This window comes from Notamacropus eugenii, chromosome 3 (genome assembly GCF_028372415.1).
Source record: "Notamacropus eugenii isolate mMacEug1 chromosome 3, mMacEug1.pri_v2, whole genome shotgun sequence".
Lineage (NCBI taxonomy): Eukaryota > Metazoa > Chordata > Mammalia > Diprotodontia > Macropodidae > Notamacropus > Notamacropus eugenii.
In genome coordinates, this window is record NC_092874.1 from 195498180 (window position 1) to 195724778 (window position 226599).

The following is a 226599-nucleotide window of genomic DNA, read 5'->3' on the forward strand; positions in this document are numbered from 1 at the left end:
TTTGTGTCAAGCTATTGTTTCTCATGTATTATAGTTAACTTATGGATATGGTTAGTAAGAATCAGTTGGGAGCATGATTAGGTCAATAGAACATAACTGCTCTTCTAGAAGAGACCAGTGTCAATCAAAGGACAAGAGCTCAAATCATGGTATCCTATGGGAGGCCTTTGGTGGCTAACACAGTGCTCAGATTGACTTTATCTACTGGGCAAATATCTCTTGAAGAAAATTTTAGGATGGTCTGCATTTTCAAGAAAAGGGACAAAAGTGAAACACAATTATGATAATCTGATGGTTCTGGATTGGGGTAGGGCATGGGGTGGGGAGAAAGAAGTGTTGTGAGTTACATAAATCTTGTGAGGATTTGGAAGGACTGTGTCATAATGTGGTGGATTAGAAAAGGCCTGGCCAAACTTCCATTCAGGCATCTGGGTTGAGCAGTGTCATGCAACTTGCTTCCCTCAACTTTGCTAAGTGGAAGTAGGTAAAAAAACTAATTGAAATGCACAATTAACAATCTCAATCCTTTTGCTAACCTGCCACTCCAACCCTTTATGAGACATGGTGGAAGAAGGACATGAATAGAATATGGAATTGAGCTCTAATAGTTTATAATACCCAAATATCTTACACATTACAGAAAAGAAATGGACATCATTTTCCCAAAGGGCAATGTCTACCACTTTACAATGCCTGAGACCATTTATTCCTTGTCACAATTTTTCCTGGGGTCAGCTCTAACTCAAGGCTTTCTGAACTTATCTAAATTTAGCTATAGAATAGCAGGAGAGGCTTGACATCACTATTTTAATTTCCATATCTTTGTCAAACTGACTATTCAGTGTCCCAACTCAGGGCAAGGCTCAGGTTCCCAACATGCCCAAGATGATCTTAAACTTCTTTTCTCCACCACTGTAGACTTAACTATTGGAATGAAACTTTGATTATTGGGATGATGAAAGGTAGAACAGAGAAGAGAAAAATGGAAGCCATGGCACCTTGTTCCAGAATACTGTGAATGTCTCATCTGTCTGAGATGTTGAAAAGTGGGAGGTAGATAGAGAAATGAACTAATTTCACAAACTGAATTTCTGCATCAGTGACTTTTAATATGGATGCCACTGGGTAAGTAATCACAATTTGTCAGAGTGAAGCTTCCTCTCTTTTGATTGGGGCTTGAATATTCACCTGGTCTCAACTCTCCTTTTCTATGATTCCCTTAATCCAGTCCACATACTGTAGCACTTTGGTGTAGAAACCATATCCATTGCCACAGCCAATGCCCCAGGACACAATACCTGTGGCTACCCAGCGATCTCCAGTTTCATCCTTCACAGCAAAGACTCCTCCACTGTCTCCTTGACAAGCATCTCTCTTTGAGGTCTTGTCCCCAGCACAAAACATATTGTCAGAAAACACCTGTTGGCTCTTTTTTGAATAGAGCCATTTCTGACAGTTCTCTCTTGAGATCGTGGGCAAACTCACAAACCTCAGATGATCATGTATTTTTTGTGCCTCTGTTCCAAAGCCACTGACATAACCCATCAATCCATTTTCATAGAAGGTTTCACTATCTGGCAGACAGATGGGAAGGAGGTCGGGACCTAGAGGGACACTGTTCTCCAGCTCTATAAGAGCAATGTCATTGTTGAAGTTGTTTGGATCCTTTTGGTCATAGTCTGGGTGGACGATGACCCTGCGGATGGGATGGATCCCCAATTTCATGATTTCATCCAAATTTATATGGCCCAAGAACACATCTATAGATGTATTCAGCTGTGAATCACTCTCTTTAGGGTAGATGGTGTGGGCAGCTGTAAGGATCCATTTATCACCTAATAGTGCCCCACCTCCACGCCCATGGATGCTGGTGAAGGCCTGCCAAGGAAAGTTGCCCCTCCGAGCACTTTTCCCTGCAATGATGCGCTGATTTTCAACTACAGGATATACTGGCTTCCCACACACTGGAAAGAGAGGGAGAAGAAAGACCAAGTCATCTCATGTTCATCATACCTATTCTTCCTTGTTCCACTCCACCTTTCCCTATCACTGTTAACCTCTTGACCTTTTTCCTCTTTGTTCTGACTCCTCCTCCTTTGCTGACTCTTAGAATGTCTTCCCTTAATACTTGGTTCCTCTCTGCCTTTTTACTCCCACATCAGGGCTTTATGGGAGGGGGTAGACTAGGTGTCCCAGTGAATTGATTATACTATGGGAAACTTAATCCCAAAGGGCCTCTGCTCACCAGGTAAACACTGAGGAATCTTCCTGTTTCCATGTTTTTCTTTCCAAACGCCTTGGGCTGAGCAGGTATATGTGGCTAAAGAGAAAAAAGAAGGTATGACTAAGCTGATAGGTAAGGGGCCAACATTTTGTGAATGAACTTCAAGGCAAAAGAATAGATTAAGAATTGAAGCCAAAGAGTCAATAAAGACAAGAGCAAGGATAACCACAGATAAAGAGAAGAGTATTGATCCAAAGTCCCTATGCCAATTAGCCTTCAAAACCAAGGAGTAAATTGTTGTTTGGTCATTTCAGTCACATCCCACCCTTTGTGACCCCATTTGGGGCTGTCTAGGCAAAGATGCTGGAGTGGCTTGTCATTTCCTTCTCCAGCTCATTTTATAGATGAGAAAACTGAGGCAAACAGGGTTAAGTGACTTGCCCAAGGTCACACAGCTCCTAAGTATCTGAAGTCAGATTTGAACTCACGAACATGAGTCTTCCTGATTCTAAACCCAGTCCTCTATCCATTGTGCTACCTAGCTGTCCTTAAGGAACAAATACAAATATACTTAATTTATTTATCAATTCAACAAATACAATTTATGTGTTGACACCTCTCAAGGGCAGAAGCCGTTAGTTTAATTAACCCATTGTTAGTTCTAGAACAGAAATATGAGTACTATCTGTCTGTTGGTCTGTTTATCGATATCTATATATTTATCTATCTATATCTATCTATCTATCTATCTATCTATCTATCTATCTGTCTGTCTGTCTGTCTGTCTGTCTGTCTGTCTGTCTGTCTGTCTGTCTGTCTGTCTATCTATCTATCTATCTACCTATCTATCTATCTATACAAATACACAGCTGTGGTAATTTGTGCTTACTGGTATTTTATTTGTAATTGTTATTTCTTTCCTTGTGTCTCTGTCTCCCATCTTTCCTATTAAAATGTAACCTACTCTTTTTTTTCTCTTGTATCCCTTTCTGGAGAGGCAGCATGGGGAAGTCGATAGAAGACGTGCTTTTGGGTTTTAGTACTTAATAGTTGTGTACTGATAAATTGGTTCACTCCTCTTGGTTTTGGATTCCTCGTCTTTAAAATGGGATGATGTACAAAAGACCTTATGGGCTGTTATAAGGAAAACCTTTTGTGAAATGTTAGGATGTTAGGTGTTATATGAATGTGAGCATTAGTGTTTTGAACAGAGCTTTACATAGTAAACTAGTTGATAATTAATGATGAAATATATGAAAGCTGAAACAAGAGCAAATGGACTGGATAGTTCATTCATTTAACATTCAGTATTTACTAAGTGCCTAGTATGTACCAGGCTCTTTGATAGACATAGTGAGAATCCAGTCGGACTTCAGGAAGAACTTCCAGATTGTTAAGTTACAGAAGTCAAATGCTTGAACAGGTAGTAGAGAGGCTAGGGTATGTCCTTCCTTAGAAATCCTTCATGGTTGGAAAGAGGACCATTTACTCTGAAAGACTTACTTTTGGTCAAGTAAAGGGCTAGGCCTACATAGATGGCCATTAATTATGACCATGGCCATCTTTGGAAGGAGGGCATGTAGGTACCAAGAGTACATCATATTGGGAACCCTTCACAGAATATATTTATACAAGTGAAACTGGTGAAAATAATGAATGAGAGCAACTCTTAAGAGGAAAAAAACAATCTGAATGGTGTTTGGGAGGGAGAAGGGCTAATATATTTTCATCTTGGTGGTTGTGGATGGGATGGTATTACTTTAGTATCAGGTAGGAGACTCACATATTTCTTCTCTCCGGTGGCTTCCTTGAATCAATGCCTAGTAGTAACCAGAAATGGACCCCCCCAAATCTAAGATATTAATTACCTCATATAATTTTGATTATGGAATGTTTTTGGTTATGGCCTTATCGTTCTCTGACCTGTTATGGGAGATGATTCACCTTTGTTGAAGAGAAAGATCCAAATAACAAAATGAAGAGACACTTTCTGTTTTGAGATGGTAGAAGAGAGAAGGAACAACATCTCCCTTACTCCAGCTTTTCACTAGTCCTTACCTAATGAGGACTTACCATTTTTCTCTTTACTTGCCATCTTGTAAAATGGTTCTTGGCAAGTGTAAAGGATCTCAGCCTTGTAGGTATTTTCCCCCTTCTTAGTAAGGTGTACAAAGTTCCCTTTGGGTAGGTGGCGGGGAGCTCCACAGTTCACAACTACAGGAAAGAACAGAGAGGAATATGGAGCCATGAGGTAGCTGGGTATTTATATATAGCCTTTTGCCATCTGGCCCCAAACTTCCTTACCAAACATAGGTTCCCTTCCATGCACTCTGCAGTCCATCCAAACTGACTTGCCTGTTCTTCATGCTTAATACTTCATCTTCCATCCTTATGCTTTTGCACAGGCTGCTCCCAATGCTCAGGATGCATTCCTTCCTCATTTCTACCTTTTACACTCAAGCTTAATTTAAGCATTTTCTATATGAAAGGAAGATCCTTTCCTGATCTTTCCCAGCTGCCAGTTAGCATTTCTCCCTATTATTTTCTATTTGATTTGTATATATTTTTATTTTTACATTCATATATGTATAGCTATACTTATACATATATATACATATACACAATATGATACATACATATAAATACACACAAATGAGCGATTTCTTTCAATAGAATATAAGTTCCTTGAGGGCAGGCACTATTTCATTTTTTCCTTGTATCCTTATTACCTAGTAAAGTGCCTAACACCATTTAAGCCCTAAATAAAGAATTGATTGCATAGGGTCTCATAATGAGAGGAAAGAGCTTTCTGCTCAAAGAATAGTTGAATGATGGTTTGGGGGGAAAACACTCCAGAGGGATTTCCTAGAGATGGGTCACTTCTGTGTCAAGAAGAATGAAAGAAAATTCCTGGAGGTACCATCCAAGCTTTTCACTACTTGTGAGTAATGGTTTAGAAAACCACGTAAGATTCCCCACTTCAGACTCTGTAACTCTTGATGGACTGATTGGAAGGGTGAAAAGGAGAGGTCTCATGGCAAGGGGGTTAGCCTGACACCCTCCTATCTTCACCTTTTGAGCTGCATTACCCCCTTCTCTATGAAGAGAGCACGTTTCATTGGGGATAGTGTCTTTGACAGCTGTCACTTACTCTTGCAATACGGCATAGCTCGGTGCCATGTGCCATCATCCTGGCAGAGAGAGGTGAAGGACTCCAGTTTCTTGTTCCCCTGGTTTTTGGAGGAAAGAGAAGAACATTCAATGATGGCAGAATTGACTGTTGGGAGAAATCAGCTCTGTGATAGTATTTCCTGTTACTATGGCAGCTGCTCTTCTATCTTAACATTCTCAGGCCTTCTCAACCCTTGCAATTTACTGTTCCTTCCCCTCTTTTTCCTTGAGGATGTCTCTGGTCCCTTTTAGAGAGACACAAAATGAGGAAGAAATTTTGCCTCTGATCATAAAGCAACCTGGCTCCAACCTACCCTTTTAACCATATTTCACACTCTTCCTCTTCCTGGGATTATTCCCCAGTTTTTTGTCCTGCCCTTTCTTCTCCTTGTGTCTCTGCTCAAAAAATCCTCACATCTGGAAGAGACAACCTCCTCCCATTTCCTGTTAAAGTTTATCTTTTATTTTTTTTGCTTCTTCTTCAAAGCCCTATTCAGGTACCATCTTCTCCTCAAAGACTTTCTAAGCTCTTTTTTCCCTAAATTTCTCATAAATAGTCACTTATCTGATATTGGTGTTGGATTTGACTGCGCAATATGGGAGATACTGGCACAGGACCACTCAGCATGGTGTGCCTACATAAGAGAAGGTGCTGTGCTCTTTGAGCAAAGCAGAATTGAGAGAGCACAAAGTAAATGCAGGATGTGCAAATTTGGGATATTCACCCCAAATATTCATATGGACTATCTGTGCCCAACCTGTGGTAGAGCATTCCGAGCTCATATTGGTCTGATCAGCCATAGACAGACACACTGAAATTTCACTTTACAAAGGTGATGTCATTTTGGCCCTTTTTGAAGATGAAGGACGACAACCAACTAACCAACCAACCAACCGAAGGAATAGAGAGATAGTAGAGGAAGATGGGGATGGGGCTCACCATGTAACCTATGTGAAGAAGACTTTGCCTAGCTCTTCTATGTTTCTATCACATTCATCCTTTTATCACACTTATTTATCTGTTAAAACCCCAATTATTAGACTGAAACATCTTTGAAGCCCCAGCATCTATCAAGCACACATCAAGTATTTCATAGATATTTGTTGAATTGAATTGGACTGGAAATGCTGCTGCTTGAACCCATGAGTCCTTTCCTGCTAGTGTCTTTCTTGTCCCAAAGTTGTTGACAAAATCTACCTCTTGTCCATAAGGCATTTGGTGACGTGGTACAAGAGGCAGCCTAGAGTTGTATACATAGATCTGAAAACCGTCTGCATAGAGATGATCATTGAACAGCAACCAAGGGAGTATAGATAGTAATGAGGACACCTGAGCACTGAGGTACACCAACAGTGAGTGAGCATGATGTAGATGAAAGTCTAGCAAAGCAAAGACTGAGAAGTTGTCATTTAGAAGGAGACTGAGGAGAGAACAGTACCATGAAAACCCAGAGGAGAATGAGTATCCAGAAGGAGGTGATCAAGAGGTTTAAATCTTGCAGAGAGGATGAGGATTTAGAAAAGGCCCTTAGATTTAGACATTAGGAAATCCTTGGTAGTTTAGGAGAGAGCAGTTTTGATTGAATGATGAAATTAGAAGCCAGATTAAAGGGTGTTTAGAAGGGCAGCTAGGTCATGCAATGAATAGAAAACCAGCCTTGGAGTCAGGAGGACCCAAGTTCCAATCTGGTCTCAGATGCTTTCTAGCTGTGTGACCTCTTTGCAAGCCACTTAACTCCCATTGCCTCCAAAAAAAAAAAAAAAAAAAGGAGAGAATATAATAATATGATAGCCAGCAGGGATTTTCAGAGAGAATGAAGGTTTCTTAGGGGTTTGGGAGACATGAGTGTGTTTTCAGGTAGCAGGGAAGGAGCCAATAGATAGGAAGAGAATGAAGGTAAGAGAGGGAGAATGTGGTTAATAGTAGAGTAACTTGTTGGAGAATATCAGAAGGGAGGAGATTAAGGGTTTATCTGGAGGGCCTTGGCAGGAAGAATAGCCATTTCTCTAAGATTAGAGTGAAGGAAGAGATAAATAGTAGGGAAAATTTGGAGAGGTGGATAATCTATCTTAAGCAGTATCTTAATGCAGATGAGGGAAATCAGGAGCCTCAAGGGGAAAGTATACTAGACACCTTTGGGTGAAAATCAGTGGAGGGAAAAACAGAAGGGATATCATTATTGGAGTATTGTCAGGTGAGCAAGAGGAAATGAATGAAGAATTTGGGAAATAGATCACTAGACTAGAATATGATATCAGATGCAGACGCATCAATGGGGGTTCCCTTCTCTGCAGACAGTTTTCATAGATGTAGATCATTCACTTCCCCCACTGAAATCTCTAATATGGTCCAGAGAAAATGGTGTTTTTTCAGGAAGCCCATCTTGGTCAATTTAGACAGAAATACCTTTATAATGGAGAAGAGCAACCTGTCTAGCTCCCTTTATTCTAATTATATACTCAATAATAACTCAAACATATGCAGTATTCCCAAAAGTCTTGGTGCAGTTTTAAGCTATTCAAGGTTAAATTTATTTAATTAATTTTAATTAGATTAATTTTATTTATTTAAATTAAATTTTAATTTATTAATTAAATTTATTTAAGCTATTAAAGCTTAAAATTGCTTTCATAGCTTAAAACTTCCCTAAGACTTTTAGAACATCTCTTTAAAGTTTCCAAGCCCTTTTCTCACAAACAATCACATGAGGCAATACAAGTATATGTATGGTATTCCATCAATATTAATTAATTTCTAATATTCAATTAATATTAGTGGAACTAATTAAGGTTAAGAGTTTTAGTGGCTTGCCCAAGATCGCATAGTCAGTAAATACTTTGTTGTTGAGTTGTTTCAGTGACCCCATTTGGGGTTTTCTTGGCAAAGATATTGGAGTGGTTTGCCATTTCCTTCTCCAGCTCATTTAACATGTAAGGAAACTGAGGCAAACAGAGTTATGTGACTTGCCCAGGATCATACAGCTAGTGAGTGTTGGAGGTTGGATTTGAAATCAGGGCTTCCTGATTCCAGGCTCAGTGCTCCATCCACTGTGTCACCTAGCTGCCCTTGGTATGTGGTAAATAAAGCCAGGTCAATGGAATCATTACCCTAACGACAATGATAATGATGATGATAATACCTAACATTTATATAGCACTCACTTTGTGGTTAGCACTGTACTAAGTGCTTTATGTTTACTATCTCATTTGATACAACAATCCTGACAGGTAGGTGCTGTGATGTCTTCGTTTTATAGATAACAAAAATGAGGCAGACAGAAGTGTTGGAAAAGACCATGAATGTCTTCTAGTCCAGCTCTACCCTAAGTCATGGCTCCTATCTACAACAACCCCTGCAAAGTGATCACTGATGACTGCTAGAATGCCAGCCTCTCATGGGAATCTCAAAAGCCTCCATGGTCATTTCCAAACAATTCTAGTTGTGAGAAAGCTTCTCTTTAAACTAAACTCAAATATGCCTCCCTGTAGCTTCCACCCTCTGACCCTAGTTCTGCTCTCTGGAGTGAAGTGGAACAGGTATACTTCTATGTAATAGCCCTTCAAATACTTGTAGACAATGTGTTCTTGAGTCACATAGCAGCCAGGCTGTGCAGTGGTTAGAGCACCACGCCTGGAGGAAGCAAACTGTGAGTTCAAATCCAGCTTCAGACACTTACTATCTTTGTGACCTTGGGCAAAGTCATTTTGCCTCAGTTTCCTCAACTATAAAATAGAGCTAATCACAGTATCTACCTTTGCAGGGTTGTTGTACTTGACACATAGTAAGTGTTATATAAATGTCAGCTATTTTTATAAAAAATGTTTATTCCCTTTCCCCCATGAGTCTTCTCTAAGCTAAATATATTAATTTCCATGAACTGATCACTATTGATCATAGTATCTAGCCTTCTTGCCATCCTGGTCACTTACTTCTGTACTCACATTTGTCCTTGTTCTTTGCAAGATATTGTGTCCAGTATATTTTATTTTGTTTTTCTCATGGTTTCTCCTATTCGTTTTAATTCTTCTATGCAACATGACTAATGTGAAAATGTGTTTAATAGTAATGTGTGTGTAGAGCCTGTAGAAGATTGCATGTTTTCTTGGGGAAGGAGGAAGAAAGGAGAGGGAGAAAATTTGGAATCTGTGGAAGTGATTGTTGAAAACTGAAAACAAATAAATTAATAAATTTGGAGGAAAAAAAAGATATGGTGCCCAGAATTGGTCTGACTAAGGAAGAGTAGAGTGGGACTCACCTTTCTCCTTCTGGACACTATTTCTATTAATCTGCAATTTTTAAATTTATTTTTTAAAAAATTAATTTGCTATTAATACACTGTATGTCATTTAATACCCCTCTCACAAATAGCGAATTAGCATTCTGATTGGTTAATTGCTTTTTTGTGAGTTTAATTAGTATGAACCAGTCCCCCAAAGCCTTGGTTATCCCTGATTAGTTGACCAAATCATTCTGGAGAAGCAGACCCTGGAGTTGAGGTGAGCCCTTTCCATCAACCTCCCCTTGAAGTGAGGCCTTGCTTGAAGGGGATTTTATCCTAATTAAGTTATCCTGATGAGATCAGGCTTTCTCCCCCATCATGGGCTCTCACCTCTGTGAGCTGGTATCCAGGCTTGCAGGAAACAATGATGTAATCCCGGAACTGGTACTGTTGTTGTGGATTATTGATAACAGTGAACACATCAAGGGCCTTAGGCTGGGGGCACTTGATAACTGTTGAGAAACACAGGAGATGAGTGTGAATCTCCAGCCCATCCACTTTTTACTTTTTTTCTTCTTCCTTCCAGGTTTTTATCTTTGCAGATGCCTGGGAAGGCCATGTTGGGGTTGGGCAATGAGGTGTGATGTGGTAGGTGTGGTGGTCTTTACCTTCTGTGGTATAGCGGATCTTCCAGCCACGGCTGTCTCCAGACTCATCTGTGAAGAACAGAACATCCACAACATTGCTGCTGGTGTTGATGATACCAGGGCTCCACATTCCACAGTACTCGCCAATGGGCTTCCCGCTGGCATAGACCTGGTGGTGTGTAAGAAGTGAGAAGAACAGAAGGATCAATGTTCCAACTTATTTCTGTGAACATGCAGCCACTTGAGATTGAGTAGATATTTTGGGCTGGTGTACAGGTAGGGTCAACTGCACTTTGGATATTTTTTTCTGTTTTTGTTAGGAACAAGAGTCAGTGTGGTGTGACATACTGAGAATTTGGCAGGGGGAGGAGATTCTTTCATCGTGTACCCACCATGCTACAGACAAGGAAGTAACAGAGACAAAATATGGAAGAAACAGAGAGGACTGTACCTGGAGCTGGTCATAGGGGCAGCGAACCTCCTGATGGTCATCAATTTCAAAAGGCTCTAAGAACTCGAGGTTGATAGATAGGCCCCGATCCACCCGAATACTGTAGTTACAGCGCATGTCTGGGGGATAGGGCTTGGGGTACTCGAGGCTGGAGATGTATCCTGATTCCTCGGTGAATAGCTCACTACTGCACTCCGCTGTAATTATAAAGCCAGGCAGAGGTCACAAAGAAGCTCTGCCTATTTCATCCCCACCATAACCTTCCTTGCTTCCCCCGACCTGGTTCGTACCACGGCAAGAGTGTCCATCAGCCTGGAGCTCATACCCAGGGCGGCAGGAGCAGAAGTAGCTGCCTATAGAGTTGTGGCACAAGTGTTCACACCGAAGCTCTGACTTGGAGTTCTCCTCAATGGCATTGTCCTGGGCAGCACATTCATCCATGTCTGGAAGAGATATCAGCAAGGAAAGGTTTGAAAGCTTTTATTGTAGGACTGAAGAAGGAATCTTTCTATAGGACATCTGAGGTGTAGGTGATACAAGTAGCAGGGTTTGAAAATGTTCCCCTCCCTAGTTTTTAGAGAGACTCTCAGAAAAGAGAGTGAAAAAGTTGGGTAAGTGGGCATCGAGAGACAAATGTTTGCGGTACACAGTACAGCTGTACACTCTACTCTCCACCCTCACTGTCATCTACCACCAGATGTGGGGTAGAAGAGAAATGTGGTCATTGGTCCTGGAAGTCTTCAGGGACCACTGAGGTTAGGAGTTGTTTCATCTTAGGGATGAGGACAGAGAGAAAATGAGGGGAGCAGGGAGAAGCCCTGACTACCTCTTCCTTGTCAAGTCACTGTACCCCTTCCCCCACCCCCTTCCTCAAGTAGACTCCAGGAACTCTATAGGAGTTCCTTCATAGGAAGCCCTAAGCACAGAATCTGGGTTTCTGCTCTTGGTAATGGAGCTTTCTGATGGTAGGATAGGTCCTTTGGACAAATCTATTGGTGAGATGCCAGGATTCTCTGCTCCACTCTGGAGGCTACTTTTGCAGGTGGGTTGGAGGAAGGAGTTAAGGTGAGGCATAAGTATTCTGTAGTTTATGATAGGTTCCTGAACCCCTTCTCTTACCTTACTTACCACGCATACCCTTTAGTCCAGGAAAACTGAACCCCTAAACATCATGGTTGGCATTAAAGTCCAGTGGTGGCATACTCACCCACAGCTTGGTAATAGGCCAGGAAACCTTTGTAGAAAATGGTGGTCCCATTCTCCTCATTGGAGAAGTCAGAATGAAACTTTAACCACATCTGGTTCCCCTGGGACACGAACTCCTTCTGGACAGGAGGATTTCCTGCTGTGGATCCCAGTTGCCCACAAAATCGACCCAAGTCTTTTTTGTCAGTAGAGATCTAACAGAAGAAAAATTAAGGATAAGATTCCCAAACAAATGACAAGTCAGTGAGGATCACTCCCTTTCTGTCCTGCTTGAAGGGTTCTTTGATTAATTTGCCCAATAGTCATTCTTGCCATCCCAACCCTTATTCCTCCCCCTCCATATTGTGACTGCTATGAATAAATGCTAAAGGAGGTCTCTTTTAGCTCTAAATCTATGATTCTATGTACTCTTGGGGCTGAGAATGAATTCAAATTCATCCTCCAGTAACTCCCATTAACTTTTCTCTTCGTGACCAAACAACTCTATGTTTCACTACCATGTTTTTACACAATACCAGACTATTTCAGGAGCCCTTGCTGAGAATCTCTCCCAATCCTCACCACTTTCTCTCCCTTCTCTTTCTCCCTTCCCCTCCATCATTTTAATGCCACCATCCCTTCCCTGGATCTTGCTTTCCCTCTGTTTGGTCCCTTTATTCCTCACTTCTCTACCAGAAAATATACTCTTGGCATTTTCCATCTTTTTCATTTCTAGAACACAGCCCAAGGCTCCCCACTGTACCTCATACAAAGCTAAATTCCAAGGCTACCACCTCTGGTCACTTACTCTGGTTATGCAGAGGCATGGTGATGTTCCTCAACTCCTCCAGTAGGCTAACATGAAAGTGCACAGCAAACATTTGTCTCTCAATGCCCACTTACCTAACTTTCTCACTCTCTTTTCTGAGAGTCTCTCTAAAAACTAGGGAGAGGAACATTTTCAAACCCTGCTACTTGTATCACCTACACCCCAGATGTCCTTTAATATTACATTAAATAAGATCACAGAACAGAAAACAAGGAACCAAAATCAGTATCAAAAAAGAAATATTTAAAATTGTTTTATCTTTGTGGGACCCTGTGGGATCTCCTGAAAATATGATCTCTTGGAATCTCACAGGTTCTATCTCATTTGGAAACATAAGGGAAAGGCACAAAGGTGAGAGAATAATTTGCTGAAAGATCATCCATCTGTGGTCAGGGCATTTACAGAGTGAATCCTATAAATCTCTCTATGTCCTTCTAGAGGGAAGGGGCAGGTGATCAATTCACGTGCCAGGTGGGGAAAATCAAGCTCAAGGTCTTCTTAGCCAGCTAGTAGAAAATATGGCACAAAAATGTTATTTTAAGATCACGGAGCCAGAGATTTAGAGCTGAAAAGGATGTTAAGGTCATTTAGTTCAACTCTCTTATTTTACATACAGGGAAACTGAGTCCTAGAGAGGTGAATTGATTTGCCTCAGGTCACAGCTTTTGTGTAACAAGAGCCAAGATTGAAAGCAAATTTTGACTGCGAATCTAGTACTCTTTTCAAAGGTCCTTGGTACCCTCTCATGGAATAAGGCTTCTACATAGCTGATCTATGTCACCAAGCAACTAATTGATAGACTTGTATTTTTTTGGGCAGGGAGGGGGTGAAGACAATCAGGGTTAAATGACTTGTGCAAGGTCACATAGCTAGAAAGTGTCTGAGGCTGGATTTGAACTCAAGTCCCCCTGACTCCAGGGCTGTTTCTCTATCCACTGCACCACCTAGCTGCCCCTTGACTAATATTTTAAAAAAATCATTTGATGTGTGATTACATCACAGTCATTTATGGAGAAGAAAAGGAAAGACCCTCTCCCTTTTGGAAAACCTTACTCTTTGGAAAAAAATATTAGATAGTGACTATTTCTGGCAATATACATATATATGTGTATATATACACATATATATGACATTCTTCACTAGTAGCAACCTCCCTCTCTGTCTTGTACTTTATTTATTGGAGGGCAGAAATGGAAGATTTTCTTTTTCAAGAGAAAATGATCTGCTTCATTCTAGAGACTGAAGATTTTGTACAAAAACTACTATGCCAGTGAGGACTCAGTAAATGTTAAGTGAATATTAAGAGGACAAACCTTTCTATTCTAATTCCCACCCCTCCCCCAATCATAGAGTGGGGGTGAGGATTGGGGGAGGATCCTTGGTCCCTGAAGTCTACACAGTTCTTTCTTTGTGCTCTCTTCCCCTTCTTCATCCTTTTCCCCAACTCAGTACCTTGACATAGTCATAGAAACAGCCTTCAGAAGGTTCCAGATCAAACTGCCAGAAGACAAGTTTCACATAGTAGCCCTTGGGGACCACGATCTCTCTGGTGTCATCGTAATTGTTGGGGTATGGCTTGGGGTACATGGGGGATGTCACTTCTCCATAGAGGTCATGGATGATGGGTATGGAGACCCCTGACTTACAGAGTAAGAGAAATCCCAAGAGAGGCAGGAGTGACCTGTTAATGTAATAAGAAAGCACAGGGCTAGAGACATGGAATTAAGGGGAGAGTGGTCTGGGATAAAGTTCCCCATGGTGTTGAGTAGGGTGGAAAAGAAGAAAGATTATTATCTTGGTCAGTGGTTCTCTTGCTAACCCATCCTAGGCTGTACCACAGTGGGATGGTAAAATGGTCCTGAGGTCATTGCCTCCCTCTCTGTTTGCTTTCGATTTTCCTCCCTTTCAGTCTTCCCCTCCTCCAGCTGGGGCAGAGATTTCATTTTCTCGGAAGAGGGGTGAACCAGAAACAAAATGAAATTGGGTTAGAGACAGAGGGAGGGGGTTAGGGGTGGGAGATGGGTGGGTCTAGATTTCCAGGACAAATTTCTCAAACAGTGTCCTCTGCTGGTTGTTGCAAAGGCCTCTGGGAGAGAGGGTAAGATCTGCATGGATGATACCACCACTTGGGAAAATTGGGTGCCCCATCTTCTACCATTCTACTCTCTACCCTCACTGTCATCTACCACCAGATGTGGGGCAGAAGAGAAATGTGGTCACTGGTCCTGGCAGTCCTCAGGGACCACTGAGGTTAGGAGTTATTTCATCTTAGGGATGAGGGCAGAGAGTAAATGAGGGGAGCAGGGAGAAGCCCTGACTACTTCTTCCTTGTCAAGTCACTGTACCCCCTCCCCCTCCCCAATCAGATCCACTCACATTCTCTAAGCCTGCGCAGGGGTCCGTGACTCTCCCCACAGCTGCTTCATGCACTCTGGAATGAGAGAACTCCAGGGCGGGGAGGAGGGGGGGAGACATGAAGGGGAGGGAAGGAGGAGGGCATATGTGAGGAGGAGGGAGAGAGCCATTTCGGGGAAAGTTAGGGGGAATTGGCTATTTGCATAAACAAAAAGCGGAATTTTGAGGTTTTCTTCGGTTTTGTTTTTAAAATCCCTGTTAATGGTGCCATCTGCTGTCTTGTACAGAGAAGGACTTCATAAGGGTCTATGGTCGCAGATTTAGATTTAGAAGGGGCCTTAGAGATCATCTTCTTCAAGTCTCTCATGTTATAAAATAGGAAACCAAGGACCGTAAAAGTTATGTGATTTAACCAGGGTCACACGGGCAGTAAGTAAGATTCGAACCCACATCATCCGATTCTTCTTGCAGCTTCATCGTCCCAGGGATTGAACCATTGTTTGATTCTGCATTAGTATCTACAAAATCTTGAAAATTATTCAAATCAATTTCATGTTTTAAAGTTTCACTTAAATGATATGATTTTTCCCCTTAGCTATCCATAGCAAAGTGAGCTCTTCACAAGGCCAAGTGGATGGTTTTAATAAATCTAGATAATTAAAAATTCTTTCTCCACTGTTTTTGTCTGATGAAAGATCTAAGTTCATGTGTTGAATGGTATTTTCTAGTAACTTATGCCTAGAAAGATCATTACATTTATCATTTTACTAAATAGAATATCTTTTAACTTAATGACCATATCTTCAACTTGAGATTCATGCTCTCTAGTGCCAATTTTAGAATTTTTCAAAGCTCTTATGGTACATTTGATTAATTTTTCTGCTTTTTGTACATTAGTTCATCTTAACTGCAATGCAAGTGAAAGTAATGAAAATTCTTGAAGAATGTCAATCATTAAGGCAAGATCTTATAAGAAATTAATTCTAACTAATCTCTTTGCCAAACCACAGTAAAAAGAATGAGAAAAATGAATATACAATGGAGTTTATATACACCATACAGTGATAGCAGCTCATAAACTACATGCCCTCTATCTCCATCCCATTAATCAACCAAATATAATCATTTAAATTTCAAGTTCTTTGATTTATTTTCTAGTTTGGTTGAATTTTTATTGGGTTGGTGATAAATGGGATAAATTTTATCTAGAAATATTTTAAAATGATTAAGTTGTTTTATTCCAGAAAGTGAATCATCAAGTGGTAATTGAAACTGGTGATTTAAATAGTGCCAAATGATAATTTTTTTTTCTTGGAGGCAATCAGGATTAAATGACTTGCCCTGAGTCACACAGCTAGTAAGTGTTCAAATCTGAACTCAGGTCCTCCTGACTGCAGGGCTGGTGTTCTATCCACTACACTATCTAGCTGGCCCACCAAATGAAAATTTTAGATAAATTTCTAACAATTCCAAAGCTACTCTAGACTTTTTTCCCATCATTGTATTAGTATCATCAGAACAAAATGCATTTAAATTGACTTTCAAATATTCATCATTAAATCCAGAATCATTTAAAGTAAATAATAATGTATTGAAAATACACTCTGTTCTGGTTGACACCAATCTTTAAAAATAAATAAATAATACAAGCATTGAAGGAAATGATTAAAGTATGTAACCAGCTCACAAAATTCCTGAAAATTTAGCCAAAGAGTCTTTCCCTATTCCAACACAACACTGGCCCTGGTTTAGGATATGATGGGGGCTAGCCAAGTTTAGTGCATGGAAGATGAGCTGTAAGGGTCATAGAGTCTGGATCACCAGAGGTAAAAGGAGAATGGAGTTTGGCTGACTTAAGGCTGTAGGTTTTCAAAAAATTAATTAGAGATGATGACAGATTTGGTATTATTGAGTTTGGAATTGCCTGAAAAGTTGGTTTAAGGTCCTTTTTCTGGATATACACTAGGCTATTTTGAATCTCTAAAAGAGTGATTTGAATTCTTGGAGGAGAGGGGCATATGCGAAGGGGACAGAGTCATTATGTTCTTCTTGGGTCCTTAGGATCCAGGATAAAAGTCAATTAATGACAAATATTTTAAGCATCTGTTGTGTGATTTGTATTGGTCTCTGACGTAGAGAAGAGGCCTTTCCTTATTCCTCCTGTTGTTAGTGTCACGATCATCCTAGAAGTGATGTTATACTAGTTTTGTGGTATCTCCTGATGTAGAGATGTCACCTTTGAAGTTACAGCAACATTAACTTTGTTTGGAGCTACGCTCAAAGAACTTTAAACTAAGCATACCCTTTGATCCAGCAGTGCCACTACTATGTCTGTATCCCAAAGAGATCATAAAAAGGGGGAAATGACCCACATGTACAAAAATATAACAGCTCTTTAGGTGGTGGCAAAGAATTGGAGATTGAGCAGATGCTCATCAATTGGGGAATGGCTAAACAAACTGTGGTATATGAATGTAATGGAATACTATTTATTATGCTATAAGAAATGATGAGCAGGCAGATTTCAGAAAAACTTGGAAAGGCTTACATGAGTTGAGTAAAGTGCTCAGAACCAAGAGAACTGTTGTACACAGTAACAGAAATATAGTGTGATGATCAGCTTTGATAGACATAGTTCTTTTCGGCAATACAATGATCTAAGATGATTCCAAAGGGCTCATACTGGTAGATGCTGAGTAAAATGCTCAGAACCAAGAGAACATTGTACACAGTAACAGAAACATCGTGTGATGATCAGCTTTGATATAGTTCTTTTAGGCAATGCAATGATCTAAGATGATTCCAAAGGGCTCATACTGGTAGATGCTGAGTAAAATGCTCAGAACCAAGAGAACATTGTACACAGTAACAGAAACATCGTGTGATGATCAGCTTTGATAGACATAGTTCTTTTCGGCAATACAACGATCTAAGATGATTCCAAAGGGCTCATACTGGTAGATGCTACCTACATCCAGAGAAGGAATTATGGAATCTGAATGCAGATTGAAGCAGACTATTTTCTCTCTCTTTTTTCTTTCTTGTGGTTTTTCCTTTTTGTTTTGATTTTTTTTCACAGCATGACTAATATGGGAATATTTTTAATATGATTGTACATGTATAACTTAGATAGCTTGCAGTCTTGGGGAGGGGAAGAAAGAAGTGAAAAGAAATTTAGAACACAAAATGTTGAAAACTATCTTTACATGCAATTGGAAAGATAAAATACTATTAAGTGAGAAAAAAATTAAAAATCAAACTAAACATTGATTTTGTTTAATTCCTCACCCAGAGACGTCACTGAATTGGAGGGAGATCACCAGCTAGAGTCTATGAAGGCAGGATAGGAAGCCTTGGGTCCTTGAGGTTTCCTATACTCTTGAAAGGGACAGAAAGCATGAGGATGAGAGACAGAGGAAGAGACAAGAGTATTACTCCATGAGCCCCTTTTGGCTAGGACTCCCTTGCTTGTAGGAACACACAGTCAGGGAGCAGAATTAATAATTGCCAGCTGTTGATGGCCTGGCAGTTATTGACAGAGGACAACAGAAATGAGATGGAGAGCAGAGCGCAGGACAGATACAAGTGGATTGAGGACTGATGGGACCAGGCAGAGCAGTGAGGTCAAAGTCAAATAGAAACAGATCCATGAGGGCTGTATGTTGGTTTAGAAAACCACAAATGAGCACGATCTATACTTTATTGTGGGGCACCTTGATGGTGTAGGGCCTGGAATCAGGAAGATCTGAGTTCACATTTGACTTCAGGCACTTACCACTTGTGTGACCCTGGGCAAGTCACTTAATCTTGTTTACCTCAGTTTCCTTATCTGTGAAATGAGCTGGAGAAGGAAATGGTAAACCACTCTGTTATCTTTGCCAAGAAAACTGCAAGTGGGGTCATGCAAAGTCAGACATGACTGACAGCAACAGCAAAATACTGTATTGTATTTTTATTCATTTTGTTCAACATTTGCCAATTACATTTTAATTTAGTTCAGAACACACTGAAGGAAACATTTGCCCAGAGTTTGATACCTCTCACCTAGAGAATCAGAGTATAGATGAGACCAAAGCATCAGGCACATGGATGCTAAAATGCCCAGGATCTAGTCCATGGACACTTTATTTCCCCTTTTGTTTCACTGCCCAGTGAAAAGCCCTGATCCCTTTTGTACAACCATTGTCCAACTGATCTGTCCAACCATTTCACTTCTTCTTTGTCCTCTGATTAGGCAGGAGTAGGAAAGAAGGGAAGCCAGAACAGGCTGAAATGGGAAACTGTGAATTTCTAACCTTTATCCATGCACCTCTTCTATTTAAAGTTATTATTAAAGTGCACAGCCACTGGCAGTGATTCTTGCCCAACCCTACCAATGTATGATTAGAAAATGAGAGAGAGGAATCTAGGAAATAAGATATTCCCCAGTTCACAGTGGGGGTGGGAAGGGGTAAGCGTGATATGCCAACAGGAGAAAGATTCTTCAGTCTGAGTAATATTCCATGACATACCTTGATTGCATTTTGAATATAGAGATTTAATAAGGAAACAAGCCTGAAAGTGAACAGGTGTAAGGAGCTGGTGTAGTCATGTTCCAAATGTCCTTTTCTGCACTGCTGTTGGTCCCTAACCTTGTCTGGCATTCAACAACCCTTTCTTTGTATCTTCAGCCTTTAGCACAGTGCCTTATTACTTAAGAGGTAGTAGGTACTTAAGAAATGCTTGTGGACGACTTCAGTTCTATCCAGTGTCCCTCCTTTTACTTTGCATATATGTTGTACTGATTTATTTGCTTACACGTTGTATTCTCCAACTACAATATAAGCAACTTGAGAGAAGGGACTATCTCACATCTGTGCTTTTATCCCTAGCACTTAACTTGCACACAGTAGGCACTTAATAAATGCTTATTGATTGAACTGTATCCTGATGCTCTGTAATCTCTCTGCATACTTTTCCTTTGGGCCAGAGATGTGTTGGATTCAGCACTTACCAGCTTCTGAGAATCAACTGTTAAATTTTCAGTGTGAGCATTTACTACTCTTTTGGCAAAAGCTGCAAACCAGGGCTTGATTTACTGTTTTGTTGATTGTCTAGACTCTAGACTTACGAAAGTCATGGATAAAATGTTTTTAATGCAGATTAAACTTGAGTGTGTGGTGCATCTATTCTTCTCCCATAGAGCCAGCTGTGAAACATTTCCCAGCACCCTGCTGCTCTCCATCCAAGGAGATGTTCCCAGACACAACAGGGTAACTATACCTACCTACCCCTTCATCTAGAGCTGAAAGATTCAGAAATAAGATAAAGAGATACAATCAATCTATGCTTCCTGTCTTCTTTTGACTTTTTTTGGAGTTCCAGGAAAGGTGAAAGCTTTCATAGCTTGAATAACTGGGTACCATAAAATGGTGTGGACATTATGATCAGCACTGCCCAGAGGCTGCAGTCTGCAAAGTTAGTGTCATAGGTATGCACAGAACATTTTGTCAGTGTGTGCTCTCAAGGAATTTTATTTTATTTTTTTAAATGCAAACATTCATTTAGTGGCTTAGCATGAAGAATATATCTTTCATTCAATAATCGAGCTAAGGAAATTAAAACTTAACTAAGTGTAATGATTTTTAAATTAACAAATAAATTTTCATCAAGTAGAGTATCTCTTTTGCCCCACTCTTAGGGTTAGGCAGGGTGTATCCCCCTCTGGATATCCTGAGGGATGTGGGCATATTTTTTTGTCTGCCATTTTCTGGAGCATTCGCTGCTGTATTTTCCCCCTATTAGGGGGACAATGTTGCTAGCTCCCTGTTTCGGTTTAACCGCTTAACAAGGATTGGACTTTACAAAGAGGTTTTTACTAAACACGTATAGTAAGAACAAATACATTAACATTTTCTCCAATGCCACAAGGACATACTTTCCCCAACACCACCTTGGTCTCTTAGGCTCAAAACTTAACTCAGTTTCTGTATTGTATTGGTCTCACCAAGTTCCTGTAGATTGTCAGATTAATCCTTCCACTGAGTTGGAGTCCCAAATGTTACTTCTGAATGTCACCTCATTGCTCCTTAGGGCATCAACCGCCTGCAAAACCCAGCCTGGATTAGGACTCCTAAATTCCTGAAGCTTATTCTCCTGTGGTTCCACTAATTGTGCTTAAGAGGAAAAGAGAGTGAAGGAAAAAACCAAAGACCCAGACCTATTTCTCAGGGGTTATATGGCCCCAGAAGGAGAGGAATGTCCCAAGATTGCCCCTCTTACCACATTACTTCTTACTAGATGTAAGAGAGAGGGTCACTGAGTTCCCTCAGCCACAAATGGAGCAAAAAGAGAGGTTTCTGAAGCTGCCTCAGTACTTTTTGAGGATGCCAACAATTCTGACTACATTCCAAATCAGAAAAGACTGCTTTCAGTCACATGGTTAGGCAATCCAAACCATACATGAAATGTCCATGCGTTCTCCACAGTCTCTCCAAGTCATTTCCCTGACATCATCTCCCAAAAGACATCTCCTTAGCATCCTCCTGTAAATCCTTCCCCAAACCATTTTGAATCTCTGAGACCTGAGAAAGGCCTAAAACTTGGACTGGCCAATCAGGAGAGACATTTTGGGTCCACTCTAAGCTTAACCTACCATACATAATGCTTTGTGTGCTCTGGCAGAACAGACATGCCTTACTCTCTGAGTAAACTCAAAATGCCCCTTCCTGGGTCAGCAAGTGCAAGGCCAGATGAAGCCAGCCAAAAGCATTCTTCTGTTTATGACTACCAAGGGCAAGGTGTTTTGAATCAGAAAATATCTTGAATAATGAGACTTTTCTTATGTCATATTATGTCATATTCATGGTAAAAGAAACACAGACATTCTGGATCTATAATTTCAATTGACATCTTGACATTCTCCTATTTTATAGTATTTGCAATCTATCCAATTAAGAAATTCCTTTCTTATATCATAATTAACCATATGTAGACTATTATTTTGGCTGACATGGGCATCCTGAGCCAAGAAAGGAGAGAGGGGTGAGAGGGAATTGCTCTGAAGATATAAGATCTCTTTTGTCTGTCCATCCTTGAATTTGTTGTCTATGATGAGTTCCCATGCATATATCTATATGCATGTTCCACAAACTTTGAGAAAAATAACACTCACATGCAGTGCCATTTTGCTTATCTTTCTAAGAATGAACTTAGTAATGGTTGACACTCCATATGGAGAGACTCCATCTCAGCAAGTTGATAGGGGTCTGTGCATGTGCACCTAAAAATTATGAACAAAATATAGATATAGAAGACCAATTTTTTGCTTTTGTGATAACCAAGCATGTATCAAGTTTCCATGATTTTTATCTTTAATCTGATAATGAGCTAACCCAAACTGATTGACACAGAGTACAATTTTTTTCATCTTCCTGTCCTAGAAAATGAGAAGTATCTCATCAAGAATTTATGGACATAAAGTTTTTAATTCCGTCAGTGCATGTAACTAATGAAGCTCATTCTTTTTCAATGTACAAAATCACAAGAGAGTTGGGGTGTTATTTGGACACTGTACTTCTTGGTTTGTTTGTTCCAGGTGTTAGTTTTTAAAAGGCCATTTCACATGAATGGATTGTAATCATGTAAGCGCTGAATAGATCCATCAAAGGCTTGGAAGATGAAAAACCAATCCAATTCCTTTAGCCAATTAAGTCATTCTCTGAAAGTGTTGCTAGAACAATCTTTAGGAAAAGACTCCTCTTAACCCTGAAGTCTTTTGATTTCACTTTCTATTCTATCCAAGGCCACATTAAATCTGTTGGCCATGTCTAAGCTTAGCAGTTTTCCCACTGCAGTCACAACTTCACAAGGCTCCCATTCAAATCGCTGGTAAATGCTGTTAATCACTGAGTCTAGGAGTAGACAAAATAAAATTATTCTCTCTCGCTCCTCTTTTGTATCAGAGTCGTGCTGGGACTCAAACGTCACCAGATGAGTGAATGTTTTTTTCTTTTTAAGCACATCATTCTGTACACAAATATTCACATTTTCACTGAATAATGAAGTTAAAAATACAATTATTTCTTCCACATAGTGACTTTCCACACCATGGTTTCAACATATGAGTATAAGAAATTAAATGGAAAATTTGGGGGAGTTTTGTGGAAGTTACAGAGAATGAATGCGCAAAGGCCAACGGATAACAGAGAAAAAATTAGAAACTCAGAAATGCATAATATATATATATATATACAGTATTGTATAATACCAATATAGTCTATCTTTTAATATCATCATAATTCAGATTTCTCTGGTATGAGGGGAGGGCCAAAAAGATTTACTGAGTTTTTTATATCATGCGGGCACTGAGTTCCTAACTTTTGTGATGCAGGATGTTCTGCCAGGTATGTTGACATATTTTTGACTCCCATGTACTAGGGAGGCTGAGTCTGGGGATTGCTTATTCTTGGTAGTTTTGAGCTGCAATAGCATTAAGAAGACAGTGTCCTCAGAATAAGTTTGGCCTCAGAATGGTGAGCCCTCAGGAACAAGGGGGCCAAAAGGTTGCTGAAGGAGGGGTGAATTGGCCCAGGTCAGAAACTAAACGAGTCAAAGCTCCTATCCCAATGAGTAGCGGAACAGGGACGGTGTATATAACACCTTTGCTTTACAAACCCTGTTTTGTTTTTTGTTCTTTAAAGAAAGAAAATCTTTCTGGACCACGTCTCATCACAGTTAAAGAGTTATGCAACTTTTTCACCCCTTATAGCATTTAGCCAGTTGAGATCAAGCTCCAGCTTGACCAGCCTAACTCTTACCAACCTCTGGAGAATAGACTGCATCACGTGAAGGACAAAATTTAGCTTGAATGAATTTACATAAGACCCTTGACTTTTACTCTCGCTTTGGCGAAGTAAGTTGTTTCAGTCACTTTCTTGCAAAGTTTATAAAATGTTGGAGTAGGTTTGCTTTACAGCTCTCCATTCCCTTCTTGTGTTTGGCAGTGACTTCGATGTCTTCAATGGCATCTTCTTCCTTGTTATTGCATGTCAACCAAGACTCCCCTTCATGAAAACATATAGAAAGCATGAATATTTTTAAAGATTTAGCATATTTTAAAATTTTGGTATTTTATTTTTCCCCAATTATATGTAAAAACAATTTTTAACATTCATTTTTAAAATTATGAGTTTCACATTCTCTCCTTCCCTCCCCGCACCCCTCATTGAGAAGGTAACCAATTTGATAAAGGTTATATATGTATATATATACACACACACACACACACATATATATATGTATATTCATGTAAAACATATTTCCATAAATATGGATTTTAAATAAATATTAAAGTTTTGTCTTGTTTACTTGAAATGTGTACATTTACTAGGATGGGGTTCAAACAATGTACATCTCAACATACTTGAATATTGTTATTTCTCTGTGTTGCATTTAAGCAGCACAAACAGATCTGCCATCACAACAGATAGTGTCACTGAGGATCATTCTGTTTTAAGTATGTCATGGACATCATTCCATTGGTCAAAAAAGCATCAATTGTTAAAAGTGACTGATGGAACAGACAATCTGTATGCGTGGACAAGGTTTCTCATTGTCAAACTATTGTACCTCAGTGGTGCAGCTCATGGTATCCACAGTCAGAAATATTGTCAATGATTATTGAGACTATTTCCATTTAGTGAAGGCATGGCAGTTTGTTGCATGGTGATGTGCCAAACCCAAACTACAGAAATTTGGATGATATTACACACATAGCATTTTGAGAAATTGTTATATTTGCTTTGCCATTATGGGGATCCTATTTTTGTAGCATATTGGCCCAATTTAGAAATAATCTGTGAGATTTTTCATTGTGAAACCTGAATGATCTCCCACTTTTTAGCAAACGAAAGGAAAATGTCAGTTGCTCCATTTTATTTTAGCTACGGACTATTCCTTTTCTTGTTTAGACAGATAATCCTACTTGTCCTCTTTCAATAACATGTCAATAAATCACTCATCGCTCATCATTAAAACTTGATCATGAAAAACAGTTTGATACATGATATTCTGACAGATAGTGGTTTTTAAATCATTAATCATATGCCAACTTCTGAATGTCTTAGCAATAATGCTTAATCAATGTGAGTGACCTCTTTTTGCTGGATAATTAAAGATGAAGAAATGACAATAAAAGAAAAGTTTTGAATCTTTTGATGAATTATATATTCTAACCACTTATACTTTTTATACTTATTGGACTGGAAATTTTTTTTAGTCCAATTTCACTTCCAGAAAATATGCTTAATCTAGGCCCTTATTAGATAATTTCTAGATAATCAACCCTAGTCTTCTAGTTAATTTTTTTCCTGAATATCATAAACCAGGTCCCAAGATCAAATGTTTAATAGTTTTAAATAGGGATACACTAACCTGAGCTAAAATATAAATTTGCTTCTGTTGGGCACTACTCAGTTTTTTGCATGCAATGCAAATGGTTGCCATATTATTTTCATGTAAGTTCTTAACTGAAAAATTCAAGGTATTCACACTATTATTAGTATATTCATTATCTTACTTTATCACTGAAGTGAACCATGTCATTAAACTCAATTCAATTATATGAGTGAATTAAATGTAAAGCCACACATTTGCCATGTTATTTTAGCAGATAACATGCAACAAAGTTAACAAACATTGTAGACACTCATCTTGGCAAAAATGATGCAGCTGCTTTTCTAAAATAATAATTGGAAGGGAAGGGAAAGATCAGTGTCTTTACAGAGCGGTCACAATTAAATATTTATTGAATTTGCTCTATTATATGCCATGAAATAAGAGCCAGGGATATTATGAAAGGCAAAAGACAATTTCTACCTTCATGGAGCTCAAAATGTAATGGTGAAGACAACATACAAAAGAAGTTAAGGAGGCGAGAAGAGGGAAGGGTTGGCATGAGGGCATGATGAAGTCCAGAGAAGTGTAGCCAGGTAGGAAATCATGAGATGTCTGTTTTGGATATGCTTCTTAAATAAAGAATCTGAGTAGAACTTTTCAATGTCCACTCCCTGCCCTCGCTACTCAAAGTGACAGAGGGGCACTGGGGCAGAGGGTACTAAGGAGGTGTGAATTTCCAGAGTTAATGTGCAGTTGAATGTGAGCTGCAAGTAAATATGGGTTTCCTACATATTTCTACAATATCTATATTATGCAGTTTGTGACTTATTACATGATACTTTAAAATAAAACAGATTAGTATGTGCAGTTAAATTAAAATGCAAAGTAATTGTCTTTTGAGACATTCAAGTATGTCTGGGCACATTCAGCATGCTGAGGGTTTGCTTATGGTTATTTTTCCCCATCTGTGCAGCCTGAATTAAGGTTTTTTTTTATCCATATATTAATAAGCAGTGAAGCCTGAGCATTTTGGTGCTGTATAATGGCCAGTGAAAACCTCAGTCTTCCTATATATGTATAATGTATTATCTGATCACAGCATACTAAGCCTCTCAATCTATGACTGAATTGGAAAGTGACCTAAGGTAGTGGAATCCATTATGGAGTGAGGGCTCTGAGCTAAACAGCAAAATCCATATTTTAATATTTTGAGCGATATTCCATTCCATTCTCCAAATTAAATTGGGACTTAGCCAACAAGGGATGGTTTAATCATAGTGATTTAGTGACTCTTGGAAAAGGACTATTGGTCTAATAATAAGTGTCAGAGAGTAGCTGACAAGGCTTAGGCTGGTGGATAAAATAGTGTCACCTTGTGGGTGATGCAGATATTGAACTCAGCTAATTAGCTTCCTTGGCAGATAATTAACACAAAGACTCACTCTCTTTGTAACCGTCGGCTAATATCTAGCATGTAAATAATTTATAAGGCTTGCAAAGTGCTTGTGTATATTATCTCATTTGATCCAAACAGCAACCCTGCGAGGGAGAGACTATTATTCCCATTTTACACATAAAGAAACTGAGTCACAGAATGTTAAGTGATTTGCCCAGAGCCGGTGTCACTGCCAAGAAAATGCCAAATGGAGTCATGAAAAGTCAGACATGACTGAAAATGACTGAACTGAAAAAAGCTAGTAAGTTCTTGATTCAAACTTAGATTTTCCTGACTCCAAATCTAGGACAACAGCTATACGTTATGCCACTGACCTGCTTCATATGTCTGTTTATGCAGGTTTAAGGAAAACGACACCCAAGGCATCCAACCAAAAGACCCCACGTGGTACCAGTATCCCAGGCTGACTTATTGGTAAGACATATCTCTGCCCTAAGGAGCTTATAGGCTAGCAGGAGGAAAACACCAAGATAGATAGTTTTAATATACAATATTACATAATACATGCATCAGAGAGGTACAAATTAAAGTATACGTTATGTAATGTATAAAGATTGCCTTCAGATACAATCCTCTCTTTTGCTCTTTGCGTATTGGAGTATTTGTGTTTCTGGATGTAATATTAAGTTTATAATAAAAAAAGAAAAAATTAGAAATAAAGTTGAAGAAGAAGTCATGAACTCAGAAACAGCTATTTGAAGGCAGTATGCTTAAGTTGGATTTTTTTGAGGGGAGTAATGAAATTTATTTAAAATTTTTTATCTTGTGTTTATTGATGCCTTTTGCTTCAATACACAATCCTACCTTCACTCCTGCATATAATCTCTCCCCCTCCCCCCACAATTAGTGAGCTATCAGTTGTAACAAAATTAAAAAACAAACAAACAACAACAGTGTTGGAGTTTTAAAGGATAGTTCCCCTCAATGGAATAAGTTGGGCAGGCAGGACATTCTAGACACAGTAAGGATGGAGTTCATGTTCAGAGTTATCTACCTTGCTCAGAGTGTCCAGGGCTCCATTCTGCACCATAGGAGTTAAAGCTAGAAAAAGTAAGGGGGCATCTGGACATTGTTTCCAAGCTACTCTTTTCAGTTGACAGCCTCTTCTCGGCTTCTCCTTCTCTCTTCTCTAACCCAAACTGTTGTCCTAGGGAGCTTGTAAAGTATGATAGAGTATACCATTTGGAGTCAGAGAACTTAGGGTTAAATACCCCTTACTTACTACCTATGTGATGTTAATTAGATTACTTCACCTTTCTAGGATCCAGTTTTCTCATCTGTAAAATGACAGGGCTGGAGTAGATGATTTTTAAGAGTCCTTCTGACTCTAAATCTTTGATTTATTTTTTAAAGAATATTTAAATGTTTATTTGGTCTGTGGACTACAGGCATTTTTTTCCATGCAAAAAAGCAAGAAAAATAAAGAAAATTTTAAAAAATATGCTTCAATCCATTCTCAGAGTTCATCAGTTCTCTCACTGGAGGTAGATAGCATCAACACAAGGATCTGTGATAAATCTGTGATTCATTGTGGTAGATTTCTAGTCAGCAAGATCTAGTTCAAATCTTATCTCTGATACTTGGCTGTATGACCCTGGGCAAGTTACGTAACATCTTGGATCTTCAGTTTTCTCATCTGGAGCTAATGATACCCCTAGTACCTAACTTTGTAGGATTGTTGAGTGGCTCAAATGTAATATTCTGTGTAAAAGGCTTTATAAACTTTAAAGCATGATGTAAATATTAACTTTTGAATTCAAACCCTCTCTCTAGTCCAGGCAAGGGTCTTATTCAGATTGGGGCCACAGAACACATTTGGACATTTCCAGGGCTGAAGTGGTAGAACATTAACTCATTGACTTTTCCTGGCCTCCAACCAGTCATTTTAGGATTTCTGTGTTAATTAGGACTGATACCTGCCTATTCAGAATGCTACCAGAGTACTGCAGGAAGCTGTCTTGACTCTAGTACTTGAATACATTGACCATACATATGTATCCCCAATAGACACAGCACACAGAAGGGCTGCTAGCACAGATTCATTCTTGATCTGGTCAGACTGGCAGACCCCTTCATAGGGGTTAAAAATCTTACTTTATTCTAGTTTAGTGTTTCAGTGTTCTCACAAGGGTTGCTGACAATGGGACCACTAACTCTTACAGCATTTCCTAATCGCCCTTCTCGCAGGGGCCAGCGAGAAGTAGGGGGCAACTACCCCTACATCTTCATGGGATCAACCAAGAGGGGCACAGTTTGTGCACTCCCCAAATCCTCCCAAGCCTTGATGGGGGCTGGTCAAGGCACACTTTTAGCTTGTGCATTCAGCACGACAGTACTCCCTTCACTCTATTTATCAGAGGTCTCCTCTCTCCCCAAGCTTGATGAGGGTCAGTCAAGGCACACACAGCATTCTAGCTTGTGTATTTAACCCTAAGGGTTCCCCACTCACTGACCAGTGCCCACCTGGTTTATAGGGCTCTTACAATATATACAAGTAACACATGGCCCTTACAATATACACAGGTAATACTTTTTAGGGTAACAAGAGATTGTTATGGCCATGGATCCTGGGAAACTGAACTCGAAGAACAAAAATCTTCTTTACACTACAACACATCTCTTGAGCAGAAGCTCATAGGAGAACAGAGAATGATGTTGGTAGAGAGCACAGAAGTTTGAAGCAAATATAACACTACTAAGGTACACCCTGAGCCTTAGGGAATGGATCCAGAGAGTTTTGATCTTGCCAAGTGAGGAAGAGAAGGCTTATCTGAGGAAGAAACTCAGTGGGAGGGTCAAATGTAGGATGCACTGAGGTCTGGGAACATGTCCCACACTCCTTCCCAGAAGAATGGAATACCATATTCTGGATGGTAAATACTGCCTGTATCAGGCTGAGTTAGAGCCAAACTTCCTTTGTATGAGATTATTGGCCTAGGAATCCAGTTTAAGGTATTCCTCCTCTCCCAGGGGATAGGTCCCTTGATTCTAACAGATCTGAGAAGAATGAACATCTGCCACTGGTTGCTATATTGGGGGTTGAGCGTTTCCTGGGGTCAGAGGGAACCACATGGAGTAGCCATGATTGTTCTAGCTCCATGCATCTTCAATAAAACCCATGCAAGCAGATCCAACTGAGTATGGTCCTTGGGTCAGACCCAAGTACTGATTTTGAACTCAGCATTTAGATGTTAAGAGAGTACCTAGCTGACCTCAATAAGATAAGGTCAGCAGAACTGGATGAACTACATATCAGAGAACTGAAAGAATAAGCAGAAGTAATTGCTGAGTGTCTCCTCCGTGATCTTTAAACAACTGAAGAATGAAACATTTGTCTCCAGTGGAGTACTGGCGTAACAACAAACTCTCCAAAAAACCCCACACTTTTACGTTTATTTTGCATTTTTAACATTTTATCCAACACTTTCTTAAGACTAGACAGTAAACAAAACAAGAAATTCAGACCTGATTTGTAGTGTTTGCTGATTTCTGCATGCTCATACTGAAAATTTGACAATTGGCTTTTGTGAACCAGTTTAAGCTGGTTCCAGCAAACCCCTCAGTGTTACAAAACTAGAGACTGGATATGGTACCAATTTCCAATAAGTCTTCAAATTTTAGGTAAATGGAAATATTCTAGAACATGTTATTAAAGGAGTAAATTGTGAACAGTTAGAAAGGGATATAATCCCTGAGATCCAGGATGGCTTTTCTCAGAATAGGTCATATCAAACCAATCTAATTGCTTTTTTTTTTTTTTGACAGAGAAATACCATCAATATACCTGGCTTTCAGTAAAGGGTTTGACAAGCTCTGAAATCCTGCATGACTTTACTCAGAACAGGTCATAAAAAAACTAAGCTAATTTTGTTGTGTGTGAAGTGGGTGCAGAAAAACACCATCACTACATACCTGGATTTCAGCAAAAAATGTAACAAACTCTTCTTTTGTCTTTGTGTACAAGATCAAGAGCTGTCAGCTAGACAGTTTTGGAACTGGCTGAATGACCAGATATAAAGAATATTTATTAAAGGATAATGTGATGAGAACAATAATTGGCATTTAAACAGAGTTTTCCAGTTTATTAACCAAATTATCTTATTCACTCCCCAAAAGAACCCTTTGAAACAAGGGCAATAGATATTATTATCTACATTTTACGGGTGAGGAAAATTGAAATAGGAGATCTTAAGTGGCTTACCCTTGACTGTTTAGCTAGTGTCTGAAGCAGGATTTGAAGGGAGGCCTTCCTAACTTCAAGTCCAACACTATGCATTATGCCATAATCAATATCAGCCTGGAGGAAAGTCTCTATTGGAATGATCCAGGAATCTGTCCTCACTAGAACTTGGATGAAGGGACAGCTAGTATGCTTGTCATGCCATTGGATGACTAACCAATCACTCCAGATGACTGGAATTCTGATGGATAGCTCATATATTTGGTGATAGACTCAGGATCCAGAAAGATTTTGGAGGGGTAGAAGGATGGTCCAAATCTAATAAGATGAAATTTAAAGTCTTACACAAGTATAGAATTCATTCCTTCATTCATTCAACAAACCCCTCCTACGTGACAGGGTAGGCATTGGAAATACAAAAGATAAAAAGAAAATATTCCTCACCCTTGAGGAGAGTACATTCTATGAGAGGGTAATAGGAAGTAGAACAAATACATAAAATTATAATGAAATACAAAATACACAAAAATAAATTCAAAGTAATTTCCTCTTAGAACCCTTAGCTTCTCTCAAAATTCTGCTTAACTTTAACTACAGGAAGCGTATCTCAATGTCACACAAATAACTATACATTTTTGCATTTGCTTATGGATGTTTATGTTGTTTTCTGACATAGAATATATGCTCCTTGAGGACAGGGACCATTTTGTTTTTAATGTGTGTATCCCTAATACCTGGCAAAATATTTATATGTGTGTATATATATACACATACATATATAATAGATACTTGTTGAGTGAATGAATTGTGGCATGAGTGAGGAAGGTTATGAATTTTCTGTACCTTACCTTGATCAAACCATATCTGGACTACTCTATTCTGTTTGGGGCACCATATTTTACAAACAATATTGATCAACTTGAGGATGATAAAAAGACTGAAGCCAATGACTTTTAAGGACCAGTTGAAGTAACCAGAGATGTTTAACAAGGAGGAGAAAAGACTTTGAGTCAGGCAGTGCAAGGGGGTGGAAGTGGGCCAGAAAAGCCCGTTTGAAGGGATGTCCTCTGGGTAAATGCTATAGATTCTTTCTGCTTGGCCTCTGAAGGCAGAACTAGTAGCACTGATTGGAAGTTGCAGAGAGGACAATTTAAGCTTGATTTCCAGGTGTCCAAAGCTGAATGAGCTGACTCTTGAGACAGTAGTCTCCCCATTCCTGTGGGTCTTTAAGCAAAGATTGGATAACAATACTGGGTGTTGGAGAGGGTTCATGCACAAGTTAGTCTTGATGATTTCTGATTAATATTCTGTGATCTAGAGATTCCATGAACATTTATGAAGTGTACCTTCTTTATACTAGCTGCTTAGGAAGAGATAAATGTAACATCCTGCTATAATAATTAGGTTCATCTCAAGCCTAGGGACAATAAAATGACCCGAAGGTCTGTGTGGCTTAGTCCCTTTTTAGCTTTAGTAAATTTGTTTTAAACAAAAGGTTATGAATTCAGATAACAATTGCTCGGAGTCCCCAGTAAGGAAAATTACTAACGTTTAGGTGGAGTTTGGACTCTTTGCTAAAATTGATATTTATATCCAACTCTAATTAACCTTTGGCCTCTTTGTGGTTGAAGTGCAATTTAATTTTACTGGAAATAGTTGGGAAGTGAAACAGCTGATTATACTATAGTATATATGGATAGACAGACACTGGGAGATGTTGGGGAAAGAATGGACATTTTCTTGGGACTTCCCTCAGTTCTGAGTAGGTACTTATACTAGCTGATCAGCTCTTATACATAAATATTCTAATGGTAGCTCAAAAGTACATGTGGTATGTAACTGGTCATTTCTACTATGGATCTTTTGTATGGTGATTTACCCTCTCCAATGCTTTGTAAAGAGTTCAGTCTGTTTCCTAAAAGGAAAAAAAAAAGCAGCTAGATGATGCAGTGGATGGAGCCCCAGCCCTGAAATCAGGAAGATCTGAGTTCACATTTGGCCTCAGACACCTACTAGTTGTGTGACCCTGGACAAGTCACTTAACTCCTATTTACTTCCGTTCCTCATCTGTAAAATAGAGGCATACTAGAGAAGAAAATGGCAAATCACTCCAGCATCTTTCCCTGGGGTTACAAAGAATCAGACATAACTGAACAGCTGAACAACAGCACAGAAAATTACATGTTACATGTATGTTGAAACGAATATTTCTCTTCCTATTGTTGCTTCTGGTAACATATATGGTAGAGCTGAATCAGTTTAGAATTAGTTAAGATGGTATATCATGCTATACATTTCCAATAAAGTTTTCTTAAAATGCATTTATGCTTCATGGACTGCTACATTTCTTTCTTTTTAAAAAACCGTTTGTAGTGTTACTTATTTCCTTTACTAGTTACCGAAATCATAGCAAAGATTACAGTAATTCTTTTGGTTAACACTGAGTTCTGGGATCTCAAAATTAAGTTTTCTTTCAGATATTGCTAAAAGCATGAATGCAAATTAAAAATCAAAATGTGTAATCTTTATTCTGACATTCAGATACATTGAAAATTATTTTTTTCAGTAAGTATAACTAATTGCAGCATTTTTCAGTAAGTATAACTAACTACAGTCATGTGACTGACTTATGAGAATAAAGCACATGAACCTGTTCCAGTTGGCTTATGGCACATCATTAAGTCCAGTCATGTCATATATTATTCTCCATTCACAAGTGTATTGGGAATATTCATTTCCCACAACCATATAAATTTTCCATAAACAAAACTCTAAATATTTCATATAAGTTGACATCCTACATTTATTTCTAAGGCAAATTTGAGTTTAACTTTGGCAGGTGATTTTTTCCAAAGCCAAAGTCTAATCATGTATTTCTCCACCCCCAACCCACTCAGTGAACTCCAAGTGCTCTTATCACCTCCAGGATCAATATAAAGCCTTTATCTACCTTTCAGTCATCCTATGCCTTATACCTTATATCTTACACCTTACTCCCTCCACTCACTCTGTGATCCAGCTACCAGGTCCCCATCCACCTAGCATAGAGGGAATATAATTACTAAATAATAACTATTTCTCTTTAATCCAGGAACCCTGAGGGTTTTTGCTTCCCAGTTTGATTTAAAAAAAAAATTTTTTTTTCTTAAAAGGGGTCATCCCTTGAGTAACTACTTAAAGAGGCCTATTCATTGAATGGGTATATCTTACTCAAAGTGAGAGTCTGATAAGACCTTAGCCTAAAATGGCCAAGGCCCCACATTGCATCCTGGGCTATCTTCAGTCGTTCTGATGAATACTAGGCCACTGGACCCAGATGGCTCTGGAGAAGAAAGTAAGGCTGGTGACCTTGTATAGCCCTCCCTCCCTCAAATCAAAGTCAACTGCAAGTCATGTCTTCATTTCCCTGATGTCATGGTCCTCTTGGAAAACGAAGTTCAAACACAACCTGTGAATAGGCCCAGCTACGCTGGCTTCTTTGTAGTTCCTTGAATGGGATATTCCACTTACCAATTTTATGCCTTTGCACTAGCAGTAAGCCTTGCCTGAAATGCTGTGCCCCTTCTTCTCTGCCTCACTGACTTCTCTGATTTCCTTAAAAACTCAGCTCATTCCCTATCTTACCCAGAAAGTCTTTCCAGGTTCCTCCTCCCCACCCCAGCTGCAAATGCCTTCCCTCTGAGAATGCTTTCCTTTTACACTGTATATATCTTATATGTACCAAGTTATTTACATGTCATCTCTATTAGAACTTGAGGGCAGGTTTTTTTTTTGGTTGCACTTTTCTTTGTAACCCGAGCCTTAAGGAAGATGGGTTATACATAGTAAGTATTAAATAAATGCTTATCAACTGATTAGCCAATTAGACTGACAATCAGTCAACTATACCACCTGCTGAGTGTTATGGAGAGTAAACACTCATTCCCCTTGCTGTGGAATAAATGGAGGCATTATGGTGTAGTGGAAAGAGCTCTGTGTCTGGAGTCAGAGGACCAAGGTTCAAATTCCACTTCTGATGGGAATATGTGTGATCCTGGGCAAGTCACTTACCATTGTTGGGTTTCAGTTTCCTCTATAAAAGGAAGGATGGTCTCTGAGGTCCCTGGGACTGAATCTATAATTCTGTAATTTCAATTTGCATTCTGCCCAGAGAGAGACTGACGACTAACCATGGAAATTTTACTTGAGACAAATAAGTCTCAAGAGGACAACTAGAAACATTGTAGGAGGAGGGGTAAAGCTGGAAAAACTTGGAGACTAGGATAGTTAAGAATGGGAAGCAATGGAGGAAGTGGGAGTCCAGGATTGGAGAAGAAAGAGTTATTGCCCCCAAACCTCAGCCATCAGCCTACAGACAACTGGACACAGTTCTTAGGTTGTAGTCTGAGAGGAGGACTACCTACTTGGAGATCTCAGAAGTGGGACAATGCTTTGTGATCACAAATGCAAGATTATTTCCTTATTGGTGAATAGTAATGAACGTTATTCCTCCCAGAAAGGAATCATGAAGTTGAGTTATTTGTAGAGTCTTCTGGCTGAATGTCAAAATCACCAAGGATGACAACAAAGGGGCTAAGCAGGAAGAACTTAGGTCTGTTTAATTGATTTTATTGACTCAGAGGACAGGATGGCTAGAATCAAAAGGCAAAATATTTCAATGATTGATCTTATGGCTATCATTTGTGGGCAGGGGTTCAAGAATTGGTGTGGGTGACATAACTGCATAAATCATTTGCTGGGTTAAAATGAATGATCTTAGAGTCATAAATCTGGAAGGGATCTCAGAGATGATTTCTGAGTCTGATATCCAAGCCCTTCATTTTACAGATGAAGAAACTGGAGGTCCAGGGAGGTGAAGGGACTTTTCCAAGATCACACAGGTAGGAAATGGTAGAGGTAACATTTGAATCCAGGGAGGTCGCTGACTCCAGAGTCAGTGTTTTTTTCTATTGTGTTATGTGGCAAGAAAAACACCTTTCTGAAACTGATGTTTATGTATTAGTTTTCAGGTATTAGATGTATTAGGGCAAAAATTTACTATCCTCATGTAAAAGTGAAAAAAAAATGCAATGCTCTTTAACTATAATTCAGTTTAATCATTAACCAGAATGTCTGTGTAACTTATCTGATGAACTTTCTTTTTATAAAATATTTTTATTAATTTTATAAAATATTTTCCAATTAAACGCAAATTTTTAACATCAATTTTTTTCTAATATTTTTGAGTTCCAAATTCTCTCCCTCCCTCCCACTCTCTGCTCCTTGAAAATACAAACAATTGATATTGATGACATATGTGACATCATGCAAGTATATTTTCATATTAATCATGTTGCAAAAGAAAACACAGACAAAAAAAAGAAAAATAGAGAAAGAAAAAATTATACTTCAGTCTGCATTCAGAGTTCATTGTTCATTGGTTCTCTTTCTGGAGACGGATAGCATTTTCCACCATGCATCCCTTGGAATTGTTTTGCATCATTGTCTTGATTAGAGAAGCTAAGTGTTTCAGAGTTGATCATTGTTACAATGTTGCTGTTACTGTATAAATTGTTCTCCTGGTTCTGCTTACTTCACTTTGCATCAGTTCATATAAGTCTTCCTAGGTTTTGTTTTGAAACCATTCTGTTAATCATTTTTATAGCGCTACAGGATTTCATTACAATCATATATCATAACTTGTTCAGCCATTCCCCAGTTGATGGGCATCCCCTCAACTTCTAATTCGTTGATACCACAAAAAGAACTGCTATAAATATTTTTGTACAAATAGGTCCATTTCCCTTTTCTTTGATCTCTTTGGGATATACCTAGTAGTAGTATCACTGGGTTAAAGGGTATGCCCAGTTTTATAGTCCTTTGTGTATAGTTCCAAATTGTTCTCCAGAACAGTTGGATTAGTTCACAACTCCACCAACAGCACATTAGTGTCCCAATTTTCCCCACATCCCCTCCAGGATTTGTCATTTTCCTTTTCTGTCATATTAGTCAATCTGACATGTGTGAGGTGGTACCTCCGAGTTGTTTAAATGTGCATTTCTCTAATCAGTAATGATTTAGAGCATTTTTTCATGTGACTATTGGTAGCTTTGATTTCTTCTTCTGAAAACTGCCTGTTCATATCCTTTGACCATTTATCAACTGGGGAATGACTCTTATTTTTATAAATTTGGCTCAGTTTCCTATACATTTGAAAAATGAGGACCTCATTAGAGAAACACTATAAAATCTCTCCTGATTTCCTGTTTTCTTTCTACTTCTGGCTATATTGGTTTTGTTTGTGTGAAAACTTTTAAATTTCATGCAATCATAATAATCTATTTTACTTTCAATGATCCGCTCTATCTTTTGTCTGGTCATAAACTCTCCCTTTACCTAATAAAGTTTCAGAGGCAAAAGAGCTTGCTTATGAGTCTCTCAGGTATCAACATGGCAGAGTAGAAACAAACTTGGATTTAGAATCAGATGGTTTTGGGGTTAATCTCAGCTGCTATCTGACTGCTCTTGGGCAAATCATTCACCTTCTCTGGGTCTCAGTTTTTTCATTTGTAAAAGGAAGAGAGTTAGTAGATAATCTTGAAGTTTCCTTGTAACTCCAAATTTATGATTCTTTGAATATGGGTCAGTTAATGCTAAAGTCCTTAAAGAAAGAGAAGGCTAGCAGGTATCCAGGGAAGAAGAAATGTGGTCTGGCAGATAACCAAGAGTAGCCTTAAGTGGTAGGGGAGTGTCTTTGTATAAACCTTGAAGGTGAAGAAACAAGGGTAGTGAGATTTTTTTTTAATGTCATAAATTAAATACCCCTTCTCTTGCCTGAATCAGGGGGCAGCCAGCAACTCTTAATGGAAAAGAGGAGTATGGGTCCTTGGGGACTGCTTGGCTTCTGCAGTGTTAAGATGAAATAGGAAGTTAAAAAGAGGTCAAGAATGAATGGAACTATAGAAGACCTATGAAGGACGATGCTATCTACCTTCAGAGGTAGAACTAATAAACAGAAGTACATATAGTATAGTTTTACATATACTTATAAATTTGCATCAAATGGGACATTCCTTAATGTGGAGTAGGAAGGAAGAGAGAAAGGGAAATGATTCAGAACTTAAAATGTAGCAAAAAATTGAATTAAATTTTTAAAAAAGAAAATAAATAAATGGGAGAGTGCCCTTGATGGAGTCCCACAGGGATCTATGGAAACCAGTAGGCAGGCAGGGTACTGGGAGAAAGAGGCTGTAAATTACTATTCACTTCTCAGATTTGTTCTAGTTACTGGGGATGGAGGGGATAGGGGAGAAGATAACTCATTTTACACTTTTGGGTTCTGAATCAGTGATCTTAATGTGAATGCTGCTTAGAAAGCAATTTTGATTTATCAAAGAGTCATTTTCTTTCCCTATAGCAGTGTATCTCAAACCTTTGGTCTCAGCACCTTTTACATTCTTAAAAATTGTTGAGGACTCCAAATAACTTTTGTTTATGTGGGTTAGGTCTATTGACATTTGCCATATTAGAATTAAAATGACAATATTGTTATGAAAATAATTTTGACTGTGTTGACTCCCTGAAGCCACACTTTGAGGAACCTCAATCCTATGGTGACTTATGAACCAAGGCTAGAGCAACCCTAGGGACTCAGGCCTCTCCTGCCATTATGCTTTTGAGCCAGTTCATGTAGTTGAGAACCTTGGTGTAGAAGCCATACCCTTTGCTACAGTCAATACCCCAGGACACAATGCCTGTGGCCACCCAATGCTCTGTAGTATTATCCCACACAGCAAAGACTCCTCCACTGTCCCCCTGGCAGGCATCTTGCTTTATGGTCCTGTCTCCAGCACAGAACATGTTTGAGGAGAACACCTCAGTTCTATTTTTTTCCAGAAGCCAGGCCTCACAAGCCTCTCGTTCAGCAACGGGCAGACTCACATATTTCAGCTGATTAACAAGCCGGCCCCCTTCCATCCCAAAGCCACTGATGTAGCCCATCAAGCCACTGCTATAGAAAGTCTCATTGTCCGGCAAACAGATGGGGAGGAGGTTGGGGCTCAGGGGGACACTGCTCTCTAATTCCAGTAGTGCAATGTCACCTTCGAAGTTGTTTGCCTCTTCTGGGCGGTAGTCTGGGTGCACAATGACCCTACGGACAGAGTAAGCCCCCAGCCTTATGATCTCCTCTATGTCTATGTGTCCTAGAAAAACATTCACACTCTGGCTCTTCTGGAAGAAACTGTCTTTAGGGTAGATGGTATGGGCAGCTGTGAGGATCCAGCGATCCCCAAGCAGGGCTCCTCCTCCACGCCCATAGATGATGGTGAGTGCCTGCCATGGGAAGTTTCCCAGCTTTGCTTTAGATGCACCATGGGCACCCTGGTCCTGGTCAATAGGGGTGGCTGGTTGTCCACACACTGGAAGTCAAGAGAGGAAAGGAAGAGAATGTCATTTATGTCATTATAGCCAAGGTGCATGGATGAAGGACTTATTTCTGTGGCAAATTGTCCACCATACAAAGAGAGCCTCTACTGAGAAAGAGGTTCAGGAAAATAACTGCTTAAGACAAGTGTGAATCTTGGATCTAGAACAGTAAACCATGCAAACAATTAAGAAATGTAGACAAAATCATGTATGTTATAGGTAAGTGAACTGAGAACTCACGAACAAGAATTGAGTGCTCATTTTGGAACTGGCTCACCTGCTATGATAAGCAAAAAGGCATGGTAGATAGAGAACTGGCTTCAGAGGGCAGGGAGATCAGCCTCCAGTACGTTCTTGCATGTGTCACTAAACCTCTTAACCCTCTAAACAACTTTCTAAGACTATGAGTTGGAAAGAGGTGCCAACGTATACTGGCAGAGGAAGCTTCCAAATGTAAAGGTTTTCTAAACCAGTGAAATGATGAGTCCAATATCTTGCCCTGATTCTTCTCCTAATTCTCTCCTTTATCTCTCCTGCTTCATTGGGATCTTGCCCTTTGGATGTCTAGAGGGAAAAAAAATTTGAGCAAAATGATGAAGTACGTTGATTTTTCTCCTATGTGGCCTTATCCCTCCTTCTCAGTATGTATCCATTCTCTCCACCCAGCTCTTTCTGCCTTGAGAATCTCTCTCATTTTATAAAGAAAGTGATGAACAATTCATTTGTCTGGAGGTACTAGTGATGTGCTGGGTTATCCCTCTCAGGGGTATTGGCATTTTGAAAGAAAGGACCTTATGTCAGAGGAATTGAAGTCTAATGATGAGACTTTAGGCATCTGATGACTAGGGGTGATTTTTTAGGGATGGGAAAAGATGTCTTGAATCATATGGGGCTGCCTAGTCATACAATTGATTTGGGTCTCTTCTACTCTTTCACCCTACTTGACATTTCCCTGCTGTGTATCTCTGTCACTTTTTTCATCCTGGGCAGAATTTTTTAACTCCTGAGGCAGGAATACTCCTCCAAAGGTTCTACCTGACACCTATCCCTTCGTCTGGGACCACAATCCACTTCAGTGCTTCCTAATTGTCATATGGTGGATCATTATAGGGTCAAATCTTATTTTTAGTACTTTGTAAAATCTTTTACTACCAAAGGTTCTTCTTAAAAATCTACAAACCTGGAACAGTGTATTTGTCAGATTTAAGGAGAATGGAGAAATTTTTGACTAAACAAGAGATAGAAAACATTATGAAGTGCAAAATGGATAATTTTGATTACATTAAATTGAAAAGTTTTTGCACAAACAAGCCCAATGCAACCAAGATTAGGAGGGAAGCAGAAAACTGGGAAAGAATTTTTGCAACTAGTGTCTGTGATAAAGGCCTTATTTTCTAAAATATATAGAGAACTGAGTCAAATGTACAAGAATACAAGTCATTGCCCAATTGATAAATGGTTAAAGGATATGAACAGGTAGTTTTCAGAGGAAGAAATTAAAGCTATCTATAGTCATATGAAAAAACGCTCTAAATCACTATTGATTAGAGAGATGCAAATCAAAACAACTTTGAGGTACTGTATCACACCTATAAGATTGACTAACATGACAAAACAGGAAGATGATAAATGTTGGAGAAAATGAGAGTTGGAACACTAATTCATTGTTGGTAGAGCTGTGAGCAGATCCAACCATCCTGGAGAGCAATTTGGAACTGTGCCCAAAGGGCTACAAAGATGTGCATATTCTTTAATCCAGCAATACCGCTTCTAAGGGATGGGACAACCCAGGGATATTGATTGGCCTACAGAGGAGAAGGACCTTGTTAGGGGAAGAGAAATAGTACCTCTGCCCCTGCAGTAGGGGTGGTACCTTTCCAAGGATACCACCGCCTCCCTGTTGCTGGGACCCTTGTCTTTCCCCCAAATTATTCCCCTCTCCTTCAACCCTACTTTCTCCAACTTTCCTCATGCTTAGAGCCAAGGCTTTGGGAATGAAGGTCAAGTTGAAAGTGTAGTTGGCAGCAGAGATGTGAGAAGGCTAGGAGCTCTTTCGGGGATTCTAGGCTCTGGTAGGGGACCTGCTACTTAGGAGAAAGAAAAATAACTCCCTAGAACAGATTCTCAGAACAATTTCCTTTGGAGAAAAGTGGTAGAGGGCAGTGGCACTTCAGAAAGAATAAGACTGTAAGCCCCTTAAGAACAGAAGATTGTCTTTTGCCTCTTTTTATATACCCAGTGCTTTGCTTAGTGATCAGCACATGATAGGTGCTTAATAAATATTTACTAATTGATTTTTAAAAAATGTTTATTGATTGAGAACAAGATTGTAAGCAGAGCAGGCCATTCCTTTCAGCAGATTCTTCTGCCTCATCTTTCCCTGAAAACTTTTTAAGTTGTTTGAATGTTTATGGGGGTGGTAAAGGGCATTTCAACAACTGGGCTAAGAAAGCCCAGTGCGAGGGAGTGAGGAGAGTGGTGTTCGGGATCCAGTTCAGACATTAACCCTGGGTCTGTTTCCTCCTCTCTAAAATTTGGGAGTTGAATAAGAGACCTAACCAGGAGCTTAGAAGGGACATCAGAGGCCATCTAAGCCAACCCACTCGTTTTACAGAGGAGGAAGATGAGGCCAAGGGAGATTAAGTGACTTGCCTCAGGTTGCACAGGAATGCAGGATTTGAACCAGGGTCTTCCAGTGCCAATGCTCTTTCTGCAGAATGATAAGGGAGTCATTACTTAGAACAATTTTTAAGTTTAGTTTGTGTTATTAACATTTTCTCCATCACTTTCTTAAGTCTAGACAATCATCAAAATAATATGTCAAGTGCTGATTGGTAGTATTTGCTGATTTCCTAGGTGTAAATACTCATACTGATAACTGAAGTCGGTTCCCTGATCAGCTGGCTCTGGTACATCCCTGTCTCTAAGGATCCCTCACCAGTGTGTGAGTCTACTCAGTCTCAGTTTCAGTAAGAGTTGAATGAATCTCCCTCTGTGACCTTGGACAACACAATTCCCACCTCTGGGGCCTCAGTTCCTATAAAAAGGATGATCCCTAAGGACCCTTTCAGCTTTTACACGATACTTTGAGAGTTTGGGTAGGGTTGACTTCCTGTCCTTTTTAACTCCATTCCCCAAACCATCTTTTGTTTGATGTAAGGATCGATACTTCCCAGCTCCCCTTTACTACCCAAGTCAGGTTTCTTGTACGCCAGGTCCGAGAAAAAACAGCTGACTTTATCACCTAGTTATCAAGAATTGGAAAATGGCTTGGAGGACGGGGGAAGCATCCAGGGTTAACTCTCTATCCCACTTCCAGGGGTAGGCAAATGACAACAGAGTGTGTAGCCCAATACTGTTTTTGTAGAAGCTAAGAAAGTTAAAAAAAAAAACACAAAAAACATTTTAAAGTACAATAAACAAGTTGTGGGCCAAAGCCCAAAGGTCATATTTGCTGATCCCTGTACTAGTCCATGAGAAATGGTGAGGGAGCTGTAAATGGTCTGATTCTTGAGATGTAGCGGAAAGGCAGCTTCCCCAGTAGCAGGCTCGGGGTGTCTTGGTGTGTCTGCCTCCCGCCACAAAATGGTATCTTTCTCTCTCCCACCTCCTGACCTTCTTGTTACTTATTTGCTACTTAGGGTTTGCAACAGTTACCTCAGATATAGAAATTCTAGTTAGGGCTCTTGTCAGTTAATACTAGCTGAAGGGAGTAGTCACTTAACTTCTCTGGGCCTCAGTTTACATATCTATTAAAGGGCCTTACTAAATAATCTCTTAGATCTTAAAATTATGATGCTCTTACACAATCTGCTCCTGTCTCCTTCTCTTGGACCATCCCTTCCTCGGAGACCTTCCCCCTCTCCCCCATCTGGCTCTGTGGTTAAATTAAAGGCAGAATACTCTTTCTTCTGTAAGTCAACAGGATCTTGTTTTTCCTTTCTCTGGTGCATGGCAGGCAGGGGTTTGCTGGTAAATGTTTAACAACCAGTAGGACACAGTTTTAAGTTTAATCTCCACCACTAACGTTTTCTCCAAACAGTCGACAAAACCAATTGACAAAACCAAGCCCTGATTTGTAGCATTTGCCAGTTTCTGAGGTTTAAATGCTCACAGTGAATCTTTAGCAATGGGCCATCCCAAGTTTACGATGCTGGTTCGGCACACCCCTGATCAATAGTCTTCAAGCAGAGACAGATTTGTTATAGTGGGGATCCCAGGGCAGCTAAATTGCATAGTGGATAGAGTGTGGGGCCTGAAGTTAGGAAGATCTGAGTTCAAATCTAGCCTCAGACACTTACTAGCTGTCCGATGCTGGGCAAATCACTTTACCCTATAAGCCTCAGTTTCCTCATCTGTAAAATGAACTGGAGAAGGAAATGGCAAACCACTCCAGTATCTTTGCCAAGAAAACCCCAAATGGGGTCATGAAAAACTGAATGTGACTGAAAATAGTAGTGGGATTCCTTTTCAGGTGTGGGTTAGAATGGATGACCACTAAGGCTTCTTCTAGCTCTAAACTCCTGGGATATTGTTTCCTCTTTTATTCCTCTTACCTTTGCTTCTTTCCTCTCTTTTACTGATACAAAGAATGTTAGAGTCAGAGGGGAGGGAAGAGGACCTCAGAGATCATTTAGTAACTGTATTCTAGCCCAGTCTAATTTTACAGAGAAGGTAAGGGGTTTGCTTTAGGTTGCATAAAATGGTCATCTGAAGTTGTCAGTTTCCCCTCAGTCAAGTTTAAGTGCTTACTATTCAGACACTGTGCTAAGTTCGAACCTTTAATCTTTCTTTAATTCCTACATGCCGACTCAGTGTCTGAGGGACAACTTGGCAGGGGGGAGAGCAGCAAAGACAGGCTGTTGCGGGCTCTGCTTACCAGGTGAACACTGAGGAATCTTCCCACTTCTCTCTCTGCCTTTCCAGATGGCCTGGGTTGAGTTAGTGAATGTTCCTTGGGGGACAAAACGAAGAGATAAACTAAGGTGTTTAGAATTTGGAGGGTAGGGGAGACACATGTGCAGAAACTTCTTGTCTTGGGGGACTGGATAGATCAGGGACTGATTCCTTACCAGATAGAGGCTGGCCACTGTCCACAGCAGGCACTATCTTGTAATATGGCTCATGGCATGGGTAAGGGATCTTATCTTGGTAGATATCTTCTCCAGACTCAAAACCACTATAGGATAGGTTTTGGGGAGGGCTGCAGGTCATGACTATAGGGAAAAAAAGATTCATAACCTCTTCCTTTAGCATCCTCTCACAAAAAATTTCTTGTAAGTTGCCCTGATGATCTTCTACTACCCTTCCTCCAAAATGAGTAGTTATCTGGGGCAGATCTTTCTGACTCTGAACCTGTAACAGATCACTTTCTTGAGAGCTAGTTACAACTCAGTACTACTTAGACCAGGTATAATCACCTTTCCAGTAGAGTCCAGAGTGAATAGGACTTTGCCCCAGGCCACCAACATTTGGAGAGAGGGGTTGAATTTCCTTTTCAAGGTGACTATAGTCCCCATGCTCCACCTCTGTATCTCCTAGTTAAAAATGGCCCATGGATCCACTTGTAACCCCCAGCATCCCATTGCCATCATGCCTCTCTCCCAGGCTTATCCTCCTCTTAGTCTCTTCAGGAACAAAGGCTGATCTTTCATGAGGACAGACCATCCCCCCTCCCTATGAGATAATATTTGCCTTTTGTCTATATTCTTTGAGTTGTTACACTCCTTGACTGATTTTGCTCCAGGTTCAGGTATAGCAAATTAAACACAGAATGTGTTTTGTAGTAAAGGTCACCCTTTTTTTCATAACCGTCATGGGATGGATGCTTACCCACAACTTGATAGTAGACCAGGAAGCCTTCCAAGAAGATGGCTGTCCAGTTTTCCAGACTGGAGAATATTTTATAGAAAGGCAACTTCATTCTCTTCTGCTAGGGCACAGAATCTCTTTGGCTGGGATAATTCCCTCATACAAATCCTAATTCTCTACTAAACTAGATCACATGGGTCCAACTGACTGAGAACTGAAAGAAGAGGAGAAGAAGAAAAAGGGGATGGCTTAGGCCTAGGTGGAAACTCTCAGTTTCACATTGGTTGTAAGACACTTTCTAGACTCCGTGGTGTACTTCACCACATAGATCTGGTGGACAGCATTCCTCCAGGCTCAGGTACCTCATCAACCTGGGAATTACTTGGAGTGACATGAGGATTCAGTATTAGAAACCAATAATTGTCTACTTTCCTTACACTCTTTTATCTGCCTCATCCACTCCTGATTCCAAAGTCATCCAAACATCATCATATGCTCTGAATATTCCCTTAGCTGACTCTGCTGTCTTCCCTCTTTTCAATCTGCTCCTGAAATCCCACCAATGTAAAAATAAGTGTCCAAGTACACCTCAAATTAGAAGCCTCCACAGGTTAGTTTCCCTCTTCACTATTCTGTTTAATTTCCCTAATTTCACCTTTGTGAGGTTCCCTGTAACATTCACAGAAATTCCCACCTTGGTGTATAGAGCACACAGCATATTCTGATCAGCTCTTTTGAGTTTCCAATTTTAATCAGTCAATAGTTGGTTGCCCAATACTTTATTCTAAAAGCAAGGAACAAATGCCTTTACAACTCCTCTCCATCTTCCTCCCATCCCAACACACACACACACACACACACACACACACACACACACACACACACACACACACATCAACAAAGTACTCCAGCTTGTAAAGAAAAAAAACAAACCCTACATATACAGGCTTATGATGCCCTGACATTGTTCTTTCCCTTATGAAATGTTAATCTAGCTTAAAATGCTATGTTTTTATTCTATCATATTTTCTTACTGGTTCAGAATCTCCCAATCAATACTTTAAAAAAAATTAGAGCAGACAAATTTTGTTTTACCATCTTGTCTAGGAAACTTTCCCATCAGCTGAAGTCTGACTAGCCAAAGGTATCCTGCAGCATCTTCTTTGGAGTCAGAAGCCATAGGTTTAAGTTCAGTCTCTTGTCACTTGCCCTTGGGCAAATCGCTTAACCTCTAGTAGACTCATTGTTCAAGTCTTAAAATGAGGGGGTTTGTTGGATTTGATGATTTCTACGATCCCTTCCAGTTCTAAATCAATGATCTTGTGATAATATTAAATCTATTCTGTACATATAATTTCAGTCAAGTAAATATAGTCACTGAGGAAAGAACTTGGTGCAATATGTGAGGGTGGGGTGGGGATGGGATGGGAACTGAATGGAATCAAAGAATCCAAGTCATAGCAATAGATCTGTGTCCTAGTGTCTTGTAAGTCACTTTCCCTTTCAAGGTCTCAATTTTCACATCTGTAAAATAAAGTCATGGATTAGATTATCTCTAAAGTCCCTTCTTGCTCTGATGCCCTATGAGATTATGTCAACTCTCTATCATTTGTAATGATGTAATGTTGGTTAAAAAAATAGAATGTTTAAAACAACCACATTTAATTCAATGATCATATAATTATATTTGAAATGTACCATTATGATTGCTTTAGCAGTGGACTTGCCTTCTTAAATATGCAGTCTTAGATTTTGTTTCCTTCAGCCCACAAATCCTAGGTTTGGGGAAGAGTCACCTAGGGTAAAAAATTTGCAGTGAAGAATTCACTTAGAGATTAAGTCCTATGCATCTGATCAAGAGTTGACTCTACTTGCTTCAGGGATTCATAATTTCGTCTGTGGGTATACTCCTCCCAACAGATTTTAATGTCCTTAGTACCTCAATGAATCTGTCATCTCATCAGTGTGAGTTTTCCCATCTACACCTTGTCATGAGGCAGTTAAGTGAGTGGTATAGTGGATAGAGAACTGGACCTGAAGTCAGGAAGACCTGAGTTCAAATCCAGCCTCAGACACAATAGCTGTGTGACCCTGGGCAAGTCACTTAACTTCTATTTCCCTCAGTTTCCTCATCTGTAAAATGAGTGCTATAATAGCTCCTTCCTCCCTGAATTGTTGTGAGAACCAAACAAGTGCCTGGAACATAGTAAGTGCTATATAAATGTTAGCTAGTATTATATAAGGTCTACCTAAAGTCCTGGAAACCTCTTTTCTCATTATCACAGATACCAAAGTTGGAAGGAATCTCAGAGGTCAGAGTGTACCTGAACAAAAATCCCCTCTACAATATACCCAACAATTTGTCAATGAATTCAGACTTTACTTGATGATCTCCAGGGAGAGGAGAGCCCCAAATCTCCCAAGATGGCCCGTTTCACTATTACGTAATTCTAAGCAGTTCTACCTTCTATAAATCCTACATATGGTTCTTTGAAAATTCCCCTCATTGGTCTTGATTCTTTCTGCCTTCTGGGGTTGATCAGGGTAAGTTTAAATACCTGATGATACCTTTTATATTATACTCTCTTACTCTTATCCAAGTAAAATATCCCATTCATCCCTATTATGGCATGAATTTAAAGTCCTTAACTATACTGGTTGCTTTCTTTTACATATCTTTCCATTTTCATTATTCTGTTCATTATTCTCTTTACAATTACACTCTTAAATATACTCAAGATGTTATGGCTTAACTGGATCTCTTGCCAAGTTTCCTTCAAACTTATTTATTCCTCTACAGCTTCTTGCTATTTTGCAAGGTGATGCTACTCATAATTTCTTACTCTCCTTCTCTGGAGAGACAAATTAGTGGTCTAATAATAATTTCTGATGCTAATAACAATATTGCATTTAAAGACTTGCAAAACTCTTACATACATACAGTATTTTATATGATTCTTACAACAACCTCCTAAAGCAATTGCTATGTTATTGTCAACGTTTCTCAGAAAAGGGAACTGAGGCTCTGAAAGGTTCAAAGATTTGCCTTGGTCACAATAGCTAGCAAGAAAGAGCTCTGAACCTAGATCCTGACTCTAAGTTCAACACTTATGGTATTGTTTAGTGTTTACCAAGTTGTTTCTAATCTCTTTCAGCCTCTGTTTGTGGTGATTGCTATATAGTAGTTAAACTTCCTTAGGAAGTGGCGAAATTCTACAGTGATGTCTGTTTTTTAAATCCATTTCCCATTTTTGGGCACAAACGGGCTGTTTCAGTATGTCAGGATGAGTTGCCTAAATGAGATGTTATCTTCTCATTTTTGGTCTTTTTTTTTCTAATTTAGTGTTGCCTTTGAGTTTTGTTCTAACAAGTCACTGGTACAATTGTACGCAGATGACTGGTTCAGAAACCTCTCCCAGATCTATAACCTATCATTTTCTGACTCTTAGAATATAATCAATTTCATTTTTCATAATGTTGTTCAAGTGCTTATGATGTCTGTCTAGTGCTTCTCAACATTTTTTCTCAAAGAAAATCTTCACGATAGGTAGAACCTGTTAGGATAGTCTCCAAACTTTTGGTCTCTTATTTCCTACTTCGGAGCCATGTTTTCAAAATATTTTTGCTGTTCTCCCCTATGTCCAGTGTAGGAGACAGACCAGGGCACATGTGACACAAATGATCAGGCCCTATATAGTTTTCGCTACTTCCCAGCTCAAATGACTTTCTCCACTCTAAAAAGTCTAGCATATGGGTCTGGCTCCATGCATCAACTTCCTGTAAATGACAGCCCTATTTATCATAGCTCTATCTCCCACTCCAGAGCTATAGGCATCATAGTACCTAATACTTCTATGGTACAATATATTAAGGCTTAAAACATTGCATAGATAACTACAATATTTCACACAATGACCATCATCAAGTCATATCAGAAGTGTAATTCTTTGTGCCTTTTAGTCTTTTGAAGATATCTGTCCCAGTCTCCAAGGTTAAGTATGGACTGGCTTTCTAGACAGAGGTTACCTTGTTCTAGCCTCCCATTTAGGAACGTGTCTTTGAATCCTTGCCATCCTATCCATTGCCTCAAACATTTATTAAGCACCTCCTACTTTCCAGGTGTTGTTCTTGGCACTGCTATCTTTTGAGCCAACGTTCCCCTCCATTACAGCAGATGATGGAGAGCTGACATAATCCCATAGGGCATCAGAGCAAGAAGGGACCTTAGAGATAATCCAATCCAAGACAAAACCAAAAATGTCCTTGTCTTATAAAAGAAATTTACATGCTTCTGGATTATAATTAGGAGGCGGGAGGAAAGAAGGAGAGTTTAAAGGGTAAGATGGACATTGGAATATAGCTCTTTCTTGGTAAATTTGACTCCAGTGAAGTAATTGGCTCCTTGAGGGGAATTGGAGATACCCATTGTTGTTGTTGTTGTGTTTGTCCTTCATTCTCTAAGAGGACCATGACATCAAGATGATGACATGACTTGTAGTTGACTTTGATTTGAGTGAGGGAGGACTGTGCAAGGTCATCAACCTCACTTTCTTCTCCTGAGCCATCTGGGTCCAGTGGCCAATACTCATTAGGATGACTGGAGATGGCCCAGGATGCAATGTGAGATCCTGGCCCTTTCAGGCTATGGTTTTATAGCATTCTCACTTTGAGTGAGACATACCCATCCAATGAATAGGCTTCTTTAAGTAGTTGCTCAAGGGATGGCCCCTTTAATGAAAAAAAATCAAACTGAGAGGAAACCCTCAGGGTTCCTGAGTAAAAGAGAAACAATAGCCATACCCCACATTCAACTCCCTATTTTTTGTGGTCAGGGTATTGACATGAGGAAACAACATACTGACAAAAGTCTTCTACCTCTTTCTCAAGAGAGAGAAGATGTCAGGCACTTTCTAATGCAACCCTCAGGGAGTTAGCTGTCTTTGCAATAAGTAAGTTTCTTTCAGCAATTTTACTATGTTTCCATCTTGTGCCCCAATTCTGATCCTAGGATTCTATGCCTGGCTCTCCCTGAAATAGCTGAGTGGCATTATGGGTAGTATACTGGACTTAGAATAAGAAGATCTGAAGATCAAACCTTGCCTCAGACATTCACTTGATGTCATTTATGCCTCAGTAAAATAAAATAAAATAAAAAATAAAATTGTAAATTTTAAAATAAAATAAAAAATAGGACTGTAAAATAAAAAAAAGGACTTAATGACCTCTAAGAGCTCTTCCAGTTCTGTTTCTATGAGACCCCTCCCAACCCTCAGAGGAGTGCGCCCATGAGGCTGTTCACAACATTTATAGATACAGAAGAGGCAGCATGAAAGAAAGAGTAGAAAAAGTAGTTATCGGATGTGGAGGCATAAGACCTTCATATGAATCTTAGTTTTGCTGTTTATTTGTTCTCCCCCAAATCCTCCCCTCTACTGAACTTCCCTATCTTTGCTGAATATTTTCTCAGCTGTAACAAGCTGATAATAGCAGCACCCCCCTCACAAAGTTGTTGTGAGGATCAGATGAGATAATATTTACAAAGCACTTAGAGTAGTAACAGCACAAGCAGGCACTATATAAATGCTTATTCTCCTTCCTTCCCCTGTTGAAGGCATCATCACTCTGGTAGATTTCCAGGTTTTTAACCAAGCTATCCTACACTCCTCACTTTCTCTCACTTGATATAGACACTCTGTTGCCAGATCTTTCCCTTTCTACCTTCACAATATATGCCCTGTCTGATTCCTTCTCTTTATACATGGAGCCACTGTATTTCAAGATCTCATCGCAACTTGCCTGGACTATTGTACTGGCCACGTAATTGGTCTCCCTGCCTCAAGTCTCTCTCTGTGTCAATCTGTCCTCCACACAGATGCCAGTGTGATTTTCCTTAAGCATAGATGTGGCCAGTCTTTGTAAATCAGAGGTTCTTGACCTGGCTTCCATGAACTTCTAAATAAAATGTTTTAATAACTGTTTTAATATAACTGGTTTCCTTTGCAATCCTATGGATATTTTATGTGCTTTAAAACATTCTATGGAAAAAATGGGACATTAATACACTGTAGGTAGAACTGTGAACCAACCATTTTGGAGGGCAATCTGGAATTATGGCCAAAGAGTTATAAAACTGTGTACACCCTTTAACCCAGATATTAGGTCTGTTTCCCAAGGTGATCAGGGCAAAAAGAAAAGAACGGAACTGTTCTAAAATATTTATAGCAGCTCTTCTTTGTGGTGACAAAGAACGGGAAAGTGAGGAGGTGCCCATCAATTGGGGTATGGCTGAATAAGTTGTGGTGTATGAAAGAAATGAACAGGCTGATTTAGAAAAACATGGAAAGATTTGCATGAAATAATGCAGAGTGAAATGACCTGAACCAAGAGAACATAGCATACAGTAACAGTAACATTGTTTGAAGAATAACTGCAAATGATTAAAGTATTCTAAGTAATATGATTATTCAAATCAACTACAAAGGACTTAAGAAGGAAGATATAATCCATCTCCAGAGAAAGAACTTATATATGGAATTATGTATTGTATGGTTTCACATATATATCTGTGTTAAATGTTGGCCTTCCCTAGTGTATTGTTGGGAGGGAGGGAAGGAGACAGTTTGGAACTCAAAATGTAACAAAAAATATTTTTGAAGAGATTTAAAAGAGGAGGGGGGGGAGGGGGAACATTATCGTGGAAAGAGGGTTATAACCTTTACCAGATCACCAAAAAGTTTGAGAGCCCTTGTTCTAAATTAATCAGCTCCGTATTGACTCTAGAATAACTCTAGAAAAACTCCATTTAAAGTTCTCACAATCTTGTCCCAAACTATCCCTGATTTTATTATAAATCATTCCACCTCTCATATTCTATGGTCTAGTAAAGTCAAATTGGCTTTCTCTCTGTTCCTCTCACATACCTTTTCACTAGCCCCATGCCTAGAATGCCCTCTCCACTCAGCTCGCCTACTCCCACCTCCAAGGATTCCTTATTTCTTTCAACAGGCAGCTCAAATATGACTTTCTACAAGAACACTTCCCAAATCCCTCTAGTGTCACCCCTCACTAAGTATTTTGCATTTAACTAACACACATTTATTTTTTATTTATTCTGTACACGCCTACCTATATACATATTGTCTCCCCAGGATGGAATAGAAACTCCTTGAGAACAGGGAATTGTTTTGGGCCTTAGTTTCTTCTTCTGTAAAACAATCTTTAAGATTGGACTAACTTGAATCAGATCATTTCTAGTTCTAAATCCTATGAACCACGTATCCCTTCCTCCACTCTCAAATTTGAAGGCAAATACCAGACAAGGAATCCAGGATACTGGTGTCCCTTCTGGTTCAATGAAAGTCTCACTAGTCAGCCTAGAACTAGTCAGTTCTAAAAGATGAGCCTTTGCTGCTGAGTCCTACAGAACCTCCATGTCCACCATGCTTTTTCCTGAACATCAAAACCTAGCTAGGAGGATGGGCCTCAGCTTCAGGTAAAGCTTCTGGATAATGCAGAGGGGAGGGAGACATATTGTATAGAACTGTAAAGGGCTCCCCAAAGGAACAGCTATCACCTACCCAAATCTAAGAGCCAGGCTGAGAGGTGGAGTTCCTGGGGCAGGTCACTACTACCCCCTCCTGACTCGTGAGCTCAGAGCTCTCCCGTCCATAGATCACCAAGAGCTTCCAACAGCCTGCTGGGAAGATAGACTGCCTCTGGGTCTTTGCCATTTCTTTTCCATATGGCAGCCTCAAGCTCTCCTCCCCTACCAGCCCTCCCTTAGAGAGCTCACTCACATCTCATAAATCCAGGTTATAAGGCAGTCTTCCGGTGGTGATTGCTCTGTAGGCCCGAGCAAGTGAATTTGTTCGCCTCTGGCAATGGAAGAGGAGGCGGGGCCAGGGGAGGACTGGAGGAGAATTACTGGAAATGAGTTTTGTGCTAGAGCAAGTTCTTTTTCTAAATACCTGCAGAAGGCGACACCTGCTGTTGGAATAAGGGAAAGAGCAAGGCTTTGGGACTATGGGTTTTTATGCCAGTTGGGCACAGGGCAGTAGTGAAATCTAAGGATTAGTGAATCTTCTCTTTTAAATTTTTATTTATTTATTTTTAATTTATTAAATAAAACAAGCATTTCCATGACCTAGTATAAATAAAAAGATGATTGCACATGAAACTGCAAATCTATTATGTACAACTTGCTGTTCCTTTTAAATATATTCTAAATTTATCATGTAAATTTCTTTTTTTTCCTTTTCAATTAATCTTCTTGCCAGTAAACTTGAAGCTGAGCTAGGATGCTGGAGGAGAAGGTAGAGGAAAGTTTAAGTGACTAGTACCTGGCAGTTTCCTTCCCTCTCTAACCCTGAGTCTCTTTCAGATTTTGTCTCTTATGGCTTGCTTCTCTGTTTTCTTTATTCCATGAATGGTATTCTAAGAATTCCTTTCTTTTAGGGATCTGTCTGAAAAATGAGAGCAGGGAGATGTTACCTCCATCTCAACAAACGTAATGAATACTTCTGACTTCCTTCTTGCAGAGCCTGGTAGGATACATCTCCCCACTGCCCTCTAGGGGTACCCTGAGGGAATTTTTTTTCTAAGGGTGGGAGAGGGAAGAGGGAGAAATTTCTTCTATCAGCTCAATCCCCCACAGTGCCTGGCACATGGTAGATGCTTAATAAATGCTTACTGACTGACTGACCTTGAGATCCAAAAATGCTTTGGTAAAAATGAGCTACAAAAGGAATTTGGGTGTGTCTGTGACCCTCCCAACACCCAAAGCTCAAATTCCAAAATACCTTACGGATTTTATACAAGCTCCACATGGCATGATTACATCCCTCAATCTACCCTAATAGACTTTCTCCTATATTTATTTGAAATGTTGGAGATGTCCAGGCCTTGTTCATGCCTTGTGAATAATACAGGTGTTTTCTTACCTAGTAAAGTTATCTGAGCCTAGCATCTTGTCACTTACTTTAAATGGAATGGGATAATTTGATTGGTTAACTCAATCAACCTTTACACTTGCATAGGGATGGATGATCTTGGAAAAAGCTAGCTCAGCCTCCATGGTGGGGAGAGTAAGGGAGGACTCTGGTAGATAAAATTCCTCCAACCACAAAATAAAAGACAAAAATGAAAAAAAAAATCCCTACCCTCAAGGACATGATAATGCATAAGGTTTAATGTAGAAGGCGGTGCTTGGTCTTAGTTAGAAGTAAGGAGGGAGTGCATATAAAGGCATAAGAAAGGGAATGTTGTGAGGAACACCATCATATTATCTCATTTGATCCTCTCAACAACCCTGGGAGGTGGAGATAGGCACTTAATTATCCCCATTTTGCAATTAAGGAAACTGAGGCAAAGAGAGGTTAGGTGACTTGCCCAAGGTCACACACCAAATTTGAACTCCAGTCTTTCTGACTCCAGGTCCAGTACTCTATCCATGTTACCACCTAGCAAGACAAAAGCCAATTTGGCTAGACAGTAGAGCATGGGCAAGGGAGTAATGTATAATAAAGTAGGAGAGGCAGGTTGAACCCAGGTTGTGAAGGGTTTTAAATGCCAAACAGAGAACTTTATATTTTAACCTGGAGGCAGCAGGGAACTACTGGGATTTGTCAGTAGGGTAGTGACATCATCTAATCTATTCATTGTGGCAGCTATCTGGAGATCAGATTCACATACCATAGATTTTTCTGCTGTTCCTCATTTAATGGACATTCATCTTGTTTATAAGTCTTTGCTATCACAAAGAAGGCTGCTGTGAATTAGATGACTATAGGAATTAAAGAGGATATTTTGTAGAACTGTACAAAATAACAATAAAATTTCCTTGGAAAATCAAAAGGGAATTAACGAGAAAATATATGCATGAAGGGGACAAAGCATTGCCAAACCTGAAACTATGTTATAAAGTGATAGCCATAATACAAAACAAAACAAACCACCATTTGTTACTGGTTAAAAAATAGAAGAATACATCAAAGGAAGAGACTGAAACAGAAATAGGACAATCAAAAATAGTAGTCCCAGTGTCTGCTAGTCTCAAGAACATAAATTGCAGGAGAAGGGCTCTCTTTTCGATGAGAACTGTTGAGAAAATTAGAGAGCATTTTGCCAAAAATTAGGCTTACACCGACATCTTATATATAGTTCAAAAGGCTCAAAATATGTACATGACCTAAATATAAAAAGCTGCACCATGAAAGAAAAATAGGAGAAAACTAGATCAGGAGCTTCTCACAAGTATTGATAGGGGAAAAATTCATAACTAAACAAGGGATAAAGATTATCAGAAAAGACAAACTAGATAATCTATTAAGAAGCATTTATGAAGTGTTTATTATGCGTCAGGCATCATAAGTACTGGGGATAAAAAAGAAAGGTGAAAATTCAGTTTCTTCTCCCAAAGAGCTAATAGTCTAATGGAAGAGATGATCTATAAACAGCAATGTAGCAATGGACTTTCTGTCTCTCTCTCTCTCTCTCTGTCTCTCCCTCTTGTCTCTTTCTCTCTCTTTCTGTACACACACACACACACACACACACACACACACACACACACACACACACACACACACACACACTATAAAAAGGGAAGTAAACTCAGTTGGGGCCCATGAACTAATAGCATTAGATAATCTCTCCACTAGTAGTAGAAGGGACTGGAAGAGGTCTCTTGCAAAAGATCTGATCTGAACTCTGTTGAAGAAAGCCAGGAAAGCCAGAGGGAGGGTGTTCCAGGCTTGGGGGACAGTCAGTAAAAAGGAAAGTTGCGAGGTGATATTGTGCTTAAAGAACATGTAAGAAGGTCAGTGTTGTTAAATTGTAAAGTGTGTGGTAAAATGTAAGAAGACTGGAAAGGAAGAAGGAGTTGAGTTGTTAAAGGCTTTAAAAGCCAGAGAGAGGGTTTTGTATTTGATTCGAGAGGTAATATTCAGTAGAGTTGGTTGAGTTTTAAAAGCTTTTGCATACACAAAATCAATACAGGTATCATTAGATGAGAAATAGTAAAGTGGGGAAAAAATACTTCCATCGACCGTTATCAGTAAAAGTCTTATATATCTCGACACAGATATATAACATCAAGAGCCATTCTTCAATAAATAAGTGGTCAGAGAATATAAAAAGTGAGTTTTTGAAAGAATCACAAAATGTAAATGGTCACATGGAAATCTGCTCTAAATCATTACCAGTAAGAGAAATGAAAATGAAAAACAACTTTGAAGTTTTATCTCATACCATTCAAATTGACGGAGATCACAAATGGGAACAGTCAGTGTTGGAAGGACTGTAGAAAACTAGTCACAGAAGCACATCATTAGTGTGGTTACAAAATGGTCTAACTGTTCTTTATATATAAATTTGGAATTATGTAGGAAAAAATGACTAAACTGCTTGTACCTTTTCACCCAGCCATCTTATTACTGAGCATTATACCTGAAGGAAGTTAGAGATTGAAACAAAAGGTCTAATATGTTTTTACTCTCAGTTTTGCTTCAGTAAGTGTATTTAGTCTCTCTGCCAAGTGAATTCTTTGGTACAACATTGAGAAGGGGAGCAAGATTGGCAGCTCAAGTGAGGGCAAGTACATCATAATCAAGGAAAACTAGGTATTATTTGGATGAATTTATTCTACTAGATTTTAAACACAAAATTCAAATCACTAGAGCAAGGCTGAGAACTGTAGAGTTTATTCACACATGTGACCTGGTAGCTAAAGGCTGGAGTTAGGGTTGTGGCTGGGGCTTCACAGGTGCCTGGAGCATTTAAGGAGGAGGAAGGGCTGTAGTCCTGTAGTTCTGAGGGCATTTTCAGCACAGGGGAAATTCAGTTCACTGGACTTTAAAAGTAGACTTGCCTGACAGTAGATTTGGTACAGGAATAAATCTGATGAGAAGGCAAGTCATCTTGGCCCTGCTACATTTTTTTTCCTCAAGGAGAGGGTTCCAACACAAGACACAGGATAGGTGGTATTGGTGGTCACCACTGGCTGCTTACAGTTGTTACCTTTGATCAGTGAAGGCAGATATGGGATAGATCCTTGAGAAAAGCAATGACCAAGGTGGAGACTCTCGGGTGGAGATGGAACCAATACATAGCAACTAAGAAACAGACCAAACAAAGACAAAGACAGAGCAAGACTAGCCTGGACTGACAACTCCTAATACACGGTAGCTGGTGAGAATCGACCAGGAAACCAAATGCAACTCCTTGGCTTTACTTGTGCCATGATGGGACTTCCCCTTTTCTTTACTTGTTTGCAGAACATACCCTGGAAAGTTCTAAACCTATAATTCTTTACTTATTCTTTTCCCCCAAACCTACTCTCTCAGAGGTTTGAGCGAGATGAGTGGGACTGATAATTTCCTTACAGTTTTTATTTTACTATGTAAGCCTGAGGGACCCTGAAAGGTCAATTGTCTAAATTTTACAAATAAAGTTGGTTACCTTCCTAAAAACTTCCTAGACAAGTGGGCATGGGAAACAGAGTGAAATAGAGATTTCACATAATTGTATTTCCCCTTCCCTGAGCTAAAACAATATCAAGTTGGAGCGAGAACATGATTTGAAGCTAAGAGATATCTAAGAGTATGTAGGCAGAGTGAAAGCTGAGAAGCAACTGGGAAAGGGCAGCTGTCATGGAAGCCTGGGCAGGCGCACTGGCTCCTCCTCTGACAAAATCACTTGTCCGGTGGTTTGAATACAGTGCCACCTGCCGTCAAAATTATATACTACACTCTCTTGCTGGTTAATTTAATTAGTAAGGTCACACAGCCTGCTTTTCTGTAGGCTTGCAGAAAGTGGAACGTAAACCTAGGGTGGGCATCTTACTTCCTCCCTGGGATCCCACCAAATGCCCGGGAAGAGTACAACAGAGTCACAGATGTAAGGCCTGGGTTCAACCCTGTTGCCTTTGGGCAAAATTGATTTAAGAGCAGAGAAGACCTGAATCAAGTAAGTCCAAGGGTGTGGGGAAAGGTATTAACTGCATCATACAAGCTCCAAGGGGAGCTTTTCTTTATGACAGGCATTTCCGAGTGCTTTTCCAGTACCCTGGCCCAGTAGACGGCTGCTGGAGGGTGGTGGGGAGTGACGTTTCTGTTCTGTCTGCTCCCCACAAGTGTCTTGTCTCTTGTGACCATCTGGTACCTGCCCTAGAAGTCCGTTTGCTATGGTAGCATGCTAATTTAGCTTATCCTCTATAGATGAAGAAAATGTATGGTTTAACAGATACTTGTGAATGAGCCCTCAAAACGTAAGCACTGTATTACAGAGCCTGGTTTCATGCCTAGATTTTTCTTGCTTTCTCGGCTAGTGGCATCCTCTCAGGAAACCTGGGATAATGTGTCATCTATTACAATGAGATTCTTGATTCTATCCCTGCCTGTCTCCTCTGGGAGCTTGGCTCCTCAGTCACTCCTTCTCTTTGTCTCATCTTCAACCTCTCCTCATCTACTAGCTTTTCTCATCACCTATAAATGTGTGGTAGTGGGGCCAATGCTTCAGCAAGGCTTTTTATAATGTCTGGTTTCTGTAGTTCCATAGCATTTTCTATTTAACGGTATGATTTATATGATGTTATGATTTTGCTTCTTAGAATTTTGTAACTACAAGTGATAACTTTCCTTATTCCAAGGAATGAAGATCAATTAATAGTACATTCTATAATAGATAAGCATATATACATTTTAATATAGATATTTTCACAAGTGGGCAGCTAGGTGATGCAGTGAATGTAATATTAGGCCTGAATTCAGAAAGACTTGCTGCATGTCAGGGGATGAGGAGGGCCCTAGGTTTATCTCAGGAATTTGAGTTCAAATTTGGCCTCAGATACGAGCTGTGTGACCCTGGGCAATTCACTTAACCCCATTTGCCTCAGTTTCCTTATCTGTAAAATGACCTGGAGAAGGAAATGGCAAATCACTTCATTATCTTTGCCAAGAAAGTTCCAAATGGGGTTGTGAAGAGTTGGACACAACTGAACCACCACAACAAAATATTTTATTAGAGTATAACATGGAACTGACCAGTGACCCCAGCTCTTAACCACATGCATGGAGCACCCAGTTGATACAATCCCATGTAGATTTTGGTGCCAATGTAAACATTCTGCAAATCAAATCAGATCAAATGGGATAATATTTGTAAAAAAAAAAAAAAATGCTTAGAACAGTGCCTGACACATAGTACGCACTATACGTTTATTCTGTTCCACTCTGCAAATGGTTCCAGTCTGCTAATCATGAGGCAAAGAATTCCCTCTTTGACTGGCTGGCTACCTCTCAAGGGCTGAAGTATATTCAAAAAGCTCAAGTCAAGTAGAATCTGCCCCTTTGCTTGGTTTGACTCGTTCCTGACTGGCAGCATTCTGGTGAGAGAAGAGGGACTGCATTGTAAAGAGATAAACCTAGGACCTTCCCCATCCCCTGACATTCAGCAATTCCTCTGGCCTGAGGCTGGCTGCAGAATCCCAGTGTCCTAGGGGTATCCCTGGGAGGTTAAGGCATCTTTTTCTAATGTTACTGGTTTGAGCCCCTTTTCTGGTGTAGTCCCCTCACTGTTAACCACCAGAGATTAATGCCACAGCTCCATTTAACCAATTAACAGCCTTTCCGAAGGCATCTTTACTTTGAAGATATAGTAAGAAGTACAAATTTCTCCCCTGTCCCAACCCCAGGAGGGCATGCTCTCCTCTTTTCTGCCTCACTGCACTGTAGGCATAGTGGGCTCATATTTCATGATGTTTTTACACAGTATTAGTCCTTCCAAGTCATGTTCAAATGCAGTATCAATTGTTAAATGAATCCTGGTTTCGACTAATCATGGGTTAGGTCCCAAAGACCTCCTTCAGGCACTTACAAAGCTGTAAAACTTAGCTTTGACTCTACACCCAGACCTCTATTTCCATTCTCCTTCACCTAAAATGAAAGAAAAATTAATATGGCAAAGAACTGAGGCCACATCAATCAATCAATAAACATTTTTTAAGTACCTACTCTACACCAGGCTCTGTGCTAAGTGTTAAGGATACAAAAAGAGGAAAAAGACAGTCCCTACCCTCAAGGAACTCACCATCTAATGAAATGGGGATGGCCTGATTTTTCTCTCATTACAACATCATCTCTCTTTTACAAGAATGCTATCAGCCAAGAAGTCAAACCAAATGAAGTGACAGTCTGGTCATCTACTGCCTTTGAAATGTACTCTTTCTGCTTATGCAGCCAACCAAAGAAGTGTCTCTCTTCTACATGGTTAGCAGATCAGAACCAGTTACAGAATGTCTGTTCGCGCTCCCAAGTCCACCTGGGATTGCATCAGCTGAACACTCCACACTTGCTTATACATGCTGAGCTCATCAGCCAGTCTCGTGTTTCATAAGTAAGGTTATTATCCCCTTGTTAGTATCTTTGTGGTTTGAATTTATTCACTTCTCCTTTGGAATCAGAGTTAACATTTCACATGTAGAATCCCAGCAGATGGGTAAAAACCCACAACTGCCTTTATGGAGCTTTTGATTTCCCTTTTGAGAGAACAACATAAGGTCATTGGTTATTACTTGATAATTGGTATGTATCTCATGTTAAATGTCCCTTATTTTTTTGCTATTACCCCTAACATCACCCAAGAGGAAAAGAGAATAAGCATTTATATAGTGTTTACTATGTGCCAGGAACTGTGCTAATTGCTTTACTAATATCTCATTTGATCCTCACAACAGCACTGGGAGGTAGGTGATATTATTATCCCCATTTTATAGTTGAGGCAAAAAGAGATTAAAGAATTTGCCAAGGGTGACACAGTTAGGAAGTACCTGATGCAGGGTTTGAACTCAGGTCTTCCTGAGTCCAGACCCAGTGCTTTATCCACTGCGATCACCTAGCAGCCCCTAAGTAGTCTTCCCTTCTTTACCCAACATCAGTACCCATCTGAACTTAGCCCTGTACTTTCTGGCATCATGGCAAAGATCTTCCATATCCCCCGTTAAATCAAGGAATATTCCACTCTCATATGCTCATCCCCCTCAACTAATTACCCTGTTCAGCAATTCCAAAGCCTGGATCTGGAAGTAGAAGTAGGAAATAAATACCTTGCTGTACCAATCAGCATCACCATTCTGGAACTTCCAAAAAAAAAAAAAAAGGAGGAGTGAACATCTCTTGTGAACAACAAAGATGAGACTTTTCCTATATTAAAGGGGAAAAAAAGCTTGGAAGGAATCTTTGGAGCTGTTATACCACCACAACTCGGGGTGTTACCATATCATCACCCCAATATGGACCCAGACTTAGAGGCCCACAATAGCTCATTCTTGTCTCTAGTGGGCTATAAAAAATATCATTTAATAATCTCCTTTGGATACGTAAGTCTGTTTTTTGGCTTCCTATTCCCCTTTCCAGTCTGGATATTTTAATAACAACATAATCAGTCATTTGGAAAGGCATTTGGCACCAAATAGAGGAATTAAAATGGGTAGGACAAACTGATAAAGCTCCTCCTCGTTTCTAAATTCCTTGCACTTAGAGAACCCTCATTTCAATTGCTGCAGTGAGTGGCCCTAATTTACAGGCCTAGATCTTTCCCATTTTAAAAAATTTGTTTACTGAAAGGACATCAGGAAGAATCTGAAAGCATCACTGGGCCTGTAGCATTGGAAGTGTCTTAACCACATATTAAGTATGTGTGTGTATTTCTCCTTTTGGGAACTGTGTTCTCTCTTCATGATGATACTGTGTGTATCTGTGGGAGATTTAGGGGGGAAATGTTTTATTGTTATAGCTCTTATCATGCCATTTCAGCAAATGCCTTCACTTGGAATTAATTGTATTTCCTGGCTAACTGGAGAACAAAGTACAGAGACTGGTGAAGGTTTATGAGCAATAGTGTTAGGAGTGAAGACCTACAGAGTACTTTGAACCTGGGGTAATTATTTACCACACCTTCAAGTGCAAGCATGCATGGGGGGTGGTATCCTAGGGAGGTCGCTACATTGCTGTATATGGGACCTTTATGTCTTCGATCTTCTTGTGATCAAAATGTCAGAAGGTGTAAATATTGAAGTGCCTTTTCTCAAAGCAAGGCAAATTATTTTCCAAAGCGTTCAATTTAATTAATAACGCTGCCAATGGGATATTTGTGTGCCATCGTAGGGAAATTTAAAAGACCTTCTGATGGAACTTGTCCTCTGAGGAAGAAAGGAAGAGATGAGCACAGAGCCTGGTGCCAGGGTAGAACTGTGGTGCAGCAAAGCTAGTAAAAGGACATTAGTCAGGGCAGAGAGGATTTCTACTACAGATTGAGATTGCTGTTTGGCTCCAGCTCTTAGGTTCCATTGGGAAGGGCCAGAGTAGAGAATAGTTCTTTAGGACTCAAGTTTGACCTAGCCTAGGTAAGAGGAAGAGGACTCAGTCTTGGCCCCAGCAAACTATTTCCCTTGATGCCAATAGCAAGAACTTTTCACAGATTAATCACAACAGACTCTGCCCAGAAAGTAGGGCAGGCAGTTGTTGGATAATGGTTGGAACCATATATAAGATATGGATGGGCTCCTCTACTCAATTTTCCCTTGGAAGGGAGTGAGAGCAGTCATTCATACAGGACAAGACAGACAGGAACAAACTTTTCTGGCTCACATCGTGGTGGAGTAGCCAGGGAAGCAGGAAGACATGGTTGAAACTGTTGAGATTCAGGGTGCTTAAGATCCCAAAATACTGACACACTGGGCCTGCGGAATGAATTCGACTCGAGCCTTCTTTCAGCCAAAGTAAAAAAAAGTTTATTAAAGATTTGCCGAATTGGGTTGACTCTTAAGGAGCCTAAGCATTTGTCATGCTTGCATTGGCTAGATATAATTTAAGCTAGATTGAATCTGAGCTAGATTGAATCTGAGTACCTTCATGGAGACGAGATGGATCTTATATATACAAAAAGACTGTGGAAGGAATCTGGGGGTGGTCTAGTAGTTCAGGGGTTCCAGGAATGGTCTTAATGGGAGTGGTCAGTAGCCTGGGGTATCTAGAGGTCTTGATGGGAATGACCAGTATCCTGGGGTGAATAAAAATCCTCATCTTTATGCGGATATAAAGATCTTTATGAGGATCTTGATGGAAATGGCTAGTAGCCAGGAGAATGGGATTTTGATAGGATCAAGGGTGGGAAGTATAATAGAGATTTGGGCATGAGACTGCCAGATCAAGGGAAGATTCAAGGAGAATTCAAGGAGGTTCCCAGAGTCTATACCCCATAACTCTTGGCCTCAAACTTTTCTGCCAACTTGGAATTTGTGTGGGGAGAGAGAGTTTAGTGCCAGGTTGTACCTGGAAGGATTGAAGGAACCATACTCCTCCCCTTTTCTGCCTGCTTAGCTGCTTGTCCTAAGTCATGAGATCGGGGACTGATGCACCAGAAGGACCAGTGCTGAAAGAGTATACGGAGTAAGGAGAATTGGGTTCTAATCTTGTCTGCAACACTAACCTTGGATATCTACAATGAAGAGATTTGATAAGGTGGTCTCTAAAGTCCCTATAAGCTCTAACAATCTATGAGTTTGTGATCCCTTTGACTCCTCCTCAGCTCAGTTTCAATTTTAGTAAGAGTTGATTGAAACTTTTTTTGTGTGACTTTGGGTAAGTCACTTCTATGTGTTGTAGTCTCAGTTTCCTTCCCTTTAAAATGAAGGAATCTGATTTGATGATCCCTTCTGACTATTTAAGCTCAAATATGATATTTTAAGGTTTTTGCCTTCAAAATCTCTTTCAACCCCTCACCAAAAGCATATTTAAGGATTATGACAATTAAAAAATTTCTAGACATGATTTCTGGGTCATTTAATCATTTTATTAATAAGACCAGCATGTTATTAATAAGAGAATGGTCCTCTCTGTTAGATCAAAGATAATCATGGCAGTAGGCTCACAGTTTATATACCCTTCCAAGAGCAGGTGCTCAATGAGGGGGCTGACTGAGAGTGACATCATGTGACCCTTGGACAGAGAAACTATCACTACATTCAGACTTCCCCTAACCTTAGGCTGTCTAGACAAAGGGATCTGTCTCCACCTAAGTTTGAGTAGAACACAATGGGCTTCCCCATTTTAGATTAAATTCCTTGTAAGATTGGGTGGGGTCTGAACAAGAGTGAGGAGAGTTAAATCAGTTTCATTATCAGTCATGTCCTACAAGAGACTGAACTTAAAATCTGAACTTTGGAAGAAGTTGGAAAAATCTCTCCAAGATATTGGTTATTAACAGTCATTTTTCTGAACGTTATTGCTCCCCACTCCACCTTCTTTCTAGCACACAAGATTCTTGAATTGAAGAAATAACTGGCCATAGCACCAAATTATAAAGAATAATTGGTTAAAATGGTAAGCTGCCAAGTGAGCTTTCTTGAAGTAGGAGTGGGTAGCCTCCCATAACAGCAGCATTGAAGTATTCTGATGTTTCTGCCTAAGAGAGGTCAGCTCACAATATAAGAGTTTATGAGGTCTATGTGACCCCAACTCCATTAAGGTTGTGTTCATGGCTCCTTCCCTTTGAATGGCTTTTTATAACCATTTTCCCAGGTACTGTTTGTGAAATTTCCTCTGGGTACTGTTTGTGATATGTCCTCCTAGCTACAGCTGAATTCAATGGTTCTTCAGTTTCTTGATAATTCTTCAGACACGGTCAAGGGATGAGTGCTTCAATATTCTCAAGAGAGACCTTTGCTCCTTTCTGACATATGATGTGACCTATATACTTGACAGAGGCTCTGGAGAACTAGTGCTATGAGCTTACATCTCTGGACTACTGGCTCCTAGTAGTCTTTCCTTATGCTCTTCTATATCTTTCCTACAATATGGTATCTTCAAGCTAAATGAACACCTCCAAGAACTTAATCCCTAACCACTTTCTCCATAAGTTGTTGAAAAGTTGTAGGGGCCGCAGAAAATGGTGAGTGTTCTCAAAAATTGGTAGAATTCAACAGGACAAATGAATGCTGTCACCTTATCTTCTTCTCTCATGACACTCTAATCATACTCACTGGGAAAGTCCAACACTGAGAATCACTTGGAGATTCTTCCTCAGATGCTCCTTCTATTTTGGGGCAATTGTTGTGAGAAACAGAGGAAAGAGTTCTGTTTCCACAGAAATGACACGTACGCAGTCCCAGCTGTGTAGGAAAGATAGCAGGATGTAAGTCAAAAGTAATTAGTTCCAACCAGAGCTGTGACCTAGCAGAATTAGGCTTCTGATACAGTTAAAGGTCAGAAGCTTTCATGTATGCTTAACGAGCTGTTTAATATTAACCCACATCTCCCCAGGATGGAGTAAACGAATTTGAATGCATGTGCAATGCATGACAAGGGAGGGGGACCACATCTAGGAGAAGAACTTGGAACAGGTGGTTCAGGAAGTTGTATCCAGTCAATGGGGAACAGGGGAGGGACCTTGAGGTTGCGAATGAGAATTAAAAAGCTGGCTTCACCCAGTATGCTAGGTGTCATCCGGTCTCTTTTTATCTCTTGCAAGAGAACAATAAATAACAATCTTTCTTCCTGAATTCATTAATGGCCATGTGGGAGTTTTTGGTAAGATTCTGACATTGTAGATTCTCTAAATGCGAACTTCTTTGGAACCATTCCTGAACCAGAGGGTTCAGTGCCTCCTTGATGCTCTCTTCCTGCACAATCCTCTCTCTTCTTGTAAATATTGTTGAAAAGGGATGTCCAGCAGTTCAAGGCATCTTGAACTCTCAACACATTGTATTGATTTGTTGAGGTTTAGGGGTGCTAGGACCCCAAAAAGGACACAGGTCCTGTCCAAATGAATTTGACCCAAACCTTCTTTCAGTTAAAGCAAAACAAGTTTTATTAGAGATCTACCATATTGGTCAGACTCTTAAGAATCTAAACATTTGTATTGCTAATGCAAGTGGATCAGAGTGAATCCGGGCACTTTCATGGAAACAAGGTGGATCTTATATATAGAAAGACTGCAGGAGAGATCTAGGCCAAGTAGTCCAGGTGACTAGAGGAGGGGTCTAGGGAGGATCTGGATGGGAGTGGTCAGTAGGCTGCAGTGGGTGGGGTCTAGATAGGGTCAAGGTTGGGAAGTAGCAAGAGATGATCCTGAAGTAACAGACAGGACTGGGCTAGGTTAGGGGGTAACAGAGAACTGGGAGATCGGACATCAACATGAAAGGCCAGTTGAGAGGATTATCGCCTCAGGTTAATGCCAGAGACTTGATCAAGTAGGAAAATTCGAGGAGAGTTCAAGGAGGCTTCCAGAGCTTGTACCCTGTCAGGTCCACTTTAGTTTCTTATTCTAAACCTGATATTCTGTGCTCCACCTTATTTCCCTAGTCTTTTCCTGGGCTACCACTATAGGTGATGCAAAATATGGACTTTAGGACTCTGGGATGAGGTTGATTAACACAAAGGTAGTTCCTGTGAAAGTTCCTGTGTAAGTTCCTATGTAGTGAAAAGAATGATGAATTTGGGGCCAGGAAACTTGGATTCCATTTTCGACTCTGTCAACTAGTACCTGTGTGTTCTTGGGCAAGTCACTTTACTTGTCTTAGTTTATCTGCAAAATGAGACCTCCAAAATCCTTTCTAGTTCTAAATCCAATATTCTCCACTTCTAAAAGACCATCTTTTGGAGACTGTTCTAGAAAAGTTTGGTTATTGAGTTTGATCATTTGGGCCAGAACACATATTTTTTATCCTCCTCATGCACTCATAATCTCACTTCCCTTACTTAACTGCTTCATTGTGGATCCTTCTATTTTTCAGGCATTGGAGATATTCTTTTTTTTTAAATTAAATTAAATTAATTAATTAATTTTTAGTTGTCAACATTCACTTTTAAAAGACTTTGAGTTCTAATTTTTCCCCTTGCGCCTTGTCAAGATGGCATGTAATCTGATATAAGCTATACATGTACAATCATATTAAACATTTCCACATTAGTCATGTTGTAAAAGAAGAATCAGAACAAAAGGGAAAAACTGTGAGAAAGAAAAAAAGCAAAAATAGGAGAGAAAATAGTGTGCTTCAATGTGCATCCAGACTCCATATTCTTTCTCTAAATGTGGGGTAGCATTTTCGATCATGAATCTTTTGTAGCTGTCTTAGATCAATGCATTGGTGAGAAGAGCTAAGCCCATTAAAGCTGGTTGTCATACAATGTTGCTGTTACTGTGTACAATGATCTCCTGGTTCTGCTCACTTCACTCAGCATCAGTTCATGTAGGTCTTTTCAGGTTTTTCTGAAATCCACCTGCTCATCCATTTCTTATGGAACAAAACTATTCATATACCACAATTTGTTCAGTCATTCCCCAGTTGATGGGCATCCCCTCAATTTCCAATTCTTTGCCACCACAAAAAGAGCTGCTATAAATATTTTTGTACATGTGGGTCTTTTTTCCTTTTTTATGATCTCTTTGATATACAGACAGAGTAGTGGCATTGCTTGATCAAAGGGTGTGCACAATTTTATAGCCCTGTACATAGTTCCATTAGAGAGATTCTAAAGATGAACTTTTCCCCAAATGATTCCTGAGTTGGAGGGCTCACTGTTTCCGTGATTCTCCTTTCCATCACTATGATCTTTCTTCCTATAAGTTTTCTCAAAGGAGACCTGGGTTGGCAGTATATTAAAATGCTGAGGCACAATTTAATACTTACACTACTCTGTCAGTCCTTTAGGTAGTCCCAATCAATACCAATACTCCAGAAATATTTGCTTTTGGTCTCAACCTAAAGCATCTACCTTGTCACTGATACCTGTAGCAGGGTTAAGCAATGTCAATCCACACATATAGCCAAGCTAGGGTCATCTCTCTATACTTACTACTAGACTTGTGGCTATGAGGACAAAATGAAATGATATTTATGAAGCACTTTTTGCCAAATGTGAGTATATACAATCTACTTCTACTAGTGGCAACTCCCATGGATACTGGGGATTCTTGATATCTGGAAAAGTGGAATAGAGGGCAGCCCTCTATTTCAGAGTATCCATAGGTATTCCTTGACTGCTCCTTGTGGAGAACAAGCTTTTAATTGGCTGCTGAGCTGGAACTGAGTGTACATAGGAAAGACACCAAATCTTTCTTTTTTCTTCCTTTTGGCTATCTGGTGTAAGGATGACACTCAGAGCTCCAGATGGCTAGTAGAGGTCTGTCCTTATTTCTAATAGTCCAACCTATGAGCATATGGCTTCCTAGGTAAGTCTATATCTGGGAGTGGTTCTGTTTATGTTTTCTTTCCTCTGGTACAGAAACTTGTGAGATCTCAGACACTTGGAAGAGCTACTAGATGTCCAGCAATCAAGTCCAAAAAGGAACTAGTAGTCCTGATGAAAGACCTACTTGACCCATACCAGTAGTAGATAGACCCAGACACTGAGATATGTCCTGCAAGCGGGAGTATGACTCCATTCACTGACTATGCCACATTTAGGAACTTGGTGGGTTGAATGTTATATTAGCAACCTCTAAATTTGAATCCACTCTCTCAAGGGATTGAAGTGGTAGAGGAAACACTGAACCATTGGTTTGAGGGAGTGTGTTTTTACTTCTGTTCCTCCTATATCTTCTCAGTAAAAGTCCTGTTGTAAAAACAAATCGATGCTAGTTGCTTTTTGATGCCAAGGAGATATCAATTGGCTAAAGTGACAGTTGGGCACTAATCAATTGTGTTGATAATACTGAAGGTTAATGGGCACTTATCTACTGACGTTGAGGAGAATATACTGGAATGAGGTGGGATCATATAGTGTTATCAAGATATGCCAATCCCTCAGAGGTACTCCTAGAACTTTGAGAGAGATACACAACCTCTCTCTGGGGACTCAACTTGTCATTACAAGTTGAAGTTGGGAAAAGGACCCCTAAAATCTTGATGCACATTGTTTACCTCCCCAATCAGTTGCTCTTTGCTTGATAATGATAATGTATGTCAATGTGTCGGATTATAAACGAAAACCCTGGCAACTTACACCCTTATTTGTGTGATTAATGTTGGCATTACCAGAGATTTGGGAAGAGGCTTGACTCTTTTAAAGAGACAGGAGACATTATTCCTCTATAAGCATGAGGTTGAAATCCAGGGTAGATGTGAACCTATTATCCATTTGAATTTCCCACAAGCAAGGGATAAACCATGATCATAACCCATGGGAAAAAACAAGCTTCTCATAAATTTTTGTTATTCATTCGTTTCACTTGTGTCCTACTCTTTGTGACTCCATTTGGAGTGTTGTTGGCCAAGATACTGGAGTGGTTTGCCACTTCCTTCTCCAGTTCACTTTACAGATGAGGAAACTGAGGCAACCAGAGTTAAGCGACTTGCCCAGGGTCACACAGATAATAAGTGTCTGAGGCTGGATTTGAACTCAGGAAGATGAGTCCTCTAGACTCCAGGTTCAACGTTCTATCCATTGCATCACCTAGCTGTCCTTTCCCATAAATAGGAGAGTGTATAAACATATACCGTAATTTATACATACTTAGACCTAATATAGATAAGCTCTTGAGGCAAATTAGAGCCTGGGTAAGACAAGCCTAATAAGAATAGTATTCTGAGTCCTTCTTCCCCCTTGACTGGTTTCATGTCAGATGATATGGGGAAATATCAGGGCGGCTTCACCTGTGATCCCCTTCCACTCTTACACACATACCCTCACAATTATTCCAGCTGCCTATGTCTTCTTCCTACAACCCCCAAAGACCCTCTACATGCACCCTCTTTTATCTCATTCCTAATTCCAAACTTTCTCCTGTAGTACATGAAATCTCTCAACTCAGAGCATTTTCTCGATTGTCTTCCCTGCCTGAAATTCCTTCTTCAGCATGGCCACCTCTTAGATTCCTGGCTCAGTTTTGACAAGAAGCTTTTTCCTGTCTCCCTTAATGTTAGTGCCTTCCCTGTGTTGATTATCTCCAATTGATCCTTGTATTTGTGCATAGTTGTTTGCATGTTATCTCCCCCATTACGGGCATGACTCTTGAGAGCAGAGACTGCCTTTTGTCTTGGCCTTAGCAGAGTGTCTGGCACCTAACAGGCATTTAATGAATACTAGTTGACTGACTAAGCTTAGAATGACCACATATCTCAATCTGATGTCTCCTTTCCTTCTCTCTGGCTATCTTAAAATTCTAATGATGTTACCCCATAGGTATCCCCACACAGCACTTTCCTAGCCTTGGAACTGGCATTCCATCCCCCCCTCCGCTCCCCACTCGCTTTTACTTTACAAAAACAAGCCCTTTCCCATTACTCTTAAGAGCTCTCCACAACTCTTATCATTTCAGTGCAGCTTTAACAGTTGGACCTTTAAAAGTGCACAACAGATACTATTGTAACCTCAGTTTAAATAGCTCCTCTCAGAGACATTGATTACTGATACTGTACCTTTAAGACATGACCAACACTCCCCACAGTTCTAATCCCTCTCAAAGATACAGTATCAGTAACTGAAGTGTGAGTGGGGTTATTTACACTGGGGCTATACTCTAGTTTGAGGGGATAGGGGCTTACAAACAGCATGCGGAACAGGTGAACTCTAGTCTCAAGTTACTGAGTGAGCTTGACACAAACTTAAATCATTGTCTCGATTCGTTTCAGTAGCTTTGGGACATAAAGGAGTCTTCACAAAAGAGTCAGACTGACTAGTTTGTGAATACTGAAATCAATAGGTTGCTATTTGGCACATTTTAGTTCACACAAGACAAGACAGAAACTGATACACAGCTAGAGGAGAAAGGGGATGGGGAGGAGAAGGGGGTGGGGGGAGAAAGGGGATGGAGGAAGAAGGGGGTGAAGAGGAGAAGGGGGGTGGGGAGAAGGGGGGTGGGGAACATGGGGTGGAAATGTTAGGGACAGAGGCAAGAGAGAAAGACACAACCAGGGCAGTTACTAGGTCTTTGTTGTAATAACAGGAAGATAAAAAGGGTTCAGCCATGGTCCTGGGGAGAGATTGCACTTTGGCCATGGTACACCCAGTTTCCCCAGATCCATCACTTCTAATAGACATGGGAGCTGACTGAGGTATTGTCTCCTCCCTATCAGGACAGCAATTCCCACAATAGAGTAGGCGGCTGAAACCTGTAAACTAGAGCAATGGCTCTACATGGCACTTCTGGAGCTTCATATACTGGGTGGTTCCTTTGACCTGGAAGTTCTGGGTTTTGGCTATGATGTTCCTGGGATTTTTCATTTTGGGGTTCTTTCAGGAGGTGACTGGTAGATTCTCTTCTATCTCCATTTTATCTTCTAGTTCTAAGAAATCTGGGCAGTTTTCTTGAAAATTTCTTGAAATGTGATGTTAAATTCTTTTTTTTTTTTTGTCATGACATTCAAATAGTCCAATCATTTTTACACTTTTTTCTCTTCAGTCTATTTTCCAGGTCAGTTATTTTTGCTATGAGAAAACTTACATTTTCTTCTATTTTTTCCATCTTTTCTCTTTATTTTAATATTTCTTGTTGCCTTCTGAAGTCATTGGCTTCTATTTGGTTCATTTTAATTTTTAGGGAGTTTGTTGCTTGGGCAAGGTTTTGTACCTCTTGTGCCAAGCTGTTAATTTCTCTTTCCAATTCTTTCTTCCACAGCTCTCATTTCTTTTTGAACTTTTTTTCCTCAGATGTTCTCATTTCATTTATAAAAACATTTAAAAACTCTTTTTAAAAAATTCTGACTTCATCCCTAACAGGAATTTTAGCTGAGTTTGTGTCTAACTTATGTTTTTTCTCTGAGGCATCACTTGTAGGTGCTTTTGAGTCATTCTTTTCATCCGTATTTGTAAAGCCTTGAACTTCCTTGCCACCATAACAGCTCACTATGGTATAGTTCCTTTTTGTTTGCCCATTCTTTCAGTCCACTTCCTGACAATGGACTTGATGTTAGGACTGGGCCCTGCCACACTGCTGGAAGAAAGGCCTAATCTGGTCCTGTTTCTTGGGATATTAAGTATTGTGTTATTCCAGGATCTCAAGGGATAGGCTGGTGGTACCTACAAGTTTTCAGTGTTCTCACAGTGATCAGATCCAGGGCAAAGTTTGATTATTGCCCCCCTAGTCTGAGCTCTATAAGTTTCTGGCCTAGGTTTGGGTCTGTGTAAAAGTAGGGATACTGCTGGACTCCGTTCCTCTCAGCTCCTTGGAGTAGCAGAACTGTACACTCCTCTTTGATCTGGGATCCCCACCTTGGTTGCTTCTTTGCAGGCTGGGTTAGCTGCTATAAGTGAGACCCTGCTCTCAACTTAGGGTCAGAGCTGCACCACTGCTGCAGCCAGCTTCTGAACTTTGTCCTTTCTCAGGCCTCCCTACCTAGGAATACTGCTCTCCTGCCTATGTCACCTTCCCACCAAGACCTGAATTGATGATCCAGAACTGAGCACTGGGTGAAAAACTGCTAGTCTTCCCCAATATGAACAGGTAGTTTTCAGAGAAAGAAATCAAAGTTATCTATAGTCACATGAAAAAATGCTCTAAATCACTATTGATTAAAGAGATGCAAATCAAAATAACTCTGAGATACCATATCACACCTATCAGATTGGCTAACATGACAAAACAGGACGATGATAAATGTTAGAGAAGACGTGGGAGAGTTGGAACACTAATTCATTGTTGGTGGAGCTGTGAGCTGATTCAGCCATTTTGGAGGGCAATTTGGAACTATGCTCAAAGGGTTACAAAAATGTGCATACCCTCTGATCCAGCAATACTGTTTCTAGGACTGTATCCCCAAGAAATCATAAAAATGGGAAAGGGTCCCACATATACAAAAATATTTGTAGCAGCACTCTTTGTGGTGGCCAAAACTGGAAATCAGGGGGATGCTCATCAATAGGGAATGGTTGAACAAGTTGTGGTATATGAATGTAATGGAATACTATTGTGCTATAAGATATGATGAAGAGGAAGACTTCAGAGAGGCCTAAAAAGACTTATATGAACTGATGCTGAGCGAAAGGAGCAGAGCCAGGAGAACTTTATACACAGCAATAACCACAGTGTGCAAGGATTTTTTCTGGTAGACTTAGAACTGCATTGATTCCCAATGGCCATTTAAGGCAAAATGCCTTCCACATCCAGACAAAGAACTGTGGAATTCAATTGCAAAATGTAGCAGATCATTTTTTTTTATTACGTTTTGGTTTGTTTTATGATTTCTCCCATTCATTTTAATTCTTCTATGCAGCATGACAAGGTGAAAATGTATTTAATAGGAATGTATGTGTAGAACCTATATAAAATTGTATGCTGTCTTGAGGGGGGAGGGGGGAGCGAAGGAGAAAGGAGAGGGAAGGAGGGGTAAAAAAATCTAAGTTATATGGAAGTGATTGTAGAACACTGAAAACAAATTTTTTTAAAAAGCTGCTAGTCCACACCTTTCCTTATAGCACTGTCCCAGTACAGGTCTGGTAGTCTTGGTATTGTCTGAAGCCTTCTCTCACCTTGTACAGTATCTTATTGGATGCTAGAGAGCTCTTTCCTCAGTGTACTTCTGGTCCAACCCCAGCCTGATTGCCCTCAAATTTCCTTTTCTATCTCTCTGTGCTGAGCTGGCCTGGACAAATGACTCACTTTGACTTTTTCTGTATTTCCCCATCAGTAATCTGGTATATTTTCTACTGTTTGGAGAAGCTTTTGGAAGGGAATTCATCACACTGTTTCCTATCATTCTGCCATCTTGGCTCTTCCCCTCCCACTCCCAGATTGATTTCTTATCTCTGACACCATAGGCAGACAGATACAAAGAATTGGCTTGTCCTGAAGATTCGAATGTACAGGCATGAGACATGGATATTTCCAAGTAGAGAAGATTCCAAATTGGGGAAGGGGCTGGGAAGAAGGAGGGAGAGGTGACAAATCTGGGTGCAGGTTGGACTACGCAGCTTCTGAAGTCACCTCTGATTCTGAGATTCTGTGATTTTGTGATAGAGCAGTTTATCACAAGTGAGCCTTATGAACCCTAGAATGTTCCCTGACCCCCTCTCCCACCAAATAAAGGAGGATTTTAGATTATTATAACTATTCATTTACATTTTTTTCAGGATCTTCATGAGGGAATTGCCAGTACTATATTTGCTTGAGAGAGTGAGATGGGAGGTAGAAGGCAGTTCTCTTTCAGGGAGAAGGTTGTGGTTCAAATTGAGAGTCTGGCAACTATAAATCTAAAGACCAGGGTAGAATAGTAACAGGACATCTAAGAGCAGAAGTCCAAGAGTACGTTTCCTTCTTTAAAATGAATAACAATGACAGTCTAGCAAAGATGGTGGAATAGGGAGTAGGGAGGGAGCAGTATAGACAGGCTCTCTCTTACAATGGCTTTAACAGATCTAAAGAGAGAGCCACACTAACGTATGATAAAAAATCAAAGAAGAAACTACAGTAGGTCATATTTCTAGCACAAGACTATGAATTCATCTTGCAAGTGACCAGGATAGGAATTATAGAATAAGAATGGGCCTGCAGCTCTGTCACTCTAATTCTGGAGCTGTATCTCTAGCACTTGATCTAGGGGTGAGTGATCAGGGTAGAAATTTCAGAAGCAGAGGTCAGCCTATAGCTCCATTGCTCTGAATCCTTAGAACCTACCAGTTAACTAACAGGAATTAGGGCCAGAAACTGTCTACTGGAGTTTCATCTAAGGAGAAGGCTGTAGATGTGTCACCTAGACACAAACCTGGTGAGGACCCTGGAAAACTCAGAGCCGGAGGCAGCAATCACCTTGTGCTGACTTCTTAAGGCCTGCTGATAGTTTGCAGCTCCTTGGACTGAGCTGCCTCTGAGATCCTCGAAGGACACAATACTCAATACTCAGAAAATATACTGGTAGGTCCCCAGATAAAAGAGATAAGAATTATACAAGACATTCACATTGCCTCCAAAAGTACAGAGCCTCACACAAAGCCTGTAACACAAAGTACTAATTTGGGAATTAAGGCTGGAAAAATGAGTAAACAAAAAAAAAAAACCTCTCATGATAAAGATCTCTTAGACTTTCAGGGACATCTAAGACACAAACCCAGCACCAAAGAGTAATTCCAAAACATCTAGAGGCAAAGCCTCGAAAAACAAACAAAAAACTCTCAGTTTAGCCACAAGGTCAACTACAATTAATTCCTCAAAGAAGTGAAATAAGAGATTTAAAAATTTTTTTTAATGATATTATTAATTAAATGAGAACATTAAAGGAAAGACTTTTTAACATGAGAGTTTTAAAGGAAAGATTTTGAGAATTAACTTTTTAGTACGAGAGGTACAAAACCATAACCCAATAACAGATTCCCTGAGAATTATAATGGACCAAACAGAAGGTAATGATTCCATGAGACAATCTTAAAATGAAGTCAAAAGTCTGGGAAAAAAAAATCCAAAAAGGTAATGAAAAAGAAGAAAAGGTATCTTTCATTGAAAAACAACCAACCAGAAAATAGGTTAAGGAGAAGAAAATTAAAGACTTATTGGAGTACCTGAAAGTCATGAGCAATTTTTAAAAAAATTAAAAATAGCCTAGATGTCATATTTCAAGGAATCATGAAAGAAAGCTGCATATTACATGTAAAAGACAAAGGGAAAATGGAAAGAGTCCATTAGTCATATCTTCAAAAAAAGTCCCAAAATGAAAACTCTCAGGGATGTAAGAACCCAAACTCAGCTTCCTGGTCAAAGAAATGCTGCAAATAAATGGAAAGAAAGAATTCACGAGGTGAGGAGCAAGTCAGCATCACAAGAGAGTTACCAACTACCACGATAAAAGAAGAGAGAGTTTTGAATATTCACAAAGGCAAAAGATAAAGACTTATAACCAAGAATAAGTTACCCAGTAAAACAATATAATCCTATGAAAGAAAAGAAAAGACCTTTCATAAAGGTGGAAAAGTAATAAGTATTTATTAAGCAGCTACTATGTGCTAAGCATCTTACAAATACACTTTCATGTGATTCTTGCAACAACTCTGGGAGGGAGGTGCAGTTGAGTAAACTGTGGCAGACAGAGGTTAAGTTACTTGCCTATGGACACACAGCTAGTATCTGAAGCTGGATTTGAACTCCTGTCTTCTTGACTCTAGGGCCAATTCTGCCTCAGATACTCAGACTATGACGCTGGGCAAATTACTTAATCTTTTCCCCAGTTAACTGTTTCCCTTCCAATTTTAGCTGCATTGGTTTTGTTTGACTTCATAAACAAATTAGAGAAGCAAGGAAGAAATTGTCTTTCAGATCAATGGACAGAAGAATTCATGACCAAAGGACAGAGAAGGTCACAGAAGATAAAATGGACAAATTTGATCACATAAAATCAAACTACTTCTGCATAAACAAAACCAATGCAGCTAAAATTGGAAGGGAAACAGTTAACTGGGGAAAATCTTTGCAGCAAGTTTCCCTGATAAATATTATTATTATAAATAGCAATAGCTCGCATTTTTCTAGTGCCTTAAGGTTTGCACAGTTTTATATGTGTTAATCTCCTTTGATACATACTACCAACAATATTGTGAGTTGGGTATTTATCCCCATTTTACAGATAAAGAAACAGGCTGAGAGGGATTAAGTAATTTGCCCAGGGTCATAGTCTGAGTACCTGAGGCAGAATTTGAACTCAAATCTCCCTGAATATTCTTTCTATCCAGATAGTGTCTTAAAGGTCTTGTTTCTAAGTACATAAGGAATGAATTCTGATTTATAAGAATAAAATCCATTCCCTAACTGGTCTGTTTTCAGCCAACAGGCTGTTTTCAAAGAAAAATCCAATCTATCAATAGTAACATGAAAACATGCTTCAAATCACTACCAATTAGTAAAATGCAAATTAAAGTAACTCTGAAGTTCCACTTCACATTCATTAGATTCATTCATTAGATTATCAAAGTTGACAAAAAAGGAAAATGACAAATACTGGAAAGGGGGAGGGAAAAGAGGCACATTAAAGATATTGTGAATTGTTCCAGTCGGTCTGGAAAGCAGTTTGCAACAACATGTTACTAGACTGTGCATACCTTCTGACCCAACAATACCACTACTAGCTTTATACTCTCAAAAAGATGAAAGAAAGAGGGGAAAAGACGTGTACAATATTTTTAGCAGCTTTTTGTGTAGTTGCAAAGAATTGAAAACTAAAGAGATGCCCTTAATTGGAGAATGGTGGGGCAAATTATGGTATAAAAATGAAATATAGTACTAGAGTACAATTCTTATGATAAGGGTTTTGGAGAAACTTATGAAGATTTGTATGAATGGATGCAGAGTGAAATAAAGAGAACCAGGAGATAAATGTATACAATGGTGGCATCATTATAAAAGCAAACAACTTTAAAAGACCTAAGAACTCTGATCAATGTGACCAACAATCAGTACTCCAGAGGACTGATGAGGAACCATGTTACCCACCTGATGGACGCAGGAAGCAGATCGAAACTTACATTTTTTGAACCTAGCCAATGTGGGATTTTTTTTTTTACTTGACTTTGCATATTTATTTCAAGGATTTTTTTTTCCTATTGGAGGAATGTTGAGAGGAAGAAAAAGCAAATGCTTATTAATTGGGGGAAAAAGATAGCTCCATAGGCTAGCATTTACGTAGCATTTTAAAGTTTGCAAAAGGGTTTACATATGTTAATTCATTTAATCACCACAGCAACCCTGAGTTAGGTACTTTTATTATCTCCATTTTACAGATGAGGAGAGTGAGGAACAAAGAGAGAGGTTAAATGAGACAGTAAGAGTCTGAGATAGGATTCAAACTCAGATCCTCCTAACTCCAAGTTCAGCTCTTTGTCCACTGAATCATCCAGTGCTCAAGTACCATCTTCTGTATGATGCGTTTCCTGATCTCCCCTGCAACTGATAGTGTCCTGTCTCCAAAACAACCTTAGGTTTGACCATTTTGTGTATATTATATTCTGTATGTATAAACATATATATGTATAACGTGTGCACAGGTATGTATGTGTGGGTAATACATATGGACTCTGGGGGGTATTTATCCCAACTTCCATGGCAATGGCAAGTCATGTCAGCAGAATGTAGCTACATATGTATAACCCTCAAGTTACTAGGGACAACACTGAGGGACTGGAAACATTCTTTTACTAACAGTATTAATCCAAGTGCTCATTCGGTATGTGTTCCCCTCAATATCAATCACCTAGTGTCAGTTAATATCTCCTCAATAGCAACACACCAGTGATTAGCAACTTGATTGCTTTTCATTGACTAACTAATTACCACCAATCAGCTTCTACCAAGAGATATTTATTGAAAAGATACAGCAATACATGGAGTGAAGAAACATCCTACTGAATTGGGACACTCCATTAGACTCCCTTTACACCTTAGCTGATCTGGGTCAAGCACGTCATTCATCAGGACTGGCTCCCTCTTGGGTTTCCCTGATAAACCTCTGGTGGCTCTCAACCTTCTAAAGGTCACAGGGTCACAGCTTGGTCCCTTTTATCTCTGACACTCATTCACTTAAGAACAGGAAAGCAGAAATACAACAGGGACAGAAGAAGCAATAGCAAAAGCATGACTTGAAGACCACATGTCATCCTATTTGGTGAGAGCTGGTGAGTTGGTGGTGCTATTTCTTGCTGTCCCTGGAAGTTTATGTGTATATAAATACACACCCATGTATATGTATGTACTGTTGGTACACACATATCTATGTATGTATACATGTGCATATATACGGCACACCCCACACATGTACACAAATGCACATACATGCACGTGTGTTCGCATGCACATGCACATATGCATGACACAATGTACACAATAAAAGCACCTATATGCACCCATGCATGCACAATGTATACATACAAATCACATGCATACATATGTAGACACATGCATATACACATGTACACATAAAACAAACATGTGGTACGCAAACACAGTACAGCATACACATATATGTGAGCACACACATGCATAGTGTATGTACAATACACACTACATATATACACATACACAAGCATACACATACACATAGATGTACATGTACACCATACATATACCTATAACTACATATAGTACACATGTGTACACATGCATGCACACATACATATACACACATGCAAACCTATGTATATGTGTATATACTTCCCTGGGGGGTATGACAGCAGATAGTCCATCATGTGTAATTGCCTTTGGTTGCTTTGTGGGCTGTGCTAGTAGTAACAGGTACTGACTTCAGCAACTCTAGTACCCAAGATAAGTACAATAAATAAATATTTGTAAACAGCAACAGTTAACTGTTTCCCTTCCAATTTTAGCTGCATTGGTTTTGTTTATGCAGAAATAGTTTAATTTAAAGTGATCAAATTTGTCCATTGTACAAAGGTGGAAGCCATTGTTTAATAGAAGGTGGATGAGGGGACTGAATTAGTTGAAGAAAATTCCTTGGATTATAGGGCAGCCTACTTATCCTGAGGGCAAAAGGTGTGACAGAGGAGATAACAGTTCTAGAGTGTGGGTCTTGTGCTCCTTCTGCTCATTGGACTGGGGGGGAAACGTGGAAATGGCAGTCTTGCAACAGATATTGCTAACTAGCAAACTCAAAGCAGATTAAGTGAAATATTTTTGGGGGGAAGACGGGAATGTGGAGTCCAGGAAGCTTAAACCTAAAGGTCAGGTTGGGACAAGGGTTTCAGAGTACCCAAATCCAAGGGCCTGAGACTGAAGAGTGAAGAGACTGGAAGGTTGATATTAGACAAAAGAGGCAAAATATTGAGTGTATTAGAGTACTTTAAACAGCTGACTGTTGATTTGACTCAAACCTTTTCCGTAACTTTGTGTGCTTGAATTCCATGTCCCAACCTTGTAACAGACTTGACCTGCTGTGCTCCCTCCTGACTCAGTCACACCACCAAAGTCGTGGCTATTGACAGTCCTCATTTCATTGTTTCTGTCCCTCTGACTCCTTATATAGCTCTATGTAAGTAATGGACTGTTGGCCATGGTGCTGACATATCTGAGGTTCTTGGAAACCCTGGGAAAACAAACTAGGACCACAGAAGTCTCAACCCATCTTGGTGGCAATGTACATAGGAGCAATGTATGGAGTGTACCATGGTAGAATGTCAAAGTCGAAGGGTTCTTAGAGGTTGCCTGATGACTTGCCCAAGGGCATACAGGTAATAGAGCCAGAATTCGAAACAGGTGAGTTTTATTTATTATTTATTGTTATTGCTGGTTATTATTTCTGATATACAAGAGGCAGAGGCAGCTAGTGGCACAATGGATAGTGCACTGGGCTTGGAGTCAGGAAGACCTGAGGTCAAATCTAGCTTCAGATACTTCTTAGCTGTGTGATCCTGGACAAGTCACTTAAGCATTGTCTGCCTCAGTTTCCTCAACTGTAAAGAGGTGATAATAATTGCACCTACCTCCCAGGTTGTTCTGAGGATCACTCCAGATAATATTTGTAAAGACACTTAGCACATTTCCTGGCACATAGTAGGTGTTTAATAAATGCTTGTTCCCCTCTCCCAATCCCCAACGCTTACCTTGGCATGCTGAGGGTTTTCTATAGAGCAGATTTGATTGTGAGTATGTAGGTCATGGTCTTCTAAGTCTTCCTCTGAAATCTCTGGTACTCCGCCTTTGTGTCCCCAATTTGTATGAGCTATATTTATCACATTACTGTCAGTGACACAGAGTACTTACATAGCCATGCATAGATAGTAGGCCAGGTGTGCCTGTTGTGCCAGTCCACCTGGCCTACATTCAATGCACACCTATGGGTCTTTGTGTCTTCAAGATGAAGAACTTTGCCTGTGGAGCCTCGACTGAAGCTGCTCTCTCCAAAATTATTAATGCAACCTATAATGTTAAATCCAATGATCTTTTCCCAATTCTCATCCTCCTAATTGGAGGGCAGAGCTACGAGCTTCATACCTCCATTTAAGGAGGGGAGTCCCGTACAGTCTTCTCCCCATTTCCCACCAGCTGTATTGCTTTTGGACATCTTTAGCCTCCTTCATCATGCCTCCACACTGGGTACCTTCTTTACCTTCTTCCCCACTCCCCACCCTTCAGCTTCCTTTTGTGTATTGTCTTCCCTGTTAGATTGTAAATTGTGAGGGCAGGTTGGCTTTATTTTTATTTGTATTCCCTAGGATTTAGGTTGTTGCCTGGTATACAGTAGGCACTTAATAAATGCTTATTGACTATTCTTTGCAGCCTTTGACACTATCAATCACCCTCTTCTCCCTGGCACTCTCTTCTTTCTAGGTTTCCATGACTGCCTTCTCCAGGTTCTCCTCTTACTTATCCAACTGCTCTTTCTCTCTCTCCTCTGCTGGATCTTCATCGGATGTCATAACCACTAATCTTGGTGTTCCCTCGAGGCTCTGTTCCTAGTCCCTCTTCTCTTCTCATTCCATTCTATTTCATTTGATGATCTCATTAACTATGGTTTCAATGATCATCTCTATGCAGAAGACTTCCAGATTGACTTAGCTAGCCCTAACTTCTCTTCTGACCTCCAATCTCAAGTCTCCAATTAGATATTTCAACTGAGTGTCCTTTAGACATCTTAAATTCAATAAGTCTAAAACTGAACTCATTATCTTTTCTCCAAAATCCTTCCCCCTTTTCCTAACTTCCTTATATTACAAATGAGGGCTTATTCTAATGATGGCCTCTGATTATATTACTCTTGGACAAAGAGACTCATCTCCACCCAGACCACTTATGTAGTTGGACAATGGGTAGAGTTCACCTAGATTAGATTAAATTCTCCCAATTGGGTGGGGTCCTGCCAAGATGGAGGAAAAAGTTAACCCAATCTCATCACCAGCCCTATCTTTCAGAGGCTGCCTGAATAACCTAGAGGATCTGGTTTCTGAAGGAGAAAACAGGAAGGGAAAAACCCCTGGATTTACCTTCTTTCCCACATTAATTGATTATTAATAATCATTTCTGTTACCTATTAATGTTCAGGGTACCACCATCCTCCTAGTTACCCAGACTTGAAACCTTGGTGTCATCTTAATTTCTCACTCTCACTCCCCTATGTCCCATTAAAGGTCAAGTCTTGTTTTACTTTAATGACAACTCTCATATATGCCCCCATCTCTTCTCTAACACTACAACCACCGTAGTGAAGGCCCTTCTCACCTCACACCTGTATTATTGCAATAACCTGCTGGCTGGTCTGCCTACCTCAAATTTTTCCCCACTCCAGTCTGTCCTCCATGTAGTTATCAGCTTAATTTTCCTAAAGCAAACAGTTGATTATATCACTTCCTTTCATTCAATAAAATCTCGTGACTTCCTATCACCTCTAGAATAAAATATAAATCCCTCTGTTTGGAATTCAAGATCTTTATATTCTGTTCCTTCTACCTTTCTGGTCTTCTTATACTTAAGTATGTCACTGTCCAAAGACAATCGCCTCCTTCCCGTTCTTCAAACAAGACACTCTGGCCATTTTCATTGACTGTCCTCCTTGACTGGAATTCTCTCCCTCTTCATTTTTTCCTCTTCGTTTTTCTGGATTCCTTAAAGTCCCAGCTAAAACCTCACCTTCTCTGAGATGTCTTTCATGATCCCCCTTAATGCTAGTGCCTTGATTATCTCCATTATCCCATATATACCTTGTTTTACGTAATTATATTTATGCTTTCCTCCCCATTTGATTGTGAGATCCTTGAGAGCAGGGACTATCTGTCACCTTCTTTGCCAACCTTCTTCGCCAACCCCATAACTTAGCATAGTACCCAGAAGATGGTAAATGCTTAATAAATGCTTATTAACTGACTGATTTGTTTGTGAAAAAATGCATCCAATGGGCCTTGAGCCAAAGGTTTTGAATGCATGCATATTGTACATCAATATGGGCAAAGCAGTAAATAGAGCACTGGTCCTTGAGTCAGGAAGATCTGAGTTCAAATCTAGCCTCAGATACTTACTAGCTGTGTAAATGACTTAAGTAAGTCATTTAAACTTTGTCTGCCTCAGTTTCCTCAGCTGTAAAATGGGGATAAAAAAAACACTCAACCCCTAAGGTTGTTGTGAGGAATAAATGAGATAATATTTGTAAAAGTGCTTAGCACGGTGTCTGGCACATAGTTGTGTTTGTCCTTTGTTCTTGAAGAGGACCATGGCATCATGACGATGACATGACTTGCAGTTAACTTTGATTTGAGTGAGGGAGGGCTGGGCAAGGTCACCAACTTACTTCACTTACTTCTCCTGAGCCATCTCCTGGCACATAGTAGGCATTTAATAAATGCTAATTCTCTACTGCCACCACCAACTAATTAATTCTGATAGTCAGTATGCTGTTATGTGCTAAAGCGTTAAGGGAGTGAGTGTGTGTGAGTCACACTGCTATTGTATGTTGCATACTTGAAAGTATGAAGATAAACTCACTGTGGTCATATAGATATTGAAAAACTTTTGTTTTTTAAACAGAATATGATACTCTTCAAAGACTATTAGCTTGGGTGGTATCTATTGACTGGTATGATGAAGATATTGTGTGGACAATCTGGGAGAATGTAATGTATGGGTTAAGAAACACAAGAGTGTGGGAATGGCTGAACAAGTTGTGATATATGATCTAATGGAATACTATTGTGCTATAAGAGATGATGAACACGTGGACTTCAGAAAAACCTGGAAAGTCTTACATGAACTGATGCTGAGTGAAATGAGTAGAATCAGGAGAACATTATACACAGTAACAGCCACTGTGTGTGAGGATTGTTTCTAATAGATTTAGTCCTTCACAGCAAGGCAAGGACCTAAAACATTCCCAAAGGATTCTTGATGCAGAATGCCATCCACATCCAGAGAAAGAACTATAGAGTCAGAACTCACAATGAAGCAGACTCTTTTCCATTTTGTTAAGTTTTGTTTTGGTTTTTCTCATTGTTTCTCCCATTTAATTCTTTTATGCAGCAGGACTAACGTGAAAATGCGTTTAATAAGAATGTATGTGTAGAACTCATGTAAGATTGCATGGTGTCATGGGAAACGAGAGGGGCAGGAGGGGGAGAAAAACTTAAAACTTATGGAAGTGATTTTTGAAAACTGAAAAGAAATAAATTATTAAGAAAAAAAAAAAGAGAAATTTTCCTACATATGAAGGCCCATTATTCAATGTACTTCCAAACTCTTCATCAATTGACCTGCTGAGAGAATTGTTTTATCAATTTAGAAATATTTGCAGAAATTCAATGAATAAATTGAAATTCATCCTCAAATAGAGTAAAAGAAAAAGAAGTACAAGGGTGAAGACATCATAGCTGTATTGTGTAAACTGCCTGAAGTAGTGGTACATTCTAGCATCCCCAAAGTGATAACTGTTAATGGAGCTGTTTGGGAAACTAGTTATTAAACAGCCTGGTTGTCCTGATGAAGAGATGGTTTAAAGAATTCCTGATGAGAGAATTGACTGAAGATGAAATGCTTTTAGAAGGAATAACACTTCCCTCAGCAGCTCATGATTCAGAAGTAGCACCATCTTCAATAGCCGATCAACAAGCATTTATTAAGCATTTACTACGTGCCACGCACGGTGGTAGTTACTGGTGATAAAAAAGCAAAAACATGGTCCCCACCTTCAAGGAACTCACAGTCTAATGAAAGAGACAACACGCAAACAACTATGAATAGAGAAGATATATTCAGAGTAGATGGGAGGGAATCTTAGATCGAAGGCACAGTGGTGGAAGGGAACTATAAAGGTCTCCTAGAGGAGGTTACATTTGAGATGAGAACTGAAGGAAGCCAGAGATGTCAGGAGGCAGAGGTAAAAGTGAGAAAGCATTCCAGGTACGAGGGATGGCCTGTGAAAGGACCAAAATGGGAGATGGAGTGTTGTTTGAAAGGGTCAGCAAGGCTAAATTGTTGGATGGTAGTATGAGGCAGCTAGGTGGTGTCATGGTGCATGGAGTCAGGAAGACTCATCTTCCTAAGTTCAAATCTGGGCTCAGACACTTATTAGCTGTGTGACCCTGGGCAAGTCATTTAACCCTGTTTGCCTCAGTTTTCTCATCTGCAAAATGAGATGGAGAAGGAAATGGCAAACCACTCCAGTATCCTTGCCAAGAAAACCCCAAATGGGGCTGTGAAGAGTCGGACATGACTGAAGATTTACTTAACAACAACAAAAGTACGCTACCATCCAGCAACACTAGCCTTCTCGCTGAACCTTGCACACAATACTCTATTCCTCAACCCTGTGTCTTTTCCCTGACTGTCCCTCACACCTGAACTGGTCTTCCACTTTCCCTGTGCCTCCTGACTTCCCTGGCTTCCTTCAGATCTCAGTTCACATGCCATCTTTCCATTTCCTTTCCACCTTTGAGTTTCCCTTCCATCTACTCTGTATGTATCTTCTATGTCCATAGTTGTTTGCAAGTTGTCTCCTTTATTAGGATGTGAGTTCCTTGAGGGTAGGAACTATTCCCTGTGCCTAGCAAATAGTCAGTGCTTAAATAATCGTTTACTGTTTTTGTTGTTGATCCTGGAAGTAACAGGAATCCTTGGAGCTGAGTGAGTTAGTAGAGAGAGGGCCTCAGGGAAATAACTCTGGCAGCTGAGTGGAGAATGGATTGGGAAGGGGAGATACTTGAGACAAAGGGACAAACCAGAAGGGTACTGCAATAGTTCAGGCACAGGTGATTTAAGTAGATAGAAGGGGAAAATATATGAGGGATGTTGAAAGGTAAAAACAAATATTTGGCAAGAAATCTGTTATGAGTAGGAGTAAGGAGTCAAGGATGACACAGAAGTGTGAGCCTGGGTAACTGGGAAACTTGGGATTTCCCCAGCAACCAATGATCCTCTTCTGGTAATAGTTACTGTAAGATGACAGACTGTCAACCTCACTACTTTGCTACATGAGACTCAATATGGAAAGTTCCTGTCTTTCTCAGGGATAAATTTCCACCCACCAAAGAAGGAACCCTTTCATACCATGTTGGAACATTCCATTGATGTGATCCAAAGGCAGTAGGGGACTATTGCAGAGAAACAAATATGATTCTTAGAGAGCTTCGAGGGACCTGCTTTTGACAATATATGCACATTGAAAATACAACACTTCGGATCATGATACTTTAAGTAACCCACCAATTAATCAATAAGCATTTATTGCAGGCCAGGCAATTTGCTAAGGTACAAAAAGGAAAATGAAACAGTGCTTGCTCTCAAGGAAATTATATTCTATCAGGAGAAACAACATAATATGTAATATTATTATAGAATAAATATGTAACCCCCACCTCAAAGTCTATTCCCACAAGACTTTCCTAATTGGTGGATGTTGATTATTCAATGTCCCCTGTTTGGGTTAGAGGCAGAGTTGGCGGAAGTTTAGAAGAGATCCTGATCTTCTGGCTTCCAATTTTGAGAGAGAACATATGTTTCTATATTCTCTTCAGCTCCCTGAAGGAAGAGAAAGACTCTAGGAAGAAGCTGACATATAGAAGAGCCCTCACCTCACTTATACAAGTCTCCTGTCCTAACCTTACTATACTGGAGACTTTGGGAATTTCCTCTTAGATGAGATTTGGTACTCTTTTTTGAGCTGAGATATTTTGCTCCCAATGGAAGAAATTATTCACTCTGTTCATTGTCTGGTATGTATTTCTTGTTTATATACCTTTTCTGGTTTCTGCTTGCTATCAATTTAGATAAATGGGTTTATTTGCTATATGTGTTCTTTGTGGAACTGGCATTTGGTAGAAAGGGAGTCAAGTCTTGGATATGTAGCTTGCATATATAGCTTCTTTTCCACCAAATGCCAGTTCCACAAGGAACACAGTTCTTACTGATTCCACCCTTCACGTTGAATATAATCAAGAAGGCTTTGTGCAGACTTCAAGCCATGGATTACATGGACTATATTCACAAAATAAATGTCAGGTAGTTAAGGAGAGAAGGCATTAACAGGTGGGAAGATCAGAAAAGGCTTTGTATAGAAGCTGGCATTGAATTGTTTTGAAGGAAGTGAAGAGTTTTATGAAGTGGAGGTGAGGTAGGCATTGGGGACTGTAACAGTAAGCACCTCAATATACACAGGGGGAGGGGGCTGCTATCACAGATTCTTAGATCTGCATTTATAAAAAGGCAACTTTTGAGGGGTCAACAATCACTTTAATTACATTTAACATACAGAGATCAACAGATAGACTTCCAGTTGTCTGACCATTAAATACATACATAGCTACCAGAGAGGGAAGCACCAACATCTGGGTTTTCAAAGCTAGGGCGCTGCTTAGCAACTTCCCAGAGTGTCTTCTGGCACACAAACCTTCTTCCAAAACTAAGTCCCGAAACAAAACCTTCCTTCAGAGTATGTATACTCTTTTCAGAGCCAGAGGGCATGACCTCTCATAACCCAATGCCTCATTAGCAATCAGCAAAAAGTGTGGGTCTTCATAGGAAACAAGCCTCCCCTGACCAAGCCTCCCTCAATAGCCCCACCTGAGGCCTATCAATGGGCAGGGAAGATTTTTTAACTCTCCTTACACGGAGTTTAAGGGGAAAGTCCCTGAGATAAGGAGAGTGCCTTGCATGAAGATCAGAGAAAAAGCCAATTTAGCTAGAATGCATGGAGAAGAGTAATATATAATGAAGTTGGGAAGAGAGGAGGAGGTCAGGATGTAGGCCTTCACTGATAAATTTCAGAATTGTGTATATATAGTTTTGAGTATAGACAACCATTCTGCCTTGTAAGGTTGGATACTGCTTGTCAGAGATGGCCAGTGGTAATAGCTAACAATGAGTTCAGTACTCATTACCTGCCAGAGAATATTAAAGTGGATGCAGAAGCCACTGGTAATAGGTTCCATATGTCCAAAGTTATGGTAGTGTCTACAGAAGGGAGAAAAGTGATCTGTGGCATGCTACTAATCTATAAATGTATGGCTAGGTATATCTAGGACTTCCTCTGGAAAGTGTGGCATCAGTAAATATAAATTTCATTGCATCATACCAATTCTTCTTATTCCAGTTGTTCTTGGATGACTGGCAACAAGAGCAAGTAGGTAATGAAGGTCTTTGGGAAATTATACAGGCCAAGAAATGAGGTCATGACCCTTAAGTATTCATACATTATTCCCTAGAAGGCACCTTACTACTGACAGAATGGAAGATGTTGGAACTATGTATGGTAGCAAATGTTGACTGACTCAGCATAGGATGTAAGAAAACAAATGGTGCCACTATAGGCCAACTACGATTCTGGACATATGGGCCAAGAGATCGCTCTGAAGCTGTTATGAAATATATACTACTGGTCAAATTCAGCTTCAGATGTCAGTAGGAAGCAGGAGACTGTGCCTGTAGAGTGTTCAAAGGGCTTTGCTACCAATTTGTATTACTACCTGGGGACTATAACTAACCTCTAGCCTTTAAAACTTGCATGCCAGATAATGGTTCATAGGGACAAGATCCAAATTGTCATTTAGGTAAAAAATAAAAGGCACATTGGAACCTTTAAGAGAGTCAGTAAACTCAATTGACCTCCATGGTCAAAGGGGAACCTCTGCTGGGATGGGAAGAGCTAAATCCAGGATTTTCTCCATATATTCCAGCTGTGGAGACCCAAAGACACCCAAGAATTCATATTACAACTGTTTTGTGGGTGACTGAAATAAGAGAGAGTGAGACTGGGCCATCCATCCATAGACTAGGACTAGGACTATAGGACAATGGATCTCAGGGCAGCAGGTTACATTTAAGGCACCATCCATATCTGAGGCATCTATTTGGTCAGTGACCAGGATAAATTATGATGCTCTTGAGATAATGGTAGAAAAAGTTATCCATATAGTCAGATAATTCCCATTGGTGTAGTCCATATAACTTCAATGTGTAACATGTTGGGTTATCACAGATGACCTTCACATTTGGTCATATTTGGTAATTTGTATTTGTATGCTATGCATTTCATATGACCTGTGAATGTGGTCTACAGGATGTCATTTGTAATGTATGTAATATGCTATGTGGTATGTAATGCATGTGACTGATATATTTGGTTTGTAGTATGAAATTTTGCACATGTGCTATATATTATGTTTCTGCAGGTAATATGTCTGATCTTCTACATGTAACTATAACATGAATGTTATAAATATAATGAATGTTTATGATGTGTGCTGATAAAAAAAATTACCTTTGTATTTTATGTGACAGAAGTATTACAAATATTTACAAATACTTAGTATGGAAAGAAGGGACTGATTTGTATGTAGCTACAGCAATGCAGGACATAGGTCAGTAGTTCCATCTGGCCCTTCAAGCTCTAAAATAATCTGCATGGCTCCAGTGCTAATGGCCAAGGGCATGAAGGAATTTACTGATACCAATCCAAATATTAAGAAGACCTGGGATTTGTTCCCTAAGGGGGAAGTAAAGTAATCAAAAAGTCTAAAAGAGCAAAGGATGAAGGGAGATGTAGAAGGGGCAGGGATTATAAAGCAAAAGGAGTAGGAAGGATGGGGAAAAACCATATTCCAGACAGACAGATAGGAGTATGGCAAGTATCTTATCTACAAAGTAGGGTTGGTAAGTTGGACGCTGGGGTCTCCTGGGAGATTTCTTCTAAAGGAAAGCACAATTAGAAGCCAGTATCAGCCAGATGGCTGGGGATTGGGACTGCATTGCAACATGCCTACCACATAGGAGGTTCTTCAGATACAATTATTTGTCTCTCAGGGCATCTTGGGCCATCTCCAGTCATCCTGATGAATATCTAGTCACTAGATCCAGGTGGCTCAGGAGGAGCAAGTGAGATTGGTGACCTTGCACAGCCCTCTCTCACTCAAAACAAAGTCCAATGCAAGTCATGTCATCATTTCTCTGATGTCATGGTCTTCTTTGTCAATGAAGGATAAACACAACAACCACAACAACTTATTGATTAATTGGGATATTGCCATGTTGTTCTTGAATTCATTCTTTCCTGAGGAATTAATCAAAAAGAGAGAAGACTTGGAGTGTTAGTATTTGTTGTAGAGCACCTGAATTTTTCTTGGTTTAAACCTGGCCTTTCTTTCCTTGTGGGAAGATGATGAACTTTTTCCTTGTAATGCTTCAGAAGGCTGAGAAAGCCTTCTCTGTAGGCAGAATAGCTATTCCTGGGTGTAGGTGGCTAGCACAGAGGGATCTCAAGGGACCACTCAGCATTCAACTGGGGTGTAGGCTAACAGGATCCTGACAGTCCAATACTGAGTCACAGATCCAGGAGAATCAAAAGATAGAAGATGGTATCACCCAGGCAGCTGGCCAGCTATCATCGAGAGTAATTGCATTCCATGCATCTGCTCCCCCACACAACTTCTCCTCACTATGGCATTCCCCTTCCATTGGGTTGAGGCCAGGAGTAAAGAGTGGTGACAATCACTGGACCCTAAAGGAGAAACCTTCAGCTTGAGGAGGAATTGGGCCACAGCTCTAGTGCCCTGGATAAAGGATGAGTGATGAGCCTGGTTGGGTGTTTAGAGGAACTCTCCACTTTTTGGCTTGGGACACAGGAGTTCCCCTTTGTCACCAGGAAAAGCCTATCTCCCCCTCCCACAGCAATGGCTCCTTCCTTTTCTGGCCTTGTCTATACATCTCTGCCCTTAGAATCTCTCTTGGCTTCTTCCTATATCCAAGCTGTGGGTTCTATTCTGAGTCCCAGTCTCAGTTCTTAAATCTGCTTTCTCTAGCCTCCAAGTGCTGGAGTAAGCAGGATTCAGTATGAGCATGGTTTTGAATACAGGGAAAATAATGGTAAGGCATTAGAAGGTAGCCTTGACAGAAAAAAAAATATCAATGTCCATAGATGCCTTTGTGTCTGTGTCCATCTTTGGTCCACCGAATGAATTTCCCTACATTCTGGGTGAATTGTGGGCCTTACAGGTGAATTGCCCCAGCAGGAGGATATAAGAAAGGGCACATTGCTTCTCTTACATTAACCCTGGACTTCTCTGTACTTCCATTCTGAGAAACTCAGGATGTCTCTTAGAATCTTTTAGACTGGGAGTTGGGATATTGGAGTCTCCTCGGCTGGGACTATGGGTTTAATCCCTGTGGTTTACAGGAGAAGCTGACGGATCACTCTGGGAAAGTGAGGGCAAAGGGTGGGGGGAGCTAGTGCATAGGTGAAGAGGAGGGGTCATGGTTAAGAGACAGTTCCCTCCCCAATCTTCCAAAGGTTCACATCCCCATCCCCTGTTGGATAGCTCCTTCATCTCATGTTGCTCTGGTTTTCCATTTATTCCATGGTTCTCCTGCTTCCCCTGCAGTTCCCCTGCTCCCCAAATTGCAGTCAGAGAAAAAAAAGCCCCACCACATTCTCCAGCACCAGCATCACAGTCCCATTGGTCCCCTCCCTCCCTGCAGCGCCAGCCCCCCCTTTCACCCCATTGGCTAGAGATCCCATCAATCCTCACCCGGCTATGCTGACATCATTCTGCAGTAGCAGGGATGGGGTGGGAGTGAGTGAGGGATCGAGAAAACCCGGGGAGCGGGAGGGAAAGAGAGCCATTGCAAACCCCCCTCCCCCATCACCTTATCTACACAGGTCGGTCTGCCCTAGTCTGCTCTGAAGGATTAATCCATGAGGTTCCCCTCCACTGTCACTCCCTTGCTTATCCTTTGACCGTCCTCCCCACAGCATCCTTTCCTGAAGGTGGAATAAGGAGAGAAGCTCCCAGGGGAGAGCACTCGCCTTGCCCTGCCCCACACCATGGCCCCCTTGCTGCTTTCCCTCCTTCTGACCTCCCTGCTCCCCATCAGCTTCTGTAATAAAGGTGAGTGATGGGGGGTTGGAGGGGAAGTGGGGGGGGGGAGGTGGCTGGGGAGTTGGGAGGTGGGTAGGAGATGCTAAGGCTCTTTGAGTATGACTTGTGTCTTTCCTTCCACCCATCCCTCTCTCCATCCCTTTCCCCAGTGCTGCATGCTTCTTAACATGGTCTTCACCTATGTGTTTCTCACTCTTCCCCTTCTTTTATCCCCAGGTAGTTCCTCTCTTCTTGAGCCCAATGTCCTTCCCCACCTCTCTTTCTTGATCACATCATATTAATTGCTTGTCTCTTCTTGTATTTGCACATTGATTTCTCAGCTCTCAGGAGAAGTTATATCTGAGGGGTGATACATATCTTTCTTCATGTCTACACAATTTTCAAGGGGGTATATTTTCTGTGAACGTGTGGCAAATTTATTTGATTTTTCTCTATCCAGTTCCAGGCAGAAACCATTCTCTGTAGTTCAGCCATTCAGAGCACGTATGTTTTTGCATGTTCATGTGTGTATATATTCTTATGCTGACACACAGCTGGGCTGTGGGTTATGAGAGCCTAGGAGCCATTTAGCAAAAGGGCAGGTGATAAATTCATAAATTCTGTTGGGTGAGGAGAAAGAGAGAGAGAGAGAGAGAGAGAGAGAGAGAGAGAGAGAGAGAGAGAGAGAGAGAGAGAGAGAGAGGAAGAGGGTGAGGTTTGGGGCAGAAAGCTAATTGAAAGACAGATATAGGAGGAAGAGGATGAGAGAAACAGGTGTGGGAGAAAACTATGAGGAAGAAAAAGAGAGAAAAGAGTTATCAGAGGTGAAAGAAGATGAAAATAGAAGGTGAGATGAGAGGAAAAAACAGAAAAATTAGAAGAAATGGGAAGAGAGGGGAAAGATTCATTTAGCAGAGCAGAGATGATGAGGCATAGAAGGAAGATAGGGAGAGAGGAAAGGAAAGATACAGGGTGAGAAGAACTGGGGGCAGGGAAGAGGAGAAAACCTGGGGAATGAGGAGAAGGTGAGAAGTAAAGTGAAGAAAAGAAAGGGAAGGGAAGAAATAGGGAGGGAGAAGGGAGGTGACACCTGAGAGGGGAAGGGAGAACTCAGGAAGGGGGAAGAAAGGAGAGGAGAGAAGAAATGAAGGAAGAAAAGAGGAGAAAACTGAGAGGGAGAAGAGAGGGGAAGAGAAACAGGGAAAGAGGGAAAGGAAGAACTTATGAGGAGAGAAGAAAGGGGAGGAGAGAAATGGGGGGACAGGAGTAGGGAGGAAAGAAGGAAAGAGGAGAGAGTGGAGAAAGGAAGGGAAAGAAGAGAAGGGAGAAGAGCACTGGAGGAAGGGAGAGAAAAAGGATAGATGAAAAGGAGGAAGTGAGAACTGAGGGAGGAAGAAAGGGGGGAGAGGAAAAGGGAAGCCAGGAGAGAAGCTGCCCTTGTTCCACCTGTTCCCCTCCATCTTCTGTTCCATCTCTGTCTTGCCTATAGCTTCTGTTCTCTTTGAATCTCCTGCCTCAAACTCAGCTTTTTGATGTCCTATCCTTGTCTATCCTGTTCACCATCTTGTGGCTCAGCCCTCAGCTGTAGAGGGGAATGGGGGAGGGGGGACAAGATGTCTACAGTGCACAAGGGGCTGAGGGTCCAGTACATGAGAGTTCTATTCTTGGGTGATTGCTTTGCCCCCTCAAAATCCTGGCAATCAGGAATTCTGGATTCAGCAGTAGATTCCCTATATGACATCTGAGATAAACTTCCTCTCAGTGACTCAGTTGTTCTTTGGTAACATGATTCCCATTTCTCCCTCCCTTACAAGGAAAATTGCATCTTCATTAATATAATTTAAGAGCCTAGGATTTGGTGGTAAAAAAGGACTCAAGAGAGATAAAGCTGCCTATTCCTCAGTGGAGTTTTTTGGTTGAGTAGAGAGCAAGGGCAGTGGGGCAGAAGGTGAAATTCTAAACCAAGTTTGTTATTGGGAAGTTTGGGCCCACTGGGACACTGATATGGGCTCCTCCACATGCCCTATCTTGTGCCTTAAATCCCTCACTTCAGAGCCAATATTATCTTTGAGGGAGGATTGGGGGAAGGTTCCCTGAGTCCTTTGGATAGAAATGGGGAGGGGGGAAGTTATTCCTCTTTTGGAATGGTCTCAGAAAAAAAAAATAAAGATGATATCTTGCATGTGGATAAGAAACAAAACAGTAGAAGCAAGGCTTGCTAAAATTCCTCAGATCCTAACTCAAGGCTAGGGTTAGATATGAGGGTTGTAGGAGATACAATCCCAGTAACTGGCAGATGTGAGATGTGTACTGAGTGACTGTGTTTAGCAGTGGGGGCAGGGAGGATTAGTGATGTATGTAGGCCAGCTCAATAATTCTCTAGGATGCTGGCACCATTGGGTCCAATCATTGGCATTGTTCTCTCTTCTCTATCCTTGATCTTTCCAATGGAGTGTCCTTCCCTTTGCCCTATAAGTCTTTCTTCCTCCCTCATTCCTTTACTTTCCCCTGAGGGCATAGTTCTGGATTGGGAGTTGGCTGGGATAGATGACTGTGAAATGAGGGAATTTAAATGAAATTTAGAGGAAGTGGGGTTCAAACCCTTTTTTCTCCCCCTCCCTATATCTGCTGTGACCTCAGTCTTTCCTTATCCTCTTTTCAGGATTTTTTCATGGTCAGTTCCTGGTGTTCCCTATCCCACCTACTCTCTCCCTGATACTCTCCCAAGGACCTAAAGTGCCTTTTTGAGATGAGTCACCCATTCTCTTGACCCTAATATGCAGAGCAGACCTTAGATCTCCAATGTATAGTTGGTTGCCATGGAAACAGAAGGACCAGACTCTATGTTCTGCCCTTCACCTCCATAGCTTATGCCATGTCTTCACTCCGTTCTCTGGGGCTGGGCTGGTGCCCTCGAAGCAGGACATAGTAGAGTAGAAAGAGCCAGGGTTAGCATACTGCCTTTGCTACTAATTATCTCTTTGACTTTGGGTAAATCCATTAACCTCTCCGGACTTCAGCTTACTTAGGAGAAAAATGATGGAGGTTGAATCAAATGGCCTCCAAGGTTCTCTTTCATCTCTAAAAAAGATTATCTTTGCAAGTTAGAAGGAGGATAACAAAAGCAAGGAATTGGAGGTGGGGGAAGGGTGGCTGAAGAAGGTGGGTGAGGGTAGCCAAGGCCTGGGCCCAGAGGGGTTGTTCATGGAGTGGGATCTTGACTCACAGGGTCTTCCTCTCTGTTCCCTGGGGTGTCAGCCAACAAACACAAGCCATGGATCGAAGCAGAGTATCAGGGCATTGTCATGGAGAATGACAACACCGTACTACTCAATCCACCACTCTTTGCCCTGGACAAGGACGCCCCTCTTCGTTATGCGGGTAATGGAGGGAAAACCAGGGGTGGGGAGAAACAGGTATAAGAATGTATATGGGGGGAAATTAAAAGGCAGGGGGAGGTTGTGTTTGTCCTTCGCTCTCAAAGAGGACCATGACATCAAGATGATGACATGACTTGCAGTTGACATTGATTTGAGTGAGGGAGGGCTGTGCAAGGTCACCAGCCTCATTTTCTCCTCCAGAGCCATATGGGTTCAGTGGCCTGATATTCTTCAGGATACAATGGAGACCCTGGTCTTTTTAGGAATGGGGAATAAGAAGGGAGAGGGAATAGAAGGAAGAGAATAGGAAAAAGTTTAGGAAGAGGGAATAGAGGCAAGGGAAATGGGAACCTAAGGATAAGGGAGGAGAAAGGGAGATCAGAGGGAAGGATACAGGCAAAGGTTGAATTCAGTAGCACTTATCAGGATCTCCATTCTAGAAGCACAGGAAGAAGGGGGTTGGGTTCTTATTAACATGGAGAAGGGGAAAGGGCTAGAACTATAAAGATCTGGTTATAGAGAGAGAAGGGGAGATGAGAGTAAAGGTTTGGGAGGAGTGTCAGGTCTTGTTACAACAGAAGACAGGAGGGGTTAATGTAGGTGGAGTGAAGGAGAGGCTGATGCGAATCATGTGGCTTTCCTTTTCTTCTCTGACCAGGGGAAATCTGTGGGTTCCGACTGCATGGGGCTGGGGTTCCCTTTGAGGCCGTTATCCTGGACAAGGCGACTGGAGAGGGGCTGATCCGAGCCAAGGAACCAGTGGACTGTGAGGCTCAGAAGGAGCACAGCTTTACCATCCAGGCCTATGACTGTGGCGAAGGCCCAGATGGGGCCAATACCAAGAAATCACACAAGTGAGGGAGTCTTTCACTTCACTTTTAAAGCCTTCTTCTGTCCCTTCTCCTAATATCAGCACATCCCCATAGCACCTCTGTTCAGTGACTGGCCAATAGCCACAGTGATGGGTGATGATCAGAACAATGAGGGACATACACAGTCTTTGGCTTTCAGAAGCTTCCAGTCATAGGTGCACGTGTCCTATAGATTTCATTCATCCATACAGATCACACAGAGTGTAACACATGCCACATAGACAACATTCTTTCTCCCCAAACATGTGAAAAACATATACCTTACATGGCATATGTAAATGCTACATACATTCCCTGTTGCTTTTTATAGTTATCCTATTTTTTTTGGAGGGGGAAGGCAAGGCAATTGAGGGTTAAGTGACTTGCCCAAAGTCACACAGCTAGGAAGTGTCAAGGGTCTGTGGCTGGATTTGAACTCAGGTCCTCCTGACTCCAGGGCTGGTGCTCTATTCACTGTACTACCTAACTGCCCCTGGATTTTGCTCTTGGTTTTATACCCCACATTTTCTGACAGGGTTACTTGATGTCACCTGTTTTTGTTGAGTTGTGTCCGACTCTTCATGATAACATTAGAAGATTGTTTTTGGCAAAGATAATGGCATCATTTGCTATTTCCTTCTCCAGCTCATTTTACAGATGAGAAAACTGAGGCAAACAGAGTTAAGAGACTTGCCCAGGGTCACACAGCTAGTAAGCATCTGATGAGTCTTCCTGACTTCAGGCCCAGTGCTCTGTCCACTGTGCTGCCTAGCTGTCAACTCTTCATGAGGACAAATGCTTTGAACCCTTATGAGGACTCAGTGCTTTCCAGTTCACTGTCTGGCATTCCCAGTCTCATATTAGGAGCCCAGATTCCCCATGATCCCCTTATGAAGCTAACTACATTATCTCTTGGGAAACATTTAACCCCATCCCCTGGGGTGGGTGCTTTACTTCCTCTTCCTCTCTTGGGCATCTCTTCCCTTTGGGCTCATGCTCTTTACCATGGGTCTGACTAAGGGTTATGGTAGCACAGGCTAGGACACTTAGGGGCTGGATGGGGACTGAGGCAAGGGGACCTAAGGAATGTAGTCCTACCACAGGCTCAGGACTGCTTTGATGCAGTTCTGTTCTGGAATTCTCCATATCTGATCCAAGTTTTTGCAGCCTAAACTCTCTGGATGTTGAGGCAGTGCTAACCCTTCTCCTTCTCCTGGTCTGTATAGGGCAACTGTGCATGTGAGGGTAAATGACGTGAATGAGTTTGCTCCGGTATTTGTGGAGCGGCTGTACCGGGCATCAGTGACAGAAGGGAAGTTGTATGACCGAATTCTACGAGTGGAGGCTATTGATGGTGACTGCTCCCCACAATACAGTCAAATCTGCTATTATGAGATCCTTACCCCCAACACTCCTTTCCTCATTGACAATGATGGTGAGTTCATCCCCACTTCCACCCGCTAGTTGTAACTCTTGTCCCCCAGATCTCCCAACTGGAACACAAATCCTTGCTTACCCCTTACTCCATTCCACATTTTCCTAGACAATTTCCCATTGTCCAATTTCTTCTCATCATTGACTCCATTGTGCTCTCTCTTTGTGTCTTTCTCTTTCTGTCTCTGTCTCTGTCTGTCTCTTTCTCTGTCTCTCTCTGTGTTTCTCTCTGTCTCTCCCTCTGTCTTTCTCTCTCTGTGTCTCTTTGTCTCTCTCTGTCTCTCCCTCTCTGTCTTTTTCTCTTTGTGTCTCTCTGTCTTTCTCTTTGTGTCTCTCTGTCTTTCTCTTTGTCTCTCTACTTCCTTCTCTTCTTCTGCTCTTTTTCTCCCTCCCTCTCTCCCTTCCCCTCCCTTTCTCCCTCTCCTTCCCTTTCTTCTTGTTCTTCTCCCTCTTTCCTGTTCCCTCTCTCCCTTCCTCTTTCCTGACTTTCTTTACTTGCCATGCACCATCATCTTATCTTCCAGGGAACATCGAGAACACAGAGAAACTACAATACAGTGGGGAGCGACTCTATAAATTCACAGTGACAGCTTATGATTGTGGGAAGAAGAGGGCAGCTGATGATGCTGAGGTGGAGATCCAGGTGAAGCCCACATGCAAGCCCAGCTGGCAAGGTGAGCAACCCAGACCTCACTTTAATCCCTTAATCCCTTCATCCAGAGCTGGATGAAGTAAATTTAACATTCAGCCCTCAGATTGCTCATTTCTAGGCTTTCATGATGGTCACATGATTCAGCTTGGGGGACAAAGTAAAGGGACAAAAGGTGTAGAAGGCAACAGACTGGGATTTTTCAGTATTACCTATAGACTGATCAGGCCAGTCATGGACTAAGCTAGACTCCACGGAATCTGAGAAGATGGTTGTGGGGAAGTGGAAATAGGATAGTAAATTTGGGTGAAAAGACTTACTTTCCTTTCTTTTGCTCTTCACTCCCTACAGGCTGGAGCAAAAGGATTGAGTATGCCCCTGGTGCTGGGAGCCTGGCCTTATTTCCTGGCATCCGCCTAGAAACCTGTGATGAGCCCCTGTGGAACATCCAGGCCACCATTGAGCTGCAGACCAGTCATGTGGCCAAGGGCTGTGATCGGGACAACTATTCAGAAAGAGCTCTTCGAAAACTCTGCGGTGTGCCCCCTTTCTCTATCCCAACCCTGAGTCATGTTCCTCAGCACCCCTTGACCTTGTCTTCCTCTTCCCAAGAATCCTTCTTTGCACCATCTTCTAGGGGTCAATAAGTACGTGCTAAGTACCCACTCATAGCTTTTAGGTACTTGGGGTACAGGAAAGATTAGATTTACTCCCTATTCCCAAAAAGTTAAGATGGGAGAGATGGATATAATTAACAGAGACAATTCTGACACAACACTACAATGACTGAAGTGCATTGAGGGCAAGCAAGGGGGTTGGAGAGTCAGCTGGGCAGGTCAGGGAAATCTTCTTGGTGCAGCTGGCCTCAACCTGACTTTTAAAAGAGCAGCATGATGACTGTGGTAAGGCAGGCTGGAAAAGATACTTCAAAGTTTTCTTCTTTCCATCCCCCATTTTGAGAACAACTGTCTCAGTCTATTCAGTCAACATCTTGGTTCTAATAATTCTGTCTTCCTGGGGGTGGGTGGGTGCCCTACAGGTGCTGCCACAGGGGAGGTGGATCTGCTCCCTATGCCTGGCCCTAATGCTAACTGGACAGCAGGGCTCTCCGTGCACTATAGTCAGGACAGCAGCCTTATCTACTGGTTCAACGGGACCCAGGCCGTGCAGGTCCCCCTGGGCAGTGGGGGCGGGGTCGGATCTGGCTCCCAAGATGGCCTCAGTGACCACTTCACTTTATCTTTCTGGATGAAACATGGAGTCACCCCAAGCAAGAGCAAGAAAGAGGAGGAAACCATCGTGTGCAACACTGTGCAGAACGGTGAGCATCAAACCAAGAGTCAGGAGGCTAAAGATCTAGTCCTTGCTTTGTAGGACATTAGCTATGAAATTGAGCAAGTCACTGAGCCTCTCTGGGCCTCAGTTTTCTGATCTATAAAATGAAGGGGTTGGGCTACATGACTTTTCAGGCTCTTTCCACCTCCATAAATATACAATCCATTTCTACCAATAAATATAGATAGAGAACCAAATACCCCTGCAATACATTGGGATGTACACATACCACCCTTCCCAAACCAATTCTTAGCCCAGTGTTCTGCACACAACAGGCATTTAATCAATGTTAGCTGAATTGGTAGCACAGTGGATAGAGCACCAGGCCTGGAGTCAGGAAGACCCATCTTCCTGAGTTCAAATTTTGCTTCAGATACTTCCTAGCTGTATGACCCTGGGCAAATTCCTTGACCCTGATTACCTCAGTTTCCTCATCTATAAAACAAGGTGGAGAAGGAAATAGCAAACCACTCTAGTATCTCTGCCAAGAAAACCTCAAATGGGGTCACCAAGAATCAGACGCAACAGAAAAGCCAACTAAATAATAACAATAAAAGTTGAAGGGGTGAATGAATAGATAGATTATCTCTTTCACTCTTAATTTCCCTCTCCACTATGGGCTTACTCCACCTTTTCCTCCACTGGGATATCTTTGGGCATGAATATACATCCACCTTCCTACTCTTTTACTATCTATGGGACCTTAGACACTTTTAGCTATGTCACTGACCCTGAAAGGACTCAAATATCTACTTTGTCCTTTTGCCTTAACTTACTCTTGTCCCAAGTCTTGGTGTTTGATCTCTGTCTCCCACTTTTCCCCACAGAGGATGGCTTCTCTCACTACTGGCTGACAGTCCATGGCTGCCGAATTGCCTTCCTTTACTGGCCTTTGTTGGAGAGTGCCCGTCCAGTCAAGTTCCTCTGGAAACTGGAGCAGGTAAGGATGGTACAATGGAAAATTCAGACTCCTGGAGACACTCAATGGATGGGAAGAATACTGGGAAGAGATGCTTTTCACCTCTTATTTCCCATTCATTTCTTCCTGTGCTGAGTCTTCTGTTTATAGAAGTTTCTCTACAGACACCATTCTTCCTTATTTTTTTCTTCTTGCAAAGTCTGACTCCTACAGAGAGCTTTCTCAGGGTGAGAGGGAGTAGGGAGTAGATTGCCATTAACCTCAAACAGGCCTTAATTCTTAGTTCTTTCCTATGTATAGTCCTTAGGCTGCTGACCTTTGATTATCTATGGTTGTAAGTGACAAAGATCTGTGGATAAATTTGAAAACTAATTAGAGCCGAGGGTCATTTTCAACCAACCTATCTCTAGCTGCCACAAGAAGCAGCTGAGTCTGATTTTTTTTTCTCCTTTGATATATACTGTTTATACCCTAGTCAAGGGGCTAGTCCCATGTGCAAAATGGGCAAAGATTGGAAGGGAAACCAAAGGCCTGGTAATCTGGGAACTAGATCCTCAGTCCTTGGATAATTTAAGAGCTTTCTCAGATCTCTCCTTCAGCTGAGAATAGGGAATGGCATTTCCCACCCCTTAATCTCTCACAGGGGTGGGGAGCCTGTGGCCTTGAGGCCATATGTGGCCTTCTAGATCCTTAAGTGTGGCCTTTTGTCTGAATTCAAATTTTATGGCAAGGATTCATTCAAAAAACCACATGTAAGGATATAGAAGGCCACACGTGACCTCAAGGCTGCAGGTTCCCCACCCCTGCTCTAATGTTTTGTATTCTTATCTCTGCCCTTTCTCCATTACTCAGTCTCTCCTCTTTCTGATTCCAGATGTAGTCAGGGCTAACCCCAGAAAAAGTATGAAAGAGACAGTTTGCGTTTGAGGTTTCCCCATTTTCTTCGTCCTTCTTCCCTGCCCTTTGAGACTCCAATGGCCCAGTACTCTTAAGTGATAAATGAGCTTGCTCTAAGGGATATTTGCATATTTAGAAACATACTTGGAGTGGGCAATACTTAAAATAAGGGAATCTCTAATGGTAGAAATTCAAGCATTATGACACCCGGAAAATGGAATTTTTTTTTATCACCTACTTTGAAGGAAGATCTTGATGTTGAAAAATAACATCTCTCATCTCACCCAGAAGGCATGGATTGTGGCTATTGAGACTTCCTTAGAGACTAACTAGGGAAGATGATCTTGCTTTCATTCCCCTCCTGGCTCTGTTCACCCATTCTAGGTCTGTGATGATGAGTGGCACCATTATGCTCTGAACCTTGAGTTCCCCACAGTCACGCTCTATGTGGATGGAATCTCCTTTGATCCTGCTCTCATCCATGACAATGGCCTCATCCACCCACCTCGCCAAGAGCCTGCCCTCATGATTGGGGCCTGCTGGACTGGTGAGTCCTACCCTACCCTTACCCTCATCCAGAAGCCACTCAAGGACAGAACCAAGATGAGGACCACCAAGGGGTAGTTGGTGAGTTAGGGTTAGGGAAAGGAGGATGACCAATAGGGAAACGATAGCCTGTATTTGCTAGACTAGCAGAAGTTTCCTCATGCATCCTTTTACATCTGAGTAAGCAAATCCCAAGCTCAGAAAAATAGAAATCTCCTATATTTAAAGAGCTCAAGAGAAGGAGATTCCAGAGCCATAGAAACTGGTCAGTGTTCCAGATTGCTAGAAAAACTTTCCTAATGGATCACCTGAATCCTCCCATAATTTTTGTCAGTTTTGTCCTTGCTCCATCATTAGTGGACATGGACAAGAAAATCATCTCCTCTGGAGAAGAACCCTTCAGAAACCATCATAAAGCTTTTCCCCTTTCACTTTTCTTACCTGAGGCTATGGATTCCAGAGCATCACATTTGAAATTTCATCAAATCACACTGAGGTCTGAGAGATTGGTGTTGAGTTGTTGGTGGGAGGAGGGTCCAGTTTGAAAGCTGTCCAGAGATTCCTAAGTAGGACATGTTTGGGGCTAGGATTCTGGTCGCAGAAGGACAGGGCCTCTCTTTTATTCCTTTTGGCTCATCTGCTCTTACCACTCCGAGTTCACAAGTTCTCTTCCTTGCAGAGGAAAAAAGCAAAGAGAAGGAAAAAGGGGGAGACAACAGCACAGATGTGAACCAAGGTATGGTATGTTTGTGCAAGGAGCAGTTTCCATTGGGGAACTGGAACGATGCATATTTCTTCCCCTGTACCCTCTCCAGCCCCATTATGCACCACTGCATCCCTTTTTAGGGGACCATGACCTAAACAAAGACAGCAGTACAGGGCCTGTTAGATCCCTGTGGTGTACCTCCACAGAATGAGGTAAGGGGGTCTTCTGATTAGCCTTACATTGATTGGGGTGGTGGTGACAGAGGTAGAAAGGAGGAGGAGTTGGTGGTGTGTCTGAGAATCTTCTGAAGCTGACCTATCCAATCCTTCTGAGTAGTCTCGCTAGGCCAGGTAGGAGGGAAGGTGTACAGCCTGGCTTGGGAACTGGACTGTGTCTTGGCAGACCACTCCTGTGTGGCTCCCCTTTCCTCTTCTCTCCTTGGTCTGATTTCCTTGTTCCGGTTCTTGCTCCATTGGACTCATCATTTAGGGCTGTTGCTTCTCCTTTGGCTTTCAGGAGTTTATCCTTTCCCTTCTGGTTTTATTTCCCTTGTATCTTGGCCTCTTTTTCCTGGTCCCTTTTCCTTCTTCCTTTCCTCTCCCATATCCCCTTTTTGCCCTTCCCTCTCCTCTCTTTTGCCCTTTTCTCCTTTTCCTTTGTCTCCCTGCTTCTTTCTTTCCTCTTCTCTCTTCCCTCTTTGATCTTATCTCCCTCATCTCCTGCTCCTGCTCCTATGTTCCTGCCCTAGGAGACCCTCTGCCGATTCACCACTACTTCCATGGCTACCTGGCTGGTTTCAGCGTGCGTTCAGGCCGCTTGGAGAGCCGTGAGGTTATCGAATGCCTCTATGCATGTCGGGAGGGGCTGGACTATAGGGACTTCGAGAGCCTGGGCAAAGGCATGAAGGTACAGGCCTTCCTTTACCTGCCTAGCATGTCTTCCTGCCCCCTGCCCTATCTGGTCCCTCCTTTTCCCTGCCCTTGGTCCTGCTCACAGCTATGTCTATGTCTGGGGCCCAGGTCCACGTGAATCCCTCGCAGTCCCTACTCACCCTGGAGGGAGATGACGTGGAGACCTTCAATCATGCCCTGCAGCATGTGGCTTACATGAACACTCTGCGCTTTGCAACACCTGGTGTCCGGCCCCTGCGCCTTGCCACTGCTGTCAAGTGAGTGTGGGGATGAATCGTAGAATTTTAGAGTAAGAAAGGACCTCTCGAAAGCCATAGTTTTGCATTTTCCAGACAAGGAAACAAGCCCAAGAGATTACACAGATAGTGAGTGGCAGAACTGAGCTCACATTTCAATGACACTTTCAGGAAATCTCTTCCCTTCTCTGTTTCCATTTATTTCTTTGTTCCTTCCTTTAGGAAAAGAAAAAAGGATGATTAAGTATAGTGCATTAAATGGAGTTCAGTTAGGAGACCTAGCTCCTAGTGCTGCTGCCAGACTATTGACTGACCCATTGAGTGACCTTGAACACAAGGCATTTCACTCTTTTTTTCTTTTTCCTCATTTATTCTAATAAGTCCCGCCTCACTATGTCAATGTAAGACACAATTTGATACTGCTTACCCACAGATAAAACATTTTGAGCTTTTTTTTCCCCATAGGATTCAAGTGATAGCTCAAATCACAGTGCCAAGTACACATTGGTCATTCAATGGTGGGTGCCTTATTGAACACTTATTTTTAGGATGTATTGCCATCTAGTGGATGAAACTGGTTATCTGACTCCCTTCCCTCCCACTTTCTTTGCCCTACCCCCCCACCCTCCACCCCTACCCCAACTGGTTGTCAAATCCCTTTCTCCTGCTGTGCCCTAGTTTCTCCATCAGCAACCTGAGAAGAAACATCCCTAATAGTTCCCTATCTCCTAGGGAGAATAAAGATGAGCTTTAATTTACGATGGGCTCTTAACTCCCTGGTGGTGACTGTCGACTAGAGCTGTGGGGAAAGGGGTTTTTGGAAACCAGGTTGGAGAACCAGGTTATGGTCCAAGGTTTGGCTAGAGCAGGAATACTTAAAGTTAAACCAGGGACAGTTCAGTTCAGTTCAGGCATAGGAAGTGGATGAGGTCTCTTATTCTCTAGATAAAAACCTCCTAAATTATTCAAGGGAACACAAACAATTGTGATGTATTTAGTCTCTGGAACCAAAGCATCTTCCACCTCTACCACCAAGAGTTTTGAATGGAAAGACTGTATCTTCTGTCCTGACTCAGGGATCTTTATTAAAGCCTTAAGTACCACACTGGTCAAGGGCAGTTTCAACCTTCTCTTTGTTGGATGGGTTATTCTCTTCTGGGACTTACCTTCCTTTACAAGTAGATCATAGGATCATCATGGATCACATTATTAGAGTTGGCACCTAGTCCATCTACTCTAATACCCTTATTTTACACATTGAGGAAACTGAGGCCCAGGGGAACCTTTGTTACCAAGGTTACAAAGCAGTAGATGACAGAATCAAGATTAGAACCCACATCCTCTGATTCCAGATTTAATGTCCTTTCCATCATATCTAAGATGGAAGTGGGGACACTAGGCCTGTCCTAATTAGGTGTGGGGGTGTGAGGAAGAGTCTTAGTCACTAGACTATCTAGAATTGTGGATTCAATGACTGATTACATGTAATCTCCCCAAGGTTGATCATCTCTTCCACTTCCATGCCTTTCATGATTATCTCAGTTATATGACCCAAATCTTTATCTTTAACCCTGATCTATTTCACACTTGCTTTTTTCATGTACATACTTGTAGGCAAGTAGATAGTACAGTGGATAGTGTTGGACTTGGAGTCAGGAAGATCTGGGTTTGAATCCTGCCTTCCATACTTACTTTATGCAAGTAATTTAACTTTTCCTAGCCTCAGTTTCCTCATCTGTAAAATGAGTATAATAAAAGCAACCCCTCATAGGATTGTTGTGAGGATTAAATGAGATAACATATGTAAAGAACTTTGCAAACCTTAAAACACTATATAAATGCCAACTCTTATTATTTCTACCTCATTGTCCCATTGTCTCATTCAATTGAATATGTTCAAAACCGAGGTCAGCCCCCTAACCCTGCCCCTTTTCCTGACTTCTATATTTCTATTAAGTATCACCATTCTCCCAATCACCTTAGCTCACACTTTCTGAGGCTTTTTTCACATCTCCCTCTACTTCCACTTCTCTCCTCATTCAACCAGTCACCAAGTACAATGGACTACAAGTAGCTATTTTGGTATACAGGCAATTCAGTTGAGAGTATTATGAGGATGGGGTGGGGAATACAGATCCTGCAGTAATACCAGGTTGCTGCTGAGGAAGCTGATGAGGGAGAGTTTGGGACAGTAGGGCAAGGGATGGAGTGCCACATTTGGTAACTTTTTATTTTAACTAATTATCCTCTCCAACTGAATGCTAAGAGTACTTGTTTCTATGTTAGAGAAGCAATAAAATTGTTGCCAATGCCCTTTAAATTTCAGCCCCTGTAGCTCCTTCCTAGTGATGACTCCATCTGCCAACTCTATCACAGAAAAGTCTCTCATCTATATCCCAACCTCTCCACTCACACAACCACCATCTTATCTCAGATCCTTCTCATCCCCTCCCTGGACTGCTGTTAAACAGCCTCTTCAGTCAGTGGTCTCTGCCTTCAGTCTCTCTGCTCTCCAACCCACCTTTCACACAGTTCCCAAAGCAATGTTAAAGCTGTTTTCCAAACATTTCCCTCAGCTGTATAGACAACACAACCAAACAAGTGACTTTGGGAACTCAGAGAAAGCTATTATCTCAGTCTAGAATAAGTTAAATGGCTGGTTCACTTTATTGGTAAAAAACCTCTTCTAAACCACATACAAATGGCTGCCACCATGTTATCTTAGGCTGTTTCCCAAACTGCACTGTTTTTAGGCTGCCTTGAATAATGATGTAGATCTCACAACCTGGGAACCTCACTGCTTAAGGGAACTGGAGATTTCTTCCTCCCTGCTGAGACAAGCACCAGAGTATTTATCCCTCCAAGCTTTGTCTTTTACTCTTCTTTGGCCCCTCTCTCTTGGCTTCAGCAGTCATATCCAACTTGTTTAGAAGCACAAAGAGCAATTGTTCTCTAAGCAAAATGGCCTCTATTAGCACACACTCTGTCAGCACTCCCTTCTCACCAGTTAAGTCACTTTACCCAGGAAGATGAGACATTTTCTGAGGAATTATAGGACAGGGGTTTATACTTTTTATCTGATTCTTTTAGCTAGCACATATGCAAACACCAGCTGACTGACTGCCCAACTTATTTTGGGAAGTGTTGATATTGTCACCCTGGAGGGGTAGTTCTAAGCAACTATGCTATTGGCTCAGTTTTGACTCTGCCTTCAAGACAAGGCTTAGTGTCATGATGCCATCAGGACAGAATCAGTATGGTGTACCATGATGGGAGTGGGTAGGACTTGGGGCAGTATAACCAGAGTAGACCACTCTAAAGACTCTAGGCCCTTATCACCTTGAGTCGTTGAGTTAGGCCTCTGGGAAGGGAACATTGCTTGGGGTTACCCCACTTTCTTCTTATGATGTTGAACTCAGAGTAATGTCTTTTGGGTGATTAAAGTCTCCATTGTCATGAAATATGCTACAAAAAACAGGTGCTATGCACATTATTTTTTCAGGTCAGTGTCAATTTTGTTTTTCATTTATGTTTGATAGGATTATTAGAATTAATGAACTGAGAAGTATAAGGAAAGCAATTAAGAAGTATAAGGAAACCAATTAAGTCCTATGAGGACTAAAGGGAACTGAAATAAGTGACAAATTCTTCCTACTCAGAACCTTTCCTACAGTTGGGAATGACATCAGGAAAGGAAGTCTCTTCCCCTAGCTTTGTTCCACTGGTGTGGGTGGATGGATTACTAACTCTTCCTCTTCTTTCATCCTTCTTGTGAGAGAGGGATCTTCCCCTAAAGAGACAAGGGTTAGAAAGAGGACGTAAAAGAATCTGCATAACTCTCTCCTACCATCCCTCTCAACACAGGTGCTTCAGTGAGGAGTCCTGTGTCTCTATCCCTGATGTTGAGGGCTATGTTGTGGTCCTCCAGCCAGATGCCCCTCAGATCCTACTAAGTGGTATGACCCATTTAGCACACCCTGCTGTGGACTTTGAAGGGCCCGAGGGAGTCCCTTTGTTCCCTGAGCTCCAGATCACCTGCTCCATCTCCCACCAAGTGGAGGCCAAAAAAGATGAGAGCTGGCAGGGTACAGGTAAGGCTGCCCTAGAAACAATGTCAGAAGGAAAAAGGAAAAGTCTTTAAGGGGAGTTGGAAAACAAGTTTCTCATAAAAAGAAAGTAACTTGATTTTAAAAGAGGAATTAGCATGACCCTCAGAAATAATGTCAGTGGGAAGAGGATTTTAGGGAATTTAGGGATCACAGATGGGAAAAGTTTCTGGAAACACCAGGAGGTGCTTGTCTTTGCAAGAAATGATTAATTACGGAAGGAAGAGATCAGGCCTTGAGAGGATAGTTATCTTCATGGGGTTTGGAGACATCCACTGCTTCTGGAGGCCTTTATCTTTGACCCTCTCCTTTTTTCAGTGACAGACACTCGAATGTCTGATGAGATTGTGCACAACCTGGATGGCTGTGAAATTTCACTCGTTGGGGATGACCTGGATCCAGAGAGAGAAAGTCTGCTTCTAGATGCAACATCTCTGCAGCAGCGAGGACTGGAGATCAGTAATACCTCTGCCTATATTACCATTTCTGGTTAGTGGGGCTTCAGGATTATTTCCACTTAGAATCATGACTGGAAACTCTTGTGCCCAGAATAGATTCAGTTCATGGGAAAAGGAGGGGAGACCAGAAATCAACCTATCAATGATACAGTTACATCAGGACAAGAGTAGTCAAGCCTCTAGAAGATCTGACTTGAATGACTGACTGTCCTTGATTCCCCTCCCATCCCTCTACTGCTGCCTTGGTGGATGGGGTGGGAGACAGACCACAGAGGGGGAAAGCCACAGCAATGGAACCCTGGGGATGGCAGGCAAGGGACAGGTAAGGGATCAGGGATAGTTGCGGGTCCTAATAGAGGATCCCCCCCACCCATTTCAGCACCCTGGAGCAAAGTCCCATACTCTTTAGAGCACTGCTTTGACCTTTATTTCACTTTCCCCTAGGACCTAACAGAAAATAGGGAGAGTCCTTTCTTTTAGGGTTCAGAGGTGTGACTGGGCGTTGTTTATATCCTTCCTAAGAAAGAAAACTATTTTATATGTTGATACATAATGAAAGTGACTCCAATTTCAGGCTCCAAATTTTTGCCTTTCCCATCTTTTCCTCCCATATTTTTCTGCACATAATTCTGCTAGAGATTCATCCACACTAAAACAACTGAATTAAACAAACATTAATTAAATACACACTTTATTCAAGATAATGTACTAGATCCTAGGGACACAAATGCAAAAGCAAAATAGTCTGCTATTCCACCAATCACCTCCATCTTTCCTCTCCCTGGTTACATTCACAGGTGATCCAATTCTACCAGGGATAGTGTTTGATGCCAAATTCAGGATCTAAGAAAGACCTCAACCAGCCAGAAGATTGGACTGAATCAAATCAGATGAAAATCACTAGAAATCAATGTCAATTCTTACCCTTAGGTTCAAAAAATCTGCATTACAAATATAACCAGTGGGTGAGGCAGGGAGTGTGGCTAGACTAGGGTTTGTCAGGAAAAAAGATCTGAGTGTCTCTTAGTGGACTGCAAATTCCATATGAATCAGGAGGATATTATGACATCCAGAAAAAGCTAATGTGTTGGTAGGTTGCATTAAGAAAGGAATAGCATCTGAAATGAGGGAGGTTATTCTCTGCCCTGATCAGACCACATGCCATACAAGAATCATTTGAAAAAAACTGGGAAGGTTTAACTTGCAAGAAAAGACGTAGGAGAAGATAGGAGAGTTGCCTTCAGCTATTTGCAGGTCTCTCATGTGGAAAAGCCAGTTTATATTTGACTTGTTCTCTTTGGCCCTGAAGGACACAAGTAGGTGCAACTTGTAGAGAGATCTGGGAGGGCACATTTAGGTTCAATGTAATGAAAAACTTCCTAGCAATCTGAGCTACCCCGAAGTGGGTAGGTTGGCTCTTGAAGTAGGGGGACCTCCCTCCCTAGAGGGCCTTAAGGGAAGGTTGGATGGGAATGCTTGTTGAGAATGTTACAGAGCAGATTCTTACTCAGATAAAGGTTGGTTCAGTGGGCCACCATGGTCTCTTTCAACTACAAAATTCTATTCTTCCTTCGCCCTGTTCGTGTGCCTATTGAATCAATTCAATTCAACAAGCGTCAGTTACTTTATTTAATGAACTCTCTAGCTATGTATCTCAGTCTACCTATTTATCTTTCATCTCTAATAAAACTCAAAGGTGCTATTATAACAAAACCCAAAGTTACAGCCTCAATCCCTGATGAAAGGCAGAAATATAGAGTGGTGGTATGTTATGGTGGAAAGACAATTGGAGTTAGAAAGAGTTGAGCTCAGATTCTGCCTGTTGACTGGCAGGGGCAAGGACCATGGTTTTCTGGTTTGGTTTTGCCTTCCTTTGTATCTCTAGCAATGAGCACAGTGCCTGGCACTAGCAAGCACTTAATAAAATGCTTTTTGACTGACTCAATCTCTCAGTGCCCCAGTTAATTCTCAGAGACTATAAATTGCAGAGTAGTTGCCAATCTTCAAGAGTTTCCTCACTGGGAATTCCTTGTTCCAATGAAGTCATTAGTCCAATCCAAAAACAAATTAAAAGGTATAGTGCTGTAGCTTCAGAAGGTGGATTTCTAACTCTCCAGGGACCCCCCAGCATATCAGTTAGCCTGTCTTCTTATCCTTTAACTCCTCTCTCTCCCTTTTCAGTTTTTGCTATCTTTCTTTCATCTCTCTGTCTTCCTTCTCTTACTTCTTAGAGGCCAAGGAGCTATTAGTTTTTCCTTTATCTCTCCACTCATTGGGGGCTTATCTGTCCCCAAAACCTACTGCTTTTTTGTGTTTTGTTGATGCTTCTCATTTTTTAAAAGCATCACTGTCACTTCCCAATAACGCCTCCCAGCTCCTTCTAACAAATAGAAACAGTTTTTAAAGAGTCTGCAACTACAGACGTAATAAACTATTGAGGCAGAACTAAGGGAAGAGGCTTAAATGTTGTATCCTTTATTACTTATATTTCTTTCTTCCCTTCTTTTCCTCATTCCTACCATCCTTCTCTTCCTCCTTCCCTTCTTTCTTCTTTCCTCCCTCCTTCCTTCTTTCCTTTCTCTTTCCTAACTTCCCTTCTGTCTTTCTTTCTCCTTCCTTCCTTCCCTCCCTTCCTCCTTCCTTCTTATTTTTTTAGATCATGTATCACCACCATATTTTATTAAGTTCCCCACTATATTATTAAGTTCCATTGACAAAGAAATTTACAGCAGTCAGTTCGATACAAAATTCAGATTACAAAGCCTGTGCAGAGTGAGGGGGACTATGGGTCCCAGGAAGCAAAGCTGCAGGTGAAAGTAAAAAGTCAGGCCAGCTGCAGGGAAGCTTTGGAATATAATTCATATTATAAGGAGAATGGGGGATAGGAAGGAGAGGAAGTTTTGGGAGGTGTGATCCTCCTTCTAAGGAGTTAAGGAAAGTCACCATTTGGATCATTCCTCTTCTTATATAGCTAATGCTCTTTCCCCCACCAGCCAACAAACTAGGTTAGATGGGGGCTAGGCAGAGGCAGCCCAGCCTCCCAAGGGACAGTGGAAGACAGTGCTTCATAGGTACATAAGAATTGTGCTTAAGGTCATGAGAGCCACAAGACAGCTGTGATTCATCTCCTTCTCCCAATCTACAAGTTTCATTTAGTTTCATTAGAGATGGGCAGTGCCAAGGAAAGAGAACCTGGGATTAAGAGCAGCCAGAGCCTGTTCATGGCTGGGCCACGAACCTGACACCCCTTTCCATACAGATATACCACATGCTCATAGACCCACTGCCTGGGTCTTCCTGTTTCCCTATAAAGTCAGATCAGTAGAGCCTAGGAAATACAAATTCTCCAAAAAAACCTTGGAGAGAACCAGCACCAAATGTTCATTTTTGCCAGCACCATGCAGCTTCATGCTGCCGTAGTCATGCAAGGTTCCAACACTTATTCCTAAGTCAGGGTAAATTAAAAAGGGGCCTCAGCTTCATTAACACAGTAGGTATGAAAAGTTATAAAATTAGAAGGGCAAGAGAAGGTGAGGAGAGCAAAGGGAGGGCAGTCCCCACCAGCCCCAGGATGAAGGCAGAGTAAGGTTGGAGAAGGAGGGGACAGATGTGTTGCTCAGGCTGATACAGGGTTGTGATTAGATCTCACAGGAACCCTCCACCTGCATTGCTGCCCCTTCAGGTATCATCTCGATTTTTTTTTTAATGGCCTGTAGGACAGCTAGGTCTCAAGCCTCTTTCTTTTGATTTCTTGTTTCATACTCTAACTGTTTTTAATGATTCTCTGTACAATGAGATCTGTAGTATGGTCTTCCCTCCCCTTCCCTTCCCTTCCCTTCCTTTCCCTTCCCTTCCCTTCCCTTCCCTTCCCTTCCCTTCCCTTCCCTCCCCTCCCCTCCCCTCCCCTCCCCTTCCCTTCCCTTCCCTTCCCTTCCCTTCCCTTCCCTTCCCTTCCCTTCCCTTCCCTTCCCTTCCCTTCCCTTCCCTTCCCTTCCCTTCCCTTCCCTCCCCTCCCCTCCCCTCCCCTTCTTTCTTTCCTTCCTTCCCTCCCTTATTTCACTTACCTGATATGATTTAGTTCTCAATACTAAAGGATACAAGGCATTAGCTTCTTCCATTACTTAGGGTCACTGTCCTAGCAACCCCAGCTAAGTGAAGTCTTAGTAGGTAAGAATCACACATATGAGCTAGAGCATCACCTTTACGTTGCTAAGCTGGTGGGTCCCATGTGGGTTGTGCCAAATCACCCTCCCATCTCTCCAGGAGTGGAAAGCATCACCGTATATGAGGAGGTGCTGAGGCAAGCACGCTATAGGCTTCGACATGGGGCTGCCCTCTATGCAAGGAAATTCAGGCTTTCCTGCTCCGAAATGAATGGCCGATATTCCAGCAATGAGTTCATTGTAGAGGTACAAGATGACTTCCCCTCCCTCTCAGAGCTTGCTCCAATTGGGAAAGTCCAGTGGGGTGGGATGGCATGGCTAAACTTCCTGTTAGTGGGGTGGGGAGCCCTAACATTAAGAGACAGAGCCCTGCCACTGTTTTAGCTGGAGGAATGGAGGTGGCAAAAACTGGGGTTTGGGGCTTGGGAGTGGTAGAAAGTCTGAAGAAAGACACCCAAATGTTATTGACCCTCTGTCTCCAGGCAAATGTGCTGCATAGCATGAATCGGGCTGCCTACCCTAGCCATGTGCTCAGCTCCCAGCAATTTCTGCACCATGGACACCAGCCACCTGCGGAGATGGCTGGACACAGCATAGCCAGCACTCACCAAAACTCCAGTAAGTAAGGAGGGGTAGGACTGAATGAATAGAGGGGGATACTGGATGATAGTGCTGGGCAAAGTGCTGTCTTTCTACTTGATAGAGGTAGGTGGGAAGAAATGGAAACTGTGGGGGACTAGGGGTGCCCAGACCTCTCACCCTCTCTGGGCCTGTTTTACTTTGACACCTTGGGCCAAACTCTTCCTCTTCCTGGGCCATTAGTTTCCTATGTCTTCATCACTAGCATGATGAGGTCTGGTTGGAATTTCAGGCTCTTGCTGCTGCTGCTGCCTCCCCTCCATCACATTATGTCAATCCTTGACCTGGAGGAGTCTCCTATCAATCATATTTATTGAACATTTAATATGTGCTCAGAACTGCTGTTCTGGGGGAGATGTAAGATAAGGTTTGATTTGTCAATAGGCAATCACAACTTACGTGAAAACTAAGTTTATTATAAGAGAAATGGCCATGCCTGTGGAACCCAAAGCATTCACAATCCATATAGAAGTTTGCCTGTTTATGAGAGTTCATCAAGGCAAGGATGAAACACGGATCTTCACCTAAAGGGGAGTGGCACGAGAGGGGGAAAAGTGCAGTCAAAGGTGGGAAAAGGACAAAACTCCTCCCAAAGGGAGGAGCAAGGTGATAGCAAAAGCTGCATTCTTTTCTCTTGGGAACTGCTAGACCATGAAGACAGGATGGTCTGCTTATCTACAAGGGTCCCAGCTGCACAAACAAGTGTCTCAGTCTAGTGCAGACTTGACTCCCAAGAACACACAGGGAATCCCATTTGGGGTGCAAACAATAAATTATGTCAGTTTGGGGGGTGGGCGCTTCATCCTTCCAAGATCTAGGTTTTTAAGACAAGATTAGCACACATGGAAAAAAAAAATAGAGAATGGTCAAGTACTAAGCATATGGCATTCTGCCATGGTGATTGTCTCCGAGGCATCTAGGAGGCACAGTGGATAGAGTGTTGGACCTCAGGAAGATCTGAATTCAAATCTGGCTTCAGGCACTTATTAGATGTGACTCTGAGCAAGTCACTTAACTTCTGTCTGCTTCAGTTTCCTCAACTGTAAAATGAGCATGACATGAGCACCTACCTCCTAGAGTTGTGGTACAATTCAAATAAGGTATTATTTGTAAAGTGTTTGGAACAACCTGGCATCTAGTAAGTGCTTAATAAATGTTTGCTTCCTTCTTCCTTTCTTTCCTATCTTCCCTCCCTCTCTTCCTTCTCTTCCTCCCTCCCTTCCTTCCTTTCCCTATTTCATTTACATGATATGACTGACCTCTTGAACAAATGCAAACTTTTACATCCAAATGATTGTCATCCTTCAAAGTAGTCACCCTGGGGACTGATATATTTATTTGTTCAATAATAAGATTTAGAGTTAGAAAGATTTATGCCTTAGACTATTCTGCTCCAATCTCCTCTACAGATGAAGAGAAGGGAAGTGACTTACCTAAGATGACATGGGTAGTAGAGCTAGAATTCAAACCCAGACCCTCCAATAGATTCCTACAGAATACAGATTAGATTAAATGGCCCATTATTCTGCTGGGAGCAGCTAGGTGGTGCAGGGGATAGAGTGGATAGAATTTAGGAAGACCTGAATTCAAATTTCACCTCAGACACTTATTAGCTGTGTGGCCCTGGACTAGTCACCTAACCCTGTTTGCCTCAGTTACCTTATCTGTAAAATGATCTGGAAAAGGAAATGGCAAACCACTCCAGTGTCTTTGCCAAGAAGACCCCAAAAGGGTCATGAAAAGTCAGATGACACTGAAAAAATGACTAAAGATCTGTCACTACTCAAAACATGTTTGGAACCTCTCTTTGGATTTGCTTTTAGAACCAGTTTATGAGTTACATGCATGTATGCATGTACACACACAAAATTAACCTCTTTATTTTATAGTCATACATCTTTTAACCAAAAATAATATTACCCAGCTTGATCACTTACCTTTCCTATCAGACTAGAATCTAAATGACTTTTGACTAAAAAAAAAATCCCCCTTGGTGGGATGAAGATTTACCACCACTGCAAGCAGAATAATGTTCCAGTTGAACTAGATGGCTTCTAGATTTTCCCTGATTCCCATAACTGTGTGGCAGGGACTTTGATGGCAATTCAATAAAATGAGTTCCAGAAATTTGAGCCATGACAACTTTACTGAGATGAAATAATGAAGACTCTTGAGGTGACAACAGTCAGGAGTTATGAGATATTAAAAAAAAAAAGTTATGAGACATTTTAAAAAAAAGATATTTTAAAAAATTGATCATATTCCCTTACTTCCAATAACTTTTAAATACAATAGGGACTTCAGAAATAGGAGGACTTAACGCATGTTAGACTAGTCAGGGCATGTGACAACTGGTAGGATTAGGTTAGACAGGAAAACATGGAGAATGGTAGCTCTTTGTTCAATCAAGCAGTGTCACAGAGGCCAGAATGAGTGTGCATGTGTGAGGAGGAAGAGAATGAGGTCATCAAGGACCTTCTCAGATTGGAGCTGGGCTTTGAATTAGTTCAGACTTCATGTGGTGGGCAAGAGGAGGCAATTGTGGATTTTAAAACTCTTTATCTGTAGACAATTTTAAGAGACTGCTATCATCCCTCCCTTTACTCAGTATATTTCTGGTGGTCTTTCCATATCCCCTTGAATGTGATAGGGGGTAATGTGAATCTATTTTTAATATAATTAAATCCTGAGGGTCTACAAATAAATCATCTTTTTAAATTTTTTTCTATATTTCTAGTGCTTCCATTATATTCCTAAGAATCTTCCTTCTTTTAATCAATCAGTTAACAAACACTGATGAAGGGTTTACTATGTGCCAGGTGGGGCAGCTAGGTTGTACAGTGGTTAGAGCACTGGGTCTGGAGTCAGGAAGATCAAATCTGGCCTCAGACACTTACTAGCTATGTGATCTTTGGCAAGTCACTTAACCCCTATTTGCTTCAGTTCCTCATCTATAAAATGGGGACACACTGGAGACAGAAATGGAAAACCATTCCCATAGCTTAACCAAGAAAATCTTATGGGGTCACATAGAGTTGGATACTACTGAAAGACCAGAAACTATGCTAATTGCTGGGGCAAAAAAGAGGACCTTTACCCCCAGGGAGCTCACATTCTAAGGGAGAAGACAACATGGGGAAAAATTATATGTAAAAGATATAAACAGAAGTATTAATGAAAAGTAATCTCAGAGGGAAGGCACTAGCTTTGGGATGGACAGACTGCTGGTAATATTGAGTCTTGAAGAAAACGAGGGGAAATAGAAGGTAGGGATGAAGAGGTACAAGCAATCCAGAAAAGGCACAGATGAGTGTCCTGTTTGAGGAGCCACCAGGGCAGTGTTGTGTCATAGAGGCCACAGAGGGACGTATGGAGTGAGAAAACTGGACAAGCAGGAAGGCGTCAGGTAAGGGATGTCTTTTCAGTGTCAAAGAGAGGATTTTGTATTTGATCCTGGAGGTAATAGGGAGCTGACTGAGAAAGTGTCAGAAGCTGGGGTAGGGGGACATGGTCAGATCTATACTCTATACTTCTATAATATCATCTTGACAGCTGAGCAGAGGATGGATTGGAGTGAGAAGAGACTTTGATTCAGGGAAACCAGGTAGAAGTCTTACATGGTAGAGGCAGCTATGTGGGGAGAAAAGGAAACATTTACATGACATGTCATGAAGTTAAAGAAAGAGAAGATTTAGTAACAGATTGGATATGTGGAAGGAGAGGAAGTGAGAAGTAAAGGATGATGCTATGGTTTCAAGCCTAGGAGACTAGAAGGATGATGCCCTTGATAACAAAAGGAAAGTAAGTAAGAGGAGAGATTTTGGAGAAGGGGGTGAAATGATGAATTACATTTTGAACACATTCTTGGGCAGCCACCATTCAGTGGCTGTGCATAGTTAGAGAGCAAATACATTGACATATGTAAGGGCAACCAAATTAGGATCTTTTTCTGTTTTTGTTTTAGTGTAATCAAGAAGTATAATGCCTCCATTTTAATGTGATTAAAGAATGGGAAGCTTGATTAGGGGAGTTGTTTTGTAGGAGGGTCCCAAGTACTTTTTGTTTTTTCTATTGAGGCACTGGATCAGAGGGTTATGCCCTCTGGCTCTGAAAAGTGTATAAATACTCTGAGGATAAGGTTTTACTTTGGGGCTTAGTTTTTGTAAGAAGATTTGTGTGCCAGACAAGGAATCTGGCAAGCTGCTTTAAGGAGCCCCCACTTGAAAACTCAGGTGTCAGCGCTTCCCTCTTTGATAGCTGTGGTCAGTCTGCTGAATTCAGGCAGAGGAAGTCATGTCTGTTGATCTTTTGATTTCCCTGTATTATCTTTGAACTTCAGGGTGCTACCTCTCCTGAATTAGGTAAATGATATATGTGATTGGTTAAAGTGATTGTTAACCTCTCAAAAGTTGCCTTTCTTTTTATGAATGCAGATCTAAGAACCTGTGATAGCAAGCCGCCTGTGTAGGTCAGGGTGCTTACTGATGCAATATATTGGCACAAGACAAAAATCGTTGTGAGAATAAGATTGCTGCCAGGTGGGGTGAGTGGGGAGGAAAGATCCCATACATCTTACAGAGCCACATTTAAAAATTTTTGAACAATCTATTGTTTTCTTGGAGGCCCTAGAAAAGAGCAACTCTTCCCTCCTCTTCCCTCCCCCATACCGTTGATGGGTAGGACACATTGGTCTAACTGGCTGCTCTCTGTTCAGAGGGATGATGCCAGTACCCTGGGGAAAGAGTCTGGTCTAACTGGAGGTGGGGCCTGTTGTGTGGGTTGTGGGCTGGGTCAAGCCTCCCTTAGCCTGGCTGGCTGCTCCCCTATGGTGCCCACACTGGACAGGTGTGTTCAAGGGCAAGACTGTATGGAAGGATTCTTTTCTACGTTCTCCTGCACCTATTATTCTTGAAGTGTGTTGCTGAGTGAGTTTTTTCAGGTGTTATGGGAAAGGGTAGTCTGTCCAGTTCTCTCTTTATCTGTAAATTTGCTTCTCAAGGCACTGTTGTACACTAGGATAAGTGGGGTGTGGTAGTTATACGTATGCATGTTGCACCCCCTCAGGCAATTGCTTTCCTTCAGGACCAAACTCTGAACATAATGAATTCCTCTGCAAATAACTGGGTCTCTGTGAGCCCAAGTGGATTCACAAGTGTTATGTTTCCCCGTCCATGGGCTTTAGGTGTGTGCATGAAACTCTGGGACCTGGGGCTGTGGGTAGGGAGATTGTATTTCTATATGTTTGTTCATTTGCCATATGTATATGCCCAGTCAGGAGCTAGAGTGGTGGTCTTGAGCATCCAATCTGTGGGCCACATGGCTTCTACTGGCTGTGTCTACCTGTTTCTGCTAGGGACTGCCTGGGTCACCCAGTTGGTAACAAGCTTGGTGATATCATATATACAAATCTCCTGGGCCATCCTGAAATCACTCAGGGGCTTTGTCATGAAGTCTTTGCTTAAGCAGTTTATAGCATGGCTGATCTTAGGGGTAATGAAGGCTAGCAGCTATTCTATATGTGTTTTGTCCCAAGTAAGGCCAGTCCTGCTCTTTGTTGGGATGTTTGCCCGCACAGTCTTGGTGGGCATAGGCCTAAGCCTCCATTTTTGCTTTGCTGCTATAAGCTCAAAGGTCTCAGTGAAGGTCCATGCCCCACTACGCTTCTCACCACCCCTCAGACTCCACGCCCCAATGAACTTGAGAGTCAATTTGAGGCAACAGGACACGAGACAAGAGAGGGATAGAGAGGAGCTAGAGAGTTCTCAGGAAGAGAATTTGGGGGAGCAGGAACTTCATACTTCAGAAAATTCCCAGTGCACAAGAAAACAGAAACTATCAAGTTTCCGGAGAGATATATCAGGTGGGTGAATGGAATGGGGTAATGCTCTATTGTTTAGTTTTCCCTATCTTGTACACATCTCTCTCTTCTTTCTTCTACCTGGAGATACAGTTCTTTTTACCCTACAATGATGTTCCTGCTCCTGTTTAAGACACTTCAGCCTGATTCTTCATTCGGGTCCAAAAGCTACCCCTGGTGTCCTCAGTTCTAGCTAGACTTGTGTAGAGGTGATGTTGACTTGAGAAGAAAGGAACAGTGATCCCTTTGCAGGTGGGGAGGGTTCTCCTCTGCCCTGCTTGGCCTCTTTTCCTGTGCTATACCACCTCCAGAGAACAGAAGGAGAAACTGATGCTGTGTCTGTCTTTAGAGGTGGGAAGTGTTTGTTCTACTTTGAACATAAGTACCCTGAAATTTGGGTGGCTTGGGTGTTCCTTTCACTTGGGCATTCTCCCTCCTCTATTTGCTCATATATCTCATCAATCTCTCTTGCCCTTTAGCCCTATTGAGAGTTTTTTGTCAATGATTTAGATGAAGATTTCCAGGGATTTGTAGGAGACACAATGCTTAGATGACTCGACAGAATTGTTGCCGTTGTTCAGTCTTTTCCATTGTGTCTTACTCTTTGTGATCCCATTTGGGGTTTTCTTGGCAAAGATACTGAAGTGGTTTGCCATTTCCTTCTCCAGTGGATTAAGGCAAACAGAGGTTAGGTGATGTGTCCAGAGTCACACAGCTAGTAAGCTGGATTTGAACTCAGGTCTTCCTGACTCCAGACCCATAGCTGTGTCTACTGAGCCATCTTGTTGCCTTTGACAAAATTAAGATTTCAAAAAATCTAAACAGTGAGGACTCTAAAAACATGAACTTGAATATGGACAAATATAAGGTCTTGAACTTAAATTCTAATAGTCAACTCTATACAGTGTGTTCCAAAAGTCTTCATACAATTTTAAGCTTAAATATTTGTACCAGCTAGGGAAGACTTGGCTGAGTAGTTCATGCGACAAAAGGCTTAGGCTTTACATAACAGTAACTTGCAGTTTCAGATACAATTTTCTTTTCCTGTTCTTCATTGTACATGAACTAGTTCATATTTACGGGTATTTGTCAAGTTCAAAATAACAAAAAAAAATTTAAAAGAATTTCTGAAAAGAAAGATAGAGACACAGGCCTAGAGGTTTTACTTGATCAAAAGTTGAATCAATTGTAATTATGGCTACCAAAACTGCTAATTAAATCTCAGTTTGCTTTATTAGAAGCTTAATATCCAGAATGGGGAAGGTATAACACACACAGCACAGTGGAAAGAGTAGAGGACTTCCTTTCAAATGTCAGCTTTGCTATATGACCTGTAAACTTGGGCAATAACCTAACCTTTCCAGACTTCATTTTCCTGACAGGTAAAATAAGAGATTTGGACTAAGCAACCTAAATCCTATGATCTTATCCATAATGCTAAAACAATTGCTCCCTGAAGTATCCAGAGCAAGGGTGGTGATAGTCCTTGGGCAGCTGGTCAGAATCCCTCTAAATAGAACACCATTTAGTTCTGGGTGGTGGTATACCCTTAGGAGTTGATGAATTTGAGTGCATCCGGATGAAGACAACCAGGATGCTGAAAAGATTGAAAAAAAATGTCAGAGGAGAAATTATTCAGAGAACTAAAGGTGAAAGGTTGTCAGTTGAAAAGGTTATCTGTATAGCCCTGTATGTGTGTGTGTGTGTATACATACATACACATATACATACACACACACACATATACAGCTCTGTATAGCTCCACGATATAAGCAGCAAGAGGACAGTCAGAGGGAAGGAGATTTTGGCTCAATGTAAAGAACTTTCTTTACCTGGGGTATGTGAACTTTTTTTTGGTTTCTATCTATTATTATTATTTATAACTGTATTTCAAAAGAATAGATTTTCTTTATAATCCTATACATTTTATACATTTAAAAATATTATTTTGAGAAGGCTTTACTAGATTGCTAAAGAAGTCCATAGCACAAAATAAATTTAGGAACTCTTGAATTAGCACTATCTAAAAAAAAAAAAAAGAGGATGCCTTGTGAGATGGTGAGTTTTCATCACAGGAGGTGTTTAAGCAGAAACTTCATGATCATCTGTCTGTCAGGGATGTTGCAGGGTGCTTTTCTGCATTGGATAGACATTTAGGGTAGAAAATTTCCAAGATTCCTTCCAACATTGAGTCCATGTTTCAGCAGTGGCTATGGCCTGTCTTGCCTCACCCTATTTCCTAGTTTAGTTCTATTTCCATCCGTGCATCTCAGGTTGAGAGTCACAGAATCATCCATCTAGAACTGGAAAGGACTTTGGAGATCTTTTTGGATCTTTTGGACTTTTGGAGACTGGATTATCCAATCCCTTCATTTTACAAATGAGGAAACTGAGGCCCAGAGAGGTGACTAAGCTGCCCAATTTGGGTAGCTATTGGTAGAACCTGTATTTGAATTCATTTCTGTGTCTATGTTGTTTTTTTTTTTTTGCATACCAGTATCTCTTTCCTCCACTTTGTGTTTCCTCTACCCTTTGGTACCTCCTGCTCTTCTCTCTGGGAATTGCCTCCTGCCTTCATCTCCAGGATCTTCTTTTCCCTTTTTCCCCTTACAGTGGTTCCTAGTGCAGCGACTCTCATCATCGTGGTATGTGTGGGATTCCTGGCACTCATGGTTGTCCTGGGCCTGGTACGGATCCATTCCCTGCACCAGCGTGTCTCAGGAGTTGGAGGTTCATCGGGGGCCTCAGATGACCCCAAAGACCCTGACCTTTTCTGGGATGATTCAGCCCTCACCATCATTGTTAACCCCATGGAGGTGAGGGCTAGGACTGTGGTGGGGCCCAAGAGTATAAAGTTAATTCTAAAGAACAAAGGCTGGGACTGGAACTTGGGCTTTTCAGAAAGAAAAAGGCCAGGAACTGGCAGCTCAAGTTGGCCAAGGAAGGGGAAAGGAGAGCGTCCTGGCGGTAATGGAGGCTGGGGATGGACTAAGGGAGGTCCGACTGAGGAGGAAAGGCACTGGAATGTATGATGCAACGCTGATTTTTTTCTCACTTCTGCTTTTTCTTCCCCTCCAGTCGTACCAGAATCGGCAGACATGTGTGGCAGGGGCTGCTGGGGGGCAGCGGGAGGACGAGGACAGCAGTGACTCGGAGGGAGCTGACTCTCCCAGCAATGAAGAAAGACACATCATTGAGTCGGCCCCACACCGCTACTAAGGGCTCTTCCCCAGACAGAGCGCCCTACCCAGGAGAGAAGAGACAGAGACACCCCCACAGGCAGGAAAGAGACATCTCAGAACAGGGCAGATGAGTCTGACAGTGAGGCCCTCTCCAGGGAAGTCCCTGGCATCCTGCTCTCCTCCCCTCCCTCAAATAGTGTCTCTCCCCTTTACTCTTGAGCATTTGTCCCCACTCCCACGAATCTTCATTCCCCTGTAGGAACCCAGGATGCTTGTATTAGAAAGGGGGATGGAGGGACCCTCTTGGGTTCCTTACTTCATTCCCTCTGGCAGCCAACACTACTGGTGTTTTTGTTCCTTCATGACTGCTGACTGGGTTTAATAGTTACTACACTTCAGGAAAGGCTACCAGCAATGGGGTTGAGGGAACAATGAAAGAAAATGCCTGCTTCCCCTCCCCTCCTCTCCCGGTAAGCTTTTCTTCCCTTGATGTGGACACTCCCTCTCTTGCTATTCTTTCCCTTTTCCCAGTTTACTCTGGGGAAGGGGCGCTCCCCCTTCTCTCCTTTCCCTCCCCTACCTCTTTCCAAGGTCCCTCCATTCTAACTTTCACCCAAGCCCCTCCTCTAGTCTTGGGGTTCTCTACATCCTGTCCCCGCTTCCATGGGGATGGATCAGGGGATGGAGGAAGAGGTGCCCTGGGTGTCTTATATATAATGTATATTTTTTCAATGTTATACTGAACACAGTCCCTGTGTTCCTGTGAGCAGCTCACAGCCTTGTGTCACTTGTCATCATGTGTCAGCTCACAGTCATCACGTCTGGGAAGGGGGTGGGCTTGGGTGAGGGTGGGGCACCTCCTGGGGTTTTCAAATAAAAACAACTCAGAAAAAAAAAACCCACCCTATGAGCTGCATCCTGCCTGCCTGATCTGGGATGGGCGGGGTTAAAAGAGGGAGAAATCGCCTTCCAAATTTCCCTGGGAGGGCTGATGGAGAGAAGAACAAGGATGCTACACTGGATGGGGTGAATAACTCTTGATGACTTCCAAAAAATTTCCCGCGGTCATTTCCAGACATTTTCCCATGACTACTTAGACTACTTAGACCAAGCTTCCAAAAGTAGCATGACATTAGTGCTTTCCTATCCACCTCAGTCTGAAAAAGTAAAGCAAAGGCCACAGGCCTGTAGGCAAATGTCCAATAGATTTTGATCTTCTGGAGGGACAGAGTGGAGAAGGTTCTCTCATGCTCCCCTTTTCCCTATCTCAAGGTCACAGCCAGAAGCTCTTTTGCTCCTGCTCTCACCTCCCAAAGGAACAGTTTTGTTTGGTAGAAAATTTTGGATTTGGAATTAGAGGGCCTGGGTTAGAATTTCAGTTTTGTTGCTTACTACCTGTATGACTATAGGAAAGTCACTTAACCTCCCTAAGCCTCAGTTTCCTCATCTGTAAAATGAGAATTGAGGGACTAGATGATCTGGAAGAGCTATTTCATTTTGAAATCTACAATTTCCCCCTTTTTCATCAACCAGAGTAATACCTTAGATCATTGGTTTTCAAAGCATGATCCAGGCACCCCTGAGGGACACTTTCAGGGGATCCACAAGATCAAAATTATTTTCATAATACTAAGATATTTTCATTTCTAATATGGTTAATATTGAAAGCTATAACCCATTCTTTGGGATCCTCAATAATTTTTAAGAATGTAAAAGGCTCCTGTGACCAAAAAGTTTGAAAACTGCTGCCCTAGACACATAGACTTATCTGCCATGCCAAGACTCAGAGACATGACCCAGTGAGTTGTGAGATATATAGATTCAGAGACATGAAGGAAACTGAGGCACAGAGGTTAAGTGATTTAACTCAGATCACAAAACTAGTAAGTATCCAAGGTGATTCAAAGTGAATTCTTCCCGATGCCAAGGCCAGCCATCCACCATGCCAAGCTGCCTCATGACTGCCCCCTGACCTGACCTCTGCACCTGAGGAACCTGACAGAGTCAATAGAGGAAGTAAGAAGTTGGAAATGATTCAGCAAAGCTTGGGGAGATGGGAGGAAATTTTTGCTCAGGTTTCTCCAATGACTGCAGCTGCAAGAATATCAATTAATCAGCCTTTTGATGGTCTGTAAAGTAAGGGTGTTGAAATATATGATCTAAAAGTCCTTCCTAAGCTTCAAGGTTCACTGACTCTAGGGGAATGAGCTGTTAGGGGAATGGAGGGAAGGAGGACAACAGGAACAAGAGTCAAAAAGAGACTTTCCTATGACATTCTAGGAGTCTAATGAAGCCTTCCCTGGCACAGAGAAGCTTTCACAATCCCATGTGGGCAGAAGTCTCAGCTCTTCTGTCTAGAGTCCCTGAGGGACTTTGGGGCACTGTTGGGTAATAATCCTTCACCTAGGCTTGAGACCTGAGAGTGCACTTTGCAATATAATATATAAATGAATGACTTTCCAGATCTTTGGTTTGAATTTCTACAGGTTCAAAATGAGCAGGAGACAAAGGAGAGATATCTATCTTTCTTCAAACCACCCAACAAGCACTTATTAAATGCCTATTAAGTATAAGGCCCGTAACATGAAAAACACCACGTTACCGAGAATAGCAGACCTCAGAGTTGTAAAGACCTTCGCTCTACTCTGTCTCTGCCATTTGCTGGTGGTATGACTTGGGCAAGTCACAACTTCTCAGGGACCTAGGCACTTCTCTTACCATAGAAAATTGCAGAGAAGGTGCCAAACTGCATGGGTAGAAGTATATCAGTAGGAAGTAACTCCCTAACTCACATTTCCAAAATCAGGAGGTGTAGGTGATGTGGTCAGCGTTTGTATGGCAGAAACAGGAAAATAGTGATGGCACAAAATGGACATCTAAGAACACCTCCTCATGTCTTCACCTAGCTACATTATCTCTCTCTAATTAGATATGATAGTCAGCTATCACATCCCTCCCTGCTCAGCAGAGAGATTCCTCATTGGGAGAGTTCTACATTGTTCTAGTTTAAAGAAAATATGAACAAGGTGTGGGAATATAAAAAAAATAGCACTTGCCTTCAAGGAGCTTATATTCTTGAGGGGTGGGTTGGGGTGGGAAGGCTTGGGAGGATACAACATATGAACAGGTGTGTATGTGTGTGCGTGTGTGTGTGTGTATAATATATGTGTACATAAGACATATGACAATTTGAGGAGAGAGAGACTGCTAACTCATCAGGAAAGACTTCCTGTAGGTGGTAGAATATGACCCACCAGGGCCATCTCTATTTCTCCTGATCTGTATCTTGCCACTGGACCCAGGTGGCTTGAGAGGAGAAAGTGAGGCTTGTGACTTTTCACAGCCCTCCCTCACTTAAATCCAATTCACTTACAAGTCATGGTATCACCTCCCTGATGTCATGGTCCTCTTCGAAATCCAAGGACAAACTACAAGCATATGAGCCAGTCTTGAAAGGAAGCTAAGGATTCTAAATGGCTGAGGTAATGAGGGATTGCATTCCATGCCCTGAAGCACAAGCCTGCTCCTGAGCATGGAGGTGGAAAATAGAAATGACAAGCTCAGAAACCAGCAAGTTGTCTTCCACCTTTCTTGGGTGTTATGGTACCCATACCTTGCAGAGCATCAAAGTGGTTCCATTCCTTTCCTGGGTTTGTGCTTTAAAACCCTAAATTCAACCTCATGACAAGGAGTGAGGAGGCTAAATCTTTTTCCCCACCAAGTTCCAGAACTAGAAGGATCAATGAAACAGACACCATGAACCTTCCCCTGCTGGTGTGCACATGCCAACAGACTTGCAGTGAGTAATAGATAATCTTTCTCTTCTAGTGGCCTCTGCCCTACTACCCTTCCCTGACTCTAACCTTTGCCTCATTTGGCATTCCCTCAGTTCTTAGTTAGATTCTTGGGGGTGTTGCAGTAGTGAATCCCAGGCAATTTTCTTTATATCACACAGATATTCCTGCCATGGTTCTTTTGAAACTTTTTCCAGGATATTCTTTGATTACTTCTTGTGTACTGTATAAATGTTGCCTGACCTTGGCCCCCACCCCCAAATTACAGATTACAAAGACTTCCCTGCCCCCCCAGTAAGTTCCTAAATAAAAAGGGACTAACAAAATTTACACTTTTGATTGTGGTGAACAACAAATGAGATAATGTATGTAAAGTACTCTATAACCAAGGTGTACTAGATAAAGGTGGGGCAGCTAGGTGGTGCAGTGGATAGAGCACCAGTGCAGGAGTCAGGAGGACCTGAGTTCAAATCTCACCTCAGACACTTGACACTCACTAGCTGTGTGACCTTGGGCAAGTCACTTAACCCCAATTGCCTCATCCTGGGTCATCTCCAGTCATCCTGATGAATATCTGGTCATTGGATTCAGATGGCTCTGGAGGAGAAGCGAGGCTGGTGATCTGCACAGCCCTCCCTCACTCAAAGCAAAGTCCAGTGCAAGTCATGTCATTATTTCTCTGATGGCATGGTCTTCTTTGGCAATGAAGGATGAACACACACACTATATAAAGGATTCGAACTCACCCAACAAGCACTTATTAAATGTCTATTAAGTATAAGACCCATAACATGCAAAATACCACATTACCGAGAATAGAGAGCAGACCTTAGAGTTGTAAAAGACCTTTGCTCTACTCTGCCTCTGCCATTTACTGGTGGTATGACCTAGGCAAGTCTACTCTGCCCACATAGGATTGTGAAAGCTTCTCTGTGCCAGGAAGGGCCTCATTAGACTCCTAGAATGTCATAGGAAAGTCTCTTTTCCACTGTTGCTCACCACTGAGCAGGGAGGGATATCATAGCTGAGGGAAAGCTTGGTTAGGCCTTCTTGGAATGTCTATTTTTTGCCTTCACTATTTTCCTATTCCATACAGACACTGGCTTCAACACCCACACCTGATTTTGGAAGTGGGAGTTAGGGAATGATGTAAGACATTAATTCCAAGGATAGAGAAGAAAGGGAAATAGAGCTGCAAGTAGCGTGGGCAATCTCAGTGGACTTTCTCCAGAGATCCTCTTGTCCAACTCTTTCCTTTTATAGCTTAGGAACCTGAAATCTAGACTTTATTCAACAGCTATTTCTTAAATGCTTATGGTTAAAGGGTTGGGGGCTAGGCTTCGGGGAAGATAGACCCAAAACAATCCTACCTTAATGGAGCTTCCAATCTAATATCACTAGGATATTGCTAGATCTAGAAACTCAGGTTTTCTGACTGCTAGAGTCTGGTTGGTACTCTCTCCATTCTACTATATCACTTCCCTTATAGGAAGGAGATTCTAGAACCACCTCAGTTACCTGTTCTTGTGTTCAACCTTCCTGAGGCATATTTTCCTCTGTCAAATTCAAATCCTTCCTGAGCAATGGAAGGTCATTTCCTTAATTCTATCTTACATTAATTACATCTAACATTAATTAGCCATCTTTTAGGTGCCTGGTATTCTACACCATTAAAAGAAATGGGCAGTTTTGTGAGTTCAAACTTGGGATCCCCTAATAAGAGTTCATCCCTCAATTTAGCAGCCACAAATCCTGGAAACACAAGCATATAGATGTGTACTAGTTATATGTGTGTTGATATGATATTTATTATATATTTTTATATATATAAATTAATATATAAAATATATTAATATATATTTACATATAGAGAGATATAAATATAGGTGTGCATTTATAGATAATAAATATGATGTACCTAGACTCTCCAGCTCCCCTTTAATGTATTGTATTCTCTCATTAGAATATAAGTTTCTTGCCAGGGCTGTCTTTGTGACTAAAGCTTGTGAATCAGCCCTACTGCAAAAGGGCTGAAGCCCGTTCAGTATCCACATTAAATATGACACCAACATGGTAGCCCTTGGGAATGGGGTTGGGGGTGGAGGTAGGAAATGATGCCTAAGGAGGACCAGGTCTAAAACTGAGTAGGTCAAAGCTTCCAAAAATAAAAATTAGACATGCACACACACAAAAGCACATGCATGTGTGTGTGCATGTGTGTGTGTGTGTATGTGTGAGTTCCTTGAAAGTAGGGAATATTTGCTTCCTTGTTTTTACATCCCTAGTGATTAGCACTGGCTGCATACTATTTGTCCAAGGCCAATCAGCAGTACGATAGAAAACTTTTCCCTGCATTTCTATTTCTTGTAGCACATGGATGTAGCATCATTTCCTGAACTATAGTGTTTGTTGGGAGATGATAATTATACACGGATTAATCAAGAAAAAATAATCACAGACCCTACAGACTTGGGGTGCCTTTTAGGGTATCCCAGGCCACAGTGGTTCTGCTCCAGCATAGCTTGTGGGTTATGTGTACTTTTCAGAATATAGTTTCTATTTCATGTGCCCCTTAGAGCAAGAGTTTCCCTTAACCTTTTTTGTGGGTATCACAGATCCCTTTGGCAGGCTAGTGCAGCTTATGGACTTCTCAGAATAGTTTTTAAATGCATAAGATAAACTACATAGAATTACAAAGGAAATAGATTATACTGAAAGTTACGTGTATATATATATACATATATACGTTCTTAACCTGAGGGTCTGTGAACTTGGTGGTTTTAATTATATATTTAATATATACAATTTAAGTATGTAATATATAGTATATATTATCATATAACATAATATAATTTAAATATAATCCTCATATAAATATACATTTAAAACTACCAAGTTCACAGATCCTCAAGTTAAGAACCCCTACTAGAGTTCACTCCCTAAATTTTTCTTATCCTTTAAAAGTTATTCTTAAGGCCCCACATGGAGGCAGCTAGGTGGCTTAGTGGACAGAGTTCCGGGCCTGAAGTCAGGAAGACCTGAATTCAAATCCAGCCTCATACACTTACTACCTGTGTGACCCTGGTCACTTAACCTCTGTTTGCCTTAATCCATTGGAGAAGGAAATGGCAAACCCTTCCAGTATCTTTGCCAAGAAAACTCCATGGTCCATGGGGTCACGAAGAGTCAGATATAACTGAACAACAAGGCCTCACATACTATTCAGAGTTCCCTCCAAACTCTGTGTTATTCTAAACCTTGAGTCTTCTGAGATCATGCTCCCATAGGCCTGTGAACCAACAATGAAATTGTATCCATCAATACGTGCCTTTCGCCCAGCTGATAACACGGATGTAAATCTCCTGAGCTCACTGGCCCTGTGGGGACTGGGGGTGAGGATGGAGTCTTTTTTCACCCATTGACCAGTCTTAGTCTCAGTGTAATGCTCCCTTTCAGGAGGAAGGTATTTATGATATAGCCTGAGCCTCCACACAGGTAGGGCAGACAAGAGAGGAAACCATGGCAAGTTTATTCTGATAGCAGGGGGTGTCACTGCTGCTCCTCCTCTTCCTTGTTCACTTAAAATACTCACAACCTACAGGAAAGAGGATAGAGGAGGATTGCATTTCGCAATGCCTTATGAGAGGAGAAAGTGAAGTTTGGCTTTATTTGTTAAGAATTAAGGGACAGTATGGGAGAGTGGATATCATGCTGGCCTCAGAGACAGGGGTTCAACCCTACCTCTGGACAAATCCCTTCCCCTTTCAGTGTACTAGGCAACTCTCTAAGACTATGCAGGAACTGATGCAAATTGGCACAGCTAACTTCCTCACTGGGAGCTCCCTATGCCAATGAATCACAGCTTTAGTGCAACAATAGCAACTACAAAGGGGCAGCCAGGTGGTGCAGTGGTTAGAGCACCAGTGCAGGAGTCAGGAGGACCTGAGTTCAAATCTCACCTCAGACACTTGACACTCACTGGCTGTGTGACCTTGGGCAAGTCACTTGACCCCACTTGCCTCATCCTGGGTCATCTCCAGTCATCCTGATGAATATCTGGTCACTGGATTCAGAAGGCTTTGGAGGAGAAGTGAGGCTGGTGACCTGCGCAGCCCTCCCTCACTCAAAACAAAGTCAAGTGCAAGTCATGTCATTACTTCTCTGATGGCATGGTCTTCTTTGGCAACGAAAGATGAACCCACACATAGCAACTACAAAGCAGGGAGAGTAGATTTCTAAGGAGAGGAAAAACAGCTTACTAGGATAAGGACACCTCTTTCCCAAAGAATGTGCTCCTAGATACAGTCACTGTCAGGGCCCCCCCAAACTTCTTCCTCCACCCTTGTTCTCCCTTACAGGCACAAGCTGTTACTAGGACTCCATTGCTATCTCTCCCCGGTGTGGACTTGCAGCTAGTTCTGGGTCTGTGAGCGTCTATGTTATTACTGTCTCTCAGCCGGGTATACCAGTGTGAGGGGCCTGTGGCTTCTGACACAAGCACCCCTTGGAAAGACTCCGAAGATCAAGAGCATCACTGCCACTGAACTTACAATGCTGTATCATGATTGCCTGGCCTTTGAGTATATGATGTAGCTAGGACCTTCTGCTCCTCTTTATTTGTTCTCGTCCCCCACTAAAGTTTAAGCTCTTGAGGGTGGGGTCCGTCTATCTTGCTTATATTTATGTCCTTAGCACTTAGCAGAGTGCTGGGTACGTAGACAATGGATTTATTAATCTTTCTCTGTCTCCCTGTCTCTGTCATTCTCTGTCTCTGTCCTTTTCTCTCTCTGTCTCTGCCTTTCTCTTTCTGTCTCTGTCTTTGTTTCTTGGTCTGGCCCTGGCTCTCAGTCTCTCCCTCTTTCTCGGTCTTTCTCTCTCTCTCTCTGTGGCTCTGTCTTTCCTTTCTCTGTCTCTTTTTCTCTCTTTGTTTCTCTGTCTCTGTCTCTATCTGATTGGCTCTCAGTCTCTCCCACTTTCTTTGTCTCTTTCTCTGTCTCTGTCTTTTGTCTTTCTGTCTCTGTTTTTGTCTCTCTGTCTCTATCTTTGTCTCTTTCTCTCTCTCTCTGACTCTGTCTCTCCATATTACTTTGTTTCTCTCTTTGTTTCTCTGTCTCTGTCTCTTTCCATGTCTCTTCATACCTCCCCCCTTCCCTTTCACAAAACTTTCCCCAGAGACACACAATGTAAACAGCCAGGGATGATCATCCTAGTGAATGGGCTTCACAGAAATAGAAATGTTTTATAACAAAGAAGCCTCACATGGCTCTCTTATTCAGCCTCTTCCCTCAAAACACTCAGCTCACCAGTCACCATGTAAAGAACAAATTTAACACCAGCCCAAAGCTTTAGGACTGTCTCTGCTTTTAGCTCATGTGACAGGGAAAGTGTTACCCTTATTAGGGCTAGTGGCAACAGCTGCTACCTTCCTGGCCCCACAGATCAGCTCCCCTACCTTCTAGATTTTGTTAATAAAATTCCCTTTCTAAGGCCCTGCTCGCAAGAGGACGAAAGGTCCTGCTTCATCACGCACCCTTTCTGGGAAACCACCAAGAGCCGACAAATATGGCTCTCTGTTGGTCAGAATGAGTGACTAGCTGCTGGCTTGCTGCCCTTCCTAAGCCCGTGGCTCTCTCTCTAGAAAGGTCTTAATGATCTGCCCTGTGTCTGTATCCAGCACTCTGTGCGTTTTCTTTCAGCCAATCTTGCTTTCCTTCCAGAGTCCTCTGGACTCTAGCTATTCCCAGTTTCTCCCCTTGCTTTTGCTCTACTTTCATATTTCTGCCAAGATGGCTAAACACACTGATCCTGCATTCTGTTTTCTCCTTAAAGTCTTTAAACTCAGGACAATGACACAAATTTAAAAGTTTTGACAATTCAGGATTTTTCTTCATCTTTATAAACAAAATTTCCTGGACTGCCATTCTCATAGTAAGAACAATGTTAGATGGGAATGAATGTTGGATTTGGAATCAGGAGAGAACTGGGTTTGAATCCTGCTTCACATACTACCTATGTGGTGATCATGAGCAAGTTATATAACCTTTCCAAAATTCAGTTTCTTCATCTGTAAAATGGAGACAGTACTTATTGTGGTGAAGATCAAGTGAGATCATATATGTAAAATGCTTTGTAAACCTTTAAAATGACATGACTAGTGGTCCAGGGGACCCTCTCCCCAACAGTGTTCTGGCTATGGGCTTCTACAGAGTCTGAATTTATCTTGGGGGTAGTTTGACTTCCAAAGGGAAAGATTTTCTTTCATTTTTCTCTCACTGCTGCCATACCAAACCAAACCAAAACAAAACTGAAAGGAAATCTTTGAAACAAAGCAAAATAAAAACAGCTAGTTTCTTCCCCCAAAAGTGAGAAACACTATCCTTTATGGAAAGAGTTCTTAATGTATAATACATATCTCAGGTCTAGGACAGCTGTTTATTTCCTCCATCATAGAAAATGCTGAACCCACAAAGGACGTATAAGGGCTCTTTGATAAAAACAGAAACATAAAACAATAACTCATTACATGCATTATATTATCCTGAAAAAGAAAATGTTATAAAACAGCTGAAATAGATATTTCCCTTTAATCTCAGATCTGCACTGCCTGAACAACTTACAAGGTCTACATTATCTGGCCATTATCAGTCAAACATTCTCCTGGGAATGATGGAACTTTTCCTCTGAGAATGGTGAAGCTATAGGAATCCCCTCCCACCTGACAACTGGATACTGCTGCTGTTGGAACTGCCAAACATGAGACAGCCCCAAAGGTGGAAATGTCCATTTTCTCAGGAGAAAGTACTGAATGAGAACTAGAAGAAGCAGGCTCCTTCAAAGAAACTAGCCTGTCTTTCCTCAGGTCCTCTTTCAGCCCAAAGAGTGGACAGCTCCTCCTGATGCAGTTATAAATCATCTTCAATCCCTCAATCACAGGAACTACCAATAAGGAGCTGTTCGGTCATGTCCTCAAGATGTGTTGTTCAACAAAGAGCCAAAGAACATGCCTAGCAAAGACTTACAAGAACTGATGTCAGTGAAGTGAGCAGAACCAGGGAAACACTACACCATAACAGCAACATTGTGTGATGACTGACTTTGTTAGACTTAGCTTTTCTCAGCAGTTCAAGGATCTAAAACAAGTCCAAGAGTCATGATAGAAAATGCTGTCCAGATCCAGAAGAACTATGGAGTCTGAATGCAGATGGAAGCATACTATTTGCTGTCTCTCTCTCTCTTTTACTTGCTTGTTTCTTCTTTCCTGAGGTTCTTCCCATTGGTTCTAATTCTTCTTTATAACATGACTAATGTGAAAATATATTTAATATGAATGTATATGTAGAGTCTATATCAGCTTGTATACCATCTTGGGGAGAGGGGAGAAGAAGAAGGGGAGAAAGTTTAGAACTCAAATCTTATGGAAGTGAATGTTGGAAACTAAAAATTAAGCAATAAATTTTTTTTTAAAAAAGAGAGAACATGCTTAGCTCCAAAAGATCATCCCTGTTGCACGTTAGCTATTATGACCTTGACTCAAAGGCTGCTGCCACAGAGCTTTGGGAAAGGTTCAATATTGACTTATGCTTGGGAGCCAAGATCAGGGAATGTAAATGGACCAGGGCTCTAGTTGAGGGAGGACAAAAAGAATCACAGTAGCTAGAATGCTATCTTTATTGAGGTCATGTTATCAATCCTAAAAACTACTTGGAAGTCAATGGTAGCTTTCTGCCATACTAATCTTCTTCTCACAGTCTTCTTTTGGTTCTTGACCCAACTAGGTTAGAATGTGATTGAGAAACATTTAACAAAATAAATAAAACATAATAAAACATAAATAATGTTGATATATGGTTTTCTAAGCCAACATTGGCCTGCATGAGTCCTCATGGACATTTTAGTGACCTGCTTTCTATTTGAGTTTGATGTTGTTGTCCTAGAGGATAGGCAGACATATAAATAATCATTGTTTATTAGTGATTATTCAATTAAATTGATTAATGTTGCTAGTCTAGGAGAGAACTCTTTTAACAATTTTTTTTTAAAAATTAAAACAACCATCAAGTCATGCCAACAAACACAACAGCTTTTTGCCAGGCATGTTTCTCCATGTGTAGAAATTCATCATATATAATACAAAAACAAGGAAAAGTTAATTGTTTCTGATTTTAACTCAGCAGAAAATTTTCAGCATAGATCTGTTGCTTTTTCTATGGTTTTGCTTAATCTCATTCGTGTTTCAATGTTTTAGTTTTGTATGAGTGTACATTTATGAAAGAGAAGAACAGAATGTGGTTGGTCTGCAGCATTCAAGAAGGGGAAGAATAAATAGATGTGGCTGGAAAGGTAGGTTGGGGCCAGATGGTGAAAGGCTTTAAATGCCAAACAGAGTTTCTATTTGAGCCTTGAGTCAATATTGTGCCACTAAAACTTGCAAAGAAGCAAGGTGATATGGTTAGATTTGAACTTTAGTAAAATCATCCCAGTAGCTGAATGGAAAACAGATTGGCCTAGAAAGATCAAAGACAAATTGGGCCATTTCAATAGTCCAAGCAACATTGTCTGAATTTGGGTAGGAAGGGTATGGAAGTGAGAAATACGGAAAATAAGATTTGGCAACTAGCTGGATATGTGCAGTGAGGAAAATGAGAAGTCTAGAATAAACTTGAAGTTGCTAACTTGGGTGACTGGAAGATGTCCTATTTGGAAGAGGGGCATGATAATGTACTGAAATCTGCATGTCTGATTGAAACCCAATCCCCTACCAGTCATCATGCAAGAATCAGTCCCACACAAAACAAAAAGGGAGAGTGCTCTTACTCACTGATATTTGCCCCAGAGTACAGAGTCCATATTCCAAGGGGTGCTTGCTGAAGCCACAAGGAGATTTGAAGAGACTGTGGTTAGTATTCTGGGGGCATGGGGAGGAAGGAGGGGAGTGATTTTCTGAATGGCTCCTGTTCAGCTGCTGCTGTGGGTGTGCTGATCACAGTTAGATTATAAGTACCCTGAGAGTCGGCATAGGGAAAGGTTGGGAGTTTGCAAAAGTGGTAGGACTGGGTTGGAATGGGTGGGGTGGTTGGGGTATAGTGAATAAAAGGCTGGTTAAGTTGTGTTGGAGATAAGCCCTGTTATTGACTAATGAAGGAAGAATGGGATTGAATTTGAATTCATCTTCCTACCCTCTCATAGATCACAACCCCTGGGGCTCACACCATGGCCCATAATAGAACCGTGATCCTCACTTTGGAAACATAGAGTATCACACTGGAAGCACAGGGGAATGGCGAGAGGTTGATGCCTTTGACAGGGCTAGTGACAGATTGTTTGCCTTCCTGCCTTACTGCTCAACTCCTCCTGCCTTCCTTGTGTGTTAACACTTGAGAAGAAAATTTCTGAGCTGATCTCTGATGTTTATCAGCCAAGGTGCCCAAGTTCTTAGATGTTTTAAATGTTTAATGTTTTAAAAAAAACATTTTTATTGATATCTTTTGTTTTAACTTCGTCTAGTTCCTCCTCTCCCTCCTACCATGTCTAGCTCCCTCTCTCCTACAAAGGGAATTTCTTTAAAAAGAAAAAAGAAGGGGGAGGAGGAAATCAATAAAACTAATCAATACATAAAAAAAACCACTTCTCACATTATATTCAATAGAATTTAATGTGTTATTGAAACAAGCCAGGGGAGGGCTGGTTTTTCTTCAATCCTACCTCTCAAGAAAGGAAAGATTATAGGGATGCCAAAAGGCAATCTCCTTCCGTAAACCTGAAGGGTGGGTTGGATAAGTTGGTGTTTGTTATGGGCAGACCTATTATACTCCAGTTGTAGAGCTGTCTGTCTTGGAAAGATATGGCAGTGCCTTGCACAAAGTGAACAATTACTACATGTTGGATGGAATCAGTAGAAGAACTAAGTAAGATATTTTGGTGAAACAATGCAGCTCTGGGGGTATGATAAGCCTGGGTGACTTCTCCTTTGTGTCTGTGATCTCATGGGTTGTACGCACTCCTGGGTAAAACCTTACGGTCTTGTAAGCTAGTTGAGATTTTGGAGACAGGGAAGCCCTAAGGGTTTGGGTGATGGAAGTCTTGTGGATTGTCTTGTCATCCTACAGTTGAGTTCCTTTTTTTCATAAGCTACTACTTTCCATCTGTGAGCCATTTTACTCTTGTTCCCAAGAATTCCTAAGGGATTGTTTTTATTAGAAGGTAAAAAAGAATATTGTGATCCCAGACATGGTGGGGTCAATATAAAGGGAAACACTTGGACTTCATAGGTAGAAGAAGACAGAAAATAGAAAGTTTGTTTGATCATGGGATCCATACTATAATTTATAGTAATTATTATAAGTATGTATCTTAAGTTTATGATATATCATAAAATGGCCACTGTTAACATATAATAATAACATCCAACTTTTATCAACGGTGTAATTTTATAGCTGCCCAGGGGCTATAAATAATAAATATATGTATAGCAACAGTAATCATCAACTGACAATCCTGATTTCACCAACCAATGTCTAAACCAATTTAGACAACCAGTGTCTAAAGAACACAGATCAAGTCAGAGGTGGGGAAATTTGCAGCCTCGAGGCCACATATGGCCCTCTAGGTGCTCAAGTGGAGCCCTTTGATTGATCCAAACTTCACAGAACAAATCCCCTTAATAAAAAGATTTGTTCTGTAAAATCTAGACTCAGTCAAAAGGCTACACCCAAGGAAAAGAGTATTTAAAAAAAAACAACCCCAAAACTTTCTTATCCCATTTCAAGAGTGTTTGGCTGGATTTGAGCAAATGGTGGCAATTCTGAAATCTTTGTGATTCCCTAGTCTTATAACTAGACTTGCATAAAGTTGAAGGGTGGAGCATGGGGTGCCCATCCCAATCCAATTGCTTTACCCAGAAAAAAGGGGCAAGGTAATTACTGTAATTACTACCATGGGAAAATTCTCTGCTATCGTGCCAGGGTAGTTACTGCATGCCTCACACTTCTCCTTGTGTAGGGATATTTTGTAGTATCTTACAGGATATAGGCACACAATGCAACTGTCAGGAATGATTTGCCCAAACCTGGTTATGAACTCTAGGCACATATCTGGGTTTATGCCTAAATGTGCCTTGTTTGAACATTCAAATGGATCTGTAACCTCATACATTTTGAAATTCTCTCAGATAATGCAGATCAAAACCTATCCATGACTGTTCATCTCATGGGACTCTTTTCCATGTCCTTCCATAAATTTGAGCTAGAAGCTCCACTTAATACACTAGGGGTCTTCTTCAATTTCTCCTAAAACTGCGAGGATACCAAAATATATCCTCATACTTGAAAATATCATTGCTTGTGTTGACAACTTTCTATGGCTGAAAGATATTCATTGTAGTAGTAGCTCATGATTATATAGTTACTTTACAGTTTATGGTTGCTTTCCTCATAAGAACCCTTAGTTAAAGTGTAAGTAATAGTAACTCCATTTTACAGATGAAGAACTGAAACTGTTTGGTTAAGTGAGTTGGCCAATGTCACCATGACCCAATTTGCACTTAAAGGTTGAATCACTCAAGGATGACTACACCAGTGTAACAGCATTCTGTGGGTCTATGTTCCTGAAACAATAACTAATGAGCTTCCATTTTCTCTAGTTAGCCAGAGGCCACAATTAGCTCAAAGAAAAAGCATTTAATGAAAGGGCATATTAACCACAGCAGCAACAAAACATTTCACCCCTAAACCTAGGTTCTGATCTCCCGCAAAGTCTGGGAAGAATGGACAAGTGAGGAGTTCAGGAGAGAGTTCAAAAACATATCAAATATACATGGCCAAAACAATTTGTACCTCTAGGTCCTTTGATGTTTTCTCATGATGGTCTCATGCTACTCTGTGTGGGTACTGCTGTCTCTGCTGGGTAAGCTGGATATATTCCAGTATTTGGCCATACTCTTTACTGAGTCTAGCTTAGGGTTCAGCACAAATACTGGCTGATGTTTTGTATGTCCTTTTAGAAAGAACAAGAATCCACATCCTATGATCAAGAGAAGTCCTCCTTCTAGATCCTAGAACCTTTCCTCAATTTGACTTCTCTCAACTTAAGTCTATGTGCTTCTGCCACAAGCAACCACTGTTAATGGGGGAGAGGGAAAAGAAATGCAATCACTCCTGTTCCTGTTTGCTACAATCTCCAAGAGGCACAGGGAAAAGGTGAAAATTGAACTCTCTGTAGCTGAGTTCTTCCTCCAAAACAGGTTCTTTTCTTGACTAAATTGAAAGACAGACTGCTAGCAGGGTCAACCCTTTGACTTAAAACCCTAGGTCCCATTAGTTCACCCACAGCAGAGAGTAGTATGGAAAAAAGGAACTTTGGTCTCCCCAAAGTCTTTAATAACCCTCTGTCTTTCACATGCAAATGAACCACTTAAAAATCTTTTTAAAAGAGGTTTACCCTGCAGCCTGAAAATCTGGGCACCTCCTTACTGTCCCTAGTCGTGGTTACTTGTCCCTTGTATCCTAAAATATCAAATGGATTGCGGGGAAGGGCTGAATTGATAAGGCATCCCTGTTAAACTTCCTGTTACAACTAGGGAAAAGACCTGGAACAACAGTTCCTGCTACTGTACACATTCAATTGTAAAATCTAATTTTTGACTTATAACAATTTGCAAAACTCTGTACTGCTCTAACTTCTTCCTTAACTTTATGGGAGTCTATGATCTTAAAGAGCATATACTTTTTTCCTATATCCCTCCAGAGTACCTAGTAGTCCTGGGTATACATTAAGCAAACTTCATTATTTCCAGTCTCAATCACTATCACAGCACTGGCCTTATGAAGGAAATACGTAGCATACTCCAGGATACAATTTTAGGGGGCACAGGAAAGACTGCCCCATTTTCAAATATCCCATTCATTCAGATGCCTGAAATTTCACAAATGATTCTTTTAGATATATGCTTACCTTTCCAGAGAGGCCCCTTCTAAAATGGAAGCAAACCTCAGTGGGATAACAATAAGTCCCTTAATTAGTTTAAGTGAATTAATTTGTCATTTAACAAACACCTGGGTGCAGATACTGTGGGAAAAGAAGCTGTTTTTACAAAAATTAAATAAGATGTGGTGCATCACTGCTGAAAACAAGTCCACAATTTATTAGATGAGGCAAGTGTTAAAAGAAATCTAGGTATGGGCCTCCTCCTGGTCAATGAGGCAAACTCAGGAAAAGAAATGTAAATGTATTTTATTTAGCACACCAAGGCAGCAAGCAATTGGGTGATACTGACTCAGATTCAAACATCATGCTGCTTTTTATAGACAGGAGTAAACAACTTCCATAAAAAGGCAAAAGTATGTTGATTGGTGCACGTAAGTATGAGGAGATGGGATTAGTGCACACGTGCAAGGGTATTTTCCAGATCGCCATCTTCTGCAGGCTGGTTGCCCACATACCTAAAGTCTAAACAAGGTTTTAAAATGGGGTCACTCAGAGTAACTCTGCACAAGTAGCTGACTTTGTACAATCCCCTCTTTAGTGCTAACCATACTCACAGTATAGCACCAAATCAGACCTAATATTGATCCTCTATCAATTATATTATGTTAATCTCTGCCACTTATACTTTGGGAGTCAATTTGGGAATCAGTTCTTTGCACCAAAGGAGGCATTGTAAACACAAACATGCAATCCCTATAAGAACACACAAGAGAAAACCCACAACTTTAGTCATGAGAGATTTGGAAGCCAAGAGGTTAGCCATTCCCATGAGAATCAGGGTTTCTTCCTATCCTCCTGGAATCTGTCCCAGGAATTCCAAATCTAATTCATTTGGGTACAGATATCGTCAAAGTTGTCAGGAACTCCAGGTGCAGCACTCCCGACCTATGAGAGTTTATACCCTTCTCTCTACCAGCAGGATTCTAGAGCTAGCATATTTTGTAAGGCCACAGTCCTAAGAGCACGTACCTCAGTATTAAGAGTCTCTGCTGGGCCTATGGTTTCATTAACAAATACTTGTAAAAATTTATTGACTTTATTCAAGAGCACCAGTCTGCATCCGGTTCCATACATGGGTAATAGGATGGAAAAGATGCATTCAGTCTCATTCGCTAATGGGGAAAACATAGCAGAAACTTGGATGGCAATACACTTGATTCTTTAGTGTGTGCTAGGAGGCAGGGTAGGTGTGGGCTGAAGGCCAGAAAGCACTGCCCCAGTTCACACCTGCCCATCCAATTTGAGGAGAGCCAGTAATAAGCTTTCTTGTTACACAGAAAATAAAACCTCTGCAGGGGTATCCTGAAAAATCCGCTTGTTTGCGCCAGGTCTCCTGGCTTAAGAAAAATTCTCAGAAGGCCTTTTCTGTCCTGAATGGTCATATTTTGTTTCAGGGATAGGGCATAATTATAACCCGTTTGCTGTGCCATTTCCTGACCTTGTGTCTCATTTTGCTCATAACATAGGACTGGTAGGCTGACAATATGTTGCAAGTTCAAGGGGAAGGGGAAGGCTGATTGAGAATTGTGAAACACTAGTGATCTTTTCCCAACTGAAAGTGAATGAGTGGGAGGACTCATTTTTCTAGCCCTCAGCAGTACATTGATATTGTACCTAAGTTTGCCTTATTGATTGAAAAATAATAATCATACAAGTTCTAGATGTCTGCTCCCACGTCCACCAGAAACATCTCCTCCCCCAGAGACAAAAGGGCATGTGCACATATCCAGCAGCTGGTCTAGTTAAAAGCATGCCTGGCATGTTGGTTCAGATGCACATAAGTGTTAGCTTTTCCTGTTCTCCCAAACCCATCGGTGCAAAGCAAGGCATAAAGTGCAAACAACAAATGCCCAATAGACAGGTTACGGGTGAAGGATAAGGTCATCATTATCAGGGACAAATACACATGTGGCCAAAGACCACTGTGTGCTATTGGGATCTCTTTTTAGCCCAGTTGGGTCTAGGGACTATTCAGAGGTTGTGCCCTTTGCTGGGCTCAGATCAATTATGACAGGCTTCACATGGGAGCGATGTAGCCAAGTTGTCCACTTGACAGCCTTGAGGGCAGTATTAGTGGTCAGCAGGATTTGGAGAAGCCTCTACCCAATGGCTCAATTAATCACTGGACAACAAAATATATCTGTAGTCCGTAGAGTCTGGAGGTTTAATAACGTCAATCTGTAGGTTTTCAATGGTAGGGGCAATAAATAAAGTCAGTCTGCAGGTGTTTAAATGGTAGGGTCACCTATTTTCTCTCCTGCCTCCTTTTGTTATAGTTCTCTTTTGTGAGGAGTTAAACTGCTGACAAGAAAGTTAATTAGAGGCCACATGATAGGCCTTTCATCAATGCAAACTGTGACTGGCAAAGTTGCAGTACAAGGGCCTCAGTTCCTAAACTGGAATCAGTCCAAGCAGAAATGATAAGGAGCTTACAGAAAAGTTAACAGGTCCATAACACACACAACATTAACAAAATAAGCAAAATTATAACAGGGTGAATAAAGAAATCCATATAGCTACAGCTTTAGGGGGTCAAGTCCTTCGGTAGTGTCCAAGATGTTCAGGAGTCTGGCGAGTACCTCCTATGCATCTCTCAAACAGCTGTGTATGGGTCAAGGCAGGTTGGTGGAGGTATTTCTGGACCGTCACCTCCTGCAGGTTGGCTGCACATATACCCAAAGTCTAAACAAGGTTTTAAAATGAGGTCAACTCAAACTGACTGCACAAATAGCTGACTTTGCACATAAGACATGTATACAGATACCCATAAATGCAATTTAAAAAGTGCTAAGTGCTATAAGTACACAAAATGCTATTCAGAGAAATTAATTCTGGCTGGCCAGGGTTGACAATGGAAGTCAGGAATACCTCTCTCCCTGTCATAGTCCACTAATCAACACTAACCTATGTAAAAGAAAATGGAATATTACTCTGAAATATTAAAATTATGGAATTCTCTATTTGGTTCATCCACTGTCTTTGCAAATTTTTCTTGAATTTATTATCTGTCTGGATGTGGGTATTCTTTTTAATCACTGACCTTTTGGAATTGTGGCTTACCATTGCATTGATCATTGTTGTTAAGTCTTTCAAAGTTAGTTTTCTTTAGAAAGTAGTTATTGTATAAATTGTTCTCTAAGTTCTGCTCACTTCATTTGGTATTAATTCATATAAATCTTCTTAGAAATTTCTGAAACCATCCCTTTTACCATTTCATATGATACAGTAATATTCCATTGCATACACACATATATATATCTGTGTATACAGATATATATACATATACATACATATACGTATGCATGGACGTATGTATATGACCATAATTTGTTCAGCCCAATTGATGGGCATCTCCTCTTTTTTAGTTCTTTGCCACAAAGAACTGCTATAAAAATTTGTATACATATGAGGGTACTTTTATTTTTTCTTTGAACTCTCTGAGAAATATATCCAGTGTTATTTCTGGATAATAATAATAGGTAGCATTTTCTATAAGTACTTTAAGTTTTGCATAACTCTTTAGTTCACAAATACTATTTATTAGTTTACAAATATTATCTCACTTTATTCTCACTATAACCTTGGGATGTAAGTGCTACATGATGTCATTGATCCTTTCCAAGAATGAAGGATGAACAACAACAATCCCCATTTTATAGATGAGGAAGACAGAGGCTAGGTGATTTGTCAAGGGTCATATTTGTTGTTGTACAGTTCTGTCTCACTCTTTGTGACCCCATGGATCATAGTGCACCAGGCCCTTCTATCCTCCATTACCTTTTGAAGTCTGTCCAAGTTCATGCTTCTTGTTTTCATGATACTATCTATCCATCTCATCCTGTGCCATCCCCCTTTTCTTTTGCCTTCAATCTTTCCCAACATCAGGGTCTTTTCCAATGAGTCCTGTCTTCTCATTATATGGCCAAAGTATTTGAGTTTCAGCTTTAGTATTTGACCTTCAAGTGAATAATCTGAATTAATTTCTTTTAAGTATTAACAGATTTGATTGCCTTGTTGTCCAGGGGACTCCCAAAAGTCTTCTCCAGCACCACAATTTGAAAATGTCGATTCTATGGTGCTTACCTTTCTTATAGTCCAGCTCTTACATTCATATGCTACTACTGGAGAAACTACAAGGACCTTTGTCTACATGGTATTTGTCTTTGCTGATGCGGACTTTTGTTGGCAAGGTGATGTGTTTGCTTTTTAGCATGCTGTCCAGATTTGCCATAACATGCTTCCAAGGAGCAAGTATCTTAATTTCACAGCTGTGGTTGCTGTCTGTAGTGATCTCTGACCCTAAGAATATAAAATCTGATTCTTCTTCTTCTTCCTTCTTCTTTTCTTCTTCTTCTCCTCCTTCTCCTTCTTCTCCTCCTCCTCCTTTTTTCTTGTCTCCCTATTTGCCAAGAAATGGTGGGACTAGTTGCCAAGATCTTGTTTTTTTAGATGTTAAGTTTCAAGCCAGCTTTTACACTCTCTTCTTTCTCCCTCATCAAAAAATTTCTTAATTTCTCTTCACTTTCTGCCATCACAGTGGCATTGTCAGCATATCTGAGACTGTTGCTAGTTCTCCCAAAGACCTTAATTTCAGTTTTTGGTTCATCCAGCCTGACATTTCACATATTGTATTACATATAAGGTGATAATATACAAACTTAAACTCCTTTTCCAATCTTAAACCAATCAATTGTTCCACGTTCATGTCTAACTGTTGCTTCTTAGACTGTATACAGATTCCTTAGGAGACAAGGTCCTCTTTGAGGACCTGTCATATTTTGTTGTGATCTGCACAAAGGATTTAGTGTAGTCAATGAAGCAGAAGTTGATGTTTTTCTGGAATTCCCTTGTTTTCTTCATAATCCAGCAACTGTTGGCAATTTGGTCTCTAGTTCCTCTGCCTCTTTGAAAACTATCCTGCTCTTCCAGTAATTCTTTGTTCACCTAGCTTGTAGAATTTTAACTATAACCTTACTGACTAGTGACATGAGTGCAGCCCTTCTGTAATTTGGCATTGTCGTTTTTTAGGATTGGGATGTAAGCTGATCTTTTTCAATCCAGAGACCACTATCCTGTTTCCCAAATTTGCTGGCATATCAAGCATAACACTTTAACAGCATCATCTTTTAGTGTTTTAAATAGCTTAGCTGGAATTCCATCACTTTCATTAGCTGTATTGTTGTATTTGACTTCATGCTCCAGGACTCTGACTCTAGATCAGTAATCTCACCATCTTGGTTATTAGCGATGCTAAGATCTTTCTTATATAGTTCTTTCATGTATTCTTTCCACTTCTTAATTTCTTCTGCTTCTATTAAATCTCTACCATTTTTGTCTTTCATCATGCCCATCTGTGTGTGAAATTTTCCCTTGATGTCTCTAATTTTCTTAAAGAGATTTCTTATCCTTCCCAGTCTTGTTTACTTTTATTTCTCTGTATTGTTTCTTATCTCTCCTTGCTATTCTCTGGAATTCTTCATTCAGTTGGGTATATTTTCCTCTTTCTGAAGAGTCATAACCACTAGTTAAATGTCTAAAACAGGACTTTAACTCAAGTCTTCCTGACTCCAGGTCCAGCACTCTATTCACCGTACAATTTTGTGACTTTTGGGGTATATTTCCAAATCTACATATTTCCCTATCTTTTCCCATTGTTCCCCTGATCCCACTCTGATACTGCCTATGAGATTTAGAGCAAATCCTTTATCTTTCTAAGCCTCAATTTCATTATTTGTGAAATGGGGGGATTGTGTTAGGTGGACTCAAGCTCCCTTGCAACTGTAGAGTTATTTCTCTAGCATGTGGAGACATTAGGAATACTTGTTACAGAAATCAAATGAAATTTAATAGGGATGATATAAAATCTTACAGTTGGATTTTTAAAAAATCAACTGCACAAGTACAAGATGGTAGGGGGGATGAAGGTGGACTCTGGTATATGATTAAGGAGTAATAATTCCTGTAAAATTGGCCTAGAGGGTTTAGAAGACTCAAGTCAGTAATTTAACATGGTAGTCAGAAAAGCTAGTAGGGCCTCAGACTACATTAACATAAATATAGTTTCCAGAAAGGGGTCATACAGTGGTCATTTGAAAAAACTAGGGACTTTTAGGAGAGAAAAGCAACTTCACTGGAGGTGGGGGTGGAGTTTGTGTAGCGTAACAGCACATTTGGAAATGTAATGGGTCTTTTTTTTTGGTCCTAGACTAAAAATAGGAGCAACTTGACATGAAGAAAAGCTTTCTAAAAATTAGAGATGAGTAGGATGAGAAGACATGGGTTCTCCATTACTGTAGGTGTCTGAGCAGAATTGTGATGACTATTTATCATTGACATTGTAGAGGGTATTTAGTTCTTCTTAGGCATTGTTGGACTAGATGACCAAGAAAGAACAATGAATTTGGAGAGAATCTGCATTAGAATGCAGACTCAGCTAGTTACCCTCTTTGTGACCTTAGGAAAGTTATCTAAATTCTTTGGCTCTGTTTTCCTCATCTGTAAATGAAGTAGATGGACTAGTTGATCTCTGAGGTGGGCTTTGCTATATCCAGAGTGCCATCTACCACCTTCATCTTCTGAACTCCACTATAGGTTTAGTAAACTCAGACAGACAAAACTCCCAGATACTTTCCTCCCCCCCTTCCCCCCATGAATTTCCCCCCAAAACCACAAGGTTATCTTAGAATATAGGTATATTCTTGATCATTAGGTCCTGTGGGCCTAATTATTGCTATCTTCTGATAGCTGGGGAACATCACTTGTCCATCTTGTGATTTCTTACTCTCCTCCCTTTTCCTTGGTGCCTCTGTTCTGCTCCCTGGAGAGAGCCTAGGTTTGATGGTGGTTGGAGGCCTGATAATAATACAATATTTTTGCTGAGTTTCCCTTACCAAGATTATGGAGATGTCTTAACACATCCATAACCCTTTGCTGCTGGGAACAAAGAGAATAAACCACTAGAAGCCTTAACTGAAAACAAGAAAGCAGCAAAAGATAAAGTGGGCCAAGGGAAGAAAGAAGGCAATATTGCAGCATGAGAGAGAACTAAGGCTGACACTATTGCCCTGAGGCTCACAGGATTTCTAGGGGGGCTAATAGACCTTAGACATCATCTAGTCCAGAGGTTAACCTTTTTTAGTGTGTGTCATGGACCCCTTTCCCCTTGCTTGGAATGCTCTCCCTTCTCATCTCTGCCACCCGGTATCCTTCAAATCTCAGCTAAAACCCCACCTCTAGAAACCAGCCTTTCTTGGTTCTCCTTAATGCTAGTGGTGTCCTCTCTCTGAAATTACCTCCAACTTAACTTACCCTGTACCTATCTGAAGAAAAAATTTTGTATTTTTCAGAGATCAAAAATCCACCTTCTCCTTCTCAACTTGGAAAATTAAAAACAAAGCCCTCGTAACAAGTCTGCAGTGTAGCAAAACAAATAAACCATTGGCCGGTCCCCCAAAGTGTCTCAATCTGCATCCTTGTAAATATCTCCTACGTACATATCATCTCACTCATTATAATGGGAGCAAGGCACTGTGGGTAACAACTGGGGTTTGGCCCTTCTTTGTCCCAGCCTTGTGATTCCGAGCAAGTGGCTCAATCTGTCTCCCTCGGTGTTCTCATCTGCAGATTATCCGATAAAAGCACACACACAGCATCAGAAGAGGAAACACGTGGCAACTCCTCAATCTGTAAAGTGCTCGTCATTATTAATAATAATCATCTCCAGCCCCCGGCACTGTGCTTGGGAGCACAGCAGCCAGTTGCAGGTGGTGCCCGGATATTTCCGACGCTGCCTGTGTGACCCTGGGCAAGTCCTTTGATTCCTGTGTTTTCAGTTGCTGCGGCTGTACGATGAGGATGAGAACAGTACTAACCTCTTAGGAACCTCAGCTGAGAAAACGTAGGCAAAGGGCTACATAAAGGCACTCCGGGGCAGTTAGGTGGTGCGGGTTCCCCGCCTCATTTCACGCCAGTCCCAGGTGTAGGATCCCGGGGGTGTGGGCTGGTGAGGTCCCCACTCAAGCTGACCACTCAGCAGCATCTCAAGCATAAACCACAAGCCCTTTATGACTCTTGCACAAGCAGACCGGAGGAGGGGAAGCGTTCTGCAGAAGCAGAGGCCGGGTTAGGTAGCGGAAGAGCACCAAGACCCCTCAGCCTTTTGGCCAAGAGCCTCAGCCAGCAGTCTCTATTTCAGAAGTAGGGAATGGGAGTCAGGGAAACCGGAGGCAGGGGCGAGGGCCGGTTTCACAGCTTCAAGTGTCCCCACGTCATAGCCTGTCTGCTTCACTTTAGCCTTGGGTCCCCACACTCTCGGCCAAGGCACTTCAGTCTGCCTCGGTTTCTTCCACCGTCAAACCGCTCGAGCCCCCCGCGCTGTTGCCAGGGTCCAGTGCTAGAAACCTAGGGGCTCCCTTCTCAGAAGGTTGTTTAAACGCATGAAAGGAAATAAACATGAGTGCAAAGGAGACTGACTGCTTGAAAATATAGTCATCGATGGAAAAAAAAAAGTCCGTGGACGGCGGGGTGAGAAGCCCCGCTGTGAGTGCAGGCACATGTTTTACAGAGGAGGAGACTGAGGCCCGGCCCGAGGCCCGCCCATGCGGCGCTCCGGGGCGTTCAGGGCCGATCTCCGCTCCCGGGAAGGCCAGAGGGTTGGCACAGACGGCCTCGCCAGTCGGGGTGGAGGAAGTCCGGGATCCTGCCCAGCAGTCCGCGGGGCGGAGGCGCCCAAGGCCTGTTTCGCAGCACAGGCCGTAACTAACGCTAAGCGCAGGGAAGGGCGGGCGCTGATACCGGAAGGCCTATGCTCGCAGGGCGGGGAGTGGGGGGAGAAGGGGGAACGGGTCTCCGCTCCGCGGGCCGAGGCCTCCCCTTTAAGGGGCCGCCCCCTTTAAGAAACCGGCCTTGTCCGCGCCCACTCCGCGGCCCCTTTAAGCGCGCGCCCCGCGGGGCCCCGCCCCTTCCTCCCCACCCCCCCCCTTCTTACTCCGAGCTTGGTTCCTTTAAGCGCGCGCCCGCTTGGGGGACCGCGCGCCCGCTTGGGGGACCCCGCCCCTCCTCCTCCTCTTCCCCCTAGCCCGCTCCTCTTTCCACCCTCGGCCGGCTCCCGCCCCCGCCCCCGCCCCCGCCCCGCAGCCGCACCCCCGCGCCCGCCCCGCAGCCGCACCCCCGCGCCCGGAGCAGGTCTGGCGGCCGGCGCGTGGAGGTGAGCGCGGGGGGCCGAGGGGAGCCCGCTCCAGCCCTTTCCCTGTCCTCGCGGGACCCCGGGGGCGGGGCTGGAGCCGGGGGCGGAGGCAGGAGGGGGGGCCCCCTCGTGGCAGACCGCGGGACAGGGGAGCGAGACCAGGTGGGGGTACCACGGGCGGAGGGGGCGGGGGAGGAGCAGGCTGGGGTCCCGGTCCAGCCCCAGGGCTCCCAGCCTGCCCTGCCTCGGCGATGTCCCGGGCTTGGTGTCCCCCGGGCTCTGGAGCCTTCCGGGGATATAACGGGGCCTGCTGACCTCTGTCCTCTGACCCCCGACCAGCCCCCCGCGAGCTGCGGATGGGGCGCTCCCCTCCGCCCCGGTCCCCGAGCCTGGGCAGCACCGCCTTCCCAGGGTGGGAGGGCGGGTGGAGGCTGTGGGGAGAGAGCAGGTCCCCCAGCTTGCTATGATACAGAGAGGATCTCCCTTTTCTCCCCACCACCCTAGGGCTGGAGTTGGGGTAGGGGTCCCCTCCGAGGACCGTGCTGAGCGGAGAACGCGGGGCTGCCCGCCACAAGGCCTGCGGTCATCATGGCAATGCGGGAGTTGGTGGAGGCAGAGTGCGGTGGGGCTAACCCCCTCATGAAGCTGGCAGGTCACTTCACCCAGGACAAAGCCTTGCAGCAGGAAGGGCTGCACCCTGGCCCCTGGCCCCCGGGAGCCCCAGCCCCCGAAGCGGTGAGTCTTCGGGAAGGGGGCACGGGAGGGAGGGGAGGCGGAATGTGGGCACCCCTCTGACCGCCCCCTCTTGCCTCTCTCCTAGGTCTCCAAACCTCTGGGAGTGGCTTCCGAAAATGAGGTAAACATGCACGTCTCCTTCCTGCTACCTCTTCTCTTGTCTCCTTGCCCCAGTGGGAAGAGCGCTGGAGTTACAGGACCTGAGTTCAGATTCTGTCTTTGCCACTTACTACCTTTGTGACCTTGGGCCTCTGGGCCCGCTGTCCTCAGCTGCAAATGAGGGATTTGGAGTAGGTGACCTCTGAGATCCTTTGTGACTCTCAAGCTGTCATTCTGTGATACCTTGTTGCCTCTAAGTCTCATTCCCCTTCTTTTCCTTCCCTGGCCTGACGTGCTTTGGCTCCCTCTCTTATCCTTTTGCATGCTTCTCACTGGAGTTTCCCGTTTTCTTTGTTTCTGTAGTTTCCACGTTCTTTTCTCTCACCTGTGGTCTTTGTATGCTCTAGTTTGCAGGCTTCTCTGTCTTCCCAATCAAGTTTTCCTATTGCTTCTTAATGGTGTCTTTCCTGACAGTTGGTGGCTGAATTCCTTCAGGACCAGAATGTCCCACTTGTGTCCCGGGCTCCCCAGACCTTCAAGATGGATGATTTGTTGGCAGAAATGCAAGAAATTGAACAGTCTAGCTTCCGCCAGGCTCCCCAGAGAGGTAGATCCATGGCCCAGTGGGAGGGAAGATGGCCAATTTTTGTGCCATTTTGGGAGACCCCTTACTAAGGGCTGGTCATTGGCAAGAAGACTTGGAGGTAACGGAAGAGACAGGATGTGGTACTATCAGTTGAACTCAACTTGAGTTGCTGAGCTTTGTTTTTGTTTTTTGATTTTTTTTTTCATTTTTTATTCATCTCTTTCTCTTAGCCCCAGGTGTGGCTGACCTGGCACTATCTGAGAACTGGGCTGAAGAGTTCCTGGCAGCTGGAGATGCAGTGGACGTAGCTCAGGATTACAATGAGGCTGACTGGTCTCAGGAATTCATAACTGAAGTTACAGGTGAGGCTTTAAATGAGGGAGTCTGTAACCCCCTTCAATGAAGCAGTCAGATTCATTTCTCCTCCCTTTTCTCCCCATTCCTCCCCAATCAGGATATAATGCAGTTTCAACAACTTGATCCTTAGGTCCACTGGCTCAATTTTATAGGCAGATGGGCCTTTGACTTCCATGTAGGCCAGGGGTTCTTAAGCTGTTCTTAAGGTTCTTAACCTTAACAGACCCTGGACTGTGTTTTTTTAAAAAATACTTTGATAACTGTATTTTAAAAAATAATTTTAAAATAGAGTTTAATTACTTTCATTTTTTCAATTAACAAGCTTTTAAAAAAATCAATCTGTCTCTCCTAACACTGTCGCTACATTGATTAAAAAAATTTTAAAGCCCTCAATACATAGCCTACATAGTCCAGCAAAGCAAATTGCTACATTTACCATGCCCAAAAAGGTATGTCATACTGTGCCATCTTAAGTTCATCACTTCTGTATTGGTGAATAGCTTCTTCATCCACATTCTTTGGAACTAATCTTTTATCATTGCATTGACCTTTCAAAATTGTTTTTCTTTATGGTGTTATTTAATAAATTATTCTATTTCTGCTCATCTCACTCAACATTAGTTCACAGCGTCTTCCCAGTTTCTTCTGAAAGTGTTAGTTTCATCATTTCTTATGGCACCGTAATATTTCATTCATTCATATCCCATAATTTGTTTAGCCATTCCTCAATAGGAGGATACCCCCTTAGTTTTCAATTTGTGGATATCATAAGATCTGCCCTTTTTTTAAAAAAAAAAATCGTTTTGTTGGGGTTTAGGCCTAGTAACGGTATAGCCTGGTCAAAGGGCATGCACAGTTTGGTAACTTTCTGGGCATAATTCCAAATTGCTTTCCAGAACAGTTGGACCAATTCACAGCTCAAGCAACAGGGTAAAAAGTACAAAAAGTATACTTTTTCCCAGAGCCCTTCTAACATTTGTCATTTTACTCTTTTGTCATCGTTATTAGTCTTACAGGTATGAGGGAATCTCAGAAGTACTTTAATTTACATTAAATTCTTAGGGACTTAGAGCATTTCTTCATATAATTGTTGGGAACTTGGGTTTCTTTTTGAAATTTCCTGTTCATATCCTTTGACCATTTATGTAATGGGAAATGGCTGTTAGTCTTACAAACTTGAATCAATTTCTTATGTATCTTGGATATGAGACCTTTATCAGAGAAACTTGCTGCAGAGATTTTTTTCCCCCACTTACATATTTCCTTTCTACATTAGATATGTTTATGTAAAAAACTTTTTAATTTTACTTAATCAAAATTGTCCATTTTATCTTGTGTGATCCTCTTTAATACTTATTTCATTCATGAACTCTTGCCCATAGATCCTTGCTCCTCTAATTTGTTTATGATGTGACTTTTTATATCTAGGTCAGGTTTCTGTATGGAGCATATCTTGGTGTTTGGTGTGCAGTGTTGGTCTAAACCTAATTTCTACCAAGCTTCTGTCCAGTTTTCCCAGCAGTTTTTGTCAAATAGTGAGTTCTTCTCCCAACAGTTGGGGTCTTTGGGTTTATCAGTGTACTACTGTGTTTGTTTGCTTCTTTATGTTGTGTGTCTAATCTGTCCCACTGATAGACCTCTCTCCTTTTTTTTTGACCAGTACAAAATCTTTCTAATGATTACTGCTTTATAGTAGTTTGAAATCTGATACTGATGACCCCATCCCCAACCTTCCCACTTTTTTTCATTTATTTGAGATGATTGCATTTTTGTTCTTCCATATGAATTTCATTATTATTTTAATGAAATATTCTATGAAATGTAAAATATTCTAATAGGTCTATAAATATTCTTTTGAGAATTTGAGTAGTACAAAAAATGAATTTAGATAGTATTTTCATTTTTATCATGTTGCTTTGACCTACTCATGAGCAATTAATGTTTCTCCAATTATTTAGGTCTGTCATTATTTCTGTAAAGAGTATTTTATAGTTAGGATAACTATTTTAAAGAGACATGTATGTTATGCATTTAAAAACATTATCCTAAGAAGGGGTTTATAAGCTTGCCAGAAGAGTACATGGCACAAAAAAGGTTAAGAATCTTTGATTTATATGATGGCAGGGAAGTGAAACTGGTTTTGGACCAAGAAAACTGGTTTGTATTGGTGTCTGATAAGGTAATGATTCATTGCTCTTTGGGGGTCAACCATAAACTAGGGTTGTAGAGAGCTAGATATTGGTCACCATTCTAGAACCTCATCACTGTAGTCTTCTCACACAGAGAAGTCAGGAGTGGTTAGCCATCTCTAGTTAAGGTTATGAGCTTATAGCTTGTCTTGGCTGTGTTGCCTAGTCACTTTGATCATGTTTTGGGCCCCTGACAGCTTGAGATAGGAAGCTCCCTAGGATCAGGGTAGTGACATGAAAGCCCTGGGCATTCTTAATTTATCTTCTGAAGTTTGATCAGTATGGAAGACTGTCTGTCGCCTCTGTTCTTTCCCCTGGTGCTTGGTGGTACAGCAACAGAGGAGAGATTTCTCGAATAGTGTAGTAGCACAGAAAGTTCCTATTTTGCTTTTGCCCTTTGGGAGAGCCAAGGGATTTGTAGAAGTAGGTGCTGGGGTTCTGTTGTTAAAGTTACCACAGCTGCCCTCTAATTTTAGGTCATGAGGATGTGACCAGAAGGCCCTCTTCTGCCCGTTGTTGGTTTTTTTTGTTTCACATATCTGTGAGGTTGTTGTTTTCTTTTGAAAGGATCAGAATTTGATTGGCAGCAAGTCATCTGGAAAAATAAAAGCTCCACAAAAAATGCTACCTGTGCTGGTATGGGAAACCTTTTCTAGGACTTTCTGCCATTTTCTGTCAAATTTCTGATATTCCCTTTTCCTCATTTGGGGAAAAAACTCCAGTCTTGAGACTCAGTTAAGCCAGATTACCTGAGAACATTTGTAGATGAAGCTGGAGAGGAGACAGCAAATAGAAGTGCTGGTGAACTGCCTGGATTTGGATTCTGCCACCTCAGGACTAGATACAATATATGAGCATTGGTTAAAAAGGGTTAAGAAGAACTGGAGCTAGGCTAATTCATACAAAAAGATCTGGGTGGTACTGATCCCATTTAAAATATTTTCAGCAGTTGATTCAAGATACGTAAAGAAGGGAAGATGCTAAAAGAAGAGAAAAGATGGTAGAGCAAGGTGATTCCCTTATTGATCCAATAATATTCCAAAAGACCGTGTCAAATGCTATTCCGTGTTTTTAAGCTTTGTTTGATATTGACACTCAGCAGATAACAAGTCATATGTTCACCAAAAGCCTTTGCCAGTGTCATGGAAGATGACCTTTGATGGACTCTAAATAAAAGAGAGATTTGATGGGGTGGTTTTCCTAAATATTTCTATTTGTGAATGATGTTATGCTGGTTGCATTGAATGCCCTTGGGGACTCGTCACTCTGATGCCAAGTGAATAAAGACTTTAAAACAAATAGAAAAAGACAGTACTATAATACAGAAGTCAACCAAGGAGACTTTTTAAGGATTACGTAAATATCATTTACCTGGACTGTAGCATACAGTTGGATGAACAACCTGTTGAATTACTCTAAGGATATGCATATCCTGGGTCAACACTGCAGGTGGATAGTGACCTGAATCCAGAATTGGCACCAGGTGAAGATTAGGCTGAATTGAATTTGACTATGCATACAGCACTTTTCAATACTCCTACCTTGCCTCAAAAGTCCATCTTTTTACTAACACCAGTTTTTTCTTGGTGATACTATTTGGCTACGAATAGAAGAATACCTTGATCTGGAGAGAATCACGGTTACAGAGCTAGTAGATGTAAGCCACCTGCAGCACGTGAGAAGCGATGCAAAAGACACATGTATGACACAGTGAAGGAGGTAAGCCAGGTATAAGAATGAGCAAAAATAAATGGACAATATATAGAAATGAATGGGAAAGGAAGCAAAGATCTTCAGTGTGATGTTTGGACAAGATTATAAGCATCTCAACCTATTCAGCTATAAGTTATGGAATATAGATATTTACTTATGTTTATGGGGATCACTAAACAAGGGTTGGAGGCAATCACAAGAGAAAATTGATAATTCTGATTACATGAAATTGCAGGCTTTTTGTAAGAAAAGAATTAATACAGCTAGGATAAGAAGGAAAGTGATTGATCTTTGTATCAACTGTTTGTAACAAGGATCTGGTTCAGAACATATAAGGAGGTAATAGAAATATATAAGGTCAGAAGTTATTCCTCTTTGTATAAATAGTCAAAGGATATAAGCAAATAGCTGTCAGAAGAACAGAGCTGACTTTTTTACAAAGGATAGTGTGACATAGTAAAGAGAGAACTGACCTTGCAATCAGAAAGACATGGGGTTTTGTCCTGCCTTTGACACATACTTGGCTGCATTATTCTGGGCAAGTCACTGACCCTCTTAGTGCTCTAGTTACCTCTTGAAGACTAAATTGTTGAGAAGGTGCTGATCTGCATTGGTAGAGGAAGTTTCCTCAGAAAATTCTCTGTGCCACTTAAATCACAGATCTAGTCCCTGTCCTTATGACCTTTACTTAATATTCAGGTTACATGCGTCTTTTGAACTTCATGTGGCATACAGTAGAATGTGTTGGTGTTTCCCTTTTTTGCTGCAACAAAGAGTGCTGCTTGTATGTTTTGGTATACATTGGAGCTTTCCTCTACGAAGTTCCTACTCGTATGCCTACTCAAGGAGGTAGCCCAGGATTTCTGAAGGCTATGCCATCAGAGTATGGATCTCTGGCACATTCTACCTAGCTAGAAAGACTTTGAGCGTGGTCCTGGTAACAGACGGTCTTTTTTCTCAGAACCAAACCAATTTCTGATGGAGAAGTACATCACTAGTAGGCTGGCCATCTGTTGAGGAAATGTCTTTGGCTGTGGCGACACTTTAGAGAAAATTGTTAAATGGCTCTCAGTTGTGTGTGGCCCTTTTCTACTCCTGTAGTGATTCAAGTAGTAGAGTATTAGGAAAAGTGTAATGGGTGCTAAGAATCACATGGTCTTTATACCCATGATGAACTTCAGTTTGACTGTTGATGTTCTAAGTGTGAGCTCCTTGTCCAGTGACCAAGAAGTGGACATATTGTAAGACAAGTCAAATCACATCTGTCTGGATATTCTTGCTATTAATGAAAGAAGATGAAAGAATAAATAGTTTTTGAAGAGGTCAAAAAAGTTGATGAAATAGGCTTTATTCTATCTCGAGCAGTTACAGGAAGCATTTCGTGGGACATTTGGTCATCACATTGTGCAGTACTAATGATGTTTGCTAAAAGAACATCATGATGATAATTGCAGCTTACACACTGACAACTTTTGCTGAGGATAAAATAAAGAAATTCTATAAAGAACTTAGTAATATTCTCCAAATAAAATTAGCCACTACTCTGATATTGGTGACTTCAGTGCAAAAATGGGAAAAGGTGAGGATGGGGAGAAACAAATGGGCAAATGTGTCTCAGGGGAAAGAAATGAGAAAAGCCAAAGTTATATTCCTTAAATGGAAGCCTCATACTCTTATATCATTCGTATTTTCTTTTTGAAAAAGATTAGTAGGTTCTGGACATGGTGAGCACTAAATAATAGCACGAAGAATGCAATGTTGTTTTTTTTATCATAACAGGAAGAAAACTTGTTATAGTTACCCCTGAGTCAGCTATGTATATACAATGAAGCCATTGATTCATCAGAGCTAAGATGAGAATTTGTAAAGAGAGAGAAATAGAAGAAAGAATAATAGTAAAAAAATTGGAATGCAATTAAAATGATTAACCCTTGAATTATTTAAATATGTAATTGAAAGTTAAAAATAGGAAATGGACAATAGAACCTATATCAACACCAAGCATAATAATTTTGTCCAGAAGCTTAACCAGTGTTAAGTTAATTGTCACAAGGAAACCAAAAGAACCCGGTAAGTTCCTCAGTCAGCAAACATCTAACTTGCTAAAAAGAGAGTTATCTTTCTTAACTGCCAATGACAAGAGTGGGTTAGAATATAAACTCATCTGTAAAATCTTACAAAGGAAGACGATGGATGATTATTAACATTGTCTCATAAAACAAAAGTGGTGGAGGGCAAAATCAGTTTAATCAAAGCCTGGCAAGAACTCCAGCTAAGCAAAATCATCTCAAGGGCATCCAAGAATGAAAATGGAAGGAGGAATACAAACAGAAAAGAAAATTAAAGTATTTGCAAAAGTCATTTTAGCAAATTTTTTTTTTAGTGGAACCACCATATTGGAAACCCTAACATCACAGTCCACAAGGTACTTATAGAGGATGTAGCAATTACACTAAAGCAAATAATGATGCAGCCAGATTGGACCAAGTAAAGAGATAAAGGAAATCTGTCCTGGAGGAGATATGATTATGAAGACATTGACCAATGCAAGGTATCTGAAGTAGGAGAAGAAACCAAAGGTATAGGAAAAAAATCTTAGACTCTTAATAGTGAAGAAAAATGACCGAGAGAACATTAGTAACTACCAAAACTGTATGCCTACTTTTCTATCAATTCAAAATCTATGAGAGTCATCTATATATGAATCAGGAACATCAATGAGGGTATTATTAGTAGGGAACAAATAAATTTTTGTGAACTGTTCAACAATGGATCACATCTTTACCATCTCACTAACTGAAAAATGTAGAGAATGTATCATCATTCTTCGTATTGATTACAAAAAAAGGATTTAATCTAGTAGAAACAATGCAATTTCAAGGTTTCTCAAAATCATTCAAGATCCTTGGAAGACTTAGCAGCAGAGTGAACCTTGTTCAGTGTCCCTCTGATAAGAATCAGATGAGGCAAAAATGTACGTTTGCCAAAGGCTTTTTTTGTTGTTGCTGTTTGTTTTGGAGTTTTGTTTCTGAGATTATTTTGCCTAGGCTGAAAGCTGTGCAGCCACTCACAAACAGGATCCCAATGATGATCTGTATGGACATTTTAACCTGATCTGTTTTTCTGACCTGGGTTTTGTCACCTCTCCTTAGGTAACCTGGTAGCCCTCTGCTTCTTCAAGCTCACTATATTAAGTACCAGACTTACTGCAGATATCCATTTGCAACTTAGAACCTCTGAACTTAAATGATCTACCAGCCTCAGTCTCCTCGAGCTAGGGATTACTGTCACGTGCCACCACACCTAGCCCTTGCCAAAGGTATGGACTATTTTGATGGAGGAGATCTAGCACAGATTTCATGATGGTGGGAGCCTTCAGATTCTCTTTTTTGCAGAAAAATGTGCTAGCTGCATCAGGACCCAGGACATTTTCAAAGAGATCTGTAATTACTCAAACGAGTGACAGACAAAATAGAAAAAAGATGTCTTGTCCAGATTTCAGTATAGATTTGAATAGGCATCCAATTGAACTTGCCCAGTAGTTACATATAACTTATTTGTCTATCTGGGACAAATAGTATAGATACATACTGAGCTGGTTCCAGAGTTGAAAAATAGCAGCAGGCTAGATTGCCTTTAGTAAATTGTAGTGCTCTTTTACTCATCTCAAATTTTTCTTGCAAGGGCCTCTCTTTTTTCAGTACTAATACTTTGCAAGTGATGCAAAGACATGGAATACCAGTACCTCTTAAGAGCTAAATAATCTCATCATGGTGTCAGCAGGCTATACCATATAACTAGTGAGAAATGCTGACAAACATGAGCAAATGGTGTCATCAAGAAATTGAGTGATAAGAAGAGAGAAGATGGGCTCTTCACATGACAAGAGCAAGGGATGTCAGGTGGCCAACCAGAGTATTTCACTTGTACCCTTATGATGTCAGGAAGAAGCATGGAAAGCCTCCAGTTCATTGAGTTGGATATCCTCTTATGATGAATTTTTAGTTGAACCTGGTCAAAAGAATAGGCAGGTGTAGGTGGGTTGTGATCTGCAGTGTTGGAAGTCCCAAATTGATGAGAGCACAGATCCGTTTGAGTATATTAGAATTTGGTTGCTCTCTGTTCCTTGGGATATATGCCCAGTAGTAGAATTATTGGATCAGAGGATCATTGTAGTTTAAACATTACTTGTATAATTCCAAATTGAAATCCAAAATTATTGGAGCACTTCCCAGGTCTACCATCAGTGCAGCTGTTTTCCTGTAACCCCTTCAACAATGACTGTTTCCTTATTTTTTTCGTCTTTGCCAATTTACATGGTGTGAATAAAGTTTCAGACCTGTTTTAATTTGCCTTTCTTAGATTGCTAGTGATTTGTAGCATATTAATTTCTTCTCTAGCTGCTCCTGGAAAGCATTAAAATGGATGGGAGTGAGTAGTGAAATTGTTTGGGCTCTCCTTTCCTTAAATATTCCCACTTTTGTACCACATAATAGATATTCAATAATATTCAATAAATGTTGGAAGGAATGCATCAAAAAGTAGAAGGAAGCTGTTCTTAGTCACCTTTCCATCACTCATTTTTCCCCTACTCTAATTCCTTTCTCTCACCTTATGTGCTTTCACAGGAAGGTGTTAGGTTGTGAAGAGGGCCAGCCCAGGGAAAACCAAAGAAAGCTTCCACGTAGTAAAAAGCTTGCTGGTATACTTTTTTCCATTATCAGTGTGATTTTGTTATAAGTGTACAGTGTATCAAAGTTAGAAACTTTCACAGGCAGAGAGAATATTTATCCTCTTATTCTGACCTATGAGATTGATGTGTGTTGTGACAGATCCCTTGCTGACCCTCTTTGGCAGCCATCCTACACTCACAGCGTTGGCTGTGAGATTAGAGGAACTTGGAAGTGACTTTTCAAAGCTAAGGTGGCAATGGGGCCTGCTTCCTCGAGGCTTCTTCTAAGACAAGTTATATTGTGTTCCTGCTTAACTAGCTCTTTTGAATGTTCTCTAAAATTGTATTTCTCAAAAGTGGCATGAGCTGTAGTTCTATGAAGGCATTTTGAAACTTAATAACAGGCTACCAAAGGAGATAGAGTGAAATGTTGGGTAAGGAATGACGGGTAAGCAAGAAGGGAAGGATTAGGGGTTATTTTTCTTCATGAGTGAGAATGAGGCAAGTGGCTAGATAATGAGAAATTGGTACTGTAAATATCAAGCACTTACTACATATACCCATCAAATTGGGCACCCGAGGATAGATTGGCGGATACAACTCAATAAAATGGGATCTGACCTTGAGGCACTGTTTTCAATGGTAAAATCATAGATACAGAGCTATATGTGCCTTTAGTGGTCATCTAAAGGCCCCTAAATTTTTTTTACCCCCTATTTTAGTTAGGAATAAGGTAAAGAAATGTTGCTTGGGGATATCTAGGGAGGGCAGTTTAAAAAGCAGTACCTGAAACTGGGAGAGTGTCTTGGGCAAAACAAGTTTGGGGAGCATCCATTTTTATGTTAGATATTACTTGATGGTCAAGTAGATTCAAAGGGATAGTGGAAATGCCATGGAAAGTTGTGTTTTGTGATTTTCTATATAATCCTGAGGGGTTTGAGTAGTTTCTCAGTAGGAAGAGTGGTAGGCCATATTTTCTAGTATGTAAGCACCACTCTGCTTTTTACCCCTGTGGGTATGTGTGATCTTTTGAAAAAATTCTTCCCCTTCATAGCCCACTGTTTCCAGACTGCTGTTCCAAATCATGTAGAGAGGAATAATTAAAATTAAAGTAAAACCTTGGTAACAAAGATTTGTCTTGCTCTTTAGTTCAATGTTATATTTTATCAAATAATAACAATTTGCTTCATATTTATTTCGTATTCTGTAGGTAGAGGAAAATGATGTTCCTTAGGATGAGGTATCGTTGAAATTAAATGAGTAATCAAAATACTGTATTTTGATTTCTTCCAAGGGTTTGGAGAAGCATGCTTTCCAAAGAGTTAAACATGTTCCTAATATTTTCCAATGTATACTTCTAACCTACCTAGGGAGAAGGGAGGGACTAGAATTTGTGCTTTTTTGTTTTACATGTTGAGAAAGGGAGGTAGATAGTGAAGGAAGAGAGGGGTGAACTTTGTCTAGGTTGCCTGTTAAGTGGACTGCAGAGCCAGCAGTACTGTAGAATCAAAGAATCTTGATTGTAGCTCTGGTGGGGGGAGGGGAGGGGGAGGAGAGGAGAGAGAGAGAGAGAGAGTGTGTGTGTGTGTGTGTGTGTGTGTGTGTGTGTGTGTGTGTGTGTGTCTACATTCTGTTTTGATCTTTTCCATTTCTTGAAGATTGGGTAGATATTGAATATAATCTAGTTACATCTGTTGTTGTGTAGGAAAGTATCCACTTTCCCTAGTTAGAGGATAAATCTCCATCCTTATGTCTCTGCTGATTTGACCTTCAGGATCCTTTTCAGGGTATTCATCTGGCCACACTTGTTTCTGGACATGAGGAAAATAAAGGATGAAGTCCAAGTGTGAGGCAGGCAGTGTCACATTCTACTTGCAGACTGTCTTCATTTATTTGTTAGAGCTTTCCCCTTCCTTTTTCCCCAGCATCTTGTGTACTGCTTGCCTCTAAGAAAATATAGTGAATGAAAAGATTTTAGAATAAATACTTGAGGAGTAGGGATAACAGTCTGGATTGCCTGATTACCAGGTGGCTTCTTTGCTTCTCAGATCATCTGGGTTCTGTATTAACTGGTAGGGCTGACACGGCTCCTCCTGCTGGGGGCATGTGGTTCCTGCTTTATGAGGCTCCTGTACAGAATGGGGAATGAGCTCATGTCTTTGTACTCCGAAAGCACCTGAGGAGAAGACAAGAGGCAGATAGCAACTTTCTATTGGTTCTTGAATCTGGGTAGGGGAGAGCAGGTTAGGCAGACTCAATTCCTCTCTCTGCCACCTCACAATCTTTTTCTCCTCAGTGAGGATGTTCGTTACAATGGTACTTTGTATTTTTATAGAACTTTTGGTTTTTCAACCTGTTTCATTGATACATTTTGTCTACCTGTCCTTTCCCTCCTCCCCTTCCAGATCAAACCCTCTCTTAAAACAAAATTAAACCTGATGCGGACAGTGTTTATGATATTTTGTGGTAGTGATTTTCCACTCTTCTGCCAGGAGGAGGAAGCATGTTTATTTCCTTTTTCTCTGAGATTGTCACTGTTTTTTCCATCACTCAAGAGTTTGATTTCCTTTTAGTCATCTTTTCATTTATGTTTTTTAGATGTTGTATATCATTTTCTTGTTTTGATTACCTAATTTGGTATCATTTCATATAAACCTTGCTCATTGCTCTGAATTCTTCCTCGTTGTCATTTCTTGCTGCATAATTTTTCCCATGTGCATGACATTCATGTACCATAGTTTTTCATTCCCCAGTTGATGGGCATCTACTTTATTTCTGGTTCTGAGGGCCACTGTGAACATTTTGGTGTATGTTGGACCTTTGTTTCTGACTTTGGCATCCTTGGGGCACTGTTCAGTAATGGTATTGTTGAGTCAAAGACTTTCATTAGTTTAGTTATTTTTCTTATGTAATTCCAAATTAAATTCTACTTTGCAGCCTGTCTTCCCACAGCCCTTTCAGTATTGACTGTTGCTGATACTGACTATTCCTAATTATGTGCCAGTTTTCATGGTGTGAGGTAAAACCTTAGAATTTTAATTTGAATTTCTCTTACTATTTCAGTATGTTTTTATGGGGTCATTTATGGTTTGCGGTTCTTTTGAAAATTGTTGATCTCCTTTGCCCCCTTTCTATTGAGATTGACTCTTTCTGTTATATATTCAAGTTATTCTCTATATGGGGCTCTAAGTTTTATAAAGTGCTTTCTTTCCAACACTTTATCACTCCTCTGAGGTAAGTAGTGTAAAGACTTCTCTCCACATTTTACAAATGAGAAAACTGGGCCTTGGGGAATTAAATATCTTGCTTAGGATCACATAGCTGAAAAATATCAGAGCTGAAATTTGAGCCCAGGTCTCTTGGCTCCATGTCTAGCATTCCTAGCTGCTTTGGGCCTGACCTCCCCATGTGGCCTCATGACTTGTTCTTTGACCTTCAGAAACCTTCTATCTCTAACTTCCGGAAAATGGAGATTCATTAGCCTGGTTAATCCAGGGAAGTGAATAGGTTTTTTGAGATACGAGGAATAGAGAAGCCATCTAGTCTGTACATAGTATTCCTAATTTCTCTGTTCTCTGGCTGACCCTGTTGGTTCTCCAATCTCCCCTGATCTCTGCAGACCCCTCATCGGTGTCCCCTGCCCGCTGGGCTGAGGAGTACCTGGAACAGTCAGAAGAGAAACTCTGGCTAGGAGAGCCTGAGGGAACAACCACCACTGACCACTGGTGAGTCCTGGCTGTTCCTTCCTATACTTCCAAGGAAAGATTTCAAGCAATAATTTTTATCCCTTCAAACAGTTCTCATTCACATTTACATGCTGTCTTCTCCTAGCCTCTTATTCGTCCTTAGCCTCTTGAATTCCTACTTGTATTATATCCAACATAAGAACTCTGTAAGTCCTGCCCTTAGCTCACTAGTTGCCCTGTCTTTCTTACATCATTTGTGATTCCTTATTCGTTCTAGGTTGTGTATTAGGAAAGGAAGTAAAGGAGGCAAGAATTAAGTATCTAATATATGCCAGGAACTGTGCTAGATGTTTTACAAATGTTATCTTAATTGATCCTTATAACAACCCTAGGAGGTAGTTGGTATTATTATCCCCATTTTACAGTTGAGGAAACTGAGACAGACAGGTAAATTGACTTGCCCAGTGTCACAGAGCTAGTAGGTGTTTGAGTCTGGATTTGAATTTGGATCTTCCTCACTTAAGGTCCAGAGCTCTATCCATTACACCACTTAGCCTTAGAAGGTAATAGAATTTGGAAATACATCTTATTTTCCTTCCCTCATTGTTTCTTTTTAATATATGTATAAATTTCTCTTTAACTGAGAGAGAAAGATGTCTCTTAGGGCTCAGAGTGGGTGTGCATAAAGTGGTTGTTTTTTGGAGCATCAAATCATTCTGTCCTCCTCTGGCCCAGGTACAAGGAATATCTTCCTGATGAAGACCTGCAGTCCACTGCCAAAGACTTCGTGGCCAAGGTGGATGACCCTAAATTAGCTAATTCTGAGGTGAGCCTCACCCCGCTGTTTCTCTGTTCAGGAGAGTTGAGCATGGAACATAGGGAATGTATTCTTTTACAGTGTGTTCTGTCCTGGGAAAAGGAGATGAGACAGCAGGTCTTTTCCTACAGTCCTCTCCATTCTTTTAGTCTCTCAGTCCTGCTCGGGGTTCACATGCTTCCCTTTAGTCTTGAGCATGTAGTTGATCTGTTCACCTTTGATCCCTCAGATGCCTTGTCTTCACTTACCCCTTGCCAGACTCCAAGCTTATTCTCCATGGCTTATTCCCTCCATCTCCCTCTTTGATCCTAACTATATGCCACTTGCTGAGCTACTAGATAGTTACACAACTGTGCCAAAGGTGTCTACTAGAAATTTGTTATCTTATCGCAGCTTTACCCTCATGATTGCATTGCAGCATTCTTAGCAGCACTCTTCTCTAATTGACTTCCTCATACTCCCCTACAGTGGACTTTTCTCTCCTCAAGCCCACTCAAGGCACTGTCATACTCTAGGATTTCATCTCCCATTTTACTGAGAGGATAGAAGCCATATTTGTGTATTCCCTTTCTCACTATTTGACCCCTCAAAATTCCTTCAGCCCATTCTTTTATTTCCTCCAGTTTCCAAGGAAGAAGAGATCACTCTTCTTTGCCAAAACCAACCGCTCTACTTCTGTCCTTACTTCTCTCCCTTCCTTCCCCTTTTATGAATTTTACCCTCTCAGTTATACCCTGTTTTTCTTTAATCACCAGTCTCTTCTTATTTGCTGTTTCCTTCCATTTTCTACAATTGTGCACAACTCTTCCCCATCCTTAAAAACCCCTGCCATCTCAAGCTGTCATCACACATCTCTTTTCTCCTTCATAGCCTAACACCCAGAAAGAGTTGCCTACACTCTTCTCTCTCCTGTATTTCCCACTTATTTCTCCCCTTCCTCCCCTCCAAAGTGGGATTTGAACCCATGTCTTGCTTAATCCCAAGTCTAAATGCTCTTTTGCCACACTGCTTAGCAGTTGGATCTCAGAGTCAAAGACTGATGGTCTCCTAACTGCCAAAACCAATAGACTTTTCTTCCCCCTCATTCTGTTTTTCCCTCTTTGCTAGACTGCTGAGCACTTCTTCCTCCTGACCACACTTACTTTCCCCAGCTTCTGTGATATTCTTCTCTCTTGGTTTTCCTCCTACTTATGTGGCCATTTCTTCTTGGTTTCCTTTACAGGATAATCATCTATCTCCCAGCCACTAAGCTTGGTGGCTCTCAAAGCCTCTGTCTCTTTCCAGACTGTCTTTGTCTTGACCATCTCATAGATTTGATCCCTAATCTTCTAAATCATTGCCAGCTACTGTAGAATGACTCTGCCTGGATTTCCCACTGTCCTCTGAAACTCAACTGGTCCACAACAGAACTTTCTCTCTGTCTCTTCCACTTCATCTGCCTCCTTCCACCTTGCCTGCTTATTTTCAAGGATATCTCCTGCTTCCACTCACCAAGGTTTGCAGCAGAAAGAGTCATGGACTCTTTCCTCCCCAGCATCTGCCATCCAGCCAGTTACACAAGTTTGGTCAGTTCTACTTTGACAGTGCCTCTCACTTATATCCCTGTTTTTTTCCTAGATGTGTTGCAACTACCCTAGTTCAGGCCCTCATAATTTCTCCTTTGAACTATTAGTGTAGTCTCCCCGTCTTCAGATTTTCCTTTTTTCTTATCTGTCCTCTGTGTTGCTGTCAAATTACTGTTACAAAGACACAGGTGTGACTGTATTGCTCCCTTGCTCTACGTTTTTCAGTGGATGGTGATTTCCTTCAGGATGAGATACAAATTCCTCAAGTTGGCATTAAAGGACTCCAAAATCTATCTCCAGTCTATATTTCCAGACTCCTTTGGTGTTACTTCCTTTCATGTGCTCTGTGTTCCAGGCACACTGGCCTGCTAACCCTTCCCCAGACTAAAGATTGCTTCTTCTGTGTCTGGGCCTTCTTTGCACAGTCTGCCTCCAGGCTACCTTGTAGCCCTCTCACATTTGCCTCTTAAATAGAATCCCTCGCTTTCTTCAATTATTGGCTTAAATGTCACATTTTATGTAAAGCCTTTACTGACTCCTCCTCCTTCAAGTTATTAGGACCCTACCTCACCTCAGATCATCATGTAATTACTTGTCTGGGTACGTACTATATCCCTGCAGTAGCATGTAAGCTTCTTGGGGGCAGGAATTGTTTTTTGTTTTTGTATTCCTAATGCCAGCATAGTGCCTTGCTCATGGTAGGCACCTAATAAGTGCTAATTGAATTAATTGAATTCCTTTCCAAAAAAATGAGATTTGAGATCTGTCCCATAATTGCCCTTTCTCTTTCTTTCTTTCTCTGTCTCCCTCTCTCTCTCTCTCTCCCTCTCCCTCCCCCTCTCCCTGTCTCCCTCTCCCTCTCCCCCTCTCCCTCTCGTTCTGTCTCTCCCTCTCCTTCTGCCTCTCCCTCTGCCTATCCCTCTGCCTCTCCCTCTCCCTCGGCAGTTGGGGTTAAGTGATTTGCCCAGGGTCACACAGCTAGTAAGTGTCTGAGGCCAGATTTGAATTCAAGTCCTCCTGACTTCAGAGCTGTTGCTCTATCCACTGCACCACCAAGCTGTCCCTGCTTCTCTTTTCTCATGTCCCTCCCAGCCACTTTCTGTTTTGTGGTTTCTCTTTGTTGCTGTCCCCCAACCTTAGAGCCCAAGGTCCTTTCCCTTTGTTCTTGGCTAACTGTTACAGTGTTTATCTTCTCTTGCCTGGAGCTGGGTATATTCAAGGAGAAGGGAGTGTGCAGGGTCCTTTCACCCAGGGTTGAGGGCACACACTGGGCAGTTCTCTCCCAAGTGGCCTGTGTGTGTCTCTGTGCCCCAGTTCCTGCGATTCGTGCGGCAGATCGGAGAGGGGCGGGTGTCCCTGGATGCCAATTCGGGGTCCAGCCAGGAGCAGGCAGAACAGTGGGCAGCAGAGTTTGTACAGCAGCAGGTAGGACCTTGTCACAACCCAGCCCAGTCTCAGCCTCAGTGTCAGCTCCTTCTCCAAGTTATGGTTTCCCTGTCAGTATTCTATGATCCCAGGTGGGGAGAAGATGGTCACTGACAGTTTTTCTGTCGGTACCAGCTCCCAGCGTGGGTGGCAGTGGGAGCTGATAATATTCAGCTTGAGGGGCCTTTTGAAAAGATAAAGATCTTGTGCGTGGTGGTAGAACATTGACTGGCCTTCTACCCTTTATTTCTCACAGGGCACATCAGAGGCCTGGGTGGACCAATTCACACGGCCAGCGAATGTGCCTGCCCTTGATACAGAATTTGAAAGAGCCAAGTCAGCTGTAGAGGTGAGAACAGAGGCCCGGAGCAAGGCCTCTTATGCTATAGACCCCTTGGCAGCCTAGTGAAAACCATGGACCCCTTCTCAGAATTTTGTTTTGTTTTGGTGTTTTTTGCAAGGTATTTGGATTAAGTGACTTGCCCAGGGTCACACAGCTAGTAAGTGTTAAGTGTCTGACACTGGATTTGAACTAAGGTCCTTCTGATTCCAGGGCTGGTGCTCTACACGCTGTACCACCTAGCTGCCCCGGAATAATGTTTTTAAATGCATAAAATCAAATACATAGATTTAGGAGAGAAACCAATTTTATAGAAATACAGTTATCGAATTTTTTTTTTTTTAAAGTTCGTGGATCACAGGTTCAGAACTTCTTCCTAGAGGAATTCTGCTATGGATAAGGGCCCAGTCAGTGGAATGAAAGACCAAATAGGAAGGTTCCTAGGAATAGTCTTAGAAGATAGATTCACCTAGGTCACAGCAGCTAACTCCTTTTCTCTCCCTCATGTACCTTCCACCAGTCTGATGTGGACTTCTGGGATAAGCTGCAGGCAGAGTGGGAGGAGATGGCTAAGCGGGATGCTGAGGCCCACCCTTGGCTGTCTGACTACGATGACCTCACTTCTTCCTCCTATGATAAGGTAAGCACGGTTGTTCTCTGCTCTCCTTTTCTCCTTTTCATGTACTTTTGATCTTCTCTTCAGATTGGAGCTAAAAGGACAGCTACCAAGTGCACATTTGCAAGGACTATTCCTGTGAACCTTCACGTGAAAAGAAGCCTAAATAATCATACTGTCTTCCTTTGTTAATAGAAAATCATAAATGCTGAATGCCAGTGGTTATAGCTTAAGTCTGTCATCCTGCTTTATCAGAGTTGTCAATGTATGGGATTTGGCACCATCCAGGAAAACAAGGAATTACCTGTACTGAGAGGAAAATATTTTGTTATCAAACTAGAAAGATGTGTTTTGTTTTGTTTTGTTTTTTAAAAACAAGAATGTGCAGAAGACTGCAAGTCTTGATCTATGGAGGTTTGACTCCAGTGGCTTTGAGGGAAGGAGGGTCCTCTGTTAATAAGGGACAGCAGTTACCTATCAATGAAGGATCAGGAATGATAGGATCAGACTGTGAATCCTCCCTGTTCAGAGATTGGTATCTCCAGATACCAAACTAACTATCTGAGATACTTAAAGTTGGCAATTTTTTTTCCATTCTAATTCCATTCTTCAGATGCCACCCCAGCCAAGGTAGTGTCATTAATTAATAAGGATCAGGGTGAAAACAGAATCACACAATTTAAAGTTGTGAGGGATCTTAGCAGCCATCTGCTTTAACACATATCCAACAAAAGATCTCCGGCTTTAATGTATCCCATAAATAGTCTTCCAACCTGCTCCTGAGGCAGGCCATTCCAGTTTGGGATAGCTTTAGTTTCTCCTTGGTCTGCCTTCTGGGGCCAAGCAGAATAAATCTTATTCTGCTTCCATAGCGCAGTTTTTCACATATCTCATAACAGCTGTCATGTCTGTCTTCAGTCTTCTCTCACAGCCTTTTACCAGTCTGAGTGGTCTTTACCTTTCTTGAATCTAACCAGATTTCTCAGTGTCCTTTATATGCTTGCCCCTAAGCACACTGTCAAATATTCTCTGACCATGATAGAGTGCAGAGGGACCAGCCTCCCTCTGGATGGAGGCTGGGCCTTTGATGCTGCCTGAGCTCCCAGGAATTGGGTTTGGCCACTATATCACAGGGCTGTTCATGCTGAGTTTATGGTCCAGTAAGACCTCTGGCCCATTTTCAGAGCGATCTTTGTCTACCCATCTCCCCCCCTGTAGAGAGTGAGCAGTATGTGGCAGATTTGTGAAGCTCTGTCCCTGAGTGGTCTCTTTGATTTTCACCATGACTTTGCAAGGCAGGTGATGTCTCAATTGCCACTTTACAGATGAGAAAACAGTCTGAAAGAAGAGAAATGACTTGCCTAGGGTCACACAGCTAGGACATTCCTTGAGGCAGAACTTGAACTTGGGTCTTCTTCACTTTTAAGTCCTGCACTTTGTGCACTGCACTGGAGCTGTTGCTCTCCTATACTTGTGAAGTGCTCCCATTCTGTGTTTGTGAAGCTGGTTTTTGTGAATCCACGTTTAAGACTTCGTATTTCTCTCTATTGGATTTCATCCTACTAGATCCAGCAGCTACATAGTGCGGTTATTATAATAATAACATGGGTTTTGTCTATTCTTTATTATGTTATAGTTTCGTGCTATGTATGTACCCATGACCAGTCTATTGCCTATGAGAAACATGTGAGATAATGTGTTGCCAGTTACTAGTTTCTAATGTATTTTTCTCTTTGGTTTTACATATATTATATAACATTTGAAAATAATATTTTTCCCGATGGTGAAAAGGATACAAATGCAAAACCCACAGTTTTGACAACTGAAAATTCACAGTTGTTTTGCAGTACTTTCTTATATGGAGAGTGTTGTCTTTCTTGGGGTATTTTAGTTAGCTGCTGAATGAATACATTGGATGTATTCGGGTTTCAGTTGGAATTTTACATAGCTTGCATTTTAATTCATTGGCTCTTTACTGTTTCTATTAACCATAGCATTATTTTAATACATGTTATGATACCAATGTAAGAAAATAATAGTTAACATTTTTATAGCACTTACTGTGTGAGGCCCTGTATGATGCACTTGACATATTCTGTCATTTGATCCTCACAACTATCTGGAGAAGTAGGTGTTGTCACTGTCCTTGTTTTACAAGATGTTCAAGGGCTTGCCCAGGGTCACACAGCTCCCGGAGTGTGATTTCAGCTCAAGCTGGATTTGAAATGAGATCTTCCTCAGTGTTGGGGAAGTGCTTACTCTCTCCACTCACTACTCCCTCTGGCTGCCCACTTGGTCACCTAGTAGTAGACAGACAGCTGACCTTAGATCCAGGAGGGCCTGTGTTCAAGCCTTGTCTCGGCCACATCAAGTCACTTAATGTGCTCTGGTAACTCCCTAAGACTTCCGTTTCAGAGAAAATACCAGCCTGTGCTGGTAGGGAGCTTTCTTCATATGGGAGTTCTCCATGCCAGTGAACTCAGATGTCCAGTTATCTTTGTCTTTATTAGACTAAGCCTGTCTAGAGCTTTTTGGATCCCAGCTCTTTTTATCTCATGTGATAGCTATCTCTCCCAGGTTTTATGTCATCTCAGATTTGATCAGCATACCTTCTTTGCCTTTCTCCAAGTCTCTGATTTAGAAAAATGAAACAGCTCTGAGCCAAGCACAGATTGCTGGAACACAGCACTGCAGGATCTCCTTCCAAGTTAAAATTGAACCATTACTATTTCTTGAAAGAGGGTTCTCCAAGCTCTGTCCTGAACCTGCTTGCTTTTCATTTTGCTCTCTGCAGTCTCACTTGATGATCTTTTAAGCTCCCATCATCTCTAGTATCTATATTTCTAGCCCTAGTCTCTCTTCTGAGCTCTGGTTCCATGTCACCAGGTGCCTTTTGAACATTTCAGAACATTCAGAGCAACACTCATTATCTTCCCCCCAAGTCTCCTGTCTTCCTTACTTTCTTACTACTGTTGAGAGCACCACAGTCCTCTCTGTGGTCCAGGCTTGCAGACTTGGTGTTATTTTTGACCTCTTCCTTGAACTTATTCTACATGTCCAGTTTGTTGTCAAATCTTGTTGTTTCTGCCTTCACAACATCTCTCATGTACTTCCCCTCCTTTTCTTTCAGTCAGCAACCATTTATCAACCACTTATTATGTGCCCATCACTGGGAATGCACAGAAAGGCAAAAATAATCTCTGTCTTCCAGAAACTCGTGTTTTAAAGGAAGAGACAGCATGTAAATAACTAGGTACATATCAGATATATACAGTGTTCAGTTGTTTTCTCAGTCATGTCCAACTCTTTGTGACCCCATGTGGGGTTTTCTTGGCAGAGATGTTAGAATGGTTTGCCATTTCCATTTCCTTCTCTTGCTTTTTACGGATGAGGAACTGAGGCAAGCAGGGTTAAGTGACTTGTCCAGGGTCACACAGCTAGTAAGTGTCTGAGGCCAGATTTGAACTCAAGATGACTTCCTTACTCTTGACTTATGCTGTATTCACTGTGCAACCTAGCTGCCCTCTATACAGAGTAAATAGAGATAATCTCAAAGGAGAAGGTGCTGAGGTTTAGGGGTGCTGGGACCCCAAAAATAACTCCATGCAGGTCCTGCTATATGGAAAAGTTCAAGCAGAGTTGGGGGGAGGTGCTCCAGAGCCTGTACCCCACCCAAGGGAGTAAGAAAGGTCTCCAGTAGAAGGGGAGAAGTTAGCTGAATCATGAAGAAAGAATAGGGGAGGTAAGAGGTGTCAGTGAGGGGGCAGGAACTCTCTGGGTATTAGAGATAGGAAGTTAAATGTTTTAGGAACTGCAGTGGAGCTAAATTGTGGTGGAGTGGAAGGGGTAAGAAGGCTAGAAATGTAGAAAGGGGAGAAAGTAGAAAGAGCTTTAAATACCAGAGGACTTTATTTTGATTGTTAAGTCATGAGGGAGCCCACCAGAGCTCATTGAGCTGGGTGAAGCTAGGAAAAGGGCTCCAGAGAACTAGAAAAGTCACTTGAGCAAAGAGACTGGAGGTAGATGGCACAGATCCAAGGCTGACCCAGGGCTCCGTAGGCCAAATACAGAGGCCAGGAAGTGGGTGGCCTTAATGGGACTGACCCTGCCCCCAGATGAATCTTCAGGGAGAATAGGGTAGGTGTGGCAGGAGGGTGTGGAGCCGGGAGAGTCTTGGATCAAAGTCCCTGGGAAGGCTCTACAGCTAAAATAGAACTGGAGGTGGGTGTCCTGGGGCTGAGGTAGGGCTTCCTAGGAAGTTTGGAAAGAGCCGCTGTTATTTAGGTAATGTCTCCCTGAGCATGCAGAACTTTGGGATAGGAACTGGGTGGGACGGAGGGGAAATTTTTGATAATATATAGCCCTCTACCCTCATCAAACCTGTACTTTAGTAGGCAGATATGCACAAATAGCTATAATGCAACATTATATACACATATTGCTTATATATAAACAATACATAACAGTAGTATAAATAAGCCTGTGGAGATCTCAGAAGGCTTCCTGGAGGAGGTGACATTTGAACCGCAAAGGATTCCCATAGAGAGGGAAGTCATTTCAGTTATAAGGAACAAAATGAAGGCAGGAATACACAGGGTGTGCAGTTTGGCCTGAGTCAACTGGAATGTAGAGTGTTGAAGAGAACCCTGTGAGAAGAGATAAGATAAGATAGTGCTACTAACAAAATCAGTGCAAATGGGGAAAAAAGTTTTTGTATCAAATATCGCTGAAAAGGGTATGTTATCTCAGTTATTTTGGCACCTAACAGAAATCTGTAAGAGCCATTCCCCGGAAGACAAGTAGTTAAAGCATATGAAGAACAGTTCTCAAAAGAAGAAAGGTGGGGGGCAAGTGTCAGCATTTATTAAGTTCCTACTGTGTGCCAGGCATTCTGTTAAGCACTTTATAAATATTATTTGATTATCTCAAGAATTGCAAAATATTAACAACCATACGAAAGATTGCTTCTTTAGTAATAATACTACTAATACAATTTCATATAATAGTGTATAAATATTATATGTGTAAATTATATATGTAAATTATATATGATTATATATATAAATTATATGTGTAAATTATATATGATTATCTAAAATAAATATGATAACGATACCAACAATAAGAGGAGTGATGCTTCTCAGACTTGGCACATCATTCCACTCAATTCTTGCTAGGGTTCCTGGGTCTGTCTTCACTGAAGAAACAAAGGCGCTGCAGGCATTTTGTCAGCATATTTGGTGTCTGACTCAGTTGCTTTCCCCACTCTGAGGTCCCAGGCAGGAAAATCATTGATGGCCAAGGGACAGGGTTCTAGAAATGGAAGGACAGGGCCAGAGTAAAGGGGGACCTAGGTGGTACAGTGGACCTGGAGTCAGGAAGATTGGTCTTCCTGAGGGCACTAGCTCTGGGCAAGTCACTTAACCCTGTCTGCCTCAGTTCCTCATCTGTAAAATGATCTGGAGAAGGAATTGGCAAACCATTCCAGTATCTTTGCCAAAAAAAACCCAACCCAAATGAGGTCACCAAGGGTCAGACACGACTAAGACGAATGTACAACAAAAGGGGTGCCAGGGAACATGTAAGCATAGAGATACTTTGTGGAATAGAGAATGACTAAGCCAGAATAACCAGAAGTTTTCCTAGACTAGCAGTGTGCCTCTCAGCAGCTTTAGAACTGTGTGCTCAGACATCTTTAGAACAAACAGCTGACTAGGGACAAGAGCAAGCCTTTGGGCAAACCTAGGCCTTCTAGCTGTAGAGGCCTGGGCACACATACACTACAAAGTGACCTTTAACAGTGTAGCAATAACTTTTTGGAGGAACTAAATCCTGCTGACAGAACATGTTACCAAAATTCAGGCAGTGCCTTTGGTGCAGTGTATTCAGTACTGTAATTCACTTTTCTTACTTAGTAGTGACAGCACTGGGTAAGATGGGAGAAAAAATTTAATCAGATAATACATTTTAGGGGGAATATTTCTGTATCTTCCAAATAGAAATCTCTCTTGGGAAGTCACATTAGAAGAAGAATCTGGCCATGGAAGGGCTCCTGCTTTCACTCATTACCTGCCTCCTGCAGGGCATGCCATCACTGGTACATTGGGGCATCAGCTTTGCTGCTGGAGCTTCCCCTAGAAGGACACGGCTATGTTGGCCTTAATTTCCCTGAGTCTCTTGCTCTCAGGCAGTTTGAGTACAGAACAGCCAGTCTTATCAGGGCTACCCCTTTCAGAGTGGGGAGGATGGAGAAGAAAGTAATGGAGCATCAGTGGGAGAGCCCTGTTAGTAACACTGTGAGCTTGTTCTTGGCCACGCTCTCCTTTTGCCTACCCTGAATGTCACCTGGGACCAGTTCAGTATTGAGTTGTACCCTTAGCCATCATCTTAGAGACTATTAGGGGAAACCACTAAACACACCAGTATACACATGCAAATAGAGAATAAATACAAGGTAATTTTGTGGAGGGGGAAGCACTAGTGCTTGGGGGACTAAAGGAAGATTTCTCATAGGAGGTGACACCTAAAATTGTGGAAGAAGTGAGTTCAGCTGAGGAGGTGATGCCTTCCAGAAATGGAGGGATGGCCTGTGTGGAGAAGAGGAGTGCTGTGTATGAGGAACATTGGGAAAGCCAGTTTGGCTAGACAGAAAGTCTATCATGGGGAGTGACATGTAATAAGGCCAGAAAGGAGGTTGTGCAATAACAGAGGAGCTTCTGTTTGGTCTTAGCCAGAATAGCAGCTGTACCTTATTGAGCAGTCAGACCTGTGCACTTCAGCAGCTGTGTGTGTGTAAGAGATATTGGAAAGAGACTATAGGGAGAAAGCAGTTAGGAGCCTATTGTAATAGTCCAGTCAAGCCATGATGAGAGCCTGGTCCAGGACAGTGGCCCTCTGAATGGAGAGAAGGGGATTTATGAGGCAGATGTTGTGGAAGTAGAAGTTACAAGATTTAGCAACTAACTAAATATGCAGAATGAGAGAAAGGTAGGAGCTGAAAATGACTCAGAAATTGTGAACCTCTGTCATGGTGCCTTCAGTAGAAAGGGGAAGTTTAGAAGAGAGGTGGATTTTGGTGAATGGATAATGAGTTCTGTTTTGGGAATGTTGAGTTTGAGAGTCCTACAGGACATCCATGTGGAAGTGTTCCAGAGACAGTTGGTAATATGGAACCATAGCTCAGCTAGGGCTGAATATCTATATCTGGGAGTCTTCTCCAAATATAATTAAAACATATGGAAGCTAATGAGGTCATCATGAGAGAGTGTAGAACAGGGGTTCTTAACCTTTTTTGTGTTATGATCCCTTTTGGCAATCTGGTAAAGCCCCTTTCAGAATTACATCTTTAAATGTATAAATAAAATACACAGGAAACCAAAATACAATATATTATATTTAATGTATAAATGAAATACAAAGGAAACCAATTGTATTGAAATAGTTATTTGAATTTTTTTTTTAAGTTCACATACCCTAGGTTAAGGACCCCTGTTGTACTGAAAGAAGAGGGTGCAAGACAGGATCTTAGAGTATGACAATAGTTAGGGAAGAAGAATATGAATGAAAATCCAGCAAAGGAGACTGAGGAATGGTCAGACAGTTAAGAAGGGGCACTTTTATGGTCATATTCTTTCCCAGGTGGGAATTCACAATGAAAAGGAAGATATGAAGTATAGACCATTTCCCCCTAAAATTTATTCACCAGTTTGACCCATTAGAACTCTTTCCCCCATCAGTTTAACATGTTGAGATAGAAGTGGGGCAGCTAAATGGCTTAGTGGTTAGAGCACTGGGCTTGGAGTCAAGAAAACCTTAGTTCAAATCCAACCTCTGACACTTATTAACTGTGTGACCTTGGGCAAGTCACCTAACCTCTGTTTGCCTTAATCCATGGGAGAAGGAAATGGCAACCACTCCAGTAGCTTTGTCAAGAAAACTTATTAGACCCATGGGGGTTACCAAAAGTCAGATATAACTGAACGACTGAACAATAGCAAAAGATAGAAGTGTTTGACCTAAGGTAGCAAACCAGGACCTATATAGCATATATATTTGCGATTTGAGAATAGTAGGTGATCCATTCTCCCCTGCAAATTCATGGGTGGGTTGGCTAGGGGCTAGGAATGTATCTCTCTTTTTTTAAAATTTATTTGTTTTAAGTTTTCAACATTCATTTCCACAAAATTTTGAGTTCCAAATTTTCTCCCCATCTTTCTCCTCCCCCTACTCCAAAATGCTGAGCATTCTAATTACCCCTATCATCAATCTGCCCTCCCTTCTAACATCCCTCCCTTCCCTTATCCCCATCTTCTCTTTTGTCCTGGAGGGCAAAATAAGTTTTCTGTACCCCATTACTTGTATTTCTTATTTCCTAGTTGTAGGCAAGAACAGTACTCAATACTAGTTCCTAAAACTTTGAGTACCAACTTCTCTTCCTTTCTTCCTCCCCACCCATCCCCACTGGGAAGGCAAGCAATTCAATATAGGTCATATATGTGTAGTTTTGCAAATGACTTCCATAATAGTCATGTTGTGTAAGACTAACTATATTTCCCTCCATCCTATCCTGCCCCCCCATTACTTCTATTCTCTCTTTTGAACTTGGCCCTCCCCAAGAGTGTTGACTCCTAATTGCTCCCTCCTCCCATTGCTCTCCCTTCCATCATCCCCCCACCCTGCTTATTCCCTTCTCCCCCACTTTCCTGTATTGTAAGATAGGTTTTCATACCAAAATGAAGTGTGCATTTTATTCCTTCCTTGAGTCAAATGTGATGAGAGTAACCTTCATGTTTTCTCTCTCACCTCCCCCCTTTTTCTCTCCATTGAAAAGTATTTTTCTTGTCTCTTTTATGAGAGATAATTTGCCCCATTTCATTTCTCCCTTTCTCCTCCCAATATTTTCCTCCCTCACCCCTTAATTTCATTTTTTTAGATATGATCCCATCCCATTCAACTCACCCTGTGCTCTGTCTCTCTCTCTTTATGTGTGTGTGTGTGTGTGTGTGTGTGTGTGTGTGTGTGTAATCCCACCAGCTACCCAGATACTGAAAAAAGTTTCAAGAGTCACAAATATTGTCTTTCCATGTAGGAATGTAAACAGTTCAACTTTAGTAAGTCCCTTATGATTTCTCTTTCCTGTTTACCTTTCCATGCTTCTCTTGATTCTTGTGTTTGAAACTCATATTTTCTTTTCAGCTCTGATCTTTTCATCAAGAATGCTTGAAAGTCCTCTATTTCATTGAAAGACCATTTTTCCCCTGAAGTATTATAGTTTTGCTGGGTAGGTGATTCTTGGTTTTAGTCCTAGTTCCTTTGACTTCTGGAATATCATATTCCATGCCCTTTGATCCCTTAATGTAGAAGCTGCTAGATCTTGTGTTATCCTGATTGTATTTCCAAAATACTCAAATCGTTTCTTTCTAGCTGCTTACAATAATTTCTCCTTGACCTGGTAACTCTGAAATTTGGCTACAATGTTCCTAGGAGTTTCTCTTTTTGGATCTTTTTTAGGCGGTGATCTGTGGATTCTTTCAATATTTATTTTGGCTTCTGGTTCTAGAATATCTGCCCCTGGCAGTTTTCCTTGATAATTTCATGAAAGATGATGTCTAGGCTCTTTTTTTGACTGAGGCTTTCAGGTAGTCCCATGATTTTTAAATTGTCTCTCCTGACTCTATTTTCCAGGTCAGTTGTTTTTCCAATGAGATATATCACATTATCTTCCATTTTTTCATTCTTTTGGTTTTGTTTTGTGATTTCTTGGTTTCTCATAAAATCATTAGCCTCCATCTGTTCCATTCTAATTTTTAAAGAACTATTTTCTTGAGCTTTTGAACCTCCTTTTCCATTTGGCTAATTCTGCTTTTGAAAGCCTTCTTCTCCTCATTGGCTTTTTGAACCTCTTTTGCCAATTGAGGTAGCCTATTTTTAAAAGTGTTATTTTCTTCAGCATTTTTTGGGGTCTCCTTTAGCAAGTTGCTGACTTGCTTTTCATGCTTTTCTTGCAGCTCTCATTTCTCTTCCCAATTTTTCCTCCACCTCTCTTACTTGATTTTCAAAATCCTTTTTGAGCTCTTCTGTGGCCTGGGACCATTGAATATTTATTTTGGATGTTTGGGATACAGAAGCCTTGACTTTTATGTCTTTCCCTGATGGTAAGCATTGTTCTTCCTCATCTGAAAGGATGGGAGAAGATATCTGTTCACCAAGGAAGTAACCTTCTATAGTCTTATTTTTTTTCCTTTTTTGGGGCATTTGCCCAACCAGTTACTTGACTTTTGGGTCCTTTGTCAAGAGTAGGGTAAACTCTGGGGATCTGTAAGATCTCAGTTCCTCCAAGGTGGCACAATCAAGCATGTACACTGGTCTGGGAGCAACCACAAATTTTTGTGCCTAGAATCTGAGTGGTAGAGTTTCCTCTCCACAGCCACCTGGCCTCCAGTTCCACCAAGCCAGCACTGGGAGCTGAGATTCACATAAGCTGTGAGGTCTTGGCCACCATTCAGTGTGAGATAAAAATCAGCTGCTCAAATCCTCCAGGAGTATTAGGTGGAGACAGGGCTGAGGTAAGAATCAGCTGCTTAGTGCCCCCTGGTGTTTTACAATCCAACAGTGGATGGGGGCTGCTGTGGGAGCTGCTGCTGTGGGAGCTGCTGCTGCCAGCCCTGATTAGGCCTCTGGGAAGGCCCTTCCCAGCCAGCTGAAAAAACCCTCTCACTTTGGCACCTATGGGTTGAGGGATCTGGGAACCACTGCTACTATGGCTGGGGATTCCGCCCCTGAGGCCTGCTCAGGTCCTCCTCTCAGAGCCACGCTGCGAGGCCGAGGCTGGGCTGGGCTCCGCTCCTCATCCAATGCGACAAACCTTTCCCATCGGCCTTTCAGGTCACTGGAAATCTCCACTCTGCTGTTCTGTGGCTTCTGCTTCTCTAGAATTTGTTGAGAGTCTTTCTTTACAGGTATTTTATGGGCTGTAGGGGAAGAGCTTGTGTATGTGCATCCTTCTACTCCACCATCTTGGCCAAGCAAGCTAGGAATGTATCTCTTAAGGCAAGAGAGAAAAAGATGAAAGTAACAGTTATCATCTTACACTGATACAGAATTAGAGGACTTATAAAGCATTAGACAGAAACAGTTCTCAGGTCTGTTAGCTGTTAGTGTATAAAGTGTAAAAGCTGCTTGACCACCAGTGGCCCTGACACTTTGGAAACTTGCTCTATTCTTCCTCCTAGTTCAGTCAGTCAGTCAGTCAGTATTTTTTAAGCCCACACCATGTGTTGGATACTGTGCCAAGAGTTTTATAGAAAGGCTCTCTCCTCTCCCCATTTACATTTAAACCCTACTACAGAGTTTTAAAGATTTTTAAATAAAGCCCTTCAATCCATTTAAAAACTATCTAAATTTTATTGTATAAAGGCTTGCCCTCAAAGACTCCTCTATTAGGAGCTTCCACATTCGTTTGGCTTCCCAGAGCAATAAGGTTTGGAAGACTGTTAGCACCACAGCGCTTTTAGTGCCCAGGGAGGGCAAGATGGGACAGATCTCATTCTCTCTCCTTTGTTGTTGAATAGAGAAAAACAAAAACACTCAGATCCACTCCCCAAATCCAGTCCCTCCCTCTAGAATCAAAGGGAAATTTGAGGAAATTCCTCATAATAATGGGAACTTTTATAACAGATTCTGTTTGCCCTCACCTTAAAACTGCAGCCAGAATTGACTCTTCTCCATGCTCATAGCTTTGACTGGAATTCCACTCCTCATTGGCAGTTTTAGCAATCTGCCTCCAAGCCTCCTTTTCTGGAGATACCTGAGCTGGCAGGGTACAGTTAGGGGAAGGTCAGGGGCTCTGCAGTATGAACAGGGTACCAAGTTTCTACTCCAGAGGAGGAACTGAAGGGGCCAGAGATTGGAGGATAGATTGAAGGGCTGCATCCTCTTGACTCTGTATTTTATGCTTTTGAGTATCAACTGGGAAATTTCTCTTCTACTTAAAAGTTGTACAATATAAGCTGAAGTATAGTCTTGGACTTGCATTTGTAAAGAGAGATCTGGGAGGACTATCACAGCCTTTAGGCTTTTCACTGTTTTCTAGGGCCTTGGCCTGCGCCTGGAGCTTTTCTTTCCCAAAACTTGTTAAGAGCTGCCATTGCTTGCTATCAAAAAGACCATAAACAAGACCTGTCTTGAAATTCTCTTTCTTTTGCTTGGTAAAGCACCACAACAGTGCAAAGAAAATGAACAAATTCAGGGGAAAGAAGCCTATAAATAGAAGAGGAGGGGAAGACAGTGAAGGTCTGACAGAATGCTACCACCTTGTCCAGTTGTCTGGTTACATTTTGTTGCTGGCGTATGAGCAGCTTCAGAGAAAAATTAAACAGTCGGTACTTAAATTAATAGGCATTCGGTGCATTTCGGAAGAGACATCTAAGGGAACTGTAACAGGAGAAGGATAGTAGGAGAGTAATCCCTCACACCCCCTACCTACCCACAGGAGCAGCCAGTTGATTAACACTTATTAGTCCTACTGTGTGCCAGGCACTGTGCTGAGTGCTGGGGATATGAAGAAAGGCAAGACAGTCCTTACAGCTCATTCTCCGATGGGGAAGACATTTAAAGTTATGTATAAACAAGCTGTTGTGACAGTTGAAATGTGTGAGAGACAATTTCTGGTCAATTAATAATTTTATTAATAAAACTAGCATGTTTTTTTTTTATTTTTTTATTTTTTTTTTGCATGTTTTTAATAAAAGAGGTCAGTGACACTCTCAAATGCCAAAGACCCTCATGGTAGTGGGCTCACAACTTGTATTCCCTTGAAAAAATGGGTGTTCCTGAGGGCATCAATAAACTCTAACTGGTTGACAGTGAGAAAATGAATATTATAATGAGATGTTGGCTCATTTGAATGAGAATCTTGAGGGTACATGACTTGGTTCACCCACATTTTGATCAAAAGGACTTATCAATTTCCATGTCACCAGTCTGACAAAACAGAAAATCTGCCTTTTCCCAGATCTGTCTGAGTAAGCACAGTGAGCATGAATCCACCCATTCACCTAAACTTAGAATTTCCTTTACTGTCTTTAATTAGATCTTAGCCTGAGTAAGTCTTTGAGAAAGATTTCCCACACTGGTTGATTTCTGGATGAGGAAGCAGAAAAGGGTAAAAAACTTTGGTCCTTATTCAGTAATTAGTTCTTAAATACAAGAGGGAAATAACCTTTTCTCTTGTATACATACTAACTTGGATGAAATCAACAGAGGGAAGCCACTAGAATTAAGGGAGAGTCAGAAAAGGATTCTTGTAGAAGAGGGGGTATTAGCTGGGAGTTGGAGGAAGCCAGGGACATCAGAATGCAGAGATGAGGGAGAGCATTTCAGGCACAGGGGATAGCCAGGAAAAATGCCTAGAGCAAGAAGAGGGGGCAACAGCAAGGAGGCCAGGGTCACTGGATCAGAGTATGTGTAGGGGTGGTGGGAGAGAAAAACCATATGAAAACTAGAAAAAGAGGAGTCAGGTTTGAAGGGCTTGGCCTATCAGAGGAGTGTATATTTATCTTGAAGCTGATAGGGAGCCACTTGAATTTATGAGTAGAGGGGATAATGATTGCTTTGTCAGCCAAGTGGAGTGGGGATAGACTATGACAGGCAGGCCAACCAGCAGGTGACTGCAGTGATCTAGGTATGAGGTAATACAGACCTAAACCAGTAGTGGTAGTGTTGGAGGAGGGAAAGGGGCATATGGGAGAGATGTTAGGAAGAAAACTGAACAGGCCTTGGCAACAGATTGGATATAGGAAGTGAGAGAGAATGAGAAGTTGAGAATGTCACCTGAGGGACCAGGAGAATGTTGGTGCTGTCAGTAATAACAGAGAAGTTAGGGAGAGGAGAGGGTTTGGGGGGAAAGATTGTGAGTTCTGTTTTGGACATGTTGAGCTCGAGATGCTTACAGGACATCCTCTTCAAAATGTCCAGAAGGCAGTTGGAGATGCAAAACTGGAGGTCAACAGAGACGTTAGGGCTATATAAGTAGATTTGAGAATTATCAGCATAGAGATGATTGAATTCATGGGATGTGATGAGAAAACTGAGTGAAATAGTATAGAGAAGGAAGAGAAAAGGGCCTAGCACCGTACCCTGTGGGCATGACCTGGATAAAGGTGCAGCAAAGGGGACTGAGAAAGAGTGGTTATATAGGTAGAAGGAGAACCAGAAACGCCCTATAGTAGGATTGGGACTGACGCTTCTAGAGTGGAACAAGGAAGGGCAAGGACAGGCAGCAACCAAGGACATTGACAAGAAATCTGCATCATTATGTGGAGTTCTTGCCTTGTGATTCCTAGTTCATTTTCCCTCTGTGCTTTGGGGCAGCCATGAATTCTTCATATAAAAACCAGAAGAGTCTGCTGATGGAATTAAGGGGAATGACTAAACAAATTGTGGCATGTGGTTGTGTTGGAATACTATTGTGCTATTAGAAATGATAAGCAGGATGGTTTCAGAAAAACGTGGGACAAACTTATATGAATTCAAGCAAAGTGAAGTGAACAGAACTAGGAGGACATTGTGCACGGTAACAGCAATACTGTCCAAGGATCAGCTGTGAAAACCTTAGCTGTTCTCAGCAGCACAGTGATCCAGGACAACTTTGAAGGATTTAGGATGAAAAATGCTGTTCATCCCCAGAAAGAACTGATGGGAGTCTGAGTGCAGATTAAAGCATACTTTTTTAAAACAAGTAGCTGAGAACTATTTAATGATATGAATAAAAATCTGTTGGGGAAAATATGTACATATACAAGGATTTTAGAGTTGGAAAGAACCTCAGTGACTATAGTCCAGCGTACACCTGAAAAGAAATCTCCATTGTGACACAAATATGAAATGGTCATTCAGTCTCTTCCTGAAAACCTCTAACGAAGGGTCACTGTCTTCTGAGGCATCTCATTCCACTTTTACTGTGTTCTTCTGATCATTAAGAGGTTTTCTTGTGTGACCTTGAGCAGGCCACTTTATTGCTCTGGGCATCAGTTCCTTCATCTGTCAAACAAAGGAAGTTCTGTCCGAATTTTACAATTTTGCTTGTAGCAATCACTGAACAAATGTGTATCCTTGTCTTTGAGGCTGCCATTATCAAAAGGCAGAATGTTACAGCTGGGTAGAAATCCTGTCTTTGATATTTCCTACCTGTGTGAACTGACAGATTCCTTAACCTCTTTCAGCCTCAGTTTCCTTATTAGTAAAATGAGTAGAATTGAACTAGGTGACCACCACTGAGGTGTTCTTTCCATCTGTAAATCTGAGAATGATCCTATGATCTGGGTCCAGCTTTAAAAAGTCCTTGTTTTACCCTACAAGTGTTTCAGAAGTCAGTTTAAGTGTTGGTAGGAAGGCAAAGCTGGAAAAATTCAAGCCTCCCGTTGAAGTGGACACAGATGTAGTTCGAAATGTTTATGAAGTTATACAAGACACTGTGCTTTTCTCATGGCCAACAGATGGCAGCAGTGGCATGTCACCCATCTTAGTGATTCTATTACTAGAGGTTCTTCTCTTAGGTGGATTATTATATTAAACCAGTCAAGTTGCATTCAGCAAAAGCCCTTAGCCCTTATCTGGTTGCTGCCTGAAGTCGTTCAGTCTTTAGGAGGCTGATCTGGAGAGTAGTGGGTTAGAGAAAGGAGGTTTATCTGCTTCTACCCAAGCACTAGTAATTCTGGAAAAACAATAAACTCCATATAGTGATCCACTGACCAGATATGGAGGCCCTGGCCTGAGAGCGTGACTCCCTCTACTGAGTGGTGTGATGTCAGCTCCTTGAGGACAGGGACTTGTTTCCGTGTCCTCAGCACCCAGAACAGTGCCTTGCATATAGGGAGCACTTAACAGGGGTTTATTGAACTGGTTAAATCATACAGATGACCACTGAGGGAACTTGCCAAAATTCTGTCAGTACTCAGGTAGAGGTCTTTCAAGTTGACTTCTTTTCCAGTTATATTGTCTTCCTCTTCTTTTTCCTCTGACTGAGGGCATTTCCCTCATAAGACTCCCTCTAGACACATGGTAGAGCTGTGACTGGTCATCTCACTTTTCTATCTGTTTTCTAGGGTTACCAGTTTGAAGAAGAGAATCCACTTCGGGACCATCCCCAGCCATTTGCAGAGGGGCTGCTGCGGCTACAGGAGGGAGACCTGCCAAATGCAGTCCTTCTCTTTGAGGCTGCGGTACAGCAGGATCCTGAGCACATGGAGGTAAGTGACCTATACATCTGAGTCCCACATGGCTCTCCTACTTCTGAGCATTGGAGAGGAGCAGGGTGAAAGGTAGATGGTTACATTTTTTTCTTTCTTGCCTTACACATTTTCTTTTTTTAAATATATTTTTGTTTTGGTAAATATTTACCAATTACATTTAAATTTTTTTTAACATTCATTTTAAAAAATTTTGAATTCTAAATTCTCTCCTTCCCTCTCATCCCTTTCCCACCCTTTGAGAAGGCAAACAGTATGATATCTGTTATGCATGTAAAATCATCCAAAGCATATTCCCATGTTATCATGTTGCAAAGAGCACATGTGCCAAAACAAAACAAAAATAGAGTAAAAAAAAGTATGCTTCAATCTGCACTCAGAGGTTATAGATGAGTAATTTGGTCTAGAGCTTAGGGGAGAAGGTTAGAAAGATAAATGAAAAGCTTATCAATCCTTTACCTCAGGAGTAGATCCAGGAATTATGGACTCTCTTGACCTCCCTACAGGCCTGGCAGTACCTGGGTACCACCCAAGCTGAGAATGAACAGGAACTATTCGCTATCAGTGCCCTTCGAAGGTGAGTACCATGAATGATAAGAGAAATGAACTAGTTCTTGATTTAAATCCTTTATAGTTGTAAGAACCCAGACCTAAACTGCATTTGTTATTTCTGGTCCTCCAAAAAAGCACATTCTTTTTCTTTTTTAAAAATAATATTACATGTAAAAACAATTTTTAACATAAGACTTGAGTTTCAAATTTTACCTTTCCCTCCTTCCCCTCCTCTCCCTGAGATGGTAAGCAGTGTGATGTAGTTATACATATAAAACATCCTTCTGTATTTTGTGGAAGAAAACTCAAATCAAAAAGATAAAAAATGAAAGAAGGAAAGAAAATAAAAAATAGTATGCTTGGGTCTGTATCTACCAGTTCTTTCTCTGGAGGTGGGGAGTATTTTTCATCATGAGTCCTTTGAGATTGTCTTGGATCTTTGTATTACTGAGAATAGCTAAGTCATTCATAGTTATTCATCATACAGTTTTGCTGTTACTGTGTACAATGTTCTTCTGTATCAGTTCGTGTAAGGCTTTGTTCATGTAAGACTTTCAAGGTTTTTCGGAAATCATCCTGCTAATCATTTCTTAAACCACAATAGTATTACATTAGTCATATATCACAACTTGTTTGGCCATTCCCCAACTGATGAGCATCCCCTCAGTTTCCAAATCTTTGACACCACAAAAAGAGCTGTTATAAATATTTTTGTACAAATAAGTGCTTTCCCCTTTTTTTTTGGTCTCTTTAAGAAACAGACCTAGTGGTAGTATTTCTAGATCAAAGAGTATGCACAGTTTGATAGCCTTTTGGAAGTAGTTCCACATTGAATAGAACACATCCTGAATGCTAGAATGTGGATATTGTATTGCTCTGGATGGGAGCTGGTTCCATTCTCATATCAGCCCATGCCGCTGTGGGGTCCCAGCTAAGCCTCTCTAAATCTCCAGTTTCCTCTCAGACCTGTGACTAGAGGACAAACTAATGTTTCTTTAATACCTTAAAATCTTGAACGTGGAGAATCTTTTGGTCTAGTTGAATTAGTCGGGTAAAAGTCAGGTAACATGAATTTCTTCATTGTATATCCCAGGCTTTTGTACCCAGTGGCCGTAGATGTGATTGGTTGTGCAAACCTTACCTCTGTGGCTCACATACTTTTTGGACTAATTTACTTTTTAACCTCTTATCTTCTTCCTCTCTCCTTCCCTTCTTCTGCCCCCCCAAACCCCCATTCCCACCTTACTGCAGGTGTCTGGAGCTAAAGCCAGATAATCTGACAGCACTAATGGCATTGGCTGTGAGCTTTACCAACGAATCCCTACAGCGGCAGGCCTGTGAGACCCTGCGGGACTGGCTACGATACACACCTGCCTATGCCCACCTGGTGACACCTCCCGAGGAGGGAGCTGGTGGGACAGGGCTTAGTCCAAGCAAGCGCATCTTGGGTTCTGTGCTGTCTGAGTAAGTATGGATTCCTGTTGAAGCTGTGTGGTGTAGGCCAAGGTTGGGCTGAGAAATGATGAACTGGAATTCAAGAACATACATACTGATTGTGCACCTATAGGCAAGCCTCTTTACTTCTCTGAATCTCAGTTCTTTCACACACAAAATGAGGAGGGGTCTAGGTCTAGTTTGGTGGTTATTAACCTTTATTTGTGTTGTGTACTCCTCAGAATAGTGTTTTTTAATGCATAAGACAATATATAGGATTACAAAGAAAACCAATTATGAAATAATCTTATTTTTAAAAAAAATTCACCGACCCTGGGTTAAGGACCCTGGGAGATAATCTCTGAGGTTTGTTACAGTTATAATATTCTGTGTTTCTTCTAGTTGGTATTAGTGAACTAGAATATCAGGGAGATTCAGATCCATGGTCTAAGTGGTAGAGTGAAAACCTTAGATTTAACAATAATAACAATTTGTATGCTAATATGCTAAGATGAGAAGAGATTTCGAAAAGGGCTTTAACCCCTGAAGTTGGGATGGTTTGAGTGGCTGAAGGGGAGATGATTTTCAGGGAAATTTGCCAATTCAGTCAGTTCATGGTATGTCTAGGGAATGGGATCATGTAATATGAAAGTGACTGCCCTTCTCATTTTTGTTTTCTTCTTTCCCTCTCCCAGCTCCTTATTTGTGGAGGTAAAGGAATTGTTTTTAGCAGCTGTACGACTCGATCCTGCATCCATTGACCCCGATGTGCAGTGTGGCTTGGGGGTCCTTTTCAATTTGAGTGGAGAGTATGAAAAGGCTGTGGACTGTTTCACTGCTGCCCTCAGTGTTCGCCCAAATGTAAGTCCAGGGCAAGGGGAGAAAAAGGGTGGTATGTAGAAACATGAGGCCAGCTCTGGACCCAGATGGAGCCACTAGTCCCCAGCAGTCTGAAGACATGGTACATGACTTGCCATGTTCCACACTTGGGAGAACTAGAAATGAGGTGCACATTCAGAATCACAAAGGCGTAGTAGGGATCAGAGTTGGAGGTGACCATGGGCTTTGAGTAAAGCTGGGGGAAGAGAAGGCATCCAGTTCTGGAGTCATGGCTGATACTGATCAGCACTCCCGAGTCTTGCAGAATTGTTCATTTTTTATCATATTAAAGTTATGTGTATAAGATAAAATTCAGCTAACATATAAGTACTTACCATTTATGAGGTGTTGAGCTAGAGCTAGGGACAGAAAGGTTAAGAAGTGTCATTGTGCTTCTTAAACCTTACACATAAAACGGTGAACTATACGTCTAATTGTGATACGTCTTCTGTGTACTTATTGGTGTCATAAAATATTCATGGAGGAAGAGATCACTGGGAGAATAAAGGAAGGCTTCATGGACAGTGGAGCATCTGAACTGGATCCTAAAGGAAGAGGATTTTAAATGTTAGCTAGCAAGCATTTATTCAGCACCTTCTGTGTGCTTAGACTTTTATACAAATAGGAAAGTAAGATAGTCCCGGTCCTCAAGAAGCTTCCATTCTGTTGGAAGGGTGTCATAGATTTGTAGAAAGGTAAATGCATCTTATAAAATAAATAACATCTGGGGAATCAGGAAAGGACTCCTGAGGGAGGTGGCGCCTGAACTGAGGCTTGAAGAAAACCAGAGAACCCACCATGCGTAAGTGAGGAAGAAGATCATTCCAGGCATTGGGGAACAGCCTGTATAAAGGTGTGGAGATGGAAGGTGGAATTTCACATATGGAAAACAGCAGATAGACCAGTTTGGCTATAGTATAGCATGAGGACCAAGGAGTAGTGTGCAGTTAGCTTGGACATGTAGTCTGGAGCCAGAGTGTAAAAGCTTTAAGTGCAAAACAGAAGAATTTACATCTTAGCTTAGAGGCAAAAGGGAGACACTGAAGCTCACTGAAACAAGGGAGTTGACAGTCAAACTTGTGTATTGGGAACATCAGTTTGATAGCTATATGGATAATGGACTGGAGGCAGATCCAGTTCTGAGTCTGTTGCAGTCCAGGGGAGATGTGATAGGGGCCTGAACTAGGGTGGCTGCCCAGTGAGTAGAGAAGGGGATGTATGCACAAGATATAGAAGAATCAATAAGATTTGACAACTTGTTGGATATGAGGGGTAAGGGAGAGAGGAGAGTCTTATGCAGCCAACCTGAGTGACTGAGAAAAGGGGTCGCTTTTGACAGAAATCAAGAAAGTAAGGAGGAATGGGTTTAGAGGTAAAATAGTGAATTCTGTCTTTGGCATATTGAGGTTGCTGTGATTATGGAATGTTGAGGTTGAGATGTCTAGCAGACAGTTTGATATGTTGGAACTGGAGTTCAAGAGAGAAATGAAGGATGAATATGTAGGTTCAAGAATTATCTGTCTAGAGATTATAGTATAACCCAAAGGAGCTGATGAGATTGCCAAGAGAAGAGGCCAGGCCTCAGGACAGAGTCTTGAGGGACACACATGCGTAGGGGACAAGAAGGGAAGGGACAAGTAGGGGACAGGCAGGAAGGAAGAGAACCATGTGTAGTATCACAAAAAAAGCCAAGAGGAGAGAATATCAGAAGTAGAGGGACTTAGTGTCAAACACTGCAGAGGGGTCAAGGAAGTTGAAGACAAAACAGTCCATTGGGATGGACTTCCTTCATGTGGAGGATTGATTGCCTGTGAAAATGTACAGTAGGGAGGATAGGGCAAATTTGGGCATTGGTTGGTTGTTATGGGAGGGAGAATAGGATGAAATACAGCTGGAAGTGTAGATTGGAGCCAGATTGTAGAGGGACTTCTATTCTGGGGGTCCTGGAACCTGCTGAAAATGACTTAATTCAGCCCCTAATACTGAAATAAAATTACTGAAGAAAGCCAGAAGCTCCAGTTTTTCGAACCTAAAAGATCCAAGGTAGTCTGCCCCCAGTGAGTGAAGGCCACTGCAGAAACTAAGAAGACCCAGAGTAAGGCTGACCACCCCACCTGAAGACCACAGAGGAGGGAAAAGAAGAGAGGAACCTGATTTTGGCATTCAAGATCTGAAGATGGATAGATGAATAAGTGAAAGAAAATACCATTCAGTATAAAGAAATGATCTCATATGTGAAGATTCCCCAAAAAAGGTGTGAGTAAACTTCATAACAGCTACAAGCAGAGACTCAAAGGACTGACAAGGATTACGTGAAGAAATGAATTACTTACTTAGAAATGAATTAATTACTTAGAAGCAATGAAACAAAAGATAAAAAATGAAAAAAAAGGCTTTGAAGGAAAGATCTGGCAGGAGCTTAGAAAGAGAAAGACAAGAAATAGACTCCCTGAAAACTAGACTAAAGCAAACTGAAATCAATAAATAGAAATAGAGGAACAAGACTGAAAGGCAGAAGAAAATGTAAGTTATCAGATATAAAAAAATAATTGACTTGGAAAATAGGTCAAGGAGAAATAATTGAAGAATCAGACTCCCTGAAAACCATGATTAAAAAGAAACCTAAACACTACCCAGATCTGTTGGAAGTAGAGAGCAAAAGAAACATAGAAAGAACCTACTGATCACATATTGAAAGGAATCCTGAAAGTTAAAGTCAAACTTACTTTGGTTTAACAAGTATTTCCTGCTATGGGCCTTGACCAAAAAGTGAGGCCTTAAATAGTCTTAACCTTAATACAGAGAATTATTACATGTAGAGGAAACCTGCTTTCTAATACTGGCTCTGACACTTAATTGCATGACCTTGGACAAGTCACTTAAATTTTGGGTCTGAGTGTCCTCATTTCTAAGTTTAAGGAGTTGGACTAGATGATCTTTCAGGTAATTCCCAGTCCTAAGTCTTCTGAGGCTGTGCTAAGATAAGGTGTTTATATTGTACCCTAGAGGCCATGGGAGCAATTACATGAGTGATGACAGAGAAAAGAGATTGAGTAAAGAGGGAGGAGAAATTGAACTAGGCCCAGTCTCATATCTTCTTGCTGTCTCTTCCTTTTCGCTTGTATTTCCCACTTCTTGTGCCTGAAGGACTATTTGCTATGGAATAAACTGGGAGCCACCCTGGCTAACGGAAATCAGAGTGAAGAAGCAGTGGCTGCGTACCGCCGGGCCCTGGAACTACAACCTGGCTATATCCGTTCCCGCTATAACTTGGGGATAAGCTGCATTAATCTGGGGGCTCACCGGTGAGAACACATCTTTCTCAACTTTTTAGATCTTTAATGCATGACTTTCTTTTATTTCTAATTGATGGTGACCAGCTCTTTTGAGTGATTTGCAAGCATTGACCTGTGGGTCAGTTGGCCTCTTTCTCTCATCATTATGCTCACAGGCCTTTTATCTCCTAGAGAAGCTGTGGAACACTTCCTGGAGGCATTGAACATGCAGCAGAAAAGCCGAGGTCCCCGGGGCAAGGGAGGTGCTATGTCGGAGAATATCTGGAGCACTCTGCGCATGGCGCTGTCTATGCTGGGCCAGAGTGACGTCTATGGGGCAGCAGATGCTCGCGACCTTCCCACTCTACTTCGTACATTTGGCCTGCCCCAGTGACAGTGGGATGGGCTGCCCTGTGAGTGTTTTCCCTGAGGGGTCCCCGCTCCTGCTGTGACTCCCTCCCTCCCAAAGGGCCTCCCAAGGGGGTGGGCTGAGAACCACATGCGGTATGGCTTCTCAGGAGGTGCCTGAGGAAGGGGAGAAGGGTCAGGTTGTCAGATGTTTTATTCTCCAGTTAATTGTGGGGAACTGAGCCTGTCTTTTTCCTGGGTCCTCTTGGCAATTAGATGGTTTCACATCAAGCTATGTATCTATCTCTGATCATCACACCCTGCCTTCTTGGATCTGCCATTTGGGCAGGGCTCAACATAATAGGGTGGCCCCACCTGCCAACAGCTACTTATTGTAGAACCTGTCACACATGAAATGACCCTCCTTAACCCCCATTCTCTTTTACTGGGAGTTTGTAGCATCACAGACTTTGAACAATGGGTTTCCCCTCCACCATCAATCCTTATATATTTTGGGGATGGGATTCCCATTAGGGTGGCCTTTATGAGTTAAATATTTGGCCCAGTGGAGGTGAGGTTCTCTTTGGTTTTTTATGCAGCTGTGTTCCCTCTAAGCTGCCCCTGGCTGTGGGGTTATGAGCATGAGGCTGCATGCACTGGTTTGTTCACAGTAGGGCTGCTTTAAAAAAAAAAATACAAAAACAAAAAAAAAATACTCAGGCTGCTGTGTCAAGGGATTAGATAAATGAGTGCTCTGGGATTAGAGGCTGAAAGCATGCTGTGGAGTGAGCCTATATAATAATTTGGTTCTGGGTATAAAATGAGTTAGAATAAGGAGCAGTTTGGTGGGTATGGGAGAGGGGCTAGGCAGAACATTTGAGAGCAGGACTCGGACTTGGGTCTGACCCTGTAGGCCACCAATGACATACTAGTTGTTAGGAGAGCTTTGATTGGGAACTGAGTTGGCCATTTCTTTGGGAACAGGTTCTAGAAGTAGAGGTCTTGCCAAATTCCTAGGAAGTATGGGTGTGGCTGTGGGTTTCTGTTCCTGGAGTCCGTTTTCTCACTTCACTCACTGCTTCTGGGAGTGGGGAGAAGAGCAGCAATGTACTTCCTCCTTCCTTCCCCTGCCGCAGCTTTATAAGGTCAAGTCATGAAGGCTGAAGCTGACCTCTGATATCTGTACTACCCCTTGAGGAGGGAGACAACCCTGACTCCCTAAAATGAAGGTTAAAGCCCTCTTGTTGCTACTTAATGATCAGAAAAAGGAAAGCTTAATTTTCTTTGTTTTTTAAACCACCGTGCTCCCTAGGTTCTATCCTAGAATTTTATTTTTCTTTGTATAAATATGTGTATATGATTTTGTCAAAAAATGGTTTCTAAATAAAATTGTAAAATATTTGTATGAAGAATAAATGGAACTAATGCATCTGTAGTTTTGTACCTACTTCTTGGGGTTTTAGGGTAAAGGGAAAAGTTGGGTTCGTGAATCCTCTGTGATCATCCTGAAATACTCTCCTTCCCTGAAGTCTTCAGCTGAGTCCTTGAGTAAATAAGAATTGGGAAGGCCCAGCTGGTACATCTGGCAAAGCTGTGTTAGCTATGTTTTCTCCATAGCTTTGACTCTAACTAGTGTAGTGGAAAGACTGACAGATTTAGAGTCAGTCATAGTACCTGTGCAACTTTGGACAAACCACTTAGTTTTTCAGAGGCTCTGTTTCCTTTTCTGTAAAAAGAAGGGATTAGATTGGGTAATTTCTAAGATTCCTAGCTCTAACTTCAGTGACCTTCCCCTAATTTCCTGGCCTGATCCCTCCATTGTTTTCACATGCTTTTCAAAGTCTGAGAACCTTCTCCCTTCTGATTTTTATGTAGGGTCAAGATCCTTTGGTCCTCTGCCAGAGCTAATTTTAAATGTTCCAGTATGCCCTTGGCTGGAGCAAAGGGCAGTCCAGGAAGATGGATTTGATCTTTGATCCTGTTTTGGGGGGAGGGGAAGGGAGAGGAAGGGAAGGGTCAGGAATATACCTAACCAAGATAATCAGTCTTTAGTTATTTTCATTAATGACTCTGAAAGAAAAGCTTCAGATTTCATGATCTAAATACAGAATATCATCCTTTATTTTGAGTTACATAGCAACAAAAAGTTGAGGAACACGAGTACTATTTAGATAAACAACAGTTATGTCTCAGAAACCACCGCAGTTACATATAGGTCTCAAAGTGTCTCGAATTCAATCATAGCTAATCTTATATTTTCAAACATAATTCCCCAAAGTGCAAGGTAAATGTATGCAAATAAGTACAAAACTATGTAGTAAATGCCCCATTCATTTCCCAGTGACTTCATGTAAAAACACTGACACTGACAAGGCCAGACACAACAAGTAGTATCTAATGAATCCCCACTTGAGGACAGACATATTTTGTACTTGGCTGAAGTAGCTAGGGCAGAATATGTAAATAAATGATTTTCATTCAGTAGGAACTAGAATCTTAGAACATAGAATAAAGTTATATATTCTGAGCAAATGCATCCGTTTGTTTTTCAGATCTTTAAGACCAGCGGACCCACACCCTTTGCTTGAGTCCTTTCCTTTGCTCTAGGTTTTATCTAAGTTGGGCACTTTCCTTGTTTTTGCATATTTTTATTTCCAGATCTACTTTTGAATAATTTTTTTGAGTATTTCAATATTTTTGAACCTCTTGACATCAGAATCTGTTTTCTCTTTTGACTCTGCTGGATGCTCTCTAAATTCTTCCTCCACTATCTGTTTTAAGTAACCTTTTTTAGATAATTGAGTTCCTTTGGTGTATTCTTTCTCCTTTCTTGACATACCTACCTTCATCTGAACAAGTTACATATGAACCTTCTTCCTTGTGTGATTCCTACTCCATCCTTTCCACCCTTGCCTAGCTGCATAGTGACACTTTTCTTTCGAAAAGAAATAATTTGTAATTCATATACTCTCTCCGTTTTCCCTCCCAGACAGTCATCCCAGTTAACAAATAGTATTTTTTAAAGACCAAAGAGGGGAAGAATCAGCATAACTGATCAATGCATTGAAAAAGTTAGAAAATATGTGCAGTGTATGACAGTTGGGGGCCTCCCAGCTTTGCCAAGGAATAGGGTAGGCTCTTGTTCCTTAGAATTTTGCAACATGCACTTTTGATTTTTTTTTTTATCTTTTTGTTTTAATTACTGTAGTAGTCTTGGTGCATTCTGCTTACTTCAGTCTGCCTCCATGTCATGTAGATCTTTCCATGCTTCTCTGCATGTTTTCTGTCACCCACTTCCTGATTCCTTTTCCTTTTTCCCTTCAGTTCCCATCTTCAAATCCCAAAGCGTCAAACCAAAGCTGCCGACCCCTTTCACTGCGTCCTCTGGAATGACTGCTCCAAAGGCAACACACTGGCTTTCATTTTAAATCTTTTCCCACTTCTTTCACCTGGCGATCACTAAGAACTGGCTCACTCCTGATGACGGACCTTTCCTGGCCACCCATTCCACAACTGACTGAACTTTTATTCATTCCCCCAGTTCCCTGATTGAGATGGGAGAATTATGACTCCTTGCTCACCACTGCCACTTTCAGGTTCTCTCCCAACATTATCACTCTGTAATCTCTTCTCTGAGATTCATGAAATTCACATCTACTATTCAAGCAAAGTCCTGATAGCTGCTATCTACAGACATCCAGGATACTCCCCTTCTTTCTTCAGTGGTTTTAGTTTCTAGCTTACAATTTTCTCTCCCAGTTTCTGTCCTCATAGTAGGAAACTTCAGCATATGTACTGATACTCCCTCAAAAACTCTAACTTCCCATTTCATCAATTTACTCATTTTCTGTAACTTTCTCCACCCCACCTTAGCATACATAAAAATCATCATACTTTTGATCTTGTCATCATCCATATATGTACCATTTCCATGTTAAGGAACATGTTAAGAGTATTTTACCCTTTTCTAATAAAAGTCTATTGACTTTCCACCTCTCACTCTGCCTTCCATTACCAAATGCTGCTCTTTTAACACATCATGACTTCTAATCCCTAGACCCCTTGGTGAGTCAGTTCAACTCTGTACTGTCTTCTCTAGTCCGTTGCCCTCTTATCATTTGGCCATTTGTGCCCTACTAAACCTCAGCCTTAAATCACTCACACCATCCACCGTCTTCACTCCTATAAGTGTGCTGCCAAACAAAGATGGAGAAAATCACAACCATCTTTGCTGGGTTCACTGCAAATCCACATTGTTACACACCTCACTGCTGCTAGGCAGTTCTTTTATGCATATCTAATTAAGGAGATGACTCAGGAGGAGAAGTGAGACTGGTGACCTGCACAGCCCTCCCTCACTCAAAACAAAGTCCAGTGCAAGTCATGTCATTATTTCTCTGATGTCATGGTCTTCTTCAAAAATGAAGGACGAATACAACCTGTGAGTAGACCAAGCTGCTTGAATGGGGTCCCAGCTCCCTTCTGTTCCTCACCCCCCACCACAATGAACACAACCTAATTAACTTGCTCTCCCACTCACCATAAGGCTCTTGCAAATCTTTTCATCCTCATAGTTCTCTCTCCCCCAACCTTCTCAGTTGTGAACTTTGCCTCGTTTTACTGAAAAAATTCAAGTCATTTTCTAAGATCTCCCTTTTCTTCCCTCCTTATTTTAAATCAACCAAATGCATCCTACCATTATCTCCTCCTTCACTCATCTCTCATGATGACGTGGCCCTTCTCCTTGCCAAGGCATATTACAATAGCCTGCTGGTTGATCTGCTTGTCACAAGTCTCTCCCTACTCCACTCCATCCTCCATTCAGCCACCAAAGAAATTTTTCTAAAGTACAAGTTCAATAATGTCACTTACTTAATAAACTGTAGTGATTCCTTACCATCTCCAGGATCAAATATAAAATCCTCTGCCATTCAAAGCCCTTCCTAATCTAGATCCTCTCTACTTTTCCAGTCGTGCACCTCCCACCTCCTCCCACCTCCTCCCACCTCCCCCATGCACTTTGATCCAGTGATGGGGCCTCCTTACTGTTCCTAGATCAAGACACTCTATCTTCTGACTTCAGATTGTTTCACAGGCTGTCCCTCATGCCTGGAACACTTTCCCTCCTGATCTCTGCTTCCTGGCTTCCTTCAAGTCCCAGCTAAAATCCAGTCTTTTACTGGAAGCCTTTTTCAATCTCTCTTAATTCTAGCGCCTTCTCTCTGTTGACTTTTTCCTATTTATCCTGTATCTAGTTGTGGTTTTTTTTTTGTTCATACTTATTTGCATGTTGTCTCTTCTATTAGATTGTGAGTTCCTCTAAATCAGGGACTGTCTTGTCTTTCTTTGTATCCCCAGTCCTTAACACAGTGCCTGGTACATAGTAGGTGCCTAAATGTTTATTTACTATTCTTCACATTGGTCATATCTTATAGCACAGTAATTAATATTCCATTCCATTTGTGTACCACAATTTGTTTAGCCATTCCCTAATTGATAGTCATCTACTTTGCTTCCAATTCTTTGTTATCACAAAAAGTGCTGCCATAGATATTTTGGTGTCTATGGGGGGTAGTGATAAACTTGTTTTCATTTAATAGCATGTTAAGAACCAAATGGTACTTCAGATAATATCTAGTCCAATCCTTTCATTTTGCAGAGAAGAAAACTGAGGCTTATCAAGGTGAACTAAATTGCTTCAGGTTCATACAGCTAAATTAGTAGCAGAAACGGAGCTAGAACTCACATTTCTAGTCTCTGTGGCTCTTTATACTATGTTATGATAGTCATTCTCATGCCTGAGGAGTAAACAGTTGTATCCATAACTGGGATCTCAGATACACGACATTTTAAAATGTTTTAGAATAAACTACAAATGGAATGGTTTTTTTTTTAAGAGACAGAATAGGCCCCAGTAGACTAATATATTTCTATTAAAGTAATAATTTCTTTTATTAAAGTCATTGTTGTAGTCTGGTGACTGCCTCAGAAAACTGCTTCCATAAAGCCTGGAACCTTGTATTATTAGTGAAGTAATATGCAGTCTCCCCTCCTCCCCCAACAAAGTTTTCACCTCTCAAACATGACTTCACTCTCATGATTTCTGTTTTCCTCTAACCTTAGAAGAAAATAAACCTTTTGCAAGTACTTTAATACATAAAATGTAGGAAAACAATTTCCTTTCAAAAGATCGGTTGCTTATCAGATGACCGGTTGTTTGCTCTGGCTATCTTGCAGTGGTGAAGGCAGTTAATCAGTAAGCATTTATTATTCACTTATAGTATGCCAGGTACTATGGGAAACACTGTGGAAGTAAAGAAAGATCAGTAACAGTCTGGGACTTTAAGGAACAGTGGACACCTATAGTCATGGCAGTAGTTTTCCTTTGTCCATCTTTTTTGACCAAGGGCCTACAGGTACATTTACTGCTATCTTCTTCCTAAAAATATAGGTGTCAATGAACTGTTATGACAGGATTAAGATGAATTGTTGGGTCAAATTCACAAAACAGAATTGTTCCCTTTGCTTGAGAATCAGGAGTTGGGATCAGGTTATCATGGAGATCACCTTATGGGTTCAGGCAGATGCTACAAGAAAGGAACACGGTCAATAATGTTGGCATCATCACATGTATAATTGATATCACATTGTTTGCATTCTTAAAGGGGAATGGAGGGGAGAAAGGGAGAGAATTTGGAACTCAAAATTTTTAAAAATTGATGTTAAAAAATTTTACATGTAATTGGGAAATATTTAATGAAATAGATATGGTTATATGTGTGTGTGAATATACATATATGTATACATACATGCTGTGTATATATGTATATTGTATGTATATACACATATATGTCTATCCATCTATCTATCCATCCACACGTTGAAGGAATGTTGAAGGAATGTTCAAGAAACTCAGGAAAAGGAGGAGAATCACCATGGTTCAGGTTCATAGGCTCAAACAAGGTAAGGCAAAAACCTGTAGGTAACCTGAGAGGAAAACTATTGCTTAGGTGCCTTAAATATCTAGTTTTTCCTAGAGGTGTTTACTCTTCCATATGACCCTTGTCCGTAGGCCTTGATAATAACCTCCATCACCAAGCCTATCTGTAGACATATGTATTGTTGATGATGGCTCCAAGTAAGCAAGTTGTTAGCCACATAAATTCTTATTTGGTTTCCTCTTCTATCGTTACAGAGGGAGTATTTGCAACTTAGAACTGGGGGTCCCAGGTTGTGTCCTTTGGAGGATAATTTTTACATACTTCAACTCCTTCCTTTCATTTTTTTTAAGATGAGGAGAACTCATAAGGGGACAAAATCAGGAGCATTATCATGTGACGACTTCTCATGAGAGTATTACACCCTTTCTACAATTTATCTAACATCATTAATCTATGACACTAAGACTAGTAGACAGTTTTGGTGATTCATAGCTTTTGTGAACTGAACTCTCATTAAATTTACTATGTACACTCAGTTTGATGTCATTATACTAGGCTCTCCAAATTTTTCCCAGAAACAAGAGTGAGCTTTAAGTGGCAGAAAGGATTAAAAGTTGGAGTGAAGCAGTTCTCCTCCTAAGGCAACTTGATTGGACCTTAGGAAAGACCCCACTGATTGGCTAGCAGACACCTCTAGGCAGATTCCACTGAACCTACGAATAACAAGACCTAGGGTCAGGTAGATCTTGTGGCAGCTTCAGCTTTGGGAACTTTCATCTCATGAACAGTGTTGGTGTTAGATGGCTGAGAAGAGGAAGATTGAGGGACCTTCTGCTATTGCAAGACACCAGGCCCAATTGTTCTGACCAGATGCAGTCACAGGCCATGACTGTGGGCAAGGAGGAGCAAACACATGCCTGGTGAGTGTGATCACAAAGGGGGAGAGGCCCTGCTAGCTCTAGACACTTGCAGGAGAACAGAATCCCCAATTTCAGTTCCAGGGCAGCCCCAGGAGGGATTGCAGGGAGCAAGAGTGTTTGCAGAGACAGGATGACTGGGGGCCCTAGGAAGGGTCCCCAGACAGTGCTTAGAAAGCAATGATATGAAAAGTTTTAAGCTTGAGGCATCTCCCCCCATACCTTGGGACTAGAACCTGACTATAATAATAAGCCATTTTAAAAAAATGAGTAAATAAAAGAGAAAGAACCTGACCATAGAAAACTATGGGGATAGAAATGATCTGGGTCCATACTCAGAAGATGATAATGAAGTTAAAAAAGCCTCTCTTACTTCAAAAGAAAAAATATGAAATGGTCACAAGCCCAAAAAGAGTTCTTGGAAGAACTTAAAAAGGACTTTTAAAATCAAATAAGAGAGACTGAGGGAAAATTAGTGAAAAAAAGAACAATTCAAATTCAAGAAAATTATTAAAAGAAAGTCAATGAATTAGAAAAAAAGATCCCAAAACTTAAAGGAAAAAGCAATTTTCTAAAAACTAGGATTGGGTAAGAGAAAGCTAATCACGTTATAAGACACCAAGAAATAATAAAATCAAAAGAAAGAAAAATAGAAGTGAATGTGAAGCATCTCATTAGAAAAACAACTGATCTAGAGAACAGATCAAGGAGAGACAATATTAGAATTGTTGGACTACTTGAAAGTTATGATAAAAAAAGTCTAGATATGATATTACAAGAAATCATTAAGGAAAATTGCCCTGAAGTTCTAGAATGAGGGAGTAAAATAGAAATAGAAAAAATCCATTGATACCATCTGAAAGAGATCCAAAGATGAAAACTCACAGGAATATTGTAGCCAAGTTTCAAAACTCCTAGGTTAGGGAGATAAGACTACAATCAACAAGAAAAAAATTTAAATACTGTGGAGCTACAGTCAGGATAATACAATCTAGCAGCTTCCACATTAAAAGATGGAAGGTTTGGAACATATTTAGAAGAGCAGAAGAACTAGTTTTGTGACCAAGAATAACTTACCCAGCAAAGCTAAATATAATCCTCAATGGAGAGAAAAAAACCATATTTAATGAATTGAAAGACTTTCAGCTATTTGATAAAAAAGAGAGGAACTCAATAAAAAATTTGGCATATAAGATCCAGGAGAAGCATAAGGTAAACATTAAAAACCAATTATAAGATTCAGCAAGGTCAAACTGTTTGCTTCTTCTATTGGAAAAATGTTATCTGTAACTCTTAAGAATGTTATCATTCTGAATTCTTTTGTGCTATAAGAAATGATGAACAAGATGCTCTCAGAAAAACCTGGACTTACATGGGCTGATACAAAGTGAAATGTACTGGGTACAAAGTAGCAGCACTATTATAAAATGATCAGCTGTGAAGGACTTAGCTATTTTCAGCAATGCAATGATCCAACATAACTGAAGAACTTATGATGAAAAATGCTATCCATCCCCAGAGAAAGAACTGATGGCGTCTGAATACAGATTGAGGGACCCTTTTTTTTTACTTTTACTTTTTTACTTTTTACTTTTTCTTGAGGGTTTTTTTTTTTTTGCTCTGTTTTCTTTTACAACATAACTAACATAGAAATATTTTGCATGACTACACATGTATAACCTATACCAAATTGCTTACCTTCTCAATTCAGGGGTGGGGAGGGGGCGACGGAGAAAGGGAGAGAATTTAGAACTCAAAGTTTTAAAAAACTGATGTTCAAAATTATTTTTACATGTAACTTGGGAAAAGTAAAATACTAAATAAATAAGATAACAGACAAAAGAATGTTATCATTATATGGGTATTTTGAAAGATAGAAGATTGAGTAGGGATGTGATGATTCTAAAAAAATAAAATGGAGTAAGGAGAGGTAAAATGGAGCAATTATACAAATGAGATGTAAATGGAAGAACTGTTACAGTGGAAGCAGGTGGAAGACTGTAGTACTGGAAAATTATTCTCATCAGAACTAAGTTAAAGAAGGATTAACATATATACCTAGAAGGGTATGAAATTCTTCTAAATTTATAAAGACTAGGAGGATGAAGGTTGTTGTGTTTGTCCTTCATTTTCAAAGAGGACCATAATATCAGGGAAATGGTGACATGACTTCTAGTTGACTTTGTTTTGAGTGAAGGAGGGCTGTGCAAGGTCACCAGCTTCATTTTCTGCAGAGCAATTTGGATCCAGTGATCAGATATTTATCAGGATGACTGGAGATGGCCTAAGATGCAATGGGAGACCTTGGTCCTTTTAGGCTAAGGCCTTTTCAGTTACTCACCTAGAGTGAGGTAATACTCATTCAGTGAATAGGTCTCTTTAACCAGTGAGTCAAGGGATAGCCCTTTTAATTAGAAAAAAAGAAAAAAAGTCAAACTGGGAGAGGAAAATCCTCAGAGTTGCTGTTTCAAAGAGAAACATTTACCATTAACATTTACTCTGAGTCAGGAGGGCCCAAAATATAGCCATTAAGTGGAGCTTGGGAAGGGACCTAATGGGGTCCAATCTATGGGCTTCAGAGTGAAAAGAAAGAAAGAAAAGAAGGAAGGAAGGAAGGAAGGAAGGAAAGAAAGAAAGAAGGAAGAAAGGAAGGAAGGAAAGGAAGAAGGAAAGGAAAAAAGGAAAGAAATCTAGCCAATAAACCCCAAGTTAACTGGGAAGCTTTTGGCCATCAAAATTTACCTTCCTTTGGAGAGGAGGAGAAGGAAAGGGACAGGGAGTGGGAGAGGACAAGTTGAGTTACTCAGCTAGGATAAGGGAAGGACTTTTAGAAGGGTGTGTAGATCAAATGAGAGATAAAACACAGAATTAAAATAAAGAGCTGGAGTAGAATTTATTACACTCAGCTCAAAGTAAACAAAAACGAAAACAAAACAAAACCTGAGACTCAGGATTAGTGGCAGTGAAGTAATGCATTTTAGATGGAAATCTATGTCTTCTAGCACCAACTTCAGTGCTCTTTCAAATATTTATTAAGGGCTTATCATGTGCAACATCCAGTGGCATAAGAAATGGTAGATGTTGGAAGAATGTAAAATTTTGGTAAGACATAGTCCTTACCCTCATGGAACTTACAATCTGTTATGCCATGTTGGATAAACCCTACTTCAGGGGGGTTGACATTGTAATATATGTGTTCCCTGTGACTCTCACTCTATTTTCAGAATTTTTTCCCTCTTTACCTGATACCAGGGATGTGCTGGGAAATACTTGCTTAGAAACCAGCTCTTGGGGTGGAGCCAAGATGGCTGAGTAGAAAGATGCACATACACTAGCTCTTACCCCACAGCCCATAAAATATCTGTAAAGAAGAAATTTCAACAAATTCTAGAGCAGCAGAAGCCACAGAACAACGGAGTGGGGAAGATTTCTATCTCAGAGTGACCTGAAAGACTGATGGGAAAGGTCTGTCATGCACTAGACGCAGAGCAGAGCCCAGCCCTGCCTTGGCCACACAGCACTGAAAGAAACAGATCCGAGCAGGCTTTAGGGAAGGAATCTCCAGTGGCAGTGCAGATCCCTCAACCCACAGGCACCAAAGGTCAGTGAGAGGGTCTTTTCAGCTGGCCAAGAAGAGAACAGGGTGTCTCCATAACTCGGGCCCCTTCAGGAGACAGCAGTGGAGGCAGCAGCAGAATGGGGCTGCCAAAGCAGGCAGTAGCCCTCATCCATTGTTGAAGGTCTCATTGTAAACCTTCTGAGGGAACTGAGCCCTGTATGGCAACCCTGCCCCCTCCTGAGTAGCTGATCTTAATCTCTCACTGAATAACAGCCCTGCCCCCACCTAAAACCCCTGAGGCTTTGGAGCAGCTCATCTGAATCTCAGCCCCCAGTGCTGGCTTGGCAGTACTGGAGGCAAGGTGGTTGTGGAGAGGAAACTCAGAAGTCAAGTAACTGGCTGGGAAAATGCCCAAAAAAGGGGAAAAAAATAAGACCATAAAAGATTACTTTCTTGGGGAACAGGTGTCTCCCCCCATCCTTTTGGATGAAGAAGAACAAGACATACTGTCAGAGGAAGTCAAGGCCTCTGCCTCCAGTGCCTCCAAAGGGAACTTAAATTGGGCTCAGGCAATAGAAGACTTAAAAAAACAAGTTAGCAGCTTACTAAAGGAGAACCAAAAAAATGCTGAGGGAAATAACAGCTTTAAAAAGAGGCTAACTCAATTGGAAAAAGAGGTCCAAAAACCCAATGAGGAGAAGGAGGTTTTAAAAAACAGAATTAGCCAAATGGAGGAGAAGGTTCAAAAGCTCACTGAACAAAATAATTTGTTGAAAGAGAGAACTGAGTTCAGGGAAATGAATGACTATGAGTTAAACCAAGCAGTTAGCAAACAAAACCAAAAATTTGAAAAAACAGAAGATAATGTGAAACACCTCATTGGAAAAACAGATGACCTGGAAAATTTATCCAGGAGAAACAATTTAAAAATTATGGGACTACCTGAAAGCCATGATCAAAAAAAAGAGCCTAGACATTATCTTCCATGAAATTATGAAGGAAAACTGCCAAATGTTCTAGAATCAGAGGGCAAAATAAATACTGAAAGAATCCACCAATCACCTCCTGAAAGAGACCCAAAAAGAGAAACTCCTAAGAATATTGTGACCAAATTCCAGAGTTCCCAGATCAAGGAGAAAATACTGCAAGCAGCTAGAAAGAAACAATTTGAGTATTGTGGAAATACAATCAGGATAACACAGGATCTGTCAGCTTCAACATTAAGGGATTGAAGGGCTTGGAATGGGATATTTCAGAGGTCAAAGGAACTGGGGTTGAAACCAAGAATCACCTACCCAGCAAATCTGAGTATAATACTTCAAGGGAATAAATGGTCATTCAATGATATAGAGGACTTTCAATCATTCATACTGAGGAAAAGACCAGATCTATAAAGAAAATTTGACTCCCCAAGACAAAAATCAAGAGAAGCACGAAAAGGTAAACAGGAAAAAAAATCATAAAAGACTCTCTAAAGCTGAACTGTTTACATTACTACATGGAAAGAAAATATTTATAACTCTTGAACCTTTTCTCAGTATTTGGGTAGATGGAGAGATTGTACATACACACACATACACACATCATATACACATATATAGATAGACAGTACAGGGTTTGTTGAATCAGAAGAGATGATATCCACACAAAAAATAAAATAAAATAAAATAAAAATTAAGGCATCAAGGAGGAAAATACTGGGAAGGAAAAGGGAGAAATGGAATGGGGCAGGCTATAACTCATAAAAGAGATAAGAAAAATCTTGTTCAATGGAGGAGAAAAAGGAGAAGGGGAGAGGGGAAAAATGAAGCTACTCTCTCCACATGTGGCTGAAGGAGGGAATAATATGCACACTAAATTTGATATGAAAATTTATATCACACCACAGGAAAGTAGGAGAGGAGGAGACAAGTGGAGTGAGGGGAATGTTAGAAAGGAGGGCAAATGGGAGAAGGGAGTCACTAGAAATAAATACTTTCAAGAAGGGACAAGGTCAATTGTGGGGGAAAAATAAGGGGGGATAGAGTAGGAGAGAGGACAATATAATTAGTATTATACAACATGATTATTATAGAAGTCTTTTGCAAAACAACACATATTTAGTCTATATTGAATTGCTTGCCTTCTCAGTGGAGCTGGGGAGGGAGAGAAGTTGGAATGCAAAGTATTAACAACGAATGTTGAGAATTTTTATTGCATATAATCAGGAAATAAGAAATACAGGGAATGGGGTATAGAAATTTATCTTGCCCTACCAGAAAAGAGAGAAGATGGGGATAAGGGAAGGGTGGAGTGTGATAGAAGGGAGGGTACATTGAGGGAAGGAGTAATCAGAATGCAAGGTATTAGGAAGCAGGGGAAGGGGAGTGATGGGGAGAAAAATTGGACATGTTACAAAGTGAGGTAAAAGCAATTAGTATTAAAACAATTGACTGAATTAATTACTGAGAATAAATCAATGACATCTTTAGTTTGGGGAAAAGAATTTTAGTCTAAATTTCCTAGAGGAAGGTAACCTCAGGTAAAATTTGGCATTGATGGAAAAGTTAAGGTTTTAATGGTAAATTTGATTTTATGATTGCTATTTAATCAGGAACTAGAACATGTATAGAAAGGCATGTAAGCCACTTAAGACTTGCCTCAAAAGATGTTCCTTAACCAAAGTGAAATTATAATCATATTTGAAACCTGATTATTGGAACTTGCCATTTTTAGATACTATGGAACTATTAAGTGACTATTCTTCTGAGTCTAACTCCAGGTATGGATAGCAAGAAAGACAGTCTGAGCCTCCAATTCATGATGCCAGTAAGCTGGTGAGATGTTGGTATGAACTGCAAAAGGTGATCTCATGGGAAGGGTGGGAGAGTGACTGTTCATCCTGGGCTAAGGCAGGATTCTCCTGACTCAATTTCCCCACTGACACCTGGCAGACTTTAAGCCTGACTGAATGCAAGTGGACAATCTAATCCTGCCTGGAAATGACATGAAGTTGGGGAGATATTGTATCCCTGCAATGTCCCTACTCTTGGTGGCAATTTTCTACAGTCAAAAGGTTTGTAAGCTTAATACCAGATCTATTAAATTATAGATTATTGGTAGGGGAACATCAGAGGTTAAGTCCAAAATTAAACTATTAGGCATGGGACTTTAGACCAACAACAATAAGTTAGGGTCCTTTAATTCTTAGTAATACTGTGGAGACAATTAGGTCAAGAGCTTGTGAAGTTAGCAACATAAATATCATTTGTGTCTCAGATGGTTAATATTTTTTTAAAAATCCTTTTGTGGTCCACATTGTAAATGCTTTAAAAAGAAGTATCACCTAACCAAAAGTTTAAATTGTTTTATCTGTTGTAAACTGTGTTAAAAATGAAAAATAAAATTTAAAAAAACCTAGCTCTCCAGGAAAAAGATTATGCACAGGAGGCACTTTCAAGTTTAGCCTGTATTATTAACATTTTCTCCATCACTTTCTTAGTCAACAAAACAGTAAATCAAGCCAGGATTTATAGCATTTGCTACAAATTTCTTAGGTGTAAATGCTCACACTGAAATTTTAACAATTATCTCTCTAGAGGTTCAAAGTGGTTCTGGTATACCCCTGTCTGATAATTACTTGGTGTATTGAAGAAGGAAAAAGAAAGGTTATTGGGGGAAGGAAGGCATAAGTAGCCAGAAATGGCCATTTTGACATTGGGGAATGGATTCCCTAGTTCACATCTATTTCCTTCTTCTATGCTTCTTTTATTTCTGTTCACTGTCCTTAAATGACATCATTTTTGCCTTTCTGACACGCACATTGTTGAGATTGTTAGTGTATAATTAAGATCTATGGATCTGTCTAAAACAATTCTACTTCATGTTTGACCAGGAGAAATTGATTCCTTGATTATTTGTGTATATTTCTGTAATGTTTACTTCTAACATCTACCAACCAGAAGAGTAAGTTAGTGTATTGTCACTTGTTTTCAATGTGATAAATTTTACTGATGGTTGCTATCACCAAACCTGGCATCAGTTGAGTTTGAAAATGTTATAAATTGTGATTATGATCATAGTTATTTTTTAAGGCTCAGCTCAGATTTCATCTTTGTGAAGTTTTCCTTCATCCTTCCATCCATCCATTCATCATTTATCTCCTTCTTTGATCTGCTATACCACTCTCAATTATAAAATTCCGTATGTAATTGCACAATGTCTTGTGTTGTTGACTTTTGTTTTCCTATGCATTAAACTTGCCTCTCTAAGATTACAGAAGGTTGCAAAGCTAAGCTTCTCAAGAATCCAACTTATGTCATGTTGCTAAAGAATCACATAGCAGCGAGCACAGACCAGAGCACAGCACATAGGTGCTCACCAAAAACTTCCTATTCCTCATGAAAAACCTCATGCGTCCTCAAGAGCAGGTTGTACTAGACTAACCTGATTTTCTTTTGTGATAGAGTAACTAGACTAATGTTGTAGATATTGTCTCCTTCTTTATGTCATTTTTATGTGCTTATTTAATTTGGTATTGGCAAGCTTAGGTTAAAAAAAATTAAAGAAAAAAATCTCATTTAGATATGTAGGTAAATACATACATATACATATGGACATTGATGTGGGTCTTCTCTTTCCCTTTTCCCTCATTCGGGCATTAATTTATCCCATTAAACACTTTTTTTGAAGAGGTCTTGCCACTACATGTAGAAACTAAAATGGATAGTAAAACCTGATCATGTCCACATTTTAAAACTCCTAGAACTCATGGAAATACCCCTCATTAAAATTACTGGGGGAGGAGCCAAGATGGTGGAGTAGAAAGATACACATATGCTAGCTCCAAAACCCACAGCCCATAATATATCTGTAAAGAAGAACTCCCAACAAATTCTGGAGCAGCAGAAGCCACAGAACAATGGAGTGGAGGAGATTTCTGTTCCAGAGAGCCCTGAAAACCTGACGTGACAGGTCTGTTGTGCACCAGACCTGGAGCAGAGCCTGGCCCTGCCTTGGCTGCGAAGCACCGAGAGGAGCAGATCCCAGCAGGCTTCAGGGACAGAATCTCAAGCAGGCTGCGCAGTCCCTCCACCCACGGGTGACAAGGGTCAGTGAGAGGGTCTCTTTGGCTGGTCGAGAGAGGAGTGAGGTGTCCCCATAACTCAGGCCCCCTCAGGAGGCAGCAGCGGGGTGGTGGGGACAGGGGCTCCCCAAGCAGGCAAGAGCTTGCTTCCATTGTTGAAGGTCTTTGCATAAACCCCCTGAGGGAACTGAGCCCTGTGTGGTGGCCCTACCCCCACCTGAGCACCTGAACTTAATCTCACACTGAATAGCAGCCCCGCCCCCACCCAAAGCCCTGAGGCTGGGAAGCAGCATTTGAATCTCAGACCCCAAGTGCTGGCTGGGCGGATCTGGAGGCAAGGTGGGTGTGGAAAGAAAACTCAGAGGTCAAGTCACTGGCTGGGAAAATGCCCAGAAAAGGGAAAAAAAATAAGACTATAGAAGGTTACTTTCTTGGTGAAAAGATAATTCCTCCCTTCCTTTCAGATGAGGAAGAACAATGCTTACCATCAGGGAAAGACACAGAAGTCAAGGCTTCTATATCCCACATATCCAAAATAAATATTCAATGGGCTCAGGCCATGGAAGAACTCAAAAAGGATTTTGAAAATCAAGTTAGAGAGGTTTGTGGAGGAAAAACTGGGAAGAGAAATGAGAGAGATGAAAGAAAAGCATGAAAAGCAGGTCAACACCTTGCTCAAGGAGACCCCAAAAAATGCTGAAGAAAATAACAACTTGAAAAATAGGCTAACTCAATTGGCAAAAGAGGTTCAAAAAGCCAATGAGGAGAAGAATGCTTTCAAAAGCAGAATTAGCCAAATGGAAAAGGAGGTTCAAAAGCTCACTAAAGAAAACAGTTCTTTCAAAATTTGAATGAAACAGATGGAGGCTAATGACTTTATGAGAAACAAGAAATCACAAAATGAAACCAAAAGAATGAAAAAATGGAAGATAATGTGAAATATCTCATTGGAAAAACAACTGACCTGGAAAATAGATCCAGGAGAAACAATTTAAAAATTGTGGGACTACCTGAAAGCCATGATCAAAAAAAGAACCTAGACATCATCTTTCATGAAATTATCAAGGAAAACTGCCCTGAGATTCTAGAACCAGAGGGCAAAATAAGTATTCAAGGAATCCACAGAACACCGCCTGAAAGAGATCCAAAAAGAGAAACTCCTAGGAACATTGTGGCCAAATTCCAGAGTTCCCAGATCAAGGAGAAATTATTGCAAGCAGCTAGAAAGAACCAATTCAAGTATTGTGGAAATACAATCAGGATAACACAAGATCTAGCAGCTTCTACATTAAGGGATCAAAGGGCATGGAATAGGATATTCCAAAAGTCAAAGGAACTAGGACTAAAACCAAGAATCACCTATCCAGCAAAACTGAGTATAATACTTCAGGGGAAAAAATGGTCTTTCAATGAAATCGGGGACTTTCAAGCATTCTTGATGAAAAGACCAGAGCTGAAAAGAAAATTTCACTTTCAAACACAAGAATCAAGAGAAGTATGAAAAGGTAAACAGCAAAGAGAAGTCATAAGGGACTTACTAAAGTTGAACTGTTTACATTCCTACATGGAAAGAAAATATTTGTAACTCTTGAAACTTTTCAGTATCTGGGTAGTTGGTGGGATTACACACACACACACACACACACACACACACACATACACACACAGAGCACAGAGTGAATTGAATAGGATGGGATCATATCTTAAAAAAATGAAATTAAGGGGTGAAAGAGAAATATATTGGGAAGAGTAAGGGAGAAATGGAATGAGGCAAATTATCTCTCATAAAAGAGGCAAGCAAAAGACTTTTTTAGTGGAGGGAAAAAGAAGGGAGGTGAGAGAAAAACATGAAGTTTACTCTCATCACATTCCACTAAAGGAAGGAATAAAATGCACACTCATTTTGGTATGAAAACCTATCTTACACACAATACAGGAAAGTGGGGGAGAAGGGGAGAAGCAAGGTGCGGGGGAGGATGGAAGGGAGGGCAATGAGAGGAGGGAGCAATTTGAAGTCAACACTCTTGGGGAGGGACAGGATCAAAAGAGAGAATAGAAGCAATGGGGCAGGATAGGATGGAGGGAAATATAGTTAGTCTTACACAACACGACTATTATGGAAGTCATTTGCAAAACTACACAGATATGGCCTATATTGAATTGCTTGCCTTCCAAAGGGAATGGGTGGGGAGGGAGGGATGAAGAGAAGTTGGAACTCAGAGTTTTAGGAACAGCTGTTGAGTACTGTTCTTGCTACTAAGAAATAAGAAATACAGGTAAAAGGGTATAGAAAGATATCTGGCCCTATAGGACAAAAGAGAAGATGGGGACAAGGGAAGGAAGGGATGATAGAAGAGAGGGCAGATTGGTGATAGGGGCAATTAGAATGCTTGGTGTTTTGGGGTGGGGGGAGAGGACAAATGGGGAGAAAATTTGGAACCCAAAATTTTGTGAAAATGAATGTTAAAAGTTAAATAAATTAATTTAAAAAAAATAAAATTACTGCAGAACTGCCCTGATTTTATCACTAATAGCCAAAATAGTTTATACTTCCTTCAATACTTTAATAATCCATGATACGAGGCTGTCTCCCTTCATTCAACACAAGGATTCTTCACCAGGGATCTGTGAAGTTGGGTTGTTTTTTTTTGACCTTGATAACTATCTGTCAACATAATTGTTTTCCTTCATAATCCTATGTATTTTAAAACATTCTGAAAATGGATAGAAATCCCTACTTGGTCTTTACTATATAGTCAAAGAAGTTGATGATACAAAAAAAGGTTAAAAAAAATCCTGGTTTCATAAGTTATTTTTCATTCTTTTTTACATTTAAATTTTATTTTATTTTCAGATCTGCGTTCTTCCCCTCCATCTTCCACTAATTTGAGAAAGGAAGAAAAACAACCCCCCCATTACAAATATATTTAGTCATGAAAAACATTAGTAGGTACATTTCATGAATTGCTGTGACCAAATAATACATCATCCTACAGCCAACTTGGTAATAAGCCTTTCTGAATTTGGCTAGTCTGGTCCCCAAATGGTAGGCATGTAACCCTGGCTGTACTTGAAGTCTATCTAGCCTTGGAGGACCCTCAAAAATGTGTTTTCTGCAGGTATAGCATTTAAGGATCCATGATGTAAGGCACTGGAGAAGTTTTTTACTTTCTTCCTTTCCTAATCTTGACCAACTTAGATTTAGAGTGTCCTCTACGCTCACATCTTGCCCTCTTGTCCTACACTTTGCTCCTCATGCCTTGCCAAACCCCAACCCTGAGTTAACATCCACTAACCTGCCTCCTTGCTATTGCTTACAGACTGCTGAGTGATACTGAAGGAAGTCACACAACAGTGTTCACTACAAATTTGTTGTTGAATTTCAGCTGGATTCCCACAGCTGAGGGACTTTTATTGATTCTCTTTCTTAGTCCCCATGGCAGCTGCACCAAACCTTCTTTTCTTTTCGTAAACCACTCACATTCTCCTCTACCCTCCCTCTCAGGAGAGCCTCTCACCTCATTCTTTACTGAACATATTAAAGCCATCCATCTCAAGATCCTTTTACTCACCCTTCTCACAATTCCACACTTCAACACCACCACCTTTTTTATTTTTATATCTCAGTCTTGGATATGATCTTCCTCACTAATGCCAACCCTCTACTTGTGTCTTTCAACCATTACATCCCCAAATTCTTTGGCAACTTGCCCCCCCCCAAATCATCTTCATTTCTATCTTGTCTCTCCCATCTCAATTTTTAATAAAGATCCACTGATGCCCACATATCTACTCAGTTCCCCTCCATCCTTAAAAATCCTTTCTCAGACAATGCCATTCCCTTTAATAATTATCTATGAGCTCTTTTTTTCAAAGTCAGACTCATGGTAAAAGCTTTATACACTCATTGCCTTCACTTCTTGTCACCTCCCTTACAATCTGTTCTCTAACTTCACCACCGGAATGAAACTGTTTACTACCAATGACCAATGATCAAATCTTAATTGCCAAAGCTAATGACCTTTGTGAAATTGATTGTTAAGAGTTTTTGGTTAACCACTGAAATTAGTATATTTGGATCAAATTTGGATTGACTTGTATAAATCTCAGCTGTAGAGTTTGTAAGAATTTAGGTGCCCTAATTTTAAGGTGACCCTATCTCTTGAGGTAGAAAAGGAAGATGAGTGGTGGATGAGTCAACCTGATCAAGAGATGTTTTACCCAGCACTGGGTCTCTCTGGTATTAAATGGCATCTGGAATGAGATTTCCCAGAGAATGTCATTCAACTCTGTGTTTCTTCCATTGCTATGGATTCTGGAGACCCCCTCTTTCTAGTCAGTGGGATGTATAGCCCATTTTTGCCTTTTTTATAGACCAATCAGTCTTAGATTAGTTTGTGTCATTGGACCTTATATAACCACCAAACTGTATAAAAAATTGCTCTGATTGTAAGGTTTATCTCTGGTCACTGAGAGGCCATTGAACTCTATTATTGGCAACTGCTAGCTTTGCTAATAAATAGATTATGCTCAGACCTTTGTGCCTCAGATTCTCTTCATTACAGATTTTTACCTACACCCTTTCTCTGTCTTCATCCTTCTTGATTTCTGAAGCATGTGATGTTAGATCACTCTCTTTCTCCCAAGTGCTTTTGCTTCACTGAATTTTCATGCCACTCCTCTTTCTTGATTGTCTTCCCACTTGTCCGTCTGCTCTGTCTCTGTCATATTCCTAGCATCATCTTCCTCCCCTACCTTTTAACTGTGTTGGTCCTTCAGGCCTCTCTCTTGTCTTTCAGTAATCTCAACTCTCAAAGATTCAGTTATCATGTCTTTGGAAATGACTCCCAGATTTATACAACCAACCCTAATCCCTCTCCTGAACGAGAGGTCACCCACTGAATGTTTCACAATGCATGTTCCTGAGGTGGTGTATTTTCCCAGGAAGTTTGTTCCCACCTGCACTTTGATCTGGGAATATACAGAATCTTCTCTTCTAGGCTGGTACAAAGGCCAAGGTCTACTTTCATGCTGACTTGAAATGGGAGTCAGTAGTAACTTGTAATTTCCTTCTCCTCGGGGAGAACATGAGTCAAAGGACTTTGTTCCCACCTGTCATGTACTCTGGAACCAGGCAATCTGTATTGATGGGGTAGCAGATGGTTCTGGGGGCACCATCTCTGGGAGCTGCATATAGGCCAGAGGACTCTGTCTCAGACTGCCACTTATTCCCAATTGGTCCAAGAACAACACTGCCCCTTTCTCTGGGATAAAAGAGTCAGGAAAAATTTTGATTCGATTTAATAAATAATTATTAAGGACTGACAAGTCAGGTAGTCATTCAAATGGCACTAGGTAACCAGCTTCTACTTTTTCTCTTTGGTCAATTACTTTCCTAGTAGCAGAAAGGAGGCAATGTTGTAAGCAGAGAGGTGCCTTGGGCCCTTCCTCATCCAAGATCATCCAAGGCTACATTTGGCTTATGAATATATGTGTGCCTTGGCATTTGTTCTTTTATTTTAGATATAAGTGATTAGCCCTCATGAAATTATGACCTTGTGAGTTTTGAAAGGTTAAGAGAGTGAAACACTCAAAGTTCTAGGAGTGAAGTCCATTTAACATCTAGCCAATCTAGCTTTGAGACTCAAGGAAAAAGGAGCAATCTTCAGAACATAGCCCAGGATATCCTGGTATCCAGGATAAGAACTCATCTGGCAAAAATGGCACATTTGGGCATGAACTTGGTGGGATCCAGTACTATCTAGAAATTGCATTGAATCCACTCTTCCCAGAGAATGAGATGCTATAGAGAAGAATACCTGCCCTGGTATCGGCATAGTGGTTGTGGTGAGTTTATGTTTCATTTCTTGCTAAAATTTCAAAATAAATGTCCCTTTGGAAAGCTAATTAAGCTTCATTGGTTAATGGAATTGGTGTGATAGTTATTTGCAGTTAACAGCAGGGAAGAGGGAACCACTTTAGAATGAAGGCTAGAGCTAATAGCATTAGAAAGGAAATAGTCAGAGGTGCCCCTAGAACCTTGAGGAATAGATGTTGCTCTGGCAAATTGAGACCAGAGAGCCACTTGTACATCTACAGTTAGATCCTGATTAGGGTAAATATTGAGCCACATGAAGTGGTCCCATTATTCAAATGTGAATTATTCAAAGTTATGTGTAAAATATGGTAATAGGTTCCAGCTTAATGGAAAAATGCAATGAAAAATTTAAATTATGTTTTTCTGTTTGTTGATATAACAGTAAAAGACAAGAAAAAAATGTATTGCTGATTCCAGCATGTTACAGAGTAATAGAGTAGTTACAGGAGGCAAAATTTTTAAAGTTACTGAATCATCATCACACACTGATAGTATGACAAAAACATAATTGGTCTTGTTAAAAATATTTTAGCTGTGCAGACGGAACTGTTTTCTCTTTCTTTAAGTCTTCATACATACACTGGTAGGTATAAAGAGTTTTCTTCACATTTCTGTAAATTTGCATTCTCACATTTTCACATGATGAACCAAGTATAGCTGAAGGACCTGGGGCATTGTCTAAAATTAGCAGTGCAATACCACTGTCCTTGCAATATTTTTCAATGACTAGGGTAAAATAACTGAAAAAAAATCAGATTTTGTCCATAGTTTTAGTGACTCATCCTTTCCCTATTTGATTCCAAAGAACTGGATGTGAATGAAAGCTGTAGCCTCTCAAAGTGCAAGGATTTTGAGAATGATTAGCAAGCATTGATTTTAATTTAAAATCCTCCACTGCATTATCTCCCAATAAAGATGTTAGGTATCTTTTGACCCTTTAAATCCAAGTTGAGTGTTTTCTTTCTTAGAAATATAAGTTCTGGAAGGCATCCTTTTCCAGCATAGTCCTATTTTGTACACACTAAAAGTTTATTGATAACTGTATCCAATTTCTTTGATTATTTTCTTCAAAACATCAGGATATTTTAGCTGTCACAGCCTCATCTGCAATGGACACCTCTCTAGTAATTTTAACATTTTGTAATTAAACTTGAATTTTAATGTGACCAAACCAACCAACACATGCGATAAAAATTTTTTCACTCTCTACTTCATTTCTCTTTTCCTTCACTGCCTTAAATAAATTTGAAGCTTTTGTTGGAATGACTGCTCTGCTAAGAATGTTATTTGATTACAGTCTTCATTCCATACAACTAAAAGATGCTGCATTTTTATCATTGTAACACATATTCCTTGTAGTTGTTTGCAAACTACAAAAAGCGGATACACTTTTCATTTTTTCTTTCATTTCATCTGCATGTTTTATAATACTCTGTGCTGTAGTTTCAGGCATTCCAGCATCTCATTCTATTTTAGAGTTACTATGACTACGTTCCTTCCATTCAATTACAAGTCACATTTTTGTTCTAATGTAATTACAAGTCTCTTCTTTTTGTGCTTTCAGTGTTTCTATCCAAAACATTCTTCCTTTTGTCTATTATGTTAAGGGATCTTAAAAAAATAACACAACTGTTGGTCATAGGGTATGCAGCAGCACACCACATCCATGTGAGATGGTAGGCTAGTGCCGACTGATGACATATCAGCATATTAAAACAATGAAATAGCTCATGTGAATCATGGTAATTGAATTTTGGCTCATATTAAATGCCACCTGCTTTAATTTATAATTTGCATTAAATCAAATTTTGCATTATTCAAACTCACATTAACTGCCACCTAGCTCTACATCTACATCATTTTTATTGGTTTTCTTGGCATATAATTAGGTGAAATAGATTCTAATCATTTATTTTCCTTCTTCTTATTGGTTGTAAATTTACCTTTCTCCTATTTTATGCTGGTAATTTGTTTTTATTTCTTTTTAAAATCAAATTAGACATAGGTTTATCTATTTTATTATTGTTGTTTTTCCCCCATACCCAGGTCTTAGTATTATGTATTATTATTATTACTGCTTTCAGTTTCTCTTCCTTGATTTTTAGGATTTCTATTTTGTTATTTAATTAAAGGTTTTTAATTTCTTGACTTTCTAGGTTTTTTATCTGAATGGCCAATTCATTGATGTGCTCTTTGTTATTGATGAAAATTTTTAGAACTGTAAATTTTCCCCTAATACAGCTCCAGAATGTTGTGTCATTATTCCATTATTTGTTGTCAATAAGGAAATTATTGATTGTTTCTCTGATTTGTTCTTTGGCCCACCCATTCTTTAGGATTAGTCTCCAATGAATTTTTAATTTTTGCTTTAAAGGGCCTTTAGTGAAGATTCTTTTTATCTCATTCTGATTGGTGAAAGATGCATTTGATACTTCTGTTTTTCTCATTTGTGCTGTTTTAAAGCCCTAATATATGGTCTGTACTGTTTTCTATTTCCATTCAGTTATCTCCAGATCTATCATCACATTTAGCTTTTAAAAGATTTTATTCAAATCTTGCATATCTTTGTTGTTATTGTTACATTTATCTATGTCTCAAAGTGGTTTGAATTGAGGTTTCCTCACTATTTCTGTTTTACTGTCTATTTCTCCCTGTGAGTCATTTAACTTTTAAGAATTTCTATGGTCATCCCTGTTTCAGCCTCTGGGGACTGGAATGCTTCTCTTAAACACCTTACAAAAGAGGATTTTCATACACAAAGCAAAAGACAAAAAAGAGGATTCTATATAAAACCTTGAATCTCCATTTCATACCTTTTGCTTTTAAAAAAGTATATTCTGTACATTACTTTCAAAACTATCCTGCTCATCTGTGCTTCCTTCTAAATTGTATTCTGTTCTGTGCATTAAAAAGAATTTCAATGACCCTATTTGGGGAGGGGCATCTCTTTTGTGAATCCTCTCCTTCCCTGGACCCTTCATCTCTCCCTTTTCCTCTCCCTTCAACTGACCTAGAAAAAGAAAATTGGGGGGAGGGGGGGAGAAGGTGGGAAACCTTTGTAAGAAATAAACATAATCAAGAAAAATGAATCCTGACAATGGCCATATCCAAAAATATTTATCTGCACCTTGTGTATTCTTCTCATGTGCCATACCAGACTCTGTGAGATTCTTCTTATGTACAATAAGAACAACAAAATAAATAGCTAGCATTTATAAGTGCTTTAAAATTAGCAAAGTGCTTTAAATATTTTATCTCACTTGATTCCCACAATAATCCTGTGAGAGAGCTGCTGTTATCTCCGTTTTACCAACGAGGAGATGGAGGCTGAGAAAGGTCAGGTGACCTGACCAGACTCACACCGCTAGTAAGTGACCTACCCCCTTTTACTCAATTACTTGTTTCTACACTGGTGTAATCATCTTTGACCAACTTTCTCTTTTTCCTTTTCAAACTCTCAGGAAAAAATCAATCCACCCTTCCCCTACCCCAGCACCTCTATTTTTTCTTTAATTCCCTCAGAACCCTTTAAAGACATTAAAATACTAAAGGGAGAGGGAGAGTTTTAAATAGTATATCATCATATAGTTATTTCTAATGGCTTAAATAAATCTGCCTTTCTAGGTTCTTTTAGCTCTTGTGTTTCAATTCCAAAATTCCTAATCCGCTTTGGTCTTTTTACTACAAGTTCCTGAAAGTCCTCTATTCCATTAAAGATCTATATTTTTCTCCTTGTAGGATTATACGGAGCTTTCCTGGTTTATTGCACATCATGGAGGTGATGCCATGACGTGCTAGTGAATTGGATTTAAGTGAGGGAAGGCTGTGCAGGTCACCAGCTTCACTTTCTCCTCCAGAGCCATTTGAGTCCAGTGGTCAGATATTGATCAGGATAACTGGAAATGGTCCAGGATGCAGTGGGAGACCTTGGCCTTTTTAAGCGAAGGTCTTTAACTGGTCTCAGTTTGATTGAGATAATACCTTTTCAGTGATTAAGGCTACATAAGAAATGAGGCAGACAATGGCCTTTTTTACCTAGTCAAAAAAAAAAAAATCAGTCTGGGAGGGGAAGACCCTCAGGGTTTCTGTCCCGGAACAGAAACAATTGCTATTTACATTTACTCTGAGCCAATCAGGGCCCAAACAACGATCATGTAGGGCTTGGTCTGGGACCTCTTGTTGGCCAATCAGTGACAGCCAGAGTGATTTTGATTCTTGGTGGTAAGTCTTTCTCTTTTACCTTTTGGAATATGGAAGGAAGGAAACATTTTTAAAGTACCTTCTAATGTGCTAGGTACCGTATAAATATTACCTCATTTAAACCTTACAACAATTGTGGGAGGTAGGTATTATTATAACCGTTTAACAGTTGAAGAAACTGAGGCAAACAAAAGTTAAATGACTTTCCTAGGGTCACCCAGCTAATAAGTTTCTGAGGTTAGATTTGAACTCAGGTTTCCTTGATTCCAGGTCCAGCATTCTATCCACTTTTGCCACCTAAGATTTCTTCTTGTTGCTAGTAAAATCTGTCAGGTCTTGTGTGATCCTAACTTGAATTCCTAGGTAGTTGAACTACTTTCTAGATTGGGGCAGCTAGGTGGTGCAGTGGATAGAGCACCAGTGCAGGAGTCAGGAGAACCTGAGTTCAAATCTCACCTCAGACACTTGACACTCACTAGCTGTGTGACTTTGGGCAAGTCACTTAACCCCAACTGCCTCATCCTGGCAGTCATCTCCAGTCATCCTGATGAATATCTGGTCACTGGATTCAGATGGCTCTGGAGGAGAAGTGAGGCTGGTGACCTGCACAGCCCTTCCTCACTCAAAACAAAGTCAAGTGCAAGTCGTGTCATCATTTCTCTGATGACATGGTCTTCTTCAGCAACAAAGGACGAATACGCACACTTTCTAGATGTGTCTGGTAACTTTTCTTTGCTGTGGGAGCTCTGGGTTTTGCCTATGACGTTTCTAGGACTTTTCTTTTTGGGAGATGATTGGTGGGTTCTATCTTTCTCCACTCTTCATGGCCTTGGCTGGACCCCAGAAATTATACAGGCAGGTGGTCATGATGTCAAGATGGCTGACATGACAAAATCAAGAAAAAGGTCCTAAAGTTTATGTGTTGTTTGGATTTCCTGATTAAATTCTTAATTCTCATGTCTCAGTCTCCAGACTTCTAGGTAGAGTGAACAGGTTAATATTCATTCTGGGCCTTTTGCGCAGTACTTCATATCAATAGGCAATTTCTCAGAATGGAATAAGCCCTAACACATACAATTAAGTGGATTCAGAAATGGTTGAATGGCTGGACCCAGAGCAGTTGCTTTTGGTGCAACATAAGTTAGGGGCATTTAGGTGGCATGGTGGATAGGATGTTGGGCCTGGAATCAGGAAGACTAATCTTTGTGAGTTCAAATCTGGCCTCAGACACTTATTTAGGTGTGTGACCCTGGGCAAGTCACTTAACCCTATTGCCATAGTTTCCTCATCTGTAAAATGAGCTGGAGAAGGAAACAGGAAACCACTCTAGCATTTTTGCCAAGAAAACCTCAAATGGGGGTCACAAAGAGTTGAACACAAATGAAGAATGATGAAAAACAATAAATTAAGAAGGGGGAGATTTCTTTTTTTTTTTTCTTTTTTTTCTTCTTTTAAAAAAAAAATAATTTATTTATTTTCAGTTTTCAACAAGTACTTTCATAAGTCTTAAATTTTCTCTCTCTCCCTTTCCCCTCCCTCCCTCTCCAAGATGGCATGCAATTGCATATGGGTTCTACACATACATTCTCATTAAACACATTTTCACATTAGTCATGTTGCATAGAAGAATTAAAATGAATAGAAGAAACCATGAGAAAAACCAAACTAAACCAAAATATAACACAAGAGAAAATAGTCTGCTTCATTCTGCAATCCAGTTCCTTAATTCTTTCTTTTTTTTTTTTTTTATTAATTTTTTTATTTTTTTAATGTTTAACAATCACTGCCATACAATTGCGATTTTATCCCTCCCCACCCACCCCCCACTACCTCCCTCCCTCCCCACGACTGCATACAATTCTGTATAGATTCTACATATACTTTCCTATTGAGTATATTTTCACTATAGTCATGCTATGTAGTCAGACTAAGATAAATGAAAGAATCCGTATAACAAATCAGAACATGATACACAAACAGATACACATACACAAACATGATCTGCTACATTATGTGAGTGACTTCCATATTTCTCTCTCTGAGTGTGGAAGGCATTTTGCCTTGAGGTCCACCATTGGGATTTTTTTTTTTTTCAGAAGTTCTTGTGTTATTACAAAAATCTAAGTCTACCAGAAAAAACTCTCACACACTGTGGTTGTTGCTGTGCATAAAGTTCTCCTGGTTCTGCTCCTTTCACTCAGCATCAGGTCATATAAGTCCTTCCAGGCCTCTCTGAAGTCTTCTTGTTCATCATTTCTTATGGCACAATAGTACTCCATTACATTCATATACCATAATTTATTCAGCCATTCCCCAATTGATGGACATCCGAAGGGGGAGATTTCTAATGGAGTGCCTTGAGGAATCTATTCTTGGCCCTGTTCTGCTTAAAATCATTATTGGTGACAGATAAAGACAGAGATGCCGTGCTTATTGAATTTTTAAAATGACCCAAAGATAGGGTAGATAGCTAACATAATGGATGGCAGAGTCAGAATCCAAAAAGTTCCCAATAGGTGGACCATTGGGCCAGATCTAATAAGATGAAATTTAATAAACATCCATGCAAAGTCTTACTCTTGGGTCATAAGAAAATTGGCTTCATGGGAACAAGACTAGATAACAGTTCTGAAAACCTGTTATTCTAAAACTGGGGGTTCTGATGAACTGAAAACTCACTATGATTCAACAGCATGATGCATAACAGTCACTCACCCACCCCTTCACCACCCAAAATGTGAGCATAGGTTATATTAAATATAAAGGAATAAGCAGGGAATAGTACTTCTGTAAGGGCAGCTAGGTGGTGCCATGTAGAGTGTGCTGGTCCTGGAGTCAGGAAGACCTGAGTTCAAATCTGGTCTCAGACACCCACTAGCTGTGTGACCCTGGGCAAATCGCTTAACCCTGTTTGCCTCATTTTCCTGATCTGTAAAATGAGCTGAAGAAGGAACTGGCAAACCACTCTAGTATCCTTGCCAAGAAAACCTCAGATGGAGGTCTGAAGGGTCAGGCTGAACATGACTGAAGTGAACTGAAATGACTAAACAGCAGTACCTCTCTATGCTGCTGTGGTCCAATAACATCTCTAGTGTTGGATTCAGTTATGAATTTCTAGAACATATGGATTTTAGAACAAATATGGATTTTTAGAGTAGACGTTGGCAAACTGAAAAGCATTCAAAAGAGTGTGACTAGAGTAGTGAAGAACGGTGAAGGACCTAAAGAATGTGCAGTATTAGCAGTAGCGGGGCTGAAGTCTGTTCCTACAGGCTGGCCAGATTCAATTGTTAAATTTTCAGTGTAAGCTGAATTGATACCTTATTATTTTGTTGATTGTCTAGACTTAAGAAAGTAATGGAGGGAATACTAATAATGCAGTTTAAACTTGAAAGTGTGTCATGAATATGTTATTGCTTTAAAAAGAGAGAGCCGATTGTTAAACAATTAGCAGCACACACTCCTGCATCTAAGCAGTGGTTGAAGGAATTACATGCAAGTGCTTAGCCTTTGAAAGCCAAGACATTCAGACCTAAGTGCTGCGTTTCTGTATTTAGGATGGTTGGCATATGGAAGAAGGGAGGGGGAGGGAATAAGCATTTATATTGTATGGCGATGTGCCAGGCACTGTGCTGAGCACTGATAAATATGATCTCATTTAAGCAGAGGGATTAATTAGGTCCATTTGACCCCAGAGAGCCCAATTAGAAGTAATGACTGGAAGTTTCAGAGGAGGAAATTGAAGATAGGTACACAGAGACACTTATCCCCAACTAAAGCTGTCCCAAAGTGGACCGGGCTGCCTCAGGAGCCAGGCTTATCCCTGCTTGGAGGTGGGTGGGAATGGCGGGGGCGGGTTGTATCTTTAGGTAAAGGCTAAATGACCTCATGTGTGAGTGTTTTAGAATGAACGCCTGCTTAGGTACAGGTGGAGCAAGGTAACTTCCGAGGTCATTTTAAACCCTGAAATTCTATACAGTTTAATTTGCTGTCGGGACAGAAACTACTTTCTATTTTCTTGACAGAGCAACACAGACTTGTGGTTTAGAAGTTCTAAGACCACTGAAAAACTTTCTCTAAAAACTAGACCAGGAAAAAATATGTACTTATGTATATACAGATGTGTGTATGTTTATATATATATGTATATATGTACTATTTGCTCTGTTACCCTTCTTTCTCCCTACTGTGTCTCTATATTATTTTTATTTGTTGGCTCTTTTACCGTAACTTTGATCATATTTTATTTTTGTGGGTGTTAAAACTGTCTGTGGTAATTTGTCCCTTTTAGATTTATTTTAAAATTTTTCAAGTGACAGGTATTTTTAAATTGACCTGCCCCTCCCTCTAACTCCCGTTAAGCACATTTTTTTAAACCCAAAAAACTTATCCCTTGATATATATCTGCATAGGTCAGCAAAGCAAATTTTCACAATAGCCATGGCTGACAACATATGTTTCTTTTCTCCCTTGCATCATCACTCTGTCAAGGAAGTGAGTGATGTGTTTCTTTTCATTCTTTTGGGCTTGTGGTTTATCATTGTGTTGACTAACATTCTAAATTCCTTCAAAGTTGTTTTTTTTCTCTAGAATGTTATTATCATCATATAAATTGTTCCCCTCTTGGAAAATTCTTACTTGCTACCTTGAGGGTAGGATGAGGGGCAACAATTCAACTGATCTGAGAATCCAAAGAAGGGCTTGACCACCTTAAACTGTGGTAACAATAGGTGGCCCCATAATGCACAGAGAGCTGGCCTTGGAGTCAGGAAGACCAAAATTCAAATATGACCTCCGATACTTCCTGTGTGACCTTGGACAAGTCACTTTAACTTCTGTTTGCCTCAGTTTCTTCATCTGTAAAATGATCTGGAGAAGGAAATGTCAAAACTCTTTCAGTATCTTTGTCAAGAAAACCCTAAATGAGGTCAGGAAGAGTTGGGTGCCACTGAACAACAACAGACAACAATTTTTATGAGAAAGATAAGGAGGGGTTTTATTCAATTTTCAAGTTCAGTATAAGTCACAGATTCTAGTCATCATTTCCTCCATTTTACAGATGAGGAGACTGAAGCAGGCTGAGAGACTTGATCAGGACCAAACAGCTGGTAAGTATCTAAGGTCAGATTTGAACTGAGGTCTTCTTGAATTCAAGTCCAACACTCTATCTACTGTGCCAGTAGGCTGACTTTAAAAATAATTTACATATTGTAGGTGTTAATTCCTCCCAAAATATTGGATAAAACTTACCTATAAATCCACCTACACCAAAATGTTTTTCTCTCTCTGTTAGCTCCTTTATTGTTCAATATTTTTTTTTCTGAAATTGGGTTAAGATATTTATTTCAAGTTCTGTTTCCTTTGACATTATATTGTCATAAACTACTATATATTTTTAAAAATTCTTGATTTTGCTAGCATGTAATTATGTATAGAAAATTCTGATAATTTTATTTCACCTTTGTTGTGATTTTACTTTTCCTTTTTTATTTTGTCAATTTGATTTTCCTTTCTCTCTTTATAAAATCATGTTTATTGATTTTATTACTAATGTTTATCAATTTTATTAGTCTTTTCAAAGACTGGATTTTAGATTTGTTAATCATTTCTATCAGATTATTTGCTTTCCATTTTTTCTATTAATATTTTAATATTAACATATGTAATATATAACATCTAATATTCATATTTGTTTTTTCAGGATTTAAATTTTAATTTTTTATTATGCTAAAATTGATAAACATTAAAAAATGTCATTATTTCCTTATACAAAGAACAGAAAAAGAGGATCATAATGTATGAAGCCCCCATTTCAGGAGTGTTTCCTTAGTCCCTCCTTAACTACCAGTTAGCACTCCATTTAGCTAGTTATTGTTACATACAATATATATGTGTGCATGTATGTATGTATATGTACATATGCATACACACATATACGTATGTGTGTATGCATCTCTCTATCTATATAATTTCAATACATTAGGTCCAAAGCTGTCCTACTTATCTGTTTCTCCCTCTGAACCTCATGCTGTTACCTTCCATACATTTTAACATTTTTTTTTGACATTTCCTTCTTTCTCTTTTTGACATCTCTATGTAGTTCTTCTCCCTCCATTTAGTCCCCTCCTCTACAAAAATCCCCAATCTCTCAAACAAGGAAGTACAACCTAGCAAAACAAGACTACACATAGGCGCTATCTGAAAATGTCTTATTCAGCACAGATAGGCTATCATCTCTCTGTCAAGAAGTAGGAAGTGTACTTAACCATCAGTCTTTTGGAGTTGTGGTTGGTCACAGTTTTTAAATCTTTCCAAATTATTGTCTTTTATAACATTACAGTTCTATCGATAAACTTCCTGATTTTGTTCATTCTTTTCTGCGTCTGTTCTTACAAGTCTTCCAGAGTTTCTTTGACTCCATTTATTTCTTCCTTTCTAAGGGTACCATACTACTCCATTAATTCACATACCTTGATTTGTTCAGCCATTTCCCAGTTGATTGAAGCCCCCTTAGTTTCCAGTTCTTTGCTATAATAAAAAGTGCTGTAATGATTATTTTTGTACATGTAAGTCCTTTCCCTCTTTCTTTGATCTCTTTGTGAAATGACATTGGTCAAAGAGTATCAATTAATTATTAAGCACCTCCTACATGCCAAGAAATGTACAAATACAACAAGTGAAATAATATCTACGTGTAGGAAACTAACATTTAAATGTTGCATTTTAATAAAATAACCCTACATATCAGCATATGTAAAATAAAAGGAATAAATACAAAGTAGTTAAATATAAGATAGTTTGAGAGGGAGGGTGCTAGTAACTAACAGTTACTGGAGAGCAGGAAAGTCTTCACTGTGTCTTCAAGGAAGAGAGAGAGGGATTCTGTGGCTTGGAGATGAGGAGGGAGTGCCTTCCTGATATGGGGGACAGACAGTTCCAAGGATAATTACATATGGAACTTCAAAGGTTGTGTCTGTGTGCAAGGAAAAGAGATAAGGTCAATTTGGCTGAAACACAGAGTATGGGAAGGGAAATCATGTACACAATGAGATTAGAAAGGTTGGGAACAGGTTGGAAAGGACTTCAAAAGGTAAATAAAGGAGTTTATATTTGATTCTAGAGGTAATAGGAAGCCAATGGAGTTTATTGATGAGGAGGAAAAGACTCCCCAACATGCATTTATGGACACAGGCTCACCAAGCCGCCACTTAAATTGGCAATAGGTAGCACATGCTCTATGCTCCTATTAAATAAAAACTATTTAGGTCACTGCTCTAATTAATTTATTCTGGTATTTCATGTGTTATGTGGATTTCTGTACCTCTTCTTGAAATAATTCCGTAAAGAACATTTCCATGATCTAAAGTCTCTGATTCAGTGCTATTACAATTTCTTTGTATGCCCTATCAATCAATCAACCAGCATGTATATATATATATTTTCAAGAGCTTTACTTTGCTTTATTAGATACCTGGGAAGACATAGGAGTTTGCAGATATAGTCCTGACAAGTTGTGAGCTGTTGCCAAGTGAGATTCGCATTTCTCTTGTGCAGAGAGGTGAACGATCACAATGGTTGATATTATATTGTTTAGTACTCCAAGCAGGTGAGTAGTCTAACATTATGCTCAACAACACTTTCTACCAGTCATCTGCTTTTAGCATGAATATACAGTACATTACAGCCACTGTCTTTGTAGCATGAAGTCCAACCTTCCCATATAAACATTATGGGCTCCAGTTTATATACATACCATTCCTTGACATATTGACAATAAACAGCCTTATCTGGACATGGACACTTAACAGCTAAACTTGACCTAAACAGTGAAGGAATAGGGTCTATTTTATAGTCTTTTCTCAGTCATCACTGTGCAAAGTTCACTTGAACATTTTATGCCAACTTCCACTCAAGTTGAAATATATCTTCTTATTTCCTATCAGTGTTATTTGTTTAGTCATTCAACGATATTTATTCATGCGTGCAGAGTGGGGAAGTTGCAAAGAAAATTCTACTGTCCCTGCCTTAAAGATACTTACGATTCAATTACCTGGATGACAGTGAGGGGTGGGAGGTGATTCAGTAAAGTGGGTCAAGAAGACACATCTTTTTCAAAACTTTCTATAAGATCAGAGCATGTATCATTAAAGTAGAGTGATTTAGTTCTAGGAGTTTCAATATGACTTTTTTTTTAAAGTTACTAGATATATGAGACTTCTTAATGAATTTGTCTAATTGGACTGCATTTCTAGAGTCCAGTAGAATTTCCGTCCCCATTCAATCATATTTGTCCATGCTACAATTCATGGGGTTTGTGATCTAGTCTACCTGGCTTACAGAGACATATCTTGAATGCAAAGTAGGAGAATATTGACAATAGGTAAAGAAGAAAGGTCTGGATAGAGGGAAAGTCCTTTCAAAGGCAATCCTACTTTTGAATAATTTATTCACACTTTAAAATGAAAAAAAGGTGGAGTAATCCACCCTTCTTTCTTTTCCTTTAAACAGCATGTATATATTAAATTCCCATGGAGTCAGGCACTTATTTTATCTTGTATGTGCTAAGATGACTGCAGGTAGTGCCTTTATTTTTGCTATACCCCATCTACCCCCTGCCCTGCTTTCTTCTCTTATTACCTCAATCCTGCCTAATCAAACTTCTTTCATTCATCTTTGATTTTAAGTGGGACATAGTCAAACTGAAGCATTGTTTTTCATCCTTTGTACTTGAAGAGGACGGATGACATGACAATATTGGGGTCAAGGTACACTGTGTTCAACTATGGTTAATTAGTCTAATATGAGCATGGAAGGCTCCACCACAGGTCAGGTACAAATAGTCCTTTTGGTGATGTCTCTAGATTTACTCATGTTATGTTTTCTTTTGTACCATTGCAATTCTGCTTTGCTCATAGAGCATAACACATTTGATCTGGGTATGCCATGCTTGGTGGTCCAGTACCAGCATCTCTCATTTCTCCTAACTGATTCTGAAGTTTTTCATAGAGACCTTGAGAATGTCCTTGTACCACTTTTTCCTACCTCCATATGAGTACTTGCCTTGTATGAGTTCTCCATTAAATAATCTTTTAGGTAAATGTACATTTTGGCATTTGAGCTTTGTGGCCAGCCCATCAGAGTTGCACTTTCTGCAGTAGAGTTTGGCTATTTGGCAGTTTAGCTTGAGAGGGGACCTCAGTGTCTGGTACCTTATCTTGCTAGGTAATCTTCAGAATCTTTCTAAGTCAATTCAAACAGAAGTGATTCAGGTTTCTGCCATGGCACTGGTAGATCATCCAGGCTTCACAAGCATACAACGATGAGCCCAGAACAGCAGTTCTGTAGAACTTCAGTTTGGTGGGCACTCTTGCACCTCTTCTCTCTCCCTCTTTCAGAGCCTTCCAAACATTAAGCTAGCTCTGGCAATGTGTGTTTCAACCTCATCATTGATGTGTATGTTCCTGGAAAGTATACTGCCAAGTTAAGTGAACTCATCTACAGCATTCAGAATTTCTGTATTTGCTGTAACTGACGGTTCTACATATGGATCATGTGGTGCTGGCTGGTAGAGAACCTCTATTTTCTTAGTGTTGATTATCAGTCCAAAATTAACACAAATGACAGAGCATCAATCCTTACTCTATTACATCTCTGCCTCAGAAGCTACACTGAGTGCACAATCATCTGCAAACAAAAAGTTTCCCACCAACTCTCCTTCCACCTTAGTTTTGACTTGTAGCTTTTTCAAGTCAAATTGTTAAATAGTGCAATAACTGACCTTGATATTGTTTCCATCCTTGTTGAAGGCATCCATTGCCTCTCCCACCCATTGAGAAGGCAAGCAAAATGATACCCATTGTACATGTGAAGTCATGTGAAACATATTTCCACATTAGCCATATTGCAAAAAAAAAAGCAAGAAAAATAAAGAAAGTGAAAAAATGCTAGAGAGTGCTACTGGAAGACGTGGTAACTATTCTCAAATATATGAATGTTATAAGGAAAAGCAATTAAATCCAGCATGCTTGGCAGCTAGGTGCCTCATGAGAAGGTAAATGCCTTATCTCTTGAGCAAAGAATGGATGGGCATTTGTCAATGACATTCAAAAGAGGATCTATCAAGTAGTGGATTGAACTCAATGACCCCTCCAGTACTAAGCTGCTGGGACCTATGACTTGCTCAAGGTCACATAGCTATTAAACAGAGGGTCAG

General features: G+C 40.9%; 4 protein-coding genes and 1 long non-coding RNA gene across 19 annotated transcripts; 3 read left to right on the plus strand and 2 right to left on the minus strand.

Moving 5' to 3' along the window:
• Window positions 1-1088: 1088 nt before the first annotated feature.
• On the minus strand, window positions 1089-15250 carry C1R (complement C1r). The gene is made up of 11 exons (XM_072653857.1): window positions 15104-15250; window positions 14180-14408; window positions 11921-12113; window positions 11004-11156; window positions 10714-10910; window positions 10284-10431; window positions 10006-10127; window positions 5376-5454; window positions 4298-4438; window positions 2246-2320; window positions 1089-1964 (listed from the first exon to the last, which is right to left on the minus strand). Coding segments are annotated over exons 1-11 (2109 nt in total). The 5' UTR covers window positions 15106-15250; the 3' UTR covers window positions 1089-1194.
• A 5012-nt stretch (window positions 15251-20262) lies between these two features.
• Window positions 20263-33431, plus strand: LOC140533734 (uncharacterized). Of its 2 annotated transcripts, none has more exons than XR_011977039.1 (3): window positions 20263-20334; window positions 27255-27329; window positions 30681-33431. It is a non-coding gene; the product is annotated as an uncharacterized lncRNA (long non-coding RNA). The 2 variants fall into 2 exon arrangements; XR_011977038.1 differs by lacking the exon at window positions 20263-20334 and adding an exon at window positions 26391-27156.
• Window positions 33432-36229: 2798 nt separating this feature from the next.
• On the minus strand, window positions 36230-53236 carry LOC140533733 (complement C1r subcomponent-like). Of its 7 annotated transcripts, none has more exons than XM_072653860.1 (6): window positions 53109-53210; window positions 47040-47108; window positions 45334-45526; window positions 44574-44717; window positions 44381-44455; window positions 36230-39494 (listed from the first exon to the last, which is right to left on the minus strand). In XM_072653860.1, exons 3-6 carry the CDS (start codon window positions 45422-45424, stop codon window positions 38725-38727), a joined length of 1080 nt encoding a protein of 359 aa, XP_072509961.1. In that variant the 5' UTR covers window positions 45425-45526; window positions 47040-47108; window positions 53109-53210; the 3' UTR covers window positions 36230-38724. The 7 variants fall into 7 exon arrangements, with proteins under 7 accessions (XP_072509961.1, XP_072509962.1, XP_072509964.1 ...); XM_072653861.1 differs by having other exon boundaries at window positions 47011-47108; XM_072653863.1 differs by lacking the exon at window positions 53109-53210 and adding an exon at window positions 52890-53102.
• Window positions 53237-58077: 4841 nt separating this feature from the next.
• On the plus strand, window positions 58078-123230 carry CLSTN3 (calsyntenin 3). Of its 6 annotated transcripts, XM_072653867.1 has the most exons (20): window positions 58078-58275; window positions 86730-86927; window positions 91958-92093; window positions 95292-95444; window positions 96102-96297; window positions 97521-97729; window positions 98253-98402; window positions 98729-98914; window positions 99417-99698; window positions 100540-100652; window positions 101913-102075; window positions 102754-102810; window positions 103529-103686; window positions 103800-103948; window positions 107792-108018; window positions 108352-108522; window positions 112755-112900; window positions 113137-113272; window positions 121764-121966; window positions 122229-123230. In XM_072653867.1, the coding sequence occupies exons 3-20, from the start codon at window positions 92030-92032 to the stop codon at window positions 122367-122369; spliced, it is 2904 nt and encodes a 967-aa protein (XP_072509968.1). In that variant the 5' UTR covers window positions 58078-58275; window positions 86730-86927; window positions 91958-92029; the 3' UTR covers window positions 122370-123230. The 6 variants fall into 6 exon arrangements, with proteins under 6 accessions (XP_072509968.1, XP_072509967.1, XP_072509969.1 ...); XM_072653866.1 differs by lacking the exon at window positions 86730-86927; XM_072653868.1 differs by lacking the exon at window positions 86730-86927 and having other exon boundaries at window positions 95322-95444.
• A 24982-nt stretch (window positions 123231-148212) lies between these two features.
• On the plus strand, window positions 148213-191261 carry PEX5 (peroxisomal biogenesis factor 5). 3 transcript variants are annotated; one of them, XM_072653873.1, is made up of 16 exons: window positions 148213-148312; window positions 148796-149026; window positions 149112-149147; window positions 149600-149732; window positions 149942-150073; window positions 162262-162367; window positions 163064-163154; window positions 166025-166135; window positions 166392-166484; window positions 166996-167115; window positions 183195-183338; window positions 183845-183915; window positions 185142-185354; window positions 186020-186185; window positions 189351-189508; window positions 189671-191261. In XM_072653873.1, exons 2-16 carry the CDS (start codon window positions 148880-148882, stop codon window positions 189870-189872), a joined length of 1923 nt encoding a protein of 640 aa, XP_072509974.1. In that variant the 5' UTR covers window positions 148213-148312; window positions 148796-148879; the 3' UTR covers window positions 189873-191261. The 3 variants fall into 3 exon arrangements, with proteins under 3 accessions (XP_072509974.1, XP_072509975.1, XP_072509976.1); XM_072653874.1 differs by having other exon boundaries at window positions 189676-191261; XM_072653875.1 differs by lacking the exon at window positions 166025-166135.
• The last annotated feature ends 35338 nt before the right edge of the window (window positions 191262-226599 follow it).

What these genes read in the sequence shown, in the direction of transcription:
- C1R (XM_072653857.1), bottom strand. An exon ending in GTTTCTATGACTATGTCAAG is followed by an intron (nt 12,114 to 14,179) that starts GTACTGAGTTGG and finishes TTCTTCTGTTAG; the next exon opens with ATCTCTACTGACAAAAAAGA. An exon ending in GGCAAGTAAAGAGAAAAATG is followed by an intron (nt 2,321 to 4,297) that starts GTAAGTCCTCAT and finishes TTTTCTCTTTAG; the next exon opens with CCACATATACCTGCTCAGCC.
- PEX5 (XM_072653873.1), top strand. Translation starts at nt 148,880, where the DNA reads ATGGCAATGCGGGAGTTGGTGGAGGCAGAGTGCGGTGGGGCTAACCCC. An exon ending in GAGCCAAGTCAGCTGTAGAG is followed by an intron (nt 166,485 to 166,995) that starts GTGAGAACAGAG and finishes ACCTTCCACCAG; the next exon opens with TCTGATGTGGACTTCTGGGA. An exon ending in CCCTCAGTGTTCGCCCAAAT is followed by an intron (nt 186,186 to 189,350) that starts GTAAGTCCAGGG and finishes TTGTGCCTGAAG; the next exon opens with GACTATTTGCTATGGAATAA.
- CLSTN3 (XM_072653867.1), top strand. Translation starts at nt 92,030, where the DNA reads ATGGCCCCCTTGCTGCTTTCCCTCCTTCTGACCTCCCTGCTCCCCATC. An exon ending in CGCCCCTCTTCGTTATGCGG is followed by an intron (nt 95,445 to 96,101) that starts GTAATGGAGGGA and finishes TTCTCTGACCAG; the next exon opens with GGGAAATCTGTGGGTTCCGA. An exon ending in TTTCCTCATTGACAATGATG is followed by an intron (nt 97,730 to 98,252) that starts GTGAGTTCATCC and finishes CTTATCTTCCAG; the next exon opens with GGAACATCGAGAACACAGAG.
- LOC140533733 (XM_072653858.1), bottom strand. Translation starts at nt 45,424, where the DNA reads ATGAAGTTGCCTTTCTATAAAATATTCTCCAGTCTGGAAAACTGGACA. An exon ending in CAGTGGCCAGCCTCTATCTG is followed by an intron (nt 44,456 to 44,573) that starts GTAAGGAATCAG and finishes TTGTCCCCCAAG; the next exon opens with GAACATTCACTAACTCAACC. An exon ending in GATTCCTCAGTGTTCACCTG is followed by an intron (nt 39,495 to 44,380) that starts GTAAGCAGAGCC and finishes CTTGACTTCCAG; the next exon opens with TGTGTGGACAACCAGCCACC.